Source organism: Labrus bergylta, chromosome 10, assembly GCF_963930695.1.
Source record: "Labrus bergylta chromosome 10, fLabBer1.1, whole genome shotgun sequence".
Lineage (NCBI taxonomy): Eukaryota > Metazoa > Chordata > Actinopteri > Labriformes > Labridae > Labrus > Labrus bergylta.
Window position 1 is genome coordinate 10615270 of NC_089204.1, and position 242012 is coordinate 10857281.

Below are 242012 nucleotides of genomic sequence, written 5' to 3' on the forward strand. Positions count from 1 at the left end.
CACTGGTGATGTGTGTTTCTTAACCTTTGGTCAGATATAGAGATAATTGGTTCCTGGTATTCTACTGAACACCTGAGGAATAACCGGTAACTAAAGAATATGCTCAATATTCTAGAAGATAAAATGCATACAGGGAACTCTTGTGAAGTAAAACAAACCAGTTTTTTTACCTTGAGTTTTTCCAACATGGCTGCCTCGTCTGCAAAGCGCAGGTTGCCGCTGCCGACACCGAGCTTCTTGGCGAGGTCGTTGAGATTCACCTGCAAAGGAACGGAGAGGCTTATGGGACAAAACGATGCAGAGACTGTTCTGAGGTCAGAAAATGTCAATCTTTCTGTGATAGAGGGCATGACGGTGTGAGCTGACCTGGCGGTCGTGGCGTGCAGACACCAGCCACAGGCCTTTCTTCTTCTTGTCCTTCAGGAAGAGGTTCTTAGTGACAGCGCCGCTCACTTCTGTTAGGTGAGGCATCATCTCCTCCACTGTGAACACCTGCAGAGGGAAGTGTCAGCACAATAACAGAGACGTCATTCATATTGAACACACAATGTACCCTTCACTGCATTAAGCATCATGTAATGCAGCTCTGCGTTTCTGGACACATATTGATGTGTCATTTCTGATCAATCTTATAATTATTCTACAATCTGTCAAAAGGAGTAATTTAATTTAATTTTAAAGTAGGCACACTAACTTCAAAATTAAAAATGCAAAAACTACACCAAGTCAGATGTCATTACATATATTTGTTAATGTATATATTTTCTTGTTTTTTTTATCTAACTGGCCACCCGAAGGATTTAACGACAATACACAAAGTTTTGTGACTTATTTTATTTAAAATAATTTAAATAAACAACAACCACGTTTGAAGGAAGGAACACAGCAGGTCATTGACCTGAGCGTCATGTGTATTTGCAGGAATGCTTCAGTGTGAATCTGAACGACTCCTCAACATGTGAAGCTGCAGGTCAAACATAACCTGTGTTTTGACTCCCCCTGCAGGTCACAGCAGGTACGTGCAGCAGAGTGTCGGACAGGTTTTAGGAAACTTCATGCAGACTTTTTTCTAAACTAAGGACTGCACAAAAACTCTCACATGCATAACAGGGGAAGATCTCTGAGTAACATACACAGACATAGGCCTACGTGTTTTCTGCTTTTTCTGTTTTTAGGACAAAATAAAACTGTGCATTTTACACACTTTGATGTAAGACCAAAACACGTCACTTTAGAAAAAAAAAAGGAATCATTGTGCACATACATGAATGGAGAAACCAATCTTACCCTTATTTCAGCTTCCATTGATCTGAATGTTTATTCGGCATTCAATACAGAAGTAAAGAAATTCTTCTTAAACTCAAATAACTATTTGATGCGTTCAAGTGTCTCAACATACTTGTGTCTCAACGAAAACCCTAAAACAGTAAATTCCAGTCTGGATATTGGATATCGCCGAATTATAGCATTGGACCTCAAAGCCTCCTGCTGTGTCTACAGATATGTTTTAATATAATAAGCAATGAAACCTTGAAAATAGTCTAATGAGCTTATAATATTAAAACGTAAAGTGTCGAGTTATCCATCATTGTAATAATCTCCCAGACAAAAACGTTACTTTATAAATGTCACCTTGAGTTATACTCCAATAATAAAGTCATTTAGCTGATTCTGTGTTGGCTGCATGTCGGTGTTTTTACCGGCGGGTGCTCCACGCAGCTCGTCTGGATGTTTAAAGTCTCGAGGTATTTCTCCAGCTCTGACCGCAGTCCTTCTGACATTTTCAATCAGTGTGTCTGAACAAAGTCGTTGAAATGGAAAGAGATTTGGACATAGACTAATAACAATATATATATATATATATATATATATTACAGTTTATGGAGGTAGAGGTAGACGAGACGTAGACGGACAGAAACAGCTGGCCGTAGAAGAAGAGAAATTCTTATTCTTTACCAACTTTTACTGCAGCTGTTTTCGTTACCTCTGCACTGCTGCCGCCTGCTGGACTGAATGTTTTATTTTGCTGTAGATAGATAGATAGATAGATAGATAGATAGATAGATAGATGCACATGGAAACAAGTTACGTTTTTATTTTAATGATATAAAACTGGAAACATTGCAGTTTAATCTGGACAATTATGGACTCTCTATTCTGTGTTTCTAATGACCCCTTTAATCAAGTGACAACCTTAGGTGATGAAAATGAAATCAATGCAAACAGCAGTCAGTCTGTCTGTCTGTCTGTCTTTTTACCCTGTGTTTTTATTTTTATTTTGCTTGCTTTTTTATATTTTTTCTAATGGACTCATGAGTCAAGCAACCTCCTTTGTGGTCTGCTGCCAGCAAGGGTGTTCATTGGATGTTTGGCATTCCAAGTCAAGTCAAGTTTCACAGACCACCACTGAGATGTTTTAAATGTCAGAAGTATGGGCATATGGCTGCATCATGCAGGGGAAACAGACGGGGCGCAAGATGTGGAAAGGATACTCGGGAAAAGAAGTCAAGGTCTGACATATTCAAGTTTGTGTCTGAAGCAGCAGTCAGATTCCTAAGTGTGAGGGACTATGTGCCTCAGGATCTGCATCAGTTCATGAAAGCTTCTTGAAAGATTCTATAGGCAGTGATCACTTTCCTGTTGTGAGTAGGTTTGGTAGATCACTGATTATGGATTGTTATGATGGTGTTAAAAGGTTTGATTTTTCCCGAGCTGAATGGGAAAAGTTTAAGAACGGTACAGCAGCAGCTATAGGGGAAGTGTATAGTAACGGATCAATAGATGAGCACAATGATACCTTATCTAAAATGATATTGAGAATTGCTTCAGGGACAATACCTTATAAATAAACCCCCAAGGACCGTGTCATTGTCCCATGGTGGAATAAGGACTGTAATAAAGCTGTAAGGAAGCGGAAGGAAGCGTTTAAATGTTTGCGTAATAATCCTACTCAGAAGAATGCTGTTGAGTATAAAAGAGAGACTGTTAAGGATGCAAAAAAAAAGTGTTGGAGGAATTTTTGTGGGACACTGGGTCCTGATACCCCAGTCAAGCAAATATGGGCCAGAATACACAAAGTCTGGGAAAATAGTAAGAACATCAATGCCGGTCCATAAAGATGGACAGTTTGAGGCTGCTAGTAGCAAAGAGAAAGCAGATATGTGTGTTAAGGCATTTCAGGATGTTCACAATACAAAACCACTGGAAGAGAGGAGGGTGTTAAGAGAATGGAGGAATTCCTGAAAACAGAAGAATGGAAATTGAACCATAAATGTGAAGAAAACAGGTCGTATAATGTGTTTTTCTCTCTGAGGGAGCTAAAAGATGCAATGCAGGCTGGAGCGAATACCACTCCAGGCCAAGATGGAATAAGCTATGAAATGCTTAAACATTTAGAAGATTTGGTGTGTGATGAGATCCTTGCTCTCTGTAACTGTAGTTGGGAGGCTGGTGAGCTACCAACAAAGTGGAAGCATGCAGTAGTGGTTCCAATATTAAAACCAGGTAAAGATCCATCCTCTCCTTCCTCGTATCGCCCAATAGCTTTAACATCTGTGTTGTGTAAGGTGATGGAAAGAATGGTGACAAATAGACTGGTGTATTTTCTTGAAAAAAAAATGTTTTTTTTTGTAAACTATCAGAAAGGTTTCCGGATTGGAGGAAGTACTATAGATTCTATTGCGGTTCTAGACCAGGACATTAGGAAAGCAATAGATAGATAGATAGATAGATACTTTATTGATCCCGAGGGAAATTCAAAATCAACAATAATCAACAACAATAATCAACAATCAACAATCAATAATCAACAAAGAAGCTGTGCTTGCAGTGTTTTTAGATATTGAAAAAGCATATGATTCAATGTGGAGGGAGGGTGTGCTTATCAAACTCCATGATGCAGGTATTAAGGGTAGAATGTTTTATTGGATAAAAGACTTCCTTAATCATAGGTCAATTCAGGTGCGGGTCGGGAGAGCTTGCTCAGAATCAGTTGACGTCGAAAATGGAACTCCCCAGGGTTCAGTAATCAGTCCTGTCTTTTTCAATGGACAGGACTGATTACTGAGTCCTGTCAGGTAGGTAGAGCTGTGCGTAGTCCGCGCTGGCCGAGACGCACATCTCGTCTTCGTCGTCTCACAGCGCTGACAAAGTTGAGGGCACCTTTGACCAGAATATCCAATAATTCCACGGATTCCGTCAGAAAAGTTGGGAATAAGTCCGGTGGAGTTGTAGCCCTTATATTCATAAGCTCTTCTCTGGTGAAAGAGCTCCGTGTATCTTGACATAAAACACAGTTAATGCACAAAAACAGGCAAAACAACGTGCACCAACACACCGGGGCGACCGTCCTCAGCGCCATCTCGATGTGATGTAAATAGATACATGCTTTAAGATTTCTTTTCAAATTGATTTAAAAAAATGTACTGACAACTTACAATGCCCTACATGGTCTTGCACCGGAATACTTAAATGAGCTTTTAACTTCCTATACTGCCCAAGAAGACCTCTGAGATCAGCTGCCCAGATCCACGCTCAACAAACGTTTAAATGTACTGTCATATATGCTGGTGATCAAGTGCAAATGTGCTGCAGCAACACATCCATCCATTCTCTGCTTTGACTGTTTTCGGGGTCTCAAGGGTCTGGAGCCAATCCCAGCTGTCATTGGGCGAGAGGCGAGGTACACCCAGGACTGGACAGCAGTCAATCAAAGAGACAGACAACCGCATTCACACCTACGGCAATGATTCACCAGGTAACCTAACGAGCATGTTTTTGGACTGTGGGAGGAAAAACATGTAAACGCCACACAGAGAGGCTCTGTCCAATGGGGATTAAAGAGCTGTCAGCATGACAGGTGAGGCAGCAGCGGTTCACTGTGAACATAGGCCTACACTACACTGTAGTCTCTCTTCGTTATCAACCTTTGTGCAGTTGAAGCTGAGGGTGAGATATGACTTGTCATATTTTCTTTTCTTTGTTTTAGCGGTTATAACATCTGTTGCAGCTATATTAATCTGGAAGTTCTCACATCATTTGCCAAGCTTTGCTAGCAGACAGTGCAGAATTATGCGTACATGTTTTTATTTAGCCGTATGCAGTGAGAAGATTGTAATGGTTGAGGAACTTCTTCAGTTTGAGACTTCATATAATCATTGTGTAAAAGATAATAAATTATATATCCACTGTTTTCCCATCATGACCCTGTGACACTAACTCCCACACAACCTCTGCTTATACAGTTTTCCTTTGTGTGTTCAGGAGCTGATCATGTCTGTCACAAAGACGAAACATGACAAAGACACACAGAGGATAGCGCCCCACTTTCACCTGAAAAATGTGAGTTATAAAACCTGGCTGATCATAATGGACGAAGCATTAATTCAGCACAACGGCCCAGTTTGATACAGAACACAAGGTCAAAGTCCCTGCTGAACCCGTCGCTCTTTTAGTAAATGAGCATTACGAAACTGTGTGAGATTTGGGTCGAAGCAGCATCAACGGGCCAAAAGTGTAGTTGTGTGAAACCATCTCTGTGTGAACCAGATCAAATCCTAATCCTCAGATTACATCAGAAACTATCAGTCCTTTCTGCTGTCTGATGATGGAGCAGTCAAATATGGTAATGGAGGTGAAATTTACCTGATTGGTATTTATAAGTTAAAATGTAACCTGAAAAGAGATTCTATTTTATTAAGTCGTGTGAGCTTCAAGGTGTTGATTACTATTTAACCACATTTCCCAGAATGCATTGCCGCCGATAGATTCTTTATTGCTGTATATAGAGTAAAGTTAGAGGTCAATCTTTGTAGACGATTTTTAAAACTACAAAACTGTATTGAAACACATTAATGCTTTTTTCTAATCTATTCTTAATTCAATCTTCTTCTTTTTTTGTACTTCAGGATGATTCCAACAACTAGATCTCTGCTCTGAATATGTATAAGCCCTGATATCTAGAGCGCTCTATAAAGTCTTCTCTCTGGCAACAGGTGTGAAGCCCTTGTAAAATATTATGGTTTTCACTCTTTTCATATTCAAGAAGAAACAGGTTATCAAACTTATTTCTTCAAGTAGCTGAAAGGAATTTTCATTTTGTGCTGTTTTTTTTTTTTAGCAGTCTCACACTTGGTGTCATAATGATTCAATGAGTGAGAAAGAAATACGCTTAACTTCTCTTGGAATCCTTTTTTCTTCAAACAAAGCTATTTACAGAATGCTCAAAACTAACATATCTATTTGTGGCCGTTCAATTAGGTAGTTTTTAGACATTATACTGGACTTCAGCATAGTGAACATGCATGTTTTTCTTTCTGTATAGTGTTTGTTTTCATTGTGTCTCATAACAATGATTCACTTTTCAAGGTGAAGACACGTATTGTATGTTTGTTGATGTGAGTGTTGCTATGTGTTTAGTATATTCTGCTTTGTGTGTGTGTGTGTGTGTGTGTGTGTGTGTGTGTGTGTGTGTGTGTGTGTGTGTGTGTGTGTATTTCCATGCTTTCTATTATATTGTTTCCATGGTGTTATTACAAAGCTCTCATTAGCACTTAGCTCTCTCCTTGCTTCCTTGTTGAACAAAAGCTGAAGAGAAGTTACTGCAGCAACATAAGGAACAGAAAACAACGAGAAATAACCTTCGAAGGGAAATACTTTCATGGCATATTGATAGACAACAAATAGCAGGGAGCTGAACAAATTCAGAACCCCACACAGAGCAGGAGGAGGACTTTTACACTGCAGGCAACTTAGACTCCTACAATGTTAGCTGTAACGGATCAGATCAAAATGATTTGTCAAGACCATAGACTGTTTGAGTTTTGTTAACCTCTTGCTTCAAAAGAGAAGCCAATTCAGAACTGCCTTAAACCTGCATTCTTTCTAATGGCCAGGGACAAGCGACTTCAGCCTGCACTCTGACAGTGGGGATAGCAAAAGCACATTGGATCAGGCTGCGACTGTGACAGCTGGGGCAGAAGGATGGGAAACAGAGCTCATTAGCCCCACAGCTAGCGCTATAGCTCCAGGCATCCTGGGGCTGCAAGCAACAGAACCCAAAATCCAGGCCGGAGTCGCTTTAAATACCCCTGTTGCTATTGACATTATTCTGTGTCGTTCAATGATGAATCTTTCCCATCTAAACAAAACTTTCAGTGCCTGAATCCTCTCACTCTCTCGTCAATAATAAACTGTCCCACAGAGTGCCCCTATAGGCATAGGACACTTCAGTTGAAAAGACTGGGTTTGCAGCATTTTTCTATTTGCAGTTGTTTTCTGAATGTGTGTTTTTGACTTTGTGTTGTTTATTTACATTCATGAATACATTTGTTGTGTGTTTTATGCCCATGCTTTATACAATCAATACAGATCTGGATAAGGAAAAGAAACAGATTTTGGATTCCAAAATCAAAAGCAAAATCATTAACATGTAACAGTTGCATTGCTTTTACTTAATTAAGCTGTGATATTCATGAAAGTAACAAACACGCACGCACGCACACACACACACACACGCACGCACGCACACACACAGAGACAGACAGAGTAAGCCTATAGGACTTCAGCCTGATTGGCAGCTGATGCAGAAACAGCAGGCGTGATGCTGCAGAGCTTAATCACTTCTGATTGGCTGAATGTCAGCAGGTATATCTCAAGTCTTAGGATCAATGCACTGAGTGGATTACATTTGTTTAGTCTGCTCTCTGTGTAGCTTGACTTTATAGTTCTTCCTCTAAGTGTCAGAATAAAAATAAAAATTTCAAAATCAACATATGTTTCTGCTCTTATAACAGTCTGTTTGTTTTTTGTTTTTTACTGAACTGGGAGTTCACTTTGACACAAACTCAGTTTATATTGCCTTTATCAATTAAGAAAGCGACTTCAAGAACCACAACGTGCCATCATTACTCACAATAAGCAAAAAAAAGGTTAACATTATATGAACATGTTATTCATTGACAGAAAACATATACAGTATGCACAATATAGTGATTTGTAACTGGAAGCCAAGTGATTGGGCTACTGATTCTCAAATAGTTTTAGTCATTAATCTCAATGAAGATTTGTTTACCTGCTTTCTGTGATGACGTTCACACACTTGTATTTCAATTACAGAGGGGGCAGTCAGAAACTAAGCAAGAAACAGTGTCATCTCCTCGTCATAGTGATGCATTGTTCATAGGTTGTCTGCAATTAATATGAAAGAAACTCACAGATAAAGAGCCGCAAGACTTCCACTGTAGCTGATTGAATAAAAGCTGTATGTTAAATGGTAAATTGCTTTCCTGCTGTTTTGGCGACTCAAAGCCCTTTTACATATTCACAGCCATTTGAATGCTGATGGCAGAGGCTGCTTTGTAAAGTGAAGTAACTAATCCCATTCATACACACACATACGCCACCGACAAGGAAGCCGGAGCAACTTGGGGTGTCTTGCCCAAGGACACGTCGGACATGCGGCTACAGGAGCTGGGGCTCAAACCCTGGACCTTCCAGTTAAGAGACGACGGTCTCCACCAACTGAGCCACAGCTGCCCCATGTTACAAGTAGCATAAAAAAAATCATAGCATTTTGGCTTGAAGCTTCTTTCAAAACTAAAGTCTCAGTTAGTGACTTCTGCAACATGGCATGAGTTCAAATCAGCTTTGTGTAAATTTAGAACAATACATTTAAAAAAGTCATGACCTCAGACCATAAAAAGACCATTAGAGAGTTAATCTGTTTTGTATTAGTCAGTCTGTCTGCATGAAAAGTGCTTGTGACAAAGGAAAACTGATAAATTTAATATTCAGTGAGTTTCCTGAATTAATCAACTATGCTTCAGTAAAACAACACACACAAACACACACACTCCTTCCTGCTGCTCTCTGTGTCGACTGGCGCTCAGGCAGAAGTCCTGACCGACAGAGACACCACATGTGTGGAAATTATTCTTTATTGAGATGAAGAAACGTCATGGATCTCCAATATTTGACATTCAGCTTCATCAGATCTGTGTCTCCATCATTCACTGCATATCATATTTCTCTCAAAAAGAAAAAGAAATAAGCTTTGCAGTGGAGAAACCATTTCTTTAATAGGATATGCTTAGTTTAAAGGCTTAATAAAATTATATATTTTTTGATCCAGCAGGTGTCGCCCTTGAGCACCAGCATGACACCAAAACAACTCGTGCTGCATTGTTGTGTTAGCATGCTAATGCTAGCGATCTTTATTATGCTCGTATCTTCACACTGCATGTAAATTTACCTGAAATGACCGTGATCTAGAAACGCTTACGTGACATTCAATTAAGCAGTGAGTACAGTATGTTATTCTTTTTTTCTCTAGTCCCTCAATTAAACAACTTTTATACGCTGGGGGATGAGCCGGCCGGCCGGGCGATGTAAGCAAGCTGAAGCTACAGCTGGGAAAGCTCGGAAAACATCACAGACAGTGGGACTCGGGTGTTACACCCATTGTAGACAGTCATGACTCACAGTTATTTTCAGAGGATATACTTGATTTCTATTATATTTAAGTGTGAAAAATCACATATAAAGCCTTTAAAAAAAAAAAGGTAATCTAAATAAAATGTCATATTAGCTAATTCCTTGCAGCTCTGACCCACACAGAGGGTGTTTATGTCATTATTTAATACCTGACAGGTGAAGGGTATTAAAGAAATGTAGTAGGCTAATTTGATTGCAGGCAGTTGTGATTTAGAAGCCACGTTGCATGTTTTTAATTAGTGACTGTGATGCACAGTCGTTTTAGTCGCTATAAAATATGAGATGCATCTTCAAAATCGCAAATGTATGATTAATCCTATGACAGAAGTAGATTCCTGCCATGAAATCCAGTCTTAACAGATCTGTTTAATTTGTGTCTTCATATAGTTGGTGTTAAACTTTTACATTTGAACCAGTTTTGAACGACATTTCATTGTCTTTATCAACAAAAAAATACTCAGGAAATGAGAAAATGGATACCAAACAAGGGGCAACCTCCGGTCTCGAAAAATGAAGCCTATGCGGAAGTACAAAAAACTGCAGTTCCTCGAGGTTCCGCTTGAGGCTGGCTGCAGAAGCGCCGGAAGTGCCATAAGCCCACAGCCAAAAAAGCCCGTTTTTACCACAGGAATCAACATGTTTACAGCCTGGTTCAAAAAACGAGATATATCTGAGAAGTTGACGGCCCCTTCTCCTCACACTGTGGGGGGGGTGAATTTTTTTATAACTCATCGGATTTTATTCTATTAAGGAAAACGGCTATGCCCATATTTGGTTGTGTCAGATTTGATTGACAGCTGTGCGCGCTGCATCTGTCTGTCAGGTCAGCAGGTCAGGAGGCTAACAGCTTGATCCGTCTGATTTCTCCTCTTTCTTACTTCGTTTGGAGAGTTTTTTAACACATATCTGACAACATACATGGCTTGCTGTGCGGTTAACAGACCATCCAACAAGTTGATGCTTCAGTTTTTTTCGGTAAGTGATATAGTAGTGTTATATTTACTGCTTACTCCTGTGTTTATATTTACGGACCTAGCTTGTTTAGCGTTAGCTTGTAAACCAGTCGGCTAACTGTGTAGCTCATTATTTACATTATTTACATTATTTACGGTCAATGGTTTAGAAATGTTTGTTGTTAAGATGTTGTTGTTGAAAATAATGAGTTTGTGTGATGTTAGAAGCTAAAGGTTCACCTCGGTGGTTATCTGACGTTATGAGGAATGTTATACTCCACGTAAATGTGGACATTAAAAACAAACTTTGTGTAGTAATTATCCGTCAGTAACATAAACTGAACTGAACCTAATGTGCTGTCTTAAGATTTGAGCAAACTGTTAACAACTTTAAAAAACTTCACTTTGTAAGAGCATCTGTAACCATTAAGAACTATATTAATAACCATATTAATTTTCACTGAACTCATACACAGAATATAGCAGTAGAAATATAAAATATAAATAACATGGAATGAAAATAAGATTTAAAGCACATAGATATAAAGTATAAGAAATAGTTTGAAGAATACAGCCATGTACTGAGCTCATGTTAATAATAAATGAGTTACTGTATGTTCTGTACTAAAGCACAGAGAGTTGGGACCTGTTACTGATTTAAATAATTCAGGTTATATTTGTTTCATGTTAAGATGAAGTACTATCCACAATAAATTGCTTAATTTTTCCTCACAAAATCTGAGACAATTTAATGTGGAATATCATTGTGTGAGTGAGAGATGATGATTACAATAATGTTTATCTTCTTCACTTTGAATAGATGTTGATTACCTGAATACTGTACCTTTGTTGTCTGGGTAGTACACTGTTGAATTTATAAATGTAATCTTACACACAGATGAATACAGAAAAATAGATGAGAACAAACAAAATGATTTAATGAATAACTGATATTTTCTCTCTTTCTTTGTCATCCTGAAGACCCCTCACTAAAAGTCCATGTTCTCCAGGATCCATGTCACATGCTCAAGCTTCTTCTGAATGACTTTTCAACAGTCAAAGTTTTGCTGAGAGAAGATGGCCAGCAGATAAGACAGCAGTACATCAAGGAGCTCCACAGGCTTCAGGAGGAGGAGGAGGGTTTGCACCTTGGAAGACTGTATTCATGCTGTTCAAATAAAACTAGATCTCCTCCAAACAACTTGCAATCAAACTATTTTCTTCCCATTTTAAAACCCTTTGTCCAGTTTAGATGGGAGAAGTTGATATTATGTGATATTGATCTGGGAAGACTACATTTCTAAATCATTTTTAACTGTGTTTTTATTCACAAGTTATTGATCTTATTTACTCTCCACGTATCTTGATTTAAGAATGGGGCTGTGTTTAAGGGCAAATTTTTGCAATGACTCTGTTCCATCCCACTTTCAGAAATGAACTACATTAGTATTTATCAAAAGAGTAAGAAGTTGTGTAAAAGTAGACTTCCTTCCCTAAGCTATTGAGTTGAGCATTAATCTGAAATGTATACTCATAAGTAGACATAAAAGAGTGCATTTATATAGAAATATTTATTTAATCTGAAAAACAACATTAAAAAAAGTCTGTTTTTACAGCAGAGATGAACATGTTTACAGCTTGGTACAAAACAAACAAATAGGTGTGATTAGCTCATGTCTCGATGGACACACACTGTACAGGGGGTGAATGTTTTGATGAAGGATAAGAGTTATTCACAATAAGGCGTGTAGCTGACCAGCTTGACAGGTGGGCGCGGTGTAACGGTTTGTCAAAAGGCTTAAAACCTGCCTCAGCTCTCAGCCTGTGGGTGACATCACTCAGTCCATCCGGGGGAGACCTCCCTCACAGCGAGCTGTTGAAGAGAAGCAACTGAAGTCCACCCCAGAAGAACCAACAAATGCAGATGTTGTTGAGGCTCAGGTTTCTTCCTCTGTCTCTGCAGCTCTCTGGGCACCTCGACGGACAAGTCACCAATAATCCACACTGTGTCTATAAGAGAAATACAAAGGTGTTCAATTAATGCCTCAGACAAGACAAAATGTACAGTTAACTACATGTGACAGCTCAGGCTGTTTTTTTGTTATGAGCCACATCTGCAGGAATAATATTGAACAAGGTAGCTGCAGCTCATCATAATAGATGCCAGTGTTAAACACTATTTTTTTCTAATACTTAGTTTTTGGTGTGAAGCTGACACTGTCCACAGACTCCATGACTTCACGGGGTTCAATAGAAAACAAATGTCTTATAATAAATACTAAATAATTATTTTTCAATTGTCATGTTCACCTCATCGCTGTTGACATCAGTAAATATAAGACTCAGACATTCCTCTTTTTGTCACAACAGTAACATGAACTGTATGCTTTGTAATATTGATTTCTTCTGGATGTCTCATATTTATTTACAGTTTATGGATAAAACTTTGTTAATGTATTTCTCTGTTAACACTGACAAAGTCTAACTTCTCTAACAAATAACTCATAAACATAATTGTATATTTAAAAAAGTGTAGTTTTAAGACTTTAATTAAATATTTGTGTTGAATATAATTCGTTTTAACTGTGTTGTAGAAAAGTTAAATGTTAACTTACTGTTTGTAGAGTTTTCTCAGGACGAGCAGGAATAGGGGATGATAGCAGCCTAGCTGTTAGCTATGCTGTCAAGTGGACTGCTAACGTCGAGCTGAATGGGCGGAGCTAAGTCCCGCCGGTCCCGCCTTACTGCTGTCGCTAGGTTGATCCGAAGTTAGGTTGAGACTGCAAATCCAATATGGATGCGGCCGTCGATTGGACTCATTTTCTGCCTATGTCACAGACGGGTCAGGGTTCGTCCAGTAATATTTACAGTCTATGATACCAAACAATGTTAATGGATAAAGTGTGACTAGTAACCACACCCCCTGTCCTGTTCAAAAAGAATTTGAACTCAAAGACAGAATAACACAGACCCAAGTGTGACTTTAAGCAATACTCTAAAATGCACAGAAAAAAACATCGATAAAAACAATCTGTATGGTTATATTGTCTGTGTTGGTTCTCAGTCATCCAGGTCATAGTAATTCAAAGTTTCATCCAATTGGCCATACTGGAAGTGAAATGTCTTCAAAGCCAGTTAAGTGCTCTTTTAAAAACCTTGAATATGTTTGTATTCTTACACATACAGTAGCATGCACTTTTCAAGGTAACGTTCAAGGGACAAACACAACACAAACTAATGGAGAAGTGAGCTCCAGTATTTTCTCTTGTGTATCGATTGTACTGTTGTCACTCTCATCTGAACGTATTGATCCATCTACGGCTGTCAACACTTCAATATAAGGACAACAGCACCCTGTTCAAAAAGCAACCTTCACTTTAATGTGTGTCCTAATCCCTGTGAACATTGCTTGTGTGTTTTCTACCTGTCAATCATTCAGGGCCCTACATTCCTCTCAGCTTCCATCAGTTTAACCGGTGATTAAATGGATTCTAGGATTCTTTTCTTTCATCACACTCTGTGTGTGGTTGATAGTGGCAACCACCCACCCACACACACACACACACAAACACCCACCCACACACACACACCCACACACACAAACACACACACACACACACACACACACACAAACACACACACACACACACACACACACACACACACACACACACACACACACACACACACACACCCACCCACAAACACACACACACACACACACACACACACACACACACACACACACACACACACACACACACACATCCACCCACACACACCGACATTAACTGTGATTGTACCTGTATGGGTCACTGTTAAGATACTATTAAGCAGGTGCAACTACTCACCTGCAAACTCTCTTTCATTTTTCTCTTTTTAGTATAATCATTAGAAACCTTTAAAAAAATAACAACACCGTTTGTTGGACCACTAAATGCTTATAAAAGTCTAAATCTAAATCTAAATACTGTAAATAAAACAAATCAGCTTAAAATTCACATAAAACAAAACTACAAATTACAAGATTATGTGAAAAAAGAATGCCTGCAGACATAGTTTCATATGAGTGTGTTTTCTTTTCCAGCTTTGAAGCTGTGCAGGAAGATTTACAGTACATACTGAATTATAGGGCAGCAGGTCCCCTCTCACACCTCATAACCCACTATTCATGAGTTCAACAGAGCGCCACCTGCTGAGAAGTTAATTAAAGAGAAGACACAAAACATTGTTTAAAGTCATTGACCCACCACACACACAGAGAAGCCTCTCTGATACTGACTAATAAAGCCAATGCTGCAGTCCCAAAAACAACAATTCCTCATATGGTCACTGGCTCCATAAATGAGTCAGTCCTCACATCCTCCTGATGATGAGATGTCCAGCTTCACAGCAGAAATAAACATGTTTAAAGTTTTAGTTTCACCTCAACATATTCAGTCACTGAACTTGACCGACTGGCCATGTTTAGGATATCAAAGGAAGACAAATCCTTGTGGAAGTATGAGACATTGAAATGTGATGCCATTTGGTTTATTGTACATAAGACCTTCCAATAAGATTAATGATTGAGTTATTTCCTATTTTCCTGTTGTTTCACTTTTTACGTCAGCAGTAATAATCAGGTACAGTGTTTATGTCGCCCATAACCTTTCTAAGCTTAATTCTTTCAGTAACTGTGTAACTTTGATAATATAGCGTTTGTTAACTCCCACAGCTCTACTCTTTCCCAAATATGTTGGCGCTCAGTGCGCTGGTTCCCGATTAGGCTGTGGAGGTAGCAGGCCTGTCGCTAAAGCACACAGAACCAAACCACTCTCTCTGTTATAAGAGCAAGTGAGGGGGGCTTCTGCATTTACCTTAAACTGGGGCTCCAATAACAAGAGACAGCTTCTATTTCCCTGATCTGGAATATACCCCTGTTGTGTAATTTTTTGCCTGGGGACTTCTCTGTTGTTTTCATCATGGCTGCATACGTCCCTCCTCAAGGTAATGTTAAACTATAGTCCTAGCAAAGCTGTGTTCCTACATTAGAAAACAGCAAGACGCCCACCCTGACGGTGCCTTCATTATATGGGAAATCCGAAGTAAATGGGAAATGCTTAATCAAAGCAGCAAGATTAATTGTCTTGCCCAAGGACACATCGACATGTGGCTACAGGAGCTGATGATCCCTGACCTTCTGGTTGAAAGAGGACCTACCCTACCACTAAGCAACAGCAGCCCCATGTTTGTGTAGGTGAATCTATGATCTGTGTTTCACAAAGTCCTTAAGCATGTACACAATTCAATTCAATTCAAAAAACTTTATTTGTCCCCGGGGGGCAATTCAAAGGCACACAGAGCAGTAAATTAACAACAGTGCAAGTAAACAAAACATTTTAACCTAAATAGAAAGTGTCAATTTAAATACAACTTAAAGCTTAAACTTAACTTAAAAATACAAAATATAAAAAGAGTAGATATAAGTGGACAGTGATCGGACTAACAGATGTAAACAGATGTAAACATAACTATGTGCAGTAGTGACCAGATGTAAACAGATGTAAACAGAACTATGTGCAGTAAACGAGAAATAAATATATATATATACAGAGCTATGTGCAGTAGTGACCAGATGTAAACAGAACTATGTGCAGTAAACGAGAAATAAATATATATATATAGAGCTATGTGCAAGTAGGCAAACACTAAATGATAAGTTATTAAGGTGCATGGTGAATAATGGAACAACAGAACTAATATATACAATATAACTGTAAGGTAAGAATTAGATAAATAAAGTGACCGTAGTGCAATGATGGATAAGAAACAACAGGAATAAATTAACCAGAACTGTATGAATACTGATTTAAAATGGATAGAATAAAGTGATGTAGTGCATGAGACCAGATAAAGCAGAGGCAGTTAAGGTGCATGTCAATATAAAGGAAGTTCACAGCTGAGAGTCTGCATTGGGTGAGAGGTGTTGGTGTCTGTTGGGGGGGGCTGGACAGCCCTGGGAACGAAGGTTGCTCTTCTCCTCTGTGTCCTGCAGCAGGGACAGCGAAGCCGGCATCCTGAGGGGAGCCACTCAAACGCTGGGAAGAGAGCGTGTGAGGGGTCCTGCATAATCCGACCTGCTAGCCTGATTGTCTGTTGCTCATAGATCGATGTCAAAGTCCTTACAGGTAGTCCAATGATCTTAGAGCAGACTGTGACCGTGCTCTGCAGGCGGTTTCTGTTCTGGAGGGTGATGGAGTGGAACCAGCAGGTTATAGAAAAAGTAATAATGCTCTCAATGAAGGAGTAGTAGAAGGTCAGAAGAATGTTCTTACTGACTCCAAAGGAATTGAGCTTCCTCAGGAGGTATTTTCGCTGCTGACATTTCCTCAGAATCTCCTCGGTGTTGGAGGAGAATTTCAGCAGGCTGTCGAAGATGGTACCCAGGTACTTATACTCCTCTACTAGTTCGACAGGATTCCCATGGATTGTGGTGATTGCTGATGCAGCCAGTTCCCTCTGCTTATTGGAGAAGGTCACCACCATGTCTTTGGTCTTGCTCGCGTTCAGTTCGAGGCAGGAGCTGTCACACCACTCCACAAACTCCTGAAGAACTGGTCCATGGTGCTGAGAGGGGCCTGACAGCAGAGACAGGAGAGCTGTGTCGTCCGCGTACTTCACCAGGTGACAGTTTGGCTGTGTGGTTCTGCAGTCATCAGTGTAGAGGATGAAGAGCAGAGGTGAGAGCACGCAGCCCTGAGGGGAGCCAGTTGAGGTGTGTTGGAGGTTGGAGAAGGTGTTGTTGACCAGAACTCTCTGTGATCTGTTGGTCAGAAAGTCCAATATCCACAGGATAAGCTGGTCGTTCAGATGGAACGTGCCCCACCAAGGGAAAAAACACAACTAGATAAGGTGACTAGGGGAAGACTCCAACTCAAAGACTCATAAAATCTGATCATCTCTCACAGTTTTTTAAACCAACACAAACAGACCTCTCATTCACAGGACAACCCCAGCCACAGACAATCAGCATCTTTCACACTGAGCACAGCACGCTCTGCAGAAGATAACCCAAACAAAGCTGTACACCCTGATGGAGTTCCAGGACAAGTACTTCAGGGCTGCTCCGAAACAACTGGCTGAGGTATTCACTTGTATCTTTAACCCGTCTCTATTTCTGGCCAGCGTCCCTAGATTCCTGAAGCCAACGATCATTGTGACAATGCCAAAGAAAAAAAAAAATCAGCTAAATGAATATCGACTTTTGTCCTTACTCCAATATCAACGTAGTGTTTAAAAAGACAGATCATCTCACATACTAAAGCCATATACCTGCCACTTTGGACTCTTATTATTATGTTGAAAGGTTGAATGGTAACTCAAAGGATGTCATCTCTCAGACCCTCCACACTCCACTGACTCACCTGGAGGATCAGGGCGCATATGGGAGGATTATTTCATAAACCACAGCGCTGCATTCGATATTGTCATCCCATACAAACCCCTGCTTCCTCTACTTCTGCTGTTGTGTTTCTTTCAATTTACGACTTACTCCTGCAACTTTTATTAAAGCATTGAAGGCATGTTGCACACTAAAGATCGAGAAAGGAGCACATTTGGATGCTAATGCCTGCCCTCAATCTAAATGTATACACAACGTGAGACTCAGGCATTCTCTGACTAAGGTGAAGCCATAGACTGTAAATATTGAAGGACAAAGCCTGAGTGACTGTTACTGCAGGGGGCTCTGAAGGCTTATTGGTGGCAGCTGCCACGCTCAAGATCCTGTCTCAGCCTAACTTTCTGTCTGTCAATCAGGTCAGCTACGAGCACTAACTATTGATAACAAGTATGAACATGGATGCGTAATAAAAAAATAACCGCTGTACAGTGTGTGCCCATGAGGACAATAACTAATCAGAACCAATATCTTTTTGGTGTGTGTAAACATGTATAAATTCTGCTGTAAAAACTGGTATTTTTGAATGTGGTGTGTGACTTCTGGGGCTCTTGGAGCCAGCCTCAAGTGGACCCTCAGATAACTGCAGGATTTTGCACTTCTGCATTGTTTTTTTTCAACACCGGGGGTTGATGCTTGGTTGGAGCCCATGTAGGAAGTGGGCAAGTGTGAACGAGGGATAGAACCACAAGAGATAGCTGTATGGGAGTTGCATGTAGTCATAGATTCTGTAGTTAGGGTTCATGACATGCGCTGAGCCTCGCTGTGGTCCTGCCAAAATGTGTTTCTATTATGTAAACAAATATGTTATGTAAGCAAATTATTCTCACATGCCTCACATTCCTCACCTGATGTACTGTAAAAAAACAAAAAAACACCTGTTTTCTTAAGTTGTCTACTGGCTTTTATTCATGTGTTTGAGGTGTGAAACTTGTTTGCAGATGAATGGAGGCTCCTGCAGAGAGACATCTGCTGCTCTGTGCAAATGAACACTCAACCTTCAACAAACCCCAAACATTCAGACATGTCTCCTTTGAACTGAATGCTGTAGGCAAGTTTAATGTGTTATTGCCGAATGAAGTTTTATATCAAAAATCTGTCATGTTTCTTGTAACTGCTAAATAAACAGTGAAGCAACATCAAAGTAGTATCTGAGCTCAGTAACGTCAGATCTATACTTTGGTAGATTTCTGCATCCGCACAAGCTTAAATGTTTTTTCATTGTGATCTCTGCTGGCGTCCATAAAGATTCTCTGAGAGTTCACAGTTTATCCATAAACCTGACACACTGTAATCATCTGTTCATCAGAGACAGAGTTTGTCCTCCGCTCGTCATTTCCCCTGATGTGAGTGATGTCAAAGCTGCAGCAGGTCAGTAGATAATCAACATAATGACTTTTCATCAGAGCGCTGACCCTAAGACCCACATAGTGTGTGTGTGTGTGTGTGTGTGTGTGTGTGTGTGTGTGTGTGTGTGTGTGTGTGTGTGTGTGCTTCTGTCTCTCTTATAAATGTGTCTACCTGTGTTAATCCGTCCTATCATCCTCTTACCTTGCCTGCAGCATTTATCTCTGCAATAAAGACAAAAGATGAATATTTCCCTTTATGAATCAATAAACTAAATATTTCTAGCTTTCATCAGGACACCGTTTGGAGCTGCAGGTCGTGGGTTTTCACATTGGTTTGCTTTATTTTTGTCCAGCTTGAACCTTAGAGCTTCTTGCAGGTGAAAAAAACTCTGGAGTTATAGTTTCAGCGCCTCCAGAACAGCCAGACGAACATACCTGGATGCTGCTTTCCTCTGTCCGTTAGAACTTTTTAAGACACTCCAGAAGCTGATTTCCCATCTGCCATCAGAGGTTCCTCAATCTTTGGCAGCAGACTTCTATTTCTGGTTCTGCTTTCTTTGGTCCCGATCGTTTCCTAGTCTGGGTCTTGGATTTTCACTTCAGTCTTCTACAGGTTCAGGTACAGAGAAAATCCTGTTTTAACTCAATTTGATTCATGATACAATGAGGCTTTAACCAAAAAGTGCCATTTGAGTCTTTGCTCCAGCAGCTCAATAAGTAAATATATTGTAAATAAAAATAGCTGAATTTTTCAGACAAACACAATGGAAAAAAGATAATTGTTTAAATAGATCACTTGTTGAACCCTCATGGTGATTTTATGCAGTTGTATGCAAAAAATAAATAAATGTTTTTTTAATTTTATTCAAAACATTCTGATATAAAAACAAAAATTACATGATTTTTTATGTATGATTTGGCCAAATCTTTACATGGTCACAATCTGAATTAAACAGAATTAAATACAAAATGTGTGTATGGTTTTGCATCATAAAAGTATAGGCCTATATCTAAAATACAAACAAGCATTGAGTCATTCCTACTCAGCCATAGACATTCATTAATCTAACTGTACACATAACAAAGTACTCTTTATTAGTACAGTGTTATAGTAATAATACTTTTTTATATTGTCTACATTCATTCAACTCCATTTTTTTGTTGTATTTTTGGGTCTTTTTGCCTTTATTAGACAGGACAGCTGAATAGACACAGGAAAAGTTGGGAGGAGAGAGAGGGGGATGACATGCAGCAAAGGGCCGAGATCAGATTTGGACGCATGGAGGACTACAGCCTCCATACATGGGGTGCTCGACATAACAGCTAGCTCTCCGGTGCCCCAATCTTAACAACTTTTAATACAAACAGCTGGTGAATTCAGGGAAAAATGTTGGTATGTAAACATCATCAGGCAGAATCTAACAAGAGAAGAATGATTCTTTAAACACGACCGGTTCCATTAGGAAAGGGTTTATAAAATGGTAGTTATGGATCTGTATGAATTCTTACATTATTAGTGATTGATAAAAAAAATGATTATGGACAACCATTTTGACAATAAAGAAGGAAGTGGACTTCAAAGTTTTTTCCTGCCCAAACTTTCACAAAGAAGCAAAAAAAAAAAAAAAATGCTTGCCAAGGACCTCATGCCAACAGATTGATTATTACAGTAAGTAGTGTCATTTCGAGCCAACATGCTCCTCCTCAGACTGCCCAGACTTTCTACATTAAAACTAAATTAAATTTTCAACATGTATCTAATATTGACTGAATGCGTCACATGAATGATTTGAGTGTTATAATTCACAGCAGCTTTATCAGCAGCTTTTGCCTGTCGCCCTCATTATTTTCCTCATTCTGAAGCCCTGCAGGGTTAACTTTATCCACCTGCACAGGATGCTTCATTACACTGCCTTTAGTGTTCAATATTCACTCATCATACTGAAGCACAGTGTGCCTGGTCCAGTGGTCTAATGGGATCAATTGGACAAACACATCCAGACATGATGAATGTTCTGATTTGAATATTGGTTTTGATCCATTCCAATTCAAAATAATGGGGCCGATTGCTTTCATAAAGTAAAAGCTATACAAACTTTTATATTTTTTTAGGAGCTTGACTCCTCAATTGACCAAAATACAATTTGTCTTTTGACAGTTTTTTGGTGTGTTATGGTGCTACACAAAATGTAGCCTGGAACATTCATTCTAACTCAAAACCAACAGATTTGTTTTATTTCAAACTAGCACTCCATCCTTAAATTACAGACTCAAGCAATATCACTTATGAACTACAGGGGCGGATCCAGTAGTCCAACACTCTTAACAGTGATTGGCATAACAGTTAAAATCTGCAAAGTACTTTGTTTCAGTCGTTTACATTGATATGATAAGTGAAGGGTAGATTCATTATTTTCATTCATTCATGTGTGTGCACACAAGTTCATGCTAACGGCCCCAGTTGGGCAACCTTAGATTCCAAAAAGTCTGGCTCGGCCCCAAACAAGTGATTTTACATTACATATCTATTCATCCATTCACACTCATATTCATACATTGTACACTGATGGCAGAGGAAGATATACGTGTCCACAAATTATTCCATTCATACCCTTAAAGAGCCCATATTATGCCCTTTTTGGGGTTCATATATTTAATCTATGTACCTACTAAAGTATGTTCACAATTGATAAAGTTTGAAAAAAGTCTCTGTTTTCATGTACTGCCGCTCCATGCACCGGCTCGCTTCTGACTCTCTCTCTAAGGCTCTGAAGTGCCCACGTTCTTTAACATGTGCTGGGGAGCTATTCAGGGTCAGAACTTTGCCCGAAGACAAGAACTGGGATCCGACCACCAACGTTCCGATTGAGAAACAACTGAGTCTACCAGTGAACCAACACACACTCAGTGTTTGTCAAGCATTGATTTGTTTGTGGTGTCACTCATAGGCATCAGGATCATTTCTAGCTTTATCCGCATGTTAGAAAGCGTTGTGATGAGAAGACCATGTGTTTGTTGTTCAGCCGTCTTTTGTACTCCCACTGTCTGCAAATTTATTTGTGTCTTTTCAGTTGATAATGAAAAAACTATGGTCAGTTACCAAATGTAATCTTGTACTTTGGAAAATATTATCTTGAACATGTGGTAAGCCAGCTTTTGAAATGGCCTTTGGCGCAGCTGTAATAAATTGGTGTTTGCTAACCCTTTCCCCTCTCCAGTGCCCAAACTATAGCTTCAATCAGGGTCGACAAACCAATTAGGCAATTTAAACGGCTATTTATTTTACCCAGATACACTTAAACTCTGTGTTTAACTCTGTTGTGGTGATTTCCAAAGAGTTGTTGACTTAAGCAGGCTCCATTTTCCAAGTGAACATTAGCTTGTTCACTGTTGCACATTAGGGGGGCTAAGGAGCCCAAGGCTTACACATCACAACCTTGCATACACATCACAACTTTAATTTTAACAAGCAAAAACCATTCTAAGCTTTAAACCAGCAGCTGTAACCTCGGCCCCTGAGAGAGGAAAAGGTCTCATTTTGTAAATTGCATTAGTTTGTTCGGACATTGGCACTAGAAAGGGATAATAAATAGGCTTTTTTGGGGGGCCGACTTCAGTGACATAATTTTGTTTTTACTACCATATGTCAGGGTCTATTGATGTGCATGCTCAATAAATGAATACAAATGTATTTTTGTCTAATAATAATTGAACCTGTCAATCACGATATCTCTCTGTCTCTTTCTCTCCACATTCACACAGAGTCCGAGGAGGAGCGAGGAAGAGGAGGAGGAGGAGGAGGAGGATGAACGGCGGGAAGAGCGCGCTTCTGCCGTCCGCGCGGCAGAGCATCATCTCGTGCAGCGAGGTGAACTGCACGGCGCGAGGCACCCTGGCGCTGTCAGCAGCATCCGCGTGGAGCACCAACGGGTCGGCGGTGGATGCGTACCGGCTCGAGGAGCTCCAGCTTCCCGCCTCGGCTGCCCCGACGGTGAGTCACTGTTTAATTCAGCGCTGTGTCTCTCTTCCAAAGGTCTGTAAACTGCTCACTTCCAGAAATAGTTTAGAAACGAACTCCCTGTTCAATTTAATATTGACATACTTATTTGTAAATAACTTTTAATGAGTGGGCTACACTGAAACCCAGAGGGAGTTGTTAGGCTATTCACCATTAACACAATTTAACAGACAGCAGCAAAATTATATCTCTTTTTTCTATAAGTCTAGTTGTTCTTTTGAATGTATTTTAGATGTGGCAGTAATCTGATTAAATGGTAGACAAATAGGTAATGCCAGGTAGGCTAGCCTAAGGAAAAATAGCCTATACTATAGGCTATGTGGTATTTAAATGATGCTGAATACAATTGGTTTGAAAACAATCACAGGTCAACCTACAATTCCCAGGAGGAAAATTAATATTGACATTATCCACATTGAAATTTGACGAGCTCTCTAATTAATAGGCTATCTGTATTAAATTCTAGACATTCTTGATTAATGCATCCTCTTGCTCCCTCCCTCTGATATACATTGCATGACATAGCCTATGGGCCGACTATCACGTGTTATTATTGACTAAATCATCAGGTCATAGGCTATAGGCTTCATATTGATCAGATGAACTCAAACGTCGGTGACCCATTTCACTTTGGTAAGGATGACATCTAACTGAAAACGATTATTGATAAGTTCATGTTCAGTGTTTCATTAAGGATGACACTTGATGATTTTTTTTTTCAACCAATGACATGTTTGTTAAAACATAGGATGCTTCATTTGCATACCATTTAGCATTTCTTTTTTTTTTAAATCTAAGATACTCTGACAAAGAAAATATGAGGTTGAAGGAAAGACAAAGAGAAACAGAACGAGTGGGAGAGAGATCCAGAGGGATGTGCTGACAGCACAGTGCGTCTCTTGGACTCATCAGCATGAATGAACGCATGGATGCAACTTTTCTCCTCTGAGGGCTTCGCTTAGTTTATCCGACAAACTGCACAAGCTTCCTGAACCACATGGAAACTCTTACACATAACTCTTACACTCAGCTGCACAAGAATGAAAAATGCGTCTGAAGCTATACTGCCGTTGTGTTGCACAAGGAAACACACTCACACACATGCACAAACACATACGGATAAAGGGGTGCAGGAGTCAGTGCAGAAATGTTCCTGCGTTATCACCCAGCTCCACCGACACAGAGCAGCACAGACGTCACGCTTCACACCTGAAAGGTCGACTTTATTTTCCCCTCCAGTGGTGAGGCAGCTGTGTGGGCCTGCAGGATGTTCAGGTGATCGGTGGAGGACTGATAACACAGCTGTCTGCATGTTTCCTGCCTTCTTCAGGATCAAATTGTGTGTCTGGTATCGACTGCCTCTGCCTGTTGTTGAACAAACATGTATTGATGACTTACATACAGAACATCCATCCATGCATTTGCAAATGTTGTATTGATCTGACACTGGTGCATGTGTTGTTTTGTTAAGCCGTCCTGGTTGCTTCTTTTTAAATGATGGACAAAACCAGTCTTAATTTATGTAGCTATATTGAGACTGGTTTTGATGTGCCGTTGTGTGTTGGCTGGTTTATGATTTGTCTTTGACTACACTCCCTCTGCTGCTTCAAAGAAGATGTTAATGAACACAACACAAAGAATAATGCAATACATCCACAATGTAAACCACAGCAAAAGTGAACTCTTCTGTAAATTAAGTTCTGAAATGAACATCACCATTTAAGACTGCCTGAGATATGTATAGACAAACAGGGTTAGTAATTAGTACATCAGAGTGTAAGGCTTCGTTTAAACAAGATCCCTTGGTCTGTTGATAACAACAGCCGACAACACATTATGAAAAAATGTCTGAAAACGCTGTAGAATACATGCCAAGCCAGAAGTTGTCATGAAACAACAAGCGTATGCACACATACTCTTCCCTCAGAGAGCAGTGAGGTAAAATATACAGAAACAGTTAACACCGCCGGATTGTTGATGGACGGTCTGCCTCCCCCCACCCCCTTGCTCCCTATCCCTCTTCCTGCATCTTATCCCATCTCTCCCCCTATCCCTTTCCAACCCCGGCGCAGTCTAGGCCTGTGAAGGCTGTTTCGTCATGAGCCAGGGATCCGGCCGAAGATTTCTGCCTTTTAATAAGACAGTTTTTTCTTACCACTGTAACTTTTGCTGCTTTGCTAAAGTGCTCATGATGGATAGGCCGGGTCTTTGTAACATAGCAATAAGTAAGGTTTTTACCTGCTCTTTATAACATAACAATGAGTAAAGTCTTTTACCTGCTTTTTGTAACATAACAATGAGTAAAGTCTTTTACCTGCTTTTTGTAACACAACGATGAGTAAGGTCTTTTTACCTGCTCTTTTGTAATGTTAACAGACAAAGAGTAAGGTATTTTACCTGCTTTTTGTAAAGTGTCTCGAGATAACACTTGTTATGAGTTGACGCTATACAAATAAAATTGAATTGAATTGAATTGAATTAATACACAAATATTTGTGTGGCCTGACGATGAGGTGGGGTTGTCTACATAGAGAGTTAATTTCAAATAAATGTCGACTGGGAGTGAGCAGCACAAACAAAACTCTCAATCCACAATAGTTGTATTCGTCCATCTACTTGCACATGGCTATTGACTGGAAGTGCAATGCGCATGCATGTAATGGCACCATTTCAAGAAGGAACAGTGTTTTTAGCAGTGTCGTTTTCAAAACTTTGCACTCTGTTGCTGTGAGGAAGAACAGCCAAGCTGCATTGCAAAAACAAAAAGCAAAATTAACTATTATCCATGGTGGATAGTAACGATAGTAAAGTTAATTCAATTAAGAGTATTTCTACACTGTGAAAGAGCACTTTCAGTCATATAAAACAAACAGTAGCCTGCGGGTCTCTGGGGGGCTTCTGTGGGCTGGCTGTTATCAGATTTGCTGCTGCGACAGTGAATCTGTGTTGATATTCTGCTGTGCAGGTGGGTATTTACTTAACCGCTCAAATGGTTCAAACCTGTCCTCCTGCCTGGCAGAAAAGTCACGGCTCGGCTGCTTCCATCTATCACACAAAGATGCAGATTCAGAGATGTAGAGAGTCACTCTCCTCTGTGTCTCCTCTCCACCCAGCTGCTCTCTCTTCTCTACCTCTCTGTCTCTGCTGCCAGTCTCAATAAGCTCCACCCCCCTGTGTTACTGTTGCTATACCTGCTTTTTACTAGATGGTTTGATATGAAGATGTTTGCAGAGTTACAGTTAACATTCTTCACATTGGTTATTCAGCATGCAAGTCACAGACCCTGCATGGCCTCAGGTTGTCAGAGAGAAATATATACTGACATTTTTATAAAGATCTTCAATTTTTTTTGTTTTATTTTGAAACTCTCTTGTTAACATTTAATTTAAAATAAACTGTCTACTGCTCCATAGAAAAGTTCTGAATGTGTGTGTGTGTGTGTGTGTGTGTGTGTGTGTGTGTGTGTGTGTGTGTATGTGTGGTGATAGTTGGCTGCATATTTTGCTCCATCATATACCCTGCATGTATGTTTGTAGGATTTCATCACTTCTTTTAAAGATAGGATGAAAGGCAATTAAAGAAAAATTTGAAAAAGGTAATACAGCCAAAATTGACATTTGATGTTTTTTCACATATGCAAAAAAACTCAGGATGAGCTTCATGTGTGAAGGCAAACAGCTGAGTTTTATACCTCAACTTTAGAAAAATCAGTTTGAAGTAAGGTATAAAACTCTTTTCTGCTCGCTAATCGTCTTATAAACTTGTCTACGGTGGCCGGTAGGGGTCAAACGCTCAGCAACTGATGAAACGACATACATTTTAGAACAACGCGCAGCATATATAGAAACGCTGCACATTCAGAAGCAAATGCAAACTACCACAACAAATGCAAAGGCTGAAACGCGCTGCAAAGACACAAACGCGCTAATGCTAGCTCCAGCTGAACTTATCCCTCTGCATCCGCTTTACCAGCCTGACACTTCGTGCTTTCGCCATCAGAAGCTTAAGTAGGCTACGGGACTTCCGTCTACCAATGTGTCAGGCTGGTAAAGCGGATGCAGAGGGATGAGCTGCAGCTGGAGCTCATAGCCACAGAGCTAGCTCTAGCGCTCCGGGCACCCCGGGGCTACAGCCACGGACCCACACTCGGCTCTCGACTCAAAATATTGAGTCATAATTTTAACCCAAATAGGCAACCTGTGAACGAGAGAGAGCACTGTCTAAGTTGCACAAATAATTTGCCAATGTTTCAGGCTATATTTACAATCAAGATTATTTTTCTGGTTATTAAAAACTAGAAATTACCCTGCAGGTGAAGGGGACCTCTGTTTTTATTTTGCTGTGGTATAATAATAGGTTTTGATATTTTTTCATCTCTACTAATATCACATCGAAGTTTAAATTCTGACATCCCCGTGACAGCCCAGTTTCACACTGAACTTCCAGGAGTAACAGTTCCGCCTTCAAAAGGCTGTGTAAGACAATAAGGATATTTATTACTGGAATGGTCCTGGGAGACAGTCAGACTAAATACATAATGGAGGGAAAGCTAATGAGCGACAGGAAAGACTAATGAGGGCGAGGCAGGGAGTCAGTCAGGCAGAAAAAATGCAAGAGCAGTGAGAGTTATTGAAATGAGAGGAGAGCTGAGTATATATCAACATAAAACAGGAAACAATTAACTAATCACGAAAAACCACCCTATGAATCAGATCACAGTGACTCCCAAATGTTTAATTATTCATTATGATAATTCCACTTTCATTAAAAAGACAAAAAAAACTAGCAGCAATTCAATCAGTTTGAGGTACTGTAACTGTCTTCAACTGATGATGATGTTTGTTTTGTTTGTTGCCGATCATTTTTTACAAACATGACATCCTCAAATGTCTTTTGTGCACAATCAAAATTAATTCAGTTTTCTATCAAATGTGACTATTAGAAGCTGCAATCAAACAAGCAGGACTGTTTACTACTTAGAAAAATATCCAAACAAAATAAATGATAATTAAAATACAATAAAGTAATTGTTGACAGTTAATAGGTACATTATGCAGCTCGGGTTAATAATAAACATGGACTACATTTAAACAAGGCGGTTGAGCTTGCAGGCGGTAATGGGCTTGAACACATGACATGTATGTCAGCAGACAACTCTAATATAACACTGTTTACTGTAACCAGCAGTCAGTCATATGTGGTTTAATGTGACAAGTTAATGTCACAGTGAAATGTACAGATGGCATTTGGATGCTGTCTTAATGTCTAAAACACAGCATATTAAAAGAGGAGGTTTCAATTGATGACAATAGCTTTCTCGTCCAAAAGTGACACATGAGGTGCATGTGTGGTGCGCGTGAAGAAATATTGTCTAAAAACATTTTGCATCTAAATTCCACTTGATCTGTCTGGCATATTTCCCTGACTACCACGACCCTAACGATGATGTCACAGGAAGTGGTTCCATTACAATTTTCTGTGCCAGTTTTATGGCATAAAGTTAATGAGTTAATCAGTCAAAACCCTCCCCTGGGTTTCCATCAAATGTAATGCAAATTATATCAGGACATTCAGAAAAGTAGAAGAAGAAAGAATTGATATACAGGATGTAAGTTTCCATCCACTTCTGTTATTTCAGTTCAGAGTTTGGCTCTTTGAGGTCTTATGTTGTCGCTGTTAAACTATTGTAGAAGAAGACATTGAGACAATAAAAGGTCCCACTGGACCAATCCCAATGTCTACCTTTAAGTCTATAAGCACTGAACCCCCACAGTCTATAAAGTAGTCAGGCATGGCAAAACATAAGAATCAAATGTTGTGATTACATCATCACTTACTGTTAAGTCCACAGTCTTCTCGGTCTGAATACATCTCATACCCTTTACAGCCTAGACATTGTAAAAACAGCCACTATGTTGCACAATGCTATATGATAAATGTGTAAAGGGTCAATTGACCCAAATTTGATCTTTATTTTTTCTGACTTTAGTATAAGCTTTGTTGTTTCCCAAATGAAATGCTCAATACTCCTTCAGGCCAAACATAACCACCTCCACCTGCTTAATCTGATGGAGGTGGCTAATACTATTTCCCTGACAGCTCAAATCAAAGACTTTCTATCATGTAGTTGAATCATTTCCTTATGAGGATCCCAAACTTTCCCCAAAGTTTCTGGAGTCGATATTTATGAACCAAATCTGATCCAGCAGCAAGTTTTTGTTTTTTATTTGAATCTCTGCAGACGTTCAGTATTTCAGCTCCTGTCATTGTAAGAGACACAACTGATACTGCCGGCAGACGTCTGGCCTCACGTCTAACATTCGGCCTCTGCTGAGGTCATTCTGAGGCCTGCATATAGAAGACGGTTGTGTGTGTGTGTGTGTGTGTGTGTGTGTGTGTGTGTGTGTGTGTGTGTGTGTTTGTGTGTGTGCATGTTTTGCATACCTGTATGTGTGCAGCTTGGATTACATCCCTATCTACCATGCTGCATATATTTTATGGGCTTTAGTTTCCATGAACCATAAATGTGGAGACGTTTCCACAAATCAGTGTCTGGGTGCTTTTAAGCAAATACTGAGCTATTTGAGCTGGGGAAAAAGCTAACTTACAGTTATCAAGCTAACTTTCTCCTCATTTACTTTCCAATCAGTATGTCAATTTACCTTTTATGAGTTATCATATATAATACACTTTCAGATCATTGTGCTGAAAAAGAGTAACTCTGCTGAACCTGAACCTTAACTTCTGTCAGTTGATGTTTCTATTTACTACTGACAGTCGTGTTGAACCTGCTGGGTCACAGGAGTTTAAATGAGGAGTTATCCATGTATTTATAGTGGAAGCTTGCTGGGGGAGCATAGCAGGAGGCTGAAGGTCTCTTAAACGCATCTCTTCTGTCAGGATGCTGAGAACAACCTACCTGCTGTTGGCTATATCTCAGTGTCTCAGTATTACTGTGTTTGCTACTTGACAAGTGAAATTGTATGTTCAAAATGATTTATCTTCTACTGCAGTGGTTATCTCTCTAATCTTAATTTGGATTCTTCAACATTTAACTGACTCTACTGACTCAGTTTGGAAAGATGGGGGAGAGAGAGAGAGAGAGAGAACCCTCATTTATTGTTTATCAGACCACATCGACAGACACCACAAGAGTGGAGTGGATCTAAGGTATAGGCCCCTCTGACTACTGTGCAAAACCACTAATTTGCACTAATTTACACTGATTTTGCAAAACCTTTTTTGAAGAGGGAACAATGTATAGAGGTGTACATCAGGGAGGGGCTGTCAGTAAAATGTAGTTAAGCCTCATTTAAATACTTTTATCATAATTATTGGAATTGTAGTAATGTGTTTATAGTGAAGAACACTGAGGGTTGAATGTCTGCTATTGATGCTTTATGTGTTAACAGTTAAATAGTAACTAATTCTCTACTTTGTCTTTTTGTCAGAGTACTTGCACATGAGAACAGTTTTTCAGGACTCCTTCCACCTCTGCTGCTGATACAGACCTCTTGTCAGAAAAAACATTTATGTGGATCATGAAAGGAAAAATAAACTTCTTTCATATTAGTTATTTAGTCTGGAGGCTGAAAAAGATTCATGGTGCTCAGGAAATCATTTTTGAGCAACAACAAAAGAAGTCTTTATAAGGTAGGGGGAATGCAAACAGGCTGCAGGGATGAAAAGATGAAATGATAGCAGGAAATATGTGCAGCAAATATATAGCATATAACGCACACCCACTCACACGCTGAAGGATTTGAGGCCATGGGGTATATAAAACAGAGGTATACTCTGTGTCATTAGATAATTCCCTGCAGATGTAGCTGAGGTCTGGATTTATAGCGTCAAAGGATCTGCTGTTTAACCCTTTGTTGGCCAAACCTCCTGTATCTCAAACAGGATTACTGACAGATTGGGACTGGAAGGATTTTCAGGAAAGCAGGTTTTTTTTTCTACTTTTAACTTCTACTTCACAATACATCAGAAGATGTGGCCCCTTATTAAGTCATTTTTTTGGTAGCTTCAGATATTTTTCATATATATAATATGATCTTCTGTTAGACGGCAATTAAGCATTTTAGAACAGTGGTTTCCAAGTTTTTTCTGTTGAGGAAATATGTATTTTAACACAACTTTATGTATAGACCTTTAAAATAAGCTATCCAGAAATCATGTGCTATAATTATTTAAGTGAATATCTGCAACTCTAATTCTGACAACCTTACAGCAGACAAAGCCTTGGGCCCTCCCTGGGCCATGTCGACATGACCAAGGCCGATCTGATGATGTCGGAATATGAGCAAATACACACCGCTCAGGAGGACTGCCCCTGAATCCTCCTGAATGTGGGTGTTCACACATGCACCTCTCAGAAGAAGACTATCCCGGTCGAACAGGAACAGGGACGTCGTCTATTGAGGCAAGTCATGTAGTAATAGACACAGACTGAAACTCCACCAAGCTCCCCACGATGCGCACTGCACCAAGCTCTTTTGTGGCAACATAATTCCTTTTGTAACATAGAAACTTTAAACATAATATTCAGCACAAATAGGAAGTGTCAGCTTCTACTTTTCTTATTCATTACTTTCTCTTAAGTTTCAAACACTTCAACCTTTTACCACTCCCTTACACAATCACATCCAAACTCCATTCAAGCTTTAAAAAGCACACATCCCTTTGACTTTTCAGCATTGATCAACTTTTTTCATATAATTCATACTCTTTACACAATGGCAACCTTGTGGAATGTAAATCACATAAGTACAGTGGAGGGGCTTTAAAGATCAATATGTAAGATATTTACTGAATGTAATCATAAAAGGACCTTACTATAACATCAGACATCAAGGAAACATACGATGTTGAAGTGCTAGCTTCTTGGTCGACAACACAGCAGCCAGTATGTCCTCCTTTAAAGTGTCAGTTGCAGTGCCGAATGGTTTTTATTTGTGTAGACCAGAGAAGCAGATGGTTTTAAGGCACACCAACACGGCTGTTTTGCCCCTCATCCCTTGGTTTGCCAGGCAAACAGCAAACAAACAGGTGTTGCAGCGATGGAAGCAGGCAAGTGAACTGAATCAGATATAACTGATTCTACATGACCTAAAAAGCCTCTAACGTTTTCTAATAAGCTCCACAACCAGGAAAATGGTAAAACTAAGATAAATATTGGAGATTCCTTCGAAAAAGTCAACGGAGTTTAGAGTGTAGAAAGGTTTCAAGACTGATGCAGAACTGGTTAATTTATAAATCTATGAAGTAAGCTCCCAGTAAACTTTTTCAGTTTCATATATTCAAAACTGTGCTCCTTTAACTGTGTAATATGATTCATAGATCGCTTATTTCATTCAACTCTGATTTACAGCAATTCAGTTTACCTTTAGCCTTTCGAACAATACTTAGAATATTTCACATATTTTTTACTGAATTCATTCAGCATTATACCCAGCATCAGGAGGACAGCATCTGATTTTCATCATGCAGCATTTGCACCCTTTTCTTCAGGAATTGCATTCTCTAGCTGCATTAGTTATTTTACTAAAGTAGAGAATCTGATTTACCCACAGTGGATACTCTCACTGAAATCAACTATAAAAGCAACGTTTTCAAATATGCATGTAAAGTTTAACAACCAGAGGTTCTAACATGTTTTTGTCCAGCTAAATACATAAACTTTGTGCCTGTTGAGCTTCATCCAAATTTCATTAAACATTTATTTTCCATTCTTTGACTACAATTAAGCTAACTTGTAGAAGTCAAAAACACGTAATCTATTTATTCCCCTTCCTTTTTGTATTTAAGTTTCCTGTCAGTGTCATGTAATGATGCAGCTTATATAACCGGCCATGTTGAGACATTCAATAACACTTCCAGATTTGAATTTGGCCTCCAAAAAGCATTTCTCTGTCAGGCACTTTAATCAGAAAATCAAACCGAGACGACAAATGATAAGCAAACAAAGACACAATGAACAGGATGATGTGAGCTTGGACAGGTTGTTTTTGAAACATGAGCGTCCGAGGTTAGTCCAAAGATGTATTTTGGAGGTGAGAAACCAACAAGTGCCAACCTGTTAAAGTTGTATCATCATGTTAATACTTTTAGATGTTTAAGTGTGAAGCAGAAAATGGCTTGTCTTGCCTTTTGTTGAACCCAGAGTCTGTGGTTTGTTTGGCTCATGGAGCCACTGGTCCATAGAGGACGTGGGAACAAGTCAAAACTAAAATCTAAAACCTTTTTCAAACTGGTAATCTGTAAATAATCCCCCTCTTGCCTGAAAAAATAGTATCTTTCTTACAACAAAGGAACCTGGTGTCATAAAGCTTGTGTAATTATTACAAAGTCCTGACTCTTCCCTGAGGAATGAGGTTCATAGATGGGTCAGGTTCAAAAGGCCTGCTCATAATCCAGCGAACTGCAAACTGGTGTTTTTTCAGTTATGATCTTCAAAGGAGAGAAAATCGTGGCCAGCAGTGTTGATCTGACAGTGATGTTCAACAATTAGCTGCGTCCATCCAGTGTCCTTTTACTATTGATTACTTGGCTAGCTGTTCAAGGAAATGTTACTGTTTTCTGAAAGCATTTAGATTTGGGAACGTTGATTTCACCGCTGAGTGCAAATGCTTATTATTATTATTATTATTATTATTATGAGTTATTTTTTTATTTCCAAGGTGCTCAATCAATGTGTGCAGACCAAAGTACTTTTTACTTACTACTGTCTGTGTTTTGATGGTGGTTTCTTGGTTTATCAAGGTCTCATTGTCACTTAGATCATTCCCGTATTTAGACAATTTTGTCTGGCCTGACTTGATTCAGGTCCGATTAAAATCTATCTGAGCTGGAGGGGTAGATGATCTGGCAGAGCTATTAAAACATGCATTCACAGCTTAGACCCTGGCTGGTCTAAAATAAGTGTGCTAATGTGGATATTGTACACAAGATGAATATCAGTTCAGTCTTCACATTAGCACATTCACTTTTATCTGCTATCTTCTTGAAGTGTGTGGTGCTCAATGCTTGGAAATCTTTTACCTGCTCGAGCTCTACAGAAAGTAAGGGTGATCAAAGATGTCTGTCCAGAGCGGCAAGATCTCTCCCCCTGTGGAGTCCAGACACTGGTGGTGGAGGTGTTTACTGATGATGTCGTCTGAGGGTGATGGATTAAAGAAGCTGATCGAACTGTAAAGACTGAGACTGATGGGAAGACGGTTGATGATATCCTCTGAGGCTGAAGGGATAAAAAAGATAATCCAGTTGAAGAATGGGGTTGACAGAAATGGCTGAAGATATCCTCTGAGGCTGAAGGGACTAAAAGAGGCTGACCAAACTGAGAAGACTGGAGGCTGACCTGATGCTGAAGATGTGGTCTGAGGCTGATGGGATGCATGCAGAACTTTCGCTGCAAAAGTATGTTGAAGAGGGTTCATGGCATGATGAACTATCTCACAGGTTCAGCTGTGGCTCAGTTCGAATGTCGGTCGTCTCTCAACGGGAAGGTCGACGGTTCGATCCCCAATGAGGTCAGGTCTGGCATGGCTGCAGACGTAGTCTTGTTTGACTTGTAGATTAAGTAAATTGAAGTATTCATATGACTCAGTAGGTTCAGAATGCAGATCTCTACATCAGTTTATCTGAAGCAGAAGTTACGGGTAAATAAAGTTTGATTCTTGAACTGAGTCTCTGTGTGAGATCTGTCAGGTAGCTGCTAACAAAAAGTAAATAACCCTGATCTCACTTTCAGGATATTTATACTTTAGAGGGCTATTAACAGGACAGTTATGACTCATGTTTGAAAAGAGACTTACTGAAAGGATATTAGACTACAGTCACTGAATAAAACCTTGAACAACAAGTTAAGGCTAATTTTATTAAAAATTAAGTTTAAATTATTTTAATCTGTGTGATGGTCACTTTTTTTTTGTCTAAACAAATGCTGCTTCATGTATTCACATTTTGAGGGATTTTTGGTGCTGAATTAAAGATTTGCCTATAGTAAGGGATTTACAGACATTTTAACAGGTACCATTAAAATCGGCCAATAAAGATTCAAATCAGATTTTATGCAGGTGACATGTTAGGGCTGTATGAAGTTGGCATTAATGTGCTTAGACACAGTAATCTTTTTAAGACTAAGAAAACATACTTGGCATGCTTACTTCAGTACTACTGCATGTTTGTATGATTATGATGATGTGAATCGGGCAATAGTGTTAAAGATTTAGTTAAAGTAAATGTGCATTTTCCTATTCAATTTTGAAATTTGTTTTTATAGATCACAAGCTCTGTGGGAAGTGGGGTACGTCACTTTTAACTTTTATTATCGAGACCTCTGAACTTTCTCTTATGCGAAAACAACACAACATCCTGTGTCCCTTCTGTTTGGATCAGCTTAGATTCATTTATTTATGGTGAGGCAAGTTGATAACCAGGTATAAACATGATGTCCGATTATATTTTAAGTGGTAACGCTTATACACAATCCTGTATTTTAAGGCTCAAAAAAAGGCTTTTCTGCAAATGGTATTGGCACCCAAAAATTTCTAATAGATTACCAAATACTCTTTAAGTGCAATTAAATCTGTTTTGGGAGTGATTATGTTCAAGATTAAAGAGAGTAAACATAGATTTCTTATATTCTAGTTTTTATGAACCCATCAGGAAAGGGTTCTTTCTTTTTAATCATTGCTGCTGGACCTATTGATTTGTTAAGGATCAAATGCTGGCCTGAATCTGTTCTGTAACGCCTGTTGTTCGATCTGATGCAGTGCACAATCAATGAATGATTTCTGCTCTCGTGTATCCTCACTCCTCACTCCTCACTCCTCTCTCCTCGATCCTCTCTCCTTCTTTCAGTTATGACAGCTTTGCAACGCTCCTTAACATGAATCCGTGACTACTTACTGAGGAGCAAGAAGACATAATTTAAGAGACTTTAGCTTTAGAGTTGTTGAGAAAATGAGAGGAAGAGAGGAAGCAAAGGGAAAGAATAAGAAGTAAACATAAATGTATGCATAGAATAGTTGCATTTTATCTTTGTCAGCATATGGTGAGCAGTGAGGCATACAGTAGGCTGAAAGCATCATTATTTTATGGCTGTCTGAAAGAAAACAGATTAATTATAGCAGATCTTTCAGCAGCTTTATGTCCTTTACAATGACACAATTTATTCTCATGCTTCTTTCAGTCAATTGCTCTCTGTGTTATAGCTCTCAGTTATAGCCTCCGACCGTCATAGTGTAGCTTATGTTATAATTGCGTAAAAGGGTAGTCTTTCTTTTTATATGCTGAACATCCTGTCATGATAACCCAGAAGCTCATCCTCACACAGCTCTTTGAACGATGTGGAGATCTGACAAAATGTCAAACACACAAACACACTCTATTGAAGCCCCATCAAGCTGATGATTTGAATTTTCTTCATGATTTGATTTTGTTTGATCCTGTTTAATATCAGCTGTGTTTCACACGGAACATGTCTAAGTTTGATAATGTGGCTATATTTATGTGAATTGTGCAGATTATTTAGCGGTTCAAAGCTGATTGCTGTGGAGTGTTTGTGTTCTATCATTGTGAGGACCACTTGACTTTCAGACCTTTTGTCCAGAGTTTGATTGTGGTACACTGTACTTCACAATTTTTGTGAATGGTGTCTGTTTTTTGTGTGTGTACTGTTGATAAGCTTCGATGCATCACCTTTGTAGCATGTTCATTTCATGAGACATTGCAGAGGTAACAAAGCTCCTGCAAGTCCCTGTGACAACACAGTTCTGTGGATACGGTATGTGCTTCTGTATCACGATTCACAAATACAACTCCATTGAGCAGAAAACATGAGTACATTTTATACAAAATTACAATATAAATTACATTTCAGAATGTAATATCACTAAAGCTATGGTGTTGGTATCAAATGGCATAGTATTAGCCTGATTGTATTCCATTCTGATTTTATTTTATTCATGGTATCTCTGCATGGTTTGGAAATGTGACTATTCAATTAAAGGCCCAAATCAACAGACTCACACAGACAGCCATGCAAATCATGGGAGTCCATCAACATCCCAGCCTCCAGGATATTTTTCAACAAACCATAATCAGACAGGCACAAAATACAATTGCAGACCCATCTCAAGTTCTCCCCACCCTGAGTACCAGCTCCTCCCCTCAGGCAGACGATACCAGGTACCCTTAAGTAGGAACAACCATTTTAAAAATTCCTTTGTCCCTTTGTCCATCAAAGCCCTCAACACTAAGCTGCAAGGGCCTGGTCACACTGGCCATCCGTACCGTGCCCAAGCACGCTTCAACGCTAAAGTCCAGTTCGTTTGGCCAGTGTGACCACTCCGTGCCGTGCTCAGGCACGGTACACTTCCTTGGCTTTGGCACACTTTGGAGAGGTGTGCTTCAGCACGCTACACTTCATGCAAGAGCACAAGCACGCGGGTACACAACGCTGACAGCCTCCATTATGGAGAAATCCAGAGTTTCATGTCTGTATCTGACTAACATGACTCAATAAGCCACAAAGTAGCTGTCATGCTCTCTGTGTTGTTCTCTGATGTGCAGCCGCAGACTCACCTGCGGACTCGGCCGTGTGTCTCTTTTATTTCTTAATTTATTTATGTCTGTGTCTGATTAAAATTACTTAAAATAAGCCACAAAGTCAGGAAAGTAGCTGTCATGCTCTCTGTGTTGTTCTCCGACGTGCAGACACGGAGTCGACTGCCCGTCCCTTTTTTTCTCTCTCTCTCTCTCTGTCTCTCTCTCTCTCTCTCTTTCTCTCTCGTCCGCCTGTTTGTAAACTGAGCACGCTTCATAATAACATAAAGCGTGCATGTGTTGTATTACGACGTTACGTACAAGAGGTAATCGTGCTTAGGCACTGTTAGTCCTGGCCAGTGTGACTGCAGGCCGTACTGGCCAGCGTGGGAATGACACAAGCGGGGGGCCAATCGTGCTTGAGTATGGCACGGTACGGATGGCCAGTGTGACCGTGTGTGTGTGTGTGTGTGTGTGTGTGTGTGTGTGTGTGTGTGTGTGTGTGTGTGTGTGTGTGTGTGTGTGTGTGTGTGTGTGTGTGTGTGTGTGTGTGTGTGTGTGTGTGTGTGTGTGTGTGTGTGTGGCTGTACACTATGTAAAGCACAAACGAACCACTAGCAACACAAACCCCAAGCAATCGAATAAATGGCAATTCAAATCTTTTGGCAGGCTGAAAAAGAACCAGCAACAAAAACCACCACCAACAATCTAATTTCCTTTTTTTAAAACGTTTTGTCGTTGCACTTGGAGAAATTAAGGTACATCTTCTGGTACCACAGAAAGTCCTTGTAGTGGTGGCTGCAGTGAGTCAAGACACAAATTATGCTGTACCCAAAGGCCAGTAGAGGACAGAAAATATTTAGTTTGAAAAAAACCCTGCGACTTTCAGGGCCACCTGTTGTTACGTCCTAAAAATGTTGTCTTAATAAGTTATTTAGACAAAGAACAAAAAAAATAAAGTATTTTGAAATGTATTACAGTAAAATGCATTTTCTTTACACAATGCTTCTGCTGTGCAAATAGATAGAATAGAAATGTTTTGCTTTATCTAGACTGCAAAGGTTTTAAAATACAAACAGCAGGCAGACAGCAACTCCAGACACAAAAAGCACTCTGAGGCAAACTTTTTATTTAGGCTCTATAAATAAAAATGATTTGATTTGACTTGCAGCTTGATGAGCATCACATGTTTTTATTTACCTTTGGCTGTATCTTAATACTTTGCTCCAGATTTTCTCCTGGACATGCACAATCCTTCACCTCCTCCCCCTGCCTGAAAAAAGTTCATCACACGTCATCTTTCATACGAGCAACAGTCGAACCTGAATGATGTAAAGTTCACAGAAATATAAACCAAGCAAAAAGCAATAAACTGGATATTTAACTGATTTCTAATTTTGAAAACACCAGCAGTCTGGAAACAAAGTAGTGCTCTGAAGAAGAGGGCAAACAGCAGTTGTATAAATTTGCTGTGGTTTCTGTTTTTGCACTTACTGTGAGTAGAAGATCTGTGAAAAAGCTCAGAAGAAGCTGATCATTTGTTTTTGATCTGATGATGCAGTGTTATATTAAAATGGGTGTTGTCATTGTAAATCTTTCAGCTGTCTATTACATGGTCGTTATCAGTCTCCATCAATATACAGTAATGCAGCAACCCTTGTGGCGATTGTAATCTGACTACAGAATAATTAGTGTTTATTTGTTTAACACAACCAAAATTGCCTGTTACATGCTGAAGATGAGTGTCCGCTCAAAACGTTCCAGTGGCAATTCAAATACAATTTTGAAAGGCTGTCTTAATGTTTTTTTTTGTTTGAACATTTTTCGGGATTCAGCACCCAGTTGTTTTACGTTGAAAGAGTTGAGCGTATTTTCTCAATCATTATTTGCTTAACCCAACCTACAAAACTTTGCCCTTTTGGAAGCATCAGAATCCAAGTGCTGTCATGTCTGGGATCATATTATCCATAGGAGGTGCCTAAAGCTTGGTTAGTTCCCCTGCTTTCTCCAGAAGCTGTGTCTAGATTTACTTAAATTCCTCTACAGCAAATTGAGGCAGACCAGTGCCAAGTTTGATGACTCGTTAGCTCGGATCAGTGCCAGGATTACGCTGAAAGACACCAACTACTGCGCTGTATTTTGAATGGTTTCCTGGAGATTTGTCTTCATTTCTAAGTAAGTTTGAAAACATTCAGACTTCATCGACTAGTGGGGGATGGCATCTTCTTTCATTTTCATCCACTAACCAGACAAAGCTTCTCCTGATGAACTTCAGGCCTAGAGCCTCGTCTTGGTCAGTTTCAGCTTGAGTGGATTTCACGTCCTTCAGATGACTTCAGCGGGGGGGGGGTTCTGTACAAACACAGTGAGTTGTTCTATAATGAGAAAACAGACTCAAAGAGAGGAGATGAGGAATGATAATATCCAGTAGTGGAAACTTTAATTACACCCAGAGCGATTCTCACACGCCTGTAATTACAGTGTGAGAGCCATAATCTGGGTCAGCTGCATAGAGAAAAGGTACACGGTGTAATTGTGTTACATAATTGAAGTAGAAATGGATTCTTTCCTGCTGTGAGCAAACAGTGATCCAGTTCAGGGAAGATTAGCTATTTCTGCCTCCAAACACGTGTTGTAAAATGGAGCTGCGTTCACAGCACAATGGCTCGAAACATGACTATGATGTTGTGACTAAATGGTTTCACACATTATGAATGTTAGTTAACCCCATCACATCAAGACAAAGGCAGGGATGTTATGACTCAATTTACCACCCTCAGGATTTATTCTTGATTGATGTTCTGCATATAATGCTACATCAATGGTATACCAATGGTTGAACGATCTGGCAAAGAAAAGAAGATATGAGATTCACGCTTCCTCAACAGACAATCACGGCAAAAAAAATCATATTCTTAGATGTTCATCTTGTAGCACACAAGAGTCCTACTTTGTCCTGTTGCTACTTAATTGACATATGTACATATACACATAATAATCCAAATAATAGCCTGATAAAAACAAAAATGCTTCAGTGAGACTTCAGAGTGAAGACTGTTCAATGCCGCCCAGTTTTGTTCAGATCCAGAGAGGTGCTGTTTCCTATTCAGGTCAGTATCTATGTAAACACTTGATCTGTTTGTATCTTCATGGTCAAGATAAAATAATTCTTTGTGGGCCGGTCTGCAACAAGTTTCTACTTTCACATGGGGTACAACAGAACAGTTAGGCCATCAGCGCCCCAACAAACAAGCATTTTCTGTGGTTCTCTTCTCCTCTTGAGGACAGAGCTGCCAAAGCTTGACATTTAAAAAAAAAAATCTGCATCATGATGATGTTTCGGCAAATTTAATTTTGGTTTATTGAAAGTAAATCACAAGAAAAACAGTTTATTTTTCAGGCTCATAAGGGAGCCAGAGTAAAGCTGCTGATGAACTCGCCTGTTGGCTTTACAGATGAATGAGCACTCATCAGGGATGTTATGGGCAGAGAATTAATGGTGTTTACGTTGGAGATGTAAACGCCACAAGGAAAAGCATGTCTTACCTGGAAGTCTTTAACGCTAATACGCTGGCTTCACTGAAATGATTTAGAAATACACATCCGTCCCCAGAGGGATGTAAGATTGCAGATGGGTTCTGAGATTGGAAGGCATGCAGCGACACCAGTGTTTATTTACAACCCGGGGCAAAAGGAACAGCTTCTTCTTCTATTTGTAGGAGATTAGAGGTCAAAACGGTTTCTGATTTAATGTTGGATGAATAAACTCATATTTAATGAGATCATTTTACTTAGTGGCCATGTAAACAGCAAGGTCTGAATCTATAATCAGAAAGATTTTATTGCGGTAGGAGAATAATAACACATGTAAACATAGTAATTGTGATGGAGAAGTTTGTCAGAATACAATGTTTTGCCAATTTTTGGTCATTTTTCACTGTTTATTTGGTGCTTGTAATTAACCAGTCCTCATATTGTGACATGTTCATGATAAATACACAACAGACACACAAGCTCCATGGCCATGTTTCTGCATCCAGAGGCTCATTAAATCATCACATGGGGCTGTCCAAAGTGATGAAAATGAGTGTAATGAGAAAAACGACCTTGCAGTAAAGTCCCAGAGATCATTTATATCAGAAGCAAAGCAGCTTCCAGTTCTCATTCATCTGTAATAAGCTCGCGTTAAGATCCAAAGACCTGCAGACAATTGCATGACAACTGTGGATCTATGAGAAAGCTTTTATTGACCTTGTTTAAATGAACCCTAGCAGCTAATTATCAGTTTTTGGTCTTTTTTTATGTATTTTACTTCAAAAAGACACTAAATAGTTTCACATTATTTTCTGTTCTGAAACTCAAACCCCAACAATCAAGACTGTAGGTCGTATGACAAATACGAGTCAAACCAAGAATACAAGTGTGTGGATGATGATGACTAGTACTTCACAAATTTTTTTTAAACATGTCATAAAATACTTTCCAATTAAATTGTGGCATAATAATAAAAAACAATGTTCAAACTGTACAAAAATGTAAAATTGCAATTTTACCAATACATTGACCCCACTTAAAAAACATGTTATTATTGTATATTTTATTTTTATAAACAAAAGGTAAAGTGATTGTCGATTAACATTTAAAGGAGCAATATGAAACTTTGACATGTACTGTTTAAAATTGTTACCGTGGTCTAAATTGAACATTGAAGAGAGCTGTCTCCTCCGGGCCCCCATCCCTCCTTCCTAGAGTCGATGCTCCTACAGGTTGGCATGTTGAAGACACTGTAGCTTCAGTGTTTAGCCAACTCTGCATCTGTCTTGAAATCTGCATACTAAATTCTCTAGATTTTTTATAGGCATCTCAAAAATGTATCCTGCTAGTTTGCCAGTTGCCTGGTAAACTGAGGGGTGTCCAAAATTGCCTTTAAACCACTCTGGTAAACACAAAATCAGACCACTCCGGACTAGAATTGAAACTTAGAGGGAAGTTAAACTGGCTGCTGAATTGATATCAGAGAAGCCAGCACTTCAACATATAATGTTTCCTTAATGTCTGATGATATAGTAAGGTCATTTTATGATTTAATTCAGTAGATATCTTACACTTTTCTCCTTTAACATTTTATGATTTTCATAATATTATAATTAGTCAATTATGTTAAATTCTTTATATTATTATTAGCTTGAACTGTTTTTGAGTGCATGAGTAGTGTCTGCAGGCACAACCTCCCCCATACGGCCATTAGCAGTCTGTATGTAGCCTAATGGCAGAGTCTGCACAGCGTCTGAACAGTGTGACAGGACAAAGAGATCGTGTTTAAAGCTTTAAAGAGAGTAAATGAAAGTGGAACTGTAGTAAATGGGAAATGGGCATATTACATCTTTTCCCAGCAGACGTCTGAGGTCACATGGTCTTTCATTTCACTTCGTCCTTTAGGATTCAAATGATTGACTGTGACCCCTTCCATCCATCAGCATCATTCTGGCATCAGTGTTTCCTTCAGTGCTGTAATGACCTTGAACTTACATTCATCTGCATCATCACTTCTTTTTGAGTTCTCATTCTAAGACACAAAACATCACAAAAGGTCACCGTGGTCATCCTCGTTCCTAAGAAATGTGGAATTTGTCTTTCGATCTCCACAATCAGAGGAACAATCTCTGAGGCACAGTTAAAGGTAAATATTCTGCCTTTAACTGTGCTGTATTTGTCTGCCTGACAACTAAAGTGACTTTACAAATTCATAACCTACACTCTGTAGTTGCTTGGTGGGGAAAAGAGTTGCCAAACTGCATACGATCTGCAGTCCCTTTCTATCTTATCATGTTGTTAAAGGGATACTTCACCAATTTGCATTAAGCTTTGTATCATTAGAAACTTGGTAGTATTTTTGAATGGTTGTGCATCCCGCCCTCATTTTCCCCTGAGATGGGAAATCTTTGTCTGACAAGCTGTTGTGCTTAGCGGGGGTGATATTGCTAATTCCTCATATTTTCGACCACTGAAGCTACAGACCAATCACAGATCAGTGGGTGGGACCTCACTCCCAGAAACGAATCTTAATTCATGTTTCAACAGGTGAAGTATCCCTTTAATGATGTTGATAAAGAAACTATTGATGTTGTAGTTGATCATAAATCAAATCTATTTCTATAGTCTACATCCTGTGTATTGCCTCTGTGCAATGCCTGTTGATACCAAGCAGCAACCTCCGGTGTTGAAAAATGAAGCCAATGTGTAAGTGCAGAATGACGACCGCCATCAGAAGGACTGCAAAGCCCCTTGCAGTATATCGAGTGATGTCACCAAGGCTTTGTCCACTATTATTTACAATCTATGGTTGACACCTTTGAATTACTTAAATTTAATTCAATTTTGATTGCCATTGTTATAGATATTGGGATAAAATTAAATTTTTTAATATTTAATTTTAAACTACTTTTGATTCTTAATTTGAGTTTAAGAATCAAAATGAATCAGTGAAATTAATAAGTATCTGAATCATGCAAGAAAAAGGCAGAAACACCCGTAATGAGTGGTATTAATGATTTAAGCTATCAAGTTTATGAAATCTAGTGTGTAATCTCTAGGAAACCTTCCTTGTGTTGTGTGTTTTTACTGCATTGTATTGTGTTGGAGTTGTGTTTGTATTTGAGCTCTTTCTTTGTGATGTTACTAAAATGTAATTATGAGAAAAGATAAAGGCGGTAATGAAAACACAGTTTATGAAAATGCCTCTTTAAGTAAGAAAACATTCTTTCAGTATGGTTTAGCATTTAATATATGATCATGGATGTGTATATTTCTTTAACTCTGCAATAAAGAGATACGACAACAGGTGAATCAAAGTTAGAATATTTATTTTTGGGTATAATTGGATATGAAAAAGGTGTCTATGATGCTCTAAAACATCAAGTAATGTGAATGCTGAACTGTTCTTTATGCATTACATTAATGCCCACTGGACTTTAAAAATGTATCTTCCTTACATGCACTCTGTGAGTAGTTGCACACACTAAGATTTTTTTTCTCATAGTCCACTGCACAGCTCCTACATTGCACCTTTTGTACATTTTGTGTTTTTTCATCTTTACTTTTTATATTTTATGTTTTACATTTTTAAATTCTATTTTAAATATTGTAATAGCTTCTTATACTGTACTATTTAAGTTGTTGCTACTTCTGCTTTATTTCCTTGTTAATTGTTTAGCACCAATACACCAAGTCAAATTCCTTGTATGTGTAAACGTACTTGGCAATAAACCCTGATTCTGATTCTGAAAAATCTGTCTTTAGCTTAAAAGAATCTTCACTGAGCCTCATTTAGATATGAGAAAGATTTTCTTCATGTAATAATTCAAGTCGAGTGGATACACTGGTAAAGCAGACATAATCACTACAATATAGTACAGAATGAATGTGAGTGAATATTTAGAAATATGATTAAAGCTCCTGGAGGAACTTTCAGTTTTTGTTGATTGTGGTGCCCCCCTGTGGAAAAATCAGTACCTGTTGTTTCTTTGCTGAGCTTGTCTTCTACATATAAATGTATTGTTAATTAAGAGAAAATCTTTCTTTTAAAAGTCAAATGTATCACTCATTGAGAATCTTTCCTAGATAAAATGTGAAAAAACTGATAACCACTTGTCTGACACAGAAATTAAAAACGAGCGTATCAAAATTGTCTTTCTTGTCCCTGATGGTTGTGTTTGTCTTTGTAGGTCACAAAGAGGCATCAGTATTGATTTCAGCCTTTTTCAGAACCTGTTGAAAACTACTCACAGCTTTAAAGTTTTAGACTATTACAGTATATTTCTTGTCTTTACTGCTTTCAACAGAAGTAATCAGGTCATACAGTTATCTTGAGGAAACAAAAGTTTCATTTCTTTACTGCCTGAGGTTGTGATCACTAATGGGAACACAATGATCCGACATGTAAGCTTTAGTCACTGCAGTTGTCATGAAGCCATCTATACATACTAGCTTGAATACACACCTTGTCGTTGATATTTATTGGTTGGATTAAGAATTTTAGTTTTTCTGTGATAACAGGTTAAAGATAATGGTTTTAAAAATGTTGCCTGTAGCACCAGAGAAAAGAGGAGGACGGAGGAGAAATCCTTTTAACTTGATCCATGAGGGCTGTGGAGGCTCAGGAAAGCAGACAGTTTTAATGATCTTCCTCGAGTCAAAGGCAGCAGTGGTGGGCGAAGCTGAAACTCTGAATCCTTTGTGACAGACCACGCTCCTCCCGACACGCCACAGTTGATCCGCTGAGAGATTTCTGACCTAACAGCAAAACATAAAGTGAAGGCGAGGGCTGCTGACGAGACGGAAAACATTTCAGTAATGAATGTTTCCCTACCGAGACAGCCCAAGACAGAAGGAAGATGCTTAACACTTTATTTTACACAATGTTTTCTGGCACCTTAGCGTACATACTGCACATTTGCACTTCCTTGTCACCCATTTAAATAATTGTCCAGCAGCTCTGTGTGTTTTTATTTTGTGTCTATGTAAACACAAACCAGAATAAATATGGGATTTATTTATGGCAAAAAGAAGAAGAGCCAAATATATGCACAAATCTAAGAAGAAGGGGCAAGTTTGCGTATAGAGCTTAAAATTTCCAAGTGTTAAAGGTCACATATTATGCAAAATGCACTTCACCATGTTTCTCTAACATTTGTCAGCCTACAAACCCCCCAATTATGAGAAATGTCCATCCTCTCCATCTTTTGCCTGCTCCGTTTTTCAGGTAAATGTGTGGTCAAACAGGCCATTTGAAGATTTTCCCTTTATGACATCACAAAGGGCATGTAAGCCCTCCCACAGGTTGGTGACACTACCACAGGTGTTAGTTCTGACCTCTGAGTCTGCCTTCTCATTGTAAACAATAGGGTTATGAGTGAGAAAGCGCAAGCCGCAACAGAGCAGCTTGAGACTGTGGGCCACGGGGACAACTTACATTGACATACAACAATGATCTGACACAGAAGGGAAGAAACACAGAGATTAAATAGACAAGGTAATCAAACACAGGTGAGACCAACAAGACACAGGTGAAGACAATGAGGGCAATCAACACTGTATGGAAAGACACAGAGGCAGGAATAAAGACAAGAAACACTTGAGACAAGAACTACAATCTAAAACACTAAAGACACAGAGAACTCAAGAATTTAACCATAGAAAAGAGAGATACACTAGGATACTAAAATAAAACAGGAAACACTAAAGACTAAACTAGGACACATGTAAAGAAACACAAGGGACACAAGCAACGCTGGGGAAGAATAAGAAAAACTCAAAAAAGGAGGTCTAAACTTTGAAATACAAACATTAAACAGACCAAATCATGACAGAGACTGCACACAGCAGCAGACTTTTGTTTTGCAGTTTTCTTTTTCTTTTATGTAAAAACCTCTAAACTAAATTTTTATGATTCCTTACTTAACAAATACAACGGACTTTTGCATTATATTAATAATGACGTAATAATAATATAGCAGAGAAGCAGGTCTAAAACCAGATACATGAAAACGACTTTACAAGGATGCATGACTTTATCTTTACTTGTTATCCAGAAACAGTTTAGTTTAACACAGCCATGCATTTAGTCATGGTAATGGTATCACTTTAATGGTACAGGTATTGTTACTTACAGGTATATAGAAATCTTTTAAACCATACTGTGTGTAGACCATATAATGAGGAGTATAGCCTCCTACAGGTGGACAATGGAATTACCCTGTGAAAAGGAGTGATAAACCATTTTTAAGTTGCACGATGCAATCTAAGAAAATTAATTGTTGAGTTTAATAAACACACTGTTTATAACCCTGTTAGAGACAAGTAACCAAGCATGGTTTTCACAGTGCAACCTGTGGTCATTCTATGTCCAACACAATAAACGGTTGTGATACATTTTCACTGAATCACTGTAATGTGTGTTTCTTATTCAAATGATTTTCGTGCTGATTCACAGGGTGAGGCTGCATTCAGATGGCTGCGTGTCCTTAAGCCGCGCTGTTTGCTTGTTTGTCGCCTGCTGCATCACCTCACTGGTCACATCACTGTCACATCGTATCAGACTCCATCCTCGTCAGGGCGTCCTTCACCGGTTCTTTTCGCAATAAGCTGACTGGAGCTCTGAGCGTTAACAGCTTAACACACATTTAAAACCAGATGTGGCTTTTTTCCTCATGGGTCACTGCAGGAGGCGAGAAGCATCAACGTCACACAAGAATGCCTGTTATAAATCCGCACAGATACTGAGCTCTGATTGGCTGGATGGTGCCTGGTCAATATTTGCATTGCTCAAGGTTAATCAGCTCAAATATACTGCCGAAACACTATTAAGTTATGGCTGGGGGTGAGGTGAAAGTTTGTCTAATAACAGTGGACTTATTACATTTGATTTCGCATTATATAGTTTAGTGATACATCACCAATTAGTAACAGTTAAGTCTGCCTGCCCTACTGATATTTTAAACCAGATATTCAACATAATCTATAGAACACTCTGAGTTGTTCATGTGAGACTATTAGAAAAAATGGTTCATGATACAGTGCAGAATGAGCAGATCAGGTATTTTAGAGTAGATCTTGTAGGCAATTTGATAAAATCTCCAGTTTGCTTCCCAGTCTGATTAACTGACCTCCTTCTCTGATTAACTGTCTGCCCAATGGTTCAGCTGCTAGTGGAGTAATTTATGCAGTTAACATGGCAACAGGGAGTCAGGATGGAGAGATGTGAGGCAGAACGTTAATTAGAAACAGTGATGTGTGGGCCTGTGGAGATATTAGTCTTTGAAAAGGAATTAGGATGGTGATTAGGGAGGTCTGTGGACGTGAAGGTTTATCATTTTGTTGAATAGAAATGTCATTGATGGGAAGGACTTTTTAATCTCTGCTAATTCTATCATGTCACTTCAGCATATTAAAATGATGATTTGTCTCGTGTTGCAGTGAGTTTAAACTTTATATCCCTATAGAGAAAAAAACGATAGGTAGATAAATCATAAGCATGTCGGTTTTTGTCTGTAATTCTTTGATATTGTGGCTGTAATGAACACAGCGTCATTTTGACCATTAAACATCTTCATTTTGTTGAAATATTGTCACATTGCAAAATAAACTTCAAGGACTGTGGTTGTTACCAACCTTGATCACATTAACACGTCACTTCCTGTTTGGTATTCTAGGTGGCGATGGCACCCGAGGCCCCTAATCCCTTCCCCACAGTGGATGTGCCTGACCACGCCCACTACACCATCGGCTCCGTCATCCTCGTCATCGGAATAACCGGCATGATTGGGAACTTCCTGGTTATATACGCTTTCTGCAAGTAAGACAACTTTCTGTGCCCAAATATGGTTGTGTTCTTCCTCTCAAACTCGGTCGATTATGGAAAGTCAGCAGAAACTGCAACTTCTCATGTTTTATATAGGACGTTGCAGTTAGTTATATTTAACTAGCAAAGTATTGTATGCAAAGTTTTATAGAAATGTGGTTGACAGTGTAGTATATATGGGTCCCTGTTTGGTTTAACTGATATACTGTAAATGTGCACATTGGGAGAAATAAACTAATTTGTGAGGGGTCAGGGATACAAACAGTAACTTTTCCCTGAGTTGAAAGTAAACAAAACTTTATTTATGAGCATCATCCAAAAGGCAGCTTTAAACCGACACAGGCCGCTTGGTTGATTCTGTGTCTGATTATTTTGCTGAAACTGAATTTCTGTGTCCTTATGCGCTTTGAATTGCCTTGTTGTTGAAATGTGCTTTATAAATAAACTTGCCTTTCCTTATGAGCATAAAGTAGCATCACTGAGCTACAGCACTGATGGATGCTGATTCAGAGGAACAGACAGACTCAACTATCATATCACACAAAGCAACACAGAGAGAAAGGCAATAAGCTAGAGTGTGCCCTTTAAGATGTCCTGTTGCCAAACATATTTTTTAATGCTCCATTGCTATTACCAAGGCAGGCTAAATGAATAGCAAATGTGGCTCTGTGTTATGCATTGCTTCACTGTTGGTTGTCTTTTAAAAATACTAGGTATAGAAGTGCGGAAAAATATGAACAATAAAAATGTTTTCTTGAGTCACATTGAAATGTTTAAAATGGGTACTTCAGTCTGAATTCAAAACATTGAAGCGAGCTGTCTCCTCCCTCCCCCTCCTCCCTGGATTCGATGTGCACACAGGTTGCCATGTTGTGGAAACTGAAGCTTCAGTGTTTAGCTTGCATTGCATCGGTCTTGAAACCTGGTCCAATGGAATGACAACATCCACAAAAGAGTGGAGAACAACATACTGAGGAACAGAAAACATAATGCAACCGTGTAATTACGTGCACGGAGGTCGTAGTGGTCGCGTGCAGACACTTTATGCAGTCACTGTATATAAACGTCATTCTCTTTCTATTGGCTCGAGTTGAAATCTCCGGAGTATATGCTGCTGCGTTCAGACCTCAGCTCCCTCTGACTTTCTGCAGAAAAAATACTAGGGGTCTGGCCGGAGAAACTCCGGGTAAAGTCTGAGTGAAAAATTCGGCTGTTTGTGTTCACATATAGTCTAAAGAACCTCCAGAGTTTTTCAGGAGATTTCCGTATGTGTGAAAAGGGTTATAGTAAGGTCATTTTATGATTAAATTCAGTAGATATATCTTTTGGACCTTTAAGAGGCAGACAGCAAAAATCTGAAACCATTTTGTTTTATTTCATCTTGATGTTTAATAGAACAAAGACTATCCTCAAATGGGACAAACAAAAGGGTCTTTTCAAGCTGCAAAGGTTTTTCACTTTAATCTTCTGAACAGCACTCAGGGTCCATATTGAGTCATGCCAGCTTTGTTTTTTTATTGACGCCACACTCTGTCTTTTATCTTCCATCACAGTAAACATCTTCCTCTTAAACACAAAGCAGAACATTTTCTTGACTTCCCAAATAAAGCTTCAGCACTTAAAAATAGTTCCACTCATTGGTTATCATTTAAGGGACAAGAATTGATCTTTCATTACGATCAAACCTGCTCTGACAGGCTTTTCTATTTATTAGATGTTAATTTTAGACCTAGAAGTAGAACTCCTCTTCATCCTCTGAAACACTTAAAGACTCACAGAGTCCTGACACCTGCTGCTTGTGTTGATATCAGAAGCCATCAGTTTTAGTCGACAAAGATTTGGCTAGTGGAGATAATTTATAAGGGCCAATACATCGTTTTTGATTCACTGGTTACTGTTTGAAGTCTGACGACTATAGCTTGAGCAGAAAGAATACAGTTAGAGATAAGAGACGATAGGATTGTTTTAACAGCCAGTTTACAATCAGTCACTTGAAGTAAACACATTTATCCAAACATGAATAATAATAAAATGAAAATATGAACTCTCTTGTGAAATCTTTGAGCGATCAAGCCTGGAAGAGGTCAGGATTTGCATAACTAGACAATTTCAGCAGTTTGTGAGACGTGTTTCAAACTACTGGAGATACTTTGGTTTAGCACCATGGCAGAGCATGCAGAAAAAGGACTCTGCTTTAAACATGACATGTTTTTGTTTCAGTGTAAAAAAAGAATGTGTTAGGATACCAACACAACAGTGAAAAACAGCACACAGGCAAATGAGGCGAGCAGCAATATGAAGAGGAAAAACATCGTTCAGGCTAAACAGCTTCATCAACACGCCCATCTCTGTGAATGCTTCAGACAATTATCTGCTGCACTCACACGCAGAGGGTGGCTGTTAATTGTCTGAATTATCAATCTCCTTGTGAAATGATTTCAACATTTGTATTTTCACATACTGCCACTTCAGTTAACACTTTCAGCAGTGCAGCACGCGTTTAAGGGACTTAAGTGTACCTGAATTATTTGCTCCAATTTACAATGCATTTCTTTATAAAATATTCTGTGATTATAAGGCTGTTATAAGGCCAAAAACTAGAGTCCTGGTTAAATATATAGAGAGAAAATAGACTTTAATAAATTGAAGAAACACAGCAAGCTGCTACAAGCAAGCATTCTTCTCAGAGGTTTAAAGGCAGCTGGCAGCCAAGTAGTTTTAAGTTTTCACCAGTGTTGCTTCAGAATTATGAAGGAGGAATCATTTACTTGCACAGTATATGATTCTGATGTTTGGTGTTTGACACACAAACACTGCGGAAGTTGGTATCTCAGTGGGGCCACCTGAGTCAAAAAAGTCCGGACACACCCCTACAGGAAAGGACTGTTGCTGCTGTCATGGTTTAAACATGCTTGTGTGTGTGTGTGTGTGTGTGGTTTTGTGTTTGTGTGTTGCAGGAGTCGTAGCCTGCGGACGCCGGCCAACATGTTCATCATTAACCTGGCCATCACAGACCTGCTGATGTGTGTCACCCAGACACCCATCTTCTTCACCACCAGCATGCACAAGAGGTGGATCTTTGGAGAGAAAGGTAAACGCTACACATTTTTACTGCAGAAAGGGAAATTGTCTATTCTCTGTGCCTTCACCTTCAGACCTTCAGATCACTTTCTATTTCCCAACCTGACAGTGCGAATTAGAGAATCTCTGGACTGTGTTTACATTTAATTCGATCCTCCTCCGTCTCCCTGGAGAGATGCTCTGAGGTCATTTTAATATGACAGCGAGTGGTTTGCTGGTGTTTAATTCCCTTAGCTGAAAGATGAAGTGAAGGACAAGCAGAGGAGGTGTTGAGTTACTGCTTTTTATTCATTGAATTTTAAGCAAGAAATCAGTGTTAAAGCTTTAAAAAAAAAAAAAGGGGGGGACTGGAAAAGCAAATTTTATTATTTCAGATGCTGTCATTTCCTTACCCTGTTTTTGTGTTTAAAGGATCGTTTCACCCAGTCCATGAAAACCCACATGCATGGTTTATCTCCTCATAAAGATGGTTTGGGTTTATTTTCTGAAAATATTATCATTTAGAGGCTGTCACATCATGTTAAAGTAGTTACATCTGTCCCTGTATACAACCATCCATTTTCCAAGTGGAAGAACTTTTAAAGTATTTATGAAGTTTGACAACTTCTAGCAGGAAGTAAGGCCCTGATTAAGTTATAAGAGAGATTGTCGTATCATCTTAAATGGTGGTGATGTTCAGCGTTTCAGCTTTAATTTGGCTTCAAATGTTTGTCTGTTTACAGTGACAATGTTTTTACATTAATGACGACCCTTCACTTTGACGGTTGTTTGGGCAAAGCAAGGTCTGTCATGTATTTTCATAAAGTTCCTGCCTGTACAGCTGAAATCATGTGTCTCATTGTTGTACTGTAGGTAATTTACATTGGCAATAAACATTTAAAAAACAGTTGCTACACAAACAGTTAAGATGGTAAAATTAATATCATATTGGAAGTAAGTTAATCCTTTTCTGCACTATCCTTCTCATTCCTTGCAGCAGTAGTGTAATTTTTAACTACCATAACTTAAGGGTAGGGTTAGGGTTAGGGTGAGGCAGTGTGATTAGAGCCTGAAGCAGAAAGCCTGAGTTCAAAGTGAAAGTTCATAACCACCTTCTTGAAACCTGATAGGTCTAACTGAAGCTTCAGGCTTTGTTGAGCCAGCTAACTCATACAAAGCCTGATTTGTTGAACTCGTTTCATGACAAAGCCAAAGTCTACTAAAGCACCAGTAGAACTGATTTTGTGAAAATTCCTGAAAATGAAGGGATGTTATTTTCCTTCTGCTCAAATCTCCATCTACTATTTTACCCTCAAAGTGGAATACCATGATGTTAAACCTGGTTGTATATGACTAATAAGTAGAAAGATTTGTACAATTCCTCCAGCAGACTGCTTTAGCTGCCGACTCAGGAACAGACCCTAATGGCAACCAGACTTCATTGACCAAGACAGTAACTTTATGTGGTAGCACAAAAGAGTTTCTGGTCTACCATTGCCATGTTTGGTTGTTTTTGTTGTTGTTGTTTTGTAAATATTGTCAAGATCCAAACTAACCTTTTAAAGTGCAAAAGTCAAACAATTACAATAACAAGCATATGAGGCAGCAGCAGACCAACAAGTCTGAATGTTCTGAAGCATGAGTAATATAACTTTAGACAGTCAGACAGACAGACACAGACAGACAGACAGACACAGACTGACAGACAGACAGACAGACAGACAGACAGACAGACAGACAGACAGACAGACAGACAGACAGACAGACACAGACTGACAGACAGACAGACAGACAGACAGACAGACACACAGACATCTAAACTTGATCTTCCATCTGTCGCCAGGCTGTGAGTTGTATGCATTCTGCGGCGCTCTCTTTGGTATCTGCTCCATGATCACGCTGATGGTGATTGCCATCGACCGTTACTTTGTCATCACGCGACCTCTGACCTCAATCGGAAAATTGTCCAGGAAACGGGCCTTTCTCATCCTCTCGGCAGCCTGGGCCTACTCTCTGGGCTGGAGCCTGCCACCGTTCTTTGGCTGGAGTAAGCACTTAAACACACACACACACACACACACACACACACACACACACACACACACACACTCACACACACACACACACACACACACAGACACAGAACAATAACCTATATACCAGTCTGTACTGTTCTCCATTTTTTATCTCAGCACACTTATCCTCAAAGCTCTTTATCACCTCAAACTTATTGCTCATTTGTCCTTCAAATCTCATTTTTTATTGGTTCATTCCAAGGTCACACTCCATCACACACACACACACACACACACACACACACTTGACATGTGTTGTGAGATTTTCTTCCTCTCACCTGGTTTTCATTCTCCTCAGCTGGCTGGATCTCACATTGATATGTAAATCCCAATGTATGGAAACATAAATCTCCCCATAAATCTTCGTCAATCTGAAGTGAAAACTCTCCAGACTCCGTCCAGGTGGAAAATGTTACACATCAATGTACAGCTTGTTTAAGCAATACGTTGTAGTATGGTATGAGAGTATGTGTCTTAGCTCTTGTTTTTTTATACTCATGAGATCTGAATGTTCTCATGAGGAGACATTAAATAAAAGAAAATATTTCTATGAGAGTTTATAGGTTCAGGTCTGGTGGAGGTCAATGTGGGGAGTAAATGCTTTCATGAGAGTGTGAAATTTTCTAAACAACAGAAAAAACTCTGAAGTGTTATTCTTATAAATATGACCACTTAGCATTCTTCCCCTGTATATTATTTGATCTTGTCCAAACAGAAAAGAGTGGTACCAGCTGTTGTATTAACATTGAAGTGAGGAGCTCATTTAAACCCTGAGGGCTACAGAGGCCAAGTTAGATAGATAGTAGACTCAAGAGTGAAAGTGGAGCCATGAATACTACACTGTTAAAGTCAAGTAAATGATTAAATCAGTATTCTTGTTTATTTTTTGACATATGAAGGAATTCAAAATGCTTCAAAAGTTATATTTGGATACCAGTTGTGGAATGTTATTATCAATAAATGAATAAAACAAATATTGACCACCTGACAGTTTTTATTTTTTCTAATTAAACTCCCTTGACAATGTAGCACCCTAGGCAAATGTCGACATTGCTGATGTCTCAAGCCGTCCCTGGTAGGACTTTCACTTGCAACTAAGTATTTTTACAGTGTGGTATTAGTGGTTTTACATCCGAGAATGGTCTATAATGTTCCTCTGCCATTGCTGCTTATTTAAATAAAATAACTTATTTCTGAAAATGTATTTTTAGGCTTTTGATGTTAATATTTTTTCATCCAGTAGTTGTTGATAAGGGTGCATTAATGTCTTTGGCCACACATAGTAAATGAAACCAGAGGGGCACTGTTTCACACAGTTCAGGAAACTTCAGGGGAAAAAAATGGGAGGATAGAAAAAAGTCTTAATGGGGTCCAAAGGGCATCCAGGTTTATTGTGAGAACATGATGGGACATTAAAACGGTCTTTATTTTCTGTTTAATTTCTGGGTCTCTATCTCCCTTCAGGTGCCTATGTCCCAGAGGGCCTGCTGACGTCCTGCACATGGGACTACATGACCTTCACCCCGTCGGTCCGAGCATACACCATGCTGCTCTGCATCTTTGTCTTCTTCCTGCCACTCTTCATCATCATCTACTGCTACGTCTTCATCTTTCGGGCCATCCGCAACACCAACCAGTAAGTCTCTGTTTGTGTGTGTGATTGATGTGTTCCTGTTTTTGTTTTTTTTCAGTGTGCTTTGTTTACGTTTATTTATTTCATTTTATGTATGGTGAGGCAAAGTTTCCCAAACACCACGATTATACAAAAAGTCAAAAAGATGGCAATTTGTACAAAGGAACGTTTATTCAAATGAAGAAACACATTTATTTAAGGGGAACTTGGGGAAAGCCTGTCGTTCTGGAAAGTCTCCTGACTTTGTGTCATCATGCAGACCGACCTCAGAAAGCATAAAGCCAGACTTTTAATTAACCTCCTTCATTATGTCTTTGTAACAGCAACCTTTGACCTATTTATTTATAAACTGGGCACTGGTCAGCCTCATGTACTGTACCTGGACACGACAGTAAATTAAATAAATTGTTTCTGAAGAAGTGAGATTTTAGTTTTCTTTTAGGAAGGGTGGAACGACTGGTTGTCTTTTACCAACTTTAATAAAAACAAATGATCCTGGCTCTGACTAATCCAATTGCTTGGTTTTTGTTCACAGCTCAACACAATATTCTCACAATTTCATCACCATGGGTTTTGTGTTTTCCAGGGCTGTGGGGAAGATGAGTGGCAGCATTCACAGTCACGGCAGCAGTCGGGACTCGGCGAAGAACTTCCACCGACTGCAAAACGAGTGGAAGATGGCCAAGATCGCTCTGATCGTTATCCTGCTTTACGTCATCTCCTGGTCGCCATACTCAAGCGTCGCTCTCACTGCCTTTGCTGGGTAAAAAAAAAAAAAAACACATACAGACAAAGGCTGCTTACTGAACATCACTGTAAAATCATTCAAATCCACCAGTGCCCACGAGATACTGCTCAAAGAAGACTGTGGCTTGCTGATGTGGATTGAAAACACCAGTGAAGTCTGTGTGCTCAATTGAAATCTTCAGGAGGATTTAAGACTATATGACTGAATGTTTTCTTCCTATTAAAGCGTTCAATTATAAAGAAGCATAAATTGGAGATACTGATGTGAATCATGATGTGCTCAGTTTTTATTTCACACATAATGAAAATGTAAGTACAAGAGGATATCTATAAGTACAGGCAGAATTAAATCACACTTAAAGCTAGCCAAGCATCACAGGACAATTTATCTTATTTACCCTTTAGTTATGTCATTCTATAATGTTGATGTACATTAGAGCTATGTTTCCTGTTAAGTGCACTAAATTACTCACCGATCTCATGAATTGGGCTTGACTTACAGGCAGATAACAAGTGTCCTGAATCTGTCTATAATTACACTTACTACCTAAAAGAGGAAATACTCTTAAAATCAAAACAACGTTCTCAGAAAGCCTCCCAAAATGATATTTTTAAGAAGATTAGATATATTAAGAAGATGGGATTTGACCCCTCACGTCCCACTATGCAGTTGCCTAAAGTGTCTATGATCAAGATGCTAAATCCACACAGTTCTTTCTGCTCCCTCACTGTGTTAATTCTATTTCCTGCTGCAGGTACTCAGACATGTTGACTCCCTACATGAACTCTGTGCCCGCTGTCATTGCCAAGGCCTCAGCCATCCACAACCCCATCATCTATGCCATCACACACCCAAAATACAGGTAACACACACAGATGATTTCATTATACCCACCTACGAAACAAAAAAATCGGTTTCATCGGTTTTTAAAATGTTAACATCTTCAACAATAATTTTCCTTTTAGACTGATTTTGGAAAAGAATAATTGACAAACACTAGAAGAGAAAATACAACAAAGTGAAATAAAGTAATCAGGGTAAGCTATAAAAAACAAAATCTGTTTTCCTTGATACGACCTTCAGTTGTATTAAATGGTAATTTAACTCCAGCTAACCTGCCTGCAGCGTCGCCTGTTCTGAAATTGATCTCCCCTGATGTGAGCACTCTAATTAATTTGACTACTGTCCAACCTGAATGTTATCTGAGCTGGAGACACTCAAACACACATTAAGGTTAGATGAAGACACATGACCTTAATTGTTACAGTAAGTAACTACTACAACACTTTTTTCCAACATGTAAAATAACATATTGAAGGAAAAACTTTAAAGTTCAATGAAGAAAATTACGGTTTTCACTGAAGAATCAAAGTTACAGAAAATATTCCTTAGGTTAAAATTCTAAGTCCAACTGAGGTGTTTCCTGCCTTTGATCCAACGTCAAAGGTTATAAGGTTAGACCCAAACCGAAATAAGTTTGAAACACAGTATAGCTAAGCACAAAGACAGAAAGTAGGAGGAAACAGCATGGCTCTGCATAAAGCATAAAGGAAAAGGAAAGGAAATATTCATTTTGTAAACAACTGTATCTGTCCAACATACTTTGGGGAAGCTGCCAGATAAACTCTGGGAGAAAACATTTTGTTTTTTCTACAGGCACAATCGTACCAAACCTGCTCACCACACAGTCATGACAAGAATTAAGGAAGCAGAAGACAATTGCTACATTGACTGTTGTCAGAAATGCAAAAGATAAAGTCTGATTTCATGATCTCTTTGTCCAGGTTAGCGTTAGCTAAGTACATCCCATGTCTCGGCGTCCTGCTCTGTGTTCATCCTCGTGACCTCCGCTCTGCCAGCAGCAGCTTCATGTCGACACGTCGCTCCACTGTGACCAGCCAGACCTCCGACATCAGCAGCCAGTTCAGACGGCAGAGCAACGGCAAGTCCCGCCTCTCCTCCGCCTCCGACAGCGAATCGGTAAGCTTTGATCAATTTGAGCTGTTTAATGACATTGACTGATTTGAAATCTTAAGCAAGAGAGGCAGATACTCAGTGTGTGTGAATCAAAGTGTTTGTTTTCCTCTGCAGGGTATGACAGACACTGAGGCGGATCTGTCCAGTATGAGCTCCAGACCCGCCAGCCGCCAGGTCTCCTGTGACATCAGCAGAGACACGGCTGAGCTCCCCGACTTCAAACCCTCCTCCAGCTTCAAGTCCAAGATGAAGAGCCACGACTCGGGCATCTTTGAAAAGGTTAACATCGCTCACCTGTCAATCAATTCAGTTGTCCAGGATGCTGATGACCTCAAGAAAAACAACATGTGTTAAAACACAAACATACAAAAGTACAGCCCTAAGAAAGGTTTAAAGTTTTCTTCTTCTCTACTTTCACTACTGCTACTTTTTACAGCTGCATATATCCATTATAGAAAGTGGGAATCTTCCCCAGAATGAAACTCCAATAAACTGCAGTGGAGTTAACGCATCTTCTTAATATGAATTCATTTGAAACATACAGAAACATATTGCTTTGACTTGATAAATTAAGAATCTTCTGTTTCTGAATTAATGAGATTGTTAGGCCGTAATTCAGAAAAACAGCAGATTTATTTTTTAAGTGAGTTGGTTTTTTTTGCATTACGCTTCCATAGAAACAGCAGTCCTGTTCCGTACATTAAAATCAATACAATGCAGTACCCTCTCATCTGCGGTTGCGAAGGAGTCAAAACACTTAAACCCACCTTCATGGTTACCAGATGCATCCTTAAGTGACCCTGAATCATAACGTGTGTTGCTCATTATAGGTCCCTGCAAAATGGGATACACATAATCACTGCACAATGTGGAAATTCATATAAAAGGATCACAGATGTTCACAGATGTTGGGGATGGTAAAATTCAACAAAGACTTTAAGCTGAGTTGTGGTTTAAAAAAAAAGAAAGTCTCTTAGAACATGATCTATGTATTTACACCTGGTTGCCTGAAATAGCTTTAACTTCTTGACTCTGCATCAATATTGGTCCAAAATGCCACAGATTCTTTTCATGTACTTGATTTGTTGGATGTTTTACACTCCTTCAGCTACAGGTGTCGGTGTCAGGAACTGACAATATTTATTGCTTCTGTGAAAGATAAATTGTATTCATAGAGGGTGTAAATCATAGATCATTGTTTTCTCCCGAGAGTTTGTCCTTGTCGACCTTACAGCAGATGAATAATACATCAGATCACAACAACAAAGATGTTTAGATCTGTTACCCTTTATGTCGATTATTACCTTTGCTTTCAACTGGAGAGGAGGAAGAGGAGGGTCACTTGAGGGGGAGTCATCAGGATTGTGGGTCATGTTAGGGGGGTCATTTGAGGCTGTCTGTGTCTGGTCTGATGAAAGCCGCTCTGAAACATTTTCTTTCACAACACCAGTGTTCAACACAATCTGCTGCTCTGTGGTTTTAATCTGCTTGATGTGCTTTTCAGCTTGAATCAGGAAATCCTCTTTTCTTTTGATCTTAATCATTGACTCAAATCTATCACTGATCTTTTAAAAGGGACATTGAAATTCCTGGTAATTGATTAGAGTTTGATGGATTATAATCTGGCCTCCTGCCTGCATCCCTGATTAAATCTAATTTACAAATGAATCTATATCTTGGCATTGAGGAGGATTTCCATCATGATTGCTGCTTCTGGATGTTGGTGAATACACATGGACTAACATTCGCTTGTTTGTTTTTCTTACAGACGTCATATGACACTGATTTCTCCTTGGTAGGAGCCAGTGAACGCGGCAGCATCCCTAATGTGAGCATCATTTATTCACAGGGCTGCACACACTACAGATAAAGAAGAAGGAGACACAATGCCTTTTCATATTTTGAATAACTTCTTAAAACTCTTTTTCTGGAAAAAAAAAAAAAAAGACAAATAAAGCAAAACACAAGACACAAATTCAGGGATGTGTGATTTAACATGCAACCCCAAACGGTATAAGCAGTAGCCTATAGATAATGGATGGATGGATTATTAGTAGTGTAATGCAAAGTGATGCAGTTTAAATGACGCAATACATACAAAATATTGTAATACATTTTTAAAAACTGAAAATAAATTATGGATTAATTGTCCACTGCTATAAAACAGCACTGCATTGAAAACAGACAGGACCCTGTAGTGTAGTGGACATTACTGCATGGGCGTAGGAACCCCTCAGTGAACACATTGCATCGCTGCGTTCACAAATGCTAGCTGAATCTCTGCCTGAAATGCAGCCTCCGTCTCTGGGTCCAGGCTCATGGAAAAAACTGTCCTGAGGTCTGACGAGTCAGAAATTGACTTTCTGTTTGGAAATATTGGATACCCTGTTCTCTGAACCACAGAGGAGAGGGACCATAACCCATTGTTGTCAGTGCACAGCTCAAAAGCCAGCATCTGTGATCGTATGGGGGTGCAGTCATGCTCATGGCAATGGCTACCTGCACATTTGTGAGGGCTTTATTAATGCTGAACCTTACCGGTTTTGGAGCAACATATGCTGCCATGTACACAACTTTTTCTTCAAGGGTCTTGTTTGTTCTAGCAAGACACTGCATAAACACATTCTGGACATATTGCAAACAGTGTGGCTCTGTACGACTCCAGGCGATAAACTAACTGGCCTTCCTGCACTCCTGATTTGTCCCCATTGGAAATGTTTAGAGCAATATGAACCACTAAACAAGACAAAGGGGACCCTGAACTGTAGAACAGCTGAAAGCCTACATTTAGAAAGAACGGTAAATCATTCAACAGTTTCCACAGTTTATATGTTGTCTTTGTGCTATTTTCAATTAAAAATGTGAATTTAAAGTTTTGAAAATCATCACATTGTGCTTTGAAGAACATTTCAAACAATATCCCAAACATTTTTTGGGAAACAGATTTGAGTATAGTTTCTACAAGTACAAACTAATTAGAATAAATTTATGGTAACACAGCCTTTGTCTGTGTGTCTGTCTGACAGGGCGGGGACTTTGGAGAGCAACATGTAAGGAGAGGCACGATTGGTCGAATCCCGAGCATCGTCGTCACTTCTGAGTCCAGCCCCTTCCTGCCCATTGGGCGGAAAGGCTCCAAGACGACTCACAACAACACAAAGGCAGGGTCGGGGTAAAACCCGGCCTCCTCCTGGCTGATCACATGCAGCCAAGTGACCATCTCACTTTGAGTCATATACAGTATTTAAGAATAGTTTAAAAAACACCAAAAAATTGAGTTTACATAAAGCTCAGAAACAAACAAAGCCATGAAAGAAATTAATTTAAACCTTTAAATAAGCAAACATGGACACAACCTATAACGTCAGTGGTGAAACATGTTGCTGTCCTGCAACGTTTAAGTCAAAAGACAATTTTACATTTACTGTGGATCCTATAGAGTACATTTATATATTATACCACTTCAAAACAATGTACTCCGTGTTAAGTTGTTCTTTTATATTCAGCGAATTATCGCTGGAATAAAAAGATCATCTGTAAATAATGCTTTTATTTCTCTTTGGGAGGCCTATTACTGTTTATTCATTTTGTATCAAAGCCTCACACACCTACACACAGGTGTTAGTTGTTCATTTGGCTGATTAGACCTCCGTGTATGGACAGCATAGCCAGTTTGTGCAGTTCAAAGTCTACTCGTATGAAGGGCCCTATTGTCCAGAGAAGAGGTAATCAGACAAAACAAGTGAAAACCCTTTGTGGCTGTATAACCATCATGTAGGACTACTTCAGTGGACTCACAACACGGTATTATATGATGAAGGCCTGTATAGTACTGAAGCCAAACAATCACCTGGAGATGAACTAATGCTTCTGATTTTTGTTCCACAGTCAGAGGATGCAAATAGACACAAGGTTGTTGTTTTTTGACTGTCTTCTTATGGTTGTGTGTATGTATGAGTTCCTCTAAGAGAGGTAAAAGGAGGTTCTAAGACAGCCCAGCATGAATATGTGATGACTATTTGTTTGGAAATGGATGATTTTTTTTTAGGCACACGGTGCGATTTTTCAAACAAAATCTGTGGTTCCCTGTTTGTGTTCTTGGTATCTGTTGCATTTTATTATTAACCTGTGATTATTCAGCTCAGTCCTCTGCAGAGTTATTTGACAGGTGCAAAGTTTTATTGGTTCTCAATGAGTCGACTGAGACACTGCGAAAAAGAGACTATTTCAAAACCAAACTTTAAATCTGAAAACAAGAACAGCCTTCGTATCCTAGAAATAAAGATAGTTTGAAAAAGCACCCTGATTAACTCATCCAACAAAAGCTTCAACGTTACAGTAACTTTAACCAGGACTTGCAAGCAATCGGCATTTTATCCTAGCACTGTTTTAATCAAGGTTATGTAAAGTTGAACTTGTGTTATTGAGCTTCTGCTTTAGCAACCCAAACCAAGAAACAACTCTTTTTAATGCACGTATAATTATTTTTCTAAAAGCCTAAATTTAATCATACTGTTAAAATCTATGAACAATATTTCATCAAATCTAACTGGGCTTTCTTGTCTGTAGGCAGACTGGCTGAGTAGTATATTTTTCCACTTTTGTGACAAAGCTACCAGTTTCCAGTCTCACTGCTTCCAGTCTTTATGCTAAGCTGGGATAAACATGTTCCAGACCAACAGCATCTCTGACCTGTACCAGCGGTTCCCAAACTTTAAAAGCTGGGCCCCCCTCTCAAACATTGGAAGAATGACAGAAAAGCAGTTTACTGAAAAAAAGGACTAGCAAGCCAGTTTAAAAGAGGAAGAAATCAAAACGGATACTGCAATCTAGGTTTAGTTTAGTGTAGATTTATTTTTTTTATAATATTTTATTTTGCATTTTCCAACAAAAATAATACACACATCACAAATCAGCAAAGTCCATGAGCACGAGGACTTACACAATCTTAATAAAGAGACATGTTTAGATTTATTTTCAGCCACACATTTACCCTTGAAGTCCCCCCACAAAATCTGCCATGCTTTACTCAGTGTTTTTATTAACCATGCATGTTGGGCCCCACTTTGGGAACCACTGGTATAGACAAATGTAAAGATCAATTTCTATTGGCTATACATTCCTGATAACATTTTGGTACTATGTCATGCTCCTGCAAAAGCACTTTCACAGCCAAAAGACATTTTTAAATGTTGTTAAGAGATTTCCTGCTTTCAGGTGTTCTTCAGTTTGCGTTCTTCTGTTTGTGTTTCTTTTCTTCATTTAATATTTTAAATGTATATTTTGCTAAAGAGTAGTGTAGTGGATGTGACCATGGTGTTGTTTGTGTTAATAAGGGGGGTTAAAGAGACATAATTGTTGATTGTAATGCAGTGTTTTACAAGCTAATCTGACACATTGGTCTGTGTGAGGTTTATGTACCTTTCCCAAAGACTCCTCTTTGTCTGCTCTTGTAAAATAACACAGATATGACAACTCGTGACCGGTTAGTTCTAGCTGGGAGGAAAGTTTCCATCTATTTAGCCAAGCAGACTGTTGAGCAGCTTTTTAAGCTGTAAAACTGAACCATTAGCTAAGTAGAACCGAGCTATTTAACTTATCTAAACAAAGTTATTTCAGGTGAATCTAAAGCATGAGCGCACCTGAATCCAGCTTAGTTCATTTTCTTGCAATTTTTATTTCTCCCAGCGTCCAGCTGCAGAAAGTGCAAACAAATCTTTGACAGTTATACTCTGCATAGTGTTACATAAACAGTGAGGATACTGGGTATATTTCAGATGTTTGTATGATTAATCCTTGTGTATTAAAGTGACTGTTCAGAAAGAATGATGTTTAAAAAACAGGAAGATGATTTATTGTAGATTTGTTACTTCAGTGTTTTATTTATTTTTCTAAATAAATTCCTTCTATTCACTGTATTTGTTGTTGAACACCTTTATTCATGTCTGTGTACATAGAGAGAAGGTTTTAGCATTTTATACAGATAATGTAGAATATTGGGCATATTCCTGTTTCACATGAACATGTTGGTTTATGAGTTTGAGCAAAGCAGAATAAAACATGTTCATTATTTTAAATAAGAGGTCATGGCAGTGGCAGTTCCCCTACGTTTGCTACCTGTGACCACACAAACAGGAGTGTCAGTGTATACTGTAGCTTTAAATAAAAACCCCGCTAATGAAAATCCACCGTAAACACCACCTCCCCCCCTCTCCCTCTCTCTCCCCCTCCCCCTCCCCCTCCTCCACCCCTGGGCCTCACTCCTGCGCTCTCTGCCCGGCCCGGGCACCGGAGCTGGATCCCCGGATCACCGCAAGGCTGTCCCGGTTGGTGTGTGGCGGTTCACGGAGCTGCGAAGAAATAAACAGCTTCAGCAGGTATTCACCTTTCAGACGGTGTCCCACCTGTTCAAGCGCACGTGCTTCTGTTTTCTCCTGGCTTATCCCGGAACCGGCAACAGGTTGCATCCATCGCCGGCCCGCCTCACAGCTTTGTGGGCCCACTTCACATTAACAACTTGTATCTGCGCCCCTTTTTAAAACCCTAAAGTTAACTCAACGTGACCCAGTAAAGAGTCACTTATTCGGTGTATGTTGTCGTCGGGGTGTAGGCTGAGTTACGTGCACGGAGCGGCCCTGCTGGGCGGATCAGAGGACGGGACGCAGCAGGGGAAGGTGGGCGGTGTCTGTCTGCAGCTCACCTGGGACAAGAGGTGAACATAACTGATTTAACAACTGTCTGCGTTCATGTATCTAATTAAAGCCGTGATAACATGACAGGTGTGCTGTACAGGATAACAGGCTGTGGCTCATTTCAATAACGAATCGAAAACTTGCTTTTGTGTGTCCAGTAGGCTTATGCTATATCTAGACAGGTCTAATTTCTTTCCCACCTAGCTTTTTACACTGTTTATATTCAGAGATCTGTCTGAGTAGGCTATTTTATAATTGTAAGGTTATAACTGTTAAATAGCAGGTAGTTGACAGGTAGCAACAGTGCCCCCCTGTTTTTAAGCCTGCAGTGTGGCCCATGTAGAAACATAAATGAAATGCTTAGGGAAAAAAAAAACCAATTAATTAATTAACCATTTATTTATTAATTAAACATTACATGAATATTAAAAAGCAACTGTCCAAATGAGGATTTAAATAAGATAAACTGATTAATATATTCAATACAAGGAGAGAAAGATTAGGCTACTACAATATTAAAGTCCTGTACCGTGAAGAAAATAAAGTGTGTGTGCGTGTGTGTGTGTGTGTGTGTGCGCGCGTGCGCGCGCGTGTGTGTGTGCGCGCGCGCGCGTGTGTGTGTGTGTGCGCGCGCGTGTGTGTGTGTGTGTGTGCGTGTGTGTGTGTGTGTGTGTGTGCGCGTGTTATCAGCATTATGTTAACTAAATTGACATTTAACTTATTAAGTCAGCTCTATTAAAGAGCCGTTTAAAATGACAAACTAAAGGTCAGCACTGAGGTCAGCTGCGTTGTTAAGGCTTAGAGAGAGAGATCCACTATCACCCCATCGTCCCCTTTCATCAAATACTGTAACCCACACACATGCACGCTATTTAACACCCTACTCATATCGCCGTTATGTGTCTCTGTGTTGGACTGCCCACTAACAAACCTTGTCGAGGCCTAAACAGCTTTTATTTTAACCGGATGAAAAGTCATGTTATTTTCATTGTGGTTGGATTTTGGTTCAATGTATTTTACATTGTGCTGCACGGTGATGCAGTGGTTTGTGCCGTCGCTTCACAGCAAGAACGTTCCAGGTTTGAGTTCCTGCCGGAGAGGGCCTTTCTGGTTGGATTTGTTATGTTCGTGAGGTGGCTCTAAATTTCCCATTCAGTGTGACTGGTTGTTTGTCTCTGTGTGTCAGGCCTGGGATTGACTGGCGACCTGTGTGTACCCCACCTCTGACCCAACGACAGCTGATTGGCTCTAGCGCCAAGTGACCCCAAGTGGGATAAGCGATGGATGAGGTATTTGCTGTAAGATTCATTTGGCAACACAAATGGCTGAATTTCTTCATCCAGACTTGACCTGTACTTTTTCCTGTTAGCCTCCTAGTAAAACGTCCATGTTAAGTCATCGTTAGCTGATGTGTGGTCGCAAATATTCAGGACAGTTTCCTCTGAGCAAGTGGGCGATGATGTCTATCGCATGTTAATGATGCAGGACATGTGCAATCTTTTGCATGAGGGGAATCTGCGTCATATTCTTTCCTGTTCAGCAGTATGTTCCTCACCACTCACACTGTAAATCTGTCCAATTAAGAACAGCATTGATACAAAGGCAACAAACCGTCACTTTAGTGTCAGACTATCTCTCTCTTGGATTTCATCCTGTCTGACAGGGCGAGCTTCACACTCTGAGGGACATGTGTGAGAGAGCAGCTCAGGCAGATTCCTAGGGCAGTCCTTATATTTTCTACAGCTTCTGAAGCAAATGTTTACATGTAGATTGTTCTGCTGAAGGACAGACAGTGACAGTATCTTGCCGCAAAAAAAGTATCAATGTACAGACATGTGAGGAGGAGGAGGAGGAGGAGGAGGCTAACAAAGCATTACAGTAAATGATTCAGTCCATCCATTATCTACACAGCTTATCCTGTTAAGAGTCACTAGGGGGGATGGAGCTGATCCAAGCTGTCGTTTGGTGAGAGGCAGGGTACACCCTGGACAGGTCCCACTTACACACACTTACACCTGCTGTTTGGGAACTGCTACTGGCTATTAAGGGTCAACAATTAACCTACAGAGCATGTCTTGACACTATCACAGGAAGCTGGAGTACCTGGACTGAACCCACACAGGCACACTGAGAACATTAAAGCCCCTCATAAAAAGACCCCAGCTGGCAGACAGGTTCTCCTTGCTGTGAGGCAACAACGCTAACCACCAGTGCTAATCAGATCCACAGCTGTTAGTTGGTTTGTCAAACGCTGATTAAGTGACAGTTGGGTGGCAATTCATGGGTTTAACTCAGGATTTCACTCAGGAGACCAGGTACCAAGTCCAATATGAATATTCAAGTAAGTGTTGAGTTATTATTTTGACCAACAACATTATGTGTTTCCTAAACTTAACCAAAAAGTATTGGTGTATCGTTCCAACCCAAGCATACAGTACGATACATACAAACTCTATTTGACCTGCAGAGTCCTTTTTCACCTTTAAGAAAAAGCTAAAGACCCAGCTCGTTCATGACACCCACACACTTAATGATATTGATGACGATGATGATTTTGTTTGATATTGACAAAGATGATATTTACGATGGTTTTTTCAACTTACTGGCATTGTTGCCTCCTCTCTAGAACATGTTGTTTGTGTTGTGCTTACTCTCTGATGTACATTGCCTAAGATAAAAGCATCTGCTAAATAATTTGTAGAATTGTAGAAAGCTTCAGTATTTGAGGACCAAAGGTGAGACAAGCTATTTAACATACACACACGTCAAATATATATTATAAATGCACCATGGGGAAGTTGTCCTCCAGTAGTATCGTCACTGTGCCTGCATCAGATTCCTCTCTGTGACAAAGTGTCTAAACTTAGCAGGTGATGTCACAGACTGAGCAGATAAAGGCTGCTCTGAGGTCAGCCTGTCGGTCGGTGGACAGAAGCTGAAGAGCCCTAAAAAAAGAAGGCAAAAAACTTGACAGGGAAGTTGTTTCACAAAGTTGTTAGTTGGTTTTTAGTTGTAGAAATGTTTTTTTTTTTCATAATAAAGTGAAAACAAAACTATTTTGTGTAATTTCAAAACACAAATGTAGAGTTTAAGTTTCTTATAAGGTTTGTGTGTGTGTGTGTGTGTGTGTGTGTGTGTGTGTGTGTGTGTGTGTGTGTGTGTGTGTGTGTGTGTGTGTGTGTGTGTGTGTGTGTGTGTGTGTGTGTGTGTGTGTGTGTGTGTGTGTGTGTGTGTGTGTGTGTGTGTGTGTGTGTGTGTGTGTGTGTGTGTGTGTGTGTGTGTGTGTGTGTGTGTGTGTGTGTGTGTGTGTGTGTGTTTTGAAGGGGAATTCTCACCTGTTGTTGTTAGCACCTGCCCAAATAAAAACCATTAACCTGGGGTACATGTGTTACTGTTGAGGGAAAGGACTGTCTTGTTACTCTTCTGTCAGCACTGAAGTAGACTGTTAAACATAGTTGGTATATGTTTAGGGAGGTTGTATTTTGTACTTATCAAAGTCAGTCTAGTATCTGTAGTCTGGTGATATGGTACGTATCACAATACAGGGGTAAGGTGTAATATATTGCGGTGTTTTGCGATATTGCTGGAGGAAACTTTTTGAGTTTTTGCCTTTGATATGTCCTCTCTTTACATAATTAGTCAAGATTAAAGTGTCAAATAGCTGAAGGTTGATAAAACTATATGAATATTCACTAAAATCATTTCATCCTTTTACTATCTGAACCTGCGACCTTGCTCAAATATCCATCTGCTGCTGACCTTTCAGCTATCGGAGCCACTTAACTCATGGCCTTTCAGTTCGTGCTTTATCACCGTGAAGATAATGAGACATCTCCCGCCGTCGCCCCTGATTGGGTCCAAGGGAGACCCTGGTCATAATGGGACGTGGGAGGGGAGGGGGGAAGAATGGGAGGGGGTGTATAGAAGAATTTCTGGGTCTATATTAGCCCCAGTGAATCACGACGGGCCGGGCATGCCGGGTGTCCCCTTTCACACCATATAAGTACACCCCCCTCCTTTCTCCCCCGCCCTGCCTCACCCAACATCACCCAACCTCACCCTCCACCCCCCCACAATGCAACAGGGCTATCTCTGGCTATTCTTAGGCTGTCACTTCAGCTCCTCTGAACAGGCAAGTCCTCTTCCCTCTCCTCGCTCGGCTTCCTCTTTTCTCTCTCTTTCTGGTTCGTGATTTGCCGTTGTTTCAGTTCACGCGTCGCACTTGTTTCTCCATCGTTTCACCTGTCTCGTAACCTTTTCTCTGTCATCTTTCAGAGGCTACTCGCTGTCGGCCTGCCCTCCCATCCCTCCAGCAGCTGTGTGTGGGCTCTAAGAAATTTTGATTTCGTTATCCATTTTGACGGATCTTTTTAACCGTGTGGAAGAATGAGCACCTACACTGTGTCACTGCCCGGCCCCGGCCCATGGGGCTTCAGGCTGCAGGGGGGAAAGGACTTCAACATGCCGCTGACCATCTCCAGGGTAAGAAACTGCTTCAAAGTGACATGAAAATACATTTTTTATCTTTACTGGAACAACTCAATCACTTAATTCATGAATGAAGATCCCAGTATTTGTTTCTGAAATTGAGTTTAACTGTTGCAGTGGAGCCTACTAGTTTTCTATCAGTGAAGTAAACATTCATTTATGACTTTTGTTGATTTTCCGAGGTGAACCATCATTTACCAGCCTCTGGATGTGTTTTTATGTCCTGGAATTCTTTATGTTTCTTTGTAACAAATGACAGAAATCAGCAGCTGTTAAAAAAACAAAAAAGGCATTAACTTAGAAAAATCGTATTTAAACAACTCTTCTTACATGAGTGACAAAAAGGGACAAGGTGTGGCGTCTTGTTGTTACATAGCTGATCATGTAATATTAGGTCCCTGGGGGGGGGGGGGGGGGGGGGGGGGCGGGGAGGATTTCTGCTTGGGGGGCTTGGTAGCGTGTCCTCGTTTTCTGCCATCTCACTTTTATCCACTGTCAACATAAAAAGTGGCTCAAAAGTGACATTGGATGAAGAATAAGACAAGGGACTCCAAAGTTTCTTTAACTAAGAAGAACTGATCCATGGAATACTTAACCAAATGAAAGACCCAAGAGAGAAAGACCCGATTGTGAAGCAGTTAAAATGAGACGGAAACGCTGCACTGACTGAAATGTACAAGAACCGATTTAAATCCACATTGGCAGATTTTTTTCACTTGTCATAGCAAAATAAAGATTCAAGGACTTGTAGTCGTAAATGATTTGAGAAGAAGAATGTTTTCACCTTGAGAGCGGCTTTTGCTCTCCATTGCTCAGAAAATCCTTTTAAAAAGCGTGCAGTAAAAGTCTTTTTTTTTTTATAGCGTTTGAGGAGCAAGCATCACCACAGAGACCTGGCGTAACTTCAGCAGCAAGGTTTAGAGTTCACTTCATAGTTTATTGAAATGAATGGCAGTCACTGGCAGCCCAGAACCAGAAGGAGAGGAAACTGTGCTTTGTTAAGCAGCGGTACAGTCCTTTAAAGTTGCTCTTGGAACATGGAGCTGCTCTTTCTCTGCCTGTTTCATGTCTTTTGCTTCCTGTTTCATGTTCAGTGTTAACTCTTTGCTGTCACATATGGCTGTTTTTTTGTTTGAAACTGAACTTCAGGGGATGATTTATAGAAACACATGCAAAGATGTCAGGGTGAGCTCTTCGGCCCCCTTGCGGCCCCGCGAGGAGTGAGACGGCTGCTAGGATTTGTCAGTGAGGCCGAAAGCAGAGCCGGGGGGCCTAAAAGTGGAGCTGGTGTTGGTTTCACAGCCGAGGCTCTCTGAATAGACAGAGCAGGAATGAATAGACCACAGACAGGGACAGAAACCACTCCTCTACCTTTTCTCTGCTTCACTCTGTAGTTCTTTATCATCCAGTGTCTTTCTGTGCTCACAGGAGATTCTGCTAGGATCCTTTCATGTGTATCTGTTTGCTTCTTGTTGGTGATGATGACATGATCAGCTTACATTTAAGAAATCCTTTGAAAATAGGAATGACAACATTTTACGTTCCGTGTGAAAACATTTAATTTTGACTGAGAGATCTTCATTTTGTTGATTCACATTTTTTTAAAGCAAGAGTGCAACGGAAAAGGAAAAGGCTTAAAAATGAACAAGATTGGAAGTGATGCCATGTGATGAGATCTTCAAATGTTTAGTCCACAAACCACAGATGGTAGAGAAAGTAAACTGTCATGAAGAAGGAAGTTTCTATGTTGGCTGTTCTTCATTTTGCAACATGTCCCTCTTGAATCCATACTATATGCAAAAGCAGTTTAATCACCAGCAAATGTGCACCAGTTAATCTTAGAGTAGCGGCTAGCTGCTTCTTCTGACTGCATCAATATGGTGCTAAAGTATGGCTATTATGTCCAGGCCTCTAATCACCTGGTGCATTGCACATACTTTAGTGTGAATGCGTTGGTTGTTTACATGAAAATAAATCATATTTCTTGCTATACATTTTTGAGTTGTGTTCACTAAATATGCTCATATAATAAAATTGCAATTCATGGTGCAGCCTACAACACCTAGATATCATCATTTTTCAGAAGAGTTATCAAATTCAAGTTTCCGAAACGGGGCTGAACGAAAGTAAAGTGGTAAGCATTGTTTCCCCATAGCAAATCCTTAGGCACATCTGTGTGATGTGGCATGATCTACTTGTGCATACCTCCAGGTAAGGTCTCTTGCCCAATGACAGGATTTGCCCCTTCCTCCACTTAAGTCGGAGTTAGATAAAAGATTGATTAATGATCATTTTCTAAAGTACCTTTGATCACAAACATGTTTAGATTCCCTCATGTTTTTATGAAGGCTGAGAAGGACCAGAAGCAACTGGAGACACACAGGAAACTTAGTTCAATCAGGAGCGACAAGTGAATTAAGAACATTATTTATTAATGGATAACATGGAAATGTTGACAGAGGTACCTTGGCACTGGGGTGGTTGATGTGTTTGGAGAATGACAATTCTGAGCGTCAACAGAATAAATCCCCCGTTGGAGTCCAGACACTAGCGGTGGTGGTGAAGTTGATGACTTGATTAGACCAGATGGGTGAAGAATTGATGGATGATGATTCTGCAAAGATGGGCGGTGATGGGGAGGTGGAGGGGCGTACAAAACATCGGCATGAAGGAACTAAGGCAGAGAAGGAATCATATTCAAAAGAGGTACAGAACGTTGATAGGCTGACAATGAGGGAGGAACGCCATGCCATTGGTTAGATGAGTACCAATGACGAGACAGCTGATTACCCAAATGACAGCTCCAGAAAATGACAGCTCCAGAATGATAGCTCCAGAATGATAGCTCCAGAATGACAGTGGAAACGTGAGTGAGCGGGATGAATGAGAAACAGACCCGATCGTGAAGGCAATTATGGTCTTCCTGACTGAACTTACGCTAGCTTCATTTAAAATATTTGTAGAAGGGATTTTTTTCAGGCTGAACTCCCATTTGATCTTGCTGCTCCCTTAGCCCCGCCCTGTGCTTTAGGTTCATCATGTGCAGGTTTACAGTGTGATAGAGCCTCCTCTCTGTGCGACAGAAGGTTCAATGACAGCCGTCCTTCAGTGAAGGAGGCATCACACTGACTAGATGGAAACATGTTTCACAGTGTGGAGAGTGTTGAGATTTATTCCTGGAAAAGTTTTGCTTCAGAGATGAAGAGAATCCTGTGAGATATATGAGACGCACTTATCTGACAGCTTGCAGATGTTTGTGTTTATTGGACCATTGATAGCAGCTCTGGATTTGTCCTCCGCTTTAGATTTTACAGAAACATAAGCGCGTTTTTTGGTCTGGCAGTTTGTATGCCAAAGCACTCGCACACTTCTGAAGGTTACAAATCTTTAAAAGTAACCGGAAACCCAAACCAACAGTAGCTCTCTTAATATACCATTTCAGGCCTTATGTACAGTACGTGTAAACATCTGGAGTCTTGTTAAAATGTTTGTTCATTCAAGTTTAAAATATTGTCATTTTAGTTTCTGAACATTTGTCTTGTGTAGGTTTAAATGTTGGTGGTTAATCTCAGGTATTTATAGTAAAGACATTGTCATTAATTCTGTAACTAAATCATAAAAGTCAGCGCCGCTGCTCGACTCTTTACACCGAGCGTTAGCATTGTCAGAAAGTGATTACTGACGGCCGTGGATGTAAAGTGTCAACTGCAATTTCCTATTTTCAGCTGTAGGAGCTATGTGCGGATTGTTAATGATCTATTATTGGTGGCAGTTGTTTAGCTTCGCTGTAGGGACGCTAAACACTGTCCTAGTAGTAATACAGTGTTAACGTGTTCTGTATCACTGCAATAGTACGACACTAGTTAAAGCTGCACAGCCATCATTAGCAACCCACATTAAAAGCTCAGAGAACAAATAGGAGCGCCTTGGTTAATAATGCATTTGTTCAAACTTTGGTGTGGATAGCAGAATATATTTTGGGGCTTTTTACGGCTTTTATTAGAGAGACAGGACAGAATGCGGATCACGTGATTTCCTTCCTCCCCCCCAAACATTAAACACACTCAAAACACTGAAGAAGCAGAGTGGGATTTTCTGGCACAACTTCACCAGCTACCAAGGTGCATGAAGAGTGAAAGGCTTGAAGAGGTCAAAAAGCTCCAGAAACACTTGTAGTATGAAGCTCAGCGTTATTAGCACACACTCAAAACACAACACATACTTAAGAAAAACAGTTACAATTGAGCAGTCTGTCTTTCTTTAGCTAGCAACTCTTAGTAGAACATCATGCTGAACTGACACAATGAGACCCATCAGCTGTTTACACACACACACTGACACACACACTGACACACACACACACACACACACACACACACACACACACACACACACACACACACACACACACACACACACACACACACACACACACACACACACAGCAGTCTCAGTCATTCAGAACAGCTGACGCAGAGCTTCCCCTCTGCTCTCTGTGGTTCATAGTATTCTGTGACTCCATCACACGGCCATGTTGGCAGATACACACTCAGCTGTTTACACATTAAACTGTTCAGGAAATGTCACACATTGACAGAAAGACATCAGTCCACAATCAGGTGACAAAAATACCCACGATTAATTCATCAAAGTGTTTAAATTTAAACTTGGGCAGATGCATTGACAGTCAGTGAGAACTTGTGTGTCTCAGGTCAATAACCCTCTGAGTCTTTTTCTCTTTGCAGTCTATCTTTATGGCTACTCAATAGGTAGGGTTACATCCGTTTGGTATTTTCCTGACCTTCCGTCTGTGAGGTATTTTTGTACCATGCCCAGATGCGAAGCTGTGAGCCTCATGCAAATGAGGAAACACAAAGCAGTTTGATGGTAAGATGTTGCATGATGCTGTACATGAAGAGAGGTTCTAGACCGTACTGGTTGTTTTATTATGTACAGATGAGAAGACACTTTGAAACAATGGCAATGAAAAAAACATCCTTTTAACAGGCAGAAACCTCGAGCAGAACCAGAGTGATAGTGAACAGCCATCAACAGCTGACGTGACTGGCAGAGTGTATTTGACATCACACACACTGTCCACTTATCTTCATTACTTGTAAATGACACAAGGTTTCTGACCACAAACATAAACTAATCTATGGACTCAATATAAGACCTGGACTTCGTGTCCTGTTCTGCAAAGTGAAGCCAAGGCCACCTTGCAACCTGCAATCTTCTAATGGTCAGCAGGCGGGACATTTTGTATGAATTGCCATTTTAGAAGCAGGGTGCGCTACAGTGTGTGTCTTCATTTCTTTTTGATAAATCACTTTCAATATCCTGTCTGTCAAGATGGGGGGCGTATCAATGTATATCCACCCTCTTGTGTAAATATGGTAATTTCTTTTTTTTTTTAAAACCCACCAAAATGACAAACCCGGGGCTTAAATAACATCCACCAACCAATGTCACTGTGGCCATGCCCACGTCTTCTCTTCAGTTAATGGTCTACACACAACAGAATGGCTGTTTTGTCACCATAATGTAAAATGTTTGTGACCAGTTATGAGAGAAGATACAGGACAATGAAGATGGATAAAAAAACAACAAAGATGGCTTTCCCCCATGTCATGGCTAGCTGGTTTATTATTCAAAACATTAGCAATTTGTGTGTTTTCCATAAAGGACTTATTTTGGGTGTTAAAATCATTCCAAAATACTCCACCCTGTCATCCTGCATTATGTCGTAGTGTAAGCCTGTGTGGAAATAAAAAGCCTCTTAGTCACACATCATTCTTCACGTTTTTACTATAAATATGTCCATGATGGAAATAAACACACACACAAAGCAAAACAAAAAAGCAGAGCCTTGTTGGAATTAAGTTCTCAGTGTGTGGTGCCATGTGGAGCTAATCTGCTCTCTTTGTGACAGCCGGATGGATTTATGCCACGATTTCTCTTTAATGGAAGCCCCGGAGAGTTTCAGGTTGGAGGACGGATAGTGAACGCTTCCCATGATCCCCTTTGGCTCTGTCAGTCATTGTTCCCTCAGGTCTAGAGGTTTATAGCAGTATGTCCAGGGAGCAGGTATTAAACAGTGGTATTAAGGAGTAAATGAGGCAGAATCCGGCTCAGTCTGCTGCTCGGGGCTCACAGTTTAATGAAGATCAGCGTGAGATGAACAGCACAGGTGTGGATGTTTAAGCAAAATGTATAATCATGTTTGGCCTACCCAACTATATAAAGCAGAAATAAATCCAGCAAGCTTATTCACAATGTAGTTCATTTTTGATTTCATCCCAAACACACCGTCCTGCTGAAGAACCTCATGGATTAATCCACCTCTGAAAGTAGACCCAGCAGAGACCTAGACTTTTTCCTGCTGTTCATTTGGTAAACAACGACAGTGGACAGCTGTTTTAGGAAGTTACTGAGCCATTTAAAGGAAGAATGTTTAACATTTTACACATAAATACAACAGAAGTCAAGTATATCCTCTGTAAATGTCTCTCTGAGGCATAACTGTCTACAATGAGGGAGAAGCCTGAGTCCCGCCAGCTGTAATGTTGTCAGAGCTGTGTTTACGTCATCTTTACATTGGTTGGGACAGCCTTGCGTATAAAGCTGATTTAGTGAAGGACTAGAGAAAAGAAGTGTAACAGAGTCTATTCACTGTCTATTTGGATGTCATGTATGTGTGTTTAGATCATGGTCATTCTGTGTCAATTTATGTGCAATATGAAGCTATGAGTTAACCTAAGTGTGCTAACATTAGCCTGTGAACATAACAATGCAGGCCACAGCCAATTGCAGCTCGAGCAAAAGGCCAATTTTGTCCGCCATTACGCTTAATGGTGCTTAATTATGGTGCTTTCTAATTCAGAACTCCTTCGTGTGAACGCGAGTGGAGAGGGGTTGGTGGTGTGTTGCTGGAGGAGAGCAAAGGCTTCACTGTGGCGGAGCTGTCGCCAAACAGCAGTTTGTTTTGGTTTAATGCTGGTGCTCAAGGGCGACATCTACTGGATCAGAGAGTCGCACATTCTTCCTTCAAATAAATACTTTTGAGGCGCTTGTATGTTTTTTGTATAAGCACCAGAGGGTTTGACGACAAATAAAGACAGGGAGCTAGGAAGTGTTTGGAAAGGGTAAAACATTTTTGACAATAAGAAAATATAGATCTATTTTGGGCTTTTCGTGCCTTTTTTTTTTTTTAATGCAGATAGAGGACAGTGGATAGAGTCGGAAACCAGGGAGAGAGAGCGGGGAATGACATGCGGAAAGGGGCCACGGGTGGAAGCAAACCCGGGCCTACCGCTCGAGACAAGAGTCTCAATACATGGGATTTAAAGATTGAACTCATCAAACATGCAGCCAATAAGGTTTCTACAGCCAGTATTCTATAACATACAGAAAGATAGTTGCAGCTGCAGATGAGGATTAATTAGAGACAACAAAATGAATGATCTAAAAAAACAAAAGAGGCTCTACTCTTTTGTTCCAAGGGGGCTCAACGGCAAGTTACTGTCACATTAAAAGTAGGAAAATCTGTGGAACTAATTAAACAGCTGCTTCATCTGTCAGTCCCTGGAACCAGAACAATCTCAATAATGAAGGGTGTGAGCGGAGAGCTGTCAATCACAGAAACAGGCTCTTCTTTAAGGTCGCAATAACCTATATTTTTATATCAACAATAGACCACATGAAAGGTTTGTGTGAAGTAAGTCTGTTAGTGTTGAACCTGAAGAGTACTATAATGATGTTTACATTCAGCTGAACCATATTTCAATCAGGAGAGATTTAATTAAGAGTGAACAATTATTTATTTAACAATTTAGGAAATAAATTTGACTCCATCATGACGACTTCATGTACTCAGAGGTGTAATGAGGCTGACAGCAGGATAGGATAATCCCCTATGGAGTCTAAACACTGGTGGTGGTGGTGGTGGTGGTGGTGGTGGTGGTGGTGGTGGTGAATAATACAGGATGGGTGAGGAGTGGGTTTCTGAGGCTGTATCTGAACTCTGCTGAGCTGGAATGGAGGTGACTGGGGCGGAGGAGGGTCGCAGCGATCGCACTGAAATGACAAACTGACTGTGGAAGAGAGAGAACAGGTTTCAAAATTTGACAGCGGCGGAATCGGGTTGGAGTATTACTTAAAGAGTAAACGCCCCAAATCAGCTGATCACCAGAGCAGGGAGACGGAGGAAGTGGTAGAGAGGGAGTGGCTAAGTTGAATGAAGAAAATTGAATAAATGTGTGAGAGAATATAACCAGTCTTCTTGCTTGAACTTATGCTGAGCTCCGTGTAATTCAAGACGGAGTTAAACACGCCTGCTTTGTAATCTTTGACAGATATGCATGTTTATATGAAGTGCTTCTTAGGAGGATATTTGGCAAGAAATACAATCAATTGCCCAATGCTTTCTTTGTTTCAGTTCGATTTAGCCTCAACAGTAAAAACATTGGAGGAGGATTGTTTTTATTTTATTTTAAATGCAGTTTAAATGTTTTGTTCTCTGGTTTTATTTTAAAGTTTCCCCCTTTTTCTTCATCACTTCGATACACTTTGAGAACTGAATGTATTTGTACCATCCATCCATCCTTTATCAATACCACTTTTCTCATTCGGAGTCGTGGGGGGTGCTGGAGCCGATCCAAGCTGGCATTGGGCGAGAGGCGAGGTAACCCTGGACACTACTCCTATCAATCACAGGGCTATATATATATATATAGTTGTGTCTTACATAACATTTTGAACTCATCAAGACTTGTGGTCGAGATGTCCCAGTCAGGTTTTTAAGGCTCACTCTGACTTGCTGGATGTAGTAGCAACTGTTTTTTTTCTTTGTAATATTGATAAATTCTGCAATAAAGCACGGTGACATTTTCTCTTAAAAGCCACGTGAGCCTGCAGGCACAATTGAAATGTCACAATCACAGCTCTAAGTTTGTAAAGCAGGCAGATGTGGACAGCAGATGATCTGTTTGGATATGAGAGAATAAGGACAGACATTACATAAAGAATCAACAAAGAGGAGGGTTCCCAGGTTCACTTCAATGTTCTTCTTTTAAAACATGAAGTATGTCATCCTCTAAAGCAGTGTGAGGACATTGAAATGATGAGTGAACTACAAAAAAGACTGCAGAATACATTGGAAACATCCATTGATCTGTCAAGCCCTTATTATTTCCACTAGGGGCTGAAGCCAATTGGAAACAAACATGCGTGAGTTAAGTTGATACTTGGTGGCTTGAAATGAAGTGAAGAAAAGGGTTCAAATTTCAGCAAAAAACTGAAATAATTAGAGATGCACCGATTCCCTTTTTTTTCTGTTCTGATCCGATGGAGACAATTTGTGCGCACTTCTTACTATTCAGTCTGAATGTCTTCAAAGCGAGATCAGAAAATGTGTACTCAAACGGGCTGATTGAAGTTTTTCCCTTTGTGACATCACAAAGGACAGTAACCCTTCACCAATGTGGGGGACACTGTGCAAGCTGAGAATGTTTAAAGTGCCCATTGATCTTTTTTGATCGGTGACTTGGATCGGCGTCGTCAGTCCGATATCCGATATTTAAATTACGTCAATATTAAGAAGATACATTTATTGAACTTCTCTTCTTGTTAGTGCAGACCTTTTTCTATCCAATGTTTTTACTTTTCTTGCCCATTCCATGGTATATTGTCCATCATATTAATCACATTTCATCATTATGAATCCAACCAACACATTAATTTCTCTGTATGTTTAAACAGTCTACTTATTTTCACTCAGACAGACCTTAAATAAAACACTGCAGGTGTGTGATTGTAGTTTGTGTCACAGAATTTAGTGTCACTGTTGGAACATGAGAACGTGTAAAATAGTGAAGCAAGTTATGTTATAATTCTGCATCTTAAAGCTTTTACTGCCTAATGTGATACACTGACTCATTAATTCTGCAGAAATGCTTCGATGTCAGTGACATGTTGTTTCTGCCTGTGGAACGCTGCGCACCAGCTGAGTGTTGCTCTGAGTCACTCTGATAACGTTTTGCGGTCCGCGTGAAAGCCGAGCTCTCAGTAACTGGACTCCTGCTGTAACTCAGTGAGCTGACTCAGCGTTCAGAGAGCTCCTGATGACACCTCATCCTGTTACAGCTGCGCTTGGTCATCCTGATCAGGGGATCCCAAACGGTACAGAATAGAAACACTGTGATCCTTTTTTCAAAACTGATCTGGATTTTTAATCCATAGACTATTTCATGATAGTGCCTCGGCTCTTCATAGAAATGCTGACTGTTTCCAGGATATCTGCAGACAAGGATGGATTACTGATGATCACCACGAGGATGAGCTGGTCATTTTTATGGGACGTCAATGTCACAGTGTAATGTCTTAGCAAACAATGGAAAGTTAGTCAGTGTTAACAAAATCTGAAGCAGTTTTTAAATATTTAAACACTTGTTAACTCTGTAAAATGTGTGTTAACCCTAACCCTGCTGTTAAATAATCTTATATATTTTTAACCGTATCAGGCCCTTCCAAAAGTTCATGTATTGGAGTCTGATTGTAAAGTGAATCATATACAAAAAATTCAAGTCTAAGCCGGCCTGATCAAACAGAAAGTCCTGATGATCTGGGGACATAATTGAAGGTTTGTAGCCCCAAAACTTGCAGTGATGTCTGCAACCGCTCCTGCAGCACCCTGATATTTGTCTCTGCTGCCTGAAGCTGCAGCTCAGTGAGCCTGCAGAGTGGCAGCAAGCGGCTGTAGCTGCTGACAGGCAGGAGTCTGTTTATAGCTACTGAAGGTCACACAGACACACACACACACACACACACACACACACACACACACACACACACACACACACACACACACACACACACACACACACACACACACACGTCTTATCAGTTACCTCCCTGCTTCTCTGCTGTTACATACCTAGAGAGTCCCTGCTGGGGGTGGGGATTTGATGATGTCTAGATTCACATTTTCAGATCTGCTGAACGCTTGTAGATGAATCTGGGCTGAAGGCAGAAGTAGTCAAGCCAAGTTGACCAACACTTACCCTTCATTCAAACCCCTAAGCTGTTCCAAAGTCCTAACCATGATCATATATTTAGAATTGTTCAGACAAATAGAAAGTCTGCATGATTGGATATCATGAACTCAATCCAGGAAGATTACGTTCAGCGTATAGTGTGTTATGTGGGTGTAGTGTGTAACATGTATGTGGGTCAGTGTGAATGGCTCAAAGTAGGGCACTCTGCAGCCTGGACAGGCCTCACATTGTTCGAGTTCAGTGAGCAGTTTCCTGGAGGACAAACTCTCCAAACATTTGTTCACTTTAATCCAAGCGGCTGTGGTGACATAATCTGAAATCAGATGAAGTCAGGCAACAAACTCCAACAGGTTAGAAAGAGTTAAAAAGCAGAAGAGGAGGCATTTGTATGATGTCACTGAGATGTTCAGCGTGTGTCTGCTGGGATCTGAACCTAGAATCGAGAAATGCGCTTTAACCCAACTAAGCCTCTTAGATTAATAACAATGTCCTCCACTTGAATCCAGTTTAATTAAGAAAAGCTTTAACTTACCAGAATAAATGCACATCTTTATTAACAACATGATATTTATCTACTGTATGTGCTTTGGTCAGCTCAAATGTTTGTTTAAAACCCCCATCTTAATGTGAAACAATTTTAATACAGGGCGTAACGACGATTTCTTGGTTTTTGAAGCCAGCCTCAAGTGGACACTCAAGGAACTGCAGTTCTTGCACTTTCTTATTGGTTTCATTTGGAGGTTGCCACAAGTGATGTCATTTATTTTCCAGAGCCAGCCTCCTGATCTAAACATCATTTTCAATAGTACCAATGCTTGGTGCTGAGCAATACTAAATAAGATGAATATTGATTTAAAGAAATAAAACACAGTTATTTTCACCTTATGGAAGATGCATAATTTGCAAAGCTTCAAAATTAAGTGTTTAAATGAGTCTACCTACAATCTTGAAGTACTGCTGGGATCTGAGCAGTTACTGAGACTTCAAACAATTTAATCACAGCACTTCTTGTTCTTGCAACATCCACTGTCCAACGGCTGTTTGAGTAGAATCAGACTTGTTACATCATGGAGGAATTAGCAGACAGGGGACTGAAATAAACGGTAGGAGAAGAGGTTTTGCTTACAGTTTGGATACATATTTTACATTAGAAGTTTCCAAAATGAGGCATTGTTGGCTCTCTGGTCAACAAGAAAGGGGCCTTAACCAATTTAACGTGCCTCCTGTAATGTTTGGCCTTCCTTTATTTTTTCTGTTTTGTTTCCTTTCGATTCATTGTGGATCAGAAAATACTCTGTCATAAAAATATCATATTGTAGGTGAATCCTGAAGAGTCAGATGGTTTTTCACTTGCACAATTTCTGATTTTGAAAGACAAAAAGAAACACATTTTTGGTTTTATTTAAAACATATCACAGCATCAGTCATAACTCTCCTTCTTATGAGGAAGTATACATCAGGGTTTGCACTGCTGGGATTTGAACCCAGGATCGTCCTGAAGTGCTGAGCCTTTGTTAGTAAAAGCATCTGACTACACAGATGATCTCGGGTTTGAATTCCTGCAGTTCACTGGTTTATATTTCCCCTCCATGACAAACATACTCTGATAGATACTTTATGTGACCCCTTTAAGCGTAATATTTCTTGTATCTTTTAATCTAAATACAGGTTGTGTTGCTGTTTGTATCAAAATAGTGAAAAACATTGTTGAAGTTATTGTGGTCTATAAGAACTGTCTCTCTCTCTTTAAGGATTCAGTTCATGAAAGTTAGAAGTGAGACAGAAAGAAAAAAGAAGGGAAGAGAGAATAATGGGATGTTATGATCCTGCAGCCTGGTGCATTGTGGGAAACAACAGACAGACCACTTGTATATTTCACAGCATGGACTCATGCTGTCTGATCAACAGCTCAGCAGCTCTTTGTGTTTTCAGGCTCGGCTGGAGCTTTTAGCTGACATACCAGCATTAGTGCGTGTGTGTGTGTGTGTGTGTGTGTGTGTGTCCAATGTAGCTTCACAAGTCCTTTTTAAAGTAAGGGAACTGTAGTTCTAATATTAAAACAATGATAATCCACAAAATAATAACAGTTGTTCAGAATCTGCCAATTTAAATTTTCTCATTCTGAGCCTGATGTTTCAAATAACAATTTTAAATAACTGGCAATACAGAAGGACATGGTATAAAACTTAAAGATGGATTTTTGGCTCAAGTCATGTTAGCTGGGTTATGGGATACATTTTGTCTGAACATACTTCTTAAGCAGGAAAGAAACAATACTGACTTATGTGTAATGCACTGCTTTGAGTCAAGGAGATCTTGTTTGCTAAACAGGTACATTAGACAACCAGGTCATAGCCCCACACAAACAATATAGGTCATTAAGCAAGGCATTTTTTAAGATATACTTTAGTAGTACTTCAGCATATTCATGACCATCATTGTGAGGGCCAGTTTTCGACAAGAAAATCTCCAACAGCACACACATCCGAATCGTTGAGTACTTGGTGCTGGATAAAAAAAAAAAAACTCAAAAGGAAGACTGAGTCCGCACACCAGCAGCTCCAATTTACAGTTAATGAAATGTATCACCAAATGTCAAGGGGGGGGCAGGTAGCTCAGTCTATAGGGACTTGGATTGGGAATCAGAGGGTCGCCGGCTCAAGTCTCGGCACAGACCAAGTCTGGAAATTGGTCTGGTAGTTGGAGAGGTGCTAGTCCGCTTCCTGAGCACCGCCCTTGAGCTGTGGGCAGCCCCCTCACTCTAAGACCTCTCCATTAATGCATGTCCATAGGATCCTGTTTCTGCATGTGTGTATTTCGGCCTATGTTAGTGTAGCATGTTCATTAGACAGAGTGAAAAAAACTGAATTTCCCCTCGGTGGATTAATAAATTATAAATTATCATTATGTTTCCGTCCCTTGATCAGAGAAGTTTTCGACAACTTTTATAAAAACCAAGCTTTTCAGTTGTAATTGGTCTATTGTGCAAACATTCTTGAAAATAAATTATCTTAGAAATTGATATCTAAGACTAATTCTCTCATTTTACTTATACAGTTTTGCAAGTATGAATAACACTGATTTTTGGGGAATGTATACAACACCTTCCTTAAATGCCTAATGCCCGAGCAGTCGGGATATCCTGTCAGAGGATGGAACCTGGCTCAGGAGAGCAACAGCATAGAATAAATGCACCCAGGGAGTAATCCTGGCAAATTTTCTTTTGAGAATTTTTATATTCTTTGTTTAAGCTTTTAAAAACTTTTAGAACTGGGTCGTCATGAGGCTCCATGATTCATTAAGCAATTTCACCTACATAACAAAACTTTTACTACCTTAAACTGTGTCACCGGTAATGGAACGCAGACAGTACCAAGAGACATTTGACATGGGATTAAACATGTCAAACTCATGAAGTGGAGTTGGCTGCTTTTTGAAGGCATTGCTGGGAGTTAAACCCAGGATCTCCTGTTTACAAGACAGGCACTTTGACCAGCTAAGCTACAGCACCACATACACCACATGGTGTGTTTATATTTTTAGTTCAGTTCTGCAGTAGCTTTGAGCAGCATGTTTCTGATGGTTTCTATGTATGATGTGCCATAATTTGGGATATTTTTGATATTTTGATATTGTTCGAATGTAGCCCTGAGCTCTGTTGAATATATTCTGTCAGTGCAGGAAGTCTTCCAACTGGATCTAGACCAGTAAGCTAAGCTGAGTGTTAACTGGGACTGGCTCCCTGCTGTCAGTCACAGTCAGGGGCAGCCAACAGCCCGTCTCTAGGGGGTGATGTTGTCATTCAGGCCGATTAACCCGCATTTAGTTCAAATGTCAGCCAGATGAGTCAGAGCTAGAGCTTCAGCTAAGTGTCACCGCATTATTTAACCTTTATCACTGTGTTTGTACGTGTGTATGTGTTTGTGTGTGGAGATTTCTCCTGTTTCCCAGCAGTCTGTTTTGAACATTTTCCACAAAATTTTAATTTATCAAAGTACAACTTCACATTTTTCAAGTCTATCAGATGTGTACTAAAAGGTTTCCATCACTCCGTCTCAAACAATATTTTCCTCCACCACCTCCACCTTTGTAGAGGTCAATGATCACAGCACTCTCAACCGGAGGGATTATGGAGAAGGAGAGTAGAGATGTGGCTCAGCAGGGGTTAGCGGTGTGTAGACAGCTGTTCGGGTTTTAACACTTCGGCATGAACACTTGTGTCCTGCGATTTTGATCCAGGCGCCACAGAGGCCTCGAGGTTATCGAGCGGCCCGGTCAAAAGGTCACTCCGCATTGCAGCCGTGTTTCCATCAGCAGCAGTCTGAGCTCACGCCTGAAATCATTTTGTGCACGTTGTGGATGAGAATCCCCCCTCTTGGACAGTGAAAGACTTCAACACTCACTCATGCAGCTTAGAGTTATGCATTGGAGAATGTAAAGAGAGCGGGTTGTTAAAGTGGCATGGAATCCTGACTGGGTGAGCAGGACCCCCTTCTCGTTGCGCCTGGGTCTTGTTCAAGCTGTCTGATTTCTATTCCACCTTTTTAAGTGGACCATTGCCACTGATGGTGAATTGATGCAATGCAAACATGTCTACATGAATCAGCGCAGCACCTGAATGATTTTACTGTCTTGTCACTGTCTGGGAGTCTGTTGACATTTTCTCCACCATTCACCAGGCTTTTAAAACACTGCTGTATCCTATACCATGTTCAATTACCCCCTTGCAATCTTCAGTTTTGTAGATTTCCCTGTCATATTGTACATTTTTGCGTTTCTACTCTTTTCCCTGTTGTTTTCATCTTCTCTTTCTCCCCACAACAATCAGATCAATGGGAAATTAACCAGACTTCATTACATGGATTGTTATTTTTAAAGTTTGCCCATCCAGAATCCGGGATAAGAGCCATATCTCCGTAATTCCAGACTGTTGGGCCAATCAGAATCAAGTATTTGAAACAGTTGTGACATAAAAGCAACTAAAAACCCCCACTTCTCATCATTTCCAGCCATGCTAACAGCGTGACCTTTTTACCCCAGCGTTGGTCTAAGTCTTCTTTCTTGGGACGAGCTTCAGTAGATTACATTTTGTATGCTTTGTGTTGGACTTTATGTTGTGGTGGGTGCATGGCATGCCATTTGTTGATGTTAGTGTTTCTCACTGTTGCAGCTAAAAAGAGGAAAGGCCTCCAAGGGCTAATAAACACGACATCCTTTAGATTTTTTTTCCAGGATGGTATTGAGAAACATGTTGAAGGTCCCTGTTTAAAGTTATGATAAAGTGTGTTCACTCACTATTAGATAGATTGTGAAAAAATGTAGGTTTCAGACATTTAGTCAATTAAAGGAATTTCAATAGCTTTGGTGATCCTCTGACTTTTCAACTAGCAACATCATCATGTTAGTATTTAAATGTGTCCACTACTTAGATGTTTGACTAAAAAAACCAACAGAATCAATGATCCAGCTTAGATCTTATTCTTGTAACAGTCTGTTTTCAAAGTGAAAGTAGGAGATCCTCTAGTGATATGGGTTTTCTATCAGATGTTTTCATAAACAATGTAGATTTCTGTTTTTCTGAATGCAGACTAGTTGGCAGCTGTTAGCTTTTATTTTTGTATTGTAAGTGAAGGTTAAGCCTTCAAGATGTTTTTCTATCAGTTGTTAGTAGACATCAATAGAACGCCACTCCCGTTGTGAGTTTTCAGATTAAGCTTTCAGACATAATTATCATTAACTCATTGATCATTTTTTACAAACCATTTGACTGATTGGATTGGATTGTTTCGTAGAATCCAGGGCACCTTTTTCATCCAGCTTTTCATGATAAAGTGATTGAAAGATGCCGATTGGCGTGTGCACTGACCTGAAATTGATCACATATGCTAGAAGCCTACATTGAGGATATCTCTTAATGGAAAAGATGTTAGACTGATGTCTCTTTTTGTATACTTTTTTTATATTTTAATAAAGAAGAGTTAAGTTTGAATTGTTTAATTAACCAATAAAAATCCAGCTAGAGAACTAAAGCATATATTTTCATTATAGATTTTGTGAGCAAATTTAAGATTTACATTTTCTGTTTGGACAGATCACACCAGGGAGCAAAGCGGCGCAGGGCAACCTGCTCCAGGGAGATGTCATCGTTGCTATTGATGGAGTCAGCACAGATGGGATGACCCATTTGGAAGCCCAGAACAAGATCAAGATGGCCAACTACAACCTTGCACTCACCATGACCAAGTAAGGAGAGAAACTAATGAACGTCAATATTCGTGCAAATAATAGTACTAAAACATAACCTTGAGGCACTCTCAGTGCACTTTGATGCTACCTGACCTAAAACCATAGCCTTAGCTCGTGAACTTCTTAGAGTCTTAAGAAAGACTGAAGAAAAGTGGCCCTAAAGTGGATCCCTGAGGATCTCCAAAAGCAGAAATGGTCAAAGAAACATAGAATCAGAAACATAAAAGGCTAAATAGATCACGATAGTCCAGTGTAGACTGTTTTTACTGTTTCATAAACAACTTTCTTAATTCTCAATGCTTGGGGGGGCGCTGGTGGCACAGTGGTTGGTGCGCGCGCCCCATGTATGGAGGCTGTCGTCTCAAGCGGGCGGCCCGGGTTCACATCCCACCTGTGGCTTCTTTCCCGCATGTCGTTCCCCACTCTCTCTCCCTGATTTCCGACTCTATCCACTGTCCTATCTATCCATTAAAAAAATAAATCTTTAATTCTGAGTGCTTGGTTCAATACAACCAAAGCTGACAGATTATTCACAACAAAATATATTATAAATCTTCAATGGATTTCACTCAAAAAACTGTGAAAGACACATAAAGAAACATAATTGCATGAGGGCCAGTGTCTGGAATGACATATCTTGTTGTCATTCTTCTTGGTGTTGTTTTTTTAATTTCCTGGCTGTGTTTTAACTCTAAAAGAAAAAAACACCCTTACAGTATGTGTAAAGTACATACCCTACCCAGTCGATGAAGCTAATAAAGATTAAAATTCAGAAAAATTGATGTTGTGGAGATTGGCTTAGTTGATTCCAATGGACCTGGACATCTAAGTGGCTAAACTGCAAAAGTTGTTTTGGGCTGTTTTTTGGCTAAAATAAGGAGTTCCCAGTAAGATCATACTTTTCTTACCCTGAAGATGTCTGGCAGCGGAGATCTGATAAGTTCAGTGAGGAAATTAATGTTGGCCGGCAGGGAGCTCAGTGCACAGTCTCATAACTACAAACCCTCTGGGTGATGAAGATAAGACTGAGGAGCCTCTGTCAGGTTGTCTTATTCTCATCACTTTTTCATGTCACGCATGTTGTTTTACGAGTGTAAATAGACAGTGAGGCCTGTGGTGGACTGGAGAGGAACGAGGTCAGGAAATAAAATAGAAGCTTTTAAACCTTAGCACCGCCTCCTCTGATGAAATGGGAGAAAAAAAACTCAGCCACACAATGCAGGCAATACAATGACGTCTTTTTCATTTCAGGGTTAATGCCTTTTGTCCTTCTATACAGCACAAAATGTCTGAAATAAATCTATTTCTTCAGTAGTTGGGTTGATTCCAACAAGTCCTCAAAACTTAATTAAGTAAAAAAAGATTTTCTAATTGCTTATGAGAAACAAACCATATAAGATTTTCTTATCTGCCTTCCCAAGCTACGACAGAGGATTAGGGCCATGTTACATTTTTTAATTTTTTTTAATTTCGAGATTAAACTCGTAAATTTATGAGAATAATCTTGTAAATTAACGAGTTTGAGACCAGCCTGCGCAAAATGATGAAAGTAGAACTCTTAAAGTATTTTCCTCTGCAGACAACTTATTCCAAGTCAAGGCAGTATATTTTCAGGTTGCTGATATTTTATAACTAAAAGCATGTGTAGTTTCATATCTGCATAAGTAAAGCCCCAACACAACTATTTGTGTCTGTTCTTGATCTGCCTTGTTAAAATGTCTCATGTGCAGAGACAGTTTGTGTCCTGTTCATCATTTTACAGATAAACAAGGTCTTGCAAGTTGAAGTGAAAACTTCTCTTGAACTAACTGTTTTTACCGACTACACAAGGAAGTAGCCTATTTCCTTATTAGTGAAACGTTTAGGACAAGATGCTCAATGTTTGTCATTTGAGAACAGGATGCTGCTGCTCTTCTGATATAGACTAAAATAACAACTTTATTATTTCATTCTTTAAAGACTTTAAGAGTTCTACTTTCATCATTTTCGCGCAGGCTGGTCTCGAACTCGTTAATTTACGAGATTAAACTCGTAAATGTACAACTTTAATCTCGTAAATGTACAACTTTAATCTCGTAAATGTACAACTTTAATCTAAATTTTTTTTTAATTTTTGTTTTTAACGTGGCCCTAATTCTCCGTCGTACCAAGCCGTTTATAGTAACAAACATTTGTTTTTGCATTTTCATCCTGCCACCATTATGGCTAAAAAGTCCCTGAAAGGATTTTACAGAAGGTTAGAAGTATTGGATAGTCCTACGCGGTCAAACATCAGGCATGGTATCACCCATTGGTTTGTGGATTAAAGTTTTAAGGCCAGTTGTTTATAAAGTTGGCCTCTGTCAGCTTTGCTGTGGGAGCCAAAGAAGCATATTATATTAGTATAAATATGTACACATTCATTCGTATTTCCAGGAAATAAAGTAAAGATGTTCAGCGTGATCAAAACTCATTTTTCTAGCTTACCCATGAGGTAATACTGAGCACCCACATTGTGAAAGCAAAAATACTTTCGCCCACATTGGTGCGCATGGGCATGTTGATCTTGACATGAGGCATTTCCAGCATGGCGGCTGCTGCCAATAGTCCTCTGTAGCCCCCTGCCGTAACAGATGGCTGACGTCACTCAGGCCTGGTCCAGAAATATTCACAGTCAGGTGAACCAGTGGTGAATTGCCATCTTGAGGAGGCAGAAATGAGGTTGTTCATGCAATTTAGCGTATTGATAAGATAGTAAGACAGGCATTCATTGGCTAGTTCATAACAATTTTCCACTAATACGGCCCCTTTGTGTCCTTCACTTCAACTTGCACCTAGAAAGTGCACAGTTTAACTATGCAAAAGGTAGTCAGACACCTTGCACCATGTGCTTAAGACCCTGCACTTTAGATTGTTTGAACAGAGTCTTTCATATGTGAGCCGACAAAGAGGAGGAGTCACAGTGTAGAGGAGGAGTCCTAAAGCCAGGAGTCCTATATCAATAGCTGCTTGTTCACTGGAAGCCCTGAAAAGATGGCCATCACCCACAAAAGCCATATCATTGTCAGACAATAGCTGATGATTTACATGCTAGGTACAGTAATATATATTTATTTTTTTAACCTTTGTTTAACGAGAAAAAACCTAATTGAGATTAAAAATATATTTTTCAAGAGAGTCCTGTCCAAGGCAGAAAGCTGCTCATCAACACAGTTACTGACAAACAACGTGCAGCCATACATACAAACATATTATAAGATACATCATTTGAATACACAAAATAGCAAATTGAAACAGCATTCAATTGTCAAGATTGCCCACAATTATGAATTTGTCAGGCCAAACATCTAGAGCCACATGTTTCTGCCTCCAAGTCAGGAGGTACGAGGAAGTGTTCCCTGCCATTGGTTAAGGCCTTTAATTTAGGAAATGCTCCCCTGCGTCAGTATAGCAGGAATGAACGAGCAATGTGTACAAGTGTGTGAGAGGATTTGTTGGATCTGTCTAAACTCATGCATAGTCATGCCAACATACTGGTTTAGTCAGGGTTTTACGGTGTTAGAACCAAGTGAGAACAAACTACATTTGTCACAAGCAGCTGCAGTCCCATCCATGGCAGAGAATCTGTGTTGATAAGTCATAATGCTATATTAGTTAACTCTGTTGAATGGACAGATTACAACTTCTGTACCAAGTAAACTGTGAGTTGTAGCAGGAAGCTGGTTGAATCCTGACTTTCTGTAATAGTCATCACAGCTTTAACATGATTACATTCATTCAGTCCGTTTCTTTCAAGGCCAGTGGATGAATGCTTGAACAGCTTGAGACAAAATTATTCCAACTGCCATTTCACTTCAATACTTTTATCTCTTTTATATTGTTTATGATGGTATGTGAAAAGTTTAGGGATTCCATTCAACATTTTTTTCTATTGAATGTGATGTTATGTAGTTTAATAGAGTAGTATTTTTCCTTTGCAGAGGAAAATTCTTCTTCTATCGAAATAGTACATTTACTGTTTCTATTATTTCTTGGCCATGAAGCTCACAGGAACATTTTCTATTGTCAGTGCACTTTGACCCCTGACCTTCTACCACCTCCTTTCCCATTTTGTAGCTGAAAGATTGGATTTTTCCTGCCGTTGCCAGCTCTATAGGCGGTACTATTATTTTTTAGTGTTTTTCCATTACACTTCTTTTCATGTTGACAGGCAAATGCATCCCTCTTTTTGATCCTCTTTGTCAGAGCTGATAATGTAAAGAACAAACATTTTAAGGAACATATCATTTTTGTGGACCTTAACATTTAAGTGTAAATTAAAAAGCTTGATTTACAGTGGTAGATTCAGATGTTTTCACACATGCACGCCAGAAAAAAATCAAGGCCTGCCCCTGAAATGTTCATGAGGTGCTCATTGACACATGCCCTCACAGTAAAGAAAAAAGAAAAAAGAAAAAGGTGCACAAAGGTCGCACAGGTGGCGCCCTGGTCACGGAATATAATCATCTTCAACCTCTCGCTTGCAGAACATTGTAATTAATATTTTTAAGCCTTCATTTGGGAGCTGGCAGGAATCAGTCTGGATGAAAAATGTGTCCGTTTCCATTCAACCATGCAGCTTGACCCAAAAATGTGGAAAGTTTTCTTCGGTCTTGTGCATGTATAAAAAGAAATGATGATGAATTTGGTAAATGTGTCAATATGAGTTTCATGTTATTTAATTCAGTCATCAATTTCAGTGTTGTGTTTCTTCCTGCAGGTCCAAACGTCCAGTTCCAATGCCAACACCAAGAATGGACGCAGCTATTCCCTTGATCCCTCACCAACAGGTAACTTTACCCATCATGCCTCTCTAGGGCTCTGAAGTGTCTGCCGAACTGAAATCCACCTCAGAAACTTTGGGGAAAATGATCAGCCCATCACCGTTTCACATCACAAATTTTCAGAACAAATTTAGGTGTACTGTCCAGTGATGACAAAAAAGCCTCCTGGATTCATCACATGTAGATGATGTGAAAGGATTTCTAAACTTAGTAAAACATCTTTCTTTAAAAACAGTGAAATTAATTTTGATATCACATTGCTAAACTGCTTCCTTTTTTATGGTTTTAACTCCTGCCCAGGTTTTTGTGTTGATTTGGATTTTGTATTTGCCTTCAATGCTGCTGATTATGGCTCTGCATTTAGGATACTTCCACTATCAATACAAATCCATTTTCTAAGCACATGTATATATGTGTTTTCTTTATGTCAGCATCAATTTCTGGACAGTTCAGAATCATCAGACTGTGTCAAAAGACTATAAACAAAGGAAACAAGATGATGTTAGAAAGAGGCTGTATACAAACACCACACACACACACACACACACACACACACACACACACACACACACACACACACACACACACACACACACACGAATACACAGACTGCTTAATGCTTGTCAACCTACATGAACAAAACAGAAACACACACGCACCCAAACACACAGTGACAAACCTATTTGGATAAGAGAGATGTGTTCCTGCGGGCCATTTCACACACACACACACGCACACGCACACACACACGCACACGCACACGCACACACACACACAGACACTTTTGTGGAATTCCTGCAGCCTCTTTCCCCTTACTGAAGCTTTATTCACACTTGCTCAGAATAATGAGTTGTCGCCCCCTAGTGGCCACAATATATAAGACAGATTGATTTTCTTCAGATTCACAAACATTGATGTGTAAAACAAACATCCAGAAACCTAGGGCCTTTAATTTTCTAACAAAATTATCAATTTTGATTTATATCAATACAATTTATTGTATAGAATAAATACATATTTAAATATATTTGTAAAACATTAACATACAACTTACCAACATAAAAATAATATTGATAGGTCTTACCGAGCATTCTTTATTCCCACCACGCCCCGTCTCCCTTCTCCCCCTCCTGCTCCATCTGAAGCCTCAGTCAGTACAGGTGAATGGTCGCCTGTCAGCCTGCAGTGCCTCCTCGGGGCCTGTAGAGGCAGACTCTCCCGGGAGCAGGGTGGCGGTCAGCCCCAGTAAGAGGAAGCAGTATAACTCACCAATCGGCCTGTACTCAGAGGAGACTCTGAGGGAGATGGCAGCCATTCAGGCTGGTCAGCCTGCGGGGTAGGTAGACAAGACGCTTTAAGGAGCAGAAGGAGGAAACATGGCAGGAGATACATGAGTGTTTCTCAGAGAAGGAGCTGCTCGACTGGTACAGACAAGAAATGAAACACAAACCGGATCAGAAGGAGAATCCAAGAGGAGGTGCTCCCATCTGTCTGTTGGTGTAGAATTCATTTTCTGATTTAAGTCATGTTGTCCAGTTCAGTTCCTGTAGTCCTGACAAATGTTTCTCTCATTGACTGTATATATGAGGTGCATGTAGCCATGGTGACATCCATCATTCCATCCATTCCTATACACCTGTCACCAGGTGCATAAACCATTTTGGAGCCAGGAGTAGTCTGAATGGGAACGAGTTATCAGCCAGTGCCAACTTAATTAGCAAGTCACAGTTATGTGAGGATTATTGGGTTACATATTTTGGTTTACAATAAACAGGCTTTTAAAATGAAGCCAAATGATTCTTCATTCAAAATTATCAAAAATATATTTGGTCCTCTGCAGCTCCTCCTTCTCTGAGACTCCTTCAATCTTTAAGCGGCATTGCCCTGCCATGTTGAACCACACGTCAACATAGAAGACTCTCTGTGGAAGAATTATAACTTCTTACATTTGAATAAAAAATATGGAAAATGATAAACTGAAAGAAGGAGAAATTAGGGTTCTTCAGAACATTCAGTATCTTAAAGTCCCCAAACTACAACATGGCTCAATCAGAGTATAAATAATAACTGATAAATGATTGGTATTGATTTAGAGCTAGATCCATTCTAGAGAGGAAAATGTCCCACAGTAGTGTTTTAAATAGAACAGAAGTTTGGTTCAGGTTTTTAGTGCTAGAGGGTAACTTAACACATTTAATTAAGTACTGCACATATATACAATTCTGAGGTACTTGTGCTTGTTTCAGATGTTTTTGTAATTTATACTTATATGACTGACTTGTATTTATATTTGACCTTTAACTGCACTGCATATTTTTTGCAGATTCAAATTTTCCTTTAAAAGCTCATTTGAAGAGTTTTAGCTGGAATTAAAAAGGCTGACATTCATGCAGATGCATTCTGCTGAAACAGCCTTTGACATTTTTCTTGGCAAAGATTCACAGTGAGTGATATGTTTGCTAGAAGACAGCAGGATGAGATTTTTTGTTCAATAATAACATTACTTAAACATGTCCAGAACAAACAGCACAGAGATAAGAGGGAACATTTTGTCCACACGGGTTGCCAAAATCAACACAAATGTTAATGGAAGCAAAAATAAAGAAGTATAAAATAAGAAGAAGAAATGTGAGACTTTATTAAAACTTTAGTTTAAAGTCACAAATCAGCTAGTAGTCTCTGATGTATTATCTTGAATGTGGTACTTTAACTTGAAACATAATTGTTCACCATAGTACTATTTTTACTTACTGAATACTTCTTCCACTTCTGAGTGATGATAACTTACTAAGTGAGGAGCGAGAGGGAGGATCACATGTACTCCTGGGCTGAACTCGAAGAGGTCAGCTCATCCAAAAAATACATTAGACACTCTCAGACACTTTCCTGTAACAGATCAGGTTTCCTCTGTATCCGTCACAGCATAACAGAGCTATGATGGTAGGAAGTATCCATCTGTTACCATAACTATTCATAATCATAGCCACACATTTTGAGTCTCTCTCTCTCTCTCTCTCTCTCTCTCACACACACACACACACACACACACACACACACACACACACACACACACACACACACACACACACACACACACACACACACTGTTCACTGTTACCAAGCATGCCTATGGGGTTTCCTCAGTTAACCGTGTGATTCGGTTACTGTGTCAGAGAAGGGGCCAAACACCTGTTGGTTCCTCTGGCTGCTGTAAAAGGTCAGGGAACCTTCTGGACACACACACACACACACACACACACACACACACACACACACACACACACACACACACACACACACACACACAGACTCATGAACTGGCTGCCCTTGTCTTACCTTTGAGCATTAACACTGTAGAGTCTACATTTTCCTACACACAAAAACAGAGTCGTCTCCTGGATACATCATGTAGGTTTAATTTACTGTCATCAGTGTGGGTTATAATTAAGCCTGGTTTATCACTCTCTTAAACTGAAGCAACATCAAAAGCATATTTAGCTTAGCATTAATAGAGGGAGCAGGGAGAAAGATTCTTCTTAAAGGTAACAAAATCCACCTTCCAGCATCCATAAGATCACTGATGTACATGTTAATCTCATTTAGGTAATGATCACACAAATAATGTTGCCTTTACAATAGTTATGACCATAATTTATTTATTTTTCATTGTCATTGCCGTCTTACTGTGATCTATGGATAATCGTTACAGTCTGCACAGACCTAACTTTTCCCCTCAGGGTTTCATAATTAAGAACTCTCTTCAGATCAGATGTGACAGCTCTGCAGGTTCTGGGATATTGGAAGCCTCCCATCTCTGATCTCTGACATTTATCTCTTCATTCTCTGTCTGTAGCTTCTGCTGTCCTCGTGTCAAAACTCCTTCTCTCTGCTGAGCCCTGATAAACAATCCAGCTGTAATATGTTTTCTAATGATTTTATCTCCCTCTATTTTCTCTTCTTTTTTCTTTGCTGTTGGTCACACAAGGTTTTCTCCCCAGCTGCTCCCAAGTTAGTATACTCTCTTGCTGAATGCATCTTGGATGTGTGTTTGGTTTGTTTTGTTTGGTCTATTTCAGGCATGGTTTGTTACTGTGGGTGTCAGAGTGTTCCCTGTTGGGATAAAGTGCTGGCTGTTGCCTTTTTAATCACCAATGCATCATTGTCCAATTATAGATAAATGGGTTAAATTACCTTAAGCAAAAGAAACCATGGTGGTTGGCTCCTTATGTCAACGCTGGTTTTTCAACCAAGTATTCTTGTTGCTCATCTTCTGTTGAATTCTACTGATCAGGACATATTACACATATTTGCAGGAGAAAATGAAACGTCCCTACAAAAGTAAGCTAAAAGAAAAAATATTCTCAACAATTTATGGTATTCCACTATAGACATGGAGATCAGGCGGTAATGTTTTACTGATTCAAACAGTGCAATCACATCTAGAAGTTGAGGTTGTCTGAGTGTGAATCAATTGAGTAATCCTATGTAGAGCATTGTAGTGGGACGGCTCATCTGAGATACCTCACTATAATAACAGATCAATGAGTGTCTTAGAATTTTTGTTCCCTCCTTTCCTAATAAAAAGTGTTCCAAGTACAGGACACTCACCAACCGCAAACCAGGTCAAGAGATGGAAACAAATGACTTTCAGCTCTCCTTGATATATATTGAATATATTATGATACTAGTTTTCAACCATCAGGCTATTTGCTTTTGGCTTCTCTTGTTCAATGCCAAAAGCTGAAGAAGAGCGGCGTTCAACATGGTGGAAATAAAGTTTATGTTACAATGGGTCTAGTTTCAGAAATGGGGTGTAGAATCAAGATGAGCAGGCAAGACCAAGTATGTATTATGAGACTGATGAGCAACACATAGCACAAACAACTTGACGTAGCACGTCAAACTGTATGTCGAGAAGTTCGACGCAAAAAAAAAATGTTGATAATATTTTTCACGATAGCAGTGTGTAAGAACCATAGTGAAACGTTTTTTGTTATTTAAGATTGGGCTGATGATTAACATAGCAGAGCAAGTTGTAATGACCCAACTTTCAAAAACATGAATGAAAACATGACAATTAGAAACCTGACAGGGTTGTTGGTCAGGGTTTACAGATTAACAATGGAGTTCCTCAAGGAATCATCTGAGGGACTCTGCTGTTCTAAATATGAAGATTTTTATTTTTATTTTCTGTTCTCTTTGTTAATATGTTTCACTTTCTTATGATTTATAGTTTGTTTTAAACAGCAGGGACAACCAGATGGGGGGAATTTAAAAACAATAAGTCAATGACATACGTGTTTTGTCAACTCTGCAGTGTTCCTTTGCTGATTTGTTCATATGTCTCAAATCCACCCACTAGACCCCCAAGGTTACAACAAACACAACCAGAGTCTATTTTGTGGACAATATGCCTGTTTTGTGTGTTGCCAGAGAGAATGTGTGTCTTTATGGTTTGCAGTGTGTATCAGAATGAAATGCTGCTGTTTCTCTTGCTGTGGCGCTAATCACCATGCAGCTGATGGCTTCTTCTGTTGCGACTAAAGAGAGTGTCCAGCTAATTCAGTCACAGCAAGTTAATTAGCTGTCAGAAGAACCCCAGTCAGGTTTTTGTTCCTCTGTTGTTTGAGGATTGGAGACTGGCTATGCATGAATCCTGCATGATTTTTTTTTTTTTCATATAAAGAATATCTTAATTTAGATGATGGATTCCAGGCTCCCTGGCAGTTTGTGGTTTGATACAATCATTTACGTTACGTCTCTTGACATTTCTGTTCTGGAAGTAAAGGTCACAGTTTGACATGTTTTTCTGAGGCCTGATGGATGCCATATTTGAACACTTGGGTTATTCTTATTATTATTCTATTGTTTTCCACAAAGCATGATATTTACAACAAAGGTTAGATAGTGAAGAGAAGTGACAATAGTGCACATGTCACTACTATACATGTCGAAACAACAAAATTATAACAGAAGCTATTGAAAACAACACATGATTGAAATAAAAACAAGGATTGATCTGGGTTGTATAATGTTTGATGAAGAGAGAATCAGACTATTTATTTGGGTTGGGTTGCATAAAGTGTACTGCTCTGCTTTGTAAATCTGCAGTAACCTGAGTCCAGAGCAGATGGATTGAATGACCTTTCCATGACTCACATATATTCCTGAAAATACACCTTCATAGCATGGAAGGATAGACTTAATTTGTTCTGGTTTTTTCCCCAAGTATATTCATTTCATGTAACACGATCAGAGCTGTCAGAAAGTTGTGAGCTCTGCCTTCTAGAAACTGATCTCAATGAAGTGAATTATGCTGTCAAAAGCATTTCTCTTTTATTTTGGCACAGGAGTCAGATGAGGTTATCTGTGTGAATGTTGGTTGTACAGTGGCTTCCTCGCTCAAATATTTTTGAGGGATTTTTTGGGGGATAAAGTATCAAAGAGCCTTTTTGAGCCTTTTCAAACACTGGACACTGAACCTATAGGAGTCATAGATGATTTTCATGGTGAGAAGATATCAGTTTCTGAAAGTATTTAAAGTAGACTTTCAAGAGTAACTGAAGGAAACTTTTCTCTGCTGTAAGATCTGAGTGGAACTATTGTCACTGTTTGGTTTGGTACAGTTGAAGCAGATTCCGATAGAACACCTAGGCTTGGCACCAGATCAACCTCTTTTGTTGTTGTTGTTGTTTAAACACTTTTGCTTCAGGCCTGACTCAGGTATGGCCAATCTCAACTTTGTATCTAACATTGGCGGGGTTTAAGCACTGTTGAGGCTCTTTTAAAACAACCAAGATGGCGGAAGCAGATATGGAGCTTTCAGAAACTTCTTATACTTTCAAAGCGATGGAAGGTGGTTCAGGTTATTTTAAATTTGAAAAGTGTTGGCTACTCAATGATGTCATGTCAAACATTTGTGTGTGTGTTCTGTTAAACTAGAAGACGTGTGAGTTGAATGTTGGAACTAGCCTGCCTAGCATAGCAGCCACATGTTTTGTTGGTGTGAATCTGGTCCATAGCTGTTGATAAGGCAGCTTGGAAGTAAGAAAACGTTTGTTCAAGTCAATTGTGATATGTTCTTGTGATGCTAGGCAGATGGAAAACCCCTGTTAGTCTGTTCAATGCTTCAGGCATTTAACCTTGCATTCATTGGTATAACTTTGGTTCAATTGTTGCATTGTTGCAAAAAGTAGAATCTATAAACAACCAATTGATTGTCAGTTTGCTGTGAGCATGAGCTTTTTTGTTTCTCCTTTTGAACACAACCCTCATAGACTCCATGGGCCACTTTATTGTCCCCCCACCCTCACAAACCTCCTTCTGCCCTTTCCTCCATCTGTCTGCTATATTCTTCTTCCTCCACTTCTCCTTCCCTTTCGCTTCTCCCTCTCTTACTTCTTCGTCAACACGTCGTCCCTCCTGCCAACAGCGCTGGTTTCAACCCCAGCGCCCTGGACTCCGCCCTCTCTACCCACAAGCCCATCGAGGTGAAGGGCCCAGGTGGAAAGGCCACCATCATCCACGCCCAGTACAACACACCCATCAGCATGTACTCGCAGGACGCCATCATGGATGTCATCGCAGGACAGACACAGTCGAAGGGGCAAGATGCAGGGTAAATACACGCTCACTTCCACCTCCTCCCTTTTAAGTCTCTTCTCTTGATTTTCTTCTTCCCCCCCTTTTTTTAACTCTTATTTCTACATTCTGCTCTTTATGTAGGCTGCGCCTCTTTCTCACCAACACACCATCATTCTTACTACTCTCCTTAATCTCTCCTCCCAACTTCCTCTACTACTTCCAATTTTGTAAAAGAAAAACGCTGGAAAAACCAATTAACTTTGTAAAACATGACGTCCCCGTCCCCTCTTACTTCTTCTGTTCCTCCTCTTTCTTTGTCCTTTCTTCGTCCTTCTTCTTAAGCTCACTCATGATATTACACTAATTAATCCCAAATACCCTTTTTTTCTCTTAAACCCTCTTTCTTTAAAGACCAGCGTGCGTCACATTAGTCCTGACAGTTTTGAAACTCATTTTTAAAGACCAAACTTGCTGAAGGTGATAAAGAAGTTCTGAAAAGTGGATTGTTCAGAAGTTGTTGGTTTTCGGTTTGGAGCTGTTTGTTTGGGAGTTTGAGGTCGTCTGTGCTGCTGCAGGAAGTGTGTTGATGTGCTCAATGCCTGACTTGATGTGATATGTAATGTAATGCAGCTCAGTTCAATTTCAGGTTATATAATTATTAACTGTAAGATATGAGTCTGTGGATGAAGAATCTCTCAGCATGGTCTGCATTAAGTTTACATTATACTCATTCTAGGTTTACACTAGCTTGTGTGAAATGAACAAAGCAAAAAATAAAACGTATTCTGCCAGAATATGAGATAACATGCAGATACATTTAGATTACATTTTATTTGAAGTCGATATCTGAAGTTGTAACAAGTGCAACATTTTTTTGCAAACACTTTACAAAGGACAGATTTCTGAACTCCCCCCCCCCCAACAAGATTATTTTATGAATTTACAGAACACTTGGAGTAAAATGTTAATTTTGGGCCTTTTCATGCCTTTATTTAGAGATAGCAGAGTGTATAGAGTCAGAAATCGGGGATGGAAGTAGCCACAGGCCGGATTTAACCCGGGCAGCTGGCTTGGAGGACTATAGCCTCTGTACATGGGCCATGCGCACTTATCACCTTGCTACTGGCGCCCCATGAAATTTAATGTAATTTGACATAACTCAGGGCTCCAAGAAGATCACTTCATCAGTATTGATAATGCCATATTCTTCGTTGAGATCAATGTAGAAATAAGCCTGTTCAGTTCTCTATGTTGTAAAAATGTGTGTTTAGAAGAAAGAAGACTTTTCACAAAGCAAAAGTGATTATTTACTGACAGTTTGTCCTCCTGAAATGTGTCAGGGATTCATCTCTTGTGTTGTCTTTGTTCTCCGAGACAAATGTTGTTGGATTGTGTGTCTATCATGCAACAAATAACCTCCATGTGTTCATCTTCTCTCACTAACAATACGTTTTGCAGCCTGTTGGAAAATACAATGTGTCTGTTTTTTTCCTCCTGAAGGGGAAAATAATATTACTCCAAAACATCCACACACTCGTTCTTCACTCAGCTGCTCTGTTTTTTTATTCCCTCATAAACCGACTGTGACTCAAATGTCAGCCTGAACGAAACCATCAGAAGAACCAATTACTCTTTACAGTCTTCCTCTGATTGTCTCTGAAGACATCACACTCTGTGTGAAGAAACAGGGCCTGAATAAAAACCCACACAACGCCAAAAAAGAAATGTTTTTCCTTGAGTTATTTTTTGTATTATAGTAACTGGGGATGGTAGAAAACATGAAATTCATATAAAACTGGTTGATACTGAATGTTCTGAACCCTTCTCTCCTTCTTTTGGGGTTTTATATATATCTGCTCATAACATACAAAAATCTTACAAGATACATTTCAAATGTTGTGTTTGTCATGTGAACGTTTGCTGCCATCTTTTGTGAAACTAATGACTTTTGATATGTTCTGATGTATTCTCATTTACTAACAGTAATGCAGTGTAGACTGAAGCATCCACTGAGCTTTTAGTGCCTCTTGCTGTCTTCATTTTCTCGTCCTGTCCTGCAAAATTAAATCAAAACCAGCTCAATATTGATTCTATTCATTGTTCATCTTATGTCAAATCACATCACCTTTTGTTCCAGTGCATTTAATTTAAAAAAAAAACCAAACACACGCACACACACATTGAAGAGTTTCACCAGTAAAGGGTCGGTGAGCATAGATCTTGACTCTCTCGCACATATAAACAAAAATTGCATTTGGACCCACTGAAGCTCTTTAGGGTCCTTGTTTTGACCTGCTCTGGTTTCGGGGGGGGGGGGGGGGGGGTTGGCACCCTCTGTCTATGGTTGCAGTTCTCTCCCAGTTAGTGATCACCTCATATACAGCGCCTCCCCGGTCTACCAGGCCGTCCAGACTGCAGAGAAGGACCCAGACCTGAGCGAGTTGGGCCGCCGCAGCGTAAACATGCAGTCCAAGTCCTTCCGGGTCCTGGCCCACATGACAAACACAGAGTCCTGTAAGTGCCCTGACCTTTACTTTGACCTTTACTGATTACTGTTAATTATTATCTAATACCAATGTTCAATTCATCACCATGGGGAATTTAAAATTCATATACACTGAGAATGTGGTACAATGTTCAATTTAACAGCAACAGAATCATGTTCTTATTCTGAGTTTCTGGTCTGGGTCGATTAAGTGACAAATTTGATCACCCAACACTAAACATGCTTACTCATGTCTTCTCTTTGCTGTGTTTTCTGTCTCTACAGTACCAGGGGAGAAGGAGGAGGAGGATGTGGAGGAGGCGCTGAGGAGGAGCAGGTAGGCAGAGGAGCTTCATTAGACAGCTGCTGAACCCCCCCAGCTCCTCACCTGTACACTCTGCCCCGCCCCTGAACACATCACACAGCCCTGTTACCGTAAGCTAACGACACCAGTCCAGTTAACCTGAACTTTCCTCCTGCTAACAGGTGAACAAACTCATCCTGGTTACCTTATTAGAAACTGTGCAGGGGTGACATTTCTCTGTGTTATGTCCCTCTATATAGATTCATTAAGCAGATTCTGACTATTACACATTTACGGTGGTATCTTAGTTAAAGATGGGACTTTTCATTAGACTCAAATTCAGAGTCAAACTTATCAAACTTATTGGATCTTCTTGGGTTCAACTTTTACATTTGCCTACATACAGTTATAAAACAGAGTAAAGTACACAAAGTTGTTGTTTGTTGGCTGAGACGGCAGAAGCTCATGAGGGATAACGCGTTCTTTTATATTCCTTACAAAGCTGAGCTCATGAAAAGTAATGAACTGTTCCTACCAGCAGAGGGAGCAGCAGGACTGATGATTCACACCGAGTCAACTGTTAGTCAATGCTATGCTCCTACTGGATACTTTAAATAGTAAAGAAGTTGTATAAATATACTCAGGTTAGGCCAGACATTTTAATGAATTCCTTTTAAATAAGACAAAATATATTCCTTAAAATAAAACAAAGACTTCCCTCTCAGGTAAATGAAGCACTAAACAGTTGTTGTTCTTCTTAGGTTTACTCGCTCCTTTAGTATTTCAAAGCAAATACACAATGTGGGTGCGTTGGCATCTTACAGACTTGAACTTTAAAAAGATTCTCCGTTTCTGTCGCTGTTTTTCCTTCACATCATTCTCTGTCTTGATTACATCGTCTGTGAAGGTCAAATACAATGGAGAAGAAATTAGTAAATAACATTTGTTTTAGAACCAGTCCTATAGTTTTCTTGTTCAAATATTTCACATGTTTTTAAATCTGTATGCTGTACATACACAGTACAATGAGAATGAACACAAACTATAAAACCAAATATTGTTGGACACCTTCAGTATATGAACTTTTTTCAACCTACTTTCAGAACCAAAGCTTTTATATGGCCCCTTCTTAATGATCTATTTTACTCTGAATGGAACTATAATTTATTTTTTCCTTGTAATGATGGAGACCTAAATAAGCATCAACTCACTAGAGTAATGTTAATGAGGAACAATAGGAATAAATCAGCAGAGGAAGTGCCACATGCTGGTCCTTAGAAAGAACGCAAGTATAAGGCACTGTTATATTTTGTTTTTACTTAAGACTACATCCACTTCTGACATACTGTTGATTCTTGTGATAAGTGTTCATTTTTTATTTCCCTCAGAGCTTTTCACCAGGGTAGAGGTCAGATCTCTGTGCAGACTGACCAGATTTCTCTTTTTGACTCTGACTGTGTGCACAGGGCCTCTCTCATGCACAAACAGCAAAGAGCTTTCCCCAAACTGTTACCAAGAGTTACAGGCAAAAATGTTTTCATATCCTGTTGCATTAAGGAGACCCCCTCACTGGAACTGAAGCGCTGATCCAAAACACTGAGGCTTGCATGTAGCTGTGGCAGGAAAGACACTTTGCAAACCAACAGGGAAATGAAAATGCAGCTTATGACAGTAACATAGAGCTCTTTATGACCCATTCTGAATCTTTGTCTTTGAGATTTCATGGCCATATGCAGGACTGTGTGCACCCAGTCAAAAACAAGTCAAACTGTTTCACTTCACACAACTCTAAACCTACAATATGTAGAATACAATGTTTACATTAAAATATCTAAATGAATAAACCTATGTTATATTTATATATATATTATTCTGTTGAGGACTTACATTACCTCAAATATTTCCTACAGTTATCACAGCCAGAGAAATCCACAATTTTATAGTAGTAATGGGACGTGTCTTGTCATGACGGCCATGACAGAGCTGCCATGACAAGACCGAATGTTTATCGTTGCCGTTGAAAAAAGCGGCTGTTACGTAAATGCCGTATGTGCTGCTGTGATAAAAACGTCGTGTCAATTTTACTTGGCTACATTGTCGATAAACATATTGTCTTCCAGTGCCTATCCTGTCTTATTTGCCACTATTTAAAAGCTTTATATTATTTTATTTACACAGGGATACATTAATTTTTTAAACATGTTCAGTCTACGACAGGGAACTCTGAACCTCTTACCAAAGCGCATAAGCTCATGCTCTGTATGTAGAACATGGGATGGGATGGGCCTTAGAGTAGCTAGTTCAAAAGCAGTCAGTCTAGGATGTGTGATGTTTAGCTCCTATACCGTTCCATGCAGTCTGAATCAGTCGGATCAGTTTGGTTGTTTTAACTGTAAGACAGGTTGCCAAACCATGCTGCTACACCAGACTTGATTAGGCTCTCTATAAAACTGCCTGATGCCAGTGTTTGCTTTACGCAATGAATCCTTAGCACTCCTTGTGAGGTACAGTAGGAGCAGCTGGGAAGCATTTCTCCTCTCTTGTCTCCCCTCTTAGATGTTCTTTCTGTTCTTGTCAAAGTGTTCCCAACAGATGGTGTGATATGCAGACAATGATTTACTTGCTAACCGAGTATCACACACTGTATATCAGAGTGTGGAGGTCTGCTGCCACTCTGGGAGGAGGAACAAACCTTTTAACCCTCCACCCCTCCTGCATCCCTCCCTCCGGTCTGATGGATGGAGCTTTCTCTGCTCCCTGCACTTATTTAATCATCCCTCCATTACACAGAATTGATCCTTGCTGCCCCCCTCCCCCCTCCTCAGAGCTTGTCAGTCTTCTTACACGGAGCAATGACTCAACATGAATCAATAGGAGCAGAGGTCAAGCTTTTATCTGCCTATAAAGAGACTGTGGGGATTTCCTTTTCGTCTCTAAGTCATCATGGAGGAAGCAGCTCGGAGATGACTCACATGGTTGAGCTGGAATCAAACCTAAAACACATTTTATCTCAGATTCAGAGGGAGGTAGACTGACTAACCCCTCCAACCTGCGACCACGCACAGATCATTAAGAGAGATTTGAAAAAGTACAATTGTCTGTTGATTTTTTATTGTTGTTGATTTCATTTGACCATACCTTGATGATTTCAGTTCATTTAAAAGCAGCTGTGTGATACAGAGTTTCCCTAATAGGGTTTCTGAATGAGGATAATGGAAAGCACTTGAATTGAATCAGTCAAACTTGGAATATACAGCACCTTAAACTAGCATGGAAACGCCATCATAAGCTGCACATTCATGTTTATTTATATTTGCAGACGCATCTGTTCACCTTCTGATCAGGTAGATTTCCATCTTGCCTCACTCCTGTCAGGCTAATCACAATCAATTATCAAATATGAATCAGGTTTAGGAGCCATCGAGATATTTTGCTTGAAATTCATGACAGATGCCAATTGTTAGGTACAAATGAATGTACAGATTGACTACATGTGTAAAATAAAAAACGGTGCTGTGCAAAAACATCTAGGTATTATATTGAAATAGAGCAATATGAATCAGGCTGTGGATCTTGCTTGGCAGTTTACTGGTTGGTCAAACTGGTTTCTCTGACTAGCTGTAGGGTCCAAAGACGTTTAGTCTGATGCTACAGAAAACAGATTTAGTCGAATCTAACATGAATCTTTAGGTAATGTGAATGGAGGTCATTTTCTGTATAAGTTACAGGATGTCCATTTACCTCAGAACTCAAGACTGAGAATGACATCACTCCTACATAGACTGCGTTACAGTAACAAGTCAGAAGGTTTTCTATTTTCAGTGCAACAGTCGAACAATTAAAAACAACACATTACACAATATTTTGTGCATATAAACACTGCAGCAACTTGTCAAGATACAATGTGGACCATACAAATAAAAGTGCCAATAAACAGTTTGTTACTTACTGTCACTGCTGTGGAGCAGCCATCTTGGGTTTTGAATTAGTGCTGGTGAGGTTCTTCAAATGAAGAATGAAACAATCCAGATTCAGTTTGAGTCCCAGCAGACCTTTCGGACTCCCAGTTCAAAGGAATGTAGTATGAGCTCAATTGTGGAAAAAAACAAAAACATTTTTGATTTTCCTGGTTGAAAAAGTACAAAGGTGCATTACTAAAAAAGATGAAAATTTAATAAATAATACATTTTTTTCCCGTCTAAGTTAAAGCCTCTCTGAAAAGACAACTAAAAGCTCACGATATTAAAATCCAAACATCAACTGGAGCAATATTGAGCGGTTTGATTTATGCACGAGAACAATAACAAGCTTTGTGATTTTTTCTCTGTGCAGGCTTCACTCACACTATGTCTGTATTAACAAACAAATGTGTATATACAGTATATATATATATATATGTGTGTGTGCATGCAGGCAGGTAAGTACTGCATGTGTGAATATATACATGTATATACTATAAATCATGGTGTTCTTGCCCAGAATGGCTCTGCCTCCCTCCCTCTCTCTCTCTCTCTCTCTCTCTCTCTCTCTCTCTCTCTCTCTCACTGCTGCTCCTAACCCCTTCATGTGCTTTAGCCCTACTGGCCATATCCCAGCAGGCCCCGCCCCCTCTGCTCCGCCTGCTAGCGCCGTCATGCAGCCTGTGGACCCCGCTCCTGCTCCTGCTCCATCTGACCCTGCCCCTCAGAGGTAACACATCCGCTACAGCCAATTAACTGTTTCCATAGTGAGCTGGAAAAGCTGCAGCTTCCTAACTCAAAGTGTTCAATGTAGAGTGTTACGGACTTTGAATGTGTTGTTATTATGAATCACAAGAAACAAAACTTTCTTTCCACAGGAATGTCTTTTTTTTCTGTTATAACTTTGTGTATCCTATGATATGATGTTGCCATCTTTTCTTTCATCATCCTTGTTTGTGTGTGTGTGTGTGTGTGTGTGTGTGTGTGTGTGTGTGTGTGTGTGTGTGTGTGTGTGTGTGTGTGTGTGTGTGTGTGTGTGTGTGTGTGTGTGTGTGTGTGTGTGTGTGTGTGTGTGTGTGTGTGTGTGTGTGTGTGTGTGTGTGTGTGTGTGTGTGTGTGTGTGTGTGTGTGTGTGTGTGTGTGTGTGTGTGTGTGCGTGTGTTACTCAATAACTTCGGTTTTGCGGTCAGACATGAGTTGCGTTCATGTGATGTTGGGAAAGTCCAACACCTGGGACTTAATCAATCCACTCAGTGATTTTGTTGAATAGTTGTTGTGTACTTCTTCTTCTTGTCAGCTCTTTGAAGGTAAGATGGGTTGTCATGAGACACACTGACATAAGATCGAGGACCAATTCCTGTTTTTCCTCTCAGTTTTGGGAAACAGAAAATGAGGATGTATCAGTTGCTTCTTTCACAACTTGCAGACAGAGCAATACGATCATGTGGTATTTGTGTCCACTGGTGTAATGTCATGTTAGTCCAATATCTACTCACTTAGCTCTGGTTTTGGTGTCCAAGGACAGGAGACAGATAAGAGAATAATCTTTCTCTTTAGCTACTCAATGCTTCACAATTTTCACCAGCCTTTTTGCTGCTTAGCAGTATGGTGTGTTTATCTAACATGTAAGAAAAGGAGTTGATGATGGATGGATTGATCCAAAAGTCCATGTAAAGATGTAAAAAGACAACAAAAAAAAATCCAAATGTTCAAGAAGGCTTGATCCTGGTTAGCCCTCTTGTACTGTTGAACCCAGGTGGCAGGTTGTCATGGTGACTTCTGCTGTTGTTTCTACACCTGCAGCCTGAAGCGACACTCTGCTGCTGGGTACGGTGTCCAGCACAAAGCTGCAGTCTCCAGGTACCCTCACCCGCAGAGATCCAGAGCTTAAGTCCACATGCTGCTTCACGCTTTCTCCTATCCTACACTACATAACAGTCCATCAACCATTTAATAGACGCTTATTTATCTAAAAGTCCTCGCTCTATTATGAATTGATTAAGGCCTCAATATGCTTCAAAGGTAGTCTCGTACCTCCGAGAACAGATTCAGGATCTTGTTCTTGGAGGTACTTGTTCTAGTCTTTACTCTTCTTCTCCCTCCTTCATGTCAGAGAGAAATATTGTACTTCTTACCCGCTCTACGTTTTCCTTAATAGTTGCTGCTTCTTTATTTTATACATTAAACATATGACGTGCATTTAAAACAGATTTCTTTGTTGTTAGCTGCAGATATATTTGAATCATACTGATGCCTTTATGATGAAATGAGTTATCCTGGTGGGAATTGAACCCCTAACTCTGACAGTGTTGGTGCCTTGCTCGGCTCAGGACCATGTAACTGCTGAGTAACAAGAGCTAACAACTTCATCCAATCACAGGCGGAGAACATCTAACCGGATCTACAGGATCTAAGCACAGCTTTTCCACAGCTGATATCTTTTTTTTTAATTTCTTTGCTCTGAGATATTTAAAGTCATTTTTACAGGCTGGGTGCTTTTCACTGGTCTGCTTCTATTTTCTTTCTTTTTTTTAAACATGCACTAACCTTTTTGAATCCTGGGTTTTTACGTGTTTGTTCATGTTGACTGTTTCTTTGTGGCTCTATGTGATTGTTTAGTGTTGCTTTACTGCTGTTTTGTGATCATTAGTTGTTAGTTGGTAATTCTGTGTTTCGACATTTCTTTTTTCATTTATGTTTTTATGTTCATTTGTTGTTGTTGTTTTCATCTCTGTAGTTTACTGTTTTCTGTCTTTGTTGCTGTCCTGTATGTCTTTGTGTCTCTGAGTTCATTGTTTTGCTTTTGTAATGTGTTCTTTATGATTGTTTTTTCTGGTCTTTAAGTGTCTTTGTGTTTGTTTAGTTTGTCTGTAAAGTTATTTTGAATTTCTGTACACTCCTGTTATGTTCCCTTGCAGAAGTTCTGTTTCCCTTTTGCCATTAAATTTACTCTCCAACCAGAAATAAAAACAAATAGAGACTATGGCCCACTTAGCCTGATCGGGCATCTATGGTGCTGAGTGTAACACAACTGCACAAACCAGGTTGAATAAAAGAGCTTCACATATTAAAAAGTTCTCAGAATACCTGAGAGCACATTGACTGCAAGAAGGCTGGATGTTATTTTTTAATCCAGCCACATTTTCAAATATGTAAAACCTCTAACAAATGACAACTCAGTGAGTTTCACAGGTCGCAGTAATGAGTCAACATGTGTTCATCCCTCTCCAGCATGTACAGTCAGCCTCCTGCCATGCATCAGCCTCCTGCCATGTATCAGCCTCCGCATGTCCCCCCTCCACAACAGTACCAGCCAATGCCACAGCAGTATCAGCCAATGCCACAGCAGTATCAGCCAATGCCACAGCAGTATCAGCAGCCCCCCATGCAGCAGGCCCCGCCCACTCAGCAGAGCTCCATTCAGATCCCTCTTGGCTCCGCTCCTCCCAAGGTTGTCAGCACTGCCTGCATCTTTCCCGCTCAGCCAGGTGAGGCACCAAAAAAACTGATTCACAAACCTCTTGAAAATGATTGATGGAAGAGGAATGTTATAACGTCCTGATTTAATGCTACCTTTAATACCATTTGTCTCGGCCTCCTTCAGCTCATGCTCCGGCCCCACCTCAGCCCTGCCCCCCGGCTGCTGCTCCAGCTGGTCCTGACTCCTCCAACAGACCTCCCTGGGTGGCAGACACCAACTTTGCCAACAAGTTTGACCCCAGTAAGATGACTACCACCATGAAGATGCAGACGCTGCCCCAGGCCGCCCCTCCTCCACCAGCATACATCCCCAACCCATCCCCTGCCGCACCTGTAGCTCCCAGCCCCGCTCCAGTGACATCAAGTCCTGCCCCCTTCTCTCCTGTGGCCAGGGGCGTGGCTCAGAGGGCAGAGAGGTTTGCAGCCAGCAGCCGTACGCCTCTGTGCGGAGCCTGCAACAGCGTCATTCGGTAACTTCCAACTCCTTTGTTAAAGTATTTATATAGTGATACACCCTTGTATGACATTCTTCATATGATATTATAAATCTTATTCAATAATTTGTCAGGGTGTATCATTTTTGTACAAATTCTTTCTGGACTGTGGTTGTCTTGCATTATTTGATTTGATTTATTTTCCACTGCTGGTTGTCTGATAATTACTTTTTCTTGTTCTTATATGTCTTATAAAGTTTATTTTGAAATGTCTTTCATGCTAAAAAATATTGATTGACTTATTTACATTATTTTTGGAAGAAAATAATTTTGATTGAAGAAATGATGTTTATTTGATTACCTGCACAATTTTAGGATGCGTTACAAGACTGAAACCAAAAAAACATGAACATTTATGTGACCTGAAGCTGACTGAACATGCAACACTGTTGTTCTTCTTGTTTTTCCAGGGGCCCCTTCCTGGTGGCCCTCGGTCGATCCTGGCACCCCGAGGAGTTCAACTGTCACTACTGCCACATGTCTCTGGCTGACGTCAGCTTCGTGGAGGAACAGAACAGCGTCTACTGTGAGAACTGCTACGAGGAGTTCTTTGCTCCCACCTGCGCCCGCTGCAACACCAAGATCATGGGGGTGAGGAGCGCCCACTGTGTCATTCTGTGTACCAGTCTACTCAAAGACCTGCTCACCTGCATAGTGCATACCCATATAGCTGTCTAACTGTTAAAACATTTACCTACATACATGTATAACTCCCTACCTGAATACTTTTCACCTGTTTGTCAGGCAACCCGTAGACCTGTGTTCAATCTGATTAGTGAATTTATCATCTGAATGAAGTTTAAAAAAAACAGCAGTGACTTATAAGACCTCAAATTGTGTATAAAAAGAGTCGTCATGGTTTTGTGTCATAGTTGAAAGATGCTAAATAATTTTGCCCTTTTTAAGACATGAAGAGTTACTGCTGCTGATATGTGAGTGTTTACTACTTAAAAAAAATTTATCCAAGTGCCTATCGGTTTGAATTGTATGTTCTGTAAAAATATTTTCTGAGCAAGTAAGACATCTGCCAGAGCTGTGAGAATATTTCATCTGTAATTTTCTACGAATCAGTGTCTGTACCTTGAAATAGAAGGATTAAAGCAGATAACAGCATTTTTATCAAGATTTATTTTACTTTTTATTGGTTTATTTGACATGGACACAGTAACATTGGAACTGTAACATTTAACCATGCACAGGTCCCAGATGCACTGTTCTTAGTGTTTGTTGCAAAGTGCAAATTTTCTACACCTGTCCACAAGAGGCTTCTAGAAATAACAGATAAGGAAGAAAATCAAATCAGTTCAGTTATGAATTCAGTACAGTAATGAAACAAAGTGACATTTCTTTTCCACCTCTGCCTTGGAAAATGAAGAGCAATAATTTCAAGAATATATGATTTTTTTTATAATTGGCTAGAATATAAATAAACTTAGGATGAGCATGAAAATGTACTCGAGTTTGAAATACGTTTGACATGACTTGACACCTCTGACATGTTTTGTGCTACAGGAAGTAATGCACGCTCTGCGACAGACTTGGCACACCACCTGTTTCGTATGTGCCGCCTGTGGTAAAGCCTTCGGAAATAGCCTCTTCCACATGGAGGACGGAGAGCCGTACTGCGAGAAAGGTACGACCACGTTGACAATGGAAGCTGTATCACTAATCTTAAAGAATGTAATACAAACCGCGTCTGTCCTCTTCTGTTTCAGATTATATCGCACTCTTCAGCACTAAGTGTCATGGATGTGACTTCCCGGTTGAAGCGGGTGATAAATTCATCGAGGCTCTGGGTCACACCTGGCACGACACCTGCTTTGTCTGTGCGGTAAGTCACAGAACCAGAAATCATTTAGAATGTGAAGTCAGTGAACAAAGAGTCTGTTCAGTATTTGAAACAAACTTTAGATCAATTCTCCAAAGGATTCACGTGTTCTTCACAAAAAAAGAGTCCTAGTTCCCTTTTGTACGTTATCTGACAAAAACAATGTAATGCTCACAACATGTTTGAAAAAGAGGATTGCTTCTTAATATGTTAAATGATCATTTAAGTTAAGCATGTGCTAAAAGGGATTTACCTTTATTGTGTTTTGTAGTGGAGGAAGATATCTCAGACACAAGATCTCAAAATCTGCACGGCTAAAAATGTACAACACGAATATTTTTAAATCAGGGAAAGGATACTCTGAGGGCGCAGTCACACTAGGTACTCCATACCGTGCATAAGCATGCTTCACTCCTGAAGTCCAGTTCGTTTGACTAGTGTGAGTGTTCTGATCCGTGCTCAACCTCGGTACACCTCCTTGGCCGTGGCACGCTCGGAAGAGGTGTGCTTTGGCACGATATAGTTCATGCACGAGCACAAGCACGGGAACACAACGTGAACAGCCTTCATTTTGGAGAAATCCCGGGGTGTTATGGCTGTATCTGACTAACATGACACAAAATAAGCCACAAAGTTTTTATTTACGAGTCCGCCTGTCTTGTAAAACTAAGCACGCTTCATGATCACGGTTAAGCCATTCATGTGTTGTATTATGACGTTATGTACAAGAGGTAACCGTGCTAAGGCCTGGTTAGTCCTGGAGCTGTGTGAGTGCAGGCCACCGGGGGAATGGAAGGGGGGGGGGGGGGGGGGGATCATGCTTAAACATGGTATGAGACAACTTTGCCTAGTGTGAGTGCACCCTAAGGTGTTCAGAATTCAGTCCAGTACCACAGCAGGTCCTCATTAGTCTTTGATTACAGACTTCATCTATTTTTTGTTTAATCTGCTGACGTGTGTTTTGTAACTGCAGGTTTGTCATGTGAACCTTGAAGGCCAGCCTTTCTACTCAAAGAAAGACAAACCTCTGTGCAAGAAGCACGCTCACGCCATCAACGTGTAGACGAACAAGCTGCACATCTGGAGCTCGGGCCGTCTGGCCTTCTATGAACGCAAGCCGACAACAACTTTTACAGACGTGTGTGTTAATGTTAACACTCTTTATACACTTTGGTTTGAGCAGATTTCTTTGTGCATTAACATTAAGATTATAACAACGCTGCCTGATGATTCATATTTCAACAAAGTCATGATTTGTTTCTGATGTCCTTCCAGCCCTATTTATGATGTACTGTAGTGTGTCTTTCTCATGTTTCCTTCCAGAGACGGTGTGTTTGATGTGACCGGGTGCTGTTCAGTTTAAATACAGAGGAGTGTTCATGAAGCCTGAAGTGTGCCAAATGATCAAATTTAAATGATTTCTATTTTGGACTAAACCCTGCTGTACACGTCTGTGTCTTTGGACAGAATGTATCTCAAGAAGAAACAAAAGTAGATTTAAATAATTATTTGTATATCTTTGATTTCTCCAACTTTTAGAGGTTTTTGAATATGAAGTTTTGATAACTTTTAAAAATCAATATTGTCATTACATTTAATTTCTTTTTTTCTTTTTTTTTTTTTTTTTTTACAGAATATGGAAATAGAAAAATGGTCAGATCCAAACCCATTTCTATTTCCTTAACGTTACTTTTAAATTATGAAAACGTACAAATGCATTTGAAGAAACTGAGAAATAAAGATTATTACAGAGGCACACTTGAGACTCCATAGGTGTGAATTACAAAGCGGATGTTTGTATCCAGAATACTGTTCCCATGATGTCTCTGACTCTCCTCAGCACTGTGCCTGTTTGAAGATAGATTTGTTTAGGCCTTTTGAAGGCTACCTTGTTTTTTTCACTTTACTAACAAGAGTATTTTATTCATATCTGATCACTTCTTGTTTTGATTTTTTTTAATTGGACAACACGACTGTGTCTGCTCTCAGTCTGGATCAGTCTTTGAACCCAACTCAGACTACTGATGACAGATATAAGGTAGTGGTCTAGACTAGAGTGGTCTGACTACAGCTGTGTTACAGTGAACTAGAGCAGTGAAGCCTTATCTGATCTGTGTCTGACATTGTTGTTAGAGGGGAGAATGGCAGTGAATGTAACACGACCAGGTTACCATTTTCACAAGCCGCACTCACACAGCAGGTGAACCTGTGTGGTCACATGAAAACTACTCCAAGTGCACGGTGGTACTGTGGAGGACCCTGGTCACTCCAAAACCTAACCCAGTACATTTGATTCAGTAATACCTCTATGTAGAGAAGACCATATAGAGAAACAAAATGAAAAACATAAAGACAGACACTATGAGCCATTTTTTTCAAAAGATGCAAAACAACTTTAAAAAAAGTTCAAACTTGACAACAAAGAGAAACTGCTTAAAAGAGACAAAAGCAAAAAAAGAAACTTTAAAGGAGTTATAAACCACATTATGTAGGCTTCAACGAGACGAAAAGGATATATAGGAAATGCAAAACTACAAAGCAACAGAAAATCAGAACATATGGCATAATGTAAATAAAGAGAACCCCCCCACCCCACCCCCTCCTTAAAATAAAATTAATAACATTTTAAAAAGACACATTGAATTAATATGAAGAGACCGAGACAAAAAAAACAACAACAAGAGAGATTAATGAGCACAAACACAAGAAACAAACACAAGAACTTTATGGACTCATAGATCATAGCGACCACAAAATATCACATTTTTTGATATAAGCAAAATTCCCCCCAAAGAGACATAAACAAAAAAAACACATTGATTTAAAAGACACTCAAACGAACAGAAACAGGTACATAGAGAGCCACATTTACCGTCACTACACAAACATCTTCAAAGTTTCCTCGATTCACTTTTAAAGATCCATCTCAGACCACGGCGCATAAACCGTCCACAAAGAGACAAAAACAATCTGAATGAGACACAAGAACTACAAAGAGACAAAATGAGCTCAAAGAGATGAGCTCTCACAGCTTCTATAATGGACTTCAAACAATGCTAGCAGCTGATGAGTGTATGCCAGCCACAATAAGACAAAATGCTTATTTTATTTATTGTACGATACAGGTCGTACTTTCTCTATGTCATAGGGCAGATCAGATTATGAGTTTGATTGTTGCTTCATTGCTTAAAGGACTTGTTTTCTGCGACAGAGTAAAGATGTGTTTGGAGCAGATTTTTCAGGTGAACCTGTTCAGGTGAGGCTGCTGCAGAGTGTTGACTGTGTCTGATGATGTGATTTGTAACTAACAATCCCTCTTTGAGTTCACTTAGAGTAGGTGTTACTATGCAAGAAATAACCTTGAATTTCATATTTATTGATTCTTTTGACCGTGTGCTATTTATTTAAAAGCTAATATATCATCACTGCTGCGTTCAGTGCTCATGACATAATTAGCTTCTCTTTTTTTGTGAATGTTTGGCATCACAAGATGTATTTTGAGAGTTGGTACATTTTTTTGTAACTATTCCGTTAATGTTTGTTGCTTTCCTAAACTGTAAGGGTTTGAATGTTTATTACACTGGCTTTTTTTTTTTTTTTTTTACAACATCTTGTACTCCTGTCACACTGCAGGCCTTTAGACTGTTTGCTTGAAGAAGTGAAATTGTCAGTTTAAAAACATTATGGGGAATTTGTCATTCTCCTAAATGTAACTGTTGTGTTTTTTAGCAGCCCCTGGTGGCCATTAGAAAAATCATCTTTAAAGATAACTTGCTGGTGCATTTTAAACCTTTCTTTATTTGCTCTAGGCTCGTGAATCATGGTCAAATAAAGGCAAAAGAACTGCCTTAATATAATCTTAAAACGTGTTATCAGTGGAAAAAAACAGAGTCTCAGATACAACAGACTTGATGATTGGGAGGAGAAGAACTTTTGGTTGAAGGAAATTGTTTTTCTTTTAAGTGAAATGACTTCATCACAAGTTTTTGTGGGGAATGTTGAATGTTGAGTTACGTCTCCCCGCAGGGTTTTGTGCCTTAGGCCTCCATGTGATCCGTTTGTCTGACCGGCACACAGACTCATCAGCTGTGTGCTGGTGTACAGTTTTTACTTTGAATATTTTATACAGTTTTTCAAAGCGTGAATGTGTGCATGCAGAACGTTTGTCAGTGTTTGTCACGGCATGTTGATGGAGTCAGAATTAGTTAGGAAACGAGAGGTGCAGTTTAACAATGTTCTAAGACTTTGGACTGGTTTTAATGATCTGTAAGTAAAAAACTTTATTAACGTCACATTATGACTAAAAAGCTGAAGTAACAATAAGACCCTGTTGGTTGTTGCTACTTCACTACATTTGTTTAACAGCTTTTTAAATATTTGAAGAATATATGTGTTGAAAGTTGAATAAATTGAGCACTTCAAATACCTGACACATTTCATCTTTCGTTTTTTGTCTGTTCAAAATTCTTCTGTTTTGCAGAGAAAATGCTGCAAACTTAAACTTAAAACTTTAATAAAAAAGAATAGGGCCTTAGAATAATAGACTACATATTTCAGGTTGTTGAGTAATATCAAAATGTTAAGATCATCCTCTATTATATGAATGATCCGGTCCAGCTCCCATTTAAGAGATGTTAGAGGACAACAATATAAGGTTATTTTCATTCTGGATTATTAAAAAAAAAATCATTTTTAGATATGCTGTCACAATAGTACAAAGCTTAGAGTGAATCCTGCAATATGATTCTTGATTCAATGAAGGATTGTGGCTTTTCTTATTTCACTCAGAATTATCCTCCCTTTCTTTTGTTAGATTGAATCATCCACCAGTTTCAAAACATTTACAGTAATTTCATTTTTCCCCTGAATGTAGCTCTTGCAGATTGTGTCATCCTAAACATAACACAGGTCATGACCTTAAAAGAGGAAGTTTTATGTGTCTATTTTAAGGGTTGCGACATGAAGCCTATTGAGAACTAATTTACTGTCACATACAATATGTATTTAAATGATTCTCTGTTTTTAACTAGTTTTTTATTGTCGTTATTACTGTTTTCTGGTGGGCGTCATGTGGTCTTGACCAACAGCAGTGGGCGCCTGAGTCTCTCTTAGTACTTGACTTCAAAATTAAAGCTCACAGGTCTCTGCAGGACTAAACAACGCGACACTGATTTGAAACAAAGACGTGAAAAGAAAGAGCTCCCACTCTACGTCTGTGTCAGGAGACCAAAAACTAACCAGAAAACTCCAAGAGTCACTTGGGAAGTTCTGTAAAACACTGTCTGGATGTCCTTTTTAATCGCACAGCCAACACCTTCTCTATAAAAAAAAAAGAAATAAAATAAATGCCATGGGTTTTATTATTTAGACGTTTAATAATTTGCCTATTATTGTATTATTTTAATAATTAGGAATGACTTTTGAATCTGGAATCCTGGAAACTTTGTTTTTCATAAATAAATAATCAATATTCATCAAATAGCCTACTGAACCCAGCCTATAAAACTGGCAAATTATATTCCATTTAATAGACTGTATACCGGTAGTTGTAAAATTGCAAGTCTAAACTGAGTAGAATGATAATAGTCCTCTGAAAGTATACTCTTAGTCATCTCAGCTGTAACTGCAGCCTCAACGCTTCTTTAAATTAGAAAGACAATTTTAATGTAAACCCATTAATAAAAATACCTGAAAGGGGAAAAGGCAGGCGCATGCTGTAGCCTCAAAGTGCTTTACCGGAAGTTCGGCGATTTGTGTCGAGACACTGAGTTACCCATCGCTTCAGGAAAAGACGATCTTTGTTAGGCTGGTATTTGCTCCCCTCCATCATCAAACGGCGAAACCACAGACCGAGTGAGCGGGGAGTCGAGGCGGTACGACGCTGAGAATATACAGAGAAAACGCTGGGATATTACACTTTATTGTCCTTTTATTCTGGTGGGAATGTGGATTTGAAAAACTACGATGAAATTAAATCAAATGGAGTGCCACGTCTGCGGGAGAAAGTAAAGAAAGAGAGGTAAAGTAGAATAATCCCAAACTTCATTTCCAGCCAGCGGGTCTGAGTCGGACTTTTTGGGCTCCGTCTAACTGCTGAGGTAAACACAGTCCCAGCGTTAGACTCCTTCGTGTTTACGATTAATCAAGTAAAAAAAAACCTGTTTTTATTTTACTCTTGAATTTCTTCTCATGTTCAAAGTACATTGTCTTTGTATATATTTTAGTTAGTAATTATATTTGCATAGCGTGAAAATATGTCACAACAAAATACAGTGAAGAGATTTTTTCGTAAGTGTGTTGGCGCCAGGATATAGACGGACCCTTCTGATTGCTGTCGTGGAAAAAGTTTGCTTCACCTCTGCAACAGTAAAAAGTTAAAATGTGTTTACTATTTTGAAACTCGGTTTAACACAAACACCAACAAATATCGATAAATATCTGAAAAAAATAAATTGTGTATTTGCTGATGCAAGCGATGTTTTGTTTCCGTTTAGTTTGTTTTGGAGGAGATATTTACTGTTAGCTACATTCCTCGGTTAGCTGAGTTTGCTGCATAGTTTACATAGCTCGTCTGTAATTATAGTAAAGCTTGAACCTTTTGAAACTTACAATTTGTTATCAAGTGTCTGGAAAATAGCGACACACTGCCTGCTAAAGTTATCTGATACGAACTAAGTTGTTAAAGTTAACTTCAGGTTAGCAGTTTTTCTAAGAGCTAACTTTGAATTAACGTAAATGATTCCTGTTTGTTCTCACATCAACAACACATGTTTCATCGTGTTGTAATGTTGCAGCTGTTTGTGTAAATCTTTGTTTTTCCACATGGAAAAGTTAATGAGCGACGATAACTTTGTTTAGAAACAAACTTGTAGCTGTTTTTCACTCTCCTTTTTTTTTTTTTAAATATGAGTCGAGGCTTTTTTATTGACTTACTCTGTTTAATAATGATGCCTGCATGGCTTCATTAATCTCCAGATCTAATGTTTATAATTTCACTTAAGTTAATAAAAACACCTCAGTAAGATTTAGTTTATTTATTTAGCTCTTACATAAACATAAAGCTCTAGACGGTGAGTTGTTTCATGATCATAATTGTATCATTCAGTCCATAAAACATGAATTAAATAAATAGTTTCAGAGTCAGTCAAAGCTTCAAACTTGATGTCTTCATGTGAATTGTTTTGTCTGACCAACAGTTCAGTTGTTAAATTAGTGATCAATTGTTAGGTTAACTAATACATAGGTTTGTAATGATATCACAATTCCCTGATTGCAGCTTGTTAAATGTATTTCTTTCTGTCCCTCTTATAATAAGCAAAATGGAAATCTTGTGATTTATGGAAAAAGGAGTCATTCAAGGATGTTTTCTGGGGCTTTGGGAAATACTGATTAAAATATTTCACCATTGTCTAACATTTACAGGCCAAAAATGTGTTTAACAATAAGGACAATAATAAACAGGTTTGTTAACATAAAAAAAAGGATAGCAGCCCCAGTTTTGATTAACGCTAATAACAGGATAATAATCAGGACCAAGTTTGTTCTTTTTATGTCAAATGAGTTTTACTTAAAATATTAATGAGCCATCAAAGAAATGTCACGTCAGCGTTGTTGTTACTCCTTGTGCTGTTTGTCACTGATGACTGAAGCTCCTTATAAAGCAGGCGTCTCACATTACTGAGCTGATGAGTACAGCATCATTGGTACAGTTCCTGTTTTTATTCAAAAAAAAAAAATTCAAAGTGAATCCTGTGTTGACATGTAGCTCTAGTCTGAACAGAAACACATTTCTGGAGATGATATGTTTGTCTATGATAGTAAACTCAGTAGTATACAAACTGAAACTGCTAAATATTGTGGCTTTTGTTATTTTTTTGAAGGTGGTGTTAATGAACATGGCTGCTCACTGATTAACCTGAAGCTGAAGGATACATTAAGCTCTCGTATTCTTTTATTTTGTTTTCTGGTTTGACCTATTCCGGCTGTCTGAATTTTTCTTGACATTCAAGTGCATTTAGACTGCTTCAAGGTCTATCGTACTTCCTTTCAAAGTTTCCATCATCACTTATAGTTAAATAACGAGTCAGTTTGAATATGTGCTTAAATCAAGTGTGATATTCATACTCATTTCAGCTTCCTCAACAAGCATTATTTAAAGATGGAGATTTGTTCTAAAATGACTTTGGAACTTGATTTGAATCACCAGATTGGATTAACTCTAGCTCTTGAAGCCTTTTATTAGCTCAGAAAGACTATACTGTACTTACTATATGTCCCCAGCGCTACCCAAAGAAGTAAGGGTACTGTTATAACTTGTTTTAGTAAGAAACTTATTATCATCACCAGAAGTAGAACACAATCTTTGCACAGGGACAATTATTGCTTAACTTGTATTGTTATGATAATGAATTAACAAAGAAAAATAAAGCTACAGACTATATGAATTATTCTGTCTAACATTAACATATATCAAGGACTATAACTTATTCTGTACGGCTGGAGTAGCATAATGTTAAGTTTACTAACCTCTGAAAAGGGTTTGAGTCTTGTAACTCTTAAACAGAGAGACATTAAAAACTCTAGCACATTTGCAGTCCATGCAAACACACATTTCCTCTCCTCCTTCCCCATGAGGGCGAGAGGGGGAGGGTGAAAACGGGCTTTAAGGGGGGAGGCGGTGTTAGAAATTAAATTCGAGTATTATCCATATGCCAGACAGCTGTACATTCCTCAGTCAAGCCCAGGATCTCTCTTACTGAAACAACAAGAGAGACTGACAGTGGGCGAGCCAGCTAGGCCACAACTGGAGACGGAGGTAGACAAATCTAAGGAGGTATTGTTTCAGAAAATGTGAAAATAAAATGAAAAGTTGCGATGCCTCCTTCAATGCAGAGCAGAACAAATGAGTTTTATGACTTGTGCTCCTTTTCACCTTCACACAAGGTTGTGCTGAGCAAAATAGGACTGCAGGCATTTCTTTTAATTTATTATTGTGAGATATTTCAATCATGTGTTTCGTATATTGGCTAAAACAGAAAAAGTAAAAGATTCAAGAGAATGTTTTGACAGGTCTACTTGTTTTCTAGATAAACGGCCCAAAACTCAAAGATATTCTCTTAAAGGCTGCGAGCAAGAATTATTCTTCTGTTGATCACTCATCAGATTTTTTTTAGCCTATTTTGATCACTGACATTGAAATGATAAACTGTCCTCCTCATCAAAGAGTTTCCGTCTCCTGTCCTAGCGTCACTCTTTGTGTCTACAGGGACGTTCAAAGGTTAAAATACATCTCCCGCCTCTTTCTTCTCAGTTCTAATCTGTCAATCACTCTTACTAAGGACACAGACGCCATGTTATCTCTTTCACCCTCTGATTGTATATCAGGCTGTGATTAGTCTGTGGTGTCACTGAGTCTATACTGTGTGTATGTGTGTGTGTCTGTTTTAACCCTGTTCCTATTCTTATAAAATGACACCAGGCCTTGTCCAGTCCTGACCTCTGTACTGGAACCAATTCAGTCTCCATGAAAAGACCAGTTAATGCTGGTTGAGTCCGGCCGAGAAGTAGTGGCTTGTTTTTGAATAAAATAAACATTAGCGAGTAAAGCTGTGTTCCCCTGTCTTGAATACTGTAGTGTGTGTTCTGTGGTGCATTCTAGTGTTGGAAAATAAATCTAGTTTAAATTTCAATTAAGACTTTGGCTTCAAATGAGCGTGAAAACAAGATAATGAATTTAAACGACTAGTGTGCCTCATGCCGTTTTGCGTTGGTTTTGTCATTTAACATTACCACTACCTCAAAAACGTAGTCAGTTATTTTTGATTTATTTGCTTTTATTATATAAGGTTGTTTTTATACATTTCTATATTTTGTTTATGTTTGTTGTAGTCTACCAAAACTATATATTTTTTTATATGAGCTTTGACAATACACATAATATAATGCACAATATTCATTTCGCAGATGTGTGTGTGTGTCACTGACTTCTCCTGTAGCGTGTTTTGTGTGACACTGCGCTGTATGAAAGAGTTTGTTTGGCTAAGTTGACAGCTACAGACTACAGCAGGCTGTGGGGAATTGTTGTAAACGTTACACTACAGATTGAAACGCAACCATCTACTGGTTCATAATAAACGCAGGCAGGGTGAAAGAAGGAAAGACGAAGCTTCGTTTGACACAAAGTGATCTCCATTTACAGATAGAAATGTAGAATCTTTACGCGGAGTACTATAATCTCAGCATGGGAAGTGTTCAGGTTTCTATTTAGTCTGAGCTGTATTGTTCCATTAACGTATCAGCAGGCTTTGGTGTATGCAAAACGGTCTTGTGTAGCAAAAAGAACGTGGAACGTTACGTGCTACTGACTTACCAACTCCCTATCGGTAATCTACCTGATTTATTGACCTCTATGAACAGATATCTGAATAAAAGTGCGGCTGACAATCAATTATACAGCAGATCAAACATTTCAACTAGAACCACGAATCTGCTTGACGTTGTTAAAGCCAATTAGCATTTAGATTTCCAGACTACGTGAAACACATCACAAATGACTGATCCAACATCCTCCTCTTCAGGACAGACCTGACAAAGCGTGCATGTTAATGTTTTACAAAACTACACCTTGATGTTGTGTTTTTTCGAGAAAACTAAATCCGCATTTATTGTGATTAATCATGAGAAAATCATTTTCCTTTTTTGGAATATTCATTTCCAGAGACATACCGTCTATCAGGCGGTGAGAGACGATGATTGCTGAAGGGTTCCGAGATTGGACACAAAGTAACAACACTGACTTAAACATCAACACTTTATGTGTGGACATGTATTTCTCCTCCACTCTCACTCTCATTTTCTTCTTTTTAATTTTCTGTATCCTTTTCTGTTTTTCAAAATACATCTTCTCTATTTTACTTTTTTGGCCCTTTTATTCAAACCAGTGTTTGCATTAACTTGATTTTAGCAAACATATTTTCTATTTTCCAACGTTTCAATTATGCATGTGTTTCTTTTGAACCTGATAAGAGTATCTTTATGTAGAAACAGTTCACAAACGCATGTCTCTTGTTTTTCCCTTCTCTTTTTCCACCTCTGTTCTTTTTTTCCCTTGTCGCCCTCCTCTTCCCAGTCTATTTCTCATTTTTCTATCTTCTGGGAGGGTTTCCAGTCTTGGAGGCTGAGCTTGGGGATCTCTCTCTTTCCTCTGCTCTATTTCTATCCCTCTCTTCCCCCTCCCCCTTTCTTTCCTCCAATTTTTTCTTTTCTTTTCTTCCCTTCTCCACCTCTCCCTCTTTTGGAGTGTGTTTCCAGTCTCAGAGTCTGAGGATCAGATTACGCAGGCAGTCTCGGAGGCTCTCTGGCGAGGTGGCAGTGGTGGAGGAGGAGGAGGAGGAGGGATGAAGGGGGGAGGTAGGGAAGGAGATCAGGTTTCACATCTCCAGCGCTCTCCTCTGTCTACCTCACTCCCTCCTCCTCTACCCTTGGCAGCTGGAGACAGAGTGGCTGAGCTGGGGAGGAAAACATGCAATCCACCCCTCTCCTCCTCCTCCTCTTCCTCCTCCGTACGTCCAGCCTATTTGCTGCAGCACAGCAGATAAATAAAGGCAGTAAATGGGAGCCGAGCACACACAGAGACGATTCTTTGCCTCCTCTACCTCCACCACCTCCCCCTCCATCCCTGCAGAGATATTTTATATCCTGCAATGATGTGTGGCAAAGGTGAAACTGCTTCAGGAAGACGTTTGTTTCTTGAGAATAAATCTACAATTTAAACCTGCTCTCAGAAATCTGTTTAATGTCGAAAAGTAAATGCAGTCCAAAGCAGCAGGCCTCTCCTCTACTGTAAAGACTTTCGTAGTGAGAACTTGTAGATTCAGCAGCAGCAGTGATTTGTGTCAAACAGTTTTTTAGGCATTAATGTTTAAAAGCTCTGTAAGAAAGATTTTTTTAAATGTAAAAAGGAACAATTTATTGCTTAAATTATTTGAACATTCCTTCATGAATGGATTCAAGGCAACACATGTCTTTTGATTTAAACTACAGACTATTGTTCAGTGTATAAAATGCCAATATAGTGTAAATGCATGTAATTTCTCCACACAACAAAGTTTCCTACTCTAGCTGTTTTCCCATATGTAGTACTGCTAAACATTTCAAGAGAACACAGCGGAAGACTGTCCCGGTCAGCAGGAGGGGGATGGTGCATCTCCTGAGGAAACACATGACGTAAAAAAAACAATGTGGAAGTAGTGGACGGAGCAACAGAGTCCGCTATATGACGCTATAATGAGACTACTTGTCTTTATATTATTGCTATGGGTAGTTCCACAGAAACACAATATCAACAAAAGAGTGAAGAAGAACATACTAGCAAACAGAAAATTTAATGAAGCAGGTTAATAACATGCATGGAGATTGTAGCAGGTGCATTCATACCCTCTATTGCACTGATGGCAGGGAATAGACCTAACCAAACCCTCTCACTTGCTTGAGGTGAATTCTCCTGATAATATCCTGCTGCATTTTCAAATCAGCTTACTAAGACTTTCTGCATGAAAAATAATAGGGGACCGGCAGGAGAAACTCCTGTTAAGGTCAGAGCAAAAGCTTCTGCTGTGTGCGTCCGCACATGCAGGCTGTCGAAAACTTTAAGAGTTGTTCAGGAGTTTATTGAAACTGTGAAAGCACTATATGTTGTGTTTAGTCCAGCAACAGGCCCATACTGAAATATATTCAGTTGAAGAAAATTCAAGGAAAAGCAGCAAAGCTTCATATGATTTTTACCACTAATTAAATAAAGATAATCAGTTAGTCTTTGATGGTCGTTTTTACATATGCATTGGTCATATAGAGTCACCAGAGTTGATTTTAGTGTGTTTTATTACCAGCTCCTCACGGTGGCTTTAAATTTAAACAGACCCCCTTTTACCGAAACACAATCAGCCCCTGAGTGTAATGCACTTAGAAGACACTGCACAGTTTACCAGCTTAAACTTTTTTTACATGATACAGTCGTGAAATACTTTCACAGTGCATTTGTATTGTTGCAGATAATCAAACAGTTCTTCCAGTAATACCTCCTTCATTCTGTCTGACTTCAGTTGAAGGTCGAAGCAGCCTCGATGTTCACCGGCTCCAGTGGCTCCAGTTGTCCTTTAATGGTATTGATCTTGGCTTTAAATACACGCAGCCCATCCCAGTGAATAATTCAGATCAACCCACCACAGTGGCTCTGTTCTTGCGAAGAAAAAAAATCCCTGATTTTAATGGAGGACATGGGGATGAAGTCTGTCGGGGCTTCACGCTCTCCCAGGCTCTACTGCCAGTCAGCCCTGTGTTCTTTGCCCTGAAATTGTGATTATTTTTTGCCACTTGTGATTTTGTGTAGTCATGTGACAGCAGGAAACATGACTGCATTAATCTTAACATGTCATAACAATGCTTGCTCTCTGTAGTTTCTACTTTTGAAGATTTAGAATGACATGGAGGTACCGTCAGACATTCTGGTTGTATAGAGATCCTTCTTCATTCCTTTGGGGGATTTACTTTTCCTTCTTCGGTAATCCTGCTCGCTAGGTGCAGTGATCTCTCTGAAGTGACGGTGGCCCCTGACCTAAATCCTGACCCCTAACCTCAGAGACCTGAACCCCTGTCAGCTCACCAAGACAGAGCTGTCTCGTCCCTACCTGGATTAAAGGGTCTGACTGATTTTTGTGAGAGAAAAACTGACACTGTACAGATTTTCCCAATGGTCAACTAGACTTTTTAAAAGTTCATGTTTTGTGTTCTGTTTAGTGGTTATAAACCTCTGATCAATGATTTTCTCTAACTTATCCCAAAAATAGCTTCGATCTTGTTTTTTTTTTGTTAAGTAACACTTCATGTAATGACTCTTCCTAGACTCTCAATCCTTGCGCTGTAAAGAACATGAAGAAAATCTGGAATATGAAAACTTGACTTACTTTCTTTCTCTTAAAAACTTACGTACAGAAATCTCCTGAAAAACTCCGGAGATTAGGCTACCCGGAGGGACTTTAGGATATGTGTGAATGCAAACAGCCGCATTTTTTGTGCAGATTTTACCCGGAGTTTATCCGGCCAGACCCCCAGTATTTTATCCGCAGAAAATCCGAGTGAGCTGATGTGAGAATGCGGCAGCATATACTCTACTCAGTGACTGCCTAAAGTGTCTGCACGCGATCACTACGATCTCCGTGCACGTAATTAAACGGCTGCATTATGTTTTCTGTTCATCAGTTTGTTGTTCTCCTCTCTTTTGTGGATGTTGTCATTCCATTGGATTACACATAGCATTGATATAAAGGCAAAAAATCTGTCGTGTAGCGGATAATGTCGTGTAGCGGACTCTGTTGCTACGGCCGCTACTTCTGCGTTGTTTATTTACGTATCTATTTATCTTAGCTCAGGAAATTCCTCGAGCCCCCTCCCCTCTGACAGGAATAGTCCCCCGCTGTGAGGAGCATATATGAACGGCTAGGTCGGTAGAATCTCCGGAGCGTTCCTCCTGTAATTATCTAGATATTATCCGGAGTGCACATGTGAAAACGGCCCGAGTAGTGAGTAATCGGGTTCGTTAGAAAACTGTAACTACAACGGGCAGCTGTGGCTCAGTGGTACAGTCGGTTGCCCCTTAACCGGAGACTGGGGGTTCGATCTCCTGCTGCTTCATGTTCAATGTTTCCTTGTGCAAGACACTTAACTTCTTAAGTTGCTCCCGGTGCTTTGTCAGCGGCGTATATATGTGTATGAATAGATGAGCTAATACTAATGGACACTTCACATTGCAGCCTCTGCCATCAGAGTGTGAATTTCTAGGTGTGACCTGAAGTGTAAAAGCGTTTGAGTAGTCAGAAGACTAGAAAAGCGCTATACAAGCTCAAGTACATTTACTTCACAACAACAAGAAAGCATGGCTCGAATCTCTGTTTTAGCAGAATTGCAGGACTTCACCAAGTTTTTTAGTCAGGCATGTTCAGAAAGTCTGAGTATAATCCTAAATGCTGTAGTCACATATTTATTTGTTATTAAATTTTGCCCTCAATTTGTAGACCCTTAATGTTCTTGTCTCCTCAGTTTGAATCACATAACCCTTTTCTAAATATTGTAAGTTGTAATAGTGAAAAAAACCTGCAGTCCAGTTTCCAGGGGCCACTAAAATCTTCCAGATGTTTGTTTTGACACAAAGATGGTGTGTATTATAGAAATGTTTACAGATGTTATTATTCCACTGAATCTGTTTCTGTTGGCCACCATTTGGAGTGTGTCTGGTTTTCAGACCAAACTGCAGGCATCAATTGTTGGTTTTATATTCTGCAGTCTGCAGCCAGGAGCCCCGTTGCTGAGTGTTCCCACTCCGCCTGAGCTTCTGTAATGTCAGGGCCGTTCCCTCCCTCCCTGCCCATGTTCCTGGTCTTTAATTTCAATTAGCTCTGGCTGCTGGTTGACTTTGATGGCATTAGGCTCTCCTCCCAGCCTCCACACTCGTCCCCCTGCTCTCATCTTTGTCTGTTGGTTTTGGGAAAGCCACCGGCTTTAACTGCTGCGATCAGAATCTGAATGCTTCACTTCCACTTCCTGCCAGCGTCCAGCCCGCCTTGCAACCCTGCAGCCACACACACTCACACACATACACTGAAGACTCTATATTGCCCGCAGAGGCTGCTAGCTGCAGACAATAAAATTATTGAGATACAAAACATCAAGTGAAACCTCCTCTGTTTTAAGCTACTTTTGGGCTTTAAACCGAAACGATGTGGAGGAAATGAAGTGATTTGTTGGTTCTCTAAGGCATGGTAACACCTGACTGCTGGTGGGGACAACATGTTTCACATATTGGACCCGACCTGTATCCTGAAACCTTTACTGATGGGAACAAACAAACTAATGGTGTAATTAAAGACAAATGGTGGAGAAAGGATTTCACAATTTCCTCTAAGGTTGTACAATGTATAAAAAATTAAATTAACCTTAATCAGGAAATCTAATTCTCATTTTTATATGGACTTTAAATATTTACAAAATCTATAAGAGAAAGAGAAAATCAGAGTTAAGGACTACATTAATGTGACTTGTGGTCAGCCTAAAACATTTTCTAATTTACTAGGAGACTGGCAAAGGACATAATGTTGCATACAATGCACACAATCCAAACTTTTCAAGAAGTGTTTTTGTAACTTGCCCATAGGACATAGCAGTGAAAGTACAGTTTTACGAAAATAAAAAATATTATCCGCTGTTTCAACGTTGAGGAGCTCCACGAGCTCAACCAGGAGCAGACTGGGAAAAATAATCACAATTCCCGAGAGCTCAATGAGAAAAAAAGCAACACTCCTTAATCTGAGAATCTTAAACCAGCTATAAGAACTTTTTATCAAAATAGCTGACAATCATCCATCTGTATTATTCAATAGACTAAACTTTCACAGTTTCACTCCTCAAGCTGCTGAACATTGTTTGTGCATTTGGCCTCTGCTGAGTGTTTATGTACCATTTCTGCCTGCAAACCTAGGCCTGCCTGTCGTGAGGAGGACTGGTTTTACAGCTTTCCCTTCACCCTGTGGTTTCACGCCTTCGTCTGACACGTCGCTCAGACATTGGAATTTACATTTTAACCACTGACCGCGTCAGAGCAGCTTCAAAACAGACGGTACTGTACCAACTGCAATTTCTGAGCTTACATGCCAAAACGATAAGTTGCTGATATTTTACTTTCATAGGTCCAGAGAAAAGATATGATCATGTTTACTTCATGAAAAAGTAAAAAGTCTAGAACATATGTCTCTACATTAACTTGTAGCCATGTGTGTTTGTTTTTAAATGCTGACAGAAAATGTGGTTGAACTTGTACTGCAGGTCATAACACAATAGCTTTCAGCTGGTTATGTGCTAATGATGTTGAATTGAAGTGATTTGATTGACTTGATTTCATCAAGTTGGCCGTCGTCATGTTATAGAGCTATCAAATTGTAATCTTTAACATAAACTCCAGTGAGATTGTGAGAAAAGCTGTAGAAATGTGGAGTAAAAATGAGGTCAGTGTGTTGTGGCAGACGTTCCCTCTGCTTCCTTTAAATAACTGGTTGATGTGTTTCAGAGTGTAAACAGCCCAGAGCGATGATGGGGAGGTTGTACTGAGGGCTGGACTAGAATAGAAACTCCAAAGAACTCTGGGAAATTGTCAACTCTTTATCGGCCACCATTAATATCTGTTGCTTTTCCCCCACTAATTTAGAGACTGCTGTTAGCGTGCAGAATTGGATGAAAGGACAACTTTCCCCACAAACACATTGGAGTATATTGTATTTCAAAAGAATGCAAGCCTGCCTTTGGTCATGTTTTGAAAACTATATTTGAATTCTAAATTGTGGAAATGTTTAAAAGTGCAGAATTGGTCGGTTGGTTGAGCACATGTCACGTGTACATACGTTTACAGGCTGCAGTCCACATTGGTTTGGTCCCTGTTACATCAGCTTAAGTATAATTGCAAACCGTTTTTTAGCCTTTTTTTTATCTCTGTGTAATTGCTATTTAATATTGATCAACTAGTGGATGATCACTTAAGTTTGTGTTGCAAGTTGCATTTAATGCATAATCTGCACTGCATGTGATCAGAGAGAGACACGCCTGCTCTTAGGTCTTCTCCTTAAATGCAATGATTGTAGTACTACTTCTCATGTTGAACATAAACTTTCTTATACCATTGTTGAAGGCCGTATGTCCTCTACCACAGAAAGTCTGAGTGACATAAGAACTAAGGCTCTAATCAGGAGAATGTACCTGGAGCTGGTGGGAGGGGGTGGTAATGTTTTTTTCCTGTGATTGGTGCACCACCATTAACTGCAAGCGACTGTTTTGATCTCCATGCACGTGATAAAACTGCTGTATAATGTTTTCTTTTCATCACTATGTTCTTCTCTGCTCTCTTGATGATAATGCGATTCTGTGCTCTCTAGATGGCTTTTCAGTGCTGCACTTTTCTCTTTGCACAGTAATTGCGTAATTTATGTTTTACCCAAAGCATTTCCTCCCATTCAGGGGTAAAACCTTTGCATTTGCTGTGTTTTTCTCTTTCCACTCAGCTGTTAGTATTACTCATTGGTCGAATAAAAAAAAATAGATAGAAAGCAGAGCTGCTTGACTTCAGTTCATCCTCGTGTGTGGGAGAGTAGGGTCAGTTTTTTTCCCTTCGCCTGTCTCTTTTTCTTGGCAACGCCTGACCATCCACAAACGAGGGTGTGTGTGTATTGGACAGAGAAGCAGCAGCTGTTTTTTCGCCAACCTCATGACCGCTCTCAGCCCCCGTTTTCGGACATCTATTTTCTCCTCGTCTGTTCTATAATAACTCAGCGGCTGGATCCCCACTGCTGTCGTATTTCCTCCCATAGGGTGGAGCCAAACACACACTCTGTGTCCCATGTACAAAATGCACACACTTGTCTACTTGTCCACTCATCAACAGTTTTCCAGGCTATCTAGAGTACATATTCCACAGACCAACACAAAGAGCTGGTGCCCACTGTTGACTTTGACCTTTAACCTAAAGGGAGGGTTCCTCTGTAACCCTCAATGTCAGATTCAGTCAGCTGGTCTCCATTTGACTTTGGTCCAGACTAGTGAGCTTCGTAAACATTATCATGTCAAAGCATAATTCTCTCTGAATGTTCCTGTTCTCCAGAGGATGGGCCAAAAAGGTTTCCTCTTGCATTCACCCTAGACAAACTCTACAGGGAAACTCTGGTTTAATATTGATGCTGGCCAATAATTGCCCTGATTTCACCAATGACAATAGGCGATGTGTTTGTGTTTTGTTACATCAATTTAATGCTAACAAGCTACTCTACCTCACTGCCCATCCAGAGAAGATGTTTTTTATTGGGCAAAAGAATACATCTTCAATATGCAGTTTGTAAGTCTTGTTCCAGTGACAATTCAAGAGAAGAGAAAAGTAATGATTGAAATACATCTCATAGCTCATAACTCATTTGAAAGAGTGACACTAAGAATAACAAAGAAGTCATGAATAAAACATTGGTATCTAAATTGGCCCTGATATTGTAATCCATCCCAATCGGCGCATTAGTAATGCTATAAGATCAGTACTATATGTCATAAACTTAAGACCCTACCCTTACCTAATAGCCTAGGATTGTCAAACTTGAATTAATTAAATTATTTCGTAAGTAGTTTATAGATAACATGTTGATTAAATAAACATTTTTTACACATTTTCAAGTTGCATGGAAAATGTTGTTTGATAACACTCATAATTTATTGACTTTGATTTACATTTCTAACATTCAAGTCTTTCATCTGCTTGACTTAATTAAAGTTTAAAGCAATTAAAATGAGGATGCAGGTGACCTAGTGGTTAGTTTGTGTGCCCCATATGCGGAGGCTACAGTCCTCAAAGCAGGCAGCCCAGGTTCAGATCCCACTTCACCTGTGTTTCTTTTACAGCACGTTATCCCCCACTCACTCCTATCCTGATTTCCCACTATCTAATACTCTCTGTCTGTCTAATAAAGACATAAGAAGCCCCAAAAGAAGTCTTAAAAAAGCAGTTAAAGCCCTCCCCCAGTATTTTACCATGTTGATTGCTTGTTATACTGCACAAAGTGGAGTTATCAATGAATCAAACCGTTTTCAGTTGCTATATTTTATAAATTGTCTTTCTGTGTGAAGAGCTGTGGTATCTCTACTCAGACTCCACAAACTGGTGGTCTGTGCCTGACCCTGCTCTTTTCTCTCATGGTGTGAATATTAACTCACGCTTCAGATGTCAGCCTCCTTCACTAAATAAAGACTCCTTTAAGGAGCTCTGTGCTGTCAAATAAAAAGTCTCTGTGTGTGAGGGGGTGAGGAGGGATGGGGCTCCAACTGTCCACCACACTGCTCCACTTATCTCTTAACAAACAGCGACAAACCACAAACACTGACATCAACACAGAGCTGAAGATGTAGCTAATTCAAAGCCTCATGGGCCAGTTATCTGAACATTATAGGGTCTTTGTGGACTTCTTAAGGGGATGTCATGGGGAGATCCTATTGTCTATTTGAAAATGTGTATGGAAATAAGTATGTATGGTAGGGTAGGTTATATAGGTTAATTACTCTAAATTCTCTAACCCGTTTGTTCATAAACAACTTTAATTTGCCAACTTTGCTTCCCTGCAGTTCTCTTAACTCCTTTATACTTAGATTAAAATTTTCTTAAAATTGGCATCACAACTCCACCTCAGCTTTCTTTTAACCTGACCTACTTTTGAGCCACTTTACTCCGAATGATCACATTGTCTGGCCCCGGAACTTAAAATGTCAGTGATGGCTGGCCTCCGTCAAGAGCAGTGCACTCGCTATAAGTGGCACATATACTGTTGTGAACGTATATTAGCACCTTAAAGTCTAGATCCCAACTATAGGAAGATCTCACCTCATTCACATGTATTTCAAGGGAAAAATAGCCCTGTCTCACATATGGACCAATACGGTATTTGGGAATGAAATCACTTTAATTCATTTGAATATTCTAAAACGTTTGGTTTCATTTTCTACATGTTTATAAATCTATATCCCCTGTCTGACATTTGGGGTATATTTCAAATCCTTTGATATGTTGAGTCGCTGCAGCTTTTTGTACCAGATGTTTTGAGGTATGTTTTCTGCAGTGATGGCAGGTTCTTACAGTGTGACCACTTATCAGCTTGTGGTTTTGAAGTAGGTTACTTTCCAGTAAAATGTCTTCACTCACTTCTGAACTCAAAGCTGTTTTTGAGTCAGGAGTAAAATCACACTGATGAGCAACACCATCATGGAATTGTTACAGTTTCTTTCCTGCACAGTCATGATGAAATGTTGAATAGGTGTTTGATGATAACTGAAATGTAATTAAGGTTTCTTTCTTCTGACAGGTTGGTGGATGTGATGTTAGTCTGACCTGACTGGCTACTCTGCTTCATCGACAGACTTTCCCATGGAGCCTTGTACCGACACGGACACTATTCTACCATGGAGCCACCAGTCAGGTAAAGAATACACACACACACACGCGCGCGCGCACACACATACACGTCAGTAAGTGTGTGTAATGTCTGCAGGATGTTTTTTTGTGGTCACATGAAAAACATTACTGGTCAGCTTTCTGCTCCTCTTAAGTTACCCTAAGTTTTTAAAACACTAGCATATGCACACTTGGTATCTCGTTTTTTTTTGTCATGGTTTTTGGTTTGGTTCGATTCTGACGGCCCAGCTTTTTGTAGTGTATTTTGGTAGTTGGAGTTTTGTTCCCTCAACTATTTAAGCTCTTAATAAGCTTCCATGCTGACTGGCTTCTTTCATTATGTGTTTCTTCCTTTTGTTTATGTTTCTTCCCGTGCTACGTTGTATACCTGTGTACCAAATGTGCCTCTGTACATGGGGCACATGAACTAACCACTGGGCCACCGGTGAACCTATTCCTTAAAACATTTTTGCCGCCTCTCCCCCATTTTTTTTTGAAGGGATTAACATTTGACCCTTGGATTTGAGGCAGTGCTGGCCAATCAGGATGCTTCCTGGCTTTTAATTGTGGGCTCTGATCTGGTTATTTGAGCTGTCATCTGCTTTGATTAATAACCACAGAGCAGGAGAGCAGGAAGAGTGGTGATTACACTGAGCCTGAAGGCTGCATCTGGACCTGTGTGTATGTCAGAGAAAAAGAGAGCGAGAGAGAGATGTAAATTAAGTCATGCTTTACAAAGGGAAAGTGTATATGTGTTTATCTTTGTGTGTGGAAAGTAAAGTCATGATTTGAAAAAGTCTGCAAATTCAAAGAGTTTTTCTGCATCCCAATAAGTTTCCTATTTACAGTATCAATGCTATGTGTATTACAGTGTAATCACAATGTTGACAAAAGAGCAGAGAAGACCATACTGACAAGTCAGAGTGAAAAATGTGGCTGTTTGCGTTCACACATACAGCGCCTCCTATCAGGAGTTTTCTGGAAATCTGAAAACCCTAAATCAATATGGCTTTCACACTTCTCCGCTCTTTTGTTTACATTGTGATTTCGCCAAATCAGACGTAGCATTGATATGAAGGTCTGACGTCTGACAGGAATAGTCTCCCACTGTGAGGAGCATATGTGAACAGCCAGTTCAGGAGAATATCCGGAGCAGTCCTCTTGGAATTTTATTTTCAGGAGTGCGTATGTGAAAATGGCTTTAGTTAGAGAAACCTAACAGCTCTATCTCTCAGCTTTAATGAGGTCAGTATTTCCTGAGCAGTTTCCCGAGCAGTCTAACTCTGCTGATGAGTTTTCAATAAGAACCTGGCCGTCTGTTAAAATGAGGCAGATTGCTGCCTTTTGTGTCATGACGACGTGACTCAAGTGTCTGAGTTTTCAAACAGAGCCGGCCAGTCTGCAGCTCAAAATCACTCCCATATGTTTCTCTGCAGGACTGCATGCCCCCTTAAACCATGCTAGATGCTTTATTCACACACTATCACAGCACTGCTCAGATCACATTGGTCCAGGTAGTTTTATAGTCTACAATTAATACCAATATAGTATAACTTACCAGTAACATATCTTTGTAGTTCAGACTATTAAGACCCTTTTCAGACTGAAGGCCTTCTGTAGTGTCCACAAAAAACACATTATACACGTTAATCATCTTACGAATAATTATATTTTATTGAAGATCTGTTCGCAGCAATTGATGTAAAACAAGTTAAGAGTTCCTTGTTTTATTATCATAATATAAATCTGATCTAGAAATAGCTTTACTACGGCAAAAAATGTCAGTTAGGTTAAGTTGCAAGAATAAAGATAATATTATATCAAATGTAATATATTATTATAATCTGTCTATTGGCGCTTACAGATGTGCCAGCACCCCCTAATATAATGGTAGGTGAAACACTGCCTTATTTGCCATCAGAAGTAGTAACAAAGACAGCACCGTGAGACAGAAAAGCACTGTGTTCGTGTGTCATACCTGAGTGTGTGTTAGTGAAGCTCCTGCTGTGTGTTTACACGTCATGCCTGTTGTGCTTCTACAACACATTGATACCGATAAAATGTTGTACATAGGGGTGGGGGATATATTGATTCTGGTGACTGTTTTTTTTTTTATTGGACAATAGAAAAACAATCTTGGGATTGATAGTGGTGACATCATATTGGTTAACAGCCAATGTGATCAATGAGCAAAGAGAGAAAATAGAGGATAAAAGATGCCTTGTTTTCCTCAAAAAGCCCTTTTTAAGTTGTTCTGTGCACTGTTTCTCATAATTGTCAATGCTCTCTCCTATCGTCGGATTTAACTTCTGTTTTATTTTTGCAATACAAATCGCATTGTCACCTAATAAACGTGATAAAATGGAATTGGTACAAAAGAAAAAAAATCATCCCAGCCCTAGTCGTTCAGGATAAAATGTGTAAGAACAAAGATGTAATGAAGACTGCAGCGGTACTACAATCTGTAAAGGGCTTTTGAGGATATTGAGAACTTCTTAAATGTTCTTGTGCTCAGGGATAATGCTTTTTATAAAACTACAGCATCAGTGAAGTTTTTGTGAGGATTGAGCACAAAAAAGGAGATGAGCTGCAGTGCTTAGGTGAAGTGATTGATATGCCGAACTGAGCGAGTGAGGAGTGTTTATCTTTACTGCCACTCAGTGAACACTCCCCGTGGTCGGCAGGGTTTTCATTCCACTTTTTATCACAAACTCTATCAGTCATAAATTCCTCAGACGCTCCTCTGACTGGTTTATGAGTCTCTGGTGAGTGTTCAGTTACACCATGGCTCTTTATTTTTATTTTTTTTCATTTTTTAAATAAACAACCATATTTTCATTTGTTTCTTTTCCGTTGGTATCAGTGAATGATTTAGTGTCAAAGGTGACTCTAAATAATGAAAAAAACAGCTGTTAAATCTTCAGGTCAATGTGTCACTGTCCTGAGGGCTGACACCTCAAAACAAAAGTTTGAACCTGGTGTAGAAGTTCCATTCAAATACAGAATTAATAGTCTATAAATTGGGCTTACTTCATGTCAAATTAAATATTGTGAACACTTCAGTTTGAAGATCCACTTCCAAACTGGAAAACTATTTTCATTTTCTCTCACTCTTCCTATATGCCACACTTCTTCTGTCTTCAACTCTAAAGCCATTTATTTTTCATCTTAACTTTATATTACTGAGTGTGAATCAATATTCATACTTATTTTTGTACTTCTAGGCTTCTTTATTGAGATTCCTTTTCAGCAGGTACACAAACACACAGGTTTGCACACATTGACACACAGGACCACCTATATCGTCATGTAAACCGTGCTCGTCTCTGTGGCCTGGCTGAAGTTTCCGAGACGACACGGTGGATGAAACCAGCCGACCTCCCTGCACGGAGTCCGGTCTCTAACCAGACCACCCACCTACGCATACACACACTCACTCACTCGGGGCCAATGAGCTGTCTGCTGCTATTACAAATATATTTTAGTATTTTATTTTGTATCCCTCCGGGAAAAATCGTCTGGGCTCTAGTTCTTCCAGTTTCCACTCCTTCACACTGGGGATGTGACCAGTCAAGACTGTTAGTGGCTGCTGCAAACGCTTTTGTAGCAGCTGAGACAGACAAAGATTTTCTCTCAAAACAAAAATGTATATATGAAAGGGGGTTAATGTGATTGACAGCAAATAAAAGCAGGAAAGGATAGCTCTGTGAAATGAGGGTGGGGCTAAACATCAAACTTCCTGCCTTTGGGACCGAGGTGAAAGATTGTAGCTGTTCTCACAGAAAGTGAGGACGCTATCAGAGCTGCAGTTTCCTGCAGTGTAGATCAGGAGGTGTTTGTGAGTGTGGTGTGTTTTTCCATTACCTGGTTCCTACATTCCAGCATCAGTTGAGTAGGAAGGGGGAAAGGAAAAGAGAGAAGGAGTCATTGAAATGCAGTAGGATGAGGAGGGGGACTATACTGATAAGCGGAAGAGTTCAGCAAAGATTCTTTACGACAACAAGGCAGAAAAAAAGTTAATTCTTCGTATTTTTACAGTAATATATCACCAATCTTTTAAACGAGTGTCCTATTTTTTATCATGTAGAAGTTTAATCATTGTCTTTGTTTAAGAAAGTTTGTCTTTGTTTGTGTTGGATGGCAGAGATCAAGTTTGGAAGTGTTGAGGAACCTTCATGGGGTAGAAATGCATCGATTTGTTAAAGGGGGGGGCATCTAGGGATGGGTTTTGAGAATGGGTATTTATTGGTACTACTAAGTGATTTGTCAGGACTGGAAATATCGAAAGTTCATTGACAAACCGTGCTCCTATTGGTATTTTAAGTTAACAGTCTCATTATCTATGCTGGGCAAGTGGGACCCTGACTTATGCAGGGGTGGCATCTAGTTTGTGTGCACATACGAATAATAGCATGTATTTACCCTTTCTACAACGTATCTTCAATAATCTTATCTACTTGAACTCTAAGCATTAAAGTAAAATATACAAGACCACCCAACCCTTTTTTCTGGCCACCCAAGCCAGGGTAGTTAAAAATGGCTGGATTTTATTGGTCAAAGCTTCACACAACAGTATGTTAGGTATTAAATTGTATTCAGATTTCAAATATGAATTAAAACCGCAAGCGTTGATGAAGGGCCCTCTCACCCCTGTACATGGCGGGTGTGTCGCGACCGTGGGAGTGCAGCAGCAGCAGGATTTGGCTAAGCAGCCGGCCTTGCAGTTCAATTTGTGTAAAAAGCCGTAGTACTTGGAAATTCGAAAAGGCAATGCTATGAGATTCAGAGAATATTGGTATGCAGAGTGGTTCATGTCGGAACTGTCATGATTCACAGCTGCAAAATGTGCTGCTGCATTGGCGTTTTTTGCTGTTTTCACATATGCACTTCTGAAATTATGCAGATAATAGTCATTTAAAACACATGCAATGTGTTATTTATATATGTGATCAAACAGATCAAATCAAAGTTCTTTACATTAAGTATTTTTAAAAAGCCGTCAGACAATAACGGCATCAATAAAGCGTGTTGAAGATCTTAAAAGATTATCTCTCGACTGGAGGAGGCTGGCTGCATCCCAGCCTGAAATGATCCAAGAACGAGGAGCACAGGCGAACCCGCACCTTTGTTGGATAATGTCGGCTGAACAAACAGGCTCCCTTTTTCCATTTAATATTATACTAAAAGAAATGGTTGAAAACCTGAAACATGTTGCATCAAATGAATCAGGTGTTTGACTAAATGTTGTGTGATGTGCATTTCAAATCTGAATAGCCCACTTTCCAAACATAAGAATTTAAGACTTGCATATAGGATGGTCCTGTCTCTGTCTTACAGCCCCCAGAGGACTTTTTTCTAATGTCACATGTAGAATGGTCTAAGTGTGTGTGCTGGGTGCATTTATTAATATGACACACCAGCATATTACTGATTATTTAAATCTCCGGACATACTGATTAGTTATGATCTAAAATAATTTTCTGTATACTTAAAGGGGTCAGCTGTTACACACACAACCCAGGTTCATACGGTAAAATTGTTTGGAGTAAAACAGCCGTTTGAGATAAATACGCACAATCACAGTTTAAAAAATATTACCTCTTTCAGAGGCTTAACGTTTTATTTAGCTTTCTCTGGAGGTGTTTCTTTCCTTTTAAAGTAACTGTTTTTCATTTTTCTGTTTTTATTTCTCTCAATTTTTGCAGGGATATTCCTGTGCCAAGAGAGCGTCTATGGAAATCAGCCTCTTTAGTCCCCACAAGATAGTGGCATTGCCTTAATTTTAGAGATTTGGACTGAATGTCTTTTGATTTAATTTGTAAAATACCCTTTGTAGGATAATATTTTGATGGACTGTCATCATAAATGCATGTTTTGGTAATAGTATTTAATTACTACAAAGCAGTAAGAGATTTATATTTTTTTATTGATATATTTGTTTCCGTTTCTTTTAATTTTCTTGCGTTTATAATTTTCAAAACAAACTAAAAAAATTATGGCAGAATTCCTGTTGGGTTTTGACTATGGGTGTAAGAGGACTTTTTGTAGGTATTGACATGGTTGATATACATAAAAAATGTCATGCATGTAGGAGAAAAAAACCTATGGGGAGGCCTTTTGGAACATTTTTGAAAAAATGTCATGGGGGTGCCCCAACGCTTTACAGTATGCCGCAGCCACGCCCTTTTATGGAGATTCTTAGTTTCGCATCATTTTAGATGTTTAACATGTCTAGAACACAATGACACGGAGTTGGCGATGAACGGGTGCTCAGGGAAGTATGTCCGAATCGGGAGTCTGTGAAACATGAAATTGGGACCATTATGTATCAATTCAAAAAATTGTGGCGGACTTCCTGTTGGGTTTTTACAATGGGTGCAAGAGCATTATATGTAGGTCCTGACAGGGTTAATATACATAAAAAGTTTCATGCATGTAGGTGAAAAAAACCTCTATGGGGAGGACCCTCAAATAACTACTTCCTGTTTGAAGGGTAAAAATGAGATTGATGGCAACAGCGTTTGAAGTAGGCCTTCAAGCTCAGAATGGTAGTATCTCTAAGGTCTTAGGATGGTTCACACCTACTTGTAAGGAGATTTGAGCAACCGTGTAGGAATGGCTTGTTCTACTTCAGAAGCAAATACTTCCTGTTGTCAACTGGTGGCGCTGTGACTAATCAAAAAAATTAACTCACGAATGTGTGGCTTGGCCTGCGTGACAAATGTGGTGATGATAGAACACTGCCAGAGTTATAACAATACATTTTTTTCGAAATAATTTCTTTGCGTACGATGGAAACATAGTATGTCCAAGGTCTTAGGCTGGTCCACACCAATTTTGGGGGAGATATGACAAACCGTGTACGAATGGATAGTTCTAATTCAGAAGTGGTGACTTTCTGTTGTCAACAGGTGGCGCTGTAACTAAAATAAAGTTCTCGTTCCCATGCCATGCATGATAAATTTGGTGATGATTGAACACTGCATGTCAGAGATATAATAATTTATTTTGTTGGCGGCGTGCCAAAAATGACATCAAAATTTGAGAGCCCGCCCCAGCCACGCCCTATGGTGAAACCTCGTGGTTCGCACAAATGTGAATCTTCAACTTGTCTACTTTCATTTGATACCAAGCTTGAATTGATCAGATGAACGCTCTCGAACAAGTGCATTCAAATAAGAGCAGTGTGAAATCTCAAAAATTGCAATATCTGGACTTTGACTGAACGTAGCGCACTTCCTGTACATTTTAGAGTATTGCCATAATGTACTTTTTTCTCGTCTTATGGAGTTACATGTGATTCACCAATTTTCGTGAATGAAGGTTAACCGCAGTACCCTGGCTGAAGTTTGGGGGCGCAGAGGAGCCATCCGGCGACACCCATTCACCGAACCACTTAAATACGTCAATTTCTGAGGCTGAATTTTGGGTGAAGTTTGGTGAGTTTTTGTGCATGTTAAGGCCCCCAAATAAGGGAGAAAAAATAATAATTCCTTCAGTTTCAATAGGGTCCTCGCTCCGAGGTTGGTGCTCTGGCCCTAATAAATAAAATAAGTCAAGAGTCTATTAGCAGTAATTTGGGTTGGGACAGTTGTACAAGTCACCCTTTTAGGCATCACTCCTTCAAAAGTATCCCATATTACAAAAAACTAACACTTAACTAAAACTAACCATTCTCATAAAATAGAAACAAAGTTAATATTTGCATCTGAAAATAAAGGGATGCTATCAATATGAATATCTGTGTATTTATAATACCCTAAGCCATCTCTAAATGTAACACCAATTTTTAGCGTATGATTTCATCATGCTTCTGATGTCCTCATTTAAGTTCCCTGGAGCAGGGTGAACAGATCACAAAGTCAGTTGCTCAAGTATCCTAGGGCAGTTTAGAAGATTCTTTGTAATAAAGAGTTAATTAACAATCAGTGTTTTATTTTAGCATTAAATTGATTATCTATTTTTTTAAATACAAAAAAGTAATGGTTTTTTATAGAAAGAAAATTGGAATTGGCAAATCAGAATTGGCAGGTCATACGATAAGATAAGATATACTTTAATGTCCCATGGGTAAATATATCTTGGACTCTGTCCTGCAGTTACAAAGAGCATAAACAATAATGCATAAAAAGAGATCATACAAAACAGATCTTAAAAAAAAAAGTTCAGACCATTTTTCAAGGTCAGAAAAGGGCCCATAACAAACAGAACAGTCTGTTACACATGCAGCATGTCAGCCGTGAGCCGGAAAAGTGTTATGTAGCAGTATAAGAAATGACACAATGGGTTTCATAGAACGACTAGTTCAATGCTTAGCCACATCAGATTAAAGCACAAGGAGAAGCCAAAAACAACAGGCAGTTTTGCAATACATCTTTTCTAGTCTTTCTAGCACTGGTTGGCTCACGTTGTTGTGATGATACCAGAATGGAAAGGATTAGCCTGCTATATCGAACTGGTGACCAGAGATATGCTCCCATTAAGTTTTGTGAAAAGAGAAGGCTTCTGTAAGCTGATGGAATTCGTCAGCCCGAGTTAAAGTCCCCATCAACAACAGCTACGAGAGTGGATGAGGAAAGAGCAACAGTGTTGATTGTTCATTTGTAACGTGTCAATAAAGTGGCTGTTGTTACATGATTGTGGACAGATTAAAAAAAACTACTCCAATTTAGTATTGCTAACATGCTTTAAAAAGGAGCAAGACGGAAAGTAGCGTTGAAATAGGTGGGTGTATACACAAAGACGATGTAACACCATTAACTCTGACTACTACAACAGGCTACAGCTAACTGGTTCAACCAGTAGTGTTGTCTGGGAACTCTCCAGTTCTCTCATCAGCATGATTTATGATCTTAATGTTGTTTTTATGGTCTGAGTGTGTTTGTTTTATGACTTGACTGTGGGACAAAGAGAACCCTGTGCCAGTGATGGATAGACCTGTTTCTATGGCGATAGTGATTAAAATCACCTCTAGGGAACCTCATTGTACCACTTTATGTGACCAAGCTCAATAGCTGTGTGTCTCAGTATGGATCAGCCGTAAGGTGGGTGGAATTGCATGTTGTCATATTGTTCAGTTAACATGGTTTAAACCTGTGTTGCCCCTGTGGATGCTGGGTAATTTGTGTTGCTTTTACCTGATAAAAGCCAGTGGAATCAAGTTTGTAGTTGGAGCTGCACAGCAGATCTCCTTTTAACCTCTAATGAAATAAGGCTGCCCACTCTGTCTCACACAGACAAACAAATACGGTACGTTTGCCTACAGTATGTGGCAATTCAAGTCTGTGTGTCATTACAATTTCATAAAGGCAGAAATAAAATGCCGACATGAAATTACTGCTAAAACCCCTCAAAGCTGGAGATGCACCAGTTGTTTATAGCTGTAGCATGTACCATCTATTTTCACACAGATGAGTCAGTTTTTTTTTTTTTTTTTTTTTTGTTTTCCAAAAACCACATTCAAAACTATCCTATAAGCTTCTTATATTTAACATTCTCTGGTTTCTTTTCTCTTTTATGTCAGTTAACTGAATAACTATAGGCCGTGGAAAATAAATACATTTAAGGACATTGTGTTGAGCATACAGACACACTTACAATGATGATAAATAAATTACAAAATAGGTATCATTGTTGATAAGTCTCTGGCCTTGCTGTAGGGATGTTTCTTTGTGAGTATTTTCCTAGTCAATTTAACCTAAATCTTAATTTACTAAACAAATATTAGAGAGAAAAGAAAACATAAAACAGTAAAAATTGGGCACAATTTATTTAAAGCCTTCTGCAGGTTAACAAGGTAATTTGGTTTGCCGATCGTGGCTAATGTTAGCAGTGCTAGTACCTCCAGCCATCGGTCCTCTCTGCAGGTTAACGTCCACATACCTGTGTTGAATGTGGCCACTAATTTCTCTTTATCTATTAAATTGTTTTCTCAAATGTAATATTGCTGGTAAAATTACAATCACAAGTTTCTGAAGCCAAAAGTCGATTTTTTTTTTTAAATTTGATGATGAGTTTAGATAATTTAGCGATTTATCAAGTTGACTATAAAATGCAATATCCTTTGCCTATCCATATAAATTGTTGTGATTTTGATATCTTGATATCTTTTAGTTCTGACTTTTCTTCAGACTAAGCAAGGCTTGACTTCTTTGGAAGAGAGTATTTGAAGGAAAAATTGTTGTCATATCCAACTTTGGCCCCCTACCATTTCAAGAAGTTCCAACTTTTTTGAATCCTTCAGGTAGTTCTAAAAAATCCCCCTCCTAAATTGATGTAATTTGCATGCTTTTTAAGCATGGAGTACCATTCACGCTAAACTTATGTAAACAAATAAAAGATGGTGATGAAAAAGAGGAAGCAGGAGATGCAGGGATGAGGAGGCCCGAAGCTCTGCTCATCGTGGCTCGGGGTATTCTGGGTATTCTTATGCTAATCCATTGCTGTGGATGAGGCGCAGAGCAGCCAAGCAAACAATGGCAGTGGAGCCAGAAAGTCTGGCCTGCAGTCTCCCAGGCCCTGAAAGGCATGTCGGGCAGGGCGCCGACACCAACGGGAGGCTGCTGCAGCACCCAGAGGCCCGCCTGCAAGGAGGGGCCCCTGGAGGGGACAGGGAACAGAGCCAAGATGGAGAGAGAGAGAGAGAGAGAGTGAGAGCGGGGAGAGGAGAGGAGAAATGAGAAGCAGCAGGGAGAGAAGGGGAGGGGGAGATGGATAACTGGAAGGGGCAGAGAGAAGGGAGAAATGAGAAAGGAAAACGATCAGATGAGGAATCGAAAAAAGGTACGGTAATACGAGAAAAAAGAATGTAACAGGAGGGGAGAGGGAAAAGGAGACTGAACATAAGAGACAGAAATTAAGAAGGCAAAAGGAAAGGTAAAGATCCCCTACAAAATGTCACTGAAGAGAAATAAATACATACAAGCTGCTGTACCATTACTTCTCCTGTGAGGTCTTCTTCTGTGGTATTGTTGCCGTCAAAATGGATGAGAAGAAACTAATTGAGGTGGAAAAAGAACCTGATTACTGCAGGAACAGTCCAAACATTATAAAGATTGTAATCTAAAAACATAATCTAGTCTTGAGAGACAGCTGCGGAATACCCTGTACAAACCACAAGAATCAGATGGCATGTAGGATGAGTGCATTTTTGTGAATTGTTTAGGTCTTGTTTAGGATTTTCTGTCTTCAGATAGCTCTACCTCATTTACTCAGTAATCAATGACAGAAAATGTACAGCTTCTTAAATTTGAGTATGACAGTTTTTTGCTGCACAGTATCATCATATGCTCAATATCTTTGGGCTTGCAAAACATGGCTATCCAAGAGTCAATATGAGCTCTTAGAAACTTTGCTGGACATTTTTCATTGACATTTTATAGACCAAAAGATTAGTCAACAAATAATTGGACAGCTGAGAAGGGAGGGGATGAAACAGTAATACAAAAAAACAAACCACTCTGTGTTTGTCCCAGCTGTCCTTTTAATATTCTCCTCCCTCCCCAGCACAGATCTCAATCTCGCTCATTACTGCATTTATTTGTAGAGCTCAGGAGCTGTCGGAGTCGACTGCTCCTCCAATCAGGCCGTTGAGTCATTTATTTAGTCTGCCGCCATTCTTCCAGAGCAGGAAGTGGAGACGCATTAAGGCTTGATTATTGATGTCTGGCCCCTCATGCTGCAGTCCCTCCAGGGATTGAGAAAGGGGAAATGAAAGGGATGGATTATTAATGCAGGTAATAGAGCTGTGCATCTTCACTGGGCTTAAGATTTGATTCGATTACGATTATCCAGTCAACGATTTGATATCACGATGCATCACGATTCATCTTCAATTTTCTATATTACTGCACATGGCTACTTTTTCATAAACAGAGTCAAACAGTCTTATAAATATCATTTCCTGATATGAATGTTTCACATTAAAAGCACTTCAACTTCAGATAGGCCGGGGACTTTAATTTTGACGAACTTGTCGGAAATAGATGTGTTTATTATCGAACGATCGCAGCTTTAGCGGAGGGGCACTTAACTGTGATACTGTCGGGAGTCTGCTGTGTTTACAGCCGCTCACTTTATCACTAGTCACCGCCACAGCTCCCTTCTTTTAGTTATCCTGGACTTAAGACAGCGAGGCATCAGTTTAAACACTAATAGAAAAAAGCATCTGCTAACCGCTAAATGCGGTTGTTTTGCACAGTGTTGAGTGAGTTTGTTTTACCTAAACACACACAGTGGTGTGTAATGAAAGTAACGTAGGCTAACAGAGGGATTTGTGACAGAAAACACTGTTAATTGAGCTCCTGTGCTTGCTGACTTTATGAGCAGACTCAGCTGGTCCTGCACGCTCAGACCACAGTGTTCCGCTGCAGGCTGAAACGGCTTGACTCAGTGTCTCTTTAGCCGACCGCAGCACGGATTAGCATCTTCATTACAGCTAAATAATCTGCTTTGACATACTCCACTGCAATCACTTAAATGTCATATATTGGTCATTTTACAGTTCTGGACAGCTTGCACAGGACTAATGTTTCTTTGACAAGCAGCTTTTTATTCAGGTGTGATTTTGTTGAAAATGATTTCTCTTTGAATTGATGAATTGTAGGGTTAGGGTGTTGAAAGTCTAGTAATATGGACAAAATACCCTTCCTTGTTACTTGTGTATAAAATGTTTTATTTGCACCAGCGTTCAGAACCCACATACATTCAATGGAATGATGTGCATTGTAGAAAATGTGCAATTATCCAATGGAAGAAGATGGAACCAAAATGTTTTAGCTTGATAGATTGCACCGATACTCTTTTATCACAATGGTAGTGATATATCTGTCAATTAAGAAACTGATTGACTTATTGTGCCTGGAAAAGTCAATGCCCTTCTCTGTATGAAAACTAAACTAAGCCTGGTAAGAAGGAATCTTTCATGATTTGAAGAACACAAATCTAGTAAGTGGATCTAGATTACATTTTTGGGCAAAAACTATAAATTTGTATTATCTGTATTGATAAATGTTTTAGGAATTAAACCTCTAACCTGGTTTCTATTAGTTGCTTGCACTGCATTAGTCTTGCCATGGGCACTAGTCATAAAAGAGACCAATCCTGGTAATAACAAAAGAAATCCCAGTGCGGTTCCTGTGTGAATCTGTTCATACAGACTACTGCAGTCATGGCAGAGTAAAATCATTTTACAGAACTGTTTTTATAGCCGACTACCTCTCCAGCCAAATGAAAAGTTATTATACCCAGAAGCACAGAGCTTCTATAAAAGCCTCTAAAGAGCTCTCTTTCTTCTACAAGTCTTAACCTACTGCTTGGGTTTCTATCCCACCAAATCTCCCAGCATCCCTGGAGCGGTGTGACCTCAAATTCCTTCCCCTGGGGGGGCAGCTATGGCTCAGTGGTTCCCTATAAGGGCAGTTTATTCCATACAGGTGGGACTGCTAACAATACCTCCTTTCATTCCCGTCATGCTAAATGTTCCTCCTCCAAGACTCTGATGTCACGTCAGGCTAGCCAGAGCAGCTACGCTACATTAACTGCTGTTAGCTGAGGAGGTGAGCAGAGGAGGAGGGAGATGAGATGCCAAAGGACTGAGTGGTGTGTACAAAAAGTACACAAGTTTGAATCCCACAGAAGCCTGTAAACATCCGATGATACTGTAAAAGTTGAACTGGCCTGAAGGAAAGTTCTTTGATGGAAACATACCATGATGCCATACCTTTATATAAACTAGTAGTGAAAGGACTTGCCTAATAAGTGGACTTCAGCACTCCTCAAGAAACCCGGCTTTTGATAGATCCGACATGAGTCTGTAAAAACAGGACGCTGGTATCTCCATCAGAAATAATCTCTGCATTGTTATGTTAAGAGAAGGGAGTTTGTTGTTTGAATGTGAAGCAGACCAAAGGATCAGAGACAAGTTCAAACATGAGCACAAGGAGTAGGGATGAGGAGGAGTGAAAGTTACCTGACACCTTGAGTGTTTGGAGAATTTTTTTAACCCTTCTGTATTTCATATCTGGACTAGACATTTTATTTCTCCGAGTTCAGCCTCTTTGTGTCTCAACCTTTCTTGTGTTTTTAAGTGTTTGAGCTACAAGGGGTGATAACACAGTCTCCACTTACGTCAGCTGTGTGTGTGTGTGTGTGTGTGTGTGTGTGTGTGTGTGTGTGTGTGTGTGTGTGTGTGTGTGTGTGTGTGTGTGTGTGTGTGTGTGTGTGTGTGTGTGTGTGTGTGTGTGTGTGTGTGTGTGTGTGTGTGTGTGTGTGTGTGTGTGTGTGTGTGTGTGTGTGTGTGTAGTCATACCTTGTGTTTTTAAAGGGATGGATGTGTTGGGTGATTTATAAAAGCGTGTGTGTGTTATGGTGGGAGTCAGCTTCCTGTCTTGGGGGCTCACAACAGACAGTCCTTCCTGAACCTGCCTGGTCTTGCCGTCCCTCCCTCCCTCAGACTCAATGTGTCTTTATGCATGTGTTATCTGCTACTTCCATTGTTGTTGTTGTCGGTCTGTAAATGGAGCGAAGAGCCACAAACAAACTTCAGGATTGTTGTGGCAGTGAGGTGAAGATATTTCCACTTTGAGTTATCGACAAACTGACGCCGACACACAGACCAGCGACACCACACACTCAAACTTACTCACACACACACAAACACACTGATCCTACTTTTCCTCCCCTCTGTTTCTCATGAATGTTCCGGACCTGTACTGTGCACCTACGATTGAAAAAGCTCATACAGCTAGATGAAAGGTAGAAATATGTTTAAATAAACATTGATGCTGTTCTGTGTTGGCACCATGACAGCTAATGGAAGGAAACAGGGCTGAAAAAGTGCGAGCACAAACACTTTAATGTTAAATAGAGTTTGATCAGTGCCCAATACTGCCCTAAGGGGGAGAAGTATTACACACATGCACACATTTACTTACACTCACCCTGTGTCCAGTGTGTGTAGTTAGTTATGTGTCTTTGTTCTGTGCCTCCTCAGCCAGAGATGTGTGAAAAGTGGGTCACAGGTCGGACCTCTTTGTCCCCCCCGGCCAAATGAAAAGTGACAGACATCGGCCTTGGATCGCCACTAATTCACTCACACACACACACACTAACCCACAAACACACACAAAACCCTCCATCCCTTTCAGCGCCCACTAATTGCGACATGCCGTTGCTAGCGCTGTGCGGGGCCAGCGCCTGTAATTGCAGAACATCCCTGGACAAATAATTTGGTAGTTAGTCGGACCGTCTGAGGCCAGCACCGGGCCAGCAGGGGCCACCGGGTCAGAGAGCCCTGAAGATGAGGGAGAGCAAGTGCCAAACAAACCAGAATAAGACAAAATGTCTGTGGTCCAAAGTTTTACAACCAACTTGTTTGAACTCAGTAGCTCCATAAACGTTGATAAATTGACAAAAATTTAAATCTGTTTGTGGGTTTTTTGCATCATTGAACACAGAACAAAACAGGAGCAGCCATGAGGAAAACTTAACTGAGTTTAAAATTACTATTCACAACAGCTGTTCCTTTCTGTCTCAAGCAGCACGGTGTATGATGTTTCACTTAAACACTTCCAACTCCTGTATGAACACGCACTGATTTCTGTTCATTACTCAGTTTGAATATGTGTATCGTTCTTTCTTTCTTTTAGGGTTTTGGAGGCCAAAGAGCTTGTGAGACAGAAGAGGACCTGATACTGTGATACCACCCCCAACACCTGAAGACCCATCCATTGGTTTCCACTTACCAACGCTCCTGCTCCTACACCGGCTCAACATATATGTCACTCTGAGGCCTCGTCTGCCTGCCTCAACCCACCCTCCCTACCTCCCAGGGTCCTGCTGTGGATTATAGACTTTTTTTTATCAGGACCGGAGGGTCTCCAACACACTAACCAGTTGATCAAGAAGCTCCTTATCCCTGAGCACAGCCCTACCTGGGACCACTTCAGGTCCAGTCTGAGTTCAGTCCTGCTGCAGGATGGCAGGTTTAACATTTTGTTTGGCTGTGATGGCCAGTGCTCTTCTGTTGACCCTCAGAGCTGATGGTAAGACTATCAAAATCCATTCATCTGCTCTTTCTCTGCCTGAGCTTTTAACACCTACAGTTTCCTGTTCAAACTTCTTCTGGTCTTCTGATCTTTGTCACAGAATAAATAATTGAAATACTCTTAACCAGGTTAAAAGGAGGCATTAGACATCCTTTCCTGACCAAGAGGGCAGGGTCATCTGATATGCAACTTTGGGTCAAAAGAGCTTATCAATGGAATTATTTATTTGGAGTTCAGTGGATCAATCAAGTTGAATAAGAATTACTAAATATAAGGCTTATCTTATGGCATTACTTTTCTAGATTGTCCCTCAAGGCCACATGTAATTATAACTTATTAATAACCCATTAAGTTTGACTGATTATAAACAACTTTTAGATTAATTATTTTAAATTTTATTTTTAAAGATCCATGTGAAATGGTCAGACAGAACTGCCAAATCAGCAGCCTGTGATTCTTTAATTCATATCCAGAGATCCAGAAACAAACCTGAGTGTGCATCATATCTCAGAAAGAGTCATAGATGATGCAAACACTCCGAGAAAATCAGTGCATATGTGTGATGCAGTATGAGAGAGTGAATATGTGGCGGACAAACAATCTATACTATTGTGAGAGATATGTTTTAATGGAAATACTAAATTAAAACTAAGACCTGAGAATTACAGTGAATATTTTTTAAGATTCATGTAAAAAAATATCTATATCTTATCTTTTGTGACGTTTCGTCCTGGACTTTTGCTATTTTTTAACAAGGGTCTTTTTTTGCCGCTTTCTGCCCCTTTCATACACAACACCGCCGTAACAAAGCTCCACTGTCATTACACCTTAAGAAATCCATATTGATTCCTCCACAGTGTAATATTAGTGTCCCAATCAGAGAATTCACATTGCATTACGGCATTGCAGAAGCACAAGAGAGCATGGCACAGGTTGAACTCCACATACACACTCAGTCTGACATGCAAATACACACACTGTGCTCCACCCCGACTGGCTCAGCCCCCTGCTGGCTCTGCCAATCCCGGCTGCCCCTGTACCGGCTATGTTATTACCTCCAAAGGAGGTACAGCGGGGGGATTACTTGTCCCCCTGTGAAGATACCCCAACATTCATATTGAAGGCGAAACATCATATGGACGTAAATATTACGCAGTATGAATTTAAAGGTCTATATAGTCTTTGGTTTGGATGGCGTGAGATTAGAAGAATTTTGAGACTGAGATTAACATAAAATGCCCCCCCCCCCATTCCCATGTGCTCTGCACCACCTCCCTCCAAACTCAGATGAGTATCAGCAGCCTTTTGTTAGAGGCCTGATTAAGTGTCAATTAGCCGATAATGAGAGACTTCATAAATAAACACAGAAACAAAGGAGAGCCCCTCCCTGCTAAATACCAGGCAAACAGATCAATTTCTTTCTTTCTGTTTTACATTCAAATACATACAGTAATATGTGACAGGTGCACTTTGGGTATAAGCTGCTGGTTTTGCTTCGCGTAAGAAAGTATTAACTTAAAAAAGAAATTAAGTTTACGATAAACCAGCATTTGTGTTGGGTGTTGTTCTCCTTTATCTTTGTGGTGTTTCTGTTGAACAGATAAAAAAAAATCTTAGTCCACTGATGATGTTTGTCCAAAGGATTTTATACAACTTTCTTTCAGACTCAAAATATAAATACAAAACTCTACAAACTTAGAAACTGTAATCTCCACAGAAACTAGTCATTCCCTTGATAATTTGTTAAATCTTTACCCTCATCACAGTACAGCTTTAATTTATTTATAATATATAATTATTCTTTCTTATAGAAGACTTTCCAACATCAGAAGTTTTAATAGTGTAATAAAAAGACAAGAGGTTACATTCTGTCCATTTAGCAGCATCATGATAGCAGGATACAGTTTAAAAGTGATAGAAAACAGGTGTCCATGTTTCAGGAAAAAAAGCTGCAGCCTTAAAGAAACACAACAGTTCCTGAGCTTTAGCCCACATTTATATGCAGCAACATCAAATTAGAGGTTTCCACTATCAGCAGCTGTATCAGCCCTCAGAAACTCTCACTCCATCCCGTCCACTGCTATTCCCTTCAGGAAGCTGTTGAAGTGATTGTTGCCGCTCTCACTTCCTCTCTGCACATTAACTGTTTCCTGTATGGCACAGTACGAGCTGTCAGCGGCGCTAAAAACTGCAAACAGTCATTGTTCTCCGGAAATATCATTCAGTCCCTCTGGAGACTTATTCACCCTTTGAAATAGTGTTTATTTCCTCTCTCTGGATTTATTTCTGCCACAGTCTGTGAAGACTGACGGTCCCTGAACACACCACATTACAAAAACATGTTTCATAATCAAGTTGTTTTGTTTTAAGCCATAACAATGAGAGTGCTGCAACTATAAAGTAATTTAGGACGAATCTGTCTTTTATTTGAAATACATATTAAATCCATGAAATATGATATCCATCCATAATACTTTCTGAGACTCTTGAGAGGGTTTTGTTTTGTGCAAAATCAAAGATGTTCAGTTTACAGAAGTGTATCTGAAGTCTGAGGTGGGAATTATAATTTGTTGCATACAATATTTATTTTCACTGAAACGACTTAGAAAATCCTCCTAATGTGACATTTATTTCTGAACCAAACTAAAATACATTAAAAAGGAGAACGTCTGCAGTTTGCCTCCTCTTGTGTTTGAAGTCCCATCTTTACTTTTTCTTAGTGCGTGTTGGTCTTTTAATAATGTTTTGATTTACATTTTCTTATGTGTTTGGGTAGGGTATTTATTATGACAGTTCAATTGGGTGAAGGGCTTATTTAAAGTTGCTTTCGCAGTTACATTAAATAGATTATAAAGGTGTCCCCGTAGGCTGCTTTATTACACAGCTTCGCTATATTCTGATGAGTGTTGTCCGATAGTTACCTCACTCGGAAGTTTTCAACAACCTGCCATTGCCATGGAAACACAGGCTCAGTTGAATAAACATTTCAGGGAGAGCCAGCGTTTAGTTGGCCCTGCTTTAATAGATAAAAAGCATGTTTCAGCAGTTTTAGTAGAAAGCATAAAAAATAAGTGGATGAGGTGTGTGATTGGAAAAACAAGACATTTAAACATTGAGCTTATGAGCTATAAACTTTGTATTCACAGTTATCAAGTATCTCTGATTCATAAACTACTGATGAGATTTAAAATGCTTTAGTTTACTTCATGTGTCTTTGCTCCTAATCTTCTCTAATGGGCTCTTAAATCACTGTTAACTCATATTTTGTTTATTTAAAGTGAATTTTCTCTTCTCTTTGTTTCTTCTTGTAACATAACACAGTAAAGCACGTAGCTTGCGATAGTAAAGATGCTAAAAGATCCCCATCTATCATGAACTAATCCATAAGTAATGACATGTTTTTTTTGTCTGTCGGAACTCGAGTGACTACATCATGATACTGAGCATTGTAGTGTATTTAAAATCAACAAAGTCAAGTATATGAATATAATCAAGCAAGATGATAAAACATGAAGATATGCAAGAGGCCTTCAAAATAAGGGCATACCATAAGGACACTGGCTTCAGTACTCCTGCCTATCCTTATAATACATTTTCTTTCTTTCTTTCTTTCTTTCTTTCTTTCTTTCTTTCTTTCTTTCTTTCTTTTCTTTTTTGGGGGAGTGGGGACTTTGATACAACAGAAACCGTCACATGAACTAACCTGGAATTAATTCTATAGCTATGGATGTAATGGACAATTACTTTCCCAATCTGACACAAACTCCAAAGTTTTTTACTGCATAAGTAATGTTTTTTTTGCCTCGACTGACGGACTTCAGGTCATCCAGGTCCTGTGCTGACAAACATCATAGAGGTGACATAACTCATGCAGGATGTTGTATCAGGAGCCAGATTCAGTTCAGGATGTGTCGTCCTCTCCTGCCGATCTGCAGGAAGTGATGACTGCTAGAAACCAGAGAGAACCTGTCTCTCCTTTCTGTCTTGCCCTCAACATCAGCGCTGAAATAAATAATCTATGGTGGACAGAATCAGAGCTCTGCTCATGTTTAGCACGTTGACTTTAGACAAAATAAACATCCAAAAACATTCAGCTCCATTCAAAGCGCTTTGGATGCATGTTATCAAACCTGCACCCTTTTCTGTACAAGTCGTTCTCCTCACCTGTTCACTTTGAGTGGCAGGCTGTCTTCTTTCTGGCTTCTTTCTGCTCCCTTGCTTCCTCTTTTTTGACTGGTTTTCCAAGGTCAGAGAAGAGAGAGGCGACACTGATCGTCCCCTCTGGGTTTCTCTGTGGTTGACAGCTGATCTGACCTCTCACTCCTCCCTCCTCTCCCCTGTTACTTGTGTCTCTTTGGAGAAGCAGTGTTTCTGCAGCAGCAGGCGTCGCTCAGGATGTGTTGATGATTCCCTGCAGGCTTCAGACTTTGTCACAGTGGAGCCAGAACACGCATCAGCCACCTTTTTATATTTAGAAGCCATACTAAAGACAGATGGGCAGTTTGAGGCAATTTTAGACAATACCATAAAATACCCTCTCTACTGAAGTTGATATGATGATGAGCTTTTTTAATGTCTCTTTCTTGATTGTCTTTGTCCCAAACATCGATCATGTTTATTGCTCTGAGAGTCAGAGAGTTATGCTGGAGTTTCTGTGCATGAGGTCAGCGCAGCATAATGTGGTTCCGCTTTAACCAGCAGCTCACACACATTCCTTACTTAGTACACACACTCTTAACTTAGTACACACACTCTAAACTCATACACCTACATCCCCACATATATCTCTTTCACTTGGTTTTATCATTATCAGCTATGCATGTGTTGTCATTTCAATTCAGGATGTTCTTTATTTTATTGCAATGATTTTCATCAATTGCTTATTCTGTAGATTACTTTCATATTTATTGTTTAGTTTAGTCACTAAAACATCCAAAAACCATCATAACTTCCCAGAGCTGAAGTTGATGTACAGTACGTGAGTGCTGTTGTTTTTCTAACCATTTCCATTATATTTATTTTTTCAGCTGTACAGATTAATATCTGCTTCAAATGTTATCTTCCTATACACAACATATTTGCAGTCTGTAATTCTTTTGTGATGGACTAACCCACAGCTGTAAAGTTTCTCTGCATGAGCACAGAGCTAGAGTTGCGTCTGCAGACCACACCGGCTGCTTCATCATCAAACACATCATCATCGCTCACGGTTCCTCTGGCCGCTCAGATGTATACACAGAGAACGAGTGATCAGAGCGTTTCATCACTCGGCTGCTGCTGGATGTAAATAAACAGTCGGTCTGAAGCAGCGCTGTGACTTTAAGAGCACATGGAGAGAGTCTGATTACCCAGCGTCCTCTCTGCCAGACCTCAGTCTCCACTCTGACTGCCGGCTCAATTAAGCACACATGTGGAAAGAAACAGAGGCGAGCAGCCATTTCCAGCCTCAGCGCAACCACCTTCCCTTCACTTCTCCTTCCTCCCTCTCTCGTAACTTTTCAGCCAATGAGCGCTTTTATGGTCTGAGAAGGAGGCGTGACCTGTCTGTGAAGTGTCTCAGGTTGAGTTGAGGATGACGTCAATGTTTTTTACCTTTATTAGCAGATTCAAGCTGTAATAAAACACCTGTGTTGTAATGAAGACCCTCCTCTGCCTGTCATCAGGAAGAACAGAGGTCAATATGTCCCTCACTACCAATGAGCATTGTCCACACTTAAGATTCATGTCTTTATTGTCATTGGGCAACCTCAAAACAGAGGGTAATGTTCTTAGTTTGCTGAGAATGTAACTTTTTCAAATAATGACCTGTAAAGTCAAATGTATAGGGTGCAAAAATAATTTGTAGTTGAAGCCAGGCCATATTTTGTATATTCTTGTTGCACTGATTTCCATCGTCTTTCTCAAGCAGAGTAGTGACTAAATGAAAAGCAAACCACTCTTAGTCATTTCTGTCTGATTTGTCCCGAAAAAGCAGCGTCACCTTATGAATCTTACTTCAGAAAAAAGACCAACAACTTAAAGTGAGGTGTCCTTTGTCGTCTGCTGTCACTACACGTCTGCCAAACGCCAAATTGCTTCTTTCAGTTTTTTGTCTTAACAGTTGCATCCAGTTTAAAACTAAATGTGGATTTTATATTTTGTAGTGGCTTAAACAATATGCTCCTCCACAATGGCATGCACTTAAAAATAAAAAATAGTAGTGAGTATACAGCGTCCTTCATGGAGCTTTAATCTGAGACAGTAACTCTCTTTGTCCACAAAGAAACCAGACAGTTTTTAGTTGTTCAACATGAAAAAAATTGCAATATGCACTGCAGCCAGCGAGCAGCTAATGTGATTGTTCCATCATAGTTTCATTTCTCTATTACACACACACAAACAACAACTTGATGTCTTTAACCCGTTTGGATGTTGGACTGGAATTGAGAGAAAAGGCTGCAGCTTTATGTGGATGATCACTGTGTGATGGGGAGGATTTAATGTGCAGACTCGTCTCAGTGTGAGTCCGAGGTCACAGCGGGGAGTCTTCAGTGGATTTTCTGGTTTCTGTTTTTCTCTCCGTGTCAAACATGAGTCAGAGTCTGCGTTCCAGTCTGCAGAGTCACAGCAGATCTCTGTTAGATCCCTTGGTACACTCACTGAACCACAGGACCAAGTCTCAGTTAGACAGTGTACAGACAGACGGACTGTAACCATGGCTACCAGGCAGCTCAAAGTGTAGGTGTGCAGGTAGTTCATGCCCAGACATGACAGCATGCACGTCTACACACCTCCAAGTGTTTTTACTCAGAGCTGCAGGGAGAGAAGAGAGGAAAAGAAAAAATAAACAAGCTAATGTTTTATTCGCTTAGAAAGAATCTGTTCTGGTAATTAAAAAAATAAGGGTTTTTTTGCAGCTTGTTTTGTAATTATTATTATTACTTGTGTCTTTAAAGAAGAACAGACAAAAGATAAACAAATAGGTGCAAGTTTATAAAAAAAAATCTTTTAAGAATTAAATAAGCAACGTTAAACTTGTAGGTTGTTTGGGTGATGGGTTTGTATCACCTGCATGACTTTTTGCCTTCAAGCCGCGGCCTTTGCCCCCTGATCTAATCCCAGGCTTACTGTGTTTTTAAGTAGAATCACAACTTTTCACTGATGAAACTGATGTGAAAAGAAGTGTGTCCCTTTTTTTTCTCTCTTCAAAAACAGCTCAAATGTGAAGATTATAATGCCACACTCACACTTAGCCATATAAATAACATAAACTCCTTATTTGGTGTTCTGTCCTCCTCCACCTCCTCCTCTGTCTGCAGCCCTGCTGATAGAGGAGAAATGTTTCACCTCCAGCAAGAGTCACATGACATGAAGTCTGTTCTTTAAGCCCCACTCTTTTCTCAAGCCCTGGACCACACCTATATTTCAGATAAAGATTAGATTCTGCCTCCTTATTCTCCTGAAAAGACTGAAGAATGAAAACCTGTCCTTTATTTTCTTTACACTGACACACACATGAAACCGGGAAGTTCTGATAAATTCTTAATCTCTGTCTCTGGTTCTGACTCAGTTTGTATTTTGTGTTTTTGTCCAGCTGCTGGTCAGAATCCAGACCACGTCCTGCAGGGGACAGGGGTTAAACCTGGGGCACAGCGACCTTGTGGGGACTCGACCATCGCACCCGAGGACGCTGCCCGTTTTCTCAGCTGTTACTGCTCCGGACACTGTCCTGAAGACGCCACCAACAACACCTGCCAGTGAGTAGAGAATCTCTCAAAGAAGCCTGAACTTTAAATTCAATTTAGTTTAGGAAATTCATTTATTTTCCAGCTTAAGTTAAATTATTTTAAAAGTGCTTACAAAAAGTGTAGGTCCTTTTGAATAAGTGAAAGACAGCCCCTCATTTCACCTCCTCATATCCTGAGTTAATATGATTCACTGTAGTTTTTATATTCAGATATCAGTGTTTCGTGCTGTCCACAGAGAGTTACTATCATTGTTCATATATTTGATTGATCTGTGTGTCTCCTCAGAACAAACGGTCAGTGTTTTGCCATCATTGAGGAAGATGAGCACGGTGAAGCCATCCTCACCTCGGGCTGCATGACGTACGAAGGCTCACACTTCCAGTGCAAGGTAAACAACACACACAATGTATACTTTTAAACTCATTTTACATATCTTCTATAAGGTGCCAAGTCTCAAGAAGTTTAGCCTCACTGTTCGCTAAGTGAGATGCACACATAAACACAGCAGTTTAGATCTTGATTTAGGAAGACATAAACTTCAGTTGTTCCTGAGGTTTTTTTTTCTTAGACAATAAGCATAATACAACAGCTTTCACTACGAAATGTAAGTACAACACAGTCCTAATGTATCAGTACAACAGATACAGTGACAAAGTTCCGACTGCAGAAAATTAAAGAAGACGCTAAATATGATACAACCCCTGGATGATAAAATAATCAAACACATCAATGAATCAGGGAATATTACAAAAAGGAATATCAGTCTTTGTTCATTTAGAGGGCAACATGAATCACTACAGCCTTCCAGTAAGATAAGGCTTTGCTGCTGCTGCAGCAGGCGGCCACCATGGGAAAAAAAAGTGCAGTGCCCAGCGCATCGAGTTGAAAATCTTTCAACTTTTTGACGTCACCTGCGTTCTTTGCAAAATTTATAAAATTCCCCATATGTTTGTCTCCTACGGATCATATCGTGTACCCACATCCTCCTTGTCTGTGTCCAGACAGAGTAGGAGGGCAAGCATCCTCTGTTTGATGCTCATAGTGACTGGAGAAAAAATGATCTCAAATATAAAACAAATGAGCAGCGTCAGTGATGCAACAGCCGTTTTTTAAGTTACTGTTGTCATAGACACAACATGCATGTGCAGCGCTTTTATTTTCAGCCAAAACATTGCTTCATCCAAGCAGTCTGGAGTGTAAAGCCAGTGCTTTCCTGCCCCCAAAAAACATGAGGTGGACACAGGGTTTAAATCATTAGTTAAACTTGTTTGACACTACACACTAAAGAAATGCTTAGGAAAGTTTCTCCCCTTGCTTGTTTTCGTTTCTGTGTGTTTTACGTGTTCCTTTAAGCCTTTAGGACACATTTTCCCTCCAGTCAGCATTCAAGAGACATAACCACTAGTTGTAGAAGTTGTCCATCTTGTATAATCCACAGACTCTTCTTAAATATGGAGACTACAGAGGCAGTAATCTTCTGTTGGAAAAAAAACAAAAAAACATTATGCTTTCTCATGCTTCAACATTTCTGGAAGTATAACTATAACACAAAACTGTGTTATGTGTAATTCATCAGACTGGTTGGTGTCAGGTGTGTCCACGGACAGATCAGGTCCTGACAGCTGTTGATCAGTTCAGGTCTAAATGATTCATTTTGATTGACAGGACTCTCCAAAAGCTCAGACCAGGAGGACTATTGAGTGCTGCAACACAGACTTCTGCAACAGAGACCTGCAGCCCACCCTCCCCCCACAGGCTCCTCCCGGTAACACTTACACTCCTCTCATTGTTCAGATTTTTATCAGGTAACCGTAGACCGAGTTAAGCATTGTGATCCGTTCTGTTTTCTAGAGGGAAGCCCCCACTGGCTCGCCTTCCTGATCTCCATGATGGTCTGCTGCTGCACTCTGATCTGTGTCACTGTTGTCTGTTACTACAGGTAGGTCATCACCTGTGCATCATCCACAGCACTTTACACCCCCTATAATAATAATATAGTACTTCATTAACATCAGTTAACACTCTGATGTGAGGATTGCTGCAGTTAATCACGTCACGTTGATGGACTTTGTACCTGTCTTTAAAACAACTGCAGCACTTGATAAACATGTTTTAGTTCATTCTTCTGTATTCTAGTATAGCAGAGAGGAATTCTGACAAAATGTCAACAACTTGAGACTAATAAACACAGCTAAAGTTAATTTGTAATTTATAATAATAATCTCACCGTTCTGTGATAGTTTTCTCTTCAGTAGATGTTTATTTTCATATTGAGTGTGATGGTGATTTCTGTTTTTCATACTGTGCGTTTTAAACACGTTTAAACACTTAGTTGTGTTTGTGATTTTGTCGAGGACTCTGCTGCTGACAGAACAACTCCTCAGAAACCTCCGATAGTCTGTGATTAGAGAGAGCTGTTTCTGATTGTTTCCCCTACCCTCACTGATTTCATTTACATGCACAAATAAATCCTCTCAGCTCTTATTTTGAAAAAGGCTTTTACTAAAATAAAGGTGTTTTTTTTTTTTTTTGTTTGTTTTTTAAGAAGTCATGGTGAAAATGGAAACAGAATATAAAAACAGCAATGAATGAGACCTTCATGATTAAGGGGTTATGAAACCATTGTTCTTTAGAATGAACAAGTATGTGTATTGAAATGCATCATACTTAACTGGCTGTTGGGTGTGTGTATGTGTTTCAGGTACAAGTGGAAGACTGAGCGTCGGCGGTATCACAAAGATCTGGAGCCGGAAGTTTTCATCCCATCTGGAGAGTCGCTCAAAGACCTCATCCACCAATCTCAGAGCTCAGGCAGTGGCTCGGGGCTCCCCCTGCTGGTAGGGACACCACACTGCACCCTCATTATACAAACCTTTGACACATAAATACATATATGTACCATGTTGAGAATAACGAGAGAAGACTTTGACCAATTCAGGATTACAAGAATTATACATACCAGTTTCTTTGTTTCCTTTTTATTGTGCACATTGTTTTTTTACATTTAGCTGCTATGATATTGTAATGAGAGTACGATTATTTGCAGCCTTAGAGTCACAACTGGGTTTTTAAAGCATGTCGTTGTTAGTATTGAGTGACGCAGGTCTTACTTTTAATTAATGAAGCTAATATTAATACTTTTTGACAACATCCCACTTAAAGAACTCTTTCCTGTTTTGACAGACTCTCAAGCAGATGTCTTTTTTTTTATCTGTGTTGACTCTTTGCAAACTGATTTTCAGTTTCAGAGTCTTGATATTTGAAGTTGCTATTTAAAAATCAGAATGTGACTTCATGTCTTCTAGTGACCTGTGTGGGACTGAGCGTCAAAATCAATTATCAAAATTGCAGCCAATCAAATGCTTCAGCTTTAAATGGAAACAATTTTTACGACTACTTTGAATGACCTTTGTAAAAAATATGGACTGTGGGCCTACTTGAATTTTATTCTTTCTTGTTTTCTGCAACAATTCTTCTTTCTTTTTTTCTAATAAATTGGTCATACTGAGCAAGAGTAGTGTGCAGGAATTCTCCTTTTCACGTAAGAGTTAGTCGCCCTTCACACCTACTTTATGAGAAAGTTAGATGTGCAAACACATCCTTTAAAAAACATTGATTGAAGCTATAAAAGACAGAAAAGATATTCATAAAACTACATCAAAATAAGCACGATAAAAACTCTTGTCTCTCTCTTCTCTCTTGCCTGTACAGGTGCAGCGAACCATCGCCAAACAGATACAGATGGTGCTTCAGATCGGGAAGGGGCGGTACGGCGAGGTGTGGCTGGGCCGCTGGAGGGGAGAGAAGGTGGCCGTCAAAGTCTTCTTCACCCGAGAGGAAGCCAGCTGGTTCAGAGAGACTGAGATCTACCAGACCGTCCTGATGAGACACGAAAACATTCTTGGTAATGATCACATCCATCTCTTATTAAACTTTCACCTTAAACAGAATCTTTTCAAGCTACAATTGAAAATAAAATCTAAATACAAGAGGACAATTTTTCTCATTTAGTCCTCCAACACTTTACACATTAGCCCACTTATGTAACAACAATGGGCGAGTTACTGGAAATTAGTAACTAGTTACAGTTACTGAGTTACTAGTGAAGTTACTGCATTATGTGTTGTTGTTATGCTTTCTTCTGCATTGTCAAAGCACTTTGTAAAACCTTCTTTTTAAAAAGCGCTATACAAATAAAGTTATTATTATTTCAAAAGAAACTCGTTAGTTGGGAAAGTAACTTTACTTTTTTGCTTCAATACTCATATTTATGTTCACTCAATAGTGTTGCTTTTGCAGTGTGAGAGGAACAAATTCGCACATTTCATATAATGTAGCTGTTTTCAATATTTAGGAATTTGGTTATTAGTTCTCTGAAGGCGACAGACTCAACAGTTGATATGGGAAACATTTAATCAACAACATGTCGGTCTGTTTAGTCGTGGCTTACAGGTCATAGAGTGGGCTTGGATGTATAATCAAGCCGGCTGTTTGTGTGGAGAGTCTCCTCCTATGTCTGAGCTAACGTGAGCTGCACTGGGCTTTCAGACAACTCGTTTAGTAGAAGCTTGTTGTTAAGCACGATGCTTCGTGAGATTAGAATTTCTTGTACTGTCTTTGGAGTGGGACAAAGTTTTTCTTCCTGCACTATAACTGTTGAATATTTCACATAAAGTACATGTAACGAGTGGTTGACTTGATACACTACTAGTTACCTCATATAGCAATGGAGTTACAGTTACTCCTGATACTGATTGGTACATAAGGGTTATGAAGGGAATTTTTGGTGACCCGTATGAATAGGAGGAATGATTTCAGTCACTAACACCAGTATCAGTGTTTAGTGTTCATGTGGACACCTGGCGGCTGTTTAAAGGATTGAGAAGTTGTTGTTTTTTTAAATACAAACTAGCAGAGTACTTTAGTGAAAGAGTGAACTGTGAGCTCAGAGAAAATGAGACGCCTGAAGTCTGCAGGACTCGAGGATCAATACCTTAACTACTACTAATGACAGCGACGACACCTAATGTCTGTCAGACTAGTGACACACCAAGATGATGGGCTGTTAAACAGAGACAGAAGGTGGTGTGATGAACTGAAAACTATAATTCAGTTGGAGAGAGGAGGACAACGGAAAGAGATACAACAGGCATACTTTTGACTTTCATGTTTATAGAAAATGAATCAAAACAGATTGTAAGAAAATACTTTAATTAACGTATCTTGAGTGTTTGAAAAGGAAGCCCTGCAAATAGAAATTCTGTACCAAACAGACTTTTTCAGTGCAAAGATAAAAGTGTTTAAAATGTAATATAAAGATTCAAATGGACTTTTTTAAATGAATCTCAAAGATAAAAGGTAATTGGACACCAGATATTTGGTAAACATCTTCAGCAGCAACTGGTAATAAAACCTGTTGTGCTGTTTGGTCACATTGTACATTTTCAAAATTGTAAAATAAATGTAAACATAAATTGATTAAAAATAATAAAAAAAACTGCAGAGTTTTGCTGATTCAATTCACAAAAAGGATAAAATAAAATAAAAATATAAGATGTTGGTTCAAAGTTAGAAACTTTTGTCTGAAGATGAATACGTCAGTCTGTAAGGGCCTGAAGGAGAGAAAGTCCAATCAGTGTGAAATTGTGAAGTCACCAAAATCTGTAGTTAATACATTTTTTTTTTCTTACAACACTGATCAGGTACTTTAATCTTTCACATAAAACATATTGTTAAAGTTACTCTGGTTGTGTCTTTTTAAGTACCTTAAAGTTGTGGTACATTTATTCTACAGTTGTATACGTATGTATTCATGTATATATATAAACAGTATATACATATTGTTATATTATGTCATCAGTGGAGATTTGACCTGTCAACATTCTCCTGCAGGTTTCATAGCGGCTGACATTAAAGGAACAGGCGCCTTTACGCAGCTCTTCCTCATCACGGACTATCACGAGAACGGCTCTCTGTACGACTACCTGAGGCTGACCACGCTGGACACGCAAACTCTGCTGCGGCTGGCGTACTCGGCTGCATGCGGCCTCTGTCACCTGCACACAGAGATCTACGGCACGCAGGGGAAACCAGCAATCGCCCACCGAGACCTGAAGAGCAAAAACATCCTTATGAAGAAGAACGGCACCTGCTGCATCGCCGACCTCGGCCTCGCTGTCAAGTTCAACAGGTGAGCAATGCTCGATATATAATCTTATACTTCACTTGATAATAGTTTTGTTTACTTTTTTTTTCTAAATTAAAATAATGACAAAACAATGATGAAACTGTTTCAGTGATCAGTTTTAATTTAAAGCATTATGTTAGATAGTAGTGTGTCTCATCAAATATAATCTTAAAAAATAAACCAAATATTATAGGAAGATGAATTCTCTGTACTACTCTAATCTGACTACCACTGTCCCCTCTTTTTGTTGCCATAGTGACACTAACGAGGTAGACATCCCTCTGAGCACCCGAGTGGGGACGAGGCGCTACATGGCCCCCGAGGTCCTGGACGAGAGCCTCAACAAGAATCACTTCCAGGCTTACATCATGGCCGACATGTACAGCTACGGCCTCGTCATCTGGGAGATGGCCCGACGCTGCGTCACCGGAGGTATGCACACACAAACACACACGTGAAGAACACGTGTATGGCAGCAACACATGAATACTACAGGTGTTATAGTAATGTCGAAGCAGTTGTGTTGGATTAGACTGAACATATGTCTGATAAGCATTTGTCTGAAAAGTGTGGGAAGAAGGGAACAACCCAACCGGTTTAAATCAACTTTGAGCTTCAATGATTGTTTAACTCTAGGCGAGCAAAATTAACCGCACTGTTGTGGCCTCTTAAATGATCTGTCAACATCAGCAATTGTTTTGATTATTGACTAATCTTCTCAGTCATTTTTTAACCCAAATGTCAAATATTACCTGTTTTCTTTTCTCTCTTACATTTTAAGATGTAATGCTTTCATAATCACTAGGGATCAAATTATCACCACAGCGATTAAGTTATAGTTTTGGACTGGTTGTTCGACAAAACAAACAAATTAAAGTGATATCTCGGGGCGCCAGTAGCGTAGTGGTTAGTGCATGCTCCACATGTGCAGAGGCTGTAGTCCTCCAGGCGGGCGGCCTGGGTCCGAATCAGTCCTGTGGCTCCTTTCCCGCATGTCATTCCCCACTCTCTATCCTTGGATTTTCCACTCTATGCACTGACCTATCTCTAAAATAAAGGCACCTTAAAAATAAATAAATGAAAAATGAAAGTGATCACTGTGTTTGGATAGCATTATTTACTGTATTTGCTTTCTAACACATTCATTGATTTATTAAGATTAGGTTTGAATATGTTAAATGTTTTTATTGTCCATCAATCTGGTTTTGTTTGTCTTTAAATTATTGGTTTCTAACAGTTGAATACTGACTTCTAAAAATGCCAAACAAACAGGTGATTCATTGACAGTGTTCTACAGGTGAGTGGACAGTAAACACAAAGGCTGCTGTCCAACACTTTGTAGTTTCAGTTGTTGACCTTTCCCTTTCTGTTTCTTCTTCTCTTGTTCAGCAAATAAACTTGAATGTTGTTGACATCAGATTGTTGCTCTCTCTTTCTCTGCTCAGGTATGGTGGAGGACTACCAGCTGCCGTACTATGAGATGGTGCCCTCTGACCCCTCCTATGAGGACATGCTGGAGGTGGTGTGCGTTAAAGGACTGCGGCCCACAGTGTCAAACCGCTGGAACAGTGACGAGGTAAGACTCAACAGAGACTCAGAAAACTGACCTGAGATCAGCTTTGAACTGAAGCCAAAGGCCCTGTGCGGCTCCAATGAGCTCAATGTTAACATTCACACAGTGAAGATAAAACATGCTGTGATGAAATTCTGCAGCTACTAATGGACCGGTTCACATCTAAAACTACTTACTGTAATCAAATGAGACTAAATAATACCGTTAGTGAGGTCAGTTTATTTGATGTAAGTGAAGTTAAGTGTTTTATTCAATAAACACTTTATCTGTTCCTATAAATCATATATTTGGTATCAGACAGATGTGTGGAAATAGAGAGTGCATTGTGAACCTGTTGTGTTTCAGCTCTTAAAGTCTGACTCATGGTCACTACCTTGAAGCACTGTTCAGTTGTACACATTTCTCATTTTCACAATGGTCAGTTTGACACACTTGAGTGAAGTTGATTGAAAAACCTGCAGGAAGTTAAGAGAAATGTGCAGCTAATCAGACTGAAAATAAAAGCAGAGTAAGTAAATATGATTTTATCCATCAGGGGTTTTCGGATGTGATGAACTCTGCTTGAATCCAAACTAAATTAGCTCAAGTTTGTAGTTAAGCTTTATTCAGTCAGACACGTCTTCCTGACATCTGGATGAAGTTGCTCTAAGACATCTCGACCTCCAGTTGGTGTGTCTCTAATGTTGTGTTGCTGTGTTGTCATGTTTGCGCAGTGCCTTCGAGCCATGCTGAAGCTGATGTCAGAGTGCTGGGCTCATAATCCTGCCTCACGCCTCACCATCCTTAGAGTGAAGAAGACGCTCGCCAAGATGGTGGAGTCCCAGGACATCAAAATCTGACCGCCCTCTACATCATCCTCAATCTCTTCCGCGTCCCATCACCTCCACCATCAGACTCATCTGAAAACCCAGAACACACCCAGCCTGACCTGGAGCAGGATCAGACCGGACTGGCTTCTCCAACCTCAGTATATCAACCTTCATCAGGATGGGGGGAGAGGAGGAGGAGTTGGGAGATAAGAAAGGACCCATCAGAGGGCTGAGCTGTGCTCCTCCTTCTCCTTCCTCCATTCTGGAAATAAAACATGGAGTCCTCCCTCCTCATACTCCTCCTCCTTCTGGCTCGTAGGTGGCGAGACAGCCAGTTTGACGCTTTCTGTGAAAGCCAAACAAGACGATAATTTTGACGAGGGCTTCCTGTTGGAGGGGAGGGGAGGGTTCTTGACACTCGTTGTGACTGAACCATGAAAATTAAAAAAAACATTTTTCCTTTTTTTTTTTTTTTTTTCCAAGGACCCGCCTGGCCCAGCCTTCCTCCACTTCTGCCTGTTTCAGAATGCCAATTTATTACTTTGTTGTTACTTTCTCTTCAGGACTGAGTTCTCCTGCCATATTGAAATATATCTCCACTCTGAAAGTAGAGTTAATTATAAAGAGAAATAAGGTACTATTATAATATGTGAATTTTAATGTGTAAATAAATGTTATCATTGGATGCCGTGCCTACTCATAAGAAGATTAAAAAACCAGAACACTATGCTGCAGTGGTGTTGACGTCCAGCTGACTCCAGGAGAGGATGGTGTCGCCATGGAGACGTCTCCCGTCCTGTCTGTCTGTCCGTGTTGTGGTTTATGTCTGTCTGTCTGTCAGCTGCTCTAAAGATGTGGAGCTGCTCCCGAGTGTCAGAGAAGAGACATCATTGGTCGAGTTGAACCTCAGTGGGTGGAACTAACGAGCATAGTGTCAGTCCTAAACAAGAACTGCAGATCTGTTCAGCGAGCCATAGAGAAGTTCACAAGTCCCTCCCCTTAATGCCAATAGAATATTCAATTTGTCATGTTTGGGGGTGTTTAAACTCCTTTTGGCTCAGTGATTAAGAATATTGCTTTACAAATTCTCTGTATCTTTGGATCTTCTGAGGCACTTTTGAGAAGCTTGTATTCTAACAGTTGCAACAAAAAAGTCTAGAAAAAATGCGCAAGACAATGAAATGCATTGGAAAGCAAAATGTGAATTTTAAAACCTAAATTAAACGTAATGCAGTTATTAAACAAAAGATAAAGAGGATTAAAAGTTCACATGAAACAGTTAATGGACTTAAAGATGTCCAAAATCATTTTTTCCCTGAATTAGAAAATGTGTTCCCTAGCTGTGTAATCTGTGACTTAGAGTTTGGACTGTAAACAATCCAAGGTTCAAAAGAAAAGCTAAAGGAGGTGATCGACCAGGAGAGGGAATCTTACCTTTAAGTGTAAGACAAAGTAACATTTTGATTCCTCCTGACGGTTATTAGCTAACTAAGCGTGCTCGTTGTGAGGTTGTGGCTCATAAAGTTGGACTTAGAGTTTCTAAACCCAAAAGCTAACCTTCTTCCTGTTGGGTTAAATCTTGGACGCTCCGCTTTGAAAATGGTTTGTAGATTTGTTTAGGCTCCTCCCACTCAGGTTTTACTTGTTCACTCAGATTGTTTCTAATATTCTGTGTCTTGTGTTTTTTCTTTCTCTCAGTTTTTTTCTTCCTAAATCATTAAAATTGATGAACCCTTTCAGAGACAATTCAGACAAAACTCCCTTAAGAATATTTGAGAAAACAAGCGGTGAGTGCAGAAAGCTTTGTGCAGCTGGAAGACTTAAAGCAGGGGTGTTCAGTGTGAGTCATCACCTGTTTTATCTGGTCTATTAAAAGGTTTAGAGAAAGAAACAAGATTGTGATTTTGTAGCTGCAGAGCTATGTCAGCAGTCTGTCTTTGCTTCCAGTCGTTGTGCTAAGCTAGGCTCAACAGCTGGATCCTCTCTAAACACCCAGATGAAATGTTGGACTGTTCCTTTAAATATTTTCTGATTTTGGCTCTTGTCGGATGTGCACATGTTGCCTAGTGTGCAAGTTCTGTCAGATCATGTGCGTGCATGTTGGTGTGAGCGTGAGTTAGTGTGTGTGTGTGTGTGCGTGTCTGTGTGAGCATGCAAGTGTGTGTGTGTGTGTGTGTGTGTGTGTGTGTGAATGCTTGTAGCTTACGGTTCATACATTAGCTGTTTAAGAGCAGTATCTTAGTGTTTTTCTCTGTAATAAATATGCAAGAAAACAAACCCCTGTATAGGAATAATCTCTAATATGTAAATCTATAATGTTTTTTTTTTTGGTGTTGTTATTTTGTACAGCATCTGGTTCGGTGCCTTATGAGTTTACCAAGGAAATGAAAAAACTCTGTAAACAGTCTGTCCAATGTAACGACTTCTAAGTAAATAACCTTATTTTAGTACACAAACTGACAGCGTCCATTTTTCTTCTTGATCCTCTTCGTTTTATTTTACAAATTCACTTCCTGTTTGGAAACACTTTATTTTTTTTATCATTTTTTTTAAAGATTTATTTTTGTGCCTTTAATGGAGAGATGGGACAGTGGATAGAGTTGAAAATCAGGGAGAGAGAGAGTGGGGAATGAGATGCAGGAAAGGAGCCAGAGGTCAGATTCAAACCTGGGCCGCCCGCTTGGAAGCCTCTATACATGGAGCGCGCGCTCTAACCACTGCTCCACCAGCACCGTGAGGAAACACATTTCTACCAAAAAAAAACATGGATTATTAGTTTACAATGAAAGAGTGAAGCATGATGGAATATGTTATTGACAAGAAACTAGGGCGCATTTATCATTATATTTATTCATAAGAAGTCAACATTTTAAATAATTTTATTAATGCAAATCTTGAAAACCTTATTAAATAAATTAAGTGATTACATTCATTTTCGACCCCCCTTATAATTCAGTGATACTTTGCATTCAGTAAAATTGACCCAAAAATGAAATCTGCTTAAACAATTCAATGATTTAGTTTTAGTTTTTTCGGTTTTCATCATTTTAATTTTACTTTAGAAATGAGCCTTTTTGATTTCGAGCAATTTGTGAGAGTTTTTTCTCATCTACACTTGGAAAATTAGAATAACTTCTTTCAGACCATAAAGCTCAAATCTTTGAACAGTTTGTTTTTCACAACAGATGAGAACCTTAATCATTCAGGTCAATTGCATCGATGATTGTATTGACGATCAATTAAAGTCGACGAGTGCTGAAGATTAAGTACAGTTGTCTACAAAACTGAACAATTATAACTCCTACCGTCTGATCCAAACTGATCAGTTGATCCTGAGTGAAACTGTCAAACTCTAAACAACTTCTAAACTTTCTTTCATCAAAAAAGAATTGAATAGAGCAGTAAGAAGTCAGTGTGAACACAAATTCAGATATTTTCTAACAGAAACTTTGACTGACACAAAAACATCAACAAGATGAAAGAAGGATGAAACATCTTTAGCAGTACAGCTCACACGACAACAAAACGACTTCAATTTTGTGGCATTTACTGATTTACTGACATAGTAACTCAAACTACTACTTGAAGTGTTAATTAAATGTTTATGGTGAATTAGGACATTTTGCAGACATGCAATATTATGTTATTTTCCCATTAAGCAGTTATGACGAAACAGTTTAATGAATATTAAGAGTGTTGTGAAAAATGAGTAAGGACAACTGTAAAGGGTAAAATCATGTTAACATGATGCAGAAATGTGAAACTTTGTGACTTCAGGTATTTCGAGAAGGCATTGAGGAGAGCTCCGCCTGCTGGACAAGCACTGGAACTACCTCTGAGAAACAGGAATAAGGTGGGAATGTTGTTTGTTATGTTCATAAAAGATTGCATTTACAATTTCTCTGCGTATAGAAAAAAATATAGAAAAAAGTACAGGAATCAGGAATTTAGGTTTGTGAAATTTGGCCATTATAATCAAAAGATTCATCAAGTACACACAAGTGTTTTTTTTCTGTGTACTACTTCCCCAAAGACCAAACTACATTCTTCCAAGATAAAACAAATCTCTATTGATTTTTTCATTAATGAAATCACAACTTTTTTGCTAGAGCTCCTTTACAGTTAGGCAATACCAAAATAAATGTACAACAGTTTCAGATTATTCATTACAAAAATTACAATTTACATCTATGCCTGTCTTAAATCTTTTTACAATATGATCTTTATCAGCTGATAAAATGTATGGATGAGTATATCCATTAGGTAGCCAAGACTTCTTCCATGCCACATCATCCACAAGTCTATTCCAATAAGAAATTACATATGGTAGAGTTGTAACATCCTTTATGTATATATTTATATATTTATATTATTAGGATAACAAGAACATAAATATTGTCCCTATTGATGTGCTTGCTTGGAGATAACAGAGGTAACTGTCGGCCATCAATCCTTGTTTAATATTTCAAAAGCACACAGACTCCAGAGGGCAAAGCCCCAAACACTTCTGAAAAAAATTGGAAAGAAGACCCTCCCTGTTGAACAGCTGATCGACCAACACAATATTATTGTGAAACCAATATGCCGTAAAGGGATTTGTGTTGACACCGAATATACTTGTTGTTCCAGATAAAATAGTTATGGGGTGAAAAATTGTGTTTGTAGATGAGTGACCATGACAAGAAGGAGACATTTTTACAGGAGTGTTTTCTATATCATAGTTACAAACAAGGAAACAATGAATGCTGCACAGCTTAGACAATATGTAGGTAGAGGTATATGTCAAATGAAGGCAGGGTTTTTAAAAACTTGCTTAATTCAATTTATCTTAAATGTATTATTTAAATTGTAAAAATTCCCAAAAATTAAGCCTGCCATTTCCATATGAACTCATGAGAAGCATTTTCTTCAAATTCTGGGTCCTATTTATCCAAATGAAATTGAACGGCATTTTGTTGATCTCTTTCAGTAGTTTTTTATCAAGATGCAGAGCCGACGCTGCATCAGTCATCAGTCAGTCAAGAGATTCCCTCTGCTGTAGTAAACAAGACTCTTCCTCATAATGACAAATCCTTTAAGAGCCATTTGTTGGTTTGTTTTCTGTATAATGGGATGAACATTTAAGGTGGTTCTATTTTGTTGATCCTAAGTAATTAATATCCCCAAATATTGCACCTCCTTTTTCAGTGGAATGTGGAAAGTGCAGATTCAGCACATTCTTTAATAACCATTAGTTCACATTTGTTTATATTCAAGCACAGACCAGAAGCCTTTAAGAACTCCACATTAACTTCAATGGCTACAGAAGTGTTATTTTCATTTTGTAGAAAACGTGTGGTGTCATCCTCCTGCTGAGTTATAATTAATTCTCTACCAAGCAGAGAGATACATTTTAATGCACTAGATTTAACATGGTCTGCCAAATGCTGAGTCACTCTCAGGAAGAGATATGGGGAGGCAGGACAACCTTACCTAATATCACCAGACAGATTCAATCTATGGGATGTACCACCCAATAATTGAATGAAGAGAGGTAGATTTACTATACAACAAATTATATCCATCACCAGGTGTGGGAGGTAAAAAGATTGTTTTATTAAAGCTGTCTTAAATAAGAAGTCATCTTTTAGTCAATAAATTGATTAGAAAATGTGAAAAATAGTCCAAACATCTTTTTTAGCCAAAATTCAACCCCCAAATATATTTAGTGTAGCACAGTGCTGTTTTAATCGTGAATTTTTGTGTAGAGAACCTGATATATTTCATATTGATAATATGTAATGTCTGCTTAAACTAGAGATTAAGATAGGTTAATATAATTATGTGACCTTACTTTCTAAAACTACATCTAGTGATATTCCATATTTAAGATTTATGTTGGTCAATTTGTTAAAACTGGAGAGAAAACAGCTTGAGCTACTATCACAGCATGTGATACATGACAAACTATATCACTGGTCACTTAACTTTATTCCCAAGCAGCTGATGAGCAACTTTTTCAACTGAATGTTCTGGTAGATAAAAAAACAAGCTATTTGTTATTAATCAGGGTAGTAGACACCATTCATATTCATTCTAAATGAATGCTAGTTAAAGCTAGTTATTTCATTAGATACTCTTAACCCAATTATAACTCATACTGTCTGTACTCTGACTTCTACTAATTCCACACATTTGTCAATAAAACAACCTGCACAAACTGGACCAAGACATTTCACATCAAACTTTGCTGAGGTTTATTTTACTGATAATTGTTTATTTCGTACCCCAGCAATGTTTCATGACTTTACATTTCTATATTGAGTCTAGCACGTCATAGCTCTGGTTAGGAACCTTGTCAACTTGCGACCCCCCCCCCCGTATATCAAGTAGTCTTGGCCAGTCTTTCCCTGAACATTTTAAAATTATTTAAACAAGAAACTGTTTAACCGTGAATCAGTCATCCAAACCGTTGCCATAGAAAATAAATTTGAAAGGCTTTTAATCAGAGTAAAGTAAAAATAAATACTCGTGACACCTAACCTTCCTTGGTTGTTCCAGGCTGGTGGTGTTTCTTGCCTTGGTTATTCATAAAAGTGTATCATTATTTTCACTGTTTCACAGCCTGCTGAAACTCCTCACAGGAGCTAGTGAACATAACTAAACACCATCCTGTCAGGATAGTGTCAGTAAAACACACAGAGTCTGATTTATGTCAAACATTTTCATCTTTATTAACGCCCCTCAGAGTGTCCCTGTCTACTTGTCCTCAGGCTTGTTGAAGCAGTAGGTGAGGCAGCACTTCCCGCAGTAGTGACGGTCGAAGTGGCTCGCCATGAAGACGCCGGCACCGCACTCGTCAGCAGGACACTCACGCCTCAGCCGATGGATTTTACCATTTTCATCCACCTGGACAAAAAAAAAATCAATTGATGTAGCAACAATTTGGTTCATAAAGAAAAGTGGAAAAAAAAAAAAAAAAAAAACATTCCTCAATGAACTTATCAAACATTATAAACTAACACCAACTCAACATTTTCTACAGGTAGGCTCAACATGAAGATGTTTTTGTACCTTGTAGTACTTGAGCACAGCGAGCTTGACCTTCTTCCTCTTGTGCTTGTTCTTCTTGGGGGTGGTGTAGGACTTCTTCTTCCTCTTCTTGGCACCACCGCGCAGCCTCAACACCAAGTGAAGAGTAGACTCCTGTAGAGGACGAGAGATAAAACTTTAAATAACCAGGAGCCTCAGTGTTCCCATCCACTTCTAAAAGAAAAAAGGTTTAGCTGCCAAAATGTTCTGCTATGTTCACCAGCTAGTCTCAACCACATACCACATGGTCACATACCAGACTCTGTTATGCACCTGAAGCTCCCTAAAGGGCCAAATGCAATAGACAATCTGATACCATAACTGAATGTTAACTTCATCTACCAGTTATAGTTTCTTCTTTGCTGCACTACACTGCCTGCATGGAGGAATTCTGATGACACTGGTAAACCAGAGAAGAAAAGAAGTTAACTGTGCTGTGATCTAGGAGAATGCAGAATGGGCCTGTGGGGGGGGGGGGGGGTGTGTGTGTGTGTGTGTGTGTGTGTGTGTGTGTGTGTGTGTGTGTGTGTGTGTGTGTGTGACTACACGCGCTGTTATTTCTGACCATTTTATAAAATAATATCATCAATATGCCTAAGTTACTGAAACCCCAATTAAATCTGGTAAAGAATTTTTTTTTTTTGTAACAGTGAAACAGGGGAGGAGGGGAATTTTGAGGGAGAGGGGAGGTCACATCCTGTCAGTGCATTTCACCCTCTTCCTATGATGGCTGCTCTTTTGCTGTAAATTATGTTTTAGTTTTACATATACATTTACACAAGTACATGTATTTGAGTTACAGTATTGTGTCAAATAATCACAGATTTTACAGTCAAAGACAACTTGGATCATTTGATCAGATCAGGAAATTGAGAAATAATAAAAATACATTTGCTGGCTATAACGCAGCGCTGTTTGACTGTCTGTGTGGAGAAGTTCACAGACTACAGCTGGCTGACGTTACGATCGTTAAGTTATTGATTATTGATAAAATAATTCTCTATGCTGGACAAACCCTGGAACGTAATGATAGTCAGAGTATAGCAAGCAGTTTCATCTTAAACTGAGGGTCCCCCAAAAGTCTCCTAACAGATAAGAGCTAGATGTGTCAAATAGACTTCTATTCCATTCAAGTCCATACAGAACTGTTGTGGCCTCCAAGTTTTAATGTAATGGTCTCAGATAGGATTGACTGTTATAGGTATAAAAAATATACACCTTTTGCTCATTGTATGTAATGGTAAAGATTAACTTGGGCACACAAACAGACGTGTTGGTTTGTTGTAAACTTCTTCGATTTCTGTACCTTGTATCCATTTAGCAAATTCAAAACCAGAAAAGATATCGCGTTGCCCCGTGTGTTAACGGTGCCTGGCGTGCGCAGGTGGTACATCAGCTCACCTTCTGGATGTTGTAGTCAGACAGTGTGCGTCCATCCTCCAGCTGCTTTCCAGCGAAGATCAACCTCTGCTGATCAGGAGGGATACCTGCAGACCAGAGTAAAACGTTAGTTCAGCAGAATGCAAGTCTATTTCAGACAGGTGTTGCACTTCATTTTTATCAGAATAAAAACACTAACGCGTCAGAAACCTTAGTACCTTTAAAGCCAAGTACAACATAATTCAATCTAGAAATTGAATGACACTTTCAATCATCTTTGATACCAGTTGCATAGAAAACTGCAACAGAAGTCACAAATGCTAATTTTTATATATCAAAACATGACAAAATCTGCCATGAAATCCAGAAATATTTCCATAATAATATTTGATCACTGGTATATGTTGAGTTAAATTTGAGACATTAATGACTGTTATCGTTTTTGTATTCTACAATTTGGCCCCCTGGCAGTCAGAACTAAATGAACGTGGCCCTTGCTGTGAGCAAAGTTGCCCATCCCTGAACTAGGTTAAACTACATTTTAATGTAAACCTTTTATTTTCTAATTAGCTCAATGTGAAATTAATAAGGCTTTTAAATGTGTGATTTAAAAACATTGTCCATAACTTACTAGTCCCAGTGGATCAACACTCATCAATGTCTGAGGAGTTTTGCATTGATGAAAACAAGACGAATTAATTTTTAAGTCTTGTTCTAAATAAATCCTGAAGAAAAAAAACCCCACTTGTTTTTAATACCCATGAAAGAAATCAACATGGAATAACAAACTCACCCTCTTTGTCTTGGATTTTGGCCTTGACATTTTCAATAGTATCTGAAGGCTCAACCTGCAAACACAAGAGAAGTCAGACGTGACGCGGTCAAAGCTTCAGCTACACGCGGCCTGACGTCATTAAAGCTCATCTGTATCTCCTATTTGACATGACAATCAGTGAGAAATGTGAATACATGCATGAAGAGAAACTTAATGAAAGTTGGCTGTTTTCCGTCACACGTGTTTACAGCAACATGAGAGGCAGCTAACTGTTAGCTTAGCAACATAGCTAATGTCTTTATTGGGCAGGACAGGACATGACGTTCACTTGACTCGAGTTTAAACGCATAATAGCTACAACTCCATTTATATCTTTCAATCTATGTGGTTCGATGTGTAATTATAAGCCACATTTAACAGTAAAAGAAGTAAAACTTGGGGTAGCAGCAGCCGCTAAAAGGCGCATCCCTCCATCACACTGCGGCTCACCTCGAGGGTTATAGTCTTCCCCGTGAGGGTTTTCACGAAAATCTGCATCCTGGCGTTCCACCCACCTACAACAGAACATCAACACAACTCTATTAACCCGATGTTTAATGTGAAAAGCGCGTTTAAAGTTGTTATTGTGACGAATAATAGCTGTAAATGTAGAGCACGATCTTACCACAGGCTCACTCCTAATGGCGGATCGTGAGAAGAGGGCTTTCAGAGGGTGCGACGGGGTTTTCTGCACAGATTTGCACGGGTTAGGTAACTGTTATGGTGCCTGGTCAAAAATATCAAAAATATGTATATTTTGGCAAACTTTAGCGTCTATTTGTACAACGTTTGAGAATCAACACGAATAAAAAAATGTATCACGGAACATTAATGAGTAAATATAGATATCATGAAATAAATATTTCAAATACGTCATTTCCTTGATATCGTTTCACGGTAACCATAGCAATGCGGGAGCGAGCTGCGCACTGGCAGAAGAGCAAAAGGTTAAATGTAAAAAAACAAAAATGTGTGAGCCAAAAATCAGTTCATACTTAGGTAGAAATGAAGGACATGCAACACCCGACGTTTTGATAGCCGGTAGCGATGAAAGTTTCTTTCAGTCTCTATTTGAGTTTATTAAACACGAGAAACAGTACCTGCAGTGTCCACCAGAGGGCCCGGACGAACTTCACTACATCATCTACCGCTCTGTGTTTAATAAGGTATGAACCATATGAACCATAATATATATATATATATATATATAATATTTACAGTCTTTGGTATGAACATATATAATATTTACAGTCTATGGTATGAAAATGGATAATATTTACAGTCTAAGGTATGAAAATGGATAATATTTACAGTCTAAGGTATGAACATGGATAATATTTACAGTCTAAGGTATGAACATGGATAATATTTACAGTCTATGGTATGAAGATAATATTTACAGTCTATGTGGTATGAACATATATAATATTTACAGTCTAATATTTACAGTCTATGGTATGAACATATATAATATTTACAGTCTATGGTATGAACATAATATTTACAGTCTAAGGTATGAACATGGATAATATTTACAGTCTATGGTATGAACATAATATTTACAGTCTATGTGGTATGAACATATATAATATTTACAGTCTATGGTATGAACATAATATTTACAGTCTAAGGTATGAACATATATAATATTTACAGTCTATGTGGTATGAACATATATAATATTTACAGTCTATGGTATGAACATAATATTTACAGTCTAAGGTATGAACATATATAATATTTACAGTCTATGGTATGAACATAATATTTACAGTCTAAGGTATGAACATATATAATATTTACAGTCTATGGTATGAACATAATATTTACAGTCTAAGGTATGAACATATATAATATTTACAGTCTATGGTATGAACATAATATTTACAGTCTAAGGTATGAACATATATAATATTTACAGTCTATGTGGTATGAACATATATAATATTTACAGTCTATGGTATGAACATAATATTTACAGTCTAAGGTATGAACATGGATAATATTTACAGTCCATATATTTACAATCTATGGTATGAACATATATAATATTTACAGTCTATGGTATGAACATATATAATATTTACAATCTATGGTATGAACATATATAATATTTACAGTCTATAGTATGAACATATATAATATTTAGAGTCTATAGTATGAACATAATATTTACAGTCTATGGTATGAACATGGATAAAAGGTATGAACATGGTTAAGCTGCGAACAAGCACATCATGTACAACTTTCTAATGAATAACAGTTATACACTGTTATAAGATTCAACAAGCAGATCAATTAAAAGCTGTCTACAAGTATATAACAATTAGCCTAGTTGTAGGCCTATAGCTGACTAGATCAGTAACAACTAACAATTAATGAAGAGCTTTGAGTTCGCAGGTGAAAAATGAGTCTGTTGAAGCTGTCACTTTTTATTTTAAGAAATAGGGGTAGATAGCTGATCCCTGGCTCAATCCCTATTTTAGATAATTTAACCACCATCTTCTCCAGGTTTCAACGATCAACTTGTTATGTCACATATTTATTTATTTTCTTGAGAAACCCCAAATTTTAAGGCTAGAATTTCTAACATTAAGATTAGCAATTAAATTATATTGATGCTGCAAGGTCGCTGCTGTTACTGCTGCTGAAGATAAATAAAGTTTTACTACGTAATGTTTCTCTAAAAGATGCTGACCAATGGGGGGTTTGTCTTTAATGCATTGGAACAAAACAAAATGATGTAGTGGTCCTCACCATCCATAGCAAAAACTAAACAGTATATTATTTTTGCATTGAGCTAATGGCAACATGCTTCACTGTCTAGCATATGCAATTGCATTATGAGACAGTGGTTTTTTTTTATAGTTTAAAAGGAGATGCAAACTGTTTTATAAACAAGACGATTAAAATCTGAAATGTTCTTTTTTCTCCTTGCCTCGTTTTGCTGTCAGGTAATTAGACGAGCGACAGCCTACAAAAGACTTCTGCTGACTATAAAAGGGGAGTATGATGATGTCATCAGGGAGCTGCAGAGGAGGGAGGATGAGGCCATGGAGGCTCAGCGAAATCTTGTGGCCTCAACATCACACCCCAAATCCCTCATAACCTGCCAGAGACGAGCTGCGCAGCTGAGGGATAAGTTAGTGTTTGTGCACCTGTGTGCGTGTGTGTGTGTGTGTGTGTGTGTGTGTAATCAGAGTCTTGTTAATTAAAATCACAATGTGATCATCTGTGTTAGGATCAGATTGACCCTCACTTCTAACACCAAGGAAAGAATTTCACTGTAGACCTGATGAAGCAGATTATTTTCATTTTTGTGTCTTAGTTTATCAGAAGAATGTCTGATTGCTATTGAGTCATGAATATTGTTTGTTATTTTGTCAAATTTAACACACAAAACATTTTGAAGCCTCAAAGTCTGCAATATGGGAATAATTGAAAAGGGAAAATTTGCATTTAACATAGAGGCATCGAGTGCTGGATCAGCCATAACCTAATCATATTTTTGTGTCCCTCCAGACTCTCTGTCTTACAGAGGGAAACAGCTGAACTTCAAAAGGAGATCAAGAGACACAAATCACGTCAAGAGCAGGACATTTGGATACCTGGTACTGCTGATACTGATACCAAAGCTTTAGTTCTAGAATAAATGGTGTTTAGTGTTTGAAGTAGTAAAAACTCAACAATCAGGTTTGTCACCTCTCCAGCATCCTCTTATCTTTACCACAGGGAAAGAACAGGTACAGTTTATCACACCCGCAGACTTTATCGAAGAAATAAATCCAGTGAGTGCTGATGTTCAAAGTGGCTTGTGGTTGATTGCTATAGCAATGTAAATCAAAACATATGCTGTGGCTCGAATGACCTTTGACCTTGGCAAATGCCAATCATTAACATAACTCTTCTCTTCTTTCCCCAAATTAAACTTCTGTTTCTAACTCCCCTGGCAGCTTGTCCGCAGAATGACTTTGCCTAACAGAGATGTAACAGTCCCACCCAGAAAAGGCTGTAGAGGGGGTGTTGTGTTTTCTTTATCCTCTCTGTCAAAATTAGGGCCTGACCGATATGAGATTTTTGAGGCTGATACGATATCGATATTGGGGAGAAAAAAAAACTGATATTGACACATTGGCTGATAACTTTATAGACTCTTTTTTCGATCTGTAGCGATAGATAGATATACACATTAATTGCATTTATCCCTCAAATGCAGTTAAAACACTTGTGGAAAAGATAAACAGTATAATAAAGACAAGACAAGTCACTCTACTGAAAAGTAACTGCTCACCGCTTGACACTCTGGAGAGTGATAATGCTAGTTGTAATCCATATATAGCACACTCTGCTGGTGACAGCCAGAAAGAGAACTTCTTGTGTAACTCAACGATACTCAAATTAAATGCTATTATTATCTGCTGACCGATGAATCGGTTGGGCTCTAGTTAAAATGTTCATGTTTAGATCTGACACATTTCAGGTCTGACAGTTGCTCAGTCGGAGGACTCAGGGTCTCTTGATCGACATCTGAAACATCTTGAAGCCCAGAAAGCCGCTCTACTGGACAGGAAGAGTAACTGTGTCCCTGTGGAGGTAAAAGCCGAGCTGGATGTCAAGCTGCAGGCCTCAGAGCAGCACGGAGAGCAGCTGAGGACTGAAAACGACAAGCTGAAAATCCTGTGAGAGCTGAAACCCTAAATGTTACTTTAAACCTGCAGTGATGAAGATGTGAAAATATTGTTTTGAAACACCTTCACTTCATCAAATATAATTCTCCTCTTCAACAGAGCAGCAGACGAGTATTATTATTTCTCTATTAATCTCTCTCTCTCTCTCTCTGTGTCTGTCTTCAGATTCATGCGATTGAGATTTGTGTTTGAGCGTTTGTCCAGCTGGGGGCAGCAGGTTCCTCTGGAGGAACTTCTGAGTAGCACAGTGGAGAACTTCACACAGAGCAGCAGTAAGGCTCAGCAGCTTTCAAATGACTTAGTAATTTAATTGAACAAAAAAAAGTCACGGTTTGAGGTCATCTAGTGTCTTCTGTTGAGACTGACAAATCCTAGAAACAAACATAGAAAAGACAGGACATAGTGCTGAATGTCCCTGTCAGTTCTGATTGTCTCCATATTGTCTTGAAACACATGTACTGTTTCTGTTGAGACAGTCTTTACATAGACAGCGCAGTGTGCTGCTCTCTATATCCAGATCGTCAACAAGTGGTTCTCTTATATAGAATTGAAGTTGAAATCAAATAAAATGCAATATTAATAAAAACAGAGACCATGTTCACATATTTGCAGTTTGTTTAAACCCCTTTAATCTTGCATGTTTTTCCTGCAGTAACTGGCGATGACGACAGCAGCATAGAGGTCGAGCTGTTCGAGGATGAAGAGCCGCGTGGAGTCGATGAGTCCAAACACCTGACAGAATACCTGGACAGGTGCTGTGATTACAAACATCTTCACCCTCGTGTGATCTGTGCAGCCTCTGCGAATGATCTCTCTCTCTTCTCTCCGACAGGTTTGTTGAGCTCTTTGATTCAGCTCAGTACGAGGAAGCTGCTCTCCATGCTGCAAGGTCTCCTCGAGGAGTCCTGAGGAACCTTGACACCATGAATATGTTTAAAGGTGAATTTATTTTTTCAATCAAGTACTGCACTGGAGTGCAAACTGAAGTACTCTCACTGTACTTAGTTTTTATGGTATTAGTACTTTAAGGTGCAGTTTTTGTGTGTTTCGGTTTCATCTCTGTCTGCTACGGGTTTATTGCAGATATTTTAAGTCTAATATAACAACTGTGTTGAAATACCTTTAAGACTGATATTCTGGTCTTTCAGTCTCTTTCTAGTCATTAAAAACAATAGTTACACTACACAAACAAAAACAGGATGATGTGTCCTCTAGGGGGAAAATCAGGTTAATAAAGTAACTAACTTATCCACATTAAATCTAATTTCCCAACATTTAGATCCTCAGCTTGGTTCATAAGGTTCCTTTGATTCTGGAACTGAAAATAAACTGCAGCACATTAGCTAACCCTGTTGACCTGTATAGAAAACAGCAAACATGATGAGACAAGAACACTCTCACATTGTCGGCAAGTCATCATAATGTGAAGCCTTTTCTTTGGGTAAAAGGAAACATGGATTTCATTATAAAAATTAGAAAGCTAAAGATTTTCAGGTAAACTTGTTACATGTTACAATGAGTATTAGAAGCTGCGTACTGTTTTATCGGCCACTGCTGAATAAGAAAAAGAAGATCAACATGTTTGTGCAAAGCTAATGTCACTGTTGGCAAGAAGTGTTAGAAGTAACAGAGGTGAACACTTCGGCTGGCTTTTGAGGGTAATTGAATGAAGAATGTGGGGGCATAATGAAGCTGTTAGGAATATCAACGTTTCCTCAGACTTATAAGATTACAGAGAAAAACTTGATATAACTTATAGCTTACAATATATTTATTATTTAACCATTCACAGAAAAATGTAATTCCATGGCCTCCGTCATTTCTGAGAAGTTCAGCAAACATTTTGAGCTCTTTTCACATTCAAGCTTGTGAGAAAACAGGAGTGTGTTTGTATAGTATTCTGTCCTCAATGTGTGTGTCTGTACACAAATTGACAGATAGCTTACAGACTTCGCGAGAAATGAGAGGCTGGAGTAAATTCAAATGCTTTACTGTTGTCATCATACTCATGAAGCTTCTTTCATTGTAAAACTGAAAAATACAAAATAAAACAAGCACAAATTAAAGGATGCTATCTTAAACATTATCATTTTTAGTTTGTAAATTATCTGTTTTTAAACTATACAAAATGCATCAAATATATCAAATAGTTTGTATGTATAAATATAAAGATCTGTTCTTGCGAATTAACTTACAAGGGATGCTTTCCAAGGCACACAGGCAGGAAGGAAATAAAAAGCTGGCTTGTGCTGCAGGCCGACCACATGGAAAATAAATGAAACCCCTCCTAACTAGAGTCTCATGACTGAGTCACATGACTTAGACTGACCAATCAGAAAATACAGTGAAAAATAAAGGGCAACAATTAAATTATCTTAAATGACCAGCAGGGGGAAACAGAATTAAAATGAATTTAAACATTCCTGCTATACATGACACTCCCCGTCTGGTATTGACAAAATACCACTATATACAATAACAATATACTGAACAATAGGAGAACAGAATTCAATCGTTTTCTTCAGCATTCTTGAGGAGGACTGTCTCAGAGACAGGCCTCAGGTAGGTCTTTGCTGTTCCAGATCTTGTGACCCTGAGTTCAATCTTCCTGACTTTTCCATCTTGATCAGCGAATGTCCTTGTAACCAGTGTTGGAGCATGGAGTTGAGTATGCGTCTGGAGATGCCAATCATTCTCTCCCAGGCTCATCCCAGGTGGGACGAATGAGGTGGGTTGAATATCCAGGAACATCCTTCTTCACCCAAGTACTTCCTGACATTTGGCTCTTCAGGATCAGTGATGAGCATATGCAGCTCCTTGCACCTGTGAAATTAGTCCCGCAGTCTAAGTGGATTTGCTTAGCTGGTCCACGTAGAGCAAAAAATTGCCGCAAGGCGTTGATAAAACTTGATGTGTCCATTGACTGGATTAGTTCTATGTGCACAGCATGTATGCTCATGCAGGTGAACAATACAGCCCATCTTTTGCTGTTAGCCTGACCTCCACGGGTTCTTCATGTAGTGACGGCCCAAGGGCCGAACATGTCAAGACCCACATATGTGAAGGGTGGCTCTGTGCTCAAGCGATCAGAGTGTAGGTCTGCCATCTTCTGTTCAGAAGCTCTTCCTCGAAGTTTTCTGCATACAACACATTTGTGGAGGACGCTGTTTACACATCTCTTGGCCCCAATAATCCAAAACCCAGCCGAGCGCAGGGACCCTTCTGTGAAGATGCGACCTTGGTAATGTACCATTTCATGGTAATGCCTCACGAGCAGCACTGCAACGTGGCTGCGGCCTGGGATGATGAGTGGGAACTTCTCTCTTGTGTCTAGATCCATGTTGTTGAGCCTACCTCCAATTCTTAGAAGTCCCTGGTCATCCACTTGAGGATTCAGTTTCCTCAGCGGACTGTCCTTTGGGATGCTTTTGTTGCCTTCCAAGCAGGCAAACTCTTTGTTGCATGTTTCCTTTTGCACACAGAAGATGATGAGAGCCTCAGCTTTTAGAAATTCTTGAACCGTGTGAGGTTTCTTGCACTGATGCCAGCCTCTGCATGTTTCTTGTTTGGCTTTGGCTGCACCTCTTTTTGTCTGTGTGATGTGTGTCAGTATTGTAATAGCTCGCAAAAGGGATTTCCAGGAAGAGAATCGCTCAAACCGATGTGATCCCAGATCAGATGGATGAGCTGAGAGTGCAGTGGCATGAGAACCCACCTCAGTGTCAAAGTCTGAGTCAATGAGTTCATAAGATTCCTCTTCCACAGAAGACACTCCCTCTGGTTGGGATAGAAAGGGGGGTCCTGTGAGCCATGATGTGCTGGTTAACTCAGCTGCAGGTACAGATTGAGTAGCATGATCTGCCGGGTTCTGAGTGGTGCAGACATAGTGCCACTGCTCAGGTTTGGCAAACTTCCTGATCCTTTGTATTCTGTTGCACACATATACATAGAACCGTCTTGTCTGATTGTATATGTATCCTAAGACGACCTTACTGTCAGTGTAGAACTGGATTGTGTCCACACTGATGTCCAGCTTGCCTGCAACCAGTTCTGCCATTTCCACAGCCAATACTGCTGCGCTCAGCTCCAGTCTTGGGATAGTATGTGCAGATGAGGGTGCTAGTTTCGCCTTTCCAAGAACAAATCCCACATGACACTCTCCATTGCTTCTGATGACTTTGAGGTAAGCTACAGCAGCAATAGCCTTAACTGAGGCATCTGAGAAGACGTGGAGCTCTTTCCTCTGAGCAGTAGAAAGGGTTGAAGGGGTGTAAGCTCTTGGTATTTTAAGCTCACTCAGATCTTGCAGGGAGTGTTTCCACATCCTCCACTCTGCCTGCTTTTCATCAGGAAGAGGGCTATCCCAGTCGAGAACCTCATTGCTGATGAGTTCCCGCAACAAGATCTTTCCCTGAATGGTGATTGGCGCGACTAGGGTCCAATAGGGTCAAAAAGGCTGTTCACCGTAGCTAAAACTCCTCTACGAGTGAAGGGTTTTTCTGCAGCTGTAACTGTGAAGGTGAAGACATCATTTTTGAGATCCCAGCAGAGCCCTAAGCTGTGTTGGATGGAAGCTGAATTGTCATCAAAGTCCGAGTTCTGCAGATCTTTTGCATGATCATCTGGTAAGAATGCATCTAGGACTTGAGCGTGGTTAGAAGCTATCTTGTGGAGTCGCAAGTTGGAGTCAGCAAGCATCTCCTGTGCTCTTTTCAGTATATCAATGGCCTCAGTTGCTGATGGGAATGACTTAAGGCCATCATTAACATAAAAGTCACGCTCCACAAAATGTTTAGCATCCATGCTGTATTCACTTGCTCCCTGCTATGCTGCACGACGAAGACCATAGATGGCTACAGCAGGTGACGGACTGTTGCCGAATACATGGACTTTCATGCGGTACGCCACAATCTCTTTGTCTGGTTCGTTGTTTTTGAACCAAAGAAACCGCAGATAGTCCCTGTTATCTTTTCTGACAGTAAAACTGTGAAACATCTGTTCAATGTCTGCTATCACAGCCACTGGTTCTCTTCTGAAACACAGCAAGACTCCTAGTAGTCTGTTATTCAGATCTGGGCCTGTTAGTAAGACATCATTCAAAGATATGCCTTGATGCTGAGCACTGGAGTCAAAGACAACTCTTATCTTGTTTGGCTTTTGAGGGTGGTAAACACCGAACATTGGCAAGTACCACCGCTCTTCTCCCTCAGGTAGGGGTGGAGCTAACTCAGCCTGGTCATTGTCGAAGATCTTTTGCATGAAATCACAAATTGAATCTTCATCTCTGGTTTTCTTTCGAGGGTTCGGCGAAGGGAGTTAAACCGGTTGAACGCCTGTTCTCGATTGTTCGGGAGCCGTTGCCGAGGAGGCCTAAATGGAAGAGGCGCTACCCAGCTGTTTGTATCGTCCATGAACATCTCTCTGTCCATAAGCTCCAAGAAAAGCCTTACCTCAATGGAGAGACCAACCTTATCATCATCCTTGGTTGACTCGAAAATTGTACCGCCAAGGTCACACTCATTAAGGACTGGAGGGTTGTGTGCTGGTCTGAGAGGAGAAGTGTTATGCTGTGTTTTGGTACTTAACCTCTCCCTGATTTGGAGATGGTTGGGGCATGGAGTGAGGAGTGAAGGACGTCCATTTTCAAGGACGTTAGTCCTGTAAGAAGTCACAGCCCCTGGCTTGTGGGCTGAGCCCAAACAGACATCGCCGATAACAACCCAGCCAAGGTCTAGTCTCTGAGCATAGGGGGCGCTATGCGGACCATTGCGTTGCTCTCTGACTTTGCGAACTTGGAGGACGTCACATCCCAGAAGGAGGAGTTTTTGGGCCTCTGGATCAAGGTGTGGGATCCTGTGGGCAATGGACTTAATGCGAGCGTGGTTCATAGCAGCCACTGGAGTTGGAATCTCAGTCCTATCATCAGGCATGTGATTACATTCAATGAGGGTTGGGAGCATCACAGTTGTTGTCCCATCCAACGACTCTGCTACAAACCCTGTGGCTCTTCTTCCGGATGTTTCGGTTACACCTGCACATGTGCGGAGAGTATATGGAGAGTCTGAACCTTTGATTTGGAAAAGGTCAAAGAATTCAGACCGAGCCAATGACCTGTTGCTTTGCTCATCCAAGACAACATAAACCTTTGTGATGTTGTGTGGGCTTGCCTTAGGATAGATCTTCACCAGGCAGATCTTCGAACAGGACCTCAGAACATTACTTTCGCCACAGACTTCCGTGCACTTCGAAGTGACTGCTAGCTGACGTGGTTCTCCTTCGCTCTCCCCTCTATGCTCTGTTGAGGGGTTTGTTTGGCTCCATGGAGGCGGTCCAGGATGTAGAGCTGCAATGTGACTCTCACTCTCACATTCCCTGCACTTTATGGACGCCTTACAGATCTTTTGCATGTGAGTAGTAGAAGAGCAACACCTGAAGCAAATACCATTGTCTTTGAGATAAGCCCTGCGCTCTTCGATTGGCTTACTCCGAAACCCTCTACACTTCTTGAGAGGATGGGGTTTATGGTGGATGGGACATTGTCTGTCGATGTCAATCAGTTTGTTGCTTGAACTGTCACAATGGGAGGCTAAGCGGTGAGTCATCAATTCTGTCTTGTGAGTAGAGACTTGACCTTTGAGATATCCAAATCTAATTTCCACTCATCCAGGCTTTGGAGGGCCAGTGGAAAACCTGTAGGAGCCTTTTGATGACATTTCAGGGGCTGCTGAGATTGCAAAGCTGGGGTAATTTCTTCTGCGTGCTTCATTACATATGAAGTTTGTAAAAATGTGAAGGGAAGAAAAGAGACACTGTACTGCTCCTTACACTGAGAGCCTTGACCTAACCACTTTTCCTGCAGACTGTGTGGCAACTTCTCAACAATAGGGTTGACACCCCTGGCAGTGTCAAGGTATGACAGCCCTGGTAAATAACCCTCTTAGCAGGTCTCCTAATTCCCTGAGCTTTAAAGAGTCTTTCTGATTGATCTTTGGAAAGTTCTCAATTCTCTCAAAGAGAGCTCTCTCGATGACTTCAGGAGAACCATAGCATTCCTCGAGCCGTTCCCAAGCCATTCTAAGGCCCACTTCTGGGCTGGCAACATGCATGCATTACATGCTTAACCAAGACTGGTTTCCCAACCACTTGGTTAAGAGGTCTAGTTCCTCACTGGCAGTTAAGTTGAGTCCTCCAGTGACATTGATGAAGGAGGATTTCCATGCCCAATAACTTTCTGGGCGATCGCTGAACTTGATTAGGCCAAAATTAATAAGCTCTCGACGTACTAAGTACCTTGCTATATCACTCATACCATTTTTGTCATTGGGTTGTTGCTGCAGTGAAGCTCTGCTGTGAGTGTGAGACTGAGCTGAGGTAAATTGAGCAGTTGGGTGGTGATGAGCTGCAGGTGGTGGCCATTCAGGTAGCTGTGTCTTATAGTTGCTGTTTACCCTCGTGGTCTGACGTTGACCTCTCAGGCTGCTGTGATACACGAACATCACCCCTTGGTATGTGATGAGAAGCTTGGTTTTCAGGTTTAATGGGAAGCTCCAGTAAACTTGTTGTGACCTCAGGTTTGATGGGTGGTAATAGAGATGGTGAATATGGTTGGAGTAGTGGGAGGTCTACATCCGTGAGATGCTGCTGCGAGTGACGTTCAACGTAGTCTTGGGTGCGCTGAATTGCAACACGAATGGTATCACGTTGACTCCTACTGCCTTCTCTACTATCATCCTCTGTTTCTGCTGCTGCTGCTTCGTAAACTTCTGCTTCTGCTATTGCTACTGCAATTTCCTTTTCATGCTCCAACACCGCTAACTCGGCTGCTAAGCATGCTTCTTTTATCTTCAAATCAACTTCTCGTTGCACAAAAGCTCCACGTGCACATGCTGCTTCTAATTTTGCGCGAGCATTGGCTGCTGCCCTGCTAACGGATGAAGATTGGGATGAGGATGAAGAGGTAGAGTGTTGTGATCTTGCTGCACATGCAGGAACTTGTTCTGTGTTCTTATTCTGTTCTTTGCCACCAGCATCATTAAAGGATGCTCCTTGCAATCTATCTTCGCCAGTATGTGACATCTTGAGTTCTTAATTTTGGAGTTCTAAAAGAAGAGGTAAGTAGATGCCTGCGTGTTTGGGGAAGCTGCCTTTTCCAAGATATTTTTCCCTGATGCTGTAGAGCCCGCCGTGAAGTCCCTTTTTTACTATTCTGTCCTCAATGTGTGTGTCTGTACACAAATTGACAGATAGCTTACAGACTTCGCGAGAAATGAGAGGCTGGAGTAAATTCAAATGCTTTACTGTTGTCATCATACTCATGAAGCTTCTTTCATTGTAAAACTGAAAAATACAAAATAAAACAAGCACAAATTAAAGGATGCTATCTTAAACATTAGCATTGTTAGTTTGTAAATTATCTGTCTTTAAACTATACAAAATGCATCAAATATATCAAATAGTTTGTATGTATAAATATAAAGATCTGTTCTTGCGAATTAACTTACAAGGGATGCTTTCCAAGGCACACAGGCAGGCAGGAAAGAAAAAGCTGGCTTGTGCTGCAGGCCGACCACATGGAAAATAAATGAAGCCCCTCCTAACTAGAGTCTCATAACTGAGTCACATGACTTAGAATGACCAATCAGAAAATACAGTGAAAAATAAAGAGCAACAATTAAATTATCTCAAATGACCAGCAGGGGGAAACAGAATTAAAATGAATTTAAACATTCCTGCTATACATGACATATAGATTTATTTAAAGGGGAAATAAAGTATCCGATGTTTTGAACATTTAAAGGTCCTGTGAGGATCTTTTACTGGTTATGAAACAGACTGAAAATAAAACAGATACTGCTTTGAAACTACAAGAGCAAACAAGACCTTTATCAAATTTGTACGTAATATTTCCACCCTTTTAACCAAGTCACAGGGTCGGTATATCAGGTGATGTTGTTCATATCAACCTGCCAAAAAAGCAGCAATTTCTTTTTACAATTTCCACAGCAAACATTGATGACTAATGATACTTTTGACTTTGAAAAGAAGCAGGATGAAGATTTTTACGTCAGAAACCTTTTCATGAGAGAAACCAAAAGTCCCTCACCAGAGCTTTAACTGTATAGTCCTCGAATATAAGACAACCCTCTGTGACCTACTGTCATATGTTGTCAGACCTTCAATTTGTCACTGATGTCTGTAGAAAATCAAACAGAACTGACAGGTTTGCTTTTGATTATCAGTTCATGTTTGTCATTGAGTCTTGCTGTCCACTTGTCTCTATCTCTCTCAGGTGTGAGTGGCCCCCCAAGGTCCGTCCCCCCTCTCCTGCTTTACTTCCAGGCCCTCCTGTTGACCCTCCCGTCTGGTGACAAGCTGTCGGCTCCTCTCGCCAAAGAGTTGGTCCTCTGTGCTCTGCAGCACGGCGACACACAGCTCGTCAACCACACTGTTACACACAACAAGTAAATAAACAAAAAACAAACAGTTTGATCTTCTTTACTGCTGCTCAGGTCTTCACACTCTTTGTCCTCGCAGACTGACCTGCTCTGAGGATCTGGGCGACATCTTGTCTGAGCATGCCCAGAAGAACCCCCGTGTGGCTGACTTGTGTCTGGCTTTGGCCACCGACGCATACAAGGCCTGCAGGCTGAACAAGAAGACAGCACTGAGCATGTGCAAAAGAGGCCTGGTCCACAGTGCTGCTGAGTTCATGAACAACTGCAAGGATCTAACAACTGGTGTGTGTGTGTGTGTGTGGACTTAATCTGATTGGGGTCATTTCCCCCAAAAGATTACATTGCAGCTTCTTCACTGTGTTTTGTTTAGTTATTTAGAAAATAGATTATGTGAACTTTTTGTCCAAAAAAATGGTGAACATTTCCTTTAAAATCTGAAAATGAATCACTCTCTTTCTCTTCCACAGAGGACTGTCTGTGGGTTCTGTATCAATCACCCAGCGTTTCCCTCCTCCAGCTGTTGATAGAGTCTCAGCAGGGCCAGGCAGCCATCTTGTCAGTGGGTGTGGTCCTTTCCACTCTGCTGGCAGACCCCCAGCAGCAGGAGCTTGCTCTGCAGCTTCTCGACAGCTTCGTCAGCAGAGGACAAGGTAAACAGAAGCTGTCAGCAGGAACCAAGCCAGCAGGAATGAGAATTAAAAATGCAGTGATTAAGATGTTTGTTTTGCAGCTTTATACACCACAGGGCAGGAAGTGTGGGTTGGGAATCGTATCATTCTTAATAAAAATAAGCAAGCAAGAAAAAAAGCAAACCACACTGACATTACTCCTGATCTGAGGTGACCACTGAACCCCCTGACCTTTCTGTGTCTTTGCTTTATTTCAGGGATTTTAGAGGAGGTGATCCTGGAGGACAGCAAGTCCTTATTGGATGATTGGACCGACGTGGCTTCTACATGCTCTGAGCTGAACCGGGCTGACCTGAGCCAGGTCATCCTGTCCATCCTGCTGGACCAGAGCGGGACCAGAGTCCTGTCCCCAGACCTGGAGGGAGCCGGGCTTGTGGAGCATGTCTTCCTTTGAAAGAGTACAGCAGAAAGAGTCTTCTGCTTTCAGTTCCACCTCTCATGAAAGTAAAAAAATACGACAACACACAAGTTTGTTTTTGTGTCTTAGGTTTATTAATTTAAGATTAAACTGTGATTCAGGGTTTTGATCAGTTCCTCTCTGTAATATCAGGGCATTCAGTCAGGTCATAGAGGTAGAACAACACATTTGCTGTTAATCAGTTTATTTTCTTCTTTACAATTAAAACTTTTGTTCTTTGCCATTTTTTTCATCCTGATCCCAGACATGCCCAGACATGCCCACTCGTGTGATCCCACTGGTATCAAGCGGTATCAAGCTGACTTTACACCTTTGACCTTAGGCTGATGTCATTAGAATGACTCAAGAAAAAATCAGATACAGTGACGTCTGAAGGCCAGCAGGGGGCGAAAAGATTTATAAACTGAATCTGAGAATAATGTGGATCTCAGACACTGTTCTTTAAACAGTGGTCAAATTGTTCTTTATGAATTTAGAAAATGAGAAACAGTAATTTCAACAACCACAACAATATGCAAGATTCCTTCCAAAACAAATAGAAGTTTTAAATGATTTAAATTGGCATATTTTATCCTAAATACAACCCTAACCCTATATTTTAAAATAAGTTGCACATGACTGCAACAATGTTATCTGTTGCTCTTTACAAATGAAAATGGCACAGTGCTACAATCTAGAGGTTACTTTGTGTTCTGCCTTTAGCCTTTCTTTCAATAAATCACAAAAGTCATGTCTTTGTTTTTAGGTTGTTGTGGTCTTTTGTGTTTTTCATATTCTATGTGTTTGGATAGGCCTTCTGGTGTGCAGCCACTACATTTCAGTTTTAACCACATCCAGAGACAGTGGGGGTCCCTGGGCTCTGACCCGGGCTGATAACTTTGTGAACCCTTGACATAAGTGATGGTTACAGGTTGATTAATCAATTATTCTAAACTGTTGATTTGAGAAACATTATTATGAAAAAGGCCATGCGTTATAATAAGTAATTCTATATAGTATATTACAGTGCGGGGTGCCGGTAGCCTAGTGGTTAATAACGGCACAGAGGCAATAATCTTCCAAGCGGGCGGCCCAGGTTGGAATCCAACATGTTGCTCCTTTCCCGCATGTCTTTCCCCACCCTCTCTCTCCTTGATTTCTGACTCTATCCACTTTCTCTGAAATAAAGGTTATTATATTATGAAGCCAGTTTTGATGCTTAAGAACAGAAGTGAATTGTAGAGCACTGTGATGATAGTGAGCAAAGTTAAACAATCTCTGTATTGTGGAACTGGCCTGCTCACTATCGGGTAGACATCAGAGAGTGAAAATTGGATTAATTGTTCCTGGAAAATGATAACCTGCACTCATGCTAACACTGTGTAGTCTAAAATGTAACACTGGTGGTGAAGGAAGGACTCAGAAGAGCACAAGAGCAATGTGAATCATTACCAGTAGAAGTTCTACTTTTACTCTTAGCCATCAGCAAATAACATTTTCATGTAGTACAGAACTGATCTCAGCATAATTAAGTTAAAGAATCACAGTAGTTTAGTCATTGAGTGAAACATTGAGTCATTTGAACAATGACATCCTTTATTTGATTGTAACCTTATTTTTAATAAAAGGCCATAAAATCAATATTTTTTTCGTGCTGTTCCGTTAATCTAAAGTAAATCTAACCCTAGTTTCGCTATAATTACAACCAAAACTCCCACAGGCATTAGGAGGTTCTCTGATATGTCCTCACAAGTCTCACAAACCTGTGACACTCTCAGCAGCTCAAACAGAGGAGTCTTTGTGTGGCTGCGGGCCTTATTCTGATCCTCATCATAGTGAACAAACTGACTCCCACTCATCCATACACAGCACGCTGACAGTGGAGGCCCATTGTTACGGGCATACGGGTAAACAAAGGTTTATACATATAGCACATATCAATCAGTTACATTCAGCTTTACAGTCAAATGAAAATAAATGAAGAAAGTTAATTCTCACAAGGACACACATTTTTTTTATTGACCTGCCATTTAAGATATAAGTAAAATGTTTACTTACATTATATTGAATTTGTTTTCGCCAACATAAGCCCTATTCAGACTGCCACTTCAAGGCAAAGTATTTACCCACTGTGGCGTTTAACCTTCAATATAAATGTTGCAGAGGCGTAATGGAGGCAAAGAAGTGATCACCCCTCTGTGCCGCAACAGTAACAAGGGCGTAACAGTAGCGAGGCGGGATCAACGGAGCAAGCAGGGTAGAACAGTGCTGTCTGACTGCATCTCTGAGTGTGTGTGTAAGTGGAACTACCGTTGAGCCGTGCTCTTGTGCTTTTGCAACGCCGTAAATAAAGCAAAGGGAATTCACAGACTAGGACTCCAATTTTACACTGTTGCCGAAGTCCATATAAATGTGTCCAACTTCAGCTTTATTATCAACCTGAATGAAATGAGATCTGCAGCAGGCATGAAGACAAAACAGTTGAACAAAGGACAACATCAGAGGTACAGACATACAGAAAATCCACAGCTCAAGTGAAAACCAAAGGTACCTAATCACACTGAGCCAGAGGCTGAAACAGCTCAGACACAGCACAGAAAAGGTGATACCACGGCAGAGCAAACAATCCAGTCAAAGACATTGTATATTTTAGTAACATTCAACCAAATATGCAATCTTTCCCTAACCCTAAATGAATAATTTGGCCAAAACTTAAAGGAGCAATGTGAAGGATATCTACTGATTTAAGTAATAAAGTGACATTTATATATTATCACAAATTAATGAAACGTGAGGACAGCCAGTATGTCCACCTTCTTAGTTTAGATTCCGGTCTTGAATTGTCTGTATTTGTTCGGACTAAGGCACCTCCACACCGCCGTTTTGGACCCCTTGGTTTGCGTGACAACCGGCAAATCAAAAGACTCTGCATTTTCCTAATAAGCTCCACAACCAGGAGCATGGTGAAAATATTGGAGATGCTTTTGAAATATCATGAGAGGATAGAAGGCAGGAACGTTTCATGACTGTTGCAAAGCTGGTTAAACACTGAAGCTTCAATGTCCGCAACATGGAAACCTGTGTGCGCATTGACTGTAGGGAGGAGGGGGGGGGGGGGGGGTGGGAGACAGCTCTCTCCAATGATTTGAATTTAGACTGCAATACCCATTTTAAACGCTACATGTCAGATCTCTGATGAAGCCTATGTCCTCTAATCAATTATCCAAGTTACCATCTGATAGTTAAGTGATGAACAAAATTTAGTTTTTCACTGACACTGTGAAAATTATTAAGGAATACATCAAAATGAAATCAGAATAAAAAAGTTGAATAATGTACAATAAATCATTCAGAAGAGAGAGGGTTAGTTTGTAGTTCAGCAAGGTTCAAAAAGAGTTCCTATCTGAGTAGCATTTTTTCTCACAGCATGAAGACGCCTCTGGATATCACCGAAATCCTAGTGCTTTATTTGCACTGTTCAGATGTCGTATTCCATCAGTGTTCCCAGTGTGCTTCCTTGAACTTTACCTTTCAATGCTTCTTTTACCTTCAGACTTCTGGATCACTTCTACATGTCACGTATAACCTAAACCTCCATGCAGGGAGATGATATCACTTTAAAATAAAAAACTCAAAATGAAATGTTTTTCTGTGGTTGTTACTTAGAGAGGTGGAGAAAAGGAGGAGTGTGAGGGAGGAAGATGAGGAAAAAAATACAGGAAGAAGATTGTTGGAAAGAAAAAAAGGCCGATGGAGAAAACTTGGTTACAAGGAGCAGAAAGAAGGGAGGAAATAACGCTGAAGATTCAGTGCTGACTCACAACAGCTTGGCTGCGTCACAGCATATTGACCTTCTGCAGTGTGTGTGTGTGTGTGTGTGTGTGTGTGTGTGTGTGTATGCTTGCCCAGCATGACACAGCTTCTCCGACTTTCTCTCACCCTTTTTCAACCCTCACCTCTCCTCCCAGGATATTTAAAAAAAACTTTGTTTCTCTACTAATCCCTTAAACCCAAGGACAATCTTGGCCATGTACAGGTTTTTTTAAGATGCCAGGATCTGAACAGTAACTTTCTTTCTTCTTCTTGCAGATATACATGGAAGACAAGCAGAGGCGATACCAAGAGAAACACACAACAAAACAGGTACCAGGAACTATCTTCATTTTTTGAGCTGGTGTAAATTATTATTAAGATATGTGTAGTTTATGTAGGTAAATCATTTGGGATACTGTGGACAGTCTAGCACACTCTCCCTAAAACCATCTTCATTACGGTGCTGTTGCAGAATTGCACTATGAACAGGGTCTTCTAAAAGATGTCAAGACTTTTATGATATAAACATTTACAGAGTAGGCTACAGTCAGGTATTAAGACAATACTAAGAACATAAACACACGCAGCGCCGCCCCTCCCTACACGCAGAACACGCGCTGTGCGTAGGGCCCCACGATCCATGGGGGGAGGGGGGCCCATTTTGCGCAAGGGGACGCATTCTCTGCAAATGCGCAAAGGATGCGCGTCGCTGCCGTGAGGCGCGCGTAGAGCACCAAGTCAAGCCCGAGGCAGGAGAGAATAAATAAGAGACGAGTAATCTGACACCGCACGCTTTGCCGTAATGATTGACAGCACGCAGCATCTGACCAATCAGCGGTCAGATGCGCCGACAGGCAGTTTGACGCAGGTGGAGAGATGGCCTCTAAACGGCAGTGTGAATCGGGAGCAAGCAAAAGAAAGAAAAAGTCAAAACAAGAGGAGGCTCGTGCTTCACTTGAAGGTGGGTTATGTTGTTGAAATAAAAAAGAAAAACTTTGTAGCACAAACACTTCAGCTGCTATTCTGCTAATCATGAGACAGAAGAAAGGATCATTCTGTCTAGATGTGGACTGGAGATTAAATGTTCCAGCGGCCCTGATGATCATTTATTGAATGTCTTGTTAACTGCATATACATTCACCTCTGTTGAAAAAGGAGTGGTTAATTGACCAGTTGGTGGTCGTGTGTTGGCTCAGGTTTATAGCCTATCATTCATGCTATCAATGGAAGTTTTGGGCTATATTTATGGAGGTAAAATGTCGTCTTCTCTTGGTGAATTTAATTCATAACAGACATATAAGATTAGATCAAATAAGATAAATTAAGATAATCCTTTATTTAACCCACAATGGAGAAATGTAAAGCGTTGCAGCAGCAAACAGCAGTGTAGGAAAATACCTAAGTACAAAATGTAAAAATAAGTATATAAAAATATTTAAATATAGAAAATCATCAAATCAAATCATGATGAATATTATTATTAGTTGTAGTCGTATTTGCATTAATTGCATTTTAATGTTTGTGAGGCTAGTATTTACATTAATTTCATTGTGTAATTTACCATTAAGACCAAAACAAATCTTAATAATCTGCTTGTATGATGAATTTCTTGTCATAACAGGGTCAATGCTGAAGTTTGTTACTAAGGGTGACAAGGGCCATCAAGCACCATGTCAACTGAAGCAGCCTCACCCAGCACGTCACCAGGGCCATCAAGCACCATGTCAACAGGTACAAATGCAGCAGCACCCAGCATATCATCAGGGCCATCAAGAAACATCTCTTCAGCTACAGATGCTACTATCACTACTCCAAGTGCACAACCAGTTGATCCTGCTCTGTGGCCAGCACACCTATCAGACGTCGATCGGTTTGAATTTGTGCGCCGAGGGCCTTTTAAGGCACAGCAGCTGTCATATGATGAGCTCATTGATTACTTTGCATCCAGAAAATGCAGACGTGTGCATCTGTAAAAGGCTTCTTCCATTGTTGATAGAGGCTGTTCATTTGATTTGTTCCTACTAATAAAGGTTGGAAACCTAAATGGCATTTCGTGATACAGTCATTTTGTAATGGGGGGGGGGCTCAAAATAAAATTCTGCTTAGGGCCCCAGTTTGGCCAGGGGCGGCCCTGCACACACACACACACACACACACACACACACACACACACACACTCTCTCTCACACACACTCTCACACAATAAAGTCCCCATGCCTCACCCCTTCTCAAAAATATTTCTTATCAGTCAAGCGGTAACTATGCAGAATATTTTCCACCAAACAAACAGCAACAACACCTATAATCCATGTTATGTCATCTGGAATCAACACACACACACACACACACAAACAGATGCCCATTCCTGTGTGTATGTGTGTGTGTGTGTGTGTGTGTGTGTGTGTGTGTGTGTGTGTGTGTGTGTGCGTGCGTGCGTCAGTAGAGATCTTTTGGGTGAAGCTGAAGTTTGTGTGAGTGTGCGTTATTGCACTTCTATTTCATTGAGGACCAGTTTGAGGGTCAGACCTTGAAAGTCACATTAGTCATCTTCACCTCAACACGGAGTTGTTTGTTGAATAAATAAATCTGTGCTCTGATATTCTTTCTGATATTCTTTGTTTTTAGTAAACTGAGGAGAGGTCCTCTGCATTTTAAAACTTAAAGAAACTAAGGGGATTCAGTTCTCTGAGTGCAACTGGCATGTTGTAAAACACAGTGCTGTTATGCCTCACCCAGTACTGCTCCTCACAGACAACATGCATTTGTTGATAAGCAGAGGGGCAATGTTGTTACAAAGCAGAGGGGCAATGTTGTTACAAAGCAGAGGGGCAATGTTGTTACAAAGCAGAGGGACAATGTTGTTACAAAGCAGAGGGGCAATGTTGTTACAAAGCAGAGGGGCAATGTTGTTACAAAGCAGAGGGACAATGTTGTTACAAAGCAGAGGGGCAATGTTGTTACAAAGCAGAGGGACAATGTTGTTACAAAGCAGAGGGGCAATGTTGTTACAAAGCAGAGGGGCAATGTTGTGAGAAGAGCCGGGCCAGAGCTGGGCCCGACCGTAAAGCTGTACGCTCTTTCATGAGAGAACCGCGACTGGCTGACAAACTCACATAGTGTTGTAAGCAGGCGACCTAGGCGATCTGTGGCCATGGGAGGGACGCCATTTTCCCTGTTGAAAGTTGTTTATAGACCGACTTCGAAACTACCATTGTAAGATAGAAAAGTTACAGGTGTGAGTGCATGTTGTTGCTTTAAAAGTGGTTGATTGGTTTAGGCTTTTTGATTTTTCATTAAGATTAGATGAAACAAACAAAGAACAGAATTCTGTGTTTCTTATTTTTTTTGTTTATTTTATTTTAAAAGTCTTAGGATGAGTTTAAAGTCGTGCTGTCAATCAATTAAAAAACAACTTGTGAAACAGCAGATATAGATACTGTATATATATATATATTTTTACTTACATGTTCTTTTTTATTTGTAGGTACACATTTTTTCTGTGACAGATCTAAGATTGATGCTCCTGTGACTGTTTTCACGTGTATTTAAGATGCCGCTGTACGATGTAACTTTAGTCTGATGAAAGGCAGGTCTGCTTGAAACGTCACTACCCTGGGGAATTAAATTACCTGATATATTGGAGCCCTGTAGTGTGAGAGCTGTCTTTTTCTTTCGTTTTCCTGTATTAAACATCTGCATAGTACAGCACGGACATAGAAGTGGCAACAATCAGTTTCTTTAGATTCATTCTAAAATAAAATCCCAGTTTCAGTTTTGAACTTTTTGCTAGCTGCTGAATATAATGAGCAACAGAAAGATAAATTAAATTACCCAGATATCTGTAACAAACTTGATCTGTGTAACATGAGAGGTCGAGATTGAAGGAGGGCACAGTGGTTAAGACATAGAAATGATATCAGCTGCACGCTGAGTGCATAGAAGATGTTTGGCTGACCAAATTACTTAATTAGCTAACATACAGTATGTATTATAATAAAAAGTGTTGATTTGAACCATGACTGTAGCTCTCTTATTTACACCAACATAAATAAGAACACATTTTAAAAGCTAACCACAGAACCTTTTAAAGAAGAACAGTCGTAAATAAGTTAAATCTCAGTCCAAATGTGGAGAATAAGATATGTAATGGAAACTATTTCCAGTGAAGAATATGGACATAGACCAAACCCCCAATCACCTTTGTAAGGTTTTATTCCTACAAGAAGTTGCAGGAAGGAGAAACTGTACAGAGTGTATCATGATGACCAATCTACAGAGTAGCTCAGATGACAGACAGTAGAAGACTCCTTTTATATATGTCAAGGAGGAAACAACAATATTGACAAGCTCTGTTGTAGGAGATAAGCAGTTTAGCACAATCAACCTAAACAGTAGAAGGGCAGATGTCCATGCAGAGTCATCCATGTAGAGATCAAAGGTCATCCAAAAGCCTCTAGAATCACATAATGCTTACATGCCAGGTAACCTAAAACAGTGTTTCTCCTTCTGAACACACAGTTTGGTTCTGGTGTCTGTTTGTTAAGGAACAGCCCTGTTGGCTGTTGTAAAGTAGGATCTGGTCTCTGTCTGATCCCACCCCAGGCAGGAACCTGTATGTCCAAAATCTTCAATTTCCATGTGTTATGAATGCAGCTTTTTAGCAAAGTTTATGTAACATACAACATGGAAAACATATTTACCAATCTTCTCTATGTACAGATTGATATTAATTTGTGTCCGCAGTCCAGCAGACGTTTTCTAAATCCTCTCTCCAGTCAGCAGGCGTCTGTTATTAACCTCGCATAAAACAACTCTGTAAACAGCCCCAAATGGTTGCTAGGCAACCGTTGCAAATCAGAGCAGCTGCTATCCTCCTCAGCCTCCCTGCTGGACGACTAAAGATAACTGTGTATGTCAGCGGCTACCAGCCTGCAACAACTGGGTCATACACACACACGCACACACACTCACAACATTTAGTCACCATATTTTCTGTGTTGTCAAACAACTAGAAAGTGAAACAGAGGTTAAAGCTGATATCACACTATTTTCTGCACAACATCAACATGACACCATCAATTACTCTGCAGATACAGATTATTTATTCAAAGTATAAACTAGTGATTTTCATAACTGTATAGCATAACCTCACAGTAGCATATAAAGTGATCCACCTAAATTGGTTCAGGTCTTACCTCCATAACAGATGTTTCTTTGTGTCTCTGGTTTAGTGTCAACAACAGTACATTTATGCCATGGGGTCCCCCAGGGTTCAGTTCTGGGGTTTCTCTGCTTTCCATATACATGCCCCATCTCGGAAACATCATCCATTAATATAACGTCAATTTTAATTGTTATGCCGATGACTCGCAACTATGTCCAAATTATTCTAGGTGACCAGACAAATAAAGCAACTCTTATTCAGTCTCTTTAAGTAAAATCATGGTTGTCGGGCAACTTGCTACAACTAAATGAAACAGAATCTGAAGTTCTTTTCATTGTTCCCCTCGCAAATAGAAATGAAATAATTCAGTGAATTAAAAAAATGTGTCCCTTAGCCAGAAACCTTGATGTTATTTACTACCAGAACTTATGTTTCAAGTTTTTTAAAGTTAGCTGCTGATTTTATCGTATCACCTTTAACTTACCTTTATAATCTTTCTTTGGTCTCCAACAAAATTCTTTTTGTTTGGAAATCTGCCTTTAACCCTGTTCAAAGGAGGATACCCTACACTTTTAAACAACTATAGGCCAATTTTAAAACGTTCTGTCTTGGCTTAGACTCTGGAATGTCTTGTCTAAAACTATACACCCTTAATCCACCACCGTCAAAAGTCCAAAATTCAGCAGCCTGGCTAAGGACTAATACATGTGCTAATACATCACCTCAATTTTAGCATCTAAGTGCTACATGATTACATGTATAGTATAATAATCTATTAGAATACATCTTGAACATGTAGCTAGACAATTAAATGAAATTAAAAACTATTTTAACATGAAAATATTCAAAAGCTTAAGATGGGATCATATGTTTGTAGCCATTAATTTGTGGACTGTAGGTAAAATATAGGTACATCTTTAGCTGTCCCTTTAAGAAGTCAGTTGGTCTGCCTGAAATTATCTCAGAGGTTATTTCAGGTTTGTGTTGCGTGATGGCAAAATGCTGCTTCACTATGGTTCGTCCTAATTTTTGAGACAACCAGCAGGCTCATCTCAGATGTCCTGAGGGTTGAGTGCTTCTTCCTCTGCTCTTTAATGAGCAGTCATAATAGTCAACATACGTCTCCTGTACGAAAACACCAAGTGGTTGTTTTAGGATTCACACACAGAGCCTAGGATGTTTTGGAAAAGCCTCTTGTTAGAAGGAGATAAAGTACTATGACGATAGAGAAACTGTGGAGCTGAAATCAGAATGAATGAAGTGTTTGGTGTGTGAGCAGCAGCAAGATGGACAGTCACCTACAGTGACTCACCTCTGTGATGACAATGACTCAGCCGTCTCTGTGACTGAAGCTGCTGGTTAACATGAAGTCATCTGACTAAAAAAGATACTAGACTGTACACGCACTGCTGTCTGCTGCAACATGTAGCAAACTTCCCTCCACTGTTTCCATCCTATTAAGCTGTGGCACTGGAAGTATTCAGCTCTTATACTCCAGTGAAAATACTAAAACCACACAATGAAAATAATCTGGTAAAACAGAAGTCCTGAATTGAACATTGAAAAAATGTGATTAAGATATGTGGTATGCATTTAAAGTATTCAAAGTAAAATATTTTCTACTATTTTATATTCTCCCATAGCAAATATTCTAACTAAAGCATTGATGTAAAGGCAGGGATTTACTGTTTGACTTGGATCTGGATTGTAGATTAATCTGCTGATCAATCCTCTTCTAATGGGTTCTTCTGGTTTAGCAAAAATTGTGAATGACCCAAAGCCTAAAGTGACACATTCACCAGAACTGTTTTGCCCAGTCAACAGTCCAAACCTCTGAATTATGTCAAATGATTTCAAATTATTCAAAGTAGGAAATTATCATATTTAAAATGAAATAAAAATCTAAGGGGGTCAATCAACCCTATTGACTGATTTAACTATAATGTATTATTAAAAACAAAACCTCATCATTCAAAACCTTTTTTACATTTGTGTTTTTACAGTCTGGCATTAGTACTTTTATTGACACTTTTATTGAATATTACCTCCACAACTGACACACACAACAAATATTGAAAGTACTGCACTCGAGGTTTAGCATGTTTAACATAGTGCTCAAGCACGTAATGCAACATCACCACTGAGATGATAGAGACATGTGACGACCCCCATCTTTCCAGATCTTAATTTTCATTACCCAGTCTTTAAATAAAACATGAGCATTTGATACTGGGAGGATCTGATTGGATTCTTAGTTTATGTGGTCGAGATGGAAATTAATCCATAGTGACAGACTGAATGTTTCTGGATATATATTTACGCTTAAATGACACATAGTGAAACACAAACTTTTCTGTTACATTTGGAAAGCTGTGGAGCTTTCTCATAACCATTTAACCTCAAACACTGAGAGTCAATCTGTTTAAACTGTGACACTCTCTTACCTGGCTTCAGTCTTTCTTTCAGTTGCTGTCAGTCATGAAACTGAGTCATAGCATTTCTCCTCAATAAACTGAACTGGTTAAACCTGTGACTTGGCAAGGGGTTTCCCCATTTATGAGTCAAATCAAGTCAAGTTTATTTCTATCACATTTCAACAGCAAGGCAAGTCAAACTGCATGCATCAAAGATCATGACAAAAGGACAGAGACACATTAAAATACAACATTTAAATATCACTTAAACAAAAAATTCACAATCAAAGGGAAGATTAAATATAAAAAGATACAAAGAAATACAGAAATATTAAATTAAGCAAAAATAAGACTATAAAAATATATATACAAAAACCTCAAATATGCATATTGCAGATGTTATATGCTCTGTGCTGTGCGCCTTCCAATGTTATAGAGCTCTAAAGTCCCTGACTTCAGAGTCTTATATTCCCAACGGCCACAGAGTCACCTGCTGGTCTTGCTTACTTGTTCAACAGGTCGACATTAAACATGACTCAAATCTCTGTGTTTTCATGTTTAAGTTGATGGTTCAGTGTTCCCGTAAACTTAGCAGATGTCTTAATTAATACAAACAAATCATTTGTTTTCACAAATTAGTCAAGGAGGCCAACATTTGGCAAGTTAGCCACTAGCTAGCAATGCTAAGGTCTGGATGAGTTGATAAGTATGTTCCACATAAGGCAAAAATATTTTAAGCCCAACATTGATGACATTAATGATAATGAAAACTAACTAGTGCTACAGAGAAAAGTAAAACTGTCAGATCAAGGTGTCAGAAAACAGAATTTATTAAATACCATTATCAGTAGATCTGCATTAATTGTAGTATTTAATATTATCATACATTAACTCACATATGCTGTGACTTTTCCACTGATTTATGTGATTGATTGTTCAAGTAACTTCCTGGTGTCAGATCCAACCCAACAGAAAGTTACATTATATCACTAAGATAATGAAATGTTATAATGTGACCAATTATCTTCCTACATGTTTTTTTTTAATGCTAACTGTCTTAGAAGTTTTCAGCGGCATCATGGATACAATATTACATTCTGAAGACAACCTCTAAGCCCAATTTACGTTAGCTTTTTTGTTGTTGTTGCTAACTTCTGTTCCGATAGCTTCTGTTTGTTACGCCCCATCATAAGGCAAAAAACAATCCACAAATTCACCCAATAAAACACACTATACACATTACCATAGTCAAAGCTAATGGATTGATTATCAAAAGACAGACTCATTGATAACAAAGATCAACTGAGAAACTAATATAACAAAACACAACAGACGATCCCTGGCTGAGAGGCACAGCAGTTCCAACTCCAAAAGCCTCTCTTTCCTGAAACAAGCACTGGCTTTTCAAGCTGAGGCCAGGTGCTCCTCCTTGTACAATCAGTAGCTTCACCCGGGCTGGAGACAACAGAATTCCAGTTGCTTTAATTACAAAAACTGTTAAAGATATTATCTTATTCTTTTGTTTTGTTTTCCAAATACTATTCTCTGTCAGCCCTGCATTCTGTTTTGTTCCCTTTTGTGTAGCTTCAGTCCCGTTCTACACCATCTTTAAACAAATTTGAATCAAAAGTTCCACCCGCTCACGTTCTCTAAGAATCTGTTCCTGCTGTAGGATAATTAGTTTAGATCATGGGAAAAAACATTGATCGATTAGCCAGCTTCCTTTGGATTTTGATTGCTGTATTTCTGGTGCAATATGATTTACTTAACACAAATGTATGTGCACATCTAAACCAACAAGATGATAGTCCATCACTCAATGCTGTGCGACTTCCTGTCTGTGCTCTTAGCTCCAAGCCTTCAGACCAAAGACTTTTTCAGTCTAACCCAATGGGCCTAACCAAATAATTTACACCATGTTTATTAAAGGCTCATTAATACTTAAAACAGTTGAAAACTGTAGATTTCATCAGTGCTCAAGTACCAAGGCTCTGAGGGGAAGTAGGACTGTGTATTTGGTATTGAACAAAAAAAACGACACGTGCCTAGTTTCTGGGAAAAACACTTGTGTTTCTGTTTTCAAGACATATTTATAGTGAGCAGTAAAATTAGATATATTATCTCCTCATGCAATCATACAAACCGTACGGTGTCAGAGTGGAACCAATCAGACTTTGGTTCAGAGACATCTCCTATACCCTCTCACTGTCTCCGTCACATTATCATATGTTGGCTGCCTCTACCTCAGCAGTATCCATATTTACTTACAGACACATATATTCACATGTTATATATAGACTCTGGCCTGTCATCAGTATGCTGTGTAACTCTATATCTCTCCTACTAAAGCCCAGCTCAGCTCACTGCTCTCCTACAGTGTCATGCTTCCCGTTTTCACCTTCTACTTCCCCTGAAGAAACTTATCTCAACAGCTATTGCATGGAATTGTGTACAGACATTCACTGTCCAAAGAACATACAACCGACACATTGATGAACGCCTGACTTTCCATCTTGCTCCATCACCAGGTTTACATTTAGGTTTTATGACATGTTTTAACAACTTTTGTGTGATTGTAATTGTATTGTAACCAGCCTCAGTTTGCTGTGGTAACTGCTATTTAGCTAATTGACATTATGCTACAACATGCTAAATTAAAACATTGAACATTGTAAATATACTAAAATGGAGGATGTTAACATTGTCATTGTGTGTACTGTAAATATACTGAGAGTATGGCTCAAAGAGATGCTAGCATGGCTCCTGTTTATTGGTCGTATTAAATGTACAGGAAATGAAATATTTTTATATTTTTCAATCACATACCCTCACACATGTATCTGGTTCAACATTGACAAGTATAATAGTGTGGGTATTCTTTAGAGTTGCCTTGAAAACATTAAAATATGTTGATGACTCATCATGCACTCTATGCTTATAATAATTTGGCGTCTTAATTAAACAGTTTTACCCCCACCCATGCAGAAGTACTCAAAGGTAGCTAGCATTTCTTGTCCTCACTGTTTGGGATTAGTGTCACAGATCTGTGGACATGCCTGCAGAGCCGGAGGATCTGAGAGCAGCTGAATCTTTAAATATTTTATCAGCTGAGATCTTAAGTCATGAACTTAAAACCTACATTTTCAGCCTGGTTTTTGACCAAAATATTCTAAAGAAACTAATTAAATATACTATTAAATGAACTGCTTATTTTGTGTTTTCTTTTTTTCACTTTATATTTACAATTTATTGGCATTAACCTCTGATTGTTTCAATGTCTGCTTATCAGCTTGTCTGTCATCTGTAAAACATGAATCCCTCTCATTTAAGGCGCTTCACGCAGATTAAATGTGATTTGTTGAAAGTGTAGCGCTACAATTACAATATGTCACAAATCTTCAGAAGACTTAGTAGGCCAACATACAGCCATCCACTTATCTTTATCTTTACTGCATTAAGCCATTTGAACTTGAAGTCCTGGGTTCCCTGAATGCAGCGTTGCTTTGCAGACTGTTGTGAAACCCTATGATTACACATATTTTGTCGAGTGACAAGTTGCCTCAGGATTGACTTTTTTCTCTTTTTTTCTAATTTTCAACAAGTCCACTAAGCTGAAAGTTACTTTGTACTAAACTTAAGTATATGTTTGAGATGACAGTACTCGAGCATTCCCATACTTTTCAGAGTGAAATATAGCACTTTTTCTTCACACTTTGAGAGCACTCGTTACTTATACAACCCTCTCTGAGCTGGGAACACAAAGTCCTGGTACATGTCATTCCATTCACTTCCTGTTATCTCTCCACCAGCAAATGTCTAACGAAGGCTTAAAATCAATAAAAATGCATTTTTGTGAATAAAACAAGTGAGCAGCCTTTGTGAGTAGGCTACCTTACCTTTTGTTCCTTAATGAAGTATCACTTTAACAGTTTTACACAGTTTACTGAAGTTGAAGTTTTCAGTACCTCGTTTATCATAGTTTTCTCTTTGTTTAAGTTAAGTGGTTGGCTGTCAGAAACAGGAGTCACACAAAAAACAGAAAAGGAGTGGGCCAAAGTTATGTAATAATTGCCCTGTTGGAGTACAAGTTATGTCAGAACAGGAGGAGACTTCTGAACTCTCTGCTCCAGCTAAGATTCAGAGGTGCTTTGATGGAGGAGGTGTCCAATTACGCCCCCGCTTAGGTGGGCGGGATCGGAGTCCAATTTGACACGCTCTTATTGGCCAAACCATTTTGTCAGTCTCGGGTTAAGCCGCAGGTAATTGGCCAGCGGAGTTCTCCCCTCATGTCCTTCTCAACTTTACAGCGTCCATCTGAGACTCGGGTCCGACTCTGTGGTAACTGTCGTGTGGCGCACTTGTCCAACTTCGTCCGGTGTCAAAAGCAGACTTACCGGAGGGGGTTACCGGTTCGGTTTCACGGCGCACCCAGGTAGAAGTTTGTGACAGGAAGAAAACTTACCGGATATCAAACTTTTTCCACCTCAAAAAAACTCAGTTTGGAAAAAAAAAAATGGCAGACAGCATGGAACATGACGTCTCTTCTACTACTCCTCTGTTCAGTGAGGCAGTGCACCACTATCAGGCCGAACCGGACCAAGAGCTGGACCAGCCCAAACAAGACCTCTTCAGCGTGGATGATATTGTGGACTTGGTCGGTGGAGCTCAGGACGCTTTGGAGCGGCACATAGCTGAAGACAGTGCGCCACATGAGTTCACAGAAAGTGCCATCAGTGCTCCAGTGGAGCCTGTAACGTTACCAGAGCCTTCCCTCCTTATGGACCCAGAGCCAGTGTCAGTACCAGAGGTGAATGAACCAGAACCGGAGCCAGAGCAGGCGATCCCAGACTCTACAAGTCAATATTTCGAGCCCGAAACTCCTTTTATTGCTGAGGAGCCTGAAGTTATTGCCCCTAAAGCCGAACCGGAAAGTACAAAGATCGTACCGGAGCCACAGGCTGCCCCCGAGCCAGAACCTGTCCCGAAGAGCGACGCCCTCCCAGCGGCTGAACCCAGGAAAGCTGCCCCAGCCCCCGCAGAGGCAGCAGAGCAACCTGCGGTGACAGAAGAACCGTCGGCTCCAGCGTCTTGTAAGTGACTTTCAAGGAATCATGACGATCATTTTATGTTGGGACGATTCATTTAAGCAGTTTTAACTACATTAATAATCGTATTTTCTCTTGAGCATGAAGGGAATCTAGTTCGACGCTTTTAATGGGTTTTTTTTTTCATCATCTCCATCTCACCGGTTTCTGATTTGAGCTGCGTTAGCATCGTGGGGTAAGTCCACATGCCCAAAGATGACTTAAAAACACGAGTGAAAAATACTTTTAACGGTTTCATCAACTTTGTATGCTGGTATTTGCTTAATCTTAATTAAATGTCTTTATTTTGCGAAAAAAAATTAGCCCATGTAGTCGCGTCAAGGCGAGGTTAGCCGGTTAGCGGGCTAGTGATGCTACCCTGAGGCGAGCGGTGATGAGGCGATCCTGCTGTTTCACTGCACTGTGAATGGGGGGGAAAAAAACATTAAAAAAGTATTATTAAGGGTTGATGTTCTGTTTTGATGAACGCAAACATGCTTAGTTTCTCCTTGGCTCTGAATAAGATAGCAGTTTATCCCCGGTTTTGCTGTGTTGTAGCAATGCGGCCCACCTGTTTTGACAAATAAATGGCAGCAGGCATATTGTGAAGTGTTGACTGGACGAGCCGGCAAATTGCATCATCCCGACTTTATTTAATGATAGCATGTAGCTCACTTAATCTTCATGTCAGTCGTGTATTACAGAGTAATATATTTTCCATTTGAACTTTATTGATGACATTAATGTGTCAGACTGAGCAGCGCCCATCTGCTCTATGACTGTGCCCGCTGCGTGCCCGCTGCTGCTAGCGGTATTTGCTAACAGAGTTCCATTATCGGACACGCTTCATTAGGTCTTTGGCTATATAAATAAAAACAAAAAAGTTCAAAGGTTTTTACTAGTGGCTACCGGGTGTTGAATAGCGCAAAAAAAAAATATAGTTGGTGTGAGATTTTTCTTGTGTGATGTCGGCTGGTTTACAGCAATTATATTGACTATTATGTCCGACGTAAGCTTGCTGCCGCCTCAGGAACATGTTTATGCCTTTATGATGGTAATGCGTTAACTATCACAGGGAAATGCATGTAAGATGGGGTTTTGTATCATATTGGTTGTTGGAAGTAAGTAATTTAGAAAAATGCAGCACGTTGACAAGGAGCTGTCCGATAATGGAAACCATTAGCACCTCACGGCGAGCCAAAGCTGTAACCCGGAGATTAGTCACAACAAAGGAATCCGCTCTGCGTCCCCTCCCTGCCAGCTTCCCTGCATTAACGCACTAAAACCAGAATAACTTTAACGCTCTGTTGTGTTATTTATTCGATGTCTGCCTGTTTGCAGTCCGTTGAGACCTCCCTCAACCCCACCCAAACCTACACCTTAAATCATCCAAACAGTGGAGTTAGAGGCCTGTGAGCCTCCCTGTGCCACTGTAAGCTGCAACCAGTCTGAATGCTCCTGAAGTAGCATTTTTGGTATTGTTTGGAGTGAGGTTAATTACAGAAAGTGTCGATGGAGAGCTGTTGTTGCTGCTTTTATTGTTGTTTTTTGAGATATGACGGAGAGCAGGTAAACAGGCCTGCCATGCATCCTCCAGGCATGGGAAGCAACACAGAGGAAGGGTGGGGCTGCCTGGCAAGGCCAGTGATGGAGGTTGATAAACCATGAGGGCCAGTTAAAGCATCTGTTCAAAAGACAGACATGAACATGATTAATATGATCAATCTGCAAGGATAAGTGTAGTCTGACTGAGTATTTTTCATTAATGTTTAGGTTTTATTCTACTTTTCCTTCACTTAATTGGCCTCTATCTCACGATGTAATTTTTATATATATATATATATATATATATATATATATATATGAATGTGGTAATATGGACTTTTGTGAAAGTTGGTTAGGGGTGAAGGGATTGTAATTGTTTTTATTATAAAAAAAAAAAAGACAACATTATTACACATTATGTTCTGCTTTTATGGATAAATGATGAGCTGATGGATTAAGAAAGAATGGTTAGGTGAGTGTAGTAAACCCTATTAGCTGTTTTGGTAGCAGGTGGTATTCACCTGTTGCTCCAGTAAACAACTAAAAGCGCTCATAGGTATTTTTTCTTCTTGTTTTGTTTAATCTGTTTATATAATTTTTGGAGCTTAACTGATTTGATCTTTTTCATTTCATATAATTTTGCTAATATGCTGCAGATCTTTTATATTTAGACTGTCAGACATTTACCTTCTTTCAAATAAAAGTGGAAACAAAGTATGACGTTATAGGGCTGCTCTTGCACTAGTAGCAAATGTTTGTCTGAACAGAAATTAATATTTCAGCCACTCTTTTTTTCCAATGTATTATCTCTTCTGTTCAAAGGCTTGATAAGATGAGGTCTGCTTTGACTCCAACTTCACACAGATTATTGTTGTTACTCTTTAAAGAGGTGTTTGAAGTGAGTTTTTGTCCCATCAGATGGTGTGTCTGTGGGTTGGGCTGGTTAATCGTCGGGGGCTTGGCGGGGCTTGGCGATCACAGCCGGCCTACATCTTATTTTTGGGTCACCTACATCTGTCAGTGTGTGTTTGTGAGACGCTTGTGATGTGGTCAGGTGGATTAGATGAACAGAGGAGAAGTCAGACACGTGGCCAGTGTGTTCTTGTTTTTCTCTGTATCCTGGTGAAGGCTGGACATGAGAGGGGTTAAGTGCTTCAGAGTTGGAGCCCTCCACCCAAAGCAACAACTGCAGACAGGCCTGTATCTGTTGTTTTAACTCTGCCAACACAGCAGCTGGCTTTCAGTGAAGTGAGACAAACTCCTAAATATGACCAGAACCACATGTTAATCTGGTTTAAATCTCACTCTTATCGCTGTGATAAGCACAGAGCTTTCCAGATCTGTGAACTGAAAGATGATATGGTGCTGATTCATCACATCAAAGTTCGTCTTGGTGCCCTAATGCTGTGCTGAGTGAATATTTGTAATGTCAAATCAGCCTTATTATCCTCCAAGTCATAAAGTAGAACAGAGTGCTTCATATAGCTGGCTGAAAACCTTTTCTTCTTGTCGCAACAGTCATTAAGAAGATCAGTTATTTGATTAATTTTTTAGGGCTGTTTTTTTTCAGCTTTTAAAGAAAGGGCATGCAGCTTTCTTAGTCAACTATCATTTGAGATTACATTCCTTAGGTTAAACAAATCGTGACAATTAAACCTTTTTTTATACTCGGAGAAATTCAAACGTAATTTTCAAAAAAATCCCCTTCTGATCCATTTCCAAACAAAGACCAGTTCTACAATGAAACTTGTGATCTGATGTTTTGCTGCTAGCATCATTAGCTAGCTAGCATCAACAACATCCAATTCAGATATGACGTCTGTTAATGAAAACCTATCCCTCTATAAAGTTAAAATCAGAAATAGATTTATCTTAACCGATGGTACAGACTTCACTCTGATGACTTTTTTATTTTATTTTTTATTACAGATCTGTAGTCGTGATGTGATTAGCCTAGCTTAGCGTAAAGACTGGGAGCAGGGGGAAATGGTTAGCCTAGCTGACTCTGTCCAAAATTTTAAAACTACACCCTTCAAAACCTGTGAAGCTCTTGATAAGCAACTTTTGATTGCCATTTACTTAGTAACGATGATTGGAATTATTATCACTCTTTGCTACCGTTATCTTCATCAGGCTCATTAGTGTGAACCACACGTGTGTAACTCCTGCTGCAGTAGTTAGCGTGGACTTCAAGATGAAATGCAGCACTCAAGACTGTTTTTAATTTGCTGGATGCTCTCTCTCTCTGTGCTGTATCTCTGCAGACAGGAATGTACTAAAAAATGAATCAAAGATGGATCCCAAGACAAATGGTTCCCCCTCCGAAGCTGCTGACTGTTAAGGAGCATTCAGTGAGAGTCAGAAATGGATCATAACCCCTAATAATCTCAGTGGGTCTTTTGTGAAATGTGGGTTTCTGCAAAATTACATAACTGTTAGTTTTTTTTGTGGAAGAGGAGACTGCAGCAGAGACACTGAAGTCAGTTGTCACTGCAGAGATACTGCTGTCTTTGTCATTGGACTAACTAGCAGGAACCAAAGTAACCTGCTTTGTTAGATTTAAAGTTTCACCTTTTAACAAAATAATGGAAAGAGTTGTTTCAGACTTTTGGACTCCTGAGCACCTGAAGGACACAGAGGGGGCTCTGACAGGAGTTGTACATTGAGTTCTGTATTCTACAAGATGGCAGCAGCAGGTGACATGTTTGCCTGAAGTCGTATATCAGTGTCAACTGGGAGGCGTTCCTCAAGATACTTATAGCTCATGGACGAGACACATTCCTCAGTGTATAGAGCAACACAGTGAAGCAGAGTTGGAGTTTCAAATCCTGTATAAGCAGATTGGTTCTTTTATAGAAATTATAGGGTTTTATAGCAGAGTTTGATCTGGTTCAGCTTGTCTAAAGCAAATGGATAGGGCTTGGTTGTCTAGTTGATTGATTCATTGAACGTAGCACACTTTTAGTTGTTTCTCTTTTTCTTTTTCTTTTTTTGTGTGTAGTTTTCATCTGGTTGCTGACTCATCACAGATCTGACTGTTTACAGAAGGGACTTCCTAAATACTCTCATCGTCATCATGTACTTTTATCATTACTTTAGTCCAACATTAAAGCTTTGACGACATCTTGTTAAAACGGTGAGGTTGCAGGACTGTATTGTAGTGCTCACAGTGAGTCAGCAAAGCATTGTGTGTCGGCTGTAACCTGATAAGAACCCGGATGATCTGAACAGAACCTCAGGTTACTCTGGCTGGGCATCCATTCCTGACTTCCCCAGTCCCAGTTGATCTTCACCACCTCCCTCCAGAGAGGAATTGGCTGGCTCTCGGTTGTGGTTAGCAAGATTTGGTCAATGAAGTTCATATATTACCTGCTTCGTCAACCTGGAGAATTGATCTGATACCGTAAAAGAAGAACCTAATGATTTTGTTTTCTGGATTAAGAATATTCTTTTCTTCACCCTTCATTGTTGTAGACGATAATTACACTAACTTTATGTTAGGTTTCACTCCTTTGTTAATCAAATAGAATTTATTTGGTAAATCCCAGGCTTTCAGTATTTTTTTATTTATTTTTAGTTTCAAGTCAAACAATCAGCCGACAACCATAGTGTTTCAAATCCTATCGCCCTCATTTTAAGTCTTTCTTTCTGGTGAAGGGTTTGATTAAGTGGGTATGTGGATCTTAGATAATCAGAGCAAAAAAGCAGATAAAAATTAAAAGTTCGTTGACCGCCATTCTTTCTGTGGATTCGAAAACGTTATAGTGCTGTGGATGTCAGCCAATACACAGAGGAAGTGTCAGGTTTTAAAATGTTGCATCAGTTTTTGTAAGATGTAGTCTTTTACATTAAATTTAAAACTAAATATTCCAAAAACTTGTAATTAGTATAAACAGTGCCACTTAAATGGGAAAAAAGTTTGGATCCAACTGTTTGAATCTCAGGCTGAATGAGTTTACAAGTTTAATGTTAATGTGTCTTATTGGTTTATTATTGATTTCCTCCAGGTCTTCTTCACAGCTGGAATCTAAAACTCGACAGCAGAGGTAACCAACAAAACGGCCTCATACGAAGAATCATTTTGGCCTTATCACAATCAGATCAAAACATTTGCAGAAATTTGTACAAAAACCTGATTCAGAGATTAATCTCTTTGATAATCATCATGAGTTGAGCTTTGCTAGTGACGGTGATTGGGTAAACTTGATTTGTAATTTGTTAACAAAATTTCATGAAAGCTTTTAACTGCAAATATTCTTGATTACATTTAACTTATATTATTACCTGTAGAATGTATTTGAAAGTCCTGCTTAATATTTACAATTGGAACTGATCAATGCTTTTTTCCAATCTTAAGTCTTGCTTAAGAGCACTTCTGCAGTATTTGCCTTTTCCTCACTGTATTTTGCTGCTTTAAATGACTTGAGGGATTAACCCACTGATTTTTATTTTGTTCAGTGGCAGTTTTTGTGTGTTGGAAGTAAAGGAGGTCATCAAGTAGATAACTATACTTCCCATGACGTCTTTGGGAATTTGAACAACACTGCACAACTTTAGGGTCGGTTTTTAGGATGCATTTGATGAAAATACATGTTTATTTTCTAGAGCCCGACCTATCAATCAGCCAGCCGATAATATTGGCCGATATTAGCATATCCAGTTACAACAAGCATTATCACCCTCCAAGTGTGTCAAGCGGTGGTGCACTTACATGTGCAGTTACTTTCCAGTTGAGTGACTATCTTGTCTTCATTATACATCTTTTCCACAAGTCTTTCATTACTGCGTTTTAAGGAATCAAATTGTACATCTATTTCTCTACAGATCAAAGAAAGGTCTGTGTGCTGACCAAGCTGTTAGCAGCTGTGTGCCCATTGGTTTACGTACAACAATCACTGGATTACATTGATCCTGAAAAAACTACAAAAATGTGGTAATAATAGGCAAGGTCTTTATGATAAAATAGAACAGTTTTGTATTATAAGTTAATTAAAAAATGTTTTCGCAATGGACACAAGGTTGCAACAGTAATGCGAAAGTACACCTTGCTCCTATAGGTGTGAAGTTGTCCTTAAAATACAGTTGTCATTGTGTATTGTATCTGACAGCCCACACATGCTGTTGGTTGGATTCATACCAATATGGTGAGCTTATTGCTCACCTGAAGAACAAAGTCAAGTCTTGTTAACGGCTTGCTTCCTCCTGGCAACATGAGTTTTTTTAATTTGGTTGAACCTGGCTGTAAACTTGAGGTCAAACAGGGCCTCGCTTATTTTCAGGATTTCTTCATGGTTTCTCTTTTACTGTGTAGCCAAAGTGTCCAAAGGGGTCTCCTCCTCCTCTCCCAAACAAAGAATGCTGGTACCACCACTGATTTAGCTTTTGAGCTTAAGGGATCTAAAAATGGAAGTTAATCTTTGAGATTTTTGAACTGTTGGTCTGAACAAAGGACTCTTTAATTTGAAGTCAGGACTCAGGAGTATATTGTGTGTTGGATTATAAACTCAGTGGTGGTCTGATTGTTTTGACGATATTTTACATGTTTTTCAAGGTTTGAGTTATTTCATGTTTTTCTACATTCCTTTCTAGATCTAATAATATTGGATTTGACGCTAACCAAGACTTTTTAGACAGGCCTTCTACACGCTGTTTTTTAAACACAAGACAATAATCCATCAAAATATGTTTCCAATAATCTTGCTTCATATGCAGCAATAACACAAAGCTTCTGTAGTTTTGTTGAATTTTATTTAATTAATTAACCTTTATCCTCCGTGTCCTCAAAGTTTTCTACTTTGGAGTTTTTTGGTGTCCTGCACATGCCTTTGCCTGTTTGGTAAATGGTAATTTATTTAATTAGATAAAATAACTAGAAGCAGCCTGTTTTTAGCATGCTGTCCTTATTGAATTCAGCTTAATTTGTCTTTTATAAGCCAGTGTTTCCCCTACCATTATATTAGGGGGGCAGCCCGGCCCCCCCGCCCCACTTGAAGGTCAAGTGTAAAAAAAAAAAAAAAAAATTAAGATTTATTTTTGGGCTTTTTGTTCCTTTATTGTAGGGATAGGATAGTGGATAGAGTTGGAAATCAGGGGAAGAAGTCATTAAAAGTAACGCATGAACACCAAGATTCCTTCAAGTGTTTGTGTCGTCATGTTTATATTGTCTGCTGACAAATGGTATGCCTGTTCTGTTGTCTCCTTACCACCAAATGAAACACTGTGCCTTCAACAGATGTTCACATTTGGCTCTGTACAAAGAGTTGAGGTTTAATACAGCGTTTGGTCTGTGCTAACTGCTTAGCAAGAGATTTCTGTAGAACAGCTTTGTTAAATGGGTTAAGAATACCCTGCAGACAACCATGTGTTCCCCTCTGGTTGTCCTTAACAGTGATCTAACACACCGAAGCTGTAATTAAAAAGCCACACTTCAGAATATTTGACGTTTTCTCTTATCTATAGCATTAGTTGCTCATGATGGATAGGCCGGATCTTTGTAACATAGCAATAAGTAAGGTGTCTCGAGATAACACTTGTTATGAGTTGACGCTATACAAATAAAAATTGATTGATTAGTTAACAAATGGTGCTTTTGTAAAACTAAAGAATTTAATTCATCAATATGTTCTGAAGTTGTCAATTATTTTTTGAGACCTCACCCTCCTCAACAAAATAGGTTATTCAAACTAGTGATGGGCATTTACAGTGGTCTAGATGCTCGAGCACTCGCATAACTTTACGAACGAGTATTCAGGAACTTGCTGGTTTTATATTGTTTAACATTAAAAAAAAAAAAGTCGGACACAAACCTCCTTGTGGTCCGCTTTGTTTTCTGCAGTGTGGAGCTTATCAGTGTTATGTGTCTGTAGGACAGGGGTCTTCAAATCCTAACTCTGAATAAAACTGCTACATGGTAACATATAACTCTATGGTTATTTTAAACAATTCTTCTGTACCTTTTCTTCTCTCGTAGCTTTTGTTGTCCATGGTGGTGGCTTGTACTCGGTCTCTACAAATGTAATCAGCTCTTTGTTCTTGCTTTCTCCTTCCACAAAACTTCATTGGAGCGTATCTGGGTTTGTAAATTATGTGAAGTGAGACTGCCTGTTGTCTGTCTCAGGTTTCCCCCTTCTGCTTTAACCTCATGTGGTTAAACATGGAACTATTTCTGTGATATGCAAGTTTAACCCGATTTTTATTTCACTGCATGTTTTTTTATTTTATTTTAAAATGTGTTCTCACCATTGGAGTAATGTGTCCCTAGAGAGTTACCATAGCTGCCATAAAGTACTGTTGCCGTAATTCGGCTTACTGCGACTGTTGCGTGTACAGTATGTTAAATAAAACTGAATTTCTTACTGAGTATATTCAGTTAGGCAAACCAGAAAGCTCAGTTACTGTTGTAACGCTAACTGAGTTGAGTTCTGGTAATACTGTGAACAACATACTTGTGAACCTGAGTACTCGTACCCATCCCTTTATAAGAACCAGAAAAGAACTATTGAATAAAGCCCCTTTCTCATTTGGAGGAAACAGGAGTTCACCTTAATTTTAGCTCTCGTTTCCCCTCAGTTCCACCCATGTTTTTCATTATTTCTCCTGTCACAGCTCAAACAATGCTGCACAGTGTGAAATGGGCCTTAATTCCTGCATGTACTGAAAATGCTAGCTAAATTGAAAGTAGTTTCATCCTCGTAATCTTAGCTCTATACTTTGTTTCATTTTGTTTAATGCTTTGACATCTGAAACATGTTAATTTGTGGCAGAGATGATGTCTATCACTTCCTCTGGTCTCTTTCTATCTTCTTGGCTTGCTGACTGACTGAATCTACTTTCTGCTGCTTTTTCTGGTTTCTTTCACAGATGTACCTTCTCCTTCTAAAGCTCAACTACATCCTCTGATGCAATTCCCTACAGGCAAGTTCTCTTTGCTCGCTGTTTTTTCCTGTTCTTGTCATTATTTTACTTTCAGCACTTCTTTCGTTCACTCCCTCGTTTGTCATATATAAGTGGCAAAAATAACCCTTTGCATGTAACAAGTTATAGATCTTTATTGCCTGTAGCATTTGCACAGATGCTTGTATCTTTGAAAAGCTAAATTTGATGTTTGGGAATTTGCTTTTGTTAGTGTTGCATTGTGACTCACATGTGATTGTTGTGTTAGTGTAGACTTACATTAACTTTCACAAGTAGTTGAAAAGGAATAATGATTCTTCTTAGTGGCTTACAGGACTAAAACATTAATAAGTTATATGGACGTATGTATATATGATATATGTGTGTGTGTATATACTAGGGGTGCAGAAATGCAAAATTTTCTCTAATCGATTACTCTTCCCATTGTTTAAGCGAGTACTCAAGTAATCGTTTTGTAGTTCTTTTTTTTTCTGTGATTCTTTTCCCCCACGGGAGGCCCCGCCCACAACTATGACGCGATGCCGACTGTATCTATTGATTAATTTGAATCTTCGGGATTTTAATAATTGTTAGTAAGATGCCTTTGTATTAACATTCAAATATGACATTTCTTACTTCAACAGACAGCAAACCTCAAATAAAAATTCACACAGACGTGTTATGACCGTTTTAACACAATTTAACAATTATTATTAGAGCAGTGTGGCGAGCGGACGTGCAGACATCAGTGCGCACTCATCGCACGTTGAAGCTGTTTTGACAGCAACATTGTGTTAACAAAGACTACAGTCTGCAGTGTAGAGCACACTTTACTCTGGTAAATGAAGTTACAATAGAATAAGGTGAAGTGTCTGTCTGTTTCATCTATCTCCTCTGTGCGTAATGACACACTCGCTCAATCTCGCTCGTCCGTCCGCTATGAGCTATTTCTCCCTATAAGGTTGTTCCATTTTGTAGTTATTAAAAGAATAATCATCTAAAATTCCAAAATATAGGAAAACATCTAGTTATACTGCTCTGTCCTGGATGATCAAACGTCATTGGTTTAGCGGAGTAAAGCGGTAATCGCAAAGTGAAAGTCCTTCTTTTTCTGTGGACTAAAAAGACAATTTGAACTGAACTTTCGTGGATCATATTGCATATTTTGTTTGTTTGGGACTTTTTGTTCATTGTGAATTCATAGGGGGGTTAATTCAATTAATTAAAGGGATATTTTTATTAGGGTAGCAGCGTACGGATCAACAACAGACGCGTTTCAGCACAGAGCCTTTATCAGCGCTTTGTTTGTCATCTATTTTCTTTTTGCGCTAGTGCTCCTTTTTTTCTGTTTTGAATTAGGCCTATCATAGAACCCACAATGCAACAAGAAAAATTTACAAAAATGTGGACTACAAAACGATTACAGATTACATTTTTTTGTAACCGATTATTATTTAATGAACGAGTACTCGTTTGCACCCCTAGTATATATTGTGTTTTTTAAAAACGTTCTGTTCTTAAGAGAGGAATCATTATTAACCTATTAGTTAACAGTGTGTGTCTTTAAGATACATTGGGCATGGTATATTGGCACCAGACCTGGGGCAAAAAAATATTACCACCATACATCATACCTCAGTGGTACAGTAAGGACCAGACAAATGCTGCCAAATCGTGACGGTCAAAGGTGATCTACACTGTTTATTGTAGTTCTGTTTAAGTCCAAAAGGATTGATGATTATTAACGCTCTAAATTTTTCTTTTAACAAAGTTAAGTGCAAGCAGCAAGGGGTTCAAGTTTCAGCAGACATATGGACAGATGACAAATTAAGGGCAAAACTAACATGAAGTTTATAAGTATGGTGCTGGGCCCCACTTGCCACTAGAACAGTTTAAAAATCCCTTGGCTTTCTCTGAAGTCTCTGAAACTGTACTGGAGGAATTTAACACATATCCTTTCAATTAATCCACTCCTCCATCCATCAATACATCTATTTACAATTCCTTTCCAGCTTTTGTCCAACTAGTAGAAGATACTGAGGCAATATCAGAACGTACAGTATTTGAGGTATTACATATCTTATCTGGACTGGGAACTCCTTTGGATCCCCCAGAAAGACCTGAAGACAATGCTAAAGACATGGAGGTCTTGACTCACTTCCTAAGCCTCCTCCACCCTCCACCCTGGATATAGAGGATGAAATACTATTCTTTCACAAGATATTCTCTAATTTGTTGTTCTTAAGATGGAGGGGGAAATGCTATCTATAGTTGGGAAAATTTTGCTCAGCCATGTTAGAGTCCATAGTGGATATTACATATCATTAATACATTCAGTGACCCCTATGGATTGAGACATAGTCATCCTTGAAAGATTGTTCCCATCAGGAATGAAATGTTTAATTGTGGGGTGATTGCTCAGATAACTTTATCTTTTGCTTAATGTAACTCTTCACTCTAAGCGACAATTGACAAAAAAAAGCATACCAGCAAAATTCCTCTGACAGCATAAATCTCTTTAATTTGTAAAAATTACATTGGTTTTCTATTAGAGTTTATTAGATTTAACAGAACCAGAGCTTATGAAGAGTTCGTGGAGGTGGGCCATCTGCGTTAAGCAAAACCAGCTTAGCTAACAAATTTATGACATTTAAACCTTGAAATTAATTTGTTGGTTGAACGACTTACTGCACCTTCACAGAAGAAGAACATACCTCATAAGCAAATATTGCCTGATCTTGATTGGCTGGCACACATTGATTTGCTTTTACGATGTGAGTAAAGTGCTGGGATCTCCGCAGTTCCAGGACTGAGAACCACTGATTGTATTTTTAGGTGCGGTACTGTAGAACGTACATGTTATGTTGTTAATGATAGTTGGAAGTGATAACTTCCAGCTGCATTGACATTTTGGGCAGCATTTGTTTGGTCCTCGTCTCTATGACTTAACTATTTTTTGGTAGTGGTCCCCCAGGTGTGGTGGGCACTATAAGGAATGGAGTATGTCTTTGATATGTGCTGTATTGCATTCTCCCCCTCCCTCTCTACTCAAGCACTTGGGCAGAAGGGTGATTCCCCTGCTCCCATCTCTCCTATCTCCCCTCTACACTCCCCTGACTCTTTGGAGGAGCTTTCTTTGACCGAGAGTCCCAACCAGCCCCCTACTTCAGGATACGCTGCACTATTGGGCTCCTTCTCCACTGAACCCCCCACTAATCATTCCAAGGACATGCCTTGGGTGGGTGAAGAGGGTGACTCTGGACTGAGTCATAGTAAGGATAAGGAAGACCTTCTAGATCCATTAGCTGGTCCTTACCTGAGTTTAGGGAAAGACTCAGGGCCTCATAATCCGTGTGAAGACAGTGGAGTTTCTTTTTCCCCTGACGAGAAGCTGATTAGCTCAGACAGGTCCTCCACAGGCCCCTCCCCAGTGAATCCCCAGATGAAGGTCCCCGAGTCTCATATTGCCTCCTCTAACCCAACAGAGCACAGGGATTCACCATTCCTAACATCGCAAGACAACTCCAAGATCACCATGGATACCTTTTCCAAGGACACAGCTCCTATTAGCTCTTTCAAGTATGAGCCAGACCTGCATGGCAACCAGTCTGATGAAGATGAAGAAGATGATGACCTGATGTATGAAGTCAAGAAGAATAATAACCCATTTGAAGGCTTTTCCCCACTGGCAGACAGTGGCTACTCCCATTTTGGAGACTCTAAGTCTGACAGTAGAGCCTCTAAAATGTCCGAGAGTCCCACTCCAGATTTAGTCCAGTATGGACAGACTGGAGAATCACAGGATTCCCCACCTTCAATCTTGGATGAGGGGAAATCATTTGAGGTTGGCAAGATGGCAGACTCTCTCATACAGTCAGCAAATCAGTTCTCATCTGGCCATAAAGATGATGATGAAGAGGAAGATGAGGATTCTGTTCTGCCACCATCACTTCCAGATATCCTGAAGTCCTCCCCACTCAACCCTGACAAAATGGACTCTGGTTCCTCCGAGGGTAGTCCAGAGGAGCAGAGTCCCATCCTTGAGCGGAGGATGATGGAGTCACCCAACCCTCCAATCAACCTGTCCGTTAACAACCCGTTCGCCTTTGATGCTAAAGTGTCCCTGCTTAAGGAGATGACTGAGGAGATGGAAGTGAGAGCTTGTGACAAAGAAAAAGTTGAAGATGACAAAAGCTTTGGCGCATTTGATCTTGTCAAAGAGGCAGAGGAAACCACCCCCACCAAGGTCAAAGAAGGGGAACCTGTCAAAATCGAGCAGAAAGATTGGTTCTCAAGCCATGATTCTCCCAGAATGACGGAAAAGTTTGAGCCACTTGACTTCCAGAGCAAAAAGACCCCAGCTGAGGACTCGGATTCAGAGTCACCAACAGCAGACTCTCTGTCTCCGGTCCTGGAAGCCATGGCCAAGAACCCTGCCAGCTTCCAGGTGGAAACTCAGAAGAAGGACTTAACAATGGAGGAGCCAGAAGTAGCTGAGGAGGTCTCTGAGCATGAAGTCTCTTCTGAGGAGTTCGAGTTCATTGAGCGACCACCCAGGGGTGTAATTGATGAGTTTCTTGAGGCTTTGGATACTTCAAAGTTTGCATCCTCCAAACCCCCTGAAATCCCCATGGATGATGATGACCTAAGCTTTGAGCAAAAAGATGTGGCACCAGTTTCTGCTTCAAAGGTAGCTCCAACCCCCAAGGTTGAGGAAGAGGCCCAGAGTCAGAGCTCCTACCTTCTCCTTACCCAGGCCTCTCCCCAGAAGAGCAAGGCTGAGCTGGAGAAGCTGGATATCCAGCAACCTCCACCCCAAGTTCCCCTTACCCATTCGCCTGTCCACAAACCAGAGGAGGGTGTCGCTAAGAAGAGCACAGAGGGTGGCAAACTGTTAAAGATGCCAAACGTGAACATAAGAGCAGGTAAAATAAATCAGTTCTGGCATGGAAAACTACCACCCCTCCCACATCCTCCTCAGTTTCACTGGCACTTCCATGTTCATCGGCATAATATTCATCTTCACTCTTGTTCTCCTCAGTTATTTTCCCCCAACCAACCAGCAGCCAGTATTTACTTTAGATCCCATTACATTCTTTATAGCATCTTTCCTCTTTTGCACTGTTTTCTTTTTTCTTTTCTTTTTTCATTTACTTTGAAAATTAACTCTTTGCATTTTGTTAAGTCTTGTTTATGTTTTTGTGTGGTTTTGTGTTCCATCACCATCTGACCTCTTGCTTTTGCTGCATTTTGTGTTCTCATTAGAATAACATCACATTTGTTTACCAAATTATTTAATTTTCTTATTCATTAAGATGAGGTAAGTGATTTATTTCTGTTCTGCTGGGAAAAAAACCCCACTGATGAAAGAAAAGTTTACATTTCTGTCACGTTAAGAGCAGAAGTGAAAAAATAATGGGACACAGACAGAGAGAGGCCACTGTTTACCACCTATGAAACACTTGTACAGTTCCGCTGTTTTTTCTGCTGTCAAGTTGGATTTAATTTCCATCTGGTTTCAGCTTTTCCCTGCTCTGGAAATAACAAGAGATGCTTCTGAAACCCTCAACCTCATAGACCCCAACAGCCACTCAAAACTATGCATACACAGACAGATAGCCACACCCTGTTGCTGACTAAATAACTGCCATTCTGATTTATTATGCAGTTTACAGTCACTCCCACACCTCAAATACATATTGCATAACACTTTTTGTGCCAAAAGCTAATTGCTAAATATCAGTGTTATGCTTGGAAAATAAACTTGGCTGTAAATGTTTTAGGGAGTTGTGAACTTTCTGTTCAATTACCACTCTGAATGTTCATTGTAGGGTGCGGGTTGGCTAATTTTTGTTTAATATCACTGTTCACTGTTAGTTCATGTGTCTGCCACTTATCTTTGTTTTGGACCGTAAGTTGGAAAAGACACTGCATTTGAGTACATTGTGATGAACTGTCAAATTGGCATTTTCTCAATTATTTAAATAAATTCATGAGAATTATTGGTTAAATTCAGCCCTTAGCAGGACTAGTGTTTGCCTGATGTCTTAAAAGCATTTATTCTTTGATACTATCTTTTGATATCCAGCTCTAGATTAGAATTATTTTTAAACAGAAACTCTTGATCTGTAACCATGTCTGCAATTCAGAGGTGATTTTTCCTGCCGCCTGCAGGGCTTTCCGAAGGCCTTCGAGGCGCTGCTATGTCTCTGAAGACAACACCACTCATGTTTGATCTTAATATTCAAACTGATATTGAACAGTTAATATGCACACACTCATTTAAGCCTCCTGAAACACTCATAAATGCTAACTTGTACAACTGTGTATCTGGAGAAGTGGGACTGTGCTCTATGGGAGCAGCTGCTGACACTTTTACTGTTATGTGTTTGTTGGAGGGATCTCCTGTTAATTAAGCCCCCTCTTCCTCCTCCTCCCCCTGCTCCTCCTCCTCCTCAACCTCCTCCCTGCATTGCGACACTGGCAGGCCCACAAAGGGTCTTCCGACCCAGAAACCACTCAGTGAATGTTCGACGTTACACAACTTGAGATTGAGAGCTCCCTCACTGATGGTCTTTTTCTTGATGATATAAACAGAAAGAATAGCAAATCTAATTTGCTAATTATAAAAATAGATGTATAGATTGACTAAATGTTACTAATCATTCCATTAATCAATCGTTGCTGTCCTTTGTAAGCTGTGGCCGAGCACCAAATAAGCTGTTTATCGATCATTTGGAAAGACTCAGAGTACTTGACTATTAGCTTTCATTGAAAGTGGTTGAATTTATGTTAAGGCTAGGGAAGTAGCAGATTTTTGCAAAGAAGGCAAGTCTGATAGTATTTTTAAGAAAACCATAATGGTAAAGGATTTCTCAACCATAACCATTACTGTTGTCTGATTGCAAGACTTTTGAAGCTAGAAGGAAAATATTCTCTTGATTTTGGACTAAAAACACTTTTTAGAAGTACTCATAATGTTATGTGAAGTACAACTGATATATCAGCAGGTTTCTGTGTTGGCTTAGAAGGTTCAACCACCAACCATTTAAATGTGACTTCTTTACTTATTGAAACACGCCTTAGAAAGTATCTGGCACTGTTTTTACATCCATTTAGAAAGACAAGTGTGATTTCTTTAGTTACGAAATAATCCACTTAAGGAAAAGTATCATATGTTTACTTTTGATGTAAATAGCATGCACTTTGATAAGGTATTACTAAGTGACTTTTTAACAAGTAATGGTAAAGTTTTCTGATTGGAACAATGACTTTGAATGTAATCTACTGATGGGAATCAAACATACCACAGGAAAGCAGCGACAGAGCAGAGTTACTCAGATGAAGGTAAAGGTTCACTTTGTGCTGCTTGAACTTTGAACTGTTTACGCAATCGTCTTTTCCCCCACTGAAATTAGTCAGGAACAGAAGCATGATAAGAGAGGCATGAGGTCATCACTGGCAACAGCTTAGTGAGGGAAAACTCAATAAGCTACTTAGATCCTAAATCAACTTTTTGTTTGTCTTGCATCTATCTAGCTATACTCAATACATCTTACCAAAGATTTCACATATGAAGGTATCAGTCTTCTGCTGAAAATAAAACAGAAAAACTCACACCAAAATCTGTCGCTAAACTCCGCTCTTCAGCGGGTCTGAGTTTTCTGTTTGTGAAAGGAGAGGGTCAGCAGACAGATCTATAAAATGAAAGTGGTGCCCTCTAGTGGAAGAAGTCTTTGATTACCACTCAGATGTTCAGGTCTACTCCCATGTGCTGAGCAGTTGATCAGATTGCAGATGCATTATGTTTGTTTCTGTACAGATGTAAAGTATTTAGTCAAATATCTTTTGTACTTCTAAAGGATTTCTTAGTATTGAACTACGGTCGGACTGAGCTTTTCTGATACCCTTGTTAAGAAACTACCATAATAATGCCAGGAAATGTTGGCAAGAGCTGGAAATTAGCTCATTTTGTCTAAAAACCAGCCATTGTTTTCTGTTCTTTGTCTTTAAAGTCCTTGCTGGCAGCACTGCACTGAAAGGGTTGAGTCCCGTTAGCACTCTGGGATCTGTTTTGTTTAAAATATTTTAGTTATTAGATTTTTTGTACAGAAAGAATCAATCAAGACTCCTTGAGAATTTGAGAAAAACAGTGTTTGTAATTCACAAATTAATTAATGAAATTATATTTCTTTCAAAATGCACATTAAACTACTCAAAATCCAGTACATGAAAAGTGAGTAAATGTGTCAGGAGAGGTTAAAAAGCTGCAGGTGTAGACAATAGAAACTGCTGAAGAACATACAAAATGAAGCAAGCAGAATTTAAAAATACAGAAAAAATAATGTTCTCCAAAGACGAGAAGTTAAGTTAAATTGTGTGAATTTTGTCTTTTTGAAATTAAAAATTTGATTCTAATGAAATCATTCTAACATAAACTTGAGTGTTTTCTACATGAAGCTGCTCTTTCTCTGCCTTATGGAGTAAAATTAATATTTTGGGGCTGTGGGGAAAAACAAGACCTATATCCACACCTTTTGAGGGTAACTTATGAAGCCCCCTTTCCCTATATTTTATAAAATAATCCTCAGATAAATGGTGATAAAATGATCATTGAAGCCCCAGTTGGAAAAGAAACCCAGGCAGATATTTAATGCCAGATCTTGACGCAGTCATACAGGTTATCAGCATGCATGTCAAATCATTTACAAGTTAGTTTGTCGTTAGTTGGTTTTGTGGTAAATTGCAGTATGTGTGCATTATCCTTCTCTTTGATCAAAACCAGGCGGAGAGAGATCTGTAGCTTCTGTATTCACTGTACTGGGCAGAAATCATTCATGGTCTCTGTCTCACTGCTGCGTCAGCAGATTTGACAACGCAAAGGGAGGAGGGGAGTGGCACAGGGAAAGTACTGTGAGATTAAGCATAAGGAAAAAAGAACGGGAGGGTTGTGAACTTAAAGTGAGGAAAAACGGAGGGTAAAGGGAAGATCAGATTGGAGGAGAAGGAGGAGGAGGAGGGAAGGGAGAGGTTGCCAAAAAGTCTGAGCAAAGAGGAGGAGGGGAAGGGAGAGAAGGTGGGAGGAGGCGAGGCAGAGACGTTTATAGTTGCTGCGTCAGAACGTTGGCAGCAGACGGTCAGCTGACAGCACGCCTTCAGGAGGGAGTTAATTCGCTCGCTGCAGTCGTCTCCCCCCAGAGGAAGCCTCGCTTGGGTTCTTCTCTCTCTTCCTCCCTCCTCCTCTTACTCCTGCAGCTGAACACACACACACACACACACACACATCTACAGTGACAGCCTGTGCTCGGTCCCTCTTTGTGTGGAATGTGTGTTTGCTGATCGGACGGCATGGAGAACAACTCTGTGGACTCAAAGGAGAGCGAGCCCTCTGCCAAGCAATGGAGAGAACAGGGTACAAACCTCTATCTCTCTTGTCTTTTTTTATATGGCTTCTTTGACAGGTGAAGGTGTTCACTGTTGAAAAGCTATCTTGTATCGCTTTAGCTCTTTACTATGCTGACTCTAGGAAAATTGACATGGATGCTTAATTAGGTAGAAACTCTTACAAGGATGTGAATCGATTGGTAGCACAGTCATTGCAGCACAGAGCCGCTATTGTGCACCCTCTGGTTTCGTTGATTTAAACTGAGCTGTGCTTGGGAAACTTTGACACAAGAGATAAGATATTCTTGTGATTTAAGACTGCAACCTTTTAAACATCTTGAGTTTGAAGATTTTAGTGAGGTTGAGGATCTTGGCTTCTTAATAAGCAAAGGGTAACTTCTTAATGTAAGCACAAGTTGTTTTTTTCGCTGTGCTTCATTCATCTGTGAGATAACTAATTAAGTTTTATTTTAACTGGGATTTCTCCTGTTTGTGTTTGTGTTTGTGCCTGCACAATGGGTCCTGAAAGGTGCAGTATTGCAGGCACTTGAGAACTGGGTGCAGGGTTGTCCTTGGGCAACTGCAGAGAGGACCTTTGGACAGTCAGCCAGTCACCCGCCGTGACCAAAGGTGGACAGTAGAGAGGAGGAGGAGGAGGAGGGAGGGATTTGTGAGAAGAGTGACGTTAGCTGGAATTGTAATGATTGGCTAGTAGACGGGGAAATGGTAATGAGCTGGTTAGGAGTCAGGAAAGAGCTTTCAGGAGTTTGGCCATTCTCCGCTCGGGCCTTGTGTTTATTTGACAGATGAACTGACATGTTTATGTTTTAGAATGAATGAATCAGATGTTACTTTTTACTAGTGTCCAGTCCTGTCATGTTTTTAGGTACAGAATGAGAAATAGAAATGCTCAAGATTGTCTTAATTTGTCTTTAATGCTCAGGGTTTCTGAATCAAAGCAATAAGAGAAGTAGGACTTAAATTACTGATTCAAATAATTAGCAGTGAAGACCTTGTCAACTCATTTCGTCTCTATACTTTTTACTTTTTAAGCTACACCATTATGCACAGTGCAATTCAGGAGCATTGAGGGATGTAACCTTAAGTCACTTAAAAAAAAATACTCAAACTATTATCAATGATCAAAATCAAAAGGAAATGAAGTTGACTGCTCATCATTGTCACTCTGATTTTGATGAAGTAAAAGAGTTGTATATGAAGTTTGAAAGTCTTTCTTCTTGGCTTTCTCATTAGAAGTTGAGTTTTGGTGTACTTTATATTACAGAGTTCAACTCCTCACTCGGTTATATTAATTAGACTGCTGTAAAATCATATGAACTTGCCTGCATGGTGTGGTGACACCAAAAAGGATCGCTCAGCATCGTAAGGGAAAATACTGTTTTAATGGCTGTTAGTATAAGCGTGTTATCTCATGCTGTCTGTTGATCTTTGTGTCCTGCTGTCGTTGCATCATCTGAGGCTGTAGTGCTGCTGTCACCGCTCACACTAAGGCCTTTGTGCTGTGTGTGTGTCTGTGAGTGTGTGCAATGTGTCAGCTCAGTTTTGTTCATCCAGCCGTCGGCCTTTGAGCCGGTAACGAGGGAGGACTGCCTCCACTACTGAGAGAAGCTGCTGTGCCTTCACGGACTGTCAGGAGGGTTTGTGTGACAACATGAGGACGAGTCGTACAGTGACTAAGCACTATTTGCTGTGTGTGTAGGGAGAGACTCTGCAGTAGATACATATCCAAGCTTTTGTTGCAGTAAGAAGTGTATCTATGGCAATGAGGAACATGATCAACTTTTGACTCCTCACACACTTTTCACAGACAAAGCAGATCCTCCTACTCCCTGTTCCGGGCTCACCAATGTGAGGTGTTAGTATGAGAAAGAAAGACCAACTGTTTAGTAGACAATGTGCCATAAATATATATGTAGCCCTGCAACTAATAAATCGTTCAATAATTCTTAAATTATTAAAGATTAGATCGCTGTCTTTGTCTAGAGCTGTTTAGATGGGCCATTAAGCAGAGCACTGACAGAAAATCACTTTTAAAACTGATGTCTGTTCAGGATACATCATTTTAAAGGCACATCATCGATACCTGCTCCTTTATTACCATCGATCTGAGCAGTAATTGATTTTACAGTCGATTTAAGTCCAACCTTAACAGCTGAACCACTGTCTACTGTTAACTTTATCTTAAGTCTTATAGTAGCAGCAAGAGTAATTAATCCAATCATCACACTCAGCTGAGCTGCTGTGTGGCACTGACAGTTGCACAACACATCAGAAGCCTAAAATCACAGCCTTTAATATGATAAATTAGTAGATTGAATTTGGTGTTTAAAAATTTGATATTTTATTTATCGTCAATATCGCCAAGCCTTACAGTTGGATATTGTCTACAACAACAATCCTTTAAAATGCACACTTCTGCTGACATAAGATTAAGATGAGACTTTAATTTGACTTTGTGTTCCTGGGAAACAACTATTAAAATAGTCTATGCTCATTTTTTTAAACACTGATACAGGAGGTGGTGGGATAAAAAGAGTAAATATGGCATGTAGCCAGGTAGTTTGCCCGGTGAGTGACTGCATCTTCACTACACCGCCTTAAGCGTAGGACTTTCTTGTGTAAAACAGCTAAGACTGAATGGAATCTGCTGCAAGAAACACATATACATGTAGGTTTGAAATGATCAGCATTTTGGATATTAGAGGAATCTAATACTGTGCATTTCCACCGACTACTTCCTGTTTTCGGCATATGAGATGTTAAAGTGTAAAAAAGTTCAGACAGATTTTTTTTTTTTTTTTTTTTAGCATTCCAATCATTAGTGCTATAAAGGTCTGTTAGTTCATGAAGAAGTTGATCAAAAAATGACTTGAATTACTTTTGATTAGTAATCATTATGTAAGCAAAACAAATGTGATACCCCAGGGTCTCACTCCCAGTCGCTTATCTCTGATTTCTTCCCTGAGCTATCTTTAATCACTCATCGAGCAGTGAAGTTGAATGTATTGAGTTGTGATTGATTATGATTGTGATATATTAGTCATATCTGATCAACGTTAGCACATAGATTTACATACATTATCTGTCTGAGTGAAATCAATCAAGTTTGTTGTTTATATTAAAATACAAAAAAACAAATGTCGTTCATTGGTGGATAGTTGTCAGATTTAACTTGTATATGGATATTGGGATTGGTCCCCAGAAGAGACTACTTGGCCATGATGCCTTCCCCAAGAGCTCCTAGATTGTGAAATTGACAGGAGTTTTGTGAACTTTAAGGTATTTTAGTCCAACATTATTTGTGCTTTTGCATCATTCATGAGGAACAAATTCTTAACAATTCAAAGTTCAGTTTTCTGCCATTGCTGTGGTATTTCTTATAGACTTCCTTTATACCTAATGTTGGGATATTAACCACAAAGCAGCCACCATTATGGACTTAATGGTAAATGGACTTGAGCTTGTATAGAGCTTTTCTAGTCTTCTGACTAATCAAAGCGCTTTACACCATGTCACATTCACCCACTCACACCACATTCACTCATTGATAGAAGAAGCTGCTATGTAAAGTGTCCAGAAGTATTAACTAATCACATTCATAAACATTCAGGATCCACTGCAAGAGCAATTTTGGGTTCAGTGTCAGTCTTACCCAAGGACACTTTGACATTTGACTGCAGGATACTAGGGATCAAGCGTCTATTCTTCAGGTTGAGAGATGACCGACTCTACCACTAAAGCAAAATTCATCCTCCTCCTTCTCGTTGTGTCCTACATGTGTGAAACGCCGCCTTGGGATCTGGAGTTCATAAGTGAAAATGGCTCAACAGTTCATACGAGGCTCCTGCTTTGTTTAGCACAAAGATACAAAAGGCAGACTTTAGAATGATCAGAGTTGTATGTAACATAAAGTAAATGTGTTATCTAAGAGATAATTTTAACTCTGAATGATTACTTGGAGCCTTCTGGAGTCCCACAATGTTTGTGTTGACTAACGCTTTCAGCCCTCAGTCCACAGTTATATTTAACTCATGATAAAGACAACAACTAGCTGTACTCCAGTTTGTATTTGTCAGAGCAGGCAGGGAAAACTAGGCCTAATGGTTTCTATTCTGGTTGGTCTTTACTTTGTTTCGGAGCCAGTGGTGCTCCCATCAGGCACCCGGACTTCCTGAGAAGCTCATAGTTCCTTACATGGATTGTTCACTCTCCCAGGTCTCCTACATTCACTCCATGTCTCTTCCATCCCACTGGGTTTGGGTTTTTAACTTTTATCTTTACTGCAGCCACTTTTCCTTTTACAGCCAGGTTATACAACACCTCTCCACCCTCCTGCTCCTCTCCCTCCTCCTGCTGTAATTATCCTTATGAGAAAAACCAGTTTATTAATGATAGCAGATAGACTTTCACAGAGGAACCGTTCACACCTTTGTGTGTCTTGATAGAACTTTGAACTTGTGCCATAATTATGAAACACACAAGGCCCGTTTTTTAAATTTTAGTGTATGTGAACTTGTCCAGAATTGGTAACATTGTCCACTGATGGTGTATATGAGGCAGGAGAGGCAATGCAAATTACAAATGACACATAAATTAAATCTAGAATCAAAATGAATTTTCATCCACTTACAAACCATCTAAACACTGTGTTTTATTTTATTAAAATACTGCTGGTCTTAAGTATACGTAGGAAAGTGTTTCCAATTCAGTTTGTTCTCTTCATAAAAAAACAACTCATATTTGGTCTGTTACTCTGTTTTTCCAGACTCTGAGAATATCTGTAAAGGTACTGATAGATATTATTAACTTTTTATTTCATAGTTCTTCTGTCTTAATAAATTCAAGTTTTGGGATTCCATGTCTAGAATATACTGATGGTTCACAGTCATCAACACACAACAGGTAAATACTGCAATTTTGAATTTTTAGTTAAAAATGGTACCTGTCGTAAAAAAAAAAGCAGCTGTGGCTACAGATCAAACACCATGTGTACAACACGGACATGTTGGAAGCTTAACCTTCATTCAGTCTCTTATTTTGAATCTATGAGAAGTATATGCCTTCACATTTATGTTGCCTATGCTATCAAGAGCCTTTGTAAATAGTAGGTTGGTCTGTGTTGCTTGTTGTGGTTTTGGGGTTTCTTCGCCACAGTGTTGAGATTTTTCTGGCTTTCTTTCCCTCAAAACGTCATAAGAGTCCACAAAAACTGAGTAAATTATGTTGGATGCAGATCTAAGTTACTCTGGGAAGAACTATATTTTGAATACTTCTGTCATTTAAGTTGTGCACACAGTACCCCAGTAGAAATTGCCACTGTTAATGACTATTCAAGTTTTAGCTTCACATGGTGCAATGTTTGCACATTTTGTGTATTTACTCAGGCTAACCTAGAGAGGAGCTTAAATCAGGCTGTTGAAGTGGTGGCATTAATGTACATTTACAGTGGTGTAGTTTGTTTAAATCCTAATGTTAGCTGTTACTTCAAAAATCTAAGTGGTGTTTCATGAAGATTATCTTGATAGATAAATATACTAAATATAGAAATACAAATATTTGAAGGATCACTGGTGAAAAGTGTACATCTTTCTTATTGTGATCTTCTCCAGCTATCCATGAGAGCATTTCCTCATTTATTTTTTATTATTCTAGTTCTTACAGCGTAATGTTGTTTTACATTTTTTTTTTAATCATTATCCTAAATACAAAGCTGTAGTAATCAGTAGTCCATCTGAACTGAGAGAGGCCGAGCTGCGCATGTCTCGCTCTCTCTCTCTCTCTCTCTCTCTATTTGTCGGTGTCTCTCTCTCCCTCGCTCACCTCAGCCAGGCCCGTGCTGCTGCATGCTTAGCGGAGGTTCAAGATGGACGCCAAACAGGGTTAGTCTGGTCTTAATTATCTGTTTATCCACCATCTCTACCTTTTTCTTTTTTGAACATGCGTATAGTTGCGTATCTGGTTTAAAATGTGCATGCGCACCGGGACTGTGGCTGGATTCATCCCGGGCAGGGTGTGAGGCGGACCGGGCCGCCTGCGTAGGTCATGCCGGGCTGTTGGAGGTTTTTTTTTTTTTTTTTTTTTTTGTACTGGGTTGCCGGTCTGCATCCTTGAGTTGTAGCATAAAAACTCTTCTGGCTGTGTTGAAAAGATGAGAGGGGTCAGGGTGGTGATTAAACATAGCGAGAAGTGAAACGAGATCAGTACCCGAGGTTTAGTTAGCTGTGATGCAGGTCTATTTTTAGCAAGTCCCCGGCGATGCTAACACGCCTGCTACCATATGTAGCCAGGCAGCCACATTTGGACCGCGGACTCTCCTCCCACCTCCTCCTCCTCCTCTCGTGTTTCTACATCCAGACAAAGGCCCCTTGTCAAACCCGACACCAGAGCTAACATAGAAGTAGCATGTTGATCTTACAGACAACGACAGCAGAGCTAGCTGTCAGCTAACGTGACAACAAGCTTACTAGCTGTCAACGCCCACATTCACACAGTTGTTTGCAAGAAGCCTCCAGAAGAGTAATCTGCTCTGGCTCTATCAAAGGATTTGGTTTTTTGTCTAAACACCCTTTTTAGTGAGCAGCCAAATCAGCGTTTTAAAGCATCACTGGAGACCCCTGTGATCTGTTGTGGGATCAGTGGGAAGCACTGGTACAGCAGTGTCTCATTAATGAACAGCTGCATGGACATATCTTTTATATTGTTCAGATCACTTGATTATTATCAACCTGATTGTCATGGTTAACTCACAGTTAGATTTAACCTAGCATAGATGGCTTACATGCTGGTTATTGGTATCATTTAGAGAAACTAAATAAATAGTTAAAAAATTAAATGTTTGTTTTAAAAAGTTCCAGGAAAGAGGTGCAGCCTATAGTGCATGTCACTATTGATTAAATCTGCTTTCCTTTTATCCCAGGTGAAATATCTGTACAGTTTACTAGTTAGTAAGGTGGCTTCTTTAATCACAACTAAAACGTGTACAAACTAAACTTACACAATATGAAAGACTGACAGAGCAACACATTTTAACATCTAAGCAGAAAACAAAGGCACGTCGAGGTTTTTTCTTCGATGAATTACTTGGATTATGGATTATTCCTATTTAAAGTATGCAGCCCCTGTCTACAGGATAAGCTTGTCATGTAAGAATTTACCTTCAACAAGTGCAGGCATCTGTTGGATTTGTCTACTTGGCAAAGAGTTGTTGCAGGAAATCTGATTTGCAGTTTTCCAGCCGCATAAGCTCATTAATTGGCCGTTAAACCATTTTAAGGAATACTGTGGTGAGCTGCCAAACATATTGTGGTCACTCAGTGAGTCAGTCTGCAGTGCTTAGCAACATGGCCGCCCTCGCTCACAGCACCTGCTATTGTCTCTCTGTGCAGGAGAGCTTCATCTCTATGTGCACCTTCAGTTTGCATTTTAATGCTGGTTTGCTTATCATCAAAAAGACCAACTGTAGGTGTATGTAGAGAGGCCTCAACTCTTCACTGTGTTTTATTTTATTTTATTTGAACACTTATTTAAATATAGATAAGCGAGGCATAACCTGTAGATTCCAGCGTGCTGTTTGACGTGGCACTCTCGTTGTTCACAGCTAAAACACACAGTTCTCTCTTACTCTGAACGACGTCAGTGCTGCAGCTAATCGTCAGAGCTGGTAGAAAACTCAGGACTCCCTCACTTCTAATATTGTCCATTGACCTGCCTGGAATTCCCTGATGAAATATGAGCATGTTCAGTTCAAGACCCAGGTCATGAGCTCTCAGCTGTCTTCCAGCAGGGTCCAGCAACCAACCCCACCTGTCTGTCATGGTCACCAGAGAGCTGAAGGAGCTGTCGGCAGCACACATATGCCAGAAAAACCAAAGAACCTTCTAATTTAGCTCCAAACAATTAACAGAATGTTGTCATATATAAAATACAAACCTGCCACATTTTAACTTCAAACACAATTCAAAATTTGATATAAAAAAATCTACATGCTGAATTAAATGACAATTTAAGACTTCAAACATTGCTTGAGCTGCTTCACAAGAAAGTAGATCTCTCATGCTGAAGGGTAAAAATGCTGAGTGGAACCCAAGGGTGCGTAAGCAATGGTGAAAGGGAACCAAGGTATCTTACAGAGATGAGAAAATTGTTGACAATTTTTGCTCCTTTACCGAGTGTCAGTAACAAACTTTTAACTGGAAAATCAGTGCTTTTTTTAAGCGTTTAGTTATCTAAAATACATCCATATCAGACACTCTACAAACTGACTGCAAATTAAATGTTCTGAAAGATTCATTTCTAGGTTTCTTAAAACTGAAGTTAAATGATCAGATGCACTTTTTTTAAATTACATTTTTAAAACCCAAAGTCACTGTCTGTAAAACCCTTCAAGTCTGAAGCAGCATTCACAGCAGGTGTAAAATCCAGCTTGATGAAGTGTGACGTTCTGTTACAATCATAACGTGATTATATTTGATTCGGATCTCTTTAAAGCAGCCATTTTGTTCTTCATCAAACTTCGGCGAAAGGACAGAGTGGGTTGTAAACGGGAAATTAGTTTGTTTTTTTTATTCACAGGAAATTCAAATCAAAACTCTGAATTCTGTCTCATGAGATTAAAACTGAGTTCTGTGCCGTTTCATAACATGGGTATCTAACTTGGATGGAAGTTTTGTCATGTTTTTGGATGCAGTCTTAAAAAAAGTAAAAGAACATGCAGGTCACTGCTGATGACCTTCAATATGGCCGCCGGAGCTGGTGTTACATCACTTTGAAGTTTTTATTGTGGCATCAGGGCAGAAAAGTGCAGAGATGAGGAAGTTTGTGAGTCAGATGCTCCACTGAGTTTCCCCCCTGAGGGGGGTTTAAAACTCTAGATGAGTATCACATAGTGTGTGACCTCTGACCCCTGGTATCAGAGCTGCTGCACAGCGTTCAAGAAGATGATGCTCCAGACAGTCGCATGAACCCACCACACTACAGTCTGTTGAGAGCTAAAGCAGATGTTGGCAGACATTTGACTGTAGTTTTCACATTGTTCAAATTGCGTCACTTTATCTCGGTATTGATTCATTCTGTGAGCATGTAGAAACACTCTTCTCCAAATCAGTGCCTCTTTCTCTTGTCCCATGGTGATCTGTTTCTGCTCTTCACGTGATTTAGCTCATGACCAGACATTTCAAATTCTCTAAGAATGGCCCTCAGGACAGTCAGATTAAAACCTCAATTATTTAATAAATAATTATTCATAATAGTGTTTTAAGATGGTTGATTATACCATAGTGGTTCCAATCAATTCCCTGTTTTAAGATTGTAAGATTACAAATATCTTTATTCTTTGCAACAAATCAAGGCTGATTAGGAAAACCATACGGTTTGTCTTCAGAATCTGCCTCCCTTGTGTTGGTGCTAAAACGGTATCAAATAAAGAATCAGTACTACACAACCTTGATGATTGGCACTAACACTCTCCCCTCCTCCTGCAGTGGTGGAGCTCCTCTACTGGCGAGATGTGAAGACCACGGGTGTGGTGTTTGGCGCCGCCCTGCTGCTCCTCCTCTCTCTGATGGTGTGCAGCATCGTAAGCGTCTGCTCCTACATCGGCCTGGCTCTGCTCTCGGTCACCATCTGCTTCAGGATATACAAAGGCATCCTGCAGGCCATCCAGAAGTCAGATGAGGGACACCCATTCAAGTAAGTACTAGAGAGTAAATATAAATACAGCAGTTAATGTTTCCACTGAAACTCAGAACATTGAATTTAAAATGCAGGTTATCGACCTGTCCTTTGCTTTTTTTTTTATTTTATTGAACTCAGATGCACTACTTCTGCTCGTCTGGTTTCATTGGGAATTAAAGTGGATCACAGAAATCAGTGACCTGATTAATCTTCATTATCAGTCTGAGCTGCCGGCAGCCTGTTCTATGTATGTTATGTCCAAATGAAAGTCTCTCTCACTCCCTTACGAACACTGCGAGCTATTGCTGATGAATATGTCAGTCAACACAACCATAAAATATCTAAGATTTTGCAAGTTACAGAGCGGATGTTTTCCTCTTGTATTGTGAGCCTGCTGCTTCCAGGTCGTGTTGTTCGCTCATCCTCCTTCCTGGCTGTTAGACAAAACCTTCTTACTGTGTTTTTTTCACTCGCAGGTATCTAAATTGACCTCGCTGCACATTCGAGGTCAATTAACTCAGATTAACATAAGCTTGGAGAAAGGGAGCTCAGAGAGTCACATTACAAGCTGATTCCACAGATTTCTACAGTTTCTAAACCTCAGAGAGGATCAGAAAATAATCAGTGTGCATTTTCCCCAGCGTTGAACTTCTGAACAATGGAAGTACTTCTGTAGGAACAGGATGACATGTGCAGATTTTGCACATTCGCATCTCTTATTATTACCAGACTACAGTTGTTGTAATGTAATGTGATTATTCTGTTGATTTAGCGTAGCATTCTGGATTTGTTCTCAGCAGACATGTTCTACAGGACCTGGGCTTTGTTGTCTGGCCATCCATAAAATCTGCCAAAGCACATTGAACTAAAAATTAACATACGGGTTTATAGTGACATGTTTTTAGGAATGTCTACTGAAATACAGTGCTGCGAGTTCTGGGCCAATCAGAAAATGATTCAGCTCTGCAACCCCACCATCTAGGTGTCTGTACATTTGAATTTTTTATGTGGCTGTGTGATAAATTAATTTATGGTCCAACTATCTATTTTTATGATGGTGTAATCTCACAAAGTTTCTTTTTACACACTGACTTGTGTCATCATCATCTCTGCTCTGCACCTAACCTGCTCTCCTGCTGTCCCTCTCAGGCAGTTCCTGGACCAGGAGGTGGCACTTTCCGAGGACATGGTCCACAAGTACAGCGACATTGTTTTGGCCAAAATCAACAAGACCATCGGTGAATTGAGGCGCCTGTTCCTGGTCGAGGACCTGGTCGACTCCATCAAGGTGAGAACGACTGCGGGTCGACTTACAAGGCTCAGGCCTGATGATTTAATACAGAAGAAGACATGCGTGTTAAAAGTGTCATTTATAACAGAAACAAATATTCAAAAGTTGCACTCACAGGAGGAGGAGCAGACTTGAAAACCTTATATACACTTTATTACATATATCACAGTGGTTCACATTAATAGACAATTTGTCTTTATTGTAAGAAACTCAATATCACACTGTTTGGAAATTGAACGATCCAATTTCCCAAAGCTCAGGAATTAGACAAGAAAGTGGGGGATGTCATTCCAAACCCTGGAGTTCCTAACGTGATTTTTCTGCAGATATTCGACTTACTTTGACAGAGGTCAATACTCTGACATACCATGTTATTATCGTCATTTTTTTTTTAAATAACGAAACATGATCTAGTTATTTGAGAGAAAAGATTGCCAAACTTCAACCCAGGGATACTTTTTTCATGCAATGTTTTTCCTGCAATGAAAGCACAGCAGACTAAAACAGTTTGTGCCATTGACTAAATGAAATACTTCCCCACATCCAATCCAAAAGGTTGAAGTGGGGGTTGAAGCGGGAGCTCCTCTTGGTCCAGTACAAAGTTTTTGTTGTGATTTAATAGCTCCAGGGTTCTTTTTAAATGTCGGATACCCATGTGATGTTTAGAAGTCATGTGTTCGGCAGCATGCTACAAACCAATGATCATAACCCCAAGTAAGGAGAAATCCTGTGGAGGAAAGGCTTGAATAGTTTTGAAGAAGAGGATCATCAAAGCTGATTTGTTCCAGCACATTAAGGCGTGGACACACATTTGAGCTCTTTATGAATCAGATTCAGCCGTCTTACAGTCTGTTCCAGCTCAGCTAGTATGAAGGATAAAAAAAAAACATCAAGTGTGTGCTCTGGAAAAATCCTAATCTGAAGTGCACAGGTGTCACTGTCCAGGATCTCATGAAGACTTTTTAAAAAATGTGACCTGCATAGTAAGATGTCCTCTGTCCTCGTTGTTGTGAAAACAGAAGATTTAAATAAAGTTGAGATGTGGTTCAGTCGACTCCTCTGACTTCCATCACAGTCAGCAGAGTTTATCATGAGCGGATACATGGTGTTAATATGTCTGCAGATCAGTGTCGGTACGCTACCATCCAGAGACACTGAGCGCTATGAAGCGCAGTGAAGGTCCTGTCGTCACTTCTAACCCTCGCAGCCTTCTGCCTGCAGCCCAAATACAGATCTAGACTGACTCTATCAGCGTGGCAGAGAGAAAATCCCTAAGAGGGTAAAAAAGTCAGATTTTTCTAATCGGATCAGGAGCAAGTTTGAGCCTCAGGAATGTTTTCAAATCTCTCAGCAGATTACGAGCTTTTGTACCCCGATGAGTAATGAGAATGTTATTCTTCTGCCCATGATTCTTTTCCTGTTTATTGCCTGCAGTGAATATTTAAAACCACACCAGCAGCTTATTGAAATGTCTCGCGTATTAATTCGCAAGCCTCCAGCCATAAATGTAACTGTGTTAAACCGTGTTTGGTCTTTTTATACCAGTAGACATGTTGGCTGTGACTGTTAACATGTTTATTATTAATACAAGCACTTTAAGCACAGTCTGTCAGGTTTCATTATCACTGTCAAAATCAAGACTGCTGCAGGGTTTAAGTAGATCAGAAGAAGATCTTTGATTCACCAAGTTGTGATGCCACCAAGGCAACCTTTTCAATGATGTTTTAACGCTTTAAGTTGACTAAATATGCATTTCCTTTTCTGTTTGCAGTTTGCCGTGTTGATGTGGATCCTGACCTACGTTGGCGCCCTGTTCAACGGGCTCACCATTCTTATTCTGGGTAAGGAAACATGGAGCTCACAATTGTTTTTTTTTCAATTATCCAAAAGTGCATCACTCTCCTTTGAAGTGTAAAACAGTTCCATACAGATGATGTTTGTTTTCTTACTTTGGCTCCATCTGTTGGTGTTATCTAGAATGCACAAACTAACACATAGTTGAGGTTAATTCTCTGATTCTTCTACACATTGTTGAGTAAAAAGTCATTTTATCACGCACAGTAACACACACACAATCATACATGCGCACACACAGTGCCGTCCTGTCTTTCAGGCTCTACCTCCATGCATTACACATGTAGACCAGATGTAATGGGCAGAATTGTTCGACCTTGAACTGGCAATGTATAAAAACTCCACATTTTCTTCTTCCTCCTCCTCCAGGTCTGGTTGGAGTGTTCAGCTGCCCGATCATCTATGAGAAACACCAGGTGAGAATCAAACTTTTCTTTTAAAATTGTCTTGGTGAAAAAATGTCTAATAAAGTTAGGAAAAACCATTAAAGGGTATTTAAAGAACACTTCACACATCTTAAGTTATTATTAAGATTGAAGTTGCTCTTTATTATGGGAATTCCAAATATGTAAACTTTATTTGATAGGTCATCTGCACCCCATTGTTGTCATGTTTCCTCTAAACTTAACACAAACAACAAATCAAATAATGTTCTACCTGTAGAGAGCTCCACCCTGCAGACCGACTGTCCATCCTGACGCGTCTTTGTGTCTTTGTTGTGTTTTCAGACTCAGATCGATCATTACCTGGCTCTGGTCAACAACCAGGTGAAAGACGTCGTTGGAAAGTAAGTCGACTGTGTCATCACAAAACTCTTATTTCTCTATCTGTTCACAAAATGACATCTCCAGAGTAGAATAAAACCATTGTGTTTCATATAAAACATGTATCTTTAGTTAAAAGTTACTCAGATTAAGTTATAAAATGTATTTATTTTTTATCTTCCTGCATTGCCAATCATTTGAATGTTATCAGAAGTGTGTTCCTCACTGTAATAATTTGTTTGAATACATTCAGTTCCTTAATTACTCCTCTAAATTCTAAACGTCTTTTAAAAGGTTGGATGAAAAATTTCAACTTTTTTAAAATATGCAAAATGTAAAAAAAAAAAAAGAACAATAAAAAAAAATCCTCATTTATGTATCTATAAACCTATCCTATCTCATGAGAACATTCACGTTGCTGTAATTCCTCAGAGCTTAAAGCTTCTCATTATGGTTTTAGTACAGCGTTGTTTCTTTGTCCGTCTCTGAATTCATTTTTATTTCCAACTTCTTGTTCTGCAGGGTCCAGGCAAAGGTGCCCGGGATGAAACGCAAAGCAGAGTGAAGGAACAGCAAGTCGGAGTTTGGATTCAGGAAGTCCAGATGAAAAGATGGTTGGAGGGTGAGGGAGGGGGAGGGTTGATATGAAGGAAGGCAGGAGGAGAAGAGGAGGGGTCTGGCGTGGACGCAGCCCTTCTAACTTTTATTTGTCAACATAATAAAACACTTTTTTTTTTTTCCAGTTCAGAATTCCTTTTTTGTTTTTGTGTTTTCCTGAAAAGTTGAAGAGTTCAGCAGAGCTTCAAGACGTCGAGGTCAGCTTCGTGCTTAGTATTTTTTTTCAATCAGGTTATGAAATGTTGGCTCCTGTAAGTTTCTGAAACTCACAGAAGCACATTTTTAATCCTGAGCTTTAACCCTTCCCTTTCCCCAACCCCAGTGCATTGTGGGAGGTGTGTTTTTCCCTTCAGGTAATTTTTGATTTTTTTCTCTTTTCCCTGCCCTCAGTTGAGTCGAGCGGAGAGAAACGTTTGCTCCGTCTGCTGTTTTTGAGAAGGAGGAGAGCGAGCAGCACCTCGTTTGTATTGTTTTCTTATTTTGGTATGATGACTGAGTTACAAGTATTTTGTGATTTTATTGTCGTGTCCTCAAGCTCTTAGCTCGTTTCTTCGGTAACCTTCTGCGTGGTTTTTTGCCTCTGTGACGAATGACGAATTTGGTGAACGACGTCTTTGACTCCTGATGAGGCCGTGGGGGTGGGATGGGGTGGGTGGGGGCTTGTACTACCATTTAAAAACTTCATTGCTTCTGAGTAACTCTAGCTAGAAACATCTAGAAAACCTTTGCCAGACAAATAAAAGTCATTAATCACATAACAAGTTGTTATTTCCATGTCATCGCAGCTGTCTAGTAATGAACAACTCTGGAAGAACACGTTTACATTCATCCACATCAGATAAAATATGAAAAAAAGAAAAAAAAATGAAATGGGAATTAACGAAAAAATAAATAACCATACTGTCTGTGAAGCCAATATCTTAATAAAGTTGCAACTTGATGTGACTTTGGGAAACCTTTGAGCATTTGTTTGTTATGCAAGTATAATTGTGAATGATAAACTTCATACTTCAATAGTGACGATAAATAGCTTCCAGCTGGGAGCCGTGTTTGTGGAATGCATTGTGAGATGTGAACAATTATCAATAAAGCTTCTAGAAGAAGAAAGACCCGCCTCCTCATCTGTCCTTCAACTTATCTATCTCAAGTTAGTGTTATTTAAATTTAGTCTGCTGCATGTTGAAGTCTGTGTTGCCAGAAATGAAAATCGGAGTGAATCAAAAGGAGCTGGAAATAACAAATACACTTAAGTCAAACTTTGTATCATGTTTCTTTATCACATATCAACTGTTCTGTAACTCTGATCCTTACAGTGCAGATGTGGAGTTGTTCCCTGCTGGAGATGTTCCTCATTCAGTGGAGCTATCCACAGCTGTCTGAGACAATCCCTCAAAATATGAGTCCAAAGTATATTAAATATTCGTCAAATGCGGAACATCAAAATGGACTAGCCAACAAACTTGTAAGTGAGTGTATTAAAACTTTTCTCTACTCATGTTTAAAGAAAGTGTTTAGTGTACTTTACTGGACTAACAGACTTTACTGATGGAATAAAATGCGACCATTGTAAGTTAACTTAAGTGCACAACCAACATACCAAATATTTGAAGAATCACTGGTTTACATAAAATACCAAAATGGAAATATTGAAACAATTGAATAGAAAAATACAGTATTTCTTTGACAGTATGTGTATCTGAAGTAAGAACAAGAAACTTGCGCTCTATCCTCCCAAATCACATATTGCGACCTCATCTCAATGCATTGGGCTTAGTGATTACTTCCATAACCTGCCACATGGCCTTCAGGGGACACCACAACCCAAACAGCATTGTCACCTTCAACAGTCCCAGGCTCACATGTGAGCTGCTGTTATTGACACCAAATGGCTCCATATTAGTCCCCACAACTCAACTGTGCAGCTAGATTTGGATAAAAGCGTCTGCAGTGACAGACACTACATCACTGGAGTTATGAAGGGGGTACCTCCCATCCCCCTCTCTGTTTCGTCTAGGCCTTTACACCTCACGGATATATAACTGCTCTAGCGACCCAGAGCCACCCCCCTCCATGCTAGCTCTTGGAAACAAGCAACTGTTCCTAGTGCCAAAATAGATTTTCAAATCAAAGAGGAGAAGGGGTGGTCCTCCAGTCCTTCCCTTTTTTTACACACCCCAATGCAGATGTGGATCTGTGAATACACTGCCATTTGTCTTCACCTTCCCCTCCCTGCTTCCAGATGGGTTTAGACATATCAACACCAGCCCTATTCAAAGGATCCCATTGGGTGACTTTATAGATCTCTTCAGGACTCCAAACAGATTTTATTTATAGTTCTAAAGATGCACTTCAACCCCTTCAGCATGCACCGTACCCTGTCTCTTGTCTGTCAGTAGTGACGTCTCCAAACCTATCAGAGATCACGCAGAGCCAACCCCTCTTAGATTGAACTACAGTGAGATGTCAGATATGTTCAATACTTGGTCAGAAATATCTTGAACCCTATTTGAGAGTCGGCCTCATTTGTTTCAGCTTTGTCTATCTTTATAAGCGGTCAATAGTTACACGTCAC

General features: G+C 39.7%; 8 protein-coding genes, 2 long non-coding RNA genes and 1 other non-coding gene across 29 annotated transcripts in view; 6 read left to right on the top strand and 5 right to left on the bottom strand.

Annotated features, from left to right (window-relative positions):
• The window catches only part of LOC109976692 (prolyl-tRNA synthetase associated domain-containing protein 1), a 4353-nt gene extending 2422 nt beyond the window's left edge, over positions 1–1931 (bottom strand). The window contains exons 1-3 of the mRNA XM_020626714.3: positions 1701–1931; positions 367–492; positions 171–260 (exon numbers count right to left, since the gene is read on the bottom strand). Of these exons, the coding sequence (XP_020482370.1) occupies positions 171–260; positions 367–492; positions 1701–1781 (297 nt within the window). The 5' untranslated portion in view covers positions 1782–1931. The remainder of the gene's footprint in view (positions 1–170; positions 261–366; positions 493–1700) is intronic.
• Positions 1932–9995: 8064 nt separating this feature from the next.
• LOC136180325 (uncharacterized) lies at positions 9996–12063 on the top strand. Its single transcript, XR_010666993.1, has 2 exons — positions 9996–10467; positions 11427–12063. It is a non-coding gene; the product is annotated as an uncharacterized lncRNA (long non-coding RNA).
• Positions 11998–13318, bottom strand: LOC136180324 (uncharacterized). Its single transcript, XR_010666992.1, has 2 exons — positions 13061–13318; positions 11998–12455 (listed from the first exon to the last, which is right to left on the bottom strand). It is a non-coding gene; the product is annotated as an uncharacterized lncRNA (long non-coding RNA).
• Positions 13319–23018: 9700 nt separating this feature from the next.
• On the top strand, positions 23019–64589 carry opn4a (opsin 4a (melanopsin)). Its single transcript, XM_020626169.3, has 11 exons — positions 23019–23226; positions 49014–49156; positions 52120–52253; positions 54066–54269; positions 55762–55933; positions 56517–56693; positions 57433–57540; positions 58463–58658; positions 58770–58934; positions 60424–60483; positions 61682–64589. The coding sequence occupies exons 1-11, from the start codon at positions 23041–23043 to the stop codon at positions 61829–61831; spliced, it is 1695 nt and encodes a 564-aa protein (XP_020481825.2). The 5' UTR covers positions 23019–23040; the 3' UTR covers positions 61832–64589.
• A 303-nt stretch (positions 64590–64892) lies between these two features.
• On the top strand, positions 64893–116501 carry ldb3a (LIM domain binding 3a). Of its 10 annotated transcripts, none has more exons than XM_029275624.2 (14): positions 64893–65032; positions 69623–69829; positions 86981–87132; positions 91874–91943; positions 93083–93273; positions 101872–102035; positions 102292–102343; positions 106886–106999; positions 109501–109757; positions 109874–110219; positions 110654–110834; positions 111756–111876; positions 111959–112074; positions 113045–116501. In XM_029275624.2, the coding sequence occupies exons 2-14, from the start codon at positions 69734–69736 to the stop codon at positions 113132–113134; spliced, it is 1950 nt and encodes a 649-aa protein (XP_029131457.2). In that variant the 5' UTR covers positions 64893–65032; positions 69623–69733; the 3' UTR covers positions 113135–116501. The 10 variants fall into 10 exon arrangements, with proteins under 10 accessions (XP_029131457.2, XP_029131456.2, XP_065815415.1 ...); XM_029275623.2 differs by lacking the exon at positions 64893–65032 and adding an exon at positions 65047–65367; XM_065959343.1 differs by lacking the exon at positions 64893–65032 and adding an exon at positions 66534–66636.
• Positions 84327–84400, bottom strand: trnat-ugu (transfer RNA threonine (anticodon UGU)). Its single transcript has one exon. It is a non-coding gene; the product is annotated as a tRNA-Thr (tRNA).
• Positions 116502–117903: 1402 nt separating the features above from the next.
• Positions 117904–167885, top strand: bmpr1aa (bone morphogenetic protein receptor, type IAa). Its single transcript, XM_020626673.3, has 13 exons — positions 117904–118090; positions 132999–133112; positions 148735–149130; positions 156707–156869; positions 157146–157248; positions 158526–158625; positions 158712–158799; positions 159562–159697; positions 160572–160764; positions 162753–163050; positions 163304–163479; positions 164493–164623; positions 165334–167885. Exons 3-13 carry the CDS (start codon positions 149064–149066, stop codon positions 165457–165459), a joined length of 1581 nt encoding a protein of 526 aa, XP_020482329.1. The 5' UTR covers positions 117904–118090; positions 132999–133112; positions 148735–149063; the 3' UTR covers positions 165460–167885.
• A 4232-nt stretch (positions 167886–172117) lies between these two features.
• Positions 172118–175360, bottom strand: rps27a (ribosomal protein S27a). Its single transcript, XM_020626912.2, has 6 exons — positions 175320–175360; positions 175145–175209; positions 174674–174728; positions 173902–173987; positions 172483–172614; positions 172118–172317 (listed from the first exon to the last, which is right to left on the bottom strand). Exons 2-6 carry the CDS (start codon positions 175190–175192, stop codon positions 172168–172170), a joined length of 471 nt encoding a protein of 156 aa, XP_020482568.1. The 5' UTR covers positions 175193–175209; positions 175320–175360; the 3' UTR covers positions 172118–172167.
• A 47-nt stretch (positions 175361–175407) lies between these two features.
• Positions 175408–192946, top strand: LOC109976979 (clathrin heavy chain linker domain-containing protein 1). Its single transcript, XM_020626905.3, has 11 exons — positions 175408–175860; positions 177649–177836; positions 178217–178305; positions 179175–179373; positions 179548–179654; positions 180035–180134; positions 180215–180321; positions 188672–188843; positions 188917–189119; positions 189305–189487; positions 189724–192946. Exons 1-11 carry the CDS (start codon positions 175663–175665, stop codon positions 189918–189920), a joined length of 1743 nt encoding a protein of 580 aa, XP_020482561.2. The 5' UTR covers positions 175408–175662; the 3' UTR covers positions 189921–192946.
• On the bottom strand, positions 179726–184451 carry LOC136180384 (uncharacterized). Its single transcript, XM_065959712.1, has 2 exons — positions 181578–184451; positions 179726–180296 (listed from the first exon to the last, which is right to left on the bottom strand). The coding sequence occupies exon 1, from the start codon at positions 183704–183706 to the stop codon at positions 182396–182398; it is 1311 nt and encodes a 436-aa protein (XP_065815784.1). The 5' UTR covers positions 183707–184451; the 3' UTR covers positions 179726–180296; positions 181578–182395.
• Positions 192947–205612: 12666 nt separating the features above from the next.
• Positions 205613–240547, top strand: LOC109976368 (reticulon-1-A). 10 transcript variants are annotated; one of them, XM_020626504.3, is made up of 10 exons: positions 205613–206404; positions 211951–211989; positions 215804–215857; positions 218890–220761; positions 234721–234928; positions 236063–236201; positions 237976–238045; positions 238428–238474; positions 238787–238845; positions 239345–240547. In XM_020626504.3, the coding sequence occupies exons 1-10, from the start codon at positions 205828–205830 to the stop codon at positions 239385–239387; spliced, it is 3108 nt and encodes a 1035-aa protein (XP_020482160.1). In that variant the 5' UTR covers positions 205613–205827; the 3' UTR covers positions 239388–240547. The 10 variants fall into 10 exon arrangements, with proteins under 10 accessions (XP_020482160.1, XP_020482166.1, XP_020482173.1 ...); XM_020626517.3 differs by having other exon boundaries at positions 205615–206404; positions 219322–220761; XM_020626510.3 differs by lacking the exon at positions 211951–211989.
• The last annotated feature ends 1465 nt before the right edge of the window (positions 240548–242012 follow it).

Excerpts from the sequence above, each read along its gene's own strand:
- LOC136180384 (XM_065959712.1), bottom strand. The coding sequence starts at position 183,706 with ATGTGGAAACACTCCCTGCAAGATCTGAGTGAGCTTAAAATACCAAGA.
- LOC109976979 (XM_020626905.3), top strand. The coding sequence starts at position 175,663 with ATGTGTGAGCCAAAAATCAGTTCATACTTAGGTAGAAATGAAGGACAT. Across the intron at positions 179,655-180,034 it reads GAACTTCACACAGAGCAGCA|TAACTGGCGATGACGACAGC; the intron begins GTAAGGCTCAGC and ends TTTTTCCTGCAG. Across the intron at positions 189,488-189,723 it reads CTTCGTCAGCAGAGGACAAG|GGATTTTAGAGGAGGTGATC; the intron begins GTAAACAGAAGC and ends GCTTTATTTCAG.
- ldb3a (XM_029275624.2), top strand. The coding sequence starts at position 69,734 with ATGAGCACCTACACTGTGTCACTGCCCGGCCCCGGCCCATGGGGCTTC. Across the intron at positions 93,274-101,871 it reads CAGGCTGGTCAGCCTGCGGG|TTCTCTCCCAGTTAGTGATC; the intron begins GTAGGTAGACAA and ends CTATGGTTGCAG. Across the intron at positions 102,036-102,291 it reads CATGACAAACACAGAGTCCT|TACCAGGGGAGAAGGAGGAG; the intron begins GTAAGTGCCCTG and ends CTGTCTCTACAG.
- LOC109976368 (XM_020626504.3), top strand. The coding sequence starts at position 205,828 with ATGGCAGACAGCATGGAACATGACGTCTCTTCTACTACTCCTCTGTTC. Across the intron at positions 236,202-237,975 it reads ACCTGGTCGACTCCATCAAG|TTTGCCGTGTTGATGTGGAT; the intron begins GTGAGAACGACT and ends TTCTGTTTGCAG. Across the intron at positions 238,046-238,427 it reads GCTCACCATTCTTATTCTGG|GTCTGGTTGGAGTGTTCAGC; the intron begins GTAAGGAAACAT and ends CTCCTCCTCCAG.
- bmpr1aa (XM_020626673.3), top strand. The coding sequence starts at position 149,064 with ATGGCAGGTTTAACATTTTGTTTGGCTGTGATGGCCAGTGCTCTTCTG. Across the intron at positions 157,249-158,525 it reads GCTCACACTTCCAGTGCAAG|GACTCTCCAAAAGCTCAGAC; the intron begins GTAAACAACACA and ends TTTGATTGACAG. Across the intron at positions 158,800-159,561 it reads ACTGTTGTCTGTTACTACAG|GTACAAGTGGAAGACTGAGC; the intron begins GTAGGTCATCAC and ends TATGTGTTTCAG.
- opn4a (XM_020626169.3), top strand. The coding sequence starts at position 23,041 with ATGAACGGCGGGAAGAGCGCGCTTCTGCCGTCCGCGCGGCAGAGCATC. Across the intron at positions 57,541-58,462 it reads ATCACACACCCAAAATACAG|GTTAGCGTTAGCTAAGTACA; the intron begins GTAACACACACA and ends CTCTTTGTCCAG. Across the intron at positions 58,659-58,769 it reads CCGCCTCCGACAGCGAATCG|GGTATGACAGACACTGAGGC; the intron begins GTAAGCTTTGAT and ends TTTCCTCTGCAG.
- rps27a (XM_020626912.2), bottom strand. The coding sequence starts at position 175,192 with ATGCAGATTTTCGTGAAAACCCTCACGGGGAAGACTATAACCCTCGAG. Across the intron at positions 174,729-175,144 it reads GGAAGACTATAACCCTCGAG|GTTGAGCCTTCAGATACTAT; the intron begins GTGAGCCGCAGT and ends TTGTGTTTGCAG. Across the intron at positions 172,615-173,901 it reads CTGACTACAACATCCAGAAG|GAGTCTACTCTTCACTTGGT; the intron begins GTGAGCTGATGT and ends CGTCCTCTACAG.